At 47.0% G+C, this 288358-nt stretch overlaps 2 protein-coding genes across 2 annotated transcripts; both read left to right on the plus strand.

Annotated features, from left to right (window-relative positions):
* Positions 1 to 33168: 33168 nt before the first annotated feature.
* LOC147693497 (olfactory receptor 52K2-like) lies at positions 33169 to 185686 on the plus strand. Its single transcript, XM_086936024.1, has 6 exons — positions 33169 to 34080; positions 40707 to 40762; positions 48713 to 48738; positions 49053 to 49187; positions 181028 to 181371; positions 185576 to 185686. Exons 1-6 carry the CDS (start codon positions 33169 to 33171, stop codon positions 185684 to 185686), a joined length of 1584 nt encoding a protein of 527 aa, XP_086792150.1.
* Positions 185687 to 255188: 69502 nt separating this feature from the next.
* LOC147693498 (olfactory receptor 52K2-like) lies at positions 255189 to 256163 on the plus strand. The gene has a single exon (XM_086936025.1). The coding sequence runs from the start codon at positions 255189 to 255191 to the stop codon at positions 256161 to 256163; it is 975 nt and encodes a 324-aa protein (XP_086792151.1).
* The last annotated feature ends 32195 nt before the right edge of the window (positions 256164 to 288358 follow it).

Here is a 288358-nt window from a genome sequence, read left to right on the forward strand (position 1 = left end):
GGGATCCCTCAGGAGTTTTTAAAGTTTGCACCTCACTAGGGCTACTAGTTTCGGTGCCCCTAATCTGTTGATGGGGGCGCTTTATTTGGCAGGGGGCCCTTTGGGTCTCACTGTCCTTCTTGTCCTCTGCAGCCCTGGGCTGAGTAAGGCAAGGTAGAGAGGGGCAGGTTGCCTGCTCCAGACTGGGTCCCACCTGAGAAGGGTCCACTGCCATCAGAGGCTCTGTCAGACCAGGCCTAACAACCTCTGGGACAGTTCCTTCATCAGGGGTAAGATCAGTTCCCTGAGGAGGCTGATCTTTTCCTAAAGTCTGGTGGGAGGGAGATTTCTCTTCCTCCTCAATGCTCTCTGTTTGGGTTGAGTGATCCATCATTTCAGGCTTCACTACCCATGTATCAGTTTGAGTTTGGGCTGTGGCCATCACAGCCCCACCAACCTTTTCAGGAGGAGACTCAGTTTGGGTATGGGCTGTTACCATCACAGCCCTGCTACTCTTTTCAGGAGGGAAGTTAGCTAAAGATGGGGTTGAGGTTTGCTCAGCCCTCCCAACCTTTTCAGGAAGGACATCTTGGATTTGGGCTGTAGCCATCACAGCCCCACTAACCTTTCCATGGAGATTTACCATTCTAGAATGGGTTTGCTGTTCAACCTCAGCCCAGGCTGAGATTTCCAAATCATTACCCAGTAGGCAATCTACAGGCAAGTTTGCTGACACTGCCACTCTCTTTGGGCCAGTGACACCTCCCCAGCTAAGATTGACTACTGCCATGGGATGATTGGTTTCTATGCCATCAATGTTTGTCACCTGATATTTGGCATCAGGTAAAAGTTGCCTTGAGTGGACTAGACATTCAGCCACCATGGTGATGCTAGCCCCTGTGTCTCTGAAGGCCTCAACTTTCAAGCCATTGATGAGGGGCTCCTGTCTATACTTGCTCAAAGTGTTTGGGCAAGCAGTGAAATTGGCAAACCCCATGCCAGTCTCATAGACAAGAGTATCTGAGTTAGGGGACCTGGATAGGCCAGAGTCCACCTGTCCTCCAAAAGTAAACCCACCCAAATTCTTGGGGGTGCTCCCACCACCTGGGGGACCACTGCTAACAGTGACAGGAGGTGTTGGAGCCTTACCTGGAGGTATATTGTCTTTATTGCCATTCTTGGGACAACAGCTATCTGTTTTGTAATGCCCCACCTGTTTACAGGTATGACAATAAGGCTTTTTCTGGGTTGTAGAAGTGTCTTGGGACCCACCCCCATTCTTGGAGTTTTGGGGCCCTGGGGAAGTCTTTTCCTTACTTTTATCCCCACCCTTCTCTTGAGGCTTGGTAGTCTCTTTCTTTTGGTCACCACCCTGGTTCTTAGGCCTGATCCTGGATCTGACCCATTTGTCTGCCCTCCTACCCAATTCTTGTGGGGAGGTCGGATCAGAGTCAACCAGGTGCTGATGTAGAAGCTGATTTTGACAATTACTTAAGATTTGCTCTCTCATAATTAAATTATACAATCCTGTATAGTCAGTAACCTTACTTCCCAGCAACCAGCCCTCCAGAGCCTTAGTGGCACATTCAACAAATTCAGACCAGTCCTGAGTCTGTGTCTTCTGGGTGTCTCTGAACATTAACCTGTACTGTTCAGTGGTTAAGCCCAACCCATCAATCAGAGCACTCTTCAGGACCAGGTAGTTTCTAGAATCCCCATCACTAACTGTGAGGAGTCTGTCTCGGCCTCTACCTTCAATGGAGAGCCACAAGATTGCTGCCCACTGCTCCTGAGGGATCTGCTGTACTCTGCAGGCTCTCTCCATTGCAGTTATCCATTTATGGATATCATCCCCAGCTTTGTAGGGGGGCACAATCTTACTCAGGTTTCTGTTATCAAAAGACCTGTCTTTATCCTTGTGGATATTGCTGCCACCAGTGGGCTCTATTACCCCACTCTCTCTAGGCTGTCTTGCTCTAGCAAGTTTCTCTTTGGCCAGGGCAAGCTCTAAATCTTGTCTCTGGATCCTCAATTCAGCCTCTCTCATTTTGGCCTCATGTTCCCTTCTCTGAGGGCTAGTCATCTCCCTTCTGGAGTGACCATGAGAACCTCTAGAAGCATGGGAGTTGTTAGAGTTACCTGAGTGAGTCCTTCGCCTCCTAGGCTTCTGGTTAAGTCCACCTGGGGGTCTGAATGGGTTGTTACCAGATTCAGTCCCAAATAGGCTTAAGTTAGCCTGGTTCAGTCTACTTACCAGCACCTGACTATTTCTGTCATCATCTGACTCACTGCTCCCCCTTCTGTCTCTTCTTCCTCTTCCTCTTCCTCTTCCTCCTCATCTACCTGAGGAGCTCCAGTGATGGCTCCAGTGATGGGGGCTTCCTCATCTACCAGGATGATAGGGACAGGGGTGTCTACAGTGTCATCCTCTGAAGGATGGCCTCCTTCATCATTCCCTGTGGGGTCTGCCTTAGAGGGCTTTAGAGTCTCAGACTGGTCTAAGAGCTCTCTTAGGTGGTCTGTAGTAGGGGAAGGCCCTGTCTTCAGACCCCTTAAGACACAAAGCTGTCTTAGTTCCTTAAAGGAGAAAATAGCAAATTTGGATGGTGCCCTTGGAGGGTCACTCTCAACAGGGATGTTCCCAGTGGAACCCTCTGCTCCAGACATTGCTCTAGTGTGGGTGGATGTGTTGCAATCGACCTACACTGGTGTTTACCTACTAAACCTATCTAGTAGTTGTAGTCAGGGTGTGCTACTCCCTTTGCTCTACAACTAAGTTCAGTAGAACTTATGTATACTAGTCTTGTTTTATATGTACCTAGCAGGTACCTGTATGATCTTTCAAATGATAATCTCAAAGATTGTAATGGTAAAACAACAGCAAGCTCAGATCCCACCGCTGCTCACCAATGTGAGAAGTTGGCCTGGTATATAATGCTCACTAATTCTAGTGATCACTTTGTACCATGCCAAGCAACCCTTATGATGATTGGTTGTAATTCAACCTTGTAGACCAGTTATCCTAGTGGTAACGTGGACAAAGCAGTCTTAGGCTAAACTCTGAAAGGCATGTGAAGCCAGCTGTATTACCATACACAACCCCCTTGAATTCCAAATGAAAGGGACACCACAAAGATATATATTGAAAATATATATTTATTTATTAACTATAAAATCCCCTGGACTCTTTATGAGCACAGAAGCACAAGCGTTAAATCACAAGACAGTTTAAAATACACAAAAGTTGCACAATATGGATGAACTCTAGGGGCCACCTAAACCATATACTAAGAAAGTGGTATAAGAGATACCAATCGGAAAGGGAACAGGCGTAGGGCCTTGGGAATCGCTGGAGCTATTCGAGACTAGCAGTGACTAAGTCTGGAAAGGCCCGCTGGACTCGGGTGCAGTGTTCAAAGTGCACGCACTTTCCAATGTAAAGTCTATGGTGCCTAAAAAGTACAAAGTTAGTTAGTTCGGAACCTTCCGAGTGACCTAGAAAGCTGAAACTTGAGACACAGGCCCTAGAGATGTGTACCAGTGTAGGAACACCGGCGGAGCTGAGTTACCTCACCCACAGGAAGCGGGTGCAGAGGGTCCAAGTAGTGTCGGGTTTCGTCACGCTGGTCGATGGTGCTTGGAGCTGAAGATGCTGCAGGCGGCTCGATGTGAAGAGTTCTGGTGGATCCAAGGGTGGATCTGAAGATGTGAAGACCTGAAAGCAGAGGGTCAATGTTCAAAGTCACTAGCCAGTGACTACCGTGGAACCAGATTGGAACCAGGCGATGTCGGGTGCAAACAGGCGTTGAGGTGTAGCTTCTCTCTGCAGCCACGTGGACACCGGGGGTCGAGGACGTCCAGGAGTCGGTCACGAGCTGTCCCACGCAGGCTTCTCGCTGTTGGCGGTGTTGGCGACCTGATCGGAGCAAACAGGCCTTGGCTAATGCAAGCCACGCAGGAATCGAAAGATGCTTAACACTCGGACCAGCAAGGTCAGAGCAAGTGCTCCTTTTCACAGGAGCTTGGGCAAGTCTGGAGCAACCAGACCCGCTGTGTAGTACGTCGGTTTCGTCACCAAGATGGCCGCTGACCACGTGGCTAGTGGCCGGGATGGCGCGTCGAGTGGCACAATGCAAAAGGGCCCCACGCAGATCGTGGAGATGCTGGGGGGGCTGATCTTCGGTACAAGGGCTGCTCGATGGTGGGGGTTCTCAGTCCCCAAAGCACAACGTCGAGGGTGCCTCGGTTGCCTCGGTTGCTGCGCAGTCAGCTTTTCGGGTGTCTTCCAAGAGGTCCGGTCCCACGTCACTCGGTGCCTCCACGGGTCCCTTCTTTGCATGGACTGTGGATCGGGCTGTGAGAGGTCTGGGAGTCTGGTTCTTGTCAGGCTCTGGGCTCGGGCTCCGGCGGGAGGCGGCGGCAAAGCAGACGTTGAGTTGCTGGTTGGTGCCTGTGTTCACAGGGTGGCCACTCCTAGGCCACAAGGGAGATTCTCTTCAGTCTTCTGAGCAGCAGAATGTCGAAGTCCAGTCTTCTTCTTTGTTTAAAGTTGATTCAGGATGATCTGCTGTGCAATGGCACTGCTCCCACTCTTATTCCCAATCTGAGGGGTGGATCACCTACTAGGTCCCTCCTCTGGGAGGAACCAGGAAGGGGGGCGGTTACACCCCCTTTCCTTTGTCCAGCTCCTCGCCAGGCCTCGGTCTGGAAAGTCCCAGGACCGGTTTGGACTGGCTTATGCACGGAGACACCTTGTGTGCCCCGGTCATGTCTGATTCTATTCAGCCCTGTCCTACCCAATACACAAAACCCTGTCTGGGGTGGTGCTCGCACCTCCCAAGGCAGGAAACCCTTTGTCTAGGCCACCATTTGCCGAGTTTCGGTCAGCAGCAGGAGGCCAGACTCGTGTCTGTGGTGGCAACATCCATTTTGTGATGCTGAGGCTCTGGTTAACTTTAACCGGGGTTAAGGCTACACACATGTCGTGTCCCTCTAGAAGGGTGGAATGCTATCCCCGTCGACAGAACTGTTGAGCGGATAGTATTCCAATTCGTATGACACCTTACTCGACATGTTTTGATAAAGCCAAACCAAAGATAGCAAATAACCGCGAGGATTATAATGCACTTAAGAGTATATGGTATGACAATATCCCGGAACAGCTTAGGGATTGGTTCCCGACAGCTGCAGACAAGCTCAGCTCATGCTAGAGCACCATCTCACATATTTCCAAGCACTCTGCCTCCAGGATTGAAGAGGCCTTCCATAGGAGTGGCTGATAGGAACATATGTGTCCAGTTTAAGGTTAGATATAGGGATACTATATCTAAGTAAGAGGTGATTACACCAACTTACCCCAGCTGAGTGATCAGCCAGTTGTGTCAAATATGGAGGCCAGGCCAGGGGTGGCACAATACATGCTGCAGCCCCTGGTAGGCCTTGGATGCACCTATGCCCTGGGTACCTAGGGTACACTGTTACAGGGGCAAATAAGGCGAACCAGTTCCAATTGTGTATGCACCTAAGGTACATGGAGTCCATTTTAAGGAGAGAGCAATTAGCCTGGGGCCCTGAATAGCAGGATCCCAGGCCAACTATGTCAAAAACCAGCTAAACACCAGGCAAAAAGTTTGGGGGTAACCGTAGTCAGATATCCACCTTCCTACAGTCATTATAAAGGTTTCACATATTTTATTCACGTTCAAATCTACATTAATTTGTTAGCCAATTGCTCTAGCTTCTAACATGCATTTTCTACATGCTTTCTTGCTTATGCACCCAAAAATGCTGTGTTGTATGTCTGCATTTTGTTTCTGTATATTCCTGTTTATGCAACTACAGGCCCATGTGCATACCTGAGTTCAGGAGCATCTCAGGGGCTGGGGTACCGACCGGCGTGGAATCTCTTCATTTCGGGTGGGAAACACAGACTTATTCAAAAGTAAACCTAATTTAATCTCAACCTAGCTGCACTTTACACATAATACCAATCCGGACAGACTCAATAATATTTTAAAATGAGACCTCAAACAAAATATGCAATGTTAATAACTTAAACAACACCTTTGTATGTCTTACCTCGATTGTGGATGGAAAATCAAACTCACCCCAATAGGAGATAGTACCGCAGTTTAAGGGTTCAATTCTGATCTCGTTTGGAAAGCATACCAAATGACTCGGGTCTGGAATGCTTTCCGGACGACTTGGATTGGGAGAGTCTGACCGAACGAGTACGATGCATTTGAATGCATCCCGATATGATTCAGTCAGGCACCCATTGGCTTCAATATGAGCCTGTGTACCAAACGCGTACACAGGCTAGCATTGACAAAAGGGGGGGTTGGGGATAATCCTTAGGGGTGAGCGGAATTTGAATAGTCAATCTACGAAAGCTCAGCAAAACTGTAAAAAATCTCCGCGAGCACACTAAAGTTCAGCGAACATGCGGAATTGCTTGTTTCGCTCGTTCGCAATGCTTTTTTCCTGTTCGCGAACTCTGTTTGCATGCTCGGGGAGAAATATCTTGTGAACACACATTTTGAAAGCGCGAACAAGCAAAAAATTCCACGAAGCCGCGAATCGCTGACTGTTTGGCAATTCCGCGTTTTCCGCAGAATGCAAAATTACCAAAATTCCACAAATTCCGCTAACGGAACAGAATTTACCACCCAGGTCTAATAATCATGCACCCTGTGGTGGGCACCCCATGGTGCCTGCCACACTGTGCATGATTGGGAAGAGGGGACCCATGAGTACCCCTGCAGGCCTGCTTCCCAGGGCCCGGGGTTATTACGGCAACCTTTCTGTTCCGGGCAAACCGAATCGGGCTGTCTGAATCGTTCTTCATACTTGCTCGCTCGGAAAACCTACTCCATAGAGCTGTAGGATTCAGCTCCGGAAGGCTCTATCTCTCCAAATACCTTCTTGAACTGATTCAGTCAGTGTTAAGGTTTTCCAGGCATCGTACTTGGTCATCCAGAACTGTAAGCGATTCGGTCAGAAACAAGGGCTCTGTATCAGTTTAGGGAAAGCCAAATCCGATTGGAGCCCTTCCGACCGAGAGCGGAATCGACCCCTAAGTATTCAATAAATAGACAGGCTGGTACAGAATCTGTACAGTTCGGAAAGCAAGAACATTCTGAATATAAATCAACAAATAGACCAATGTGGAGTCTGTCTTTGAGAAAGTAAGTAAAAGATCTGGTACATCTGCCAAGGAGGACACATTTTATAGGTTTCAGGCAGAGAAAGCACAAATTTATTATGGTGTGACCTGACACATTAGACGTTTTATTAATAAGGTTACACACAAATAAACCAATAGCTGTTCATGAAAATATGATGCATAAAACACAAAACAGTCTGGCGGCAGTCGATCTTCACGCTTGGTTGGAAATGATTTTGCAGCACACTACCGATTTAAAATTCCCGTCATTGGGCTGGCGTCTCCTCTGATGATTTGTACATTGGGAGCGGTACCCACACAGCATATCCACATAGGAAGGTTCTGTTTTAGTAGAAGTAAGTGACTTCCTGACGATTCAGAGTACCTTCCAGCGCATGGCTGGGTTCTGGTTTTATTCCTGGTTCCACAATTTATGTGTACAACCCTGTCCTGAAGAGGCCCACGAGGAAAAGGCTGAAATGTGGACACGTCGACAGTCAATTGGAGGGATCTGCATAAATTATTAATTTATTGAATTAGTATGTGCCATAGTAGAGTTACCTTCACCGACTACACTGCCAATATAAGGCACATGGGTCAGATTCTCTCTGAGTGGTTCTCCTGGATTGTTTAAGGGGACACTCACTCGTACATATATATCTTTGTGGGTTATGTTATGTGTTTTATTTGTGTATTGATTTCATGGTATACAACCATTACAACAAATCTTTTACCACGCACTACCATTACAACGCAGTCATTACAACGCAAACCATTACAACGCATTGCGCTGGGGGGCGCTCTAGGATAGGGGATAAGTTTAATTTACTATCCAACACCTTCCCTAGTGTTCACGGGGGCTGGAGTTGGAATAGTAAATTAAACTATTCAGTATCCAGCACCCCAAAGCGCTATGCGTTGTAAGGGTATGCGTTGTAAAAACCGCGTTGTAATGGTATGCGTGGTAAAAGTATGCTTTGTAACGTCATACATCCTGATTTCATATATGTGTAAACAATTGTATTGAGTGGTTCGTTCCCACTGTTGATGAACACTACTGCCGTTTCAAATAAATAAGATATATTCACGATGAACAACAGTCATCCTAGAGAGAGTAATTAAATGTCCTCAACTCAAGTTTAGTTCATTGTATTCATTCTTTACCATTTTTTGTTTGTACATCTGCCAAGGAGGACACATTGTATAGGTTTCAGGCAGAGAAAACACAAATTTAACATGGTGAGACCTGACACATTAGGGGCTCTATTAATAACGTTACACACAAATAAACCAATAGCTTTTCATGAAAATATGATGCATAAAACACAAAACTCTAAGGAACGCCTACTTTCATGCCCCACCTTTAGCCCATCAGCAGTCCCCATTTTGATTCTCAAGTCTGGGGTGAGGGTAAAGAGCGCAGACTGTGGCACACTGGCTTTCATACCCCTGCTCACTTCAATTTCCTGTCACTGTTCCCCTGATCCTAGAGACTAGGGGTGGCCAGGACCGCCCAAGGACAGCCCAGGGGTGGTAGCTGCAAATTACTGCAGACTACCCTGAACTGAGTCCTTGAAGGTACCATATTTTGGGCGTCTTCTCAAACCTGACATAGTATTTACATCCCCTTCTAGGACCCTCCTGGACTCGATATCGAGTCCTTGGTTCCGCATTATCTTTATCCACATAATTTACAGACGTATGGAAAACATGCATTTATTATGTATATTCCAAGTGAATGTTTAATCCTTTGGTAGATAGAGGCCTTCACAGCGCCTGGCCTTACATGCACCGCACGTCCTGATATTCTAGTAATCTTTGATATTCTAGTAATCTTTCCTGGCAATCTCACGATCAGAAATAAAATAAAATAAAGCGGATCAGGTTTGCAAACGTTTAATTAAAACGTTGGTTAATTGCAATGATCAGAAATATGACCCTGAATTGGAAGCAGATGAGGTGAGCAGCTGCAGCTGGGGTCTCCCTGCTGACTCCATCAACCTCAAAGGTATTCAGTCGCCAGGTATAAATTCCGCTGCAGGCTTCAGGCTTGCAGAGGAACTCCGTGAGCTGAAGAACACGTCATCGCCAGGGTCCAGCCCAGTGGGGCCGGGTTAGTCTTTTCTGCAATTTTAGAAATGTTTTTTAAGTAATAGAACTTTTAAAATGTTGAACAGTTAGTTCTCTCCGAACTCAGTCTTCCAGGCAATGGCGGGACTCGAATTGGTGCCGATTAAGTACACTCTTTTTTCTTTTTGCCAAAACTGTTTTTATTGACATTTTATCATAACTCGTCACATAGAACAACTGAGGGGGCGACGTAGATCCCAACAACAAGGTATACACCTTCAAAATAAAAGTCCAGTAGTCTTAGCTCGAAGTACGAGGCCCACAACATGTATTAAAAGAGCCCCTCCCTCCCCCAGCTTCCCTTACCTTGTATGTCTTTTTCCCCCTTTTTTCAGCATCAATGATGCGGTTTTATGGATGATAACAAACCGCGCTGATTTGTGGGTGGAGAAGTGATGGGCGTACACCAGGGGGCGCTGCCAAGGACGCCAACGAGAGAAACTCGGAGGTAAGAACAACTGCCCGTTGGCACTCCCGGAACAGCATTTGCTGCCTCTGGTTCCAGGGGGTAAGACGTTTGGGGACAGAGAATAAAATAATGAGTTCTTAAAGAGCGTCCTTGCAATCTGCACTTACTGCTGTTTCGCCCCAAACCCCCTAGAAGAAAAGAGTGCGCCCCTGAGAGGCAAAGAGTGCGCCACGAGATTGAGGCTACGGTCGGTGGCATTGAGGGTCAAAGGGTGCCTGATGTCACTTCCGCCTCCCCAGACACTGTTGCTGAATTGAATACGTGCTTTGGACAGTCAATTTACAGGCAGGAAAAAAAAGAGTCTGGTCAGGTGCAGTGTAGGGAGTGCTCACCTGACTGGTAGAAATAACCTAGGGGACTGGAAGTGTCAGGGGGGGATGTGCCAAAGGCACACACAATGGCAACACGTTGGGGTATTCACATCCTTGATGTATGGACGATCACTCAGGAAAACCTGCAACTTGGGTAGATTTCTAGGGCCTTATTTATGAAGGCCTTGCGCCACTGGTGCGTCACTTTTTCCCATGTTAAAAGTGACGCACCGGCGGCGCAAGGGCTTCATAAATAAGGCCCCTAGTTCTTAATTTGTGCCGGTGTTTGCAGGTGGTGAGCACTGAAACTAATTTTTGGGGACCAGCACTTATTTTTCATCAGACTTTGACCCAGAGCAAGAGTGGGAAAAACAGAAGGGAGATAGAAGGAAGAAGCGAAAGACCGAAAGACCCTGACCAAGGCAGAATAAAGAAGCAGGAAGTGTCTGGTGGTGGATTCAAGAGGCATGAGATGGAATCGAGAGTAGGCAGGCCTGGTGTTTGGTGGCCAACATTCAATAGAGCCGCCGCAAGCTTCTGAGAACAACTTTGGGCTCCAGCAGGTATTCTTTACACATTAAATTGCAGATTTCTGCAGCTAGTTCTGAACAATATGAACCTCCTACAAGTCTGAAATCTACACAAACGTAGGTGTACGCCTATGCTTCTTGATCTTGTGTTGAGACAGAGTATCGAAAGATGGTGAATCGGCCCCTCTAGATTTTGTTCATGAAAAAGGCAAATGTGTGCCACCAAGGTTCACACTCAAGTGGACAAGACCCAAATTGTAGCTTGTGACACAACCCTAATGGTGGTTTCACCCAAGCACCACCTGGAGTGAGATAGATATTTGCTAAATGAAAGGGTTTAGTGCCTTCAAAATTCACTACAATTTCAGGGTTAGTGTAATCCCAAATGTTGAGCTGGTATCAAAGTGACTTAACATGGTCTGTCGTTGTGGTGTTAAAGGAAGAAACCTGAAATTGAAGTGAGTTTTGAAGGCACTAAACCCTTTCATTCTGCAAACCTCCAGTTTTTGTGTAAGAGGTGTGCTATGGAAGAGTGTTCCAAACACTTGACCTCACTACCAGTGGCTTCCGCCATTCTGTTCTTTACTTCCGGGTCTCTGGCATGCTGTCCGGATGTGGAACTGAAGTTATTGGTGGGATGCAAAGCATAATCGTGTTGTTTAGGGTCAATTTAGAGCTTATTAATTCCGAGCTTGTTGGAGCATGACACTTTTTTAAATTATATATTTGATTTGGCTTACAGCAGAAGATTGGGGGGTCCAAGTCAAACACTGGACTCCCTGTGTTGAAGCTGCAGCCTGTTTTTGTTGCCTCTTGCACGACAGACTAAAGTGTAGGATCTCAATGCAATCAACTTAATGCCCTACAACTGCACTTGTTTATGTTTGTTTTATAATGCATATCTATCACCCCACTATGGTATCCTGGAGCGAAAAACAGGTCATAAACAAACTTGTAGCTGCTGTTAGGGCTTTAAGTGGGTCGCGTCCTGCCAGTGCTCCGCACCACCAGTTCTAAAAAGCAGGTGCTGAGACGGGTTCCTATTGGGTTCTCCATTTTCGCCCTCACCATCAGGGTGAAAAAAAAATCTTAACTCTGCAGCAGTGCCACCCTTTGCTGTCTTTGATGTAACTTCAAAGAGACTCGTTTTTGTTCATTCGCAGCCCCATCATTTTAAAACTGAAGCATTTTCACTATTTCATACAACAAAACCATAGTTGTTGCTTATTTATCTTATGCAACCATCATCCAGTGACAAAGCCAATAGTCCTGGCTTGTTGTAGGTGTAATGTTACTTGTTGTATTCTATATCTGGATGCAGTGACAGGGTCAGCAAAATACCACACTATGCTGAGCACAGATTTTTAGTTTACATGTTTTGAAGTCACGTCCCTAATTACACCGGCCACACCCCTTTGAGAGACCCCCCAGTTTTTTCATTCCACTTAAAGCCGTGGCTGCTTTTTTTGGGTTCTATGCTATTAGGTCCAGTGAAAAGTCAGGTCCTCAGCCTTCTCCTATATTTCAGGTGTTCTAATTCTCCTTTAAGGACATCAGGGTGCACATTCCACTTTTGGGCTGCAAATACTGAAAGGGCTCTGCCTCCAACTTTTTTACGATTTAATCTGGGGACCATCAGTCTCATCTTGAAGGCTAATCGCATCCGGCGTATTGGACAGTGTAGTTGTAAGCAGGATCTGGGGGCTGAAAGCCTTGCTTTGTTTACTGATTCATGTACCAAGCAGATTTCAATGGAGAAATGTGGAAGCTGAGCTGTTGTTCCTATTAGACAATCTTGCTGTGAAATTCCAGATCAATGTTAGTTTCTTGTAGAAATAATCTGGTAAACCAGATAAATGGAACTGCAGTAATCCAAGCGAGATGACTCAGTACATTTAGAATAGGGATCCTTTGAGTGGGGCTAGACAGATGGAGCACTCCTTAAAGTGAGTGCAGGTGACTAACATGTTTCACTTACCATGGATACTTGTTCTAATGGAGCCAGTGCAGATTCTACTTTAAAGCCCAATATCTTAACTATTTTCACTAGTTCCAGAGGAGGTCCTACCCTCTCTGGCCAAAAAGTAGAAGGCAATAGTGTCAATGGGTTCCACTTTACCTGGCATTTCTGTTTTTCAGCTGTTTTGAACTGTGGTTTAGATGGTTCTAACTCCTTCAACATTGCATTTTCTTTTGACAGTGAAGCAGATTTAATGATGCTTCAGGACCATCCTTTCTAAAGCTAGCCTCTATCTGCTTGTCATCACCATAAAAGAAAATGGAGCCAGTGTAGATTCTATTTTAAAGCCCAATATCTTAATTATTTTCACCAATTCCAGAGGAGTTCCTACACTCTGGCCAAAAAGTAGAAGGCAATGGTGCCAATGGGTTCCACAATACCTGACATTTCTGTTTTTCAGCTATATTGAACTGTGGTTTAGATGGTTCTAACCCCTTCAACATTTTATTTTCTTTTGACAGTGAAGCAGATTTAATGATGCTTCAGGACCATCCTTTCTAAAGCTAGGCTCTATCTTCTTGTCATCACCATAAAAGAAAAAACTTCAGACCAAAAGATTCAGTTACCTGAACTAGTGGAGTTAATTACAAATGGAAGAGCAATGGTAACAGAATGGGTTCCTGAGGGACTCCGCATTTACTTTTTCTCAGTGAGGAATCGTGGGTTGTAAATTTAATGAGAATAAACTGTTTGGTAGGAGGCGGACAAAGGTGGTGATGGGGTGGATTTCAAAGAAAGTGACCCAGAATGCTTTTAATTTATTTCCACAATGGCAGAGATCAATGTTATGGTCCAGAGAATCCTTTCATGCTCTTCAGCAAACCGAGAAGGAGGAGGAAGGCTAGAATTTATATACATTGTGTCATCACGCTTGACCAACGCGAGGAAGAAATATATAGAACCTATATATTGATCAGATAGGTTCTTTTAGAGCTAGTAATGTGTTCTGTTTGCCTACTAGGTTCAGGGAGGTATAGGGGCATTGTTTCTTTTGCAGGGGGGTATATTTCAAAGTGGACTTTCTCCCGAATTTAGAGACTTTTTTAGATGCACCTTTAAATAAAATGCATGTCCATAGATCTTACACCTCAACTTGCAGGGCTCAGGGCTAAAAGTCTGCCACGGAGCTAATACCCCTAATTTGATTGGTTGAGTAAACGGCACACGTATACTTTTATGTCCACTATCTGTAACTGAGTAGCTACATTGCAATTGTGCAAGCCAACATTTTGAATCTCATCTATGACCTGGTTGTTCCATTTCCTGGTAGTGCCCACCATTCCTCCATATTCTGTCATTGCGTCCTTTGTAATTATTTGTCCAGAGGAGAGTTAGGAAATGGGTATATATCTGGTAAGTGTTAGTGTAACTAATCTTTTATGTGATAGAATTATGTAAATTTTGTGAATGCATTCTAATAAATGATGACGCAATGATGGTGATTTATATTCACATCCAAAACACCATGGGCCTCATTATACATGCAGCGCATTTTCTGCCATTGCTCTGGGCACACCTGCAAAACACCTGTAAAACAGTTTGCCCAGCACAAAAAAGGAAAACGCGTTGTAATATGATGAATGTGCTAATATCAGGGCAGCTGCTAACTGGGGCTGCCCTGATTGCAGCGCATTCATGTGAAAAATGGAGCGGCTGCTTTAAAGCAGCTCTGTGTTTTCACTGTGCAGGCTGCGACCCACCTGCGCTTTTGAGGGGGATTAGAGAGGCCCTTGCAGGTGAGTGCAGTCAGTGACAGTACCCACCTGCAAGGGGATGTCTGGAGCATCGTAGGACCCCCTTTAACCAACCAGAGGGCTGCTTTCCGGAGGCGCACTGAAAGTGTGTCACCTTTTAGGTGGCGTACTTTGAGTGCGCCTCCTGAGAGCTTCTTTGCCTCTGTGCGCATCTGTAATACAGAACAGGCGCAGAGGCGAAGGGATTCCCTCATTTGCATAGGGTACCCCCCATGCAAATGAGGGAATGCCCCCTGAAGATAGCACTGGCACTTTATGTGCATCAGAACTATCAGTATTACAGAAGGGGCCCCACAAGTGTCGGCAGCCTCTTCTGTAATACCAAAGTGCCCCAGGGGTGCACAAAGCAGATGCAAATGCCTGTTGCACCCCGGGCACTTTGTGTAATACAGCCCAATATGTTGCACACAGAAGGAAGAGCTTGCTGAGAAAATTTAACAAACAACCACTTTTGAAGTAAGCTATCCCAAATTAGCTATTATTCACAGCAACAAAATATTGTCGAAACAATATTAGTAATTAAAATCTATTGCTGGTCAGCAATTGGACTAAACAAAAACAAAAACTGAAAGTCTTGGCTAGTAGTCTGTGAAAATCTTGTGACTTAGAGTAGACATTAAATATATACACTTAAATATATAAACCAAGCATGTATAAATGTAAATTAATGCAGTGTTCGCCTCTTGCAACTAGGGTACTTTCAGACCTATTAGTAGAGCCAGTTCTTTGTCCCTCAATTATGTTAGAGTGTTTTCTAAATGTGCGTAATGTTTCCAGCACTGAAATACTAATGAGGCTTGAAACTTCTTCACTGGTAGTAGGGTCTGTATGCCACTGTAATTTTACCTGACCAGTATGGAGTAACCCTAATGATTAGTCGCCTTTTTGAAATCCCTGGCTACATTTCCAATTTAATGACCCAACTCAACTTGGAGGTTTTTCAATCAATCAATCAATCAATTAGGGGTTTTTAAATCGCACTACTCACCTGTGAAGGTCTCAAGGCACTGGGGGTATGGGGGTGCAGCTCCGGGTCAGCCAAAGAGCCAGGTCTTGAGGCTCATCCTGAAAGTGTGCAGTGTAGGGGAGCATCTGATGGTGACTGGGAGCTGTTTCCAGGCTTTGGCTGCGAAGTAGGAGAAGGCTCTTCCTCCAGCTTTGGTTCTGCGCATGTGCAGGGTCACTGCCAGGGTGAGGTCTGCAGAGCGGAGTTTTCTTTTGGATTCATGCAAGGAGATTCTTTCATTGAGGTATTTGGGTTCAATGTTGTGGACGGATTTGTAGGTGTGGGTGAGTAGCTTGAAAGACACTCTCTTCTCGACGGGGAGCCAGTGGAGGTTTTGCAGGAGTTGGGTCATGTGCTCATGTCGTGGGGTGCCGAGGACTAGTCTGGCTGCAGTGTTCTGGATGGTCTGGAGTTTGTGTAGCAGGGACTTGTTGATTCCCGCATAGAGGGCGTTTCCATAGTCCAGTCTGCTAGTAATGAGTGCATGGGTGAAGGTCATTCTGGCTTCAGGGGATCCACTTGAATGTCTTGCGGAGGACACAGAGGGAGTTGAAACAGGTGGAGGCAACAGCCTTGATCTGGCGAGTCATGGTGAGAGAGGAGTCTAGAACGATGCCGAGGTTCCCGGTGGTACAAAAGGAGGTGGTGATGGACGGAGCATCTGAACCAATCAAACATTCACACCCAGTCAAAAGATCTGGGTTTGATCCATCACCGTTCTTTAGCCCACTCTGCCACCCCAGTTCAGACATGGCTATATGCAAATCAGTCTGACCCTGTGCGTCATGGGAACAGTCCAGCCCGAACTGCCAAGCCATGCCTTCCCTGGACCGGAAACAATCTTCAGAGGACCGGTTTCTGGCATTCCAGCCTTCTTCAGCCCAGCTTGCTTGAATTCAGTGGCAAAGTGAGCAAGGAACTCACGTCTGAGCATACCCTGCCACACTTATGACGGCCAAAAGCGGTACAAAAGGGGGTGGAGATGGACCGAGCATCTGAACCAATCAAACACTCACACCCAGTCAAAAGATCTGGGTTTGATCCATCACCGTTCTTTAGCCCACTCTGCCACCCCAGTTCAGACATGGCTATATGCAAATCAGTCTGACCCTGTGCGTCATGGGAACAGTCCAGCCCGAACTGCCAAGCCATGCCTTCCCTGGACCGGAAACAAGCTTCTGAGGACCGGTTTATGGCATTCCAGCCGTCTTCAGCCCGGCTTGCTTAAATCCAGTGGCAAAGTGAGCAATTCACGTCTGAGCATACCCTGCCACACTTATGGTGGCCAAAAGTGGTACAAAAGGGGGTGGTGATGGACGGAGCATCTGAACCAATCAAACACTCACACCCAGTCAAAAGATCTGGGTTTGATCCATCACCGTTCTTTAGCCCACTCGCCACCCCAGTTCAGACATGGCTATATGCAAATCAGTCTGACCCTGTGCCTAATGGGAACAGTCCAGCCCGAACTGCCAAGCCATGCCTTCCCTGGACCGGAAACAAGCTTCTGAGGACCGGTTTCTGGCATTCCAGCTGTCTTCAGCCCGGCTTGCTTGAATCCAGTGGCATAGTGAGCAAGGGACTCACGTCTGAGCATACCCTGCCACACTTACGGCAGCCAGAAGAGGTAGAAAAGGGGGTGGTGATAGACGGAGCATCTGAACCAATCAAACACTCACACCCAGTCAAAAGATCCGGGTTTGATCCATCACCGTTCTTTAGCCCACTCTGCCACCCCAGTTCAGACATGGCTATATGCAAATCAGTCTGACCCTGTGCCTCATGGGAACAGTCCAGCCCGAACTGCCAAGCTATGCCTTCCCTGGACCGGAAACAAGCTTCTGAGGACCGGTTTCTGGCATTCCAGCCGTCTTCAGCCCGGCTTGCTTGAATCCAGTGGCAAAGTGAGCAAGGGACTCACGTCTGAGCATACCCTGCCACACTTATGGCAGCCAAAAGTGGTACAAAAGGGGGTGGTGATGGACGGAGCATCTGAACCAATCAAACACTCACACCCATTCAAAAGATCTGGGTTTGATCCATCACTGTTCTTTAGACCACTCTGCCACCCTAGTTCAGACATGGCTATATGCAAATCAGTCTGACCCTGTGCCTCATGGGAACAGTCCAGCCCGAACTGCCAAGCCATGCCTTCCCTGGACCGGAAACAAGCTTCCGAGGACTGGTTTCTGGCATTCCAGCCGTCTTCAGCCCAGCTTGCTTGAATCCAGTGGCAAAGTGAGCAAGGGACACACGGTTGAGCATACCCTGCCACACTTATGGCGGCCAAAAGTGGTACAAAAGGGAGTGGTTGAGGAGGGCCACCAGGAGCTGTCCAAGTGGTTTGGGAGGGACCTCTGTCTTCTCTGAGTTTAGTTTTAGGCAGCTGTTGCTCATCCAGGCTGTAATGTCTTTCATTCCTTCATGGAAGCTAGTCTGGAGTCTTTGGTGTTGTTGATGAGGGAGAGGATGAGCTAGGTGTGGTCAGCGTAGGATACTATGCTAAGCCCATGCTGTCTGACGATGGCAACATAGGGGGTCATGTAGATGTTGAAGTGCGTGGGGCTGAGCGATGACCCTTGGGGAACTCCGCAGTTGATCTCCGTTGGTCCTGAGAGGAAGGCTGGAGTCTTATTCTTTGGGTTCTCCCGGCACAAAAGGAGCGGATCCAGTCGAGTGAGGATCCCCGTATGCCAGCGTCATTGAGTCTGGCTGCAAGACTCTGGTGGGAGATGGTGTCGAAGGCTGTGGAGAGGCCTAGCAGGATGAGGGCGTGGTGTGTCTCTGGTCGTGTAGCATGCGGATGTCATCGGAGGCGGCGAGGAGGGTGGTCTCGGTGCTGTGCTTTTTGCCGAATCCGGACTGTAAAGAGTGGAGGATGACGTTCTCTTCGATGAAGGTAGTCAGTTGTGCATTGACAAATTTCTCAGCGACTTTGGCTGCCAAGGGAAGGAGAGAGCCAAACAAACCTAGTTCTTATATAGGATTGTCCACTGATGCATTGTAGTTATTTGTTGGACATTGTGTATTATTAGACCTTGAGCAAGGTTTTGCACCATTGTGAGATCGATATATGATTTGGTGATTTGTTGGTTGTTTGACTGTGGAGTAGGCCTGCTTGGCTAGTGGCCAGCCTGAAATTTGAGTAGCATGAGGCGGCACTGCCCAGGCAAGCGTAGTGATAGGCGTAGTGTGTGAGTTGTTGTTTGAATGGGGTTGACTGTATGAAGGAGTGAATGAAGGGATGTGTAGAATGAATGTGGGTGTCTTTATGGTTAATTATTTGCATCACATGCTCTGTTTTGTTGTTGTCTTGTAAATATACATTTTGTATTGAGCTGTTCTCATCTGCATTATATATATATGGAAAAAGTTTGCTGTCAAATAAAAGTAAATAATGGCACTTTAAAGAGTGTGGACCTGTTGATTGGTTTTCAGAGGTCTTAGCATTAAGTAATCTAGGGATTAGTACTCAGTACTGGCAATTGTGTTGTTTTGTTTGTATCTTTAATTGAAGCATCCAAATCATTCATTGTCACTTAATTGGCAAGTTCTTTTTGTCTCTCTGCTAAAGTAGAAAAGCCCTCCTACATAGTTTTTTTTCTTAGCCCTTCCATTTTACTGCCCCTTGTACATATTGTTTTTAATTGATCCAGCTAGACCAGAAACAAGGATTTCTCCCCTATTCATCTACACTTAGGGGAAGATTATGAGTTTGATGGTGCAGCAGCCGGACCGCCCTGCTGCTGAATCTCTAAACCTGCGTGAGATCTGCCTGCCATATGATGGCTTTTTTGTAATGGGCGAGTACTTGCTTTGGCATTCCCATGGCCTATAAATGCCATGCTGGAACTTCTATGCATGCACACAGGGAGGCACACGTATGCCCCCCTGTGTGCATTCATAGGGCATTGGGCCCAAGGCCCACTTTGTTTCCTCTCAACCAGGGTTTTCATGGAGGAGAAACCACCTGAAAACCCTGAGAGAATGGAAACTCGTAATATGCTTGGTGGGACCACGCCGGTCCCACCAAGCATATGGATGCCTCTGGACCGCTATTCCTCTGCCAGGGAATGGCTGTTCCGTGGCGGAGTCGGCGGTCCCAGGGCGGAATAACCATTAGGGTCATAATGGGACAGTCATAAGACTGCCACAGCTGCCACACTATGAGTCTGGCGGTCCGAGGACAACCAGACTTGTAATTAGGCCTTTATTGTCATTGCCCTGTTTTTAGCCCGATTCCTTCTACATTGTCTCGATTGCTGTGATCTTGCCCTCAAGTTGCCACAACATCTTGCAGATGGTGAACATTAGTGTCCCAAAGTTAGTTTTTGTCTGTGAGGACCTGGACTAGCAGAGTAGAGGTAAGACGCTCTGGAGTTGCTATTGGTGGCACAGAGGTGCAGCTTTCTCTCTTTTCAAATACCACCTCCTGCACAAATACCATGATCCATGTCCTTTAATAGAGATGCAGCTGTGGAAAAGTATACATTATCTATTTATTTATTCAACTAAATAATTATTTGATAAATATATGTTTTGCAAAACTATTTTAGCATTAAAAAGTTTTCTTTGATTTTGTTTGAAAATGAAAAATAAATGGCAAACTATATCTCCCTTAATGCATCTAACACTTATAATCCAGAAATGGCAATAATAAAAAACTGTAGTCAGCATTTTGTATCAGACAATATCATGTAATATAAATAGTATGTAAATATAAATAGTATGTAAATATAAATATGTATTTTCGAAAATAGAATTACACTTGTATCACTATAGGGTTGATGTGGGACAGAAGTATCTATGCTGGGTTGCAGTGGAGGGGTTCTCCTTCAGTGGAGGCTCGTTCCTTAACCCCTTAAGCGCTGCCGTCGGCCAACGCTCATCGCGAGCACTACCTTGCCAGTGCTGCGCAAGACCGTTGGACAATGGGCCAGCGCTCGTTATTCGAACGTTCAGCACTGGGTGCTGAACGTTCGACGCAGCTAAAGTGTTAAACCTGAGAGCTAGTCTTTCCTATTTGCACCCCTTTAGGTTGTACCAGCCCTTTCCAATTTCAGCTGTTCTGCAATCTTGGAGAGATAGCAAATCTTCTCTCAGTGGCTTCAGACCAGTGGCGGATCCTCCATGGGGGGCGTTTGGGCGCCGCCCCACTGCTTTCTCGCCGTGCGAGAAGGCAGAAACAAATAGTAGATAACTGCCATTTGTTTCTGCCTTCTCGCACGGCGAGAAAGCAGAAGTTCCTTCCTGGTTAGGAGAGTGGGCGGCACTCGAGGGCAGGGGAAGTGGCTTTCCCACTGTTGTTAATACTGTTTGTTTGGACAGCCTGAGAGGCTGTCCAAACAGACAGTATTAACTGTATTAAGAACAGTGGGCAAGCCGCTCCCCCCCTTCCCTCGAGTAACCCCTCCCACTCTCCCTGCTCTCTGTATGCTGCAGGCAGAGAGAAATGACGTGTTGGGGCAGCCGGCCGAACCAATCACAGCGCTGTGCTGTGTGTGGTGATGGAGGGGAGGGAGGCTGCCTGCGTGAGAGTGACGACGAGCACCATGGGAAATTCAAACAGGACGGCGAGCGGGAGTCAGACATGAAGGCGGGAAGGAAGGTAAGTTACGTTTATTGACTTTACCCCTGCCTTTGAAAGGACTATGCCTACGTAACGCCCCTGATTGCGAAGTCTGCAGCCGGTAAAATGACATTCTATACTGTTAGCATTTTAAATGTGACACAATCGGGACGCAAGTTGTAGGGGTCAGGCGTGTGCTCTGGACGCCCAGAGTGTACATCCAGGAATCAGGTCACAGAGGTAAGGCTGCTGAGGTAGGGTGTGCAGTCTGGAAGGACAGAGAGGGTGCAGGGGCCCGGAAATCCAGATACGTTCCAAGGTTTGGACCCGTATCTCCCAAGGCCGGGCAGGATTAATGATTTCCTCGGATGTCAGCCAGAGGGAGTTCTCTCACTGAGAGGAGAAATTGCCTTCGACTGCATGAAGGAACCTCTTCTGGTGTTTGGCGTAATTAGTAGAGATTGTGTAATAGTTCTTGTAAATGCCATTGGAATCCTCTCTCAGCAGGTACCGGTTCCTTAAGCAGCTCCTTTGAATGTGTCAGTGGGGGTTGTCACTGAAATCACTAAGGTCTTGTCTGTGTTTGTTCATTGTCCAACTCTGCACGGCAAGCGGGCATTTGATACGTTGCCATCATTTTTATAGCACACTTCTGCCATTTGTTTGACCTTGCAGCGCTTTCCAGTTCTGGCTCCCTTCTATGAGATTTGGTGTTTTTTATTGACTGCAGTCATTGTAGTCCACGGTGATTGCATGTGGTTAGTGAAGATTGAGCTGTTCGACTATAATTTGGTGTTTGTGCACACACTGGTTCTGTAAGAGGTGTAAAATATGTACAAATCACCTAATCCTGGAGCCTAACAAACAAAAATGTGACCTTTCCTGTTTGTAAGGTAGCTGGGGGTCAGGTAAAATGCTTCAATGTATTCAGTGCGAATTAGCGCTATTTAACTCTGCAGAAACAGACATTTCTCATAGTTTTTCAATGTGCGCATTGGAATTTGTCTTGTGTGTTCCTTCATAAACTTGTTGTGCCCGTGATTGTGAAACCTATTGTTCTGCGGGATAAGGAAGGGTTATTTATTGGCTGAAGTAACCACTCATTTAAACTCATTGCACAGCACTCTGACCTCCAGAGAGCTTGCTTAGTAATATTATTGTGAACATGTGATTTACACACGAGCGAGAGGGGCCACTTCAAGCTGTTTCATAGTTTTTCACTGTGGACTTGAGCTGCCGTGTCATTCCGTCTGACTCGCCATGAGCCCTGGCCTCAGCCCTGTCTGCTGTCTTTATGACCTGACAAATGGCTTGCATGCAGCCTACATAATAAACTCACTGGTTTGCTGACCTCAGGCGCAGACAAATGTAAGCAGTAAAATTCAAGCCATTTGCCAGGACATAAACTAACAACAAAAACACAGGGCCCGCCTGGTGACAAATTTGCTTGAAAATTAGCCATTGTCCTCTCTTTTTTCCCCAAAGTTTCCCGGGGGAGACCCCCCCCCCCTTTCCTTTGGCTCACTCGCTATAGGGAGCTCATCCCAAACGTTTCCGCCCTACCACTTTAAAATGTCACCAGCCGCCACTGCTTCAGACAGCCCGAGATTTCTTCCCAAACAAGTTAATCCTTGTTGAGTACATTCTCCTCAGTCAAATTCTCTAGCTCCACATCAGAAACCCTTTTCTTTTTTTTCTAGGTCTCTTTTTGTGGTCTGTCTCCTGTGTAGACATTGTGAAATGTTGTCTCCAAGCTCCTAACACACTCCTCACATCCCTATGAATTCCATCAATGTGCTACACAAACAGGATTGACTGATAGTGATATTTTCATTGGCTTCCAAGCAACATTCACACTTGCAATTCAGGCAGATCCTTAACAGTGATTTTGGTATTTAGGAAATGTGAATCACACCAAATAGCTGTTAGAAAGTGGTCCACATTAGTACATACGAAACAGTGATTACCAAAGAGTGATTCCTTAACAGTCACTATTTAGGAATCAGTTACTGTGTACATCTGTCCCCTACGTGAGCTTTACTATCAAACTATGGGCCTCATTTATAAATTGTAAGCGTATTCTATTGCAACTGCAACAGATTATGCTTACCGCCAATATAATGATCCTCCAGCAGAATTTATATGCGAACAGAAAATAGTTCGACAACAGCGGAGACTAGTCTATTTCCAACATGGACAAACATCTCCAATGGCCTGGCAGATTAAGAGCCATCATAGAATTGGCCATATATCCTCCTGTTCAATTAAGATGGGTGGGTATATAGCTATTTTTTACTTCCCATCATTGCCAGGAAAACCCTAGTTGCAAGCAGCAGTAAAAAAACCTAATAAAAATGGCCCACACGCCATGCGATATGGCTCCAGTGGTGACAGGGGCATTGTTTTTAATTTATCCAAAACAAAAACCCACTTTGTTGTTTTGTTTTTGAAATTGAAAAAAGTTTTGAAACATTACTGTACAGCTCAGTCATGTTTGACAGAGCTGCAAGGCAAAGTTTCAGTACATTCACTGGAATCACCTTGACGGCAGTTCCTGTGAATCATAGCAAAGTTTGTCAGGCTGACAGATATTTCAGAATTTGCCAAATGGGCCCTCCACCAGAGTGATGGAGTAAATGACTCTATAATCCTGGTGGAGGTCTACCCGACCGCTAAAGTAGAAATTTGGCCCTAAATTAGGAGTCAATGTAAAGAATTTAGGGCCAGATGTTCAAAAAATGAAGTCATGAGTTGTCTCAGATTGTGCATCGACCATTACAAAATCCATTCTGTTTTTGCTAAACACCTTGCATACTAATAGGTCATTTTGCAACCACCCTATTCATAGTGTGTGGCAATTCAACCTACTTTATAAATATTAATGAGGTAGATCACAAAATGCCACACACTGTGAATCGCTGCCATCACAGGGATGGTGGCCTGCTGAGTTCAGGAGACCACTATGCTTTTAAATAAACAGATTCAATTTTTTTAAATGAAGCCCATTTTAATTGAAGGAAAATGGGTGACTTTTAAATCAAATGAAAAGCTTGCCATTTTTTGAGACTATTAAGTGGTCCATCTGCAGATGCCTTACCATTAACTTTCAGTAAAACATGAATATTTATTAACCCTGATTTTGGCCGCAAAATATTAGTACATACCTATTCCGATTTGGTATTTAGAAGGGACACCCTAAACATGCATATTCCAAACACTGATTGGTAATGGTTTCCGAAAACCTTTTCTAAATCGTTAAATGAGCTTTGTATATGTTTAAAGGGTTTTATCATTCACCAAACCTCTGATTTACTGAAGTAGGGAGTTTTGAAATGTCAAAATTGTTGGTACATGAGGTGCACTCTCACTAGAGAGAGATAGCTAACCTACACAAGCATTTGCAATGCAACCGGTCTCGCATTTGTGAAAGTTAGAGCTATTGGAGGTTTAAATTACAATGTATATTTTTGAAGGGAGTTTTACATAGCACGAACTTGGCCCGAAGGTATCGGGTATCATAGCACCAGTTGCGTTACACGTGGACACATTCATTTTTGTTTAGGCATGGGGAAAATAAGTGATTTGCCCAGAATCACAGGATGTTCAGCATCCTTGCCGAGACTCGAACCCAGTTCCCCAGAGTTAAGGACGACCGCCCTAGCTGGTAGGCCAACTCCTCTCCCACAATGTTTTTTACTTTTGATTTTTGTTTGCAGTGGAGTGATTTATATTTGCAGAACCAGAAAATGGGAAATCGGTTATGAAGGAGGGGAGGTGGAAAATAAATGACAGCAATGGAAAAAGGAATTAAAAAAATAAGGAAGGAGTTGCTGTAAAGGGTTGGGGTTGGTGCAGGACTGGAGAGAGTGTGATTCCAGAGCAGTATATGTGTTTCAGTCTCAGACAGAGCGAAAGAGGGTTTAGAGAGATGTGTGCATGAGTGACAGGGAGAAAGAGATGGCTAGAGAAGAATGGGGTAGGGGAGAAGGCATATGAGAGGGACTGGGAAACAGAAGGCGGTAGCAAGTTTGAGGAGAGGATGTGGCCTAACGGGCTTTGGTGGTCAATCTCCAATCTGGGGAACCAGGTTCAAGTATCGGTGATGGCACTCAACATACTGTGAGTCCGGGCAAATCACTTAAACTCCCTGTGCCCAACAAAACTGAATGTGTCCTCGTGTAGCATAGCTGGTGCTCATGTAAAGCACTCTGATACCTTCGTGTCAAGTCAACACTATACAAAACTCAGAAAAAAAGAAATTTGGGCAAAGGAAATAGAGAAGAATTGACGAAAGAGAAAGCTGGGGGATTTCATTTTGGAGCCTGATTAGCAAGCTCTGGAGGGTTATTAATTGGAAATTTAGCAGGGTTTAAGCACAGAAAAGTAGGGACACCTCCTGACAGGGCAACATCTGAATATAACCCGGCTACAAAAATAGACTCCCACAGGGATTCAGTTGAGCATACACATAATAGGGAATTAAACAGGTAATCCATTGATGTTTATTTTGCAAGCATCCAAGGACACAGTAGAAGTGCATAAGGTAAACTGTAGGAACTGTGACGCTACACCACATCCCTTCTCTATGTTCTTGGCATGGTTTTCAAGAGGTGAGGTCATTAGTGCTAGCATGTTTCCTAGGAGGTTGCTTAATGCAATAAGAGTATAATGTACAATACTTTTATGCTGGACTGTTTCTTCTTATTCATGAGTGCTTCCAGAGTCCCTTGGGCAGATAGTGAACTCAGATTTTGGAAACATTTTTTAGACCACAACATGGAGGGGCAGAATAGACAGGGTCCATTCACAATTGCTGCCTTTTTTGTTTGACCAAAAAAAGCATGTTTACATATGAGACTGTGGTGATGCATAAAATAACTCTATTGCAGTTGATGGCAACCCTTCAATTTGTGGCTTATGGAGTAAATACAACACTCAAGTGCCTCTACTGTGTTTAAAGAATTTAAAAAATAATTATGTAGTTTCTCCTCAAAAGCACCTATTCAAAATGTACCAAAACTAGGCCACAAATAACAGAAAGCGGCTTGGCTCTGAAATTAGGTGAATTGTCAATATTTCTCTATTTGTGGAGAGGTGGGGGTTTTAATGGAAAAGCACACTTCATATGTGTGCTGTTTCCCTGAAAATAAAAAAATGTTGCATAGCGCTTCATGCATCACTCCTAGTGTGGGCAAGATGTTTCTATCTCCAGGTTTAACGACTTCAGAGCTACAGAAGGCTGCTTGGACCTTACTTGGTTAATGAGCCATGAACCTTAGATCGCTGCAGATGTCAGCGGCGAGTGACTACTAAGTTACCTTAACTTCACTCGTTCTGCATCACACTGCTCCCAGTGCAATCTACAGCAAAGCTGGAGCTGTAAAAACAAATGTAGACTGAATAACACATCTGGAAGACCGCGCAAGCGTGCCTAGGCGAGACCTGAGAATCATTATTTGATGTCAGTGAAGCAGTAACTACTGTAAGCCAACATAATATAGTGGGGCTAAATTTAACTCTCAAATTCATAAATGAATAGCAGTAAGTACAATTATAGCTTCATTAGGGAGAGTTTTGCGTTTCCCCTACACAGTTTACTTGCAGTGTTTGTGCTACTTTGAGAAGCTGAAATATCTGTGGGCTGTCTTGCTGGTCTGCAGTAACTTTGCTGAGCTGATAAATCGTAATGTGCAAATAAGAAAATTACCAACCCCATAGGGCCTCACACACCACTGTCATGGTTAGATGCTAACCCACCTCGGAATCACTGATCTCGTTCAAGGAAAGACACGCTGTGTGCTCAGTGACTGAAGTGATCAGGGAATACATACACTTTAATTAAAGAGGTATTAGGCACAGTGATGTGAAGTGGACACAAACAGGCATAGCCTCTAATAGTACAAGTATACCTAGAGAGATGTGAAGAGAAGGCATGGTGAGATAGACTTTGAGAGGTGAATGCAGAAAGAGAGGTTAAACGAAGACAGCAACCAAGCCTTTGATGCTTGATGTATGTGCAGAGAGATGTGAAGTGAAAGCAGAGAGACTGAATCTCTGATAAAAGTCGCATTTCTAAAATAGTAAGGTTAGATCCACCTGTACCATTAAAGAGGATTTACCATTACCATTCCAAAGATATAGCACATGAGGCAGCTACTCCTCGGCCCGGGCCTGGGAAAGATTGGTTCTGGAACTCCCACTTTCGGTCTCTGACAGTGAAGGCTCCCCCGCACGTAGTCCTGCTCCTTAGACACCTTAGCCTAGGTTTGTGATAGTCCAGGTTCTTTCCCTTGGATTGCTCCACATCCCACATGATGACTGCAGTCTCCTTTTGGTTACTCCTGATAGTCTGTCTCGGGCCTGCACTATCCGCGATGGATTCTAGCTTGCCCTTGTAGAACTCTGACACACCTGGGGGGGGGGGGGTTGGGGGTGGAGTAGCGGGGTAGGGGTAGGGGGGTAAGGGATATAGGGGCTTGGGTTGTGGGGGATGTTTGGTTTTGTTCGGGGCTTAATAGGCAGGGGGCGGGGGGACCGGGGAAAAAGAAAAGCAGACCTGAGTACTACCTGAGGAACGGTTGTATTTGAGCTTTAATGCACTTGTCAGCTACTAGTGCTCTCCTGTCTAATGCCGCTCGACCTCCGGGGTGTGAGCTAAATGGCCGTGTATGGCTTTCTTCAGGGACCTGTGTTATGCAAAGGAGGGCAGCTGGATTGATCTACGAACTGGTTGTACAAAATATAGCTCTGCAATAAAAATATATTTTAAAAAAAATGAGGCAGCTACTCCTCTCTGAACAGGGATTACAGCTAGAAAGTGTAGTGAGGAATTCCCAATGCTTACCTATGAGAGGCGTAGTCCTCACAGTAGTAAAAAATGAATTTGAGTGTTTATCACTACTAGAACGTTTTAAAACGCACCAGTAAATGTCCTACCTTTTACTTACACAGCACTGTGCCCAATGGGCTACCTAGGACCTACCTTATGGGTGACTTATGTTTAATAAAAGGGAAGTTTAAGGCTTGGCAAGGATTTTAAATACCAAGTCAAAGTGCAGTAAACTGCACACTCGGGCTCTGTGATGGTAGCACTGAGACAGGTTTGAAAGGCTACTTGTGTGGGTGGCACAATCAGTGTTGCAGGCCCACTAGTGGCATGTTAATCTACAGGCCCCAAGTATTATGTATGCCACTTTACAATGGACTACAAGTAAAATAAATATGACAATTGTGTATGCACTAATGTTAACGTGTTATGGGTAGTAGCATATGCACTTCAGCACTCGCTTGAGGCAAAGTGCTAACTCCTACAACAAACTAAAAGAATCAGCAAAAAGAGGAGGTAAGCAGGCAAAAAGTTTGGGGGAAGCCCACCCTAAGGATGACAGCTGACCATGTGTAATGCATTACCGATACTTTCCATGGTTAAATATAGCAAAAGATATAGTAATATGATAGGAATCAATGAGATATAATAACAATACATTTTCATCCAAAAATATGTATGAGCAATCATTGCTGTATCAGAATTGCTCTATGCACAATGATAGTTGGGGTCATATCAAACTGATCCTTGAAGTCCACTTCTCAGTCTTGGGTACAAGTGGGAGATGGTACAGCAATTAAGGTCTCCACAAAGATCACAGATAGGAGGTTAAGTCCTCCTATGCTCATCCACTTGCCCAGATGTGTTCTAAAGAGCTAGCGTGTAGTGATACTTTGGTTCAATTCAATGAACAATGGGTGCAGGTGACTCCTGGACAATCTGTGCCCAAGAGTAAAAGATCCCATGGATACCCATTCCCTATTTGAAACACATTGTATTTGACTTACTGCCAGCTATCGCACTGTGCACCATTCTCAGTTGAACCCATCATGACAAAGCCTTTCTGCCCAAGGAGGAAGCTTGGAACATAAGCAGGAGTGTGCATAAGAAAAAGACCAATTTGCGCCCACTTATTCACTGCAAATTGGTTCAGGTATCCGCTCTCTATTCCACTGAGATTGGAGCTATAAGGGTTAAAGTGTATCTTGGGAGGGATAAAAAAATTCCTCTTCTCTGGGCTTTCCTTTTCACTAAGCTATGAACATACAAGCATCCACAGGTCATTTTCAAGTGAGTGAATTACCTGCACCCCCCTCAATGACTGTTTCTGGGTTAAGCTATGTCACAAACCTCACCCAGTTCATTCTGCCAGGCCCAAGCCATTGTGTCTGTTCTGGGAGCAGTCTTTCAAACCTCATAAAAGGTAAGCACTGACAGGTACAGCTGCAAGCAGGCTAATGGTAGCAGGCTAATGGTAATTAGCCTAGAAGAGCTGCAGACAGGACAAATGCCGCTTTCTAAAATGCACTGTTCCTGTATATTTATTAAAATTCCAACTTCACCATGGGATTAAATTTTAATAAAATAGAAAATAGTAGCTGAATACATGTTGTAGCTGGTTCAAAGCCTAAGTTACAAAAATAATATGTTAATTGTGCTTTAAATTTTCTTACGGACCTTGTCACAGTACTGTTTAGTGAAAATAGCATCTGAGGGCTAGTCACTCTAGGGAACATATTAACCCTGATAACGCATGTAGTCCTCATTTAAGCACTATGGTACTCATGTATACTGATCCCATTATTTAAGAAATTGTAAATTTGAGCAAATAACAGTTTCTTAAATGTAATGTACATAATAGATGTGCTCGAAGTGGTCACAATTTCTTCACATGACATATGTGTGTGCAGAGGCATTCCTTTCTCCTAACTTCAATTCACACAACCAAACCTCTGAACCCTTCTCAGAGCCTTGCACTCCAATATTTGCTCATTAATACAAAGGTAATGTGTGGCCAAACTGGACTTATCAAATGTAAGCGTACTAGAATGGGATACTATGCATCTTACAGCTCCTGCCAATGCTGAGAATGCTGTCGTTTGTTGTTTGGCCTGCACAAGTAATGGGTCTACGTTTGCCCTCCAATGGGAACCAAGCACCTCATTATAGCGCTTGACTATGATAGGGCAGTGTTGCACAGCAGTCAAGACCCACTTAGGGGAAGCGATGTGGGCTAGCAGTGACCATTCACAGATACACAATAAAACGCGCAATAAATGATTGTCCAGTCTGCGCTACCTCATTTGAAAACAGAAAAAGTAAATGTATTTCACACACACTACTCAATACTATGCAGCAATTTACAAATATACACTAGCTGATGGAACTACTTTTGAAATATTTTGCGTATTCATTCCTACCCCTCCCAAAGGTAGAGTTAGACCAACAAATCACATGTCAAAAACAGTATCTTGTCCCTAACTGCCAGGATTGAACGTAACTCGGAGTAAGCCCACTTTATACTGGCACCAAAGTGAGTGGTGTTAACCTAATTATCTCAACAAGCAGATCATCAGAGGGATAAATCTCATAATTACATATAACCATGATTGAAGGCACTTAATACTGGCAATACAGAATGCAAACTTTGATCACGAGTGGCTGACAGTTTTGTTATCTAAATAAAGCATTCAAGAAGAAATATCTTTGCATGTCTGGCAGATTTGAGTACTAAGCATGACTTTTAGTGTAGTTAAAAAAATAAACCTATCACCTAAAGGGCATCACATTTATAAATATTAAAATACTATGCAATTATTTGGATCACAATTACGACTTCACAAAGGTGCAATTACCATTTTTCACCCCAGAGGGTGTTCATCCAACATAAAATTTCCCATTAGGCCTCTTTAAGCCACAAGAATTGCAACCATATTGTTTGCCCCTAGAGGGCGCGTCACTTCCAGCTGAAGAGAAAAAAGCTCCAGTCTAGAGAGCGCTTGAAAAACCCTTCAATACCATTGAGAAGCTATCCTTTTGAAGTCCTACCAAACGTAGGGGGGCACTCTGGTACTTCTTTGGGGGGGGGGGGTTGCACTGCTCCTGCAACTCCCCCACACTTTAGTAACACTTTTGGAGAGACCCCATTATCCTGGGGCCATCCCAAAGCCAGAACAGGTGTTTTTCACCCCCAAATGCTGCTGAAAACGACAAGGTGTAATATGGGGCACTTCTTTGGAGCTTTTGCTTAATTTCTGAGCAGCCACCCTGCCGCTCTGCTGGGGAGAGCTGCTCTGAATTTCCATATTTTTTGTTTTAAAGTGTCTTGCCCTGTGTTACTGTTCTCGTGGTGCACGGTCCCACTCGGGCACCCCACATGCAGCCAATGTTGTGGGACAGCCTATGGAGCCCTCCCGGAGCTGCCCTGAGCTGACTCCCTGCCCGCAGCAGCATTCCTTTGAGCGACCGCAGAAGCCGGTGAGAGTCTTTTGCTTTGCATGCTCCTGCTGGCAAGGTGCTGCAGAGCGTGCTGGTCTCCTGCAATTTGGGGCCCAGGGATGGGGTACTGGGCCCCCATCTTCTTCAACAGGGTGGAGGGGCGCAACAGCGCTCCCTCCCATGATCATTTTCTCAGGGCCCAGGGATGGGGTCATGTGCATCCATTTGCTTAGGCAGAGGGAGCACGACAGCACATTACAGGCTTTAGAGTTCAGGCGGAAGAGATCAACGTGCTTCCCCATCAATCCCCGTCATCTTGGAGCAGTCTCCAGGTCCTGGCCCACCCCAGAGCAACATCACATTACAGCAGCGGAGCCCCATGCACTTCGTTGCCAGTTTGGTCCCAGAGGCTTATTTAAACAGCCAGGTCTTGACGGCCATTCGGAATTACGGAATTAGAAGAAATATTCCTAGTGCTGAGCGGGTGTGAGTCTAGGCACACCAAGGGCCTAGAGGGACTACTCAAAGAGCCAGGTCTTCAGCTTCTCGAAGTGAGGAGGAGACTGTTAGTGCATCTGCAGGCTGTTCCATACTTTAGGTGCTATGTGGGAGAAGGCTTGACCACCAGTTCTGATTTTCCATATGTGTGGGATTTGTGCAAGTGGGAGTTCATAAAAGCAGATGTAATTGTAATGGTAGGCTGGGCCAGTGTTATATAGTGCCCTGAGAGTGTGGGTAAGGAGTTTGAATTGTTCTTCGTTGTGGATGTGGAGCCATTGGCGCTCCTTAAGGTGTGATGTGATGTGAGTGCACTGTGGGAGTTTCAGAGTGATTCTGGCCACCGAGTTCTGAATAGTCTGCTGCCTTCTGGTGAGTATTTTTTTATCCTGGCATAAACTGTGTTCCCTTAATCAAGCCTGCCTGTGACCAGGGCGTGTGTGACTGTTTGCTGGATGCTTATTGGGAGGTATTTGAAAATCCTCCTCAGCATCTTCACAGTGAGTATGGATGGGAATGACTTAAGCAATCATGTCGAGTTTGCTGTCAATGAAAATCCCAAGGTTCCCTGCAGGTGGTGGGGGTGGGTGTAGGTCCTAGCTCTGTTGGCCACCAGGTGGAGTTCCACATCGATGTGCTCTTCATAATTAACAATTTCGGGTTTGTCGGTGTTCAGCTTTTGACAGTTGGTCTTCATCAGGTGCTCAATTTCATTCTTGTAGGCATTGAACTTGATCCGGGTACTGGGTGTTTTGTCCATAAGGTAGAAAATGAGTTGGATGTTGATATGGTGAGAGGGGATGATGCTGGCTAGAGGGATCTTGTATGTGTTGAAGAGCTTTGATCTCCGGGAGAATGCATGCATATAAGGTTTCAGGCTTCTGAGGTGAGGGATGCTAGGCAGACTCATTGGCTCCTTCCCATCAGGAAGAAGCAGATCCATTGGAGTGTGTGTCCTTGGAATCCAATATTGTGTAGGCTTTTGATGAGGATGGGGTGGGAGACTACATCACATGCTCCAGAGAGGTCTAGGAGGATGAATGCTGCCCAGTCTCCTCTGTCCAGGGTCTCAAGGATGTCATCTTTGGCAGCAAAAAGGGCAGTTTCCATGCTGTTATTGGGTCTGAAACCAGACTGAGTGGTGTTGAGTAGTTGGTGGTTGTTGAGGTAATCAGTGAGGTGTCTGTTGATGATTTTCTCTCTGATTTTCGTCACTATCTTTTTTGTGAAGTTATATTGAATGATTCTGTGGAGGATGAAGCAGAAGGAATGTTTTAAAGTTAGTTATGTTTATATTAATTTGTATCATCACTAAATGGTTTAAGGAACCTTTTCATGCATTTAAGGTTATAGTCAGGAATGGTGCTTTAAAGATTAAAATCACATATATCCTAGATATTTTGTGAATGTAATCACTCTTTTCTATTTTAAAACAGGTTTCTTTAGGCTGAGCAGTGGCATCGGGTAAGCACTATGACAGCTAATAACACCAGCAGCCTCCATCCCTCTACCTTCATCCTGATGGGAATTCCTGGACTGGAAGATTATTACTTGTGGGTTGCTTTTCCCTTCTGCTTCATGTACATCATTACACTGGTGGGGAACTGCATTCTCCTGTTTTTCATCACGGTCGAACCTAGCCTCCACCAACCCATGTATTATTTCCTCAGCATGTTATGCTTTATCGACCTAGTGATGTCCTCCACCACTACTCCAAAAACGTTGGTGATACTTTGGTTTAACTCTGCAGAAATCTATTTCGAGGCCTGCATCACTCAAATGTTCTTCATTCACACATTTGCTGCCTTGGAATCAACAATACTGGTGGCCATGGCCTTTGACCGCTACGTTGCTATCTGCAATCCCTTGAGATACACAAGTATTCTCACTCCTCCAGCTATCCTTAAAATTGGGGCCGCAGCTTTCTTTAGGTGTGTGATTTCAACAAGCCCATTGACATATCTTCTTAAAAGGCTACCTTTTTGTAAATCCAATCTCATTCCTCACTCTTACTGTGAGCACATGGCAGTTGCAAAGCTGGCTTGTGCTGATATAACCCTCAATAACCTCTATGGAATGATTGTATCACTGTTTGTTGTTGTGATTGATATTATATTAATCCTACTGTCTTACCTACATATACTAAGGGCTGTCTTCCTTCTTACATCGAGTGTTGCACGCACCAAGTCAATTGGAACATGTGGCTCCCACATCTGTGCCATACTAGTGTTTTACATTCCAAATATTATTTCGACCATAATATATAGGTTTGGTAAGAACATGCCTCTTCATATTCACATATTACTGGTGAACTGCTACATGATGGCCCCACCCATGGTGAACCCGATAGTATATGGGGTAAAAACAAAACAGATACGTGATGGAGTGCTGAAATATTTTAAGGGCCAATGTAGGAACACCAGTACAGCTCAAGATGCCACTAACTGAAAACATTGATCGATAAAAGACCTCAAATGGTCTTCAAAGACAACCACAGATCTAATGCAGACTCTGTAATACTCTTCATAACTTTCCTCAAGTCTCTGCAATTTGAAGTTTTCATTAAAAGTCACAGCACGTCATCTTACGCTACAAAAGACAGACATTCCTCTGATATTTATGCTAACATACAACTTATAAGTACCTGAATGAATATCTTCTTGGCACCCTTTTAACATCAACTGAAAATGCTTAACATCATGTACCACTCTTCACCAGTGAAGGACTCCCAAGCCTCACTCCTGAGCATGGCAAAACCTCTGGAGTAGCCATGGAATACTTATTTTGCATTGGTAAATATGGTAATGTGACATTTGCTATTACACTAAAGTCACCCACCTACCGAATACCAGTAAACACAAATCTTCCTTTTTAATTGTTTTAAGAATACATCAGTGCAGCATAGACTTTGCCTGCATCAAACTAAGGGACATATTAGCAACAAATAGCGATAATTATCGCTAAATGCGCTTAGCGCATTTTTTTAATCGCTGCCTATCGCCGGATATTATCGCAGAGATAACATGCTATTAGCAACGTTTATCTCCAATGTGATAAAATATCTGGCGATAGCGGCTCAATGCGAGAATATTGCTGGAAATCCAGCAATATTATCGCATTAAGGCTAATGGGGGCTTAATCTGATAATCCCCCCACCATGGACTATACAGGTAAGTCAACTTTTTAGCAGGAATTAGATTCTAGCGATAATCGCGCCTACCGCGATTTTTTTTGTCGCTTCGCCTTCCTTGCGATAGCTGTGTTAGCAACTGTTTTCAGTCGCTAACAGTTTGGGTACGCCCACTTTGCATGTCATTAGCGATAAATATCGCTGACATGGAAAGCGGGCCCCAAACCCGTAGCTATCGCCTAAAAGATGTCGCTAACTGCTGTTAGCGACAGCTTGCTAATAGGGCGATAAAAATATCGCCGCTTTAGTGGGAAAAAGTCAAGCTAAAGCGGCGATATCGCCCTTGTTAATATGCCACTAAGTCTTTAACTAAACCAACCTGAAGGAGAATACTGTTAATTTGTTTAAACCTTTTGCTGCCGAGGTTTTTCGGACGCAGTGCTAAGCCCTTATTTGATATTTGGGTCACTTTGCTCTAAGGCCTTCATACTTTTATCCATGAAAAAGTTCTGGTCCAAATCTGTGTCTATTCGTCCATTGTTTGGGAATTCCAGATGCACCCAGAGTTTGTTGATATTCCTGGAGAGAACCGAGAAAATAGGTTAAATACTGAAAATATTGAGTTTTTATTTGAAAAACAAGACATCTAAGAAAGCACTGTGATTTATTCCTAAACATGGCATTAGCCAATGGTTTTCTTTGTTAAGATTGCTGTCTTACCAGCTTTCAATAAATTAATCAATCAGGGGATTTGTAAAGCGCGCTACTTACCCGTGAGGATCTCAAGGCGCTGAGGGGGGGCGATGCTACTGTTTGAAGAGCCAGGTCTTGAGGAGTTTTCTGAAGGCGAGTAGGTCTTCTGTCTGACGTAGGTGGGTAGGAAGGGTGTTCCAGGTCTTGGCGTCAAAGTAGAAGAAGGATCTGCCACCGGAGGTAGCTCGTTGGATGCGGGGGACGGTGGTGAGGGTGAGGCTGGCGGAGCGGAGCTGGTGGGTGGAGGTGTGGAAGTTGAGTCTGCTATTCAGGTAGGCTGGTCCGGCGTTGTGGAGTGCTTTGTGTGCGTGGGTGAGGAGTTTGAAGGTGATCCTCTTGTCGACGGGGAGCCAGTGTAGGTTCCTCAGGTGGGGGTGATGTGGCAGCGGCGGGGTGCGTTGACGATCAGTCGGGCGGAGGCATTTTGAATGCGCTGGAGTCGTCGTAGGTGTTTGGCTGGGATTCCGGCGTAGAGTACGTTGCCGTAGTTCAGTCTGCGGCTGACGAGGGCCTATGTCACCGTTCCTCTTGTTTCGGCCGGGATCCATTTGTAGATCCTGCGAAGGGTGCGGAGGATGTTGTAGCAGGAGACGGGGTTGACCTGTTTGGACATGGAGAGGGTGGAGTCGAGGATGAATCCCAGGTTGCGTGCGTGGTCGGTGGGTGTCGGTGCTGTCCCCAGAGCGGTAGGCCACCAGGAGTCGTCCCAGGCTGAACACTTAGAGTTGTGCAAGAAAACCAATATCTTTGACAAATGTTTTGCATTTTTCTAAGTGGTAGTCCATTTTTCCTATTTTTCCTATTTTTTGCAGTTTGTGATGTAAACAGGTGTGAACCTGGAAAAATAATGCATTTCCGAAACCTTCTGAATTCAGCAAGGGGTCATTTGTGTAGATTGTGCAAGGTTTTCCAAAAGGAAGTAATGGTTGACATAAAAAATATATATATTAGGTAAAGGTTTTAATTTGTGATCTTTTCACCTGAAATGTTATGCCCGATTGTCAATTTACAGTAGTAACAGACTTTTTTGGTTCGTCAGACCTTAATGGTCGCAGGGATATAGATTGTTTCTTGGTTGTCCAAAAACATGCAATAACCTAAACCAACAATTGAGCTGAGGCTTGTAGTTATTTTTCCTAGTGTACCGACCATGCACAAACACAATATGGCAAAATGTAATGAATGAAAGGTAAGTATGAACGAGATTACTGTATTTTTCAAATGTACAGAAGATACTGAGTTTAAGAATAGTGGCTATTTGTACAACTCTCAATTTTGGGTTACCCATACTGTCATATGATATTACATGCACACTAGCTAATAATGTAAAGAAATTCAATTCATAAAATAACTCAACTAATTACCGCTAATAATAATAACTCAACTAATTACCGCTAATCTTCATTACACTGTATACCCTTTTTCTCATACCAATACTTACTGGATGAGGTATGTAGCCTCTACCCAGAGACCACATGACCTAGGTGGAGCCACTCAAAAGACTCAAATCAAAAATACCCTAAATTATTCTACCATGCTCCTCCTACTACTATGGCATTAAAGAGAGATGGCGAACACCCCACTTCCTCTAGATACCCTAGCAATATTTAGTGGAATTCAGGTTCTCCAACTGGGAGTGAGGGCCGTACGTATTGGCACTAGAAAAAGCATATTCGGAGTAATGAAGATTACAGGTAAGTAATAGAGTAATTACCTCCTCAACCCATTTTCTTTTACCACTAATTACTTTATGAAAAAATCATGAGATACAAATGCTCAGGGTATCGCAGCTGCTAATACTTTGGAACCAAAATTCATGGATTCAACATTTCTCACATCCAGTCTATAGGGAGAAGCAAAAGTAGATGTGTAGCCCATGTAGCACCTTTAAATATATCCATAAAAGAAGCCCAGTGAGCCTCTGCCAAGGTGGCAGCCATCCATCCGGTGGATCTGCCCTGTAATGCATCTTGTAGAGCTACTTCTTGTGGAGCATAAGCAATAGAAATCAATGATTGAATCTAACTGCTCAAAGTTTGTGTGGAAGGTTTCTGCCCATGCAAAAAAAAAAAAAACAGTGCAGGGGCCCCACAAGCTCCAAAGGGTCCCCTCAGCACAATACTCTTGCTGGAGTGCTCCTGATTGAGTGAAAAATAATATTCCCAGGCAGTACAAGACAAAAGCAATGTAAAACAAGGAGTTCGAAAGAAAGATTATATTAAAAAACATTGGATTTTAATGATTATAACAATTCTTGTTCATAGTAAAAACAGTGTTCAGTAACTTTCAGTAGTACATTTGAAAATCATTATATATTAACCCCTCCCCTGCTGGTGACGGAACCACTCCGTCATCAGCCGCGGCCGTGCTGTGCTGATGACGGAGCGGTTCCGTCACGGGCCGCTCGGCACGCCTGCGCGGTGCGGATTCTGCGCCTGTGCTGAGCGTTCTATTGAGCGGGCGGGGCCGTGACGGAACCGCTCCGTCATGAGCACAGGGCAACCGCGGCTGGTGACGGAGTGGTTCCGTCACCAGCATGCGCCCGTCGCGCAGCCGCCCCGCCCCCTTAGCACTGCGGCGGAATAGCCGGCGCAGTGAAGGGGTTAAATAATAAAGGAATGGGTGATGGTAGCTTGACACGCATTTCGACACAGACGTGTCTTCGTCAGGAAATACCATCAGATTAAAAAATCTAAAATGAAATAAAACAGCAGTTAGAACTCCCTTGATACTATACATTGCTAATTAATTCTCATGAGTATATTTGTATGTAAATATATAATGCTGCTTACATAGTTCTAACATATTGAAACACCTGTACACAGTCCCTATTGATACAAGATATAACACCAATGCTCGCATGTAAATACAATCCTTCAAAAGAAGCAATGAATACGGTTAAATAAACATATACATATGGATATATACAATTAACAGTAAAGAGCAATCTATAGATGTGCTGATTTCACAATTTAATAATAAAAACATAAATTTGAGAATACAATGAGGGGAAGAAAGAAAAAAGGATAAAAGAAAAGGGAAAAGAAAGAGAGGAAAATCTCTGGCATAATTATGGGGAGCTCTGTCTTAAATAAATGTAATGATTGACTCCAAAGATGGCTTGCTTAAAGCACATATAAGAAAGAAATATACAAGTGAAACCTACTTATAGAATCCATGTGGATGTAGCCAGCCTTGTTTGAAAGAGGTGATAGCAGTGGATCTAATCGGCTGAAAAGAACAAAAAAATATACTAATTACCCAAAATAGGGCTGCTTCTCAAACTCTTCGTATGTAGCTATTCTAAGAGAGATTATCTGTGATTAATCTCGCACCTGTTGGTGTATCCTGGGCTGATTTTTAAAGGAATTTAATATTGCAACATAGTACGATTGAATAGCCCGGTATTTTAAAACTGATTCATGGACCTAACAGGCTCTCTAAGTTTATAAAGCCACATGGTATAAAGGTGCACCCAGGCTGAATACTCATAATGATTTTCGTATTTCCTGAAAACAAATGCAGCATGGAATCTGCCTCGTTTGTCAGAGCATATCTGGCATTTCACAATTGTGTGAAAATTATTACCAACTAAAGAGGAGGTGATATAATTTCTTTCCGTGTTAGTGAACAGCAATCTGGGATGTGTGAATACAATGCCTACATTTAAAAGTATCTAGGACAATACACGACCCAGGGAAAAAGTGTGCCTCAGTGACTTTGTGTGTTTAAATCAAAGGGCTAAAAGTTACAAACAAACAATTTTGGCAAACCTGAAGAATGAATTTTTCGAATCAATCGATATGTTGAAAACGATGCATTAAAAGGGGACGAGCAGCGGAAAGCGGCGTTTGTGGAGATTCTATCTGCGTGGCGCTGCCTGATTGAGTCCAGAGGGGGGCCCTCCACATACCTTTCAGGAGGGCCCTTCAAGTTTTGTTACATCAGTGGAAAAAAACACAAACTTGTACAAATAAACTTTTAGTTTGTCTATAGGATTGTGACCTGGGCAAATACATTTTCACAGCCCTTAAAACGCCCAGGAGCATATTTATATCAAATATTCACACAGCACAACACAGCAAGCTATCTTGCTCTGCTAAGCTGCTTGTAAGGGAGAGGGCAGAAAAATCTGCTTTCTGCCTGTGCTGGTTCACAAACTGCTTCCTAGCGTCAACCCAGGCACACTTGCACTATGCCTGTATAGTAGCCAGGATTGTTTTTGTTTAGCAAGGGTCACATTTCGGCACCAAAACAATCCTCTGAGGTGTTTTACTCTTTCTATGTGAACTGCAGAATGCAGCACATACAGGAGTCAGAAATGAGGGGAAATATGCACATTTCTCCTCATTATGCCTCCCCTGGGGAGATACAGCATTTGGATGAATTCCTAGGTCTACGACTACTGGCAAATCTTGGCAAGTGACAAAGTCCCTCGATGGATGTGTGGGAATACCCACACTCCAGCAAAACACACAAGATGATGGACGGAATGTTGCACATTGGCAAAATATTCACCCCCAGTCAGAGATCTGGGTTTTATCCATCGTTAGTTTGCTCACCACGCCACCCCAGTTCAGACATGGCCATATGCAAATCAGTCTTGACCCTGTGCCTCATGGGAACAGTCCAGCCCGAACTGCCAAGCCATGTCTTCCCTGGACCGGAATCAAGCATCCTAGGACTGGTTTCTGGCTATCAACCGTCATCAGCCAGGATAGCTTGACTCCAGTGGCGTAGTGAGCATGGGACCCACGTCTGGGCATACACTTTCCACATAGGGCGAACAGCAAAAAACACACAAGATGATGGACGGAATGTTGCACATTGGTAAAACATTCACCCCCAGTCACAGATCTGGGTTTAATCCATCGTTATTTTGCTTACCACAACCCCCCAGTTCAAACATTGGCATATGCAAATCAGTCTTGACCCTTTGCCTCATGGGAACAGTCCAGCCCAAACTGCCAAGCCATGTCTACCCTGGACCAGAATCAAGCATCCTAGGACCAGTTTCTGGCTATCAACCATCAACGGCCTGGATAGCTTGACTCCAATGGCGTAGTGAGCACAGGACAAACGACTGTGCATGCCCTTCCCACATCGGGCGAACAGCAAAACACTCAAGATGATGAACAGAATGTTGCACATTGGCAAAACATTCACCCCCAGTCACATATCTGGGTTTGATCCATCGTTATTTTTCTCACCACACCACCCCAGTTCAGACATGGCTATATGCAAATCATTCTTGACCCTGTGCCTCATGGGAACAGTCCAGCCCGAACTGCCAAGCCAAATCTTCCCTGGACCGGAATCAAGCATCCTAGGACCAGTATCTGGCTATCAGCCGTCATCAGCCGGATAGCTTGACTCCAGTGGCCTAGTGAGCATGGGACCCACGTCTGGGCATACCCTTCCCAAATAGGGCGGACAGCAAAACACACAAGATAATGGACGTAATGTTGCACATTGGCAAAACATTCACCCCCAGTCACAGAGTTTGAGTTTGAAATATTTGTGTAGCGCACTTTCACCAGCGGTTTCATGGCGCTGCAATAGACAGAACTCCAAAGTAGGAGTGGGGGAAAACAGGATAGGAAGGGGGGAACACCGAGTGGTTTAGTTAAAACATTTGACAAATAGGTGGGCTTTAAGTTTCTTCCGAAATTGAGGGTACAGAGTTATAGATCTGAGCTCAAGAGGATGGGAGTTCCACAGGAGTGGGGCAAGGGTTGCAAACTAGGATCCTCCCCATTTCTTTCTCCGAAAGCAGGGGGGCTGAAAGCAGGAATTGCGAGGAGGAGCGCAGTTCTCTGGTTGGGACATAGGGAACGATTCCAGATGTTATAAAGGCCGGAGTCGCGCCCAGACGTGCTTGGAAGGTAATAGATGCAAGTTTAAACTGGACGCGTTCGCGGACAGGAAGCCAGTGTAGAGATCTGAGAAGGGGGGTTACATGGTGGGATTTCGGGAGATTGAACACCAATCGTGCCGCCTGGTTCTGGATTAGTTGCAACCGCCGTAGACTATATGCAGGGATCCCCGCATATAGGGCGTTGCCATAATCCAGGCGGGATATGACCATTGCTAGATTGGGAGGCAGGTCCTTTCGCACTCTTGCAGCCAAGAAGTGGAATACCCTCCCCATGAATATCAGACAGGAAAAAAACGAGACATCCTTTAGAAAACAGTTAATAACTTATCTTTTCACTATCTAATTGCTTGCTCGCTGCTCTACACTCTAGTAATACTTTTCTCCACAGCGCGGGGACACGCCGGGAGGCATCACCAGGCGCTCTACAAACTCCTATAATAATAATAATAATTGCCAGAATGATCAGTTTCAAGGCATCGAGGGTAAAAAAGCGGGATACCTTGCGGATGGTGCGTAGTGACAGGAAGGAGGAAGACACCACAGAACTGACCTGGGAGTGAAGAGTGAGCTGAGAGTTGAGTTTGATACCTAAAGTTTTAACTGAGGTAGAGGGGACCGGGGGAGAACCTAGGGAAGGGGGCCAAAAGAGTGAGGACCAAGGACTGGAGCAACCACCTGTTAACACCAACTCGGTCTTATCGGGGTTGAGTTTCAGGTGGTTGTAGTTCATCCAGTCCTGGATAAAAATCATAATAGACTGGAAGTTTGAGATGGAAGTAGGGGTAGAAGACAGGTTGAAAACAAGTTGAAGGTCGTCAGCATAATTGTATATGCTGACGTCCATTTGTTGTAGTGAAAAAATAAGAGGGGCAATATAAAGGTTGAACAAGAGGGGTGAAAGGGAGGAACCTTGGGGGACCCCTCACTGAACTTTCTGGAAGTCCGCAGAAAAGTCACCCAGGCGAACAGCCTGGGTGCGGTCCCTCAGGAAGGAGGACAGCCATACCAAAGCGTAACCTCCGATCCCCGCCGCCTTGACACGGGAAAGTAAGATGGTATGATCAACCGTGTCAAAGGCGGCTGAAAGATCGAGGAGAACCAAGGCCTGGGCCTGGTTGGTATCCATTCCCTCCCTGAGGTTGTCGAGGACTGAGAGAACTACAGACTCCGTAGAGTGTGCGGGGCGGAAACCGGCCTGGCGGGGGGCGAGAATCCCATACTCCTCCACAAAGGTGCTCAGGGACCTGGTGACATGGCGTTCGAGCACCTTCACCAGAAATGGTAGGAGGGAGATAGGGCGGTAGTTGGCGGGGATCGAAGGATCTGCGCCCGGTTTTTTCAAGATGGGGACAATAACAGCGGTTTTCAGTGGGTTGGCTACAACCCCCTGGGAAAGGGAACTGTTAAGGAAGTGAAGGGGGGGGGGTCTGGACAAGTTGTATAGATGTGATGAAGGATGTGTGCAGGGCAAGTGTCCAGTGGGGATCCGGATTTGACAAGAGGAATTATTGAGGCCATGGAATCTTTCGTCAGGGGAGGAAAAGCATTGAGTTGTCCTTTGGGTGGGGGGCACTGAGGGTCAACAAACGTCGGGGGGGGGTGAGGGGATGTTGGCTTTAATAGTAGCAATCTTCTCGATAAAGAAATTATTTAAAGAGTGGCAAAGGTCCTGGGACGGGGAGGGCTTGAGAGATGTCCTGTCGGAAAATGCCAAGTTGTGGACAATCGAGAAGATTTCCCTCGGTTTATTCTCAGCTGCATGGATCTTTGCGGAAAAGTAGGCCGTTTTTGCAGCCAGGATGGCTTTCTTATATTGGGCAAGGAGAGTGGTAAACTCAGCTCTAAGTGAGGGAGAATAGTTCCTCCTCCAGGCACGCTCGGAGCGGCGTACTGCAAGTTTGATGGTTTTAAGATCCTCATTGAACCATAGGTTGGCATCTTTCTCCCGTTTAGACGACATCCGCTTCAACGGGGCGATTGAATCACAGCTAGAGGAGAGCCAATGTTCAATGGCAGCGGCCTGAGAAAGAGTGGACAGGCCTTGTAGGGTAGGGTAGGAGAAAGCTAATAGCGCAGATAGATTCTCTGGATCTACTCGGCTCCATGAGCGGACCCAAACATTCTTTGGGAGCGGGGGCCTGGTAGGGGGATTGATGGGAAGGGTAAACGAAATCAGGTGATGGTCGGACCACGTGCAAGGCGAGATGGTCAGAGAGTCTATTGGGCAGTTCAAGGACCAAATCTGGTCTAAAATGTGTCCTTTGACATGAGTGGGGGAATGGACATGAGGTACAAAATTAAGGGATAGGAGTGTATCTGAGAATTCCCTAGAGGAAGGGCATTCCGCAGGATCTGAAGGCCAAAAGTTAAAATCTCCCAGTAGTAGAATGGAGGAGTTATTGACCATTAGTGTGGATAGTACCTCCTGAAAATCGGGAGGAAGGATAAGGGCGATTGAGGGGGCCGGTAAGTGAGGACACAAGTGAGAGGAGGATTGATAGAAGTAGTGCGGATAACTAGGTACTCTGTTGTGGCAATATCTGGCAGGGTTAGACATTGAAAAGGGAGATCGGACCGGGCGATCACTGCTACGCCGCCCCCATTTCTGCCGTTGGAACGATCTGCTCGAAGAGCATAGTATGAAGCAGGAAGAGTGGCCAGTAGGGTAGGGAGAGAATCCTCGCTGAACCAAGTCTCTGTTAAAAAGAGGAGATCAGGCGCGTGGAGGTCAAGCAGTACCGACAGTTCATGTGAGTGGGCTACTGCTGACCGGGTGTTAAGGTAATAGGCCGAGAGAGTTTTGAGTGAGACTGGGCTGGCGTCTTCTCTGGGAGAGTGAGAGGGAGTGGGGGGAGCGAGAGGGTTGGGAGATGAGGGGGCGGGGGAAAGGTTAAGTGTAGATATGAGAGAGCGAGTGGAGGCAGGGAGAGGCCAGGGGCCCTGAAGACTGCGGAGTTGGGAGGCGGGGTAAGTGATGGTTTGGGCAGAGTGGCATGCCCCTAGCCCCGGTCGGCCGCGGACGGGTGCAGACGGGCTTGCCTTAGGCGCGCCTTCGGTGCGCAATCGACGCGCCCGCTGCGCTCGACCGCTGCGCGTCCGGAATCTACACATGATTTATGGGTCCGTGAGAGGGGGCGGGGGGGGGCGTGGCCTCGAAAAGGGGCGTGGTCACGGCAAGCGCCGGAAATGGCGCCAAGAGTGTCCCGGTACCAACAGCCGTGGACCGCTAGGTCCGCTGCACGGGTGGTCTGGGCGAAATGAGGTCTGCAAGCAGCAGATAAAGGAGCAGAGGGTAAGTGATTTAAAAGCACAAGAATAAGGTGACTCTCAAATTTTAAAAAGTACAATTTTCACAAGAATTCGTGCTCCCGGCTTTCCGCCTCAGGAGTGTCTGTCGATCTGCCTAGGCGTTTGTAATCAGCGCCTTTTAAGGGCTAGGAAGGGGGCGTGGCCTCGAAAAGGGGCCTGGCCGCGGCAAGCGCCGGAAATGGCGCCAAGAGTGTCCCGGTACCAACAGCCGTGGAACGCTAGGTCCGCTGCACGGGTGGTCTGGGCGAAATGAGGTCTGCAAGCAGCAGTAAAATAAACCACAGATGCGTGAAAAGTTCACAGTTGCGTCACGTTTACTCACAGTACCTTTTAGTTGCAACAAAGTTCCAAAAGCAGAAGCTGGTGCGGTGGAAAACAAGCGATGCGTTGCTACTGAGACCCTGGGGAGGCGATGCGACAGCCCCGCTGCAGCAGCGGGCGTGTTGCGACGAATCCGGTCTGTATGGGGAGGAAGGCCACTTGTATGGATTCCGGTGCGTAGGTTCCATAGGAAGTCTGTTCTCTCAAAGGCACGATGCGACGATCTCGTAGGTGCTGCGACGATTTCCGGGGCGAGGATGCGCGGTCCAGCGGTGATCCTCTTTCTCGCAGCTCCTCGAGGCGATGGTTCTGCGACGATGCTCGCAGCGACGTGATGCGGTCCGCAAGCAAGCGGTGCAGCGATCTCACCCAGCGCCGACAGGCTCTGCGAGGACACTCGCAGCGATGTTCGGCTTTCCCGCACCGGTCTGGTGCGTCCCGCAAACGAAGGATGCGACGGCGTCAGGCGCTGCGACGATCTCGACCTTCGTAGCGGCGGGAAACTTCTCGCACTGTTGGGAATGTGCTCCGCAAGCGAGCGATGCAACACTTTTTAGTTTCAAAAGTCACTCAAGCTTGCTCTCAAGCTTCCCAGCACAGGTACAACCTCCAGAGGCCCAACAACTGGATCAAGCACTCTAGGAGGGACAGAACTCTCTCAGCAGAGTTCAGGGAAGCTGGGGGTGAAGTCCTTTTGTTCCTGGGACTTCAAAACAAGGAGCCAGCTCTACTCAGGCCCTTGGGGATTCCTTCAAGACAGGGGACACAGCACACTAGCAAAGTCCTTCCCCTCTCCTTGGCAGCAAAGCAACAGGTCAGTCCAGCAGAGCAACAGCAGGACAATCTTCCTTCTTCAGTTTCAGCTTTCTCCTTGGCAGAGGTTCTTTCTTGATTCCAGGATGATCTGGGTTTAAATCATCGTTATTTTGCTCACCACGCCACCGCAGTTCAGACAAGGCCATATGCAAATCAGTCCTGACCCAGTGCCTCATGGGAACAGTCCAGCCCGAACTGTCAAGACATGTCTTCCCGGGACCGGGATCAAGTATCCTAGACCGGTTTCTGGCTATCAGCTGTCATCAGCCAGGGTAGCTTGACTCCAGTAGCGTGGTGAGCACTGGACCCAAGTCTGGGCATACCGTTCCCACATAGGGCGAACAGCAAAACACACAAGATGATGGACGTAAAGTTGCACATTGGCAAAACATTCACCCCCAGTCACAGATCTAGGTTTAAATCATCGTTATTTTGCGCACCACGCCACCGCAGTTCAGACAAGGCCATATGCAAATCAGTCTTGACCCTGTGACTCATGAGAACAGTCCAGCCCGAACTGCCAAGCCATGTGTTTCCTGGACCGGAATCAAGCATCCTAGGACCGGTTTCTGGCTATCAGCCGTCATCAGCCAGGATTGCTTGACTCCAGTGGCGTAGTGAGCACGGGACCCACATCTGGGCATCCCCTTCCCGCATAGGGCGAACAGCAAAACACTCAAGATGATGGACGGAATGTTGCACATTGGCAAAACATTCACCCCAGTCAGAGATCTGGGTTTAATCCATCGTTATTTTGCTCACCACGCCACCCCAGGTCAGATATAGCCATACGCAAATCAGTCTTGACCCTGTGCCTCGTGGGAACAGTCCAGTCGAAACTGCCAAGCCATGTCTTCCCTGGACCGGAATCAAGCATCCTAGGACCGGTTTCTGACTATCAGCCATCATCAGCCTGGATAGATTGACTCCAGTGGTGTAGTGAGCATGGGACCCACATCTAGTCATACCCATTCCACATAGGGCGCACAGCAAAACACACAAGATGATGGACGGAATGTTGCACATTGGCAAAACATTCACCCCCAGTCACAGATAAGGGTTTAATCGATCCTTATTTTGCTCACCACGCCACCCCAGTTCAGACATGGCCATGTGAAAATCAGTCTTGACCCTGTGCCTTATGGGAACAGTCCTGCCCGAACTGCCAAGTCATGTCTTCCCTGGACTGGAATCAAGCATCCTAGGACCGGTTTCTGGCTAGTCATCAGCCAGGATTGCTTGACTCCAGTGGTGTAGTGCGCACGGGACCCATGTCTGGTCATACCCTTCCCACATAGGGAGAACAGCAAAACACACTAGATGATGGACAGAATGTTGCACATTGGCAAAACATTCACCCCCAGTCACAGATCTGGGTTTAATCCATCGTTTTTTTGCTCACCATAACACCCCAGTTCATACATGGCCATATGAAAATCAGTCTTGACCCTGTGCCTTATGGGAACAGTCCAGCCCGAACTGCCAAGCCATGTCTTCCCTGGACTGGAATCAAGCATCCTAGGACCGGTTTCTGGCTATCAGACATCAACAGCTAGGATAGCTTGACTCCAGTGGCATAGTGAGCACAGGACCCACGTCTGGGCTTAACCTTCCCACATAGGGCTAACAACAAAACACAAAAGATGATGGACGGAATGTTGCACATTGGCAAAACATTAACCCCAGTCACTGATCTGGGTTCAATCCATCGTTATTTTTCTCACTACGCCACCCCAGTTCAGACAAGGCCATATGCAAATCAGTCTTGACCAAGTGCCTCATGGGAACAGTCCAAACCTATCTGCCAAGCCATGTCTTCCATGGACCGGAATCAAGCATCCAAGGACCGGTTTCTGTCTATCAGCCATCATCAGCCAGGATAGCTTGACTCCAGTGGCGTAGTGAGAACAGGACCCACGTCTGGGCATACCCTTCCCACATAGGGCGAACAGCAAAACACACAAGATGATGGACGTAATGTTTCACATTGGCAAAACATTCACCCCCAGTCACAGATCTGGGTTTAAATCATGGTTATTTTGCTCACCACGCCACCGCAGTTCAGACAAGGCCATATGCAAATCAGTCTTGACCTTGTGCCTCATGAGAACAGTCCAGCCCGAACTGCCAAGCCATGTGTTCCCTGGACCGGAATCAAGCATCCTAGGACTGGTTATAGGCTATCAGCCGTCATCAGCCAGGATAGCTTGACTTCAGTGGCGTAGTGAGCACAGGACCCACGTCTGGGCATACCCTTCCCACATAGGGCGAACAGCAAAACACACAAGATGATGGACGGAATGTTGCACATTGACAAAACATTCACCCCCAGTCACAGATCTGGGTTTTAAATCATCGTTATTTTGCTCACCACACCACCGCAGTTCAGACAAGGCCATATGCAAATCAGACTTGACTTTGGGCCTCATGGGAACAGTCCAGCCCGACCTGCCAAGCCATGTCTTCTCTGGACCAGAATCAAGCATCCTAGGACCGGTTTCTGGCTATCAGCTGTCATCAGCCGGGATAGCTTGACTCCAGTAGCGTAGTGAGCATGGGACCCAAGTCTGGGCATACCCTTCCCACATAGAGCGGACAGCAAAACACACAAGATGATGGACGGAAAGTTGCACATTGGCAAAACATTCACCCCAGTCAAAGATCTGGGTTTAATCCTTCATTATTATGGATATTTGAGTTGTTCAGTGGGATCTTAGCCACTCGCCTGACTCGCGCTGTGCTCTGCGCCTCCCGCGCATTTTAATATCATTTTAATGTTTGTGTCTGTCAATAATCTTTTTGTTGTGCAGGTATTACCCCTACTCCGCGCTGGGAAGTATTAATCGCCGCATTGGCTGTCCGCTGTCCTCTCGCCACTACTCGTCCCTCGCAGGAGATTAATTCCTGCCGGGACTCGCAGTTGGCCGCCATCTTGGGTGAGGAGGGTGAGTAGGTGAGCGGTCCAGCGCTCGGCCCCTCACGACCTCAGCCCTATAAAAATCATTGTGCCTCAGCCCCCAATTGATTGGATATTTGAGTTGTTCAGTGGGATCTTAGCCACTCGCCTGACTCGCGCTGTGCTCTGCGCCTCCCGCGCATTTTAATATCATTTTAATGTTTGTGTCTGTCAATAATCTTTTTGTTGTGCAGGTATTACCCCTACTGCGCGCTGGGAAGTATTAATCGCCGCATTTGCTGTCCGCTGTCCTCTCGCCACTACTCGTCCCTCGCAGGAGATTAATTCCTGCCGGGACTCGAAGTTGGCCCCCATCTTGGGTGAGGAGGGTGAGTAGGTGAGCGGTCCAATGCTCGGCCCCTCACGACCTCAGCCCTATAAAATGGCGCCCCTTTACAGGGAGCGCAGCAGACGGGCGCAGCGGGCACGCCGTCAGCGCGCCGAAGTCGCGCCAAAGTCCAGCCCGTCTGCGCCCGTCCGCGGCCAGACGGGCCCAGGGCCCTGGGATGCCGCCCCTCCCATTACTTACTCCTCTGCTTCACTCAGAGGCCTCCAGCATCCCCCTCGTGCTCTTCTATCCACAACTTGGGATCGTCTTGTGTCTCTTGGCATCTCGGCCGACCTGCCCTCTCCCAGACTCATCCGGGCATCCGCTTCTGTCCCCACCCCGTCCGAGACCTGCATCCGTATATTATATCTCAATACACGGTCTCTCCCTCAACATCATGTCGATATCTTTCTTTTATTGACAGCTGAGAATCCTGATATTCTGCTGCTCACCGAGACCTGGCTGTCTGACCTCTCCCTTCCTGACATCCTGGCTGCTCTACCCCCTAACTATTACATGCTGAACGCCAATCGGCCTACTGGCCGCCGTGGCGGTGGGGTGGCGGCAGTCATACGCAAAGATTTGCCTTTCATCGCGTCCTCCTCACTATGTCTTCCTGATGCCGAGAATTTCATCATCAGCCTGGCAACTGAAGTTGGCGCTCTGACCCTCATTGTCCCCCTACCCCCATGCCCCTGTTTTCTGCCGCTCTTTGTGAGCAGCTTTCTACCTTGATGACTTCCTCAGCCCGCATTGCTATGTTCGGAGACTTTAACTATTGGTTCAATCATGCTGACGCTGGCCCTCATGCCATCGAATTGTTCGAGGCGCTCCTTAGCCTCAATCTGACTCAGCACGTCACCTCCCCTACTCACATCGGGGGTCATATCCTGGACCACATCTGGACACAGGGGGTGTCGCTTTCCTGTCCGATTATTTCCCCCTGTGTCTGGTCCGATCACTCATTGATCGAGTCCTCCATCCTTGTAAAGGGTCTGGTCAGGCCTCCCCCTCTGGAGGGAGGGACCGCTCGGAAATGGAAGGCCTTTGATTCATCTGCCTTCCTCTCCTCCCTTGCTGAGACCCAGCCTCCAATTACTGACATCCCAGACGTTAACATCATGGACGCTAACATCACCCATTGGCTCACGACGGCTAGCGACCAATTTGCACCCCTGTCCTGCTTCCCCCGAACACGCCATAGTAACTCCCATAAATGGTACAATTCGGCCCTGAAACAACAACATCTCGAGCTACGCCAACTGGAGCGTAGATGGAGGCGTAATTATCTTAGCTCAGACAGGGAGGCGTACGTGTCTGCACGGAAAGTTTATAAAAAAGCTATCATCACAACCAAGTCTGCTTTCGTCTCAGAGAGAATTTTAACAGCTCCTAACAAATCCAAAGAGATTTTCAAGGTCCTTGGCGAATTAACATCGGACGCCAGGACACTCCCGAACTTGCCTCCATCTGCAGAGTCATGCAATGCTTTAAATTCCTTCTTTATTGACAAAATCACCTCAATTAAAAATTCCATCCCCCACTCCCCTCCCTCAGCCACAGCAGTAACCCCCTCCGTCAATACCTTTACCTTGTCCCGGTTCCCTACACTCGATCCGGATTCCCTTGCCAAGCTGTCCACCCGTGTGAAATCTGGTTCCCCCAAGGATTGCTGTCCCCCCTCTGTGCTTCGCGATATATGTCACACCCTCTCACATTGCATTCTACCTTTACTTAATTCTTCTCTCAACTCTGGCATAGTCCCCAGGTCATTTAAGGAAGCCGTACTGGTGCCCCTGTTAAAGAAACCCGGCGCGGAACCATCGGTCCTCGCTAATTATCGGCCCATCTCCCTCTTGCCTTACCTGTCGAAGATCTTGGAGGCACATGTTACCACTTGCCTCTCGCAATTCATTGAGGAGTCCAACTTCCTGGAAACCAACCAGGCCGGTTTCAGACCAGCCCATTCTACAGAGGCTGTGATCCTGGCCGTGTTGGATAACCTCAGAAGCAATGCCGACAGAGGACTACCCCAGGCATTAGTCCTACTTGACTTATCGGCGGCATTCGACACGGTGGACCACAACATCTTACTCCACCGTGTCGAGTCCGCCGGAGTCTGTGGGCCTGCTTTGTCCTGGGTTAAGTCTTTCTTAGAGGGGAGATCTCAGGCAGTCAGCTTGGGTCCTTTTAGCGCCACCAGCGTTTCGTCATCCTGCGGGGTCCCTCAGGGATCTTCTTTGTCCCCCCTTCTTTTTAATTTGTATCTTCAACCCCTCCTTCACTCTTTAGGTAGGTGGGACGTCACCGTGTTTAATTACGCGGATGATTTGCAAATTATTTTCCCCCTCACCTCACCTCCCCTGACGCTGTCACCAACTTTCAGGCGGCCATGATACACATCCAGCACTGGATGAACCAAAATCAACTAAAGCTCAACCCTGGCAAAACTGAGCTTCTCCTTCCTGGGAGAAGTGCCCCTTACTGGGGCCCCCAGTATTGGCCTACTGAGCTTGGTACACCTCCCTCCCCTGCTGGCTGTGTAAAGAGTCTCGGGGTCATCATTGACTCTGGGCTCACTCTCAAGGCCCAGGTGAGCGCGGTAACATCCTCCTGCATGTTCCAGCTATACAGGACACAGAAAGTTGCCCACCTCCTGACTCCCGAAGCCTTGCTACAAGTCTTAATAGCCCTGGTGATGTCCCGTCTGGACTTCTCTAATTCTATATACCTTGGCCTTCCCAAATCCCAGTTGTCCAGGCTTCAGATTGTTCAGAACCAGGCTGCCAGACTTGCATTCAAAATCCCTAGATGGCAGTCGGCCCAACCTTTATTACATCAACTCCACTGGCTACCAGTCAGTGAACGAATAGCTTTTAAGGTCCACTGCCTGATCTTCAAGGCTCTCACTGGTCCCTCCCCTGCTTTCCTGAAGTCCCTGATCACTCCTTATTGTCCCCCTCGCACCCTGAGGTCCACCCACCTCCAGCTCCTAGTCGTTCCCCGTTTCAAACTCACTAAATCTGGTGGTCGCAGTTTCTCTTACATGGCCCCTAAGCTGTGGAACTCTCTCCTACTTTCACTGAAGACTTCCTGTTCCCTTCTTTCTTTTAGGAAATCCTTAAAAACTTAGCTCTTCTCCCATCCTCACTAATTTCCTATTGTCTACTCTCAGTATTCTATCAGCGCCAGGAAACTCACAGTGACAGTGCGCTAAATAAATGCCTCTTAACATTAAAATTAACATTATTTTGCTTACCATGCCACCCTTAGTTCAGACATGACCATATGCAAATCAGTCTTGACCTTGTGCCTCATGGGTACAGTCCAGCCCGATCTGCCAAGCCATGTCTTCCCTGGACCAGAATCAAGCATCCTAGGACCGGTTTCTGGCTATCAGCCGTATTCAGCCAGGATAGCTTGACTCCAGTGGCGTAGTGAGCACGGGACCCACGTCTGGGCATAGCTTTCCCACATAGGGCGAACAGCAAAACACAAAAGATGATGGACGGAATGTTGCACATTGGCAAAACATTCACCCCCAGTCACAAATCTGGGTTTAATCTATCATTATTTTGCTCAACACACCACCCCAGTTCAGACATGGCCATATGCAAATCAGTCTTGACCATGTGCCTCATGAGAACAGTCCAGCTCGAACTGCCAAGCCATGTTTTCCCTGGACTGGAATCAAGCATCCTAGGACCTGTTTCTAGCTATCAGACATCAACAGCCAGGATAGCTTGACTCCAGTGGCGTAGAGAGCACAGGACCCACGTCTGGGCTTAACCTTCCCGCATAGGGCTAACAGCAAAACACACAAGATGATGGACGGAATGTTGCACATTGGCAAAACATTCACCCCCAGTCACAGATCTGGGTTTAATCCATCGTTATTTTGCTCACCACGCCACCCCAGTTTAGACATGGCCATATGCAAATCCGTCTTGACCCTGTGCCTCATGGGAACAGTCCAGCCCGAACTGCCAAGCCATGTCTTCCCTGGACTGGAATCAAGCATCTTAGGACTGGTTTCCAACTATCAGCCATCATCAGCCAGGATAGCTTGACTCCAGTGGTGTAGTGAGCATGGGACCCACATCTAGTCATTCCCATCCCACATAGGGCGCACAGCAAAACACACAAGATGATGGACGGAATGATGCACATTGGCAAAACATTCACCCCAGTCACAAATCTGGGTTTAATCCATCCTTATTTTGCTCACCACGCCACCCCAGTCAGACATGGCCATGTGAAAATCAGTCTTGACCACTGTTCCCATGAGGCACAGTCGAGCCTGTGCCTCATGGGAACAGTCCAGCCCGAACTGCCAAGCCATGTCTTCCCTGGACTGGAATCAAGCATCCTAGGACCGGTTTCTGGCTATCAGACATCAACAGCCAGGATAGCTTGACTCCAGTGGCGTAGTGAGCACAGGACCCACGTCTGGACTTAACCTTCCCACATAGGGCTAACAGCAAAACACACAAGATGATTTAAGGAATGTTGCACATTGGCAAAACATTCACCCCCAGTCACAGATCTGGTTTTAATCCATCGTTATTTTGCTCACCACGCCACCCCAGTTCAGACATGGCCATATGCAAATCAGTCTTGACCCTGTGCCTCATGGGAGCAGTCCAGCCCGAATAGCTAGGCCATGTCTTCCCTGGACCAGAATCAAGCATCCTAGGAGCGGTTTCCGACAATCAGCCATTATCAGCCAGGATAGCTTGACTCCAGTGGTGTAGTGAGCATGGGACCCACATCTAGTCATTCCCATCTGTGAGAAGTTGGCCTGACATGTGATGTTTCCAATTCTGGAACCACCTTGTATCAGTCCAAACAATCCCTTATGGTGTCTGGTTGTAAGTCAACCTTGTTAGACAAGCTATCCTAGGGGTAGCATGGAGTAAGCAGCCTTAAAGGCTTAACTTAAAAAGGTCGTGTTAAGCGAGCTGTTTTACCACATACAATCCTGTAATATCAAATGAAAGGACACCACACAAGTATATATTATAAAAATATATGTGTTTATTTCTAAAATAATCCCCAGTACTCTTTATGAGCAAAGGGGCACAAGCGTTAAATCAAAAGCACAGTATAACATACAAAGTTGCACAATTATGGATGAGGGCGGTTGGCCACTCAAACCATATATTAAAAAAGTGGTATAAGAGATACCAATCGAGCAGTGGTTAGGCCTAGGGCCTAGGGAATCGCTGGGAGCAGTCTGGACTAGCAATGCTGAACTCGGGAAAAGCCAGCGGGATTCGGGTGCAGCACGTAAAGTGCTGCTTGCACCAATGCAATGTCAATGGTGCGTAAAAGTTACAGAAAGAGAGTTTCAAGATACTTCCGCTGAACCTAGAGGAACAAAACTTAAGACACAGACCCTAGAGGTGTGTACCAGTGTGGGAACACCGGCGTTGCAATGTTACCTCACCCACAGTAAGTGGGTGCATAGGGTCGAAGTGGCGTCGGGTTTTGACACGCAGGCTTGGGTGCTTGGAGCTGAAGATGCTGCAGGCGATGGGAAGCAGAAGTGTCCGGTCTGATCCAAGGGTGGATCGAAGTCGAGAAGTATCTGAAAGCAGAGGGGACAGAGTATGGGTCACTCAGCAGTGACCAGGGTGGAACCAGGACGGAACCAGGCAATGTCGGGCGCAATCAGATGGTTGTCGAGGAGCTTCTCTCCATTGTCACGTGGGCTCTGAGGCATCTGCGACGTCCAGGAGCAGGTCACAATCTGTCCCACGCAGGCTCTCGCCGTCAGCGCCGTCGGCTTCAAGATTGGAGCAAACAACACTTGGCAAAAGCAATCCACGTGGAACTAGGAGATTGCTTCTCACTCGGACCAGGAGGGTCAGAGCGGGGGCTCCTTTTCACAGGAGCTGGTGCAAATCTGGAGCAACCAGAAAAGAGGTGGGTTTAGGGTTTTCGTCAGCACAGGGGCCACAAGCCAGCTGGCAAGTGACCGGGCCAATGCGTCGAGCCAACACAAGCAGAAGGGCCCCACGCAGCACTCGTCGAGTGTGGAGGGGGGAGCTTTGGTGCAAGTGTAGCTCAGGGTTGGGGCTACTCAAACCCCGGTGTACAGCTTTGAGGGTCACTCGTGGGCTGCAAGGTCTGCGTCTCGTGGCCTTTTTAAGACGGCGTGCCCCACGCTTCCGGTCGCCTCCACGGGTCTCAGCTCTGCAGGGACTGTGGATCGGGCTGGAGGAAGGCAGGCAAGCTTGATCTTGTCGATCTCTGTCGCTCGAGTCCGGCGGGAACAGCAACAAAGCAAGGGTCGAGGTGCTGGATGGTGCCTGTTTGCACAGGGTGGTCACTCCTTGACCACAAGGGAGATTCTTCAGTCTTCTACGTTGAGTAGGATGTCGAAGGGTCCAGAGTTTCATTTCTTATGTTTCTTCTGGATAATCTGAGTTGAAATGGCACTGCTCCCACTCTTATTCGAATCTGGTGGGCAGGATTACCTGCTAGGTCCCCTCCTATGGGTGGGACCCAGGAAGGGGGTGGATACACCCCTTTCCTTTATTCCAGGCCACACTGGGACTGGGGCTGGTGTGCCCCAGAACCGGTTTGGCTGGATTATGCAAGGGGCAGCCTTGTGCTCCCCAGGCAGTGTCTGGTTTCTTTGAAACCTCCCTGCTACAATCTACTATCTCCTGTCTGGGGTGGTGTAACACCGCCCTGCGACAGGAAACCCTTTGTCCAGGCCACCATCTGCTGAGTTTCGGTCAGCAGCAGGAGGCCAGAACCGTGTCTGTGGCAGAGGCATCCATTTTGTGGATCTGAGGCTCTTTTAAAATCAACCGCGTTTCAGTAAAGTAACATGTCTTCTCCCTCTAGAGGGGTGGAAGGCTAACCCCGTCGCCAGAACTGGTGAGGGGGTAGTATTCCAATTCGTATGACACCTTACACGACATGTTTTGATAAAGCCAAACCAAAGTTGCTATATAACCGCGAGGATTATAAGGCACTTAATAGTATATGGTATGGCATTATCCTGGATCAGCTTAGGGAGTTGTTCCCAACAGCTGCAGACAGGCTCAGCTCATGCCAGAGCTCCATCTCACATTAAACCACGCACTCTGCCTCCGGGATTGATAAGGCCTTCCATAGGAGTGACTCACAGGTTTATATGTGTCCAGATATAGGTTTAGATATAGGTATACTATATCTAAGCAAGGGGTGATTACACCCACTTGCCCCAGCTGAGTGATCAGCCAGTTGTATCAATTTAAGAACCAGCCAGGGGTGGCAAAAGCTATGCTTCAGCCCCCTGGTAGGCCTTGGTGGCACCTATGCCCTGAGCACCTATAGTGCTTGGTACAGGGGCTGACAAGGAGTACATTTCCAATTGTGGTATGTACCTATAGCACATGTATTACAAATTTAGAGAGAGAACAGCAGGCTGGGGGTCTGATTAACAGGCCCACAGCCTCAGTAAGTCGAAAACCAGCAAAGCAAAAATCAAAAATTGGGGTGACCATAGGATAGCAGACCCTACTCTCCTACACCATCCCACATAGGGCACACAGTAAAACACACAAGATGATGGAAGGAATGTTGCACATTGGCAAAACATTCACGCCAGTCACAGATCTGGGTTTAATCCATCCTTATTTTGCTCACCACGCCACCCCAGTTCAGACATGGACATTGGAATATCAGTTTTGACCCTGTGCCTTATGGGAACAGTCCAGCCCGAACTGCCAAGTCATGTCTTCCCTGGACCGGAATCAAGCATTTTAGGACCGGTTTCTGGCTATCAACCGTCATCAGCCAGGATTGCTTGACTCCAGTGGTGTAGTGCGCACCGGACCCACATCTGGGTATACCCTACCCACATAGGGCAAACAGCAAAACACACAAGATGATGGACTCAATGTTGCACATTGGAAAAACCTTCACCCCAGTCACAGATATGGGCTTAATCCATCGTTATTTTGCTCACCATGCCACCCCAGTTCATACTGGCCATATGAAAATCAGTCGACCCTGTGCCTCATGGGAACAGTCCTGCCCGAACTGCCAAGCCATGTCTTCCCTGGACTGGAATCAAGCATCCTAGGACCGGTTTCTGGCTATCAGACATCAACAGCCAGGATAGCTTGACTCCAGTGTCGTAGTGAGCACAGGACCCACGTCTGGACTTAACCTTCCCACATAGGGCTAACAGCAAAACACACAAGATGATTTACGGAATGTTGCACATTGGCAAAACATTCACCCCCAGTCACAGATCTGGATTTAATCCATCGTTATTTTGCTCACCACGCCACCCCAGTTCAGACATGGCCATATGCAAATCAGTCTTGACCCTGTGCCTCATGGGAGCAGTCCAGCCCGAATAGCTAAGCCATGTCTTCCCTGGACCAGAATCAAGCATCCTAGGACCGGTTTCCGACAATCAGCCATTATCAGCCAGGATAGCTTGACTCCAGTGGTGTAGTGAGCATGGGACCCACATCTAGTCATTCCCATCTGTGAGAAGTTGGCCTGTTATGTGATGTTTCCAATTCTGGAACCACCTTGTATCAGTCCAAACAATCCCTTATGGTGTCTGGTTGTAAGTCAACCTTGTTAGACAAGCTATCCTAGGGGTAGCATGGAGTAAGCAGCCTTAAAGGCTTAACTTAAAAAGGTCGTGTTAAGCGAGCTGTTTTACCACATACAATCCTGTAATATCAAATGAAAGGACACCACACAAGTATATATTATAAAAATATATGTGTTTATTTCTAAAATAATCCCCAGTACTCTTTATGAGCAAAGGGGCAAAAGCGTTAAATCAAAAGCACAGTATAACATACAAAGTTGCACAATTATGGATGAGGGCGGGTGGCCACTCATACCATATATTAAAAAAGTGGTATAAGAGATACCAATCGAACAGTGGTTAGGCCTAGGGCCTAGGGAATCGCTGGGAGCAGTCTGGACTAGCAATGCTGAACTCGGGAAAAGCTTGCGGGATTCGGGTGCAGCACGTAAAGTGCTGCTTGCACCATTGCAATGTCAATGTCGGGCGCAATCAGATGGTTGTCGAGGAGCTTCTCTCCATTGTCACGTGGGCTCTGGGGCATCTGCGACGTCCAGGAGCAGGTCACGATCTGTTCCACGCAGGCTCTCGCCGTCAGCGCCGTCGGCTTCAAGATTGGAGCAAACATCACTTGGCAAAAGCAATCCACGCGGAACTAGGAGATTGCTTCTCACTCGGACCAGGAGGGATAGAGCGGGGGCTCCTTTTCACAGGAGCTGGTGCAAATCTGGAGCAACCAGAAAAGCAGGTCGGTTTAAGGTTTTCGTCAGCACAGGGGCCACAAGCCAGCTGGCAAGTGACCGGGCCAACGCGTCGAGCCAACACAAGCAGAAGGGCCCCACGCAGCACTCGTCGAGTGTGGAGGGGGAGCTTTGGTGCAAGAGTAGCTCAGTGTTGGGGCTACTCAAACCCCGGTGTACAGCTTCGAGGGTCACTCATGGGCTGCACGGTCTGCGTCTCGTGGCCTTTTCAAGACGGCATGCCCCACGCTTCCGGTCGCCTCCACGGGTCTCAGCTCTGCAGGGACTGTGGATCGGGATGGAGGAAGGCAGGCAAGCTTGATCTCGTCGATCTCTGTCGCTCGAGTCCGGCGGGAACTGCAACAAAGCAAGGGTCGAGGTGCTGGATGGTGCCTGTTTGCACAGGGTGGTCACTCCTTGACCACAAGGGAGATTCTTCAGTCTTCTACGTTGAGTAGGATGTCGAAGGGTCCAGAGTTTCATTTCTTATGTTTCTTAAGGATAATCTGAGTTGAAATGGCACTGCTCCCACTCTTATTCGAATCTGGTGGGCTGGATTACCTGCTAGGTCCCCTCCTATGGGTGGGACCCAGGAAGGGGGTGGATACACCCCTTTCCTTTATTCCAGTCCACACTGGGACTGGGGCTGGTGTGCCCCAGAACCGGTTTGGCCAGATTATGCAAGGGGCAGCCTTGTGCTCCCCAGGCAGTGTCTGGTTTCTTTGAAACCTCCCTGCTACAATCTACCATCTCCTGTCTGGGGTGGTGTAACACCGCCCTGCGACAGGAAACCCTTTGTCCAGGCCACCATCTGCTGAGTTTTGGTCAGCAGCAGGAGGCCAGAACCGTGTCTGTGGCAGAGGCATCCATTTTGTGGATCTGAGGCTCTTTTAAAATCAACCGCGTTTCAGTAAAGTAACATGTCTTCTCCCTCTAGAGGAATGGAATGCTACCCCCGTCGCCAGAACTCGTGAGGGGGTAGTATTCCAATTCGTATGACACCTTGAACGACATGTTTTGATAAAGCCAAACCAAAGTTGCTATATAACCGCAAGGATTATAAGGCACTTAATAGTATATGGTATGGCATTATCCTGGATCAGCTTAGGGAGTTGTTCCCAACAGCTGCAGACAGGCTCAGCTCATGCCAGAGCTCCATCTCACATTAAACCACACACTCTGCCTCCAGGATTGATAAGGCCTTCCATAGGAGTGACTCACAGGTTTATATGTGTCCAGATATAGGTTTAGATATAGGTATACTATATCTAAGCAAGGGGTGATTACAAACGCTTGCCCCAGCTGAGTGATCAGCCAGTTGTGTCAATTTAAGAACCAGCCAGGGTGGCAAAAGCTATGCTTCAGCCCCCTGGTAGGCCTTGGTGGCACCTATGCCCTGAGCACCTATAGTGCTTGGTACAGGGGCTGACAGGGAGTACATTTCCAATTGTGGTACGTACCTATAGCACATGTATTACAAATTTAGAGAGAGAACAGCAGGCTGGGGGTCTGATTAGCAGGCCCACAGCCTCAGTAAGTCGAAAACCAGCGAAGCAAAAATAAAAAATTTGGGTGACCATAGGATAGCAGACCCTACTCTCCTACACCATCCCTCATAGGGCGCACAGCAAAACACACATGATGGAAGAAATGTTGCACATTGGCAAAACATTCACCCCAGTCACAGATCTGGGTTTAATCCATCGTTATTTTGCTCACCGTGACACCCCAGTTCAGACATGGCCATATTCAAATCAGTCTTGACCGGGAGCTTCATGGGAACAGTCCAGCCCGACCTGCCAAGCCATGTCTTCCCTGGACTGGAATCAAGCATCCTGGGACCGATTGCAGGCTATCAGCCGTCATCAGCCAGGATAGCTTGACTCCAGTGGCGTAGTGAGCACGGGACCCACATCTGGGCATCGCCTTCCCGCATAGGGCGAACAGCAAAACACACAAGATGATGGACGTAATGTTGCACATTGGCAAAACATTCACCCCCAGTCACAGATCTGGGTTTAAATCATCGTTATTTTGCTCAGCACGCCACCGCAGTTCAGACAAGGCCATATGCAAATCAGTCTTGACCCTGTGCCTCATGAGAACAGTCCAGCCCGAACTGCCAAGCTATGTGTTCCCTGGACCGGAATCAAGCAGCCTAGGACCGGTTTCAGGCTATCAGCCATCATCAGCCAGGATAGCTTGACTCCAGTGGCGTAGTGAGCACAGGACCCACGTCTGGGCATACCCTTCCCACATAGGGCGAACAGCAAAACACACAAGATGATGGACGGAATGTTGCACATTGACAAAAAATTCACCCTCAGTCACAGATCTGGGTTTAATCCATCGTTATTTTGCTTACCATGCCACCCTTAGTTCAGACATGACCATATGCAAATCAGTCTTGACCTTGTGCCTCATGGGTACAGTCCAGCCCGAACTGCCAGGCCATGTCTTCTCTGGACCAGAATCAAGCATCCTAGGACCTGTTTTTGGCTATCAGCCGTATTCAGCCAGGATAGCTTGACTAAAGTGGCGTAGTGAGCACGGGACCCACGTCTGGGCATAGCTTTCCCACATAGGGCGAACAGCACAACACACAAGATGATGGAAGGAATGTTGCACATTGGCAAAACATTCACCCCCAGTCACAGATCTGGGTTTAATCTATCATTATTTTGCTCAACACACCTCCCCAGTTCAGATATGGCCATAGGCAAATCAGTCTTGACCCTGTGCCTCATGAGAACAGTCCAGCTCGAACTGCCAAGCCATGTTTTCCCTGGACTGAAATCAAGCATCCTAGGACCGGTTTCTGGCTACCAGACATCAACAGCCAGGATAGGTTGACTCCAGTGGTGTAGTAAGCATGGGACGCACATCTAGTCATTCCCATCCCACATATGGCACACAGCAAAACACACAAGATGATAGACGGAATGTTGCACATTGGCAAAACATTCACCCCAGTCACAGATCTGAGTTTAATCCATCCTTATTTTGCTCACCACGCCACCCCAGTTCAGACATGGCCATGTGAAAATCAGTCTTGACCCTGTGCCTTATGGGGACTGTCCAGCCCGAACTGCCAAGTCATGTCTTCCCTAGACTGGAATCAAGCATCCTAGGACCGATTTCTGGCTATCAGCCGTCATCAGCCTGGATTGCTTGACTCTAGTGGCGTAGTGAGCACAGGACCTACTTCTGGGCATACCCTTCCCACATAGGGCGAACAGCAAAACACACAAAATGATGGACAGAATGTTGCACATTGGCAACACATTCACCCCCAGTCACAGATCTGGGTTTAATCCATCGTTATTTGCTCACCACGCCACCCCAGTTCAGAAATGGCCATATCCAAATCAGTCTTGACCCAGTGCCTCATGGGAACAGTCCAGCCCGAACTGTCAACACATGTCTTCCCTGGACCGAAATCAAGCATCCTAGGACCGGTTTCTGGCCATCAGTCGTCATCAGCCAGGATAGCTTGACTCCAGTGGCGTAGTGAGCCCGGGACCCACATCTGTGCATCGCCTTCCCGCATAGGGCGAACAGCAAAACACACAAGATGATGGATGGAATGTTGCACATTGGCAAAACATTCACCCCAGTCACTGATTCAGGTTTAATCCATCGTTATTTTGCTCACCATGCCACCCCAGTTCAGACATGGCCATATGCAAATCAGTCTTGACCCAGTGCCTCATGGGAACAGTCCAGCCCAAACTGCCAAGTCATGTCTTCCCTGGACCGAAATCAAGCATCCGAGGAATGTTTTCTGGCTATCAGCCATCATCAGCCTGGATAGCTTGACTCCAGTGGCGTAGTGAGCACAGGACCCACGTCTGGGCATACCCTTCCCACATAGGGCAAACAGCAAAACACACAAGATGATGGACTCAATATTGCACATTGGCAAAACCTTCACCCCAGTCACAGATATGGGTTTAATCCATCGTTATTTTGCTCTCCATGCCACCCCAGTTCATACATGGCCATATGAAAATCAGTCGAGCCTGTGCCTCATGGGAACAGTCCAGCCCGAACTGCCAAGCCATGTCTTCCCTGGACTGGAATCAAGCATCCTAGGACCAGTTTCTGGCTATCAGACATCAACAGCCAGGATAGCTTAACTCCAGTGGCGTAGTGAGCACAGGACCCACGTCTGGGCATACCCTTCCAACATAGGGCAAACAGCAAAACACACAAGATGATGGACTCAATGTTGCACATTGGCAAAACCTTTACCCCAGTCACAGATATGGGTTTAATCCATCGTTATTTTGCTCACCATGCCACCCCAGTTCATACATGGCCATATGAAAATCAGTCGAGCCTGTGCCTTATTGGAACAGTCCAGCCCGAACTGCCAAGCCATGTCTACCCTGGATTGGAAACAAGCGACCTAGGACCGGTTTCAGGCTATCAGCCGTCATCAGCCAGGATAGCTTGATTTCAGTGGTGTAGTGAGCACAGGACCCACGTCTGGGCATACCCTTCCCACATAGGGCGAACAGCAAAACACGCAAGATGATGGACGGAATGTTGCACATTGACTAAACATTCACCCCAGTCACTGATCCAGGTTTAATCCATCGTTATTTTGCTCACCACGCCACCCCAGTGCAGACATGGCCATATGCAAATTAGTCTTGACCCAGCGCCTCTTGGGAACAGTCCAGCCCGAACTGTCAAGACATGTCTTCCCTGGACCAGAATCAAGCATCCTAGTATCGGTTTCTGGCTTTCAGCTGTCATCAGCTATGGTAGCTTGACTTCAGTAACGTGGTGTGCACTGGTCGCAAGTCCGGGCATACCCTTCCCACATAGGGCGAACAGCAAAACACACAAGATGTTGGACGTAATGTTGCACATTGGCAAAACATTCACCCCCAGTCACAGATCTGGGTTTAATCCATCGTTATTTTGCTCACCATGCCAACCCAGTTCAGACATGGCCATATGCAAATCAGTCTTGACACAGTGCCTCATGGGAAGAGTCCAGCCCGAACTGTCGAGACATGTCTTCCCTGGACCAGAATCAAGCATCCTAGGACCGGTTTCTGGCTAACAGCTGTCATCAGCCAGGGTATCTTGACTCCAGTACCGTGGTGAGCACTGGACCCAAGTTTGGGCATACCCTTCCCACATAGGGCGAACAGCAAAACACACAAGATGACAGATGGAATGTTACACATTGGCAAAACATTCACCCCCAGTCACAGATCTGGGTTTAATCCATCGTTATTTTGCTCACCACACCACCCCAGTTCAGGCATGGCCATATGCAAATCAGTCTTGACCCAGCGCCTCTTGGGAACAGTCCAGCCCGAACTGTCAAGACATGTCCTCCCTGGACCGGAATCAAGCATCCTAGGACCGGTTTTTGGCTATCAGCTGTCATCAGCTAGGGTAGCTTGACTCCAGTGGTGTAGTGAGCACGGGACCCACGTCTGGTCATACCCTTCCCGCAAAGGGCGAGTAGCAAAACACACAAGATGATGGACAGAATGGTGCACATTGGCAAACCATTCACCCCCAGTCACAGATATGGGTTTAATCCATCTTTATTTTGCTCACCATACCACCTTAGTTCAGACATGGCCATATGCAACTCATGTCTTGACCATGTGCCTCATGGGAACAGTCAAACCGGAACTGCCAAGCCATGTCTTCCCTGGACTGGAATAAAGCATCCTAGGACCGGTTTCTGGCTATAAGCCGTCATCAGACAGGATAGCTTGGCTCCAGTGGTGTAGTGAGCACGGGACCCAAGTCTGGTCATAACCTTCCGGCATAGGGCAAACAGCAAAACACACAAGATGATGGACAGAATGTTGCACATTGGAAAAACATTCACCCCCAGCCACAGATCTGGGTTTAATCCATCGTTATTTTGCTCACCACACCACCCAGTTCAGGCATGGCCATATGCAAATCAGTCTTGACCCAGCGCCTCTTGGGAACAATCCAGCCCGAAATGTCAAGACATGTCTTCCCTGGACCAGACTCAAGCATCCTAGGAGCGGTTTCTGGCTATCAGCTGTCATCAGCCAGGGTAGCTTCACTCCAGTAACGTGGTGAGCACTGGTCCCAAGTCTGAGCATACCCTTCCCACATAGGGCGAACAGCTAAACATACAAGATGTTGGACGGAATGTTGCACATTTGCAAAACATTCGACCCCAGTCACAGATCTGGGTTTAATCCATCATTGTTTTGCTCACCACGCCAACCCAGTTCAGACATGGCCATATGCAAATCAGTCTTGACCCTGTGCCTCATCGGAATAGTCCAGCCCGAACTGGCAAGCCATGTCTTCCCTGGATCTGAATCAAGCATCCTAGTATCGGTTTCTGACTATCAGCCAACATCAGCCAGGATAGCTTGACTCCAGTGGTGTAGTGAGCACGGGACCCACATCTAGGCATACCCTTCCCACATAGGGCGAACAGCAAAACACACAAGATGATCGACGGAATGTTGCACATTGGCAAAACATTCACCCCTTGTCACAGATCTGGGTCTAATCCATTGTTATTTTGCTCACCACGCCACCCCAGTTCAGACATGGCCATATGCAAATCCGTCTTGACCCTGTGCCTCATGGGAACATTCCAGCCTGAACTGCCAAGCCATGTCTTCCCTGGACCGGAATCAAGCATCCTAGGACTGGTTTCTGGCTATCAGCCATCATCAGCCAGGATAGCTTGACTCCAGTGGTGTAGTGCGCACGGGGCCTATGTCTGGTCATACCCTTCCCACATAGGGCGAACAGCAAAACACACTAGACGATGGACAGAATCTTGCACATTGGCAAAACATTCACACCCAGTCACAGATCTGGGTTTAATCCATCGGTATTTTGCTCAACACGCCACTCCAATTCAGACATGGCCAGATGCAAATCAGTCTTGACACAGTGCCTCATGGGAAGAGTCCAGCCCGAAGTGTCGAGACATGTCTTCCCTGGACCAGAATCAAGCATCCTAGGACCGGGTTCTGGCTATCACCTGTCATCAGCCAGGGTAGCTTGACCCCCCGTGGTGTGGTGAGCACTGGACCCACATCTGGGCATACCCTTCCCACATAGGGTGAACAGCAAAACACACAAGATGATGGATGGAATGTTGCACATTAGCAAAACATTCACCCCAGTCACAGATCTGGGTTTAATCCATCATTATTTTGCTTACCACACCACCCCAGTTCAGACATGGCCATATGCAACTCAGTCTTGACCCACCGCCTCATGGGAACAGTCCAGCCCGAACTGTCAAGACATGTCTTCCCTGGACCGGAATCAAGCATCCTAGGACCGGTTTCTGGCTATCACCTGTCATCAGCCAGGGTAGCTTGACCCCCCGTGGTGTGGTGAGCACTGGACCCACATCTGGGCATACCCTTCCCACATAGGGCGAACAGCAAAACACACAAGATGATGGATGGAATGTTGCACATTAGCAAAACATTCACCCCCAGTCACAGATCTGGGTTTAATCCATAATTATTTTGCTCACCACGCCACACCAGTTCCGACATGGCCATATGCAACTCATGTCTTGACCCTGTGCCTCATGGGAACAGTCCAGCCCGAACTGCCAAGCCATGTCTTCCCTGGACTTGAATAAAGCATCCTAGGACCGGTTTCTGGCTACAAGCCGTCATCAGACAGGATAGCTTGGCTCCAGTGGTGTAGTGAGCACGGGACCCACGTCTGGTCATAACCTTCCGGCATAGGGCAAACAGCAAAACACACAAGATGATGGACAGAATGTTGCACATTGGCAAAACATTCACCCCCAGTCACAGATCTGGGTTTAATCCATCGTTATTTTGCTCACCACACCACCAAGTTCAGGCATGGCCATATGCAAATCAGTCTTGACCCAGCGCCTCTTGGGAACAGTCAAGCCCGAAATGTCAAGACATGTCTTCCCTGCACCAGAATCAAGCATCCTAGGAGCAGTTTCTGGCTATCAGCTGTCATCAGCCAGGGTAGCTTCACTCCAGTAACGTGGTGAGCTTTGGTCCCAAGTCTGGGCATACCCTTCCCACATAGGGCGAACAGCAAAACACACAAGATGTTGGACGGAATGTTGCACATTTGCAAAACATTCACCCCCAGTCACAGATCTTGGTTTAATCCATCATTATTTTGCTCACCACGCCCACTCAGTTCAGACATGGCCATATGCAAATCAGTATTGACCCAGTGCCTCATTGGAACAGTCCAGACCGAACTGGCAAGCCATGTCTTCCTTGGATCGGAATCAAGCATCCTAGTATCGGTTTCTGACTATCAGCCAACATCAGCCAGGATAGCTTGACTCCAGTGGTGTAGTGAGCACGGGACCCACATCTAGGCATACCCTTCCCACAAGGGCGAACAGCAAAACACACAAGATGATGGACAGAATGTTGCACATTGGCAAAATATTCAACCCCCGTCACAGATCTTGGTTTAATCCATCGTAATTTTGCTCACCACACCACCCCAGTTCACACATGGCCATATGCAAATTAGTCTTGACCCAGCGCCTCTTGGGAACAGTCCAGCCCGAACTGTCAAGACATGTCTTCCCTGGACCAGAATCAAGCATCCTAGTACCGGTTTCTGGCTTTCAGCTGTCATCAGCTATGGTAGCTTGACTTCAGTAACGTGGTGAGCACTGGTCGCAAGTCCGGGCATACCCTTCCCACATAGGGCGAACAGCAAAACACACAAGATGTTGGATGTAATGTTGCACATTGGCAAAACATTCACCCCCAGTCACAGATCTGGGTTTAATCCATCGTTATTTTGCTCACCACGCCAACCCAGTTCAGACATGGCCATATGCAAATCAGTCTTGACACAGTGCCTCATGGGAAGAGTCCAGCCCGAACTGTCGAGACATGTCTTCCCTGGACCAGAATCAAGCATCCTAGGACCGGTTTCTGGCTATCAGCTGTCATCAGCCAGGGTAGCTTGACTCCAGTAGCGTGGTGAGCACTGGACCCAAGTTTGGGCATACCCTTCCCACATAGGGCGAACAGCAAAACACACAAGATGACAGATGGAATGTTACACATTGGCAAAACATTCACCCCCAGTCACAGATCTGGGTTTAATCCATCGTTATTTTGCTCACCACACCACCCCAGTTCAGGCATGGCCATATGCAAATCAGTCTTGACCCAGCGCCTCTTGGGAACAGTCCAGCCCGAACTGTCAAGACATGTCCTCCCTGGACCGGAATCAAGCATCCTAGGACCGGTTTTTGGCTATCAGCTGTCATCAGCTAGGGTAGCTTGACTCCAGTGGTGTAGTGAGCACGGGACCCACGTCTGGTCATACCCTTCCCGCAAAGGGCGAGAAGCAAAACACACTAGATGATGGACAGAATGTTGCACATTGGCAAACCATTCACCCCCAGTCACAGATATGGGTTTAATCCATCTTTATTTTGCTCACCACACCACCCCAGTTCAGACATGGCCATATGCAAATCAGTCTTGACCCAGCGCCTCTTGGGAACAGTCCAGCCCGAAATGTCAAGACATGTCTTCCCTGGACCAGAATCAAGCATCCTAGGAGCGGTTTCTGGCTATCAGCTGTCATCAGCCAGGGTAGCTTCACTCCAGTAACGTGGTGAGCACTGGTCCCAAGTCTGGGCATACCCTTCCCACATAGGGCGAACAGCAAAACATACAAGATGTTGGACGGAATGTTGCACATTTGCAAAACACTCAACCCCAGTCACAGATCTGGGTTTAATCCATCATTGTTTTGCTCACCACGCCAACCCAGTTCAGACATGGCCATATGCAAATCAGTCTTGACCCTGTGCCTCATCGGAACAGTCCAGCCCGAACTGGCAAGCCATGTCTTCCCTGGATCAGAATCAAGCATCCTAGTATCGGTTTCTGACTATCAGCCAACATCAGCCAGGATAGCTTGACTCCAGTGGTGTAGTGAGCACGGGACCCACATCTAGGCATACCCTTCCCACAAGGGCGAACAGCAAAACACACAAGATGATGAACATAATGTTGTACAATGGCAAAATATTCAACCCCAGTCACAGATCTTGGTTTAATCCATCGTTATTTTGCTCACCACACCACCCCAGTTCACACATGGCCATATGCAAATTAGTCTTGACCCAGCGCCTCTTGGGAACAGTCCAGCCCGAACTGTCAAGACATGTCTTCCCTGGACCGGAATTAAGCATCCTAGTACCGGTTTCTGGCTATCAGCTGTCATCAGCTAGGGTAGCTTGACTCCAGTAACGTGGTGAGCACTGGTCGCAAGTCCGGGCATACCCTTCCCACATAGGGCGAACAGCAAAACACACAAGATGTTGGACGTAATGTTGCACATTAGCAAAACATTCACCCCCAGTCACAGATCTGGGTTTAATCCATCGTTATTTTGCTCACCACGCCAACCCAGTTCAGACATGGCCTTATGCAAATCAGTCTTGACCCTGTGCCTCATGGGAACAGTCCAGCCCGAACTGCCAAGCCATGTCTTCCCTGGACCGGAATCAAGCATCCTAGGACCAATTTCTGACTATCAGCCATCATCAGCCAGGGTAGCTTGACTCCAGTGGTGTAGTGAGCACGGGACCCACATCTAGGCATACCCTTCCCACATAGGGCGAACAGCAAAACACACAAGATGATTGACGGAATGTTGCACATTGGCAAAACATTCACCCCTTGTCACAGATCTGGGTCTAATCCATTGTTATTTTGCTCACCACGCCACCCCAGTTCAGACATGGCCATATACAAATCAGTCTTGACCCTGTGCCTCATGGGAACATTCCAGCCTGAACTGCCAAGCCATGTCTTCCCTGGACCGGAATCAAGCATCCTAGGACCGGTTTCTGGCTATCAGCCGTCATCAGCCAGGATAGCTTGACTCCAGTGGTGTAGTGCGCACGGGACCTATGTCTGGTCATACCCTTCCCACATAGGGCGAACAGCAAAACACACTAGACGATGGACAGAATGTTGCACATTGGCAAAACATTCACACCCAGTCACAGATCTGGGTTTAATCCATCGGTATTTTGCTCAACACGCCACTCCAGTTCAGACATGGCCATATGCAAATCAGTCTTGACCCTGTGCTTCATGGGAACATTCCAGCCTGAACTGCCAAGCCATGTCTTCCCTGGACCGGAATCAAGCATCCTAGGACCGGTTTCTGGCCATCAGCTGTCATCAGCCTGGATAGTTTGACTCCAGTGGCGTAGTGAGCACAGGACCCATATCTGGGCATCCCCTTCCCACATAGGGCGAACAGCAAAACACACAAGATGATGGACGGAATGTTGCACATTGGCAAAACATTCACCCCAAGTCACAGATCTGGGTTTAATCCATCCTTGTTTTGCTCACCACGTCACCCCAGTTCAGACATGACCATGTGAAAATCAGCCTTGACCATGTGCCTTATGGGTACAGTCCAGCCCGAATTGCCAAGACACGTCTTCCCTGGACTGGAATCAAGCATCCTAGTACTGGTTTCTGGCTATCAGCCGTCATCAGCCAGGATAGCTTGACTCCAGTGGTGTCGTGCGCACAGGACCTATGTCTGGTCATACCCGTCCCGCATACGCCGAACAGCAAAACACACTCGATGATGGACAGAATGTTGCACATTGGCAAAACATTCACACCCAGTCACAGATCTGGGATTAATCCATCGTTATTTTGCTCAACACGCCACTCCAGTTCAGACATGGCCATATGCAAATCAGTCTTGACACAGTGCCTCATGGGAAGAGTCCAGCCCGAACTGTCAAGACATGTCTTCCCTGGACCAGAATCAAGCATGCTAGGACCGGTTTCTGGCTATCAGCTCTCATCAGCCAGGGTAGCTTGACTCCAGTAGCGTGGTGAGCACTGGACCCAAGTCTGGGCATACCCTTCCCGCATAGGGCAAACAGCAAAACACACAAGATGACGGATGGAATGTTGCACAGTGGCAAAACATTCACCCCAGTCACAGATCTGGGTTTAATCCATCATTATTTTGCTTACCACACCACTCCAGTTCAGACATGGCCATACACAACTCAGTCTTGACCCACCGCCTCATGGGAACAGTCCAGCCCGATCGGTCAAGACATGTCTTCCCTGGACCGGAATCAAGTATCCTAGGACCGGTTTCTGGCTATCAGCTGTCATCAGCCAGGGTAGCTTGACTCCAGTGGTGTGGTGAGCACTGGACCCACATCTGGGAATACCTTTCCCACATAGGGCGAACAGCAAAACACACAAGATGATGGATGGAATGTTGCACATTAGCAAAACATTCACCCCCAGTCACAGATCTGGGTTTAATCCATCATTATTTTGCTCACCACGTCACCCCAGTTCAGACATGACCATGTGAAAATCAGTCATGACCCTGTGCCTTATGGGTACAGTCCAGCCCGAACTGCCAAGACACGTCTTCCCTGGACTGGAATCAAGCATCCTAGGACCGGTTTCTGGCTATCAGCCGTCATCAGCCAGGATAGCTTGACTCCAGTGGTGTAGTGCGCACTGGACCTATGTCTGGTCATACCCTTCCCACATAGGGCGAACAGCAAAACGCACTAAATGATGGACAGAATGTTGCACATTGGCAAAACATTCACACCCAGTCAGAGATCTGGGTTTAATCCATCGTTATTTTGCTCAACACGCCACTCCAGTTCAAACATGGCCATATGCAAATCAGTCTTGACACAGTGCCTCATGGGAAGAGTCCAGCCCGAACTGCCAAGACATGTCTTCCCTGGACTGGAATAAAGCATCCTAGGACCGGTTTCTGGCTGTCAGCTGTCATCAGTTAGGATAGCTTGACTCCAGTGGTGTAGTGAGCACGGGACCCACGTCTGGTCATACCCTTCCGGCATAGGGCGAACAGCAAAACACACAAGATGATGGACAGAATGTTGCACATTGGCAAAACATTCACCTCCAGTCACAGATCTTGGTTTAGTCCATCATTATTTTGCTTACCACACCAACCCAGTTCAGACATGGCCATATGCAAATAATTCTTGACCCAAAGCCTCTTGGGAACAGTCCAGCCCGAAATGTCAGAACATGTCTTCCATGGAGCAGAATCACCATCCTAGGAGCGGTTTATGGCTATCAGCTGTCATCAGCCAGGGTAGCTTGACTCCAGTAACGTGGTGAGCACTGGTCCCAAGTCTGGGCATACCCTTCCCACAAGGGCGAACAGCAAAACACACAAGATGATGGACAGAATGTTGCACATTGGCAAAACATTCACCTCCAGTCACAGATCTGGGTTTAATCCATCTTTATTTTGCTCACTACGTCACCCCAGTTCAGACATGACCATGTGAAAATCAGTCTTGACCCTGTGCCTTATGTGTACAGTCCAGCCCGAACTACCAAGACACGTCTTCCCTGGACTGGAATCAAGCATCCTAGGACCGGTTACTGGCTATCAGCCGTCATCAGCCAGGATAGCTTGACTCCAGTGGTGTAGTGCGCACAAGACCTATGTCTGGTCATACCCTTCCCACATAGGGCGAACAGCAAAACACACTAAATGATGGACAGAATGTTGCACATTGGCAAAACATTCACACCCAGTCAAAGATCTGGGTTTAATCCATCGTTATTTTGCTCAATACGCCACTCCAGTTCAGACATGGCCATATGCAAATCAGTCTTGACCCAGCGCCTCTTGGGAACAGTCCAGCCCGAACTGTCAAGACATGTCCTCCCTGGACCGGAATCAAGCATCCTTGGACCGGTTTTTGGCTATCAGCTGTCATCAGCTAGGGTAGCTTGACTCCAGTAGCGTGGTGAGAACTGGTCCCAAGTCCGGGCATACCCTTCCCACATAGGGTGAACAGCAAAACACACAAGATGTTGGACGGAATGTTGCTCATTGGCAAAGCATTCACCCCCAGTCACAGATCTGGGTTTAATCCATTGTTATTTTGCTCAACACGCCACTCCAGTTCAGACATGGCCATATGCAAATCAGTCTTGACACAGTGCCTCATGGGAAGAGTCCAGCACGAACTGTCGAGACATGTCTTCCCTGGACCAGAATCAAGCATCCTAGGACCGGTTTCTGGCTATCAACTGTCATCAGCCAGGGTAGCTTGACTCCAGTATCGTGGAGAGCACTGGACCCAAGTTTGGGCATACCCTTCCCACATAGGGCGAACAGCAAAACACACAAGATGACAGATGGAATGTTGCACATTGGCAAAACATTCACCCCTGTTACAGATATGGGTTTAATCCATCATTATTTTGCTTACCACACCAGCTCAGTTCAGACATGGCCATATGCAACTCAGTCTTGACCCACCGCCTCCTGGGAACAGTCCAGCCCGAACTGTCAAGACATGTCTTCCCTGGACCGGAATCAAGCATCCTAGGACTGGTTTCTGGCTATCAGCTGTCATCAGCCAGGGTAGCTTGACTCCAGTGGTGTGTTGAGCACTGGACCCACATCTGGGCATACCCTTCCCACATAGGGCGAACAGCAAAACACACAAGATGATGGATGGAATGTTGCATATTAGCAAAACATTCACCCCCAGTCACAGATCTGGGTTTAATCCATCATTATTTTGCTCACCACGCCAAGCCCAGTTCCGACATGGCCATATGCAACTCATGTCTTGACCCTGTGCCTCATGGGAAGAGTCCAGCCCGAACTGCCAAGCCATGTCTTCCCTGGACTGGAATAAAGCCTCCTAGGACCGGTTTCTGGCTATCAACCGTCATCAGCCAGGATTGCTTGACTCCAGTGGTGTAGTGCGCACCGGACCCATGTCTGGTCATACCCTTCCCACACAGGGAGAACAGCAAAACACACTAGATGATGGACAGAATGTTGCACATTGGCAAAACATTCACCCCCAGTCACAAATCTGGGTTTAATCCATCTTTATTTTGCTCACCACACCATCCCAGTTCAGACATGGCCATATGCAAATCAGTCTTGACCCAGCGCCTCTTGGGAACAGTCAAGCCCGAAATGTCAAGACATGTCTTCCCTGCACCAGAATCAAGCATCCTAGGAGCAGTTTCTGGCTATCAGCTGTCATCAGCCAGGGTAGCTTCACTCCAGTAACGTGGTGAGCACTGGTCCCAAGTCTGGGCATACCCTTCCCACATAGGGCGAACAGCAAAACACACAAGATGTTGGACGGAATGTTGCACATTTGCAAAACATTCACCCCCATTCACAGATCTGGGTTTAATCCATCATTTTTTTGCTCACCACGCCAACCCAGTTCAGACATGGCCATATGCAAATCAGTCTTGACCCTGTGCCTCATTGGAACAGTCCAGACCGAACTGGCAAGCCATGTCTTCCCTGGATCGGAATCAAGCATCCTAGTACCGGTTTCTGGCTTTCAGCTGTCATCAGCTATGGTAGCTTGACTTCAGTAACGTGGTGAGCACTGGTCCCAAGTCTGGGCATACCCTTCCCACATAGGGCGAACAGCAAAACACACAAGATGTTGGATGTAATGTTGCACATTGGCAAAACATTCACCCCCAGTCACAGATCTGGGTTTAATCCATCGTTATTTTGCTCACCACGCCAACCCAGTTCAGATATGGCCATATGCAAATCAGTCTTGACACAGTGCCTCATGGGAAGAGTCCAGCCCGAACTCTCGAGACATGTCTTCCCTGGACCAGAATCAAGCACCCTTGGACCGGTTTTTGGCTATCAGCTGTCATCAGCTAGGGTAGCTTGACTCCAGTAGCGTGGTGAGAACTGGTCCCAAGTCCGGGAATACCCTTCCCACATAGGGTGAACAGCAAAACACACAAGATGTTGGACGGAATGTTGCACATTGGCAAAACATTCACCCCCAGTCACAGATCTGGGTTTAATCCATTGTTATTTTGCTCAACACGCCACTCCAGTTCAGACATGGCCATATGCAAATCAGTCTTGACACAGTGCCTCATGGGAAGAGTCCAGCACGAACTGTCGAGACATGTCTTCCCTGGACCAGAATCAAGCATCCTAGGACCGGTTTCTGGCTATCAACTGTCATCAGCCAGGGCAGCTTGACTCCAGTAGCGTGGAGAGCACTGGACCCAAGTTTGGGCATACCCTTCCCACATAGGGCGAACAGCAAAACACACAAGATGACAGATGGAATGTTGCACATTGGCAAAACATTCACCCCTGTTACAGATATGGGTTTTATCCATCATTATTTTGCTTACCACACCAGCCCAGTTCAGACATGGCCATATGCAACTCAGTCTTGACCCACCGCCTCCTGGGAACAGTCCAGCCCGAACTGTCAAGACATGTCTTCCCTGGAACGGAATCAAGCATCCTAGGACTGGTTTCTGGCTATCAGCTGTCATCAGCCAGGGTAGCTTGACTCCAGTGGTGTGTTGAGCACTGGACCCACATCTGCGCATACCCTTCCCACATAGGGCGAACAGCAAAACACACAAGATGATGGATGGAATGTTGCACATTAGCAAAACATTCACCCCCAGTCACAGATCTGGGTTTAATCCATCATTATTTTGCTCACCACGCCAAGCCCAGTTCCGACATGGCCATATGCAACTCATGTCTTGACCCTATGCCTCATGGCAAGAGTCCAGCCCGAACTGCCAAGCCATGTCTTCCCTGGACTGGAATAAAGCCTCCTAGGACCGGTTTCTGGCTATCAACCGTCATCAGCCAGGATTGCTTGACTCCAGTGGTGTAGTGCGCACCGGACCCATGTCTGGTCATACCCTTCCCACACAGGGAGAACAGCAAAACACACTAGATGATGGACAGAATGTTGCACATTGGCAAAACATTCACCCCCAGTCACAGATCTGGGTTTAATCCATTGTTATTTTGCTCACCACACCACCCCAGTTCAGGAAGGGCCATATGCAAATCAGTCTTGACACAGCGCCTCTTGGGAACAGTCCAGCCCAAACTGTCAAGACATGTCCTCCCTGGACCGGAATCAAGCATCCTAGGACCGGTTTTTGGCTATCAGCTGTCATCAGCTAGGGTAGCTTGACTCCAGTGGTGTAGTGAGCACGGGACCCACGTCTGGTCATACCCTTCCCGCAAAGGGCGAGAAGCAAAACACACAAGATGATGGACAGAATGTTGCACATTGGCAAACCATTCACCCCCAGTCACAGATATGGGTTTAATCCATCTTTATTTTGCTCACCACACCACCCCAGTTCAGACATGGCCATATGCAAATCAGTCTTGACCCAGCGCCTCTTGGGAACAGTCAAGCCCGAAATGTCAAGACATGTCTTCCCTGCACCAGAATTAAGCATCCTAGGAGCAGTTTCTGGCTATCAGCTGTCATCAGCCAGGGTAGCTTCACTCCAGTAACGTGGTGAGCACTGGTCCCAAGTCTGGGCATACCCTTCCCACATAGGGCGAACAGCAAAACACACAAGATGTTGGACGGAATGTTGCACATTTGCAAAACATTCACCCCCAGTCACAGATCTGGGTTTATTCCATCATTATTTTGCTCACCACGCCAACCCAGTTCAGACATGGCCATATGCAAATCAGTCTTGACCCTGTGCCTCATTGGAACAGTCCAGACCGAACTGGCAAGCCATGTCTTCCCTGGATCGGAATCAAGCATCCTAGTATCGGTTTCTGACTATCAGCCAACATCAGCCAGGATAGCTTGACTCCAGTGGTGTAGTGAGCACGGGACCCACATCTAGGCATACCCTTCCCACAAGGGTGAACAGCAAAACACACAAGATGATGGACAGAATGTTGCACATTGGCAAAATATTCAACCCCCGTCACAGATCTTGGTTTAATCCATCGTTATTTTGCTCACCACACCACCCCAGTTCACACATGGCCATATGCAAATTAGTCTTGACCCAGCGCCTCTTGGGAACAGTCCAGCCCGAACTGTCAAGACATGTCTTCCTGGGACCAGAATCAAGCATCCTAGTACCGGTTTCTGGCTTTCAGCTGTCATCAGCTATGGTAGCTTGACTTCAGTAACGTGGTGAGCACTGGTCGCAAGTCCGGGCATACCCTTCCCACATAGGGCGAACAGCAAAACACACAAGATGTTGGATGTAATGTTGCACATTGGCAAAACATTCACCCCCAGTCACAGATCTGGGTTTAATCCATTGTTATTTTGCTCACCACGCCAACCCAGTTCAGATATGGCCATATGCAAATCAGTCTTGACACAGTGCCTCATGGGAAGAGTCCAGCCCGAACTGTCGAGACATGTCTTCCCTGGACCAGAATCAAGCATCCTAGGACCGGTTTCTGGCTATCAGCTGTCATCAGCCAGGGTAGCTTGACTCCAGTAGCGTGGTGAGCACTGGACCCAAGTTTGGGCATACCCTTCCCACATAGGGCGAACAGCAAAACACACAAGATGACAGATGGAATGTTACACATTGGCAAAACATTCACCCCCAGTCACAGATCTGGGTTTAATCCATCGTTATTTTGCTCACCACACCACTCCAGTTCAGGCATGGCCATATGCAAATCAGTCTTGACCCAGCACCTCTTGGGAACAGTCCAGCCCGAACTGTCAAGACATGTCCTCCCTGGACCGGAATCAAGCATCCTAGGACCGGTTTTTGGCTATCAGCTGTCATCAGCTAGGGTAGCTTGACTCCAGTGGTATAGTGAGCACGGGACCCACGTCTGGTCATACCCTTCCCGCAAAGGGCGAGATGCAAAACACACAAGATGATGGACAGAATGTTGCACATTGGCAAACCATTCACCCCCAGTCACAGATATGGGTTTAGTCCATCTTTATTTTGCTCACCACACCACCCCAGTTCAGACATGGCCATATGCAAATCAGTCTTGACCCAGCGCCTCTTGGGAACAGTCCAGCCCGAAAAGTCAAGACATGTCTTCCCTGGACCAGAATCAAGCATCCTAGGAGCGGTTTCTGGCTATCAGCTGTCATCAGCCAGGGTAGCTTCACTCCAGTAACGTGGTGAGCACTGGTCCCAAGTCTGGGCATACCCTTCCCACATAGGGCGAACAGCAAAACACACAAGATGATGGACGGAATGTTGCACATTGGCAAAACATTCACCCCTAGTCACAGATCTGGGTTTAATCCATTGTTATTTTGCTCACCAAGCCACCCCAGTTCAGACATGGCCATGGACTGGAATCAAGCATCCTAGGACCGGTTTCTGACTATCAGCCGTCATCAGCCAGGATAGCTTGACTCCAGTGGTGTAGTGAGCACGGGACCCACGTCTGGTCATATCATTCCCGCATAGGGCGAAAAGCAAAACACACAAGATGATGAACAGAATGTTGCACATTGGTAAAACATTCATCCTCAGTCACAGATCTTGGTTTAATCCATCGTTATTTTGCTCACCACACCACACCACCCCAGTTCAGACATGGCCATATGCAAATTAGTCTTGAACCCAGCGCCTCTTGGGAACAGTCCAGCCCGAACTGTCAAGACATGTCTTCCCTGGACCGGAATCAAGCATCCTAGTACTGGTTTCTGGCTATCAGCTGTCATCAGCTAGGGTAGCTTGACTCCAGTAGCGTGGTGAGCACTGGTCCCAAGTCCTTCGTACCCTTCCCACATAGGGTGAACAGCAAAACACACAAGATGATGGACGGAATGTTGCACATTGGCAAAACATTCACCCCTAGTCACAGATCTGGGTTTAATCCATTGTTATTTTGCTCACCAAGCCACCCCAGTTCAGACATGGCCATATGCAAATCAGTCTTGACCCTGTGCCTCATGGGAACATTCCAGCCTGGACTGCCAAGCCATGTCTTCCCTGGACCGGAATCAAGCATCCTAGGACCGGTTTCTGGCCATCAGCCGTCATCAGCCAGGATAGCTTGACTCCAGTGGCGTAGTGAGCACAGGACCCATATCTGGGCATCCCCTTCCCGCATAGGGCGAACAGCAAAACACACAAGATGATGGACAGAATGTTGCACATTGGCAAAACATTCACCCCAAGTCACAGATCTTGGTTTAATCCATCGTTATTTTGCTCACCACACCACCCCAGTTCACACATGGCCATATGCAAATTAGTCTTGACCCAGCGCCTCTTGGGAACAGTCCAGCCCGAACTGTCAAGACATGTCTTTCCTGGACCGGAATTAAGCATCCTAGTACCGGTTTCTGGCTATCAGCTGCTATCAGCTAGGGTAGCTTGACTCCAGTAACGTGGTGAGCACTGGTCGCAAGTCCGGGCATACCCTTCCCACATAGGGCGAACAGCAAAACACACAAGATGTTGGACGTAATGTTGCACATTAGCAAAACATTCACCCCCAGTCACAGATCTGGGTTTAATCCATTGTTATTTTGCTCACCACGCCAACCCAGTTCAGACATGGCCATATGCAAATCAGTCTTGACACTGTGCCTCATGGGAACAGTCCAGCCCGAACTGCCAAGCCATGTCTTCCCTGGACCGGAATCAAGCGTCCTAGGACCAATTTCTGACTATCAGCCATCATCAGCCAGGATAGCTTGACTCCAGTGGTGTAGTGAGCACGGGACCCACATCTAGGCATACCCTTCCCACATAGGGCGAACAGCAAAACATACAAGATGATGGATGGAATGTTGCACATTAGCAAAACATTCACCCCCTGTCACAGATCTGGGTTTAATCCATCATTATTTTGTTCACCACGCCACCCCAGTTCTGACATGGCAATATGCAACTCATTTCTTGACCCTGTGCCTCATGGGAACAGTCCAGCCCGAACTGCCAAGCCATGTCTTCCCTGGACTGGAATAAAGCATCCTAAGACTGGTTTCTGGCCATCAGCCGTCATCAGCCAGGATAGCTTGACTCCAGTGGTGTAGTGAGCACGGGACCCACATCTGGGCATCGCCTTCCTGCATAGGGCGAGCAGCAAAACACACAAGATGATGGATGGAATGTTGCACATTGGCAAAACATTCACCCCCAGTCACTGATCCAGGTTTAATCCATCGTTATTTTGCTCACCTTGCCACCCCAGTTCAGACATGGCCATATGCAAATCAGTCTTGACCAAGTGCCTCACGGGAACAGTCCAGCCCAAACTGCCAAGTCATGTCTTCACTGGACCGAAATCAAGCATACTAGGAACGGTTTCTGGCTATCAGCAATCATCAGCCAGGGTGGCTTGACTCCAGTGGCGTAGTGAGCACAGGACCCACGTCAGGGCATAACCTTCCCACGTACGGCTAAGAGCAAAACACACAGCATGATGGACAGAATGTTGCACATTGGCAAAACATTCGCCCCCAGTCACATATCTGGGTTTGATCCATCGTTATTTGATCACCACACCACTGCAGTTCAGACAGAGCCATAGGCAAACTAGTCTTGACCCTGTGCCTCTTGGTAACAGTCCAGCCTGAACTGCCAAGCAATGTCTTCCCTGGACCAGAATCAAGCATCCTAGAACAAGTTTCTGAATATCAGCCATCATCAGCCAGGATAGCTTGCCTCCAGTGGCGTAGTGAGCACGGGACCCACATCTAGGCATTCCCTTCCCACATAGGGCGAACAGCAAAACACACAAGATGGTGGACGGAATGTTGCACATTGGCAAAACATTCATCCCCAGTCACAGATCAGGGTTTAATCCATCATTATTTTGCTCACCACGCCACCCCAGTTCAGACATGGCCATGTGAAAATCAGTCTTGACCCTGTGCCTTATGGGAACAGTCCAGCCCGAACTGCCAAGTCACGTGTTCCCTGCACTGGAATCAAGCATCCTAGGACCGGTTTCTGGCTATCAGCCATCATCATCCAGCATAGCTTGACTCAGGGGTGTAGTGAGCACGGGACCCACGTCTGGTCATACCCTTCCCACATAGAGCGAACAGCAAAACACACAAGATGATGGACAAAATGTTGCACATTGGCAAAACATTCACCCCCAGTCACAGATCTGGGTTTAATCCATCGTTATTTTGCTCACCATGCCACCCCATTTCAGACATGGCCATATGCAACTCAGTCTTGACCCTGTGCCTCATGAGAAAATTCCAGCCCGAACCGCTAAGCCATCTCTTCCCTGGACCAGAATCAAGCACCCTAGGACCGGTTTCTGGCTATCAGCCGTCATCAGCCAGGATAGCTTCACTCCAGTGGTGTAGTGAGCACGGGACCCACGTCTGGGCATACCCTTCCCACTTAGTGCGAACAGCAAAACACACAAGATAATGGACAGAATGTTGCACATTGGCAAAACATTCACCCCCCAGTCACATATATGGGTTTAATCCATCGTTATGTTGCTCAATATGCCACCGCAGTTCAGACATGGCCACATGCAAATCCCTCTTGACCCTGTGCCTCATGGGAACAGTCCAGCCCGAACTGCCAAGCCATGTATTCCCTGGACCGGAATCAAGCATTCTAGGACCGGTTTCTGGCTATCAGCCGTCATCAGCCAGGAAAGCTTGACTCATGTGGCGTAGTGTGCACAGGACCCATGTCTGGGCATACCCTTCCCACATAGAGCGAACAGCGAAACACACAAGATGATGGACGGAATGTTGCACCTTGGCAAAACATTCACCCCCAGTCACAGATCTGGGTTTAATCCATCGTTATTTTGCTCACTACACCACCCCAGTTCAGACATGGCCATATGCACTCCACCCAAGAACACCTCCCTGGGGCAGAATAACGCAAGGCGGCGACGTGCGGTACCTTGAGTTACTTCACATTTACTAAGCCTTACAGGGCCACTCAAGGTTCATTCTAGATGTTGCATCACCCTTGTACCCCCTTGTGTGGTGCAATGATGACACAAAACCTTCATAAATATTCCTCTCAATGCATGCCAGACCTCCTTTTCAGGGTTACAAGGTGCTGGAAATAAGAAGGAAAAATTATTCATTTACCTTGATGGAAAGAAGTTATTAGTTTAGGCTGGAATCCCAGGACCAACTTAGTACCAATCCTCAGAGAACATTCTCAAATAAGGGACCATAATAGAGAGAAAATCTAATTTCTCCAAATGTATGTGCTGACGTATTAGCCACCAAACTGCATACTTTCGAGGAAAGATGTTTCTCCACTTGTCTACCTCATCATGGAACTGGACATATTGCATTTTTCTTTAACAGTTCTGATATCTCCTTAGACAATGCTAGATTTCGTGTCAGATCTTTTGAGAATGTCAAAGGGATTTGTCTTGATTCTGGAGGAATTTCTTTGAAACCCCGACATGGACCTCAACATAGACAGGAGTGCTTTCTGCGCTTCATAGGAAGAAGAAGAGCAGAGGGCCTTGGATTCTGACTTCTACCACAAATTAAATGGCTTGGCTTGTTTCTTAGGCAGTCGGGCTATGGACGTGAGGGTGGATTCATGGACTGTCAGTATTGGGTAGCAGAGCAAACAGAAAGAGCGAATTGATAATTATGCGGCGGCTGGTGGGAGCATCTGCGAACGCTGCGGCAATGGGTGTAGCTGAGGTACAAGCTGTATAGTGCTGGAGACAGCCCTGTTGTGTGTCTGCACCAAGACTAAGAAAGTTTGCATGAAAAACGAAGTGTGAACGTACGGAGCAAGTTTTGAAAATCTCTCGTGTGCTGGGCTATGGACGCTGATGGAGAAAATCTTCAAAATCCAGCTTCAGCCCCTGTATTCCTCTGTATGTGCAAAGTATCTTTTCCCAAGGTTGCCTGGCCGAGGGGACGTGTTTTGCAACAAAGTTATTGAGTTAAGCCTATATTTCCACCCGTTATAGCTGTGGAACAGTCCATTGGACGCGCTAAAACCCTTTTTCCCTGCCGTGAGGGGAACGGCTGCACTCTTTCTTCTGTACACCTCACCTGTGAGAATCCAGCGCCGTGAGGGGAACGGCAACCATCGTTGGGGCTCCGACGACGCCGTGAGGGGAACGGCTGGGAGGAGACTACATTTCCTAGGAGGCTCTCTGTGGCGCCGGAGAGGACGTCACTGTGGGGCGACTGAGGCCCTCAAAAGAACCCCCAGCACCACCGCAGTGCGGGACGCATGCGCGCGGCGCCTGGGCAAAGCCCGGGCCAAGGGTGGGCCCGTCATCGACCGGAGGAGACTGGGCTGGGCCACCCCTCTAACTTTTGGAGCTCTGGGTGCTTTGTTTTATCGCCTGGATCTGAAGGTACTGTGATCCAATTTTCGGCGGTTTGTTGCCACATTCACTAATATTTTTTAATGGCTCCACCAATTCCCTTTACTCGTGCACAAGGAAAACGCGCCTGTGCTGTGAAGCGTACTGTTCCCAAAGCTAATCCTTCGTCATCTTTCACCCATTATGCCCAGGGGTAATGAGTGGTGCATGGACCAAGGCTTTGTGTGGGGCCTCTTGAATTTAAACATCATTGAGGGGATGGATGGCATTGGATTGTGTTGTTTTTCGACTTTTTGGGGTGTTTAACTGATGTTCCTCTGGCTTCCTTTGCTTTTAATTGCGCAAGAGAACCACCAGTGCCAGGAAGAAGTCCTGCAGGGGTGTGTGCAGCACAACGTCACGTGACGTCACGTGTGGCCACAGACAACTCTGCAACTCGCACAACTGCGGCCTGCTATTCTGACATCTGAAGAAGATGGGCCCAAAGAAAGGTGGCCGTAGCTCCTCTACAAAAAATTACCCAGTGCCACTGTCAGTAAGAAGGAGCAGAAGAAGGAAGTGGTGCCACTTACCAAGGAGACTGGTGTGCCCACAGGCACTTTTTTCGGGGGAAAAAAAACAACGCCTGCAGCAGCGAGGTCCGCCGGGGACCAAGCTGGGAGCAGCACCTCCGCTTCATTAGGCTCAGTGCCACCCTGGAAGGTTAGGTCCAAGCCCATGAGTGCTGCAGAGGCAGCCACTGTCATTGCTCAATCACCATCGATCAGTGATGTTGGCTCATCGCAAGAAAGTAGCACCCAATCAACGCAGGGTGTAACTCAGCTGACGAGTGTTCAACAATCACAGCCGCAACGACAACCACAGGTGCAACTAGTACAAGCGCAAGTACATGGGCAAGGAGAGGCGCAAGTACAGGCACAAGTACAGGCGCAAGTACAGGCGCAAGGAGAGGCGCAAGGAGAGGCGCAAGGAGAGGCACATGGAGAGGCGCATGGAGCGGCACAACTGCCCACAATGCTTGTTCCTTCAGAAGTAAGGGCACAGTAGGAAATCGAGATTCAAGCGGAGGTATCATCCGAGGAAGCCACTCCTCCTGTGGATGATCCATTGTCTTCCAGATCCCCAGCAAGAAAAAGGTCAAGGAGGGCTACTACAAGTTCTTCTTCAAGCCCCCTTCCTTCTGATGATCTTGATTGGAACCCACCAATGCAGTCTGAGAGGGAGGCACGCCATGTGCCGACAAAGGTAGCTAAGCATAAAAGGAAGGTTCCCTCAAGGCTTTCAGTTATGGGTGATGACGACGAACAAGAAGTGGTGTATTCTGCTGCTGATGAACAGTCTGACGACGACCCAGTCATCACAGTCATCACTCAAGCCCCAGCGGGCATGCAGCAGACAGACATTTTGACCCTATCCCGAATGGCTGCTGAGCGGGATGCGGTGGCGTGGACCTGGTACCACCACCAACGCAGTTACCTACAACACCAAAATGACCTAGAGCTTCCATATTTTCTCGTCAGTAGGGCCGGCAGGGACCTCCATCCAGCTCGACTTCCATTATCTCAAGTAGTGGTGCTGTAAGTGCACAACAGAGTTGAATTCAGTCACGCCCATCCTCCTCTTCATCTGGCATTGAAACTGAAAGTAGCACCTCCACCACCAGCAGACATCTCCAGTCCCCAGTTTGGGACTTCTTTAGTGTTAGCAAAAAGGCGGAAAACATGGTCGTTTGTTCGATTTGTAAAATAGTAGTTAGTCGGGGTAAGCTTGTTACCAACTATGGTACTGGAGGCCAGAGAGGTCATCTCCAAAAACACCACACTATCCAGTGGGAGGCGCACCTAAGGAAGATCCGGGAAGCCAAAAGAAAAACAAATCCAAATGTATACATTCATATTTCATCTGATGATGACGAGGGGCTGATCGTGCAGGGGGGAAGTGAAGAAGCGACAGACATTTTTTCTGGTACACTGAGTACCCCCGGCAGCAGCACTGCAGTGGTAGCGCCTACACCCTCTACCCCTGCAACATGTATGAGGCACACTAAGAGTCTGGGAGAGACACCAATGTGAAAAAGTACATCAATGAACCTAACTGGTTTGAATAAGTCTGCATCATCATCATCATCATCATCATGTAAAACGGTCCAGACCACCATTAGAAGCATGTTTTGGTCGGAGGCGCCATTTGAATGCAACCACCCAATGGCACGTGTGTATAACTCAAAGCTGGCTAAAATGCTAGCGCTGGACCTTCTCCCTTTTTCTTTCGTGGAAGGGGTGGGTTAGAATTTGTGGCAACAGTCTGCCCTAAATGGAAGGTTCCTAGCCGGTCCTATTTTGCCAGAGTTGCTGTTCCAGCACTACATCAAGATGTGCTGGAGGTGATTGGCGCAGCTATTCAGAAGAGTGCTGTTCACACTATCCACCTGACAACAGACATGTGGACCAGTTGCCAAGCCCTTGATTACATGTGCATCATTGCACACTGGGTCTCTTTTGCAGGGGTTAAAGACAAGTTAAAAGCAGGTGTTGACACGGACACAGTTTTTCAAGCTAGTCGGAAACATGCAACAGTAGCCATGTTTGCCATGGAGAAATCTCATACTGCACCTAACCTTTTTGAGGAGTTTGATAGGAAGGTCTATGAATGGCTGCATCCAAGAAATCGCATGATTGGTTATGTTTCCACGGATAATGGAAGTAATATAGTTAAGGCCATGCATGAGGGTGGCTATTTCAGAGTGCCACGTTTGGCACACAGTATTAACATTGTTGTGCAAGATTTCTTGAAAAAAGAAAACACAGTCAGCAAGTTACTGACCACCTGCCGAAGAGTCTGCACACATTTCAGCCATTCTTTTAAGGCCCGGAAGAAGCTGAGGAGCATGCAACATGAATGTAGACTGCCAGTCAAAGGACTCATCCAGGAGGTGGCAACACGTTGGAACTCAACCTTCTACAAGCTTGAGCGTCTGTCTGAGCAGTGGGGGGTAATCAATGAGTATGTCTTTGTACTGGGTTCTACTATGAAAGACATGTGGCTAGAGTTGGAGGAATGGAAGCTAGTTGCAAGCCTGATAGACATGCTTCGTCATTTTGAGGTCTTCACGCATGAAGTCAGCAGGGAGGACTATTCTTTGGGCAAAGCTATACCATTGTTGCGCATGCTAGAGCACCAACTGAAGGTGGTGTCTTCAACGTTCTGAGATGATGCTGAAAAGCAAGACGCATATCAGTTGGCGGAAAGGTTATTAAGCTGCCTAGTTGACAATGAAAGGCTTAAAAAAATACATACAGAACAACATTTCATTTGTGCCACTATTCTGGATCCACAGTACAAAAAGGCAGTGGCCAGCAAAGCATTCACTCCTTTTAATGAAGCAGATGTTTCAAAGTACAAACATTGGCTAGCTCTGTCAGCCACTCGTTTCGAAAAAGAGCGGCAGAAAATTGAAGGAGCCGGCAGAAGTACTACTGAATCAGCAGGCCATCAGGCGTCAAGTTCCACTTCTGAATCTGTGTCTGAAGGGAGTCACTTTCCCTCACAGCCGTTAACGACACCAGCAACCGTATCATCATCCTCACCTGCACCAGGCCCAGCCATAATATTGTCGGAAGCGGATTGGCTAACTTATCAAGGGTTTGCTCGTTCCAGTGATGCCACAGATGGTACGCAAAGTGGAGCAACCCTGGAGAACCTTGAGTCGATGGTGCAGGCCTATCTGTATGACCCAACAGAGGTCTTTGTTAATCAGAACCCATTGCTGTATTGGTATGGGAAAAGGCCTCTATGGCGACTGATCACCAACCTGGCTCTAAATTATTTGTCTTGCCTACTTGCGAGCGTGTCTTCTGAACGTGTTTTCAGTGCTGCTGGTGCCATTGTAACTTTAAAAAGGACCCGTCTCTCACCCAAAAATGTGGAGAGGTTAACACTGATCAAGATGAATCAGCACTTCATACCACCAGATTACAAAATACGTGAATGCACGCAGGAAGAAGAGGACACCGACTTAGGTGACGGAAGTTCTTCTCCGTTAGCTGACCTACTCCCGTCTCAATTCATAGAGTTTGAGGATGAGCTCTACTTCCCTGACACGAGGCCTGAAAATGTCTTCCTTTTTTTTCGTCCTTATTCACTTTTATTCCTGTGTGTCTTTCTTTGTTTTGCAACTTTTACCACAACAAAACTCTAATCACCTAATCACAACAAGTTCATCAACAGCACTGTCTTCATCTTATTTCCTTATTGATTTGAAGGTGCTGCAGTCTGCATTCCTGAGGTTCACAAGTTCACAACTCAATCATTCTCCTCCAGACTCCCCCTATCCATTTCCCTCAAGGCAGATGGCTGGATTACGCAGAATAAAGAAACTTTGTCTTCGTAGACGAGTCCCCTCAAGTGGACTGGAATTACTGACTAGATGCTTGCCGATTGCTGACAGTTACTTCTGAAAATGACAGGAGAGGCTGCCCTGTTGGCCCTCACTTTCAGAAGAAGATGCGGACAAAAAGTGGAACAGGTAATGAATAATGAGAAGAAGATGGTATGCAGTGGACAGAAATAGCTGTCTCGGTCTGATGAAAGCAATTGCTGTTTGTTGTGCTTGAAATGAATCATATGTCTTCTGTTATTATTTAATCTTTTACACACTAAATGTAACTCAAGTCTACTCTGCTTTTTTTTACCTTGTTTAATTCAAATTGTACTTCAACAGGGGCCACTACGTTGCATTTTCCAATATGCAAAATGTCCTTGTACTTACTGTTTGCCAATATACCATGATGATTGATTAAATAATATATTTATTTTCTTTACAGTCACTCACTGGGATAGATGGATCATCAGCGTCGGTTTACGGAAGAACTATGGCCAATTTGCGAGTGGCAAACAGGTAAACCAGTCTACAACTACTACAGCAGAAATACATGTCTGTCTAGTCGTGGTATGGAGTGGTCGAGGCAGTGTAGTGTTGTTATGCCAGGCAGAGTCCAAACAGCAGTTCATGTGAAATTGGGGCTATGTAGCTTGCTGCATACAATTAGATATGCTTTGTCTGTCTGTGACAAAGAGCCTAGGTATGCTACATCAGGTTGCTTCACTCAGTGGTGCCTGCCTTGACCGTCTGCATGGCCATGCCACAAACATGGGCCAAAAATCCATTCCACTCGTGAAATTTGTGAAGCTCGCAAAATTGCAGAAAATTCGCAAATTCTTGAGCAGGGCCATGCAGACGGTCAAGGCAGGCACCACTGAGTGAAGCAACCTGATGTAGCATACCTAGGCTCTTTGACACAGACAGACAAAGCATATCTAGGGTTTAGGGCTGTTTTGGGGGTTCAGTGCGGTTTACTAGGGTTTTTGGGTTTAATTTGGTATGGTTCCCGGAGTCTAGGGCTCAGGGCCCGATGCAGGCTCGTTCATAATGATGTTGGCAAGGTTTTAGGGGGGTTTGGCGTTTTTTGGTCCAGAATTGGCAACATTTTGGCCTGTTTTGGGGCGCGTGTGTTTGGGTGAAAAGTTGTACACCTTCCAGTGGATCGATTTTGTTCTGCCTTGCTGAGATTCTTGGGAATCGCTGGAACAAGTGTCCTGGTAAGTTTCAAGAGGATTGAAGTAGTGGAAGTGCTGAAAACAGTAATTCTTTGTCAAGGCGCGATTTGCCATGTTATCCAATGGGCGGTTTGGGGGCGCAAGGAGAAAGTGTGTTTGCGGTGTTCCAGTTGAGCTAGGGGAATAGGGCTTCTGTGAGTGGTAGGGAGGGGAATCGGTGGTTGTGCATGAAATTTGGGGGGAATCGATTGATGGGAAGGATGTTTTTAGGCAAAATCGAGGAAGGGAAACCGTTGTCATAGGTGCCCATGTTAATTTTCGATTATTGCGTGTTTTTAGGGTGCGATTGCAGTGTGTTGTAGGTGGGTCTTAGTGGATGTGCTTAGCTGGGATGAGAGTTAGGAAGGTCTAATTTTGATTGCAAGTGGTTTGAAGAAAATCCATGGTGGAAAAGGGGTGTTTTGGGCCTAGTTTCAGAGTGCGTTTTGACACGATTTTAAGTTAGGCCTCTTTGGTCATAGCAGTATTGCATGTTTTTGGGGGGCTGTTTGTGGGTGTTCTAGATTTTTGAGAATGGGTTGAGGGGCCTGGGAGCACTGCTGGGAAAGTCTAATTTTGATTGAAAATGGTTTGAAGAAAATCTATGGTGGAAAAAGGGGTATTTTTTAGCACAATTGTATGTTTTTGGGGGGCTGTTTGGGGGTGTTCTAGATTTTTGGGAATGGGTTGAGGGGTCTGAGAGCACTGCTGGGAAGGTCTAATTTTGATTGCAAGTGGTTTGAAGAAAATCCATGGTGGAAAAGGGGTGTTTTGGGCCTACTTTCAGAGTGCGTTTTGGCACGATTTGAACTTAGGCCTCTACGAGGTAGCAGTATTGCACGTTTTTGGGAGGGTAATGTGGGGTGTTCTAGATTTTTGGGAGTGGGTTGAGGGGTCTGGGAGCACTGCTGGGAAGGTCTAATGTTGATTGCAAGTGGTTTGAAGAAAATCCATGGTGGAAAAGGGGTGTTTTGGGCCTACTTTCAGAGTGCGTTTTGGCACGATTTGAACTTAGGCCTCTACGAGGTAGCAGTATTGCACGTTTTTGGGAGGGTAATGTGGGGTGTTCTAGATTTTTGGGAGTGGATTGACGGGTCTGGGAGCACTGCTGCGAAGGTCTAATTTTGATTGCAAGTGGTTTGAAGAAAATCCATGGTGGAAAAGGGGATTTGGGCCGAGTTGCAGAGAGCGTTTTGCCACAATTTTAAGTTAGGCCTCTGCGAGGTAGCAGTATTGCACGTTTTTGGGAGGGTAATGTGGGGTGTTCTAGATTTTTTGGGAGTGGGTTGAGGGGTCTGGAAGCACTGCTGGGAAGGACTAAGTTTGATTACAAGTGGTTTGAAAAAATCCATGGTGGAAAAGGGGGGTTTGGGCCTAGTTGCAGAGAGCGTTTTGGCACGATTTTAAGTTTGGCCTCTTTGGGGAAAGCAGTATTGCATGTTTTTGGGGGGCTGTTTGGGGGTGTTCTATATTTCTGGGGATGGGTTGAGGGGTTTGGGAGTCACGGTGGGAAGGTCTAATTTTGATTGCAAGTGGTTTGAAGAAAATCCATGGTGGAAAAGGGGTGTTTTTTAGCAGTATTGTATGTTTTTGGGGGGCTGTTTCGGGGTGTTCTAGATTTTTGGGAGTGGGTTAAGGGGTCTGGGAGCACTGCTGGGAAGATCTAATTTTGATTGCAAGTGGTTTCAAGAAAATCCATGGTGGAAAAGGGGTGTTTTGGGCCTACTTTCAGAGTGCGTTTTGGAACGATTTGAACTTAGGCCTTTGCGAGGTAGCATTATTGCACGTTTTTGGGAGGGTAATGTGGGGTGTTCTAGATTTTTGGGAGTGGGTTGAGGGGTCTGGGAGCACTGCTGGGAAGGTCTAATTTTGATTGCAAGGTTTGAAGAAAATCCATGGTGGAAAAGGGGGGTTTGGGCCTAGTTGCAGAGAGCGTTTTGCCACGATTTTAAGTTAGGCCTCTTTGGGGATAGCAGTATTGCGTGTTTTTGGGGGACTGTTTGGGGATGTTCTAGATTTTTGGGAGTGGGTTGAGGGGTCTGAGAGCACTGCTGGGAAGGTCTAATGTTGATTGCAAGTGGTTTGAAGAAAATCCATGGTGGAAAAGGGGTGTTTTGGGCCTACTTTCAGAGTGCGTTTTGGCACGATTTGAACTTAGGCCTCTACGAGGTAGCAGTATTGCACGTTTTTGGGAGGGTAATGTGGGGTGTTCTAGATTTTTGGGAGTGGATTGACGGGTCTGGGAGCACTGCTGCGAAGGTCTAATTTTGATTGCAAGTGGTTTGAAGAAAATCCATGGTGGAAAAGGGGATTTGGGCCGAGTTGCAGAGAGCGTTTTGCCACAATTTTAAGTTAGGCCTCTGCGAGGTAGCAGTATTGCACGTTTTTGGGAGGGTAATGTGGGGTGTTCTAGATTTTTTGGGAGTGGGTTGAGGGGTCTGGAAGCACTGCTGGGAAGGACTAAGTTTGATTACAAGTGGTTTGAAAAAATCCATGGTGGAAAAGGGGGGTTTGGGCCTAGTTGCAGAGAGCGTTTTGGCACGATTTTAAGTTTGGCCTCTTTGGGGAAAGCAGTATTGCATGTTTTTGGGGGGCTGTTTGGGGGTGTTCTATATTTCTGGGGATGGGTTGAGGGGTTTGGGAGTCACGGTGGGAAGGTCTAATTTTGATTGCAAGTGGTTTGAAGAAAATCCATGGTGGAAAAGGGGTGTTTTTTAGCAGTATTGTATGTTTTTGGGGGGCTGTTTGGGGGTGTTCTAGATTTTTGGGAGTGGGTTAAGGGGTCTGGGAGCACTGCTGGGAAGATCTAATTTTGATTGCAAGTGGTTTCAAGAAAATCCATGGTGGAAAAGGGGTGTTTTGGGCCTACTTTCAGAGTGCGTTTTGGAACGATTTGAACTTAGGCCTTTGCGAGGTAGCATTATTGCACGTTTTTGGGAGGGTAATGTGGGGTGTTCTAGATTTTTGGGAGTGGGTTGAGGGGTCTGGGAGCACTGCTGGGAAGGTCTAATTTTGATTGCAAGGTTTGAAGAAAATCCATGGTGGAAAAGGGGGGTTTGGGCCTAGTTGCAGAGAGCGTTTTGCCACGATTTTAAGTTAGGCCTCTTTGGGGATAGCAGTATTGCGTGTTTTTGGGGGACTGTTTGGGGATGTTCTAGATTTTTGGGAGTGGGTTGAGGGGTCTGAGAGCACTGCTGGGAAGGTCTAATGTTGATTGCAAGTGGTTTGAAGAAAATCCATGGTGGAAAAGGGGTGTTTTGGGCCTACTTTCAGAGTGCGTTTTGGCACGATTTGAACTTAGGCCTCTACGAGGTAGCAGTATTGCACGTTTTTGGGAGGGTAATGTGGGGTGTTCTAGATTTTTGGGAGTGGATTGACGGGTCTGGGAGCACTGCTGCGAAGGTCTAATTTTGATTGCAAGGTTTGAAGAAAATCCATGGTGGAAAAGGGGGGTTTGGACCTAGTTGCAGAGAGCGTTTTGCCACGATTGTAAGTTAGACCTCTTTGGGGATAGCAGTATTGCGTGTTTTTGGGGGACTGTTTGGGGATGTTCTAGATTTTTGGGAGTGGGTTGAGGGGTCTGAGAGCACTGCTGGGAAGGTCTAATGTTGATTGCAAGTGGTTTGAAGAAAATCCATGGTGGAAAAGGGGTGTTTTGGGCCTACTTTCAGAGTGCGTGTTGGCACGATTTGAACTTAGGCCTCTACGAGGTAGCAGTATTGCACGTTTTTGGGAGGGTAATGTGGGGTGTTCTAGATTTTTGGGAGTGGATTGACGGGTCTGGGAGCACTGCTGCGAAGGTCTAATTTTGATTGCAAGGTTTGAAGAAAATCCATGGTGGAAAAGGGGGGTTTGGGCCTAGTTGCAGAGAGCGTTTTGCCACGATTTTAAGTTAGGCCTCTTTGGGGATAGCAGTATTGCGTGTTTTTGGGGGACTGTTTGGGGATGTTCTAGATTTTTGGGAGTGGGTTGAGGGGTCTGAGAGCACTGCTGGGAAGGTCTAATGTTGATTGCAAGTGGTTTGAAGAAAATCCATGGTGGAAAAGGGGTGTTTTGGGCCTACTTTCAGAGTGCGTTTTGGCACGATTTGAACTAAGGCCTCTACGAGGTAGCAGTATTGCACGTTTTTGGGAGGGTAATGTGGGGTGTTCTAGATTTTTGGGAGTGGATTGACGGGTCTGGGAGCACTGCTGCGAAGGTCTAATTTTGATTGCAAGTGGTTTGAAGAAAATCCATGGTGGAAAAGGGGGGTTTGGGCCTAGTTGCAGAGAGCGTTTTGGCACGATTTTAAGTTTGGCCTCTTTGGGGAAAGCAGTATTGCATGTTTTTGGGGGGCTGTTTGGGGGTGTTCTATATTTCTGGGGATGGGTTGAGGGGTTTGGGAGTCACGGTGGGAAGGTCTAATTTTGATTGCAAGTGGTTTGAAGAAAATCCATGGTGGAAAAGGGGTGTTTCTTAGCAGTATTGTATGTTTTTGGGGGGCTGTTTGGGGGTGTTCTAGATTTTTGGGAGTGGGTTAAGGGGTCTGGGAGCACTGCTGGGAAGATCTAATTTTGATTGCAAGTGGTTTCAAGAAAATCCATGGTGGAAAAGGGGTGTTTTGGGCCTACTTTCAGAGTGCGTTTTGGAACGATTTGAACTTAGGCCTTTGCGAGGTAGCATTATTGCACGTTTTTGGGAGGGTAATGTGGGGTGTTCTAGATTTTTGGGAGTGGGTCGAGGGGTCTGGGAGCACTGCTGGGAAGGTCTAATTTTGATTGCAAGGTTTGAAGAAAATCCATGGTGGAAAAGGGGGGTTTGGGCCTAGTTGCAGAGAGCGTTTTGCCACGATTTTAAGTTAGGCCTCTTTGGGGATAGCAGTATTGCGTGTTTTTGGGGGACTGTTTGGGGATGTTCTAGATTTTTGGGAGTGGGTTGAGGGGTCTGAGAGCACTGCTGGGAAGGTCTAATGTTGATTGCAAGTGGTTTGAAGAAAATCCATGCTGGTAAAGGCGTGCTTTGGGCCTACTTTCAGAGTGCGTTTTGGCACGATTTGAACTTAGGCCTCTGTGAGGAAGCAGTATTGCGCGTTTTTGGGAGGGTAATGTGGCGTGTTCTAGATTTTTGGGAGTGGATTGACGGGTCTGGAGCACTGCTGCGAAGGCCTAATTTTGATTGCAAGTGGTTTGAAGAAAATCCATGGTGGAAAAGGGGGTTTGGTCCTAATTGCAGAGAGCGTTTTGGCACAATTTTAAGTTAGGCCTCTGCGAGGTAGCAGTATTGCACGTTTTTGGGAGGGTAATGTGGGGTGTTCTAGATTTTTTGGGAGTGGGTTGAGGGGTCTGGAAGCACTGCTGGGAAGGACTAAGTTTGATTGCAAGTGGTTTGAAAAAATCCATGGTGGAAAAGGGGGGTTTGGGCCTAGTTGCAGAGAGCGTTTTGGCACGATTTTAAGTTTGGCCTCTTTGGGGAAAGCAGTATTGCATGTTTTTGGGGGGCTGTTTGGGGGTGTTCTATATTTCTGGGGATGGGTTGAGGGGTTTGGGAGTCACGGTGGGAAGGTCTAATTTTGATTGCAAGTGGTTTGAAGAAAATCCATGGTGGAAAAGGGGTGTTTCTTAGCAGTATTGTATGTTTTTGGGGGGCTGTTTGGGGGTGTTCTAGATTTTTGGGAGTGGGTTAAGGGGTCTGGGAGCACTGCTGGGAAGATCTAATTTTGATTGCAAGTGGTTTCAAGAAAATCCATGGTGGAAAAGGGGTGTTTTGGGCCTACTTTCAGAGTGCGTTTTGGAACGATTTGAACTTAGGCCTTTGCGAGGTAGCATTATTGCACGTTTTTGGGAGGGTAATGTGGGGTGTTCTAGATTTTTGGGAGTGGGTCGAGGGGTCTGGGAGCACTGCTGGGAAGGTCTAATTTTGATTGCAAGGTTTGAAGAAAATCCATGGTGGAAAAGGGGGGTTTGGGCCTAGTTGCAGAGAGCGTTTTGCCACGATTTTAAGTTAGGCCTCTTTGGGGATAGCAGTATTGCGTGTTTTTGGGGGACTGTTTGGGGATGTTCTAGATTTTTGGGAGTGGGTTGAGGGGTCTGAGAGCACTGCTGGGAAGGTCTAATGTTGATTGCAAGTGGTTTGAAGAAAATCCATGCTGGTAAAGGGGTGTTTTGGGCCTACTTTCAGAGTGCGTTTTGGCACGATTTGAACTTAGGCCTCTGTGAGGAAGCAGTATTGCGCGTTTTTGGGAGGGTAATGTGGCGTGTTCTAGATTTTTGGGAGTGGATTGACGGGTCTGGAGCACTGCTGCGAAGGCCTAATTTTGATTGCAAGTGGTTTGAAGAAAATCCATGGTGGAAAAGGGGGTTTGGTCCTAATTGCAGAGAGCGTTTTGGCACAATTTTAAGTTAGGCCTCTGCGAGGTAGCAGTATTGCACGTTTTTGGGAGGGTAATGTGGGGATGTTCTAGATTTTTGGGAGTGGGTTGAGGGGTCTGGAAGCACTGCTGGGAAGGTCTAAGTTTGATTACAAGTGGTTTGAAGAAAATCCATGGTGGAAAAGGGGGGTTTGGGCCTAGTTGCAGAGAGCGTTTTGGCACGATTTTAAGCTTGGCCTCTTTGGGGGTAGCAGTATTGCATGTTTTTGGGGGGCTGTTTGGGGGCGTTCTATATTTCTGGGGATGGGTTGAGGGGTTTGGGAGTCACGGTGGGAAGGTCTTATGTTGATTGCAAGTGGTTTGAAGAAAATCCATGGTGGAAAAGGGGTGTTTTTTAGCAGTATTGCATGTTTTTGGGGGGCTGTTAGGGGGTGTTCTAGATTTTTGGGAGTGGGTTGAGGGGTCTGGAAGCACTGCTGGGAAGGTCTAAGTTTGATTACAAGTGGTTTGAAGAAAATCCATGGTGAAAAAGGGGGTTTTGGGCGTAGTTGCAGAGAGCAGTTTGGCACGATTTTAAGTTTGGCCTCTTTGGGGATAGCAGTATTGCATGTTTTTGGGGGGCTGTTAGGGGGTGTTCTATATTTCTGGGGATGGGTTGAGGGGTTTGGGAGTCACGGTGGGATGGTCTAATTTTGATTGCAAGTGGTTTGAAGAAAATCCATGGTGGAAAAGGGGTGTTTTTCAGCAGTATTGCATGTTTTTGGGGGGCTGTTTGGGGGTGTTCTAGATTTTTGGGAGTGGGTTAATGAGTCTGGGAGCACTGCTGGGAAGGTCTAATTTTGATTGCAAGTGGTTTCAAGAAAATCCATGGTGGAAAAGGGGTGCTTTGGGCCTACTTTCAGAGTGCGTTTTGGCACGATTTGAACTTCGGCCTCTGCAAGGTAGCATTATTGCACGTTTTTGGGAGGGTAATGTGGGGTGTTCTAGATTTTTGGGAGTGGGTTGAGGGGTCTGGGAGCACTGCTGGGAAGGTCTAATTTTCATTGCAAGGTTTGAAGAAAATCCATGGTGGAAAAGTGGGGTTTGGGCCTAGTTGCAGAGAGCGTTTTGCCACGATTTTAAGTTAGGCCTCTTTGGGGATAGCAGTATTGCGTGTTTTTGGGGGGCTGTTTGGGGATGTTCTAGATTTTTGGGAGTGGGTTGAGGGGTCCGGGAGCACTGCTGGGAAGGTCCAATTTTGATTGCAAGTGGTTTGAAGAAAATCCATGCTGGTAAAGGGGTGTTTTGGGCCTACTTTCAGAGTGCGTTTTGGCACGATTTGAACTTAGGCCTCTGCGAGGTAGCAGTATTGCATGTTTTTGGGAGGGTAATGTGGGGTGTTCTAGATTTTTGGGAGTGGGTTGAGGGGTCTAGGAGCACTGCTGGGAAGGTCTATTTTTGATTGCAAGTGGTTTGAAGAAAATCCATGGTGGAAAAGGGGTGTTTTGGGCCTACTTTCAGAGTGCGTTTTGGCACGATTTGAACTTAGGCCTCTCTCAAGGTAGCAGTATTGCACGTTTTTGGGAGGGTAATGTGGGGTGTTCTAGATTTTCGGGAGTGGGTTCGAGGGGTCTGGGAGCACTGCTGCGAAGGTCTAATTTTGATTGCAAGTGGTTTGAAGAAAATCCATGGTGGAAAAGGAATGTTTTTTAGCAGTATTGCATGTTTATGGGGGGCTGTTTGGGGGTGTTCTAGATTTTTGGGAGTGGGTTAAGGAGTCTGGGAGCACTGCTGGGAAGGTCTAATTCTGATTGCAAGTGGTTTCAAGAAAATCCATGGCGGAAAAGGGGTGCTTTGGGCCTACTTTCAGAGTGCGTTTTGGCACGATTTGAACTTAGGCCTCTGCGAGGTAGCAGTATTGCATGTTTTTGGGAGGGTAATGTGGGGTGTTCTAGATTTTTGGGAGTGGGTTGAGGGGTCTGGGAGCACTGCTGGGAAGGTCTAATTTTGATTGCAAGTGGTTTGAAGAAAATCCATGGTGGAAAAGTGGGGTTTGGGCCTAGTTGCAGAGAGCGTTTTGCCACGATTTTAAGTTAGGCCTCTTTGGGGATAGCAGTATTGCGTGTTTTTGGGGGGCTGTTTGGGGATGTTCTAGATTTTTGGGAGTGGGTTGAGGGGTCCGGGAGCACTGCTGGAAAGGTCTAATTTTGATTGCAAGTGGTTTGAAAAAATCCATGGTGGAAAAGGGGGGTTTGGGCCTAGTTGCAGAGAGCGTTTTGGCACGATTTTAAGTTTGGCCTCTTTGGGGAAAGCAGTATTGCATGTTTTTGGGGGGCTGTTTGGGGGTGTTCTATATTTCTGGGGATGGGTTGAGGGGTTTGGGAGTCACGGTGGGAAGGTCTAATTTTGATTGCAAGTGGTTTGAAGAAAATCCATGGTGGAAAAGGGGTGTTTCTTAGCAGTATTGTATGTTTTTGGGGGGCTGTTTGGGGGTGTTCTAGATTTTTGGGAGTGGGTTAAGGGGTCTGGGAGCACTGCTGGGAAGATCTAATTTTGATTGCAAGTGGTTTCAAGAAAATCCATGGTGGAAAAGGGGTGTTTTGGGCCTACTTTCAGAGTGCGTTTTGGAACGATTTGAACTTAGGCCTTTGCGAGGTAGCATTATTGCACGTTTTTGGGAGGGTAATGTGGGGTGTTCTAGATTTTTGGGAGTGGGTCGAGGGGTCTGGGAGCACTGCTGGGAAGGTCTAATTTTGATTGCAAGGTTTGAAGAAAATCCATGGTGGAAAAGGGGGGTTTGGGCCTAGTTGCAGAGAGCGTTTTGCCACGATTTTAAGTTAGGCCTCTTTGGGGATAGCAGTATTGCGTGTTTTTGGGGGACTGTTTGGGGATGTTCTAGATTTTTGGGAGTGGGTTGAGGGGTCTGAGAGCACTGCTGGGAAGGTCTAATGTTGATTGCAAGTGGTTTGAAGAAAATCCATGCTGGTAAAGGGGTGTTTTGGGCCTACTTTCAGAGTGCGTTTTGGCACGATTTGAACTTAGGCCTCTGTGAGGAAGCAGTATTGCGCGTTTTTGGGAGGGTAATGTGGCGTGTTCTAGATTTTTGGGAGTGGATTGACGGGTCTGGAGCACTGCTGCGAAGGCCTAATTTTGATTGCAAGTGGTTTGAAGAAAATCCATGGTGGAAAAGGGGGTTTGGTCCTAATTGCAGAGAGCGTTTTGGCACAATTTTAAGTTAGGCCTCTGCGAGGTAGCAGTATTGCACGTTTTTGGGAGGGTAATGTGGGGATGTTCTAGATTTTTGGGAGTGGGTTGAGGGGTCTGGAAGCACTGCTGGGAAGGTCTAAGTTTGATTACAAGTGGTTTGAAGAAAATCCATGGTGGAAAAGGGGGGTTTGGGCCTAGTTGCAGAGAGCGTTTTGGCACGATTTTAAGCTTGGCCTCTTTGGGGGTAGCAGTATTGCATGTTTTTGGGGGGCTGTTTGGGGGCGTTCTATATTTCTGGGGATGGGTTGAGGGGTTTGGGAGTCACGGTGGGAAGGTCTTATGTTGATTGCAAGTGGTTTGAAGAAAATCCATGGTGGAAAAGGGGTGTTTTTTAGCAGTATTGCATGTTTTTGGGGGGCTGTTAGGGGGTGTTCTAGATTTTTGGGAGTGGGTTGAGGGGTCTGGAAGCACTGCTGGGAAGGTCTAAGTTTGATTACAAGTGGTTTGAAGAAAATCCATGGTGAAAAAGGGGGTTTTGGGCGTAGTTGCAGAGAGCAGTTTGGCACGATTTTAAGTTTGGCCTCTTTGGGGATAGCAGTATTGCATGTTTTTGGGGGGCTGTTAGGGGGTGTTCTATATTTCTGGGGATGGGTTGAGGGGTTTGGGAGTCACGGTGGGATGGTCTAATTTTGATTGCAAGTGGTTTGAAGAAAATCCATGGTGGAAAAGGGGTGTTTTTCAGCAGTATTGCATGTTTTTGGGGGGCTGTTTGGGGGTGTTCTAGATTTTTGGGAGTGGGTTAATGAGTCTGGGAGCACTGCTGGGAAGGTCTAATTTTGATTGCAAGTGGTTTCAAGAAAATCCATGGTGGAAAAGGGGTGCTTTGGGCCTACTTTCAGAGTGCGTTTTGGCACGATTTGAACTTCGGCCTCTGCAAGGTAGCATTATTGCACGTTTTTGGGAGGGTAATGTGGGGTGTTCTAGATTTTTGGGAGTGGGTTGAGGGGTCTGGGAGCACTGCTGGGAAGGTCTAATTTTCATTGCAAGGTTTGAAGAAAATCCATGGTGGAAAAGTGGGGTTTGGGCCTAGTTGCAGAGAGCGTTTTGCCACGATTTTAAGTTAGGCCTCTTTGGGGATAGCAGTATTGCGTGTTTTTGGGGGGCTGTTTGGGGATGTTCTAGATTTTTGGGAGTGGGTTGAGGGGTCCGGGAGCACTGCTGGGAAGGTCCAATTTTGATTGCAAGTGGTTTGAAGAAAATCCATGCTGGTAAAGGGGTGTTTTGGGCCTACTTTCAGAGTGCGTTTTGGCACGATTTGAACTTAGGCCTCTGCGAGGTAGCAGTATTGCATGTTTTTGGGAGGGTAATGTGGGGTGTTCTAGATTTTTGGGAGTGGGTTGAGGGGTCTAGGAGCACTGCTGGGAAGGTCTATTTTTGATTGCAAGTGGTTTGAAGAAAATCCATGGTGGAAAAGGGGTGTTTTGGGCCTACTTTCAGAGTGCGTTTTGGCACGATTTGAACTTAGGCCTCTCTCAAGGTAGCAGTATTGCACGTTTTTGGGAGGGTAATGTGGGGTGTTCTAGATTTTCGGGAGTGGGTTCGAGGGGTCTGGGAGCACTGCTGCGAAGGTCTAATTTTGATTGCAAGTGGTTTGAAGAAAATCCATGGTGGAAAAGGAATGTTTTTTAGCAGTATTGCATGTTTATGGGGGGCTGTTTGGGGGTGTTCTAGATTTTTGGGAGTGGGTTAAGGAGTCTGGGAGCACTGCTGGGAAGGTCTAATTCTGATTGCAAGTGGTTTCAAGAAAATCCATGGCGGAAAAGGGGTGCTTTGGGCCTACTTTCAGAGTGCGTTTTGGCACGATTTGAACTTTGGCCTCTGCAAGGTAGCATTATTGCACGTTTTTGGGAGGGTAATGTGGGGTGTTCTAGATTTTTGGGAGTGGGTTGAGGGGTCTGGGAGCACTGCTGGGAAGGTCTAATTTTCATCGCAAGGTTTGAAGAAAATCCATGGTGGAAAAGTGGGGTTTGGGCCTAGTTGCAGAGAGCGTTTTGCCACGATTTTAAGTTAGGCCTCTTTGGGGATAGCAGTATTGCGTGTTTTTGGGGGGCTGTTTGGGGATGTTCTAGATTTTTGGGAGTGGGTTGAGGGGTCCGGGAGCACTGCTGGAAAGGTCTAATTTTGATTGCAAGTGGTTTGAAGAAAATCCATGCTGGTAAAGGGGTGTTTTGGGCCTACTTTCAGAGTGCGTTTTGGCACGATTTGAACTTAGGCCTCTGCGAGGTAGCAGTATTGCATGTTTTTGGGAGGGTAATGTGGGGTGTTCTAGATTTTTGGGAGTGGGTTGAGGGGTCTAGGAGCACTGCTGGGAAGGTCTATTTTTGATTGCAAGTGGTTTGAAGAAAATCCATGGTGGAAAAGGGGTGTTTTGGGCCTACTTTCAGAGTGCGTTTTGGCACGATTTGAACTTAGGCCTTTGCCAAGGTAGCAGTATTGCACGTTTTTGGGAGGGTAATGTGGGGTGTTCTAGATTTTCGGGATCGGGTTCGAGGGGTCTGGGAGCACTGCTGCTAAGGTCTAATTTTGATTGCAAGTGGTTTGAAGAAAATCCATGGTGGAAAAGGAATGTTTTTAGCAGTATTGTATGTTTTTGGGGGACTGTTTGGGGGTTTTCTAGATTTTTGGGAGTGGGCTAAGGGGTCTGGGAGCACTGCTAGGAAGGTCTAATTTTGATTGCAAGTGGTTTGAAGAAAATCCATAGTGGAAAAGGAGTGTTTTGGGCCTACTTTCAGAGTGCGTTTTGGCACGATTTGAACTTAGGCCTCTGCTAGGTAGCAGTATTGCACGATTTTGGGAGGGTAATGTGGGGTGTTCTAGATTTTTGGGAGTGGGTTGAGGGGTCTGGGAGCACTGCTGGGAAGGTCTAATTTTGATTGCAAGGTTTGAAGAAAATCCATGTTAGAAAAGGGGGGTTTGGGCCTAGTTGCAGAGAGCGTTTTGCCACGATTTTAAGTTAGGCCTCTTAGGGGATAGTAGTATTGCGTGTTTTTGGGGGGCTGTTTGGGGGTGTTCTAGATTTTTTGGGATGGTTTGAGGGGTTTGGGAGGCACGTTGGGAAGGTCTAATTTTGATTGCAAGTGGTTTGAAGAAAATCATTGGTGGAAAAGGGGTGTTTTTTAGCAGTATTGTATGTTTTTGGGGGGCTGTTTGGGGGTGTTCTCGATTTTTGGGAGTGGGTTAAGGGGTCTGGGAGCACTGCTGGGAAGGTCTACTTTTGATTGCAAGTGGTTTCAAGAAAATCCATGGTGGAAAAGGGGTGTTTTGGGCCTACTTTCAGAGTGCGTTTTGGCACGATTTGAACTTAGGCCTCTGCGAGGTAGCAGTATTGCATGTTTTTGGGAGGGTAATGTGGGGTGTTCTAGATTTTTGGGAGTGGGTTGAGGGGTCTGGGAGCACTGCTGGGAAGGTCTAATTTTGATTACAAGTGGGTTGAAGAAAATCCATGGTGGAAAGGGGTGTTTTTAGCAGTATTGTATGTTTTTGGGGCACAGTTTGGGGGTGTTCTAGATTTTTGGGAGTGGGTTAAGGGGTCTGGGAGCACTGCTAGGAAGGTCTAATTTTGATTGCAAGTGGTTTGAAGAAAATCCATGGTGGAAAAGGGGTGTTTTGGCCCTACTTTCAGAGTGCGTTTTGGCACGATTTGAACTTAGGCCTCTCCTAGGTAGCAGTATTGCACGATTTTGGGAGGGTAATGTGGGGTGTTCTAGATTTTTGGGAGTGGGTTGAGGGGTCTGGGAGCACTGCTGGGAAGGTCTAATTTTGATTGCAAGGTTTGAAGAAAATCCATGTTAGAAAAGGAGGGTTTGGGCCTAGTTGCAGAGAGCGTTTTGCCACGATTTTAAGTTAGGCCTCTTAGGGGATAGTAGTATTGCGTGTTTTTGGGGGGCTGTTTGGGGGTGTTCTAGATTTTTTGGGATGGTTTGAGGGGTTTGGGAGGCACGTTGGGAAGGTCTAATTTTGATTGCAAGTGGTTTGAAGAAAATCATTGGTGGAAAAGGGGTGTTTTTTAGCAGTATTGTATGTTTTTGGGGGGCTGTTTGGGGGTGTTCTCGATTTTTGGGAGTGGGTTAAGGGGTCTGGGAGCACTGCTGGGAAGGTCTAATTTTGATTGCAAGTGGTTTCAAGAAAATCCATGGTGGAAAAGGGGTGTTTTGGGCCTACTTTCAGAGTGCGTTTTGGCACGATTTGAACTTAGGCCTCTGCGAGGTAGCAGTATTGCATGTTTTTGGGAGGGTAATGTGGGGTGTTCTAGATTTTTGGGAGTGGGTTGAGGGGTCTGGGAGCACTGCTGGGAAGGTCTAATTTTGATTGCAAGTGGTTTGAAGAAAATCCATGGTGGAAAGGGGTGTTTTTAGCAGTATTGTATGTTTTTGGGGGACAGTTTGGGGGTGTTCTAGATTTTTGGGAGTGGGTTAAGGGGTCTGGGAGCACTGCTAGGAAGGTCTAATTTTGATTGCAAGTGGTTTGAAGAAAATCCATGGTGGAAAAGGGGTGTTTTGGCCCTACTTTCAGAGTGCGTTTTGGCACGATTTGAACTTAGGCCTCTCCTAGGTAGCAGTATTGCACGATTTTGGGAGGGTAATGTGGGGTGTTCTAGATTTTTGGGAGTGGGTTGAGGGGTCTGGGAGCACTGCTGGGAAGGTCTAATTTTGATTGCAAGGTTTGAAGAAAATCCATGTTAGAAAAGGAGGGTTTGGGCCTAGTTGCAGAGAGCGTTTTGCCACGATTTTAAGTTAGGCCTCTTAGGGGATAGTAGTATTGCGTGTTTTTGGGGGGCTGTTTGGGGGTGTTCTAGATTTTTTGGGATGGTTTGAGGGGTTTGGGAGGCACGTTGGGAAGGTCTAATTTTGATTGCAAGTGGTTTGAAGAAAATCATTGGTGGAAAAGGGGTGTTTTTTAGCAGTATTGTATGTTTTTGGGGGGCTGTTTGGGGGTGTTCTCGATTTTTGGGAGTGGGTTAAGGGGTCTTGGAGCACTGCTGGGAAGGTCTAATTTTGATTGCAAGTGGTTTCAAGAAAATCCATGGTGGAAAAGGGGTGTTTTGGGCCTACTTTCAGAGTGCGTTTTGGCACGATTTGAACTTAGGCCTCTGCGAGGTAGCAGTATTGCATGTTTTTGGGAGGGTAATGTGGGGTGTTCTAGATTTTTGGGAGTGGGTTGAGGGGTCTGGGAGCACTGCTGGGAAGGTCTAATTTTGATTGCAAGTGGTTTGAAGAAAATCCATGGTGGAAAAGGGGTGTTTTTAGCAGTATTGTATGTTTTTGGGGGACTGTTTGGGGGTGTTCTGGATTTTTGGGAGTGGGTTAAGGGGTCTGGGAGCACTGCTAGGAAGGTCTAATTTTGATTGCAAGTGGTTTGAAGAAAATCCATGGTGGAAAAGGGGTGTTTTGGCCCTACTTTCAGAGTGCGTTTTGGCACGATTTGAACTTAGGCCTCTCCTAGGTAGCAGTATTGCACGATTTTGGGAGGGTAATGTGGGGTGTTCTAGATTTTTGGGAGTGGGTTGAGGGGTCTGGGAGCACTGCTGGGAAGGTCTAATTTTGATTGCAAGGTTTGAAGAAAATCCATGTTAGAAAAGGGGGGTTTGGGCCTAGTTGCAGAGAGCGTTTTGCCACGATTTTAAGTTAGGCCTCTTAGGGGATAGCAGTATTGCGTGTTTTTGGGGGGCTGTTTGGGGGTGTTCTAGATTTTTTGGGATGGGTTGAGGGGTTTGGGAGGCACGTTGGGAAGGTCTAATTTTGATTGCAAGTGGTTTTAAGAAAATCCATGGTGGAAAAGGGGTGTTTTTTAGCAGTATTGTCTGTTTTTGGGGGGCTGTTTGGAGGTGTTCTAGATTTTTGGGAGTGGGTTAAGGGGTCTGGGAGCACTGCTGGGAAGGTCTAATTTTGATTGCAAGTGGTTTCAAGAAAATCCATGGTGGAAAAGGGGTGTTTTGGGCCTACTTTCCGAGTGCGTTTTGGCACGATTTGAACTCAGGCCTCTGCAAGGTAGCATTATTGCACGTTTTTGCGACGGTAATGTGGGGTGTTCTAGATGTTTGGGAGTGGGTTGAGGGGTCTGGGAGCACTGCTGGGAAGGTCTAATTTTGATTGCAAGGTTTGAAGAAAATCCATGGTGGAAAAGGGGGGTTTGGACCTAGTTGCAGAGAGCGTTTTGCCACGATTTTAAGTTAGGCCTCTTTGTGGATAGCAGTATTGCGTGTTTTTGGGGGACTGTTTGGGGATGTTCTCGATTTTTGGGAGTGGGTTGAGGGGTCTGGGAGCACTGCTGGGAAGGTCTAATTTTGATTGCAAGTGGTGTGAAGAAAATCCATGCTGGTAAAGGGGTGTTTTGGGCCTACTTTCAGAGTGCGTTTTGGCACGATTTGAACTTAGGCCTCTGCGAGGTAGCAGTATTGCACGTTTTTGGGAGGGTAATGTGGGGTTTTCTAGATTTTTGGGAGTGGATTGACGGATCCGGAGCACTGCGGCGAAGGTCTAATATGATTGCAAGTGGTTTGAAGAAAATCTATAGTGGAAAAGGGGGTTTGCTCCTAATTGCAGAGAGCGTTATGGCACAATTTTAAGTTAGGCCTCTGCGAGGTAGCAGTATTGCACGTTTTTGGGAGGGTAATGTGGGGGTGTTCTAGATTTTTGGGAGTGGGTTGAGGGGTCTGGAAGCACTGCTGGGAAGGTCTAAGTTTGATTACAAGGGGTTTGAAGGAAATCCATGGTGGAAAAGCGGGTTTGGGCCTAGTTGCAGAGAGCGTTTTGGCACGATTTTAAGTTTGGCCTCTTTGGGGGTAGCAGTAGTGCATGTTTTTGGGGGGCTGTTTGGGGGTGTTCTAGATTTTTTGGGATGGTTTGAGGGGTTTGGGAGGCACGTTGGGAAGGTCTAATTTTGATTGCAAGTGGTTTGAAGAAAATCATTGGTGGAAAAGGGGTGTTTTTTAGCAGTATTGTATGTTTTTGGGGGGCTGTTTGGGGGTGTTCTCGATTTTTGGGAGTGGGTTAAGGGGTCTGGGAGCACTGCTGGGAAGGTCTAATTTTGATTGCAAGTGGTTTCAAGAAAATCCATGGTGGAAAAGGGGTGTTTTGGGCCTACTTTCAGAGTGTGTTTTGGCACGATTTGAACTTAGGCCTCTGCGAGGTAGCAGTATTGCATGTTTTTGGGAGGGTAATGTGGGGTGTTCTAGATTTTTGGGAGTGGGTTGAGGGGTCTGGGAGCACTGCTGGGAAGGTCTAATTTTGATTGCAAGTGGTTTGAAGAAAATCCATGGTGGAAAAGGGGTGTTTTTAGCAGTATTGTTTGTTTTTGGGGGAGTGTTTGGGGGTGTTCTGGATTTTTGGGAGTGGGTTAAGGGGTCTGGGAGCACTGCTAGGAAGGTCTAATTTTGATTGCAAGTGGTTTGAAGAAAATCCATGGTGGAAAAGGGGTGTTTTGGCCCTACTTTCAGAGTGCGTTTTGGCACGATTTGAACTTAGGCCTCTCCTAGGTAGCAGTATTGCACGATTTTGGGAGGGTAATGTGGGGTGTTCTAGATTTTTGGGAGTGGGTTGAGGGGTCTGGGAGCACTGCTGGGAAGGTCTAATTTTGATGGCAAGGTTTGAAGAAAATCCATGTCAGAAAAGGGGGGTTTGGGCCTGGTTGCAGAGAGCGTTTTGCCACGATTTTAAGTTAGGCCTCTTAGGGGATAGCAGTATTGCGTGTTTTTGGGGGGCTGTTTGGGGGTGTTCTAGATTTTTTGGGATGGGTTGAGGGGTTTGGGAGGCACGTTGGGAAGGTCTAATTTTGATTGCAAGTGGTTTGAAGAAAATCCATGGTGGAAAAGGGGTGTTTTTTAGCAGTATTGTCTGTTTTTGGGGGGCTGTTTGGAGGTGTTCTAGATTTTTGGGAGTGGGTTAAGGGGTCTGGGAGCACTGCTGGGAAGGTCTAATTTTGATTGCAAGTGGTTTCAAGAAAATCCATGGTGGAAAAGGGGTGTTTTGGGCCTACTTTCCGAGTGCGTTTTGGCACGATTTGAACTCAGGCCTCTGCAAGGTAGCATTATTGCACGTTTTTGCGACGGTAATGTGGGGTGTTCTAGATGTTTGGGAGTGGGTTGAGGGGTCTGGGAGCACTGCTGGGAAGGTCTAATTTTGATTGCAAGGTTTGAAGAAAATCCATGGTGGAAAAGGGGGGTTTGGGCCTAGTTGCAGAGAGCGTTTTGCCACGATTTTAAGTTAGGCCTCTTTGTGGATAGCAGTATTGCGTGTTTTTGGGGGACTGTTTGGGGATGTTCTCGATTTTTGGGAGTGGGTTGAGGGGTCTGGGAGCACTGCTGGGAAGGTCTAATTTTGATTGCAAGTGGTGTGAAGAAAATCCATGCTGGTAAAGGGGTGTTTTGGGCCTACTTTCAGAGTGCGTTTTGGCACGATTTGAACTTAGGCCTCTGCGAGGTAGCAGTATTGCACGTTTTTGGGAGGGTAATGTGGGGTTTTCTAGATTTTTGGGAGTGGATTGACGGATCCGGAGCACTGCGGCGAAGGTCTAATATGATTGCAAGTGGTTTGAAGAAAATCTATGGTGGAAAAGGGGGTTTGCTCCTAATTGCAGAGAGCGTTATGGCACAATTTTAAGTTAGGCCTCTGCGAGGTAGCAGTATTGCACGTTTTTGGGAGGGTAATGTGGGGGTGTTCTAGATTTTTGGGAGTGGGTTGAGGGGTCTGGAAGCACTGCTGGGAAGGTCTAAGTTTGATTACAAGTGGTTTGAAGAAAATCCATGGTGGAAAAGCGGGTTTGGGCCTAGTTGCAGAGAGCGTTTTGGCACGATTTTAAGTTTGGCCTCTTTGGGGGTAGCAGTAGTGCATGTTTTTGGGGGGCTGTTTGGGGGTGTTCTATATTTCTGGGGATGGGTTGAGGGGTTTGGGAGTCACGGTGGGAAGGTCTTATTTTGATTGCAAGTGGTTTGAAGAAAATCCATGGTGGAAAAGGGGTGTTTTTTAGCAGTATTTTGGGGGGGCTGTTAGGGGGTGTTCTAGATTTTTGGGAGTGGGTTAAGGAGTCTGGGAGCACTGCTGGGAAGGTCTAATTTTGATTGCAAGTGGTTTCGAGAAAATCCATGGTGGAAAAGGGGTGCTTTGGGCCTACTTTCAGAGTGCGTTTTGGCACGATTTGAACTTAGGCCTCTGCGAGGTAGCAGTATTGCACGTTTTTGGGAGGGTAATGTGGGGTGTTCTAGATTTTCGGGAGAGGGTTCGAGGGGTCTGGGAGCACTGCTTCGAAGGTCTAATTTTGATTGCAAGTGGTTTGAAGAAAATCCATGGTGGAAAAGGGGTGTTTTTAGCAGTATTGTATGTTTTTGGGGGGCTGTTTGGGGGTGTTCTAGACTTTTGGGAGTGGGTTGAGGGGTCTGGGAGCACTGCTGGGAAGGTCTCATTTTGATTGCAAGCGGTTTGAAGAAAATCCATGGTGGAAAAGGGGTGTTTGGGCCTACTTTCAGAGTGCGTTTTGGCACGATTTGAACTTAGGCCTCTGCGAGGTAGCAGTATTACACGTTTTTGGGAGGGTAATGTGGGGTGTTCTAGATTTTTGCGAGTGGATTGAGGGGTCTGGGAGCACTGCTGGGAAGGTCTAATGTTGATTTCAAGTGGTTTGAAGAAAATCCATGGTGGAAAAGGGGTGTTTTTAGCAGTATTGTATGTTTTTGGGGGACTGTTTGGGGGTGTTCTAGATTTTTGGGAGTGGGTTAAGGGGTCTGGGAGCACTGCTAGGAAGGTCTAATTTTGATTGCAAGTGGTTTGAAGAAAATCCATGGTGGAAAAGGGGTGTTTTGGGCCTACTTTCCGAGTGCGTTTTGGCACGATTTGAACTTAGGCCTCTGCAAGGTAGCATTATTGCACGTTTTTGCGACGGTAATGTGGGGTGTTCTAGATGTTTGGGAGTGGGTTGAGGGGTCTGGGAGCACTGCTGGGAGGGTCTAATTTTGATTGCAAGTGGTTTGAAGAAAATCCATGCTGGTAAAGGGGTGTTTTGGGCCTACTTTCAGAGTGCGTTTTGGCACGATTTGAACTTAGGCCTCTGCGAGGTAGCAGTATTGCATGTTTTTGGGAGGGTAATGTGGGTTGTTCTAGATTTTTGGGAGTGGGTTGAGGGGTCTGGGAGCACTGCTGGCAAGGTCTATTTTTGATTGCAAGTGGTTTGAAGAAAATCCATGGTAGAAAAGGGGTGTTTTGGGCTTACTTTCAGAGTGCGTTTTGGCACGATTTGAACTTAGGCCTCTGCGAGGTAGCAGTATTGCACGTTTTTGGGAGGGTAATGTGGGGTGTTCTAGATTTTCGGGAGTGGGTTCGAGGGGTCTGGGAGCACTGCTGCGAAGGTCTAATTTTGAATGCAAGTGGTTTGAAGAAAATCCATGGTGGAAAAGGGGTGTTTTTAGCAGTATTTTATGTTTTTGGGGGGCTGTTTGGGGGTGTTCTAGACTTTTGGGAGTGGGTTGAGGGGTCTGGGAGCACTGCTGGGAAGGTCTAATGTTGATTTCAAGTGGTTTGAAGAAAATCCATGGTGGAAAAGGAGTGTTGTGGGCCGACTTTCAGAGTGCGTTTTGGCACGATTTGAACTTAGGCCTCTGCGAGGTAGCAGTATTGCACGTTTTTGGGGGGCTGTTTGGCGGTGTTCTATATTTCTGGGGATGGGTTGAGGGGTTTGGGAGGCATGGTGGGAAGGTCTAATTTTGATTGCAAGTTGTTTGAAGAAAATCCATGGTGGAAAATGGGTGTTTTTTAGCAGTATTGCATGTTTTTGGGGGGCTGTTTGGGGGTGTTCTAGATTTTTGGGAGTGGGTTAAGGGGTCTGAGAACATTGCTGGGAAGGTCTAATTTTGATAGCAAGTGGTTTGAAGAAAATCCATGGGCGAAAAGGGGTGTTTTGGGCCTAGTTGCAGAGAGCGTTTTGGCACGATTTGAACTTAGGCCTTTGCGAGGTAGCAGTATTGCACGATTTTGGGAGGGTAAGGTGGGGTGTTCTAGATTTTTGGGAGTGGGTTGAGAGATCTGGCAGCACTGCTGGGAAAGTCTAATTTTGATTGCAAGTGGTTTGAAGAAAATTCATGGTGGAAAAGGGGGGTTTGGGCCTAGTTGCAGAGAGCGTTTAGGCACGACTTTAAGTTAGGCCTCTTTGGGGATAGCAGTATTGCATGTTTTTGGGGGCTGTTTGGGGGTGTTCTAGTTTTTTGGGTATCGGTCAAGGGGTTTGGGAGGCACGGTGGGAAGGTCTAATTTTGATTGGAAGTGGTTTGAAGAAAATCCATGGCGGTAAAGGGGTGTTTTCTAGCAGTATTGCATGTTTTGGGGGCTGTTTGGGGGTGTTCTAGATTTTTGGAAGTGGGTTGAGGGGTCTGGGAGCACTGCTGGCAAGGTCTTATTTTGATTGCAAGTGGTTTGAAGAAAATCCATGGTGATAAAGGGGTGTTTTGGGCCTACTTTCAGAGTGCGTTTTGGCACAAATTGAACTTAGGCCTCTGCGAGGTAGCAGTATTGCACATTTTTGTGAGGGTAATGTGGGGTGTTCTATATTTTTGGGAGTGGATTGACGGATCTGGAGCACTGCTGCGAAGGTCTAATTTTGATTGCAAGTGGTTTGAAGAAAATCCATGGTGGAAAAGGGGGTTTGGTCCTAATTGCAGAGAGCGTTATGGCACAATTTTAAGTTAGGCCTCTGCGAGGTAGCAGTATTGCACGTTTTTGGGAGGGTAATGTGGGGGTGTTCTAAATTTTTGGGAGTGGGTTGAGGGGTCTGGAAGCACTGCTGTGAAGGTCTAAGTTTGATTACAAATGGTTTGAAGAAAATCCATGGTGGAAAAGGGGGGTTTGGGCCTAGTTGCAGAGAGCGTTTTTGCACGATTTTAAGTTTGGCCTCTTTGGGGATAGCACTATTGCATGTTTTTGGGGGGCTGTTTGGGGGTGTTCTATATTTCTGGGGATGGGTTGAGGGGTCTGGGAGCACTGCTAGGAAGGTCTAATTTTGATTGCAAGTGGTTTGAAGAAAATCCATGGTGGAAAAGGAGTGTTTAGGGCCTACTTTCAGAGTGCGTTTTGGCACGATTTGAACTTAGGCCTCAGCTAGGTAGCAGTATTGCACGATTTTGGGAGGGTAATGTGGGGTGTTCTAGATTTTTGGGAGTGGGTTGAGGGGTCTGGGAGCACTGCTGGGAAGGTCTCATTTTGATTGCAAGGTTTGAAGAAAATCCATGTTAGAAAAGGGGGGTTTGGGCCTAGTTGCAGAGAGCGTTTTGCCACGATTTTAAGTTAGGCCTCTTAGGGGATAGTAGTATTGTGTGTTTTTGGGGGGCTGTTTGGGGGTGTTCTAGATTTTTTGTGATGGTTTGAGGGGTTTGGGAGGCACGTTGGGAAGGTCTAATTTTGATTGCAAGTGGTTTCAAGAAAATCATTGGTGGAAAAGGGGTGTTTTTTAGCAGTATTGTATGTTTTTGGGGGGCTGTTTGGGGGTGTTCTCGATTTTTGGGAGTGGGTTAAGGGGTCTGGGAGCACTGCTGGGAAGGTCTAATTTTGATTGCAAGTGGTTTCAAGAAAATCCATGGTTAAAAAAAGGGGTGTTTTGGGCCTACTTTCAGAGTGCGTTTTGGCACGATTTGAACTTAGGCCTCTGCGAGGTAGCAGTATTGCATGTTTTTGGGAGGGTAATGTGGGGTGTTCTAGATTTTTGGGAGTGGGTTGAGGGGTCTGGGAGCACTGCTGGGAAGGTCTAATTTTGATTGCAAGTGGTTTGAAGAAAATCCATGGTGGAAAAGGGGTGTTTTTAGCAGTATTGTATGTTTTTGGGGGACTGTTTGGGGGTGTTCTAGATTTTTGGGAGTGGGTTAAGGGGTCTGGGAGCACTGCTAGGAAGGTCTAATTTTGATTGCAAGTGGTTTGAAGAAAATCCATGGTGGAAAAGGGGTGTTTTGGCCCTACTTTCAGAGTGTGTTTTGGCACGATTTGAACTTAGGCCTCTCCTAGGTAGCAGTATTGCACGATTTTGGGAGGGTAATGTGGGGTGTTCTAGATTTTTGGGAGTGGGTTGAGGGGTCTGGGAGCACTGCTGGGAAGGTCTAATTTTGATTGCAAGGTTTGAAGAAAATCCATGTTAGAAAAGGGGGGTTTGGGCCTAGTTGCAGAGAGCGTTTTGCCACGATTTTAAGTTAGGCCTCTTAGGGGATAGCAGTATTGCGTGTTTTTGGGGGGCTGTTTGGGGGTGTTCTAGATTTTTTGGGATGGGTTGAGGGGTTTGGGAGGCACGTTGGGAAGGTCTAATTTTGATTGCAAGTGGTTTGAAGAAAATCAATGGTGGAAAAGGGGTGTTTTTTAGCAGTATTGTATGTTTTTGGGGGGCTGTTTGGAGGTGTTCTAGATTTTTGGGAGTGGGTTAAGGGGTCTGGGAGCACTGCTGGGAAGGTCTAATTTTGATTGCAAGTGGTTTCAAGAAAATCCATGGTGGAAAAGGGGTGTTTTGGGCCTACTTTCCGAGTGGGTTTTGGCACGATTTGAACTTAGGCCTCTGCAAGGTAGCATTATTGCACGTTTTTGCGACAGTAATGTGGGGTGTTCTAGATGTTTGGGAGTGGGTTGAGGGGTCTGGGAGCACTGCTGGGAGGGTCTAATTTTGATTGCAAGTGGTTTGAAGAAAATCCATGCTGGTAAAGGGGTGTTTTGGGCCTACTTTCAGAGTGCGTTTTGGCACGATTTGAACTTAGGCCTCTGCGAGGTAGCAGTATTGCATGTTTTTGGGAGGGTAATGTGAGTTGTTCTAGATTTTTGGGAGTGGGTTGAGGGGTCTGGGAGCACTGCTGGCAAGGTCTACTTTTGATTGCAAGTGGTTTGAAGAAAATCCATGGTGGAAAAGGGGTGTTTTGGGCTTACTTTCAGAGTGTGTTTTGGCACGATTTGAACTTAGGCCTCTGCGAGGTAGCAGTATTGCACGTTTTTGGGAGGGTAATGTGGGGTGTTCTAGATTTTCGGGAGTGGGTTCGAGGGGTCTGGGAGCACTGCTGCGAAGGTCTAATTTTGAATGCAAGTGGATTGAAGAAAATCCATGGTGGAAAAGGGGTGTTTTTAGCAGTATTGTATGTTTTTGGGGGGCTGTTTGGGGGTGTTCTAGACTTTTGGGAGTGGGTTGAGGGGTCTGGGAGCACTGCTGGGAAGGTCTAATGTTGATTTCAAGTGGTTTGAAGAAAATCCATGGTGGAAAAGGAGTGTTGTGGGCCGACTTTCAGAGTGCGTTTTGGCACGATTTGAACTTAGGCCTCTGCGAGGTAGCAGTATTGCACGTTTTTGGGGGGCTGTTTGGCGGTGTTCTATATTTCTGGGGATGGGTTGAGGGGTTTGGGAGGCATGGTGGGAAGGTCTAATTTTGATTGCAAGTTGTTTGAAGAAAATCCATGGTGAAAAAGGGGGTTTTGGGCGTAGTTGCAGAGAGCAGTTTTGCACGATTTTAAGTTTGGCCTCTTTGGGGATAGCAGTATTGCATGTTTTTGGGGGGCTGTTTGGGGGTGTTCTATATTTCTGGGGATGGGTTGAGGGGTTTGGGAGTCACGGTGGGATGGTCTAATTTTGATTGCAAGTGGTTTGAAGAAAATCCATGGTGGAAAGGGGTGTTTTTAGCAGTATTGTATGTTTTTGGGGGACAGTTTGGGGGTGTTCTAGATTTTTGGGAGTGGGTTAAGGGGTCTGGGAGCACTGCTAGGAAGGTCTAATTTTGATTGCAAGTGGTTTGAAGAAAATCCATGGTGGAAAAGGGGTGTTTTGGCCCTACTTTCAGAGTGCGTTTTGGCACGATTTGAACTTAGGCCTCTGCGAGGTAGCATTATTGCACGTTTTTGGGAGGGTAATGTGGGGTGTTCTAGATTTTTGGGAGTTGGTTGAGGGGTCTGGGATCACTGCTGGGAAGGTCTAATTTTCATTGCAAGGTTTGAAGAAAATCCATGGTAGAAAAGGGGGGTTTGGGCCTAGTTGCAGAGAGCATTTTGCCACGATATTAAGTTAGGCCTCTTTGGGGATAGCAGTATTGCGTGTTTTTGGGGGGCTGTTTGGGGATGTCCTAGATTTTTGGGAGTGGGTTGAGGGGTCTGGGAGCACTGCTGGGAAGGTCTAATTTTGATTGCAAGTGGTTTGAAGGAAATCCATGCTGGTAACGGGGTGTTTTGGGCCTACTTTCAGAGTGAGTTTTGGCACGATTTAAACTTAGGCCTCTGCGAGGTAGCAGTATTGCACGTTTTTGGGGGGCTGTTTGGCGGTGTTCTATATTTCTGGGGATGGGTTGAGGGGTTTGGGAGGCATGGTGGGAAGGTCTAATTTTGATTGCAAGTTGTTTGAAGAAAATCCATGGTGAAAAAGGGGGTTTTGGGCGTAGTTGCAGAGAGCAGTTTTGCACGATTTTAAGTTTGGCCTCTTTGGGGATAGCAGTATTGCATGTTTTTGGGGGGCTGTTTGGGGGTGTTCTATATTTCTGGGGATGGGTTGAGGGGTTTGGGAGTCACGGTGGGATGGTCTAATTTTGATTGCAAGTGGTTTGAAGAAAATCTTTGGTGGAAAAGGGGTGTTTTTTAGCAGTATTGCATGTTTTTGGGGGGCTGTTTGGGGGTGTTCTAGACTTTTGGGAGTGGGTTGAGGGGTCTGGGAGCACTGCTGGGAAGGTCTAATGTTGATTTCAAGTGGTTTGAAGAAAATCCATGGTGGAAAAGGAGTGTTGTGGGCCGACTTTCAGAGTGCGTTTTGGCACGATTTGAACTTAGGCCTCTGCGAGGTAGCAGTATTGCACGTTTTTGGGGGGCTGTTTGGCGGTGTTCTATATTTCTGGGGATGGGTTGAGGGGTTTGGGAGGCATGGTGGGAAGGTCTAATTTTGATTGCAAGTTGTTTGAAGAAAATCCATGGTGAAAAAGGGGGTTTTGGGCGTAGTTGCAGAGAGCAGTTTTGCACGATTTTAAGTTTGGCCTCTTTGGGGATAGCAGTATTGCATGTTTTTGGGGGGCTGTTTGGGGGTGTTCTATATTTCTGGGGATGGGTTGAGGGGTTTGGGAGTCACGGTGGGATGGTCTAATTTTGATTGCAAGTGGTTTGAAGAAAATCTTTGGTGGAAAAGGGGTGTTTTTTAGCAGTATTGCATGTTTTTGGGGGGCTGTTTGGGGGTGTTCTAGACTTTTGGGAGTGGGTTGAGGGGTCTGGGAGCACTGCTGGGAAGGTCTAATGTTGATTTCAAGTGGTTTGAAGAAAATCCATGGTGGAAAAGGAGTGTTGTGGGCCGACTTTCAGAGTGCGTTTTGGCACGATTTGAACTTAGGCCTCTGCGAGGTAGCAGTATTGCACGTTTTTGGGGGGCTGTTTGGCGGTGTTCTATATTTCTGGGGATGGGTTGAGGGGTTTGGGAGGCATGGTGGGAAGGTCTAATTTTGATTGCAAGTTGTTTGAAGAAAATCCATGGTGAAAAAGGGGGTTTTGGGCGTAGTTGCAGAGAGCAGTTTTGCACGATTTTAAGTTTGGCCTCTTTGGGGATAGCAGTATTGCATGTTTTTGGGGGGCTGTTTGGGGGTGTTCTATATTTCTGGGGATGGGTTGAGGGGTTTGGGAGTCACGGTGGGATGGTCTAATTTTGATTGCAAGTGGTTTGAAGAAAATCTTTGGTGGAAAAGGGGTGTTTTTTAGCAGTATTGCATGTTTTTGGGGGGCTGTTTGGGGGTGTTCTAGATTTTTGGGAGTGGGTTAAGGAGTCTGGGAGCACTGCTGGGAAGGTCTAATTTTGATTGCAAGTGGTTTCAAGAAAATCCATGGTGGAAAAGGGGTGCTTTGGGCCTACTTTCAGAGTGCGTTTTGGCACGATTTGAACTTAGGCCTCTGCAAGGTAGCATTATTGCACGTTTTTGGGAGGGTAATGTGGGGTGTTCTAGATTTTTGGGAGTGGGTTGAGGGGTCTGGGAGCACTGCTGGGAAGGTCTAATTTTCATTGCAAGGTTTGAAGAAAATCCATGGTGGAAAAGGGGGGTTTGGGCCTAGTTGCAGAGAGCGTTTTGCCACGATTTTAAGTTAGGCCTCTTTGGGGATAGCAGTATTGCGTGTTTTTGGGGGGCTGTTTGGGGATGTTCTAGATTTTTGGGAGTGGGTTGAGGGGTCCGGGAGCACTGCTGGGAAGGTCTAATTTTGATTGCAAGTGGTTTGAAGAAAATCCATGCTGGTAAAGGGGTGTTTTGGGCCTACTTTCAGAGTGCGTTTTGGCACGATTTGAACTTAGGCCTCTGCGAGGTAGCAGTATTGCATGTTTTTGGGAGGGTAATGTGGGGTGTTCTAGATTTTTGGGAGTGGGTTGAGGGGTCTGGGAGCACTGCTGGGAAGGTCTATTTTCGATTGCAAGTGGTTTGAAGAAAATCCATGGTGGAAAAGGGGCGTTTTGGGCCTACTTTCAGAGTGGGTTTTGGCACGATTTGAACTTAGGCCTCTGCCAAGGTAGCACTATTGCACGTTTTTGGGAGGGTAATGTGGGGTGTTCTAGATTTTCGGGAGTGGGTTCGAGGGGTCTGGGAGCACTGCTGCGAAGGTCTAATTTTGATTGCAAGTGGTTTGAAGAAAATCCATGGTGGAAAAGGGGTGTTTTTAGCAGTATTGTATGTTTTTGGGGGACTGTTTGGGGGTGTTCTAGATTTTGGGGAGTGGGCTAAGGGGTCTGGGAGCACTGCTAGGAAGGTCTAATTTTGATTGCAAGTGGTTTGAAGAAAATCATTGGTGAAAAAGGGGTGTTTTTTTAGCAGTATTGTATGTTTTTGGGGGGCTGTTTGGGGGTGTTCTCGATTTTTGGGAGTGGGTTAAGGGGCCTGGGAGCACTGCTGGGAAGGTCTAATTTTGATTGCAAGTGGTTTCAAGAAAATCCATGGTGGAAAAGGGGTGTTTTGGGCCTACTTTCAGAGTGCGTTTTGGCACGATTTGAACTTAGGCCTCTGCGAGGTAGCAGTATTGCATGTTTTTGGGAGGGTAATGTGGGGTGTTCTAGATTTTTGGGAGTGGGTTGAGGGGTCTGAGAGCACTGCTGGGAAGGTCTAATTTTGATTGCAAGTGGTTTGAAGAAAATCCATGGTGGAAAAGGGGTGTTTTTAGCAGTATTGTATGTTTTTGGGGGACTGTTTGGGGGTGTTCTAGATTTTTGGGAGTGGGTTAAGGGGTCTGGGAGCACTGCTAGGAAGGTCTAATTTTGATTGCAAGTGGTTTGAAGAAAATCCATGGTGGAAAAGGGGTGTTTTGGCCCTACTTTCAGAGTGCGTTTTGGCACGATTTGAACTTAGGCCTCTCCTAGGTAGCAGTATTGCACGATTTTGGGAGGGTAATGTGGGGTGTTCTAGATTTTTGGGAGTGGGTTGACGGATCCGGAGCACTACGACAAAGGTCTAATATGATTGCAAGTGGTTTGAAGAAAATCTATGGTGGAAAAGGGGGTTTGCTCCTAATTGCAGAGAGCGTTATGGCACAATTTTAAGTTAGGCCTCTGCGAGGTAGCAGTATTGCACGTTTTTGGGAGGGTAATGTGGGGGTGTTCTAGATTTTTGGGAGTGGGTTGAGGGGTCTGGAAGCACTGCTGGGAAGGTCTAAGTTTGATTACAAGTGGTTTGAAGAAAATCCATGGTGGAAAAGGGGGTTTGGGCCTAGTTGCAGAGAGCGTTTTGGCACGATTTTAAGTTTGGCCTCTTTGGGGGTAGCAGTATTGCATGCTTTTGGGGGGCTGTTTGGGGGTGTTCTATATTTCTGGGGATGGGTTGAGGGGTTTGGGAGTCACGGTGGGAAGGTCTTATTTTGATTGCAAGTGGTTTGAAGAAAATCCATGGTGGAAAAGGGATGTTTTTTAGCAGTATTGCATGTTTTTGGGGGGCTGTTAGGGGGTGTTCTAGATTTTTGGGAGTGGGTTAAGGAGTCTGGGAGCACTGCTGGGAAGGTCTAATTTTGATTGCAAGTGGTTTCAAGAGAATCCATGGTGGAAAAGGGGTGCTTTGGGCCTACTTTCAGAGTGCGTTTTGGCACAATTTGAACTTAGGCCTCTGAGAGGTAGCATTATTGCACGTTTTTGGGAGGGTAATGTGGGGTTTTCTAGATTTTTGGGAGTGGGTTGAGGGGTCTGGGAGCACTGCTGGGAAGGTCTAATTTTGATTGCAAGGTTTGAAGAAAATCCATGGTAGAAAAGGGGAGTTTGGGCCTAGTTGCAGAGAGCATTTTGCCACGATTTTAAGTTAGGCCTCTTTGGGGATAGCAGTATTGCGTGTTTCTGGGGGGCTGTTTGGGGATGTCCTAGATTTTTGGGAGTGGGTTGAGGGGTCTGGGAGCACTGCTGGGAAGGTCTAATTTTGATTGCAAGTGGTTTGAAGAAAATCCATGCTGGTAAAGGGGTGTTTTGGGCCTACTTTCAGAGTAAGTTTTGGCACGATTTGAACTTAGGCCTCTGCGAGGTAGCAGTATTGCCTGTTTTTGGGAGGGTAATGTGGGGTGTTCTAGATTTTTGGGAGTGGGTTCGAGGGGTCTGGGAGCACTGCTCCGAAGGTCTAATTTTGATTGCAAGTGGTTTGAAGAAAATCCATGGTGGAAAAGGGGTGTTTTTAGCAGTATTGTATGTTTTAGGGGGGCTGTTTGGGGGTGTTCTAGACTTTTGGGAGTGGGTTGAGGGGTCTGGGAGCACTGCTGGGAAGGTCTAATTTTGATTGCAAGCGGTTTGAAGAAAATCCGTGGTGGAAAAGGGGTGTTTTGGGCCTTCTTTCAGAGTGCGTTTTGGCACGATTTGAACTTAGGCCTCTGCGAGGTAGCAGTATTACACGTTTTTGGGAGGGTAATGTGGGGTGTTCTAGATTTTTGCGAGTGGATTGAGGGGTCTGGGAGCACTGCTGGGAAGGTCTAATGTTGATTTCAAGTGGTTTGAAGAAAATCCATGGTGGAAAAGGGGTGTTGTGGGCCGACTTTCAGAGTGCGTTTTGGCACGATTTGAACTTAGGCCTCTGCGAGGTAGCAGTATTGCATGTTTTTGGGAGGGTAATGTGGGGTGTTCTAGATTTTTGGGAGTGGGTTGAGGGGTCTGGGAGCACAGCTGGGAAGGTCTAATTTTGATTGCAAGTGGTTTGAAGAAAATCCATGTTAGAAAATGGGGTTTGGGCCTAGTTGCAGAGAGCGTTTTGCCACGATTTTAAGTTAGGCCTCTTAGGGGATAGCAGTATTGCGTGTTTTTGGGGGGCTGTTTGGGGGTGTTCTAGATTTTTTGGGATGGGTTGAGGGGTTTGGGAGGCACGTTGGGAAGGTCTAATTTTGATTGCAAGTGGTTTGAAGAAAATCCATGGTGGAAAAGGGGTGTTTTTTAGCAGTATTGTATGTTTTTGGGGGGCTGTTTGGGGGTGTTCTAGATTTTTGGGAGTGGGTTAAGGGGTCTGGGAGCACTGCTGGGAAGGTCTAATTTTGATTGCAAGTGGTTTCAAGAAAATCCATGGTGGAAAAGGGGTGTTTTGGGCCTACTTTCCGAGTGCGTTTTGGCACGATTTGAACTTAGGCCTCTGCAAGGTAGCATTATTGCACGTTTTTGCGACGGTAATGTGGGGTGTTCTAGATGTTTGGGAGTGGGTTGAGGGGTCTGGGAGCACTGCTGGGAAGGTCTAATTTTGATTGCAAGGTTTGAAGAAAATCCATGTTAGAAAAGGGGGGCTTGGGCCTAGTTGCAGAGAGCGTTTTGCCACGATTTTAAGTTAGGCCTCTTAGGGGATAGCAGTATTGCGTGTTTTTGGGGGGCTGTTTGGGGGTGTTCTAGATTTTTTGGGATGGGTTGAGGGGTTTGGGAGGCACGTTGGGAAGGTCTAATTTTGATTGCAAGTGGTTTGAAGAAAATCCATGGTGGAAAAGGGGAGTTTTTTAGCAGTATTGTATGTTTTTGGGGGGCTGTTTGGGGGTGTTCTAGATTTTTGGGAGTGGGTTAAGGGGTCTGGGAGCACTGCTGGGAAGGTCTAATTTTGATTGCAAGTGGTTTCAAGAAAATCCATGGTGGAAAAGGGGTGTTTTGGGCCTACTTTCCGAGTGCGTTTTGGCACGATTTGAACTTAGGCCTCTGCAAGGTAGCATTATTGCACGTTTTTGCGACGGTAATGTGGGGTGTTCTAGATGTTTGGGAGTGGGTTGAGGGGTCTGGGAGCACTGCTGGGAGGGTCTAATTTTGATTGCAAGTGGTTTGAAGAAAATCCATGCTGGTAAAGGGGTGTTTTGGGCCTACTTTCAGAGTGCGTTTTGGCACGATTTGAACTTAGGCCTCTGCGAGGTAGCAGTATTGCATGTTTTTGGGAGGGTAATGTGGGTTGTTCTAGATTTTTGGGAGTGGGTTGAGGGGTCTGGGAGCACTGCTGGCAAGGTCTATTTTTGATTGCAAGTGGTTTGAAGAAAATCCATGGTAGAAAAGGGGTGTTTTGGGCTTACTTTCAGAGTGCGTTTTGGCACGATTTGAACTTAGGCCTCTGCGAGGTAGCAGTATTGCACGTTTTTGGGAGGGTAATGTGGGGTGTTCTAGATTTTCGGGAGTGGGTTCGAGGGGTCTGGGAGCACTGCTGCGAAGGTCTAATTTTGAATGCAAGTGGTTTGAAGAAAATCCATGGTGGAAAAGGGGTGTTTTTAGCAGTATTTTATGTTTTTGGGGGGCTGTTTGGGGGTGTTCTAGACTTTTGGGAGTGGGTTGAGGAGTCTGGGAGCACTGCTGGGAAGGTCTAATGTTGATTTCAAGTGGTTTGAAGAAAATCCATGGTGGAAAAGGAGTGTTGTGGGCCGACTTTCAGAGTGCGTTTTGGCACGATTTGAACTTAGGCCTCTGCGAGGTAGCAGTATTGCACGTTTTTGGGGGGCTGTTTGGCGGTGTTCTATATTTCTGGGGATGGGTTGAGGGGTTTGGGAGGCATGGTGGGAAGGTCTAATTTTGATTGCAAGTTGTTTGAAGAAAATCCATGGTGGAAAATGGGTGTTTTTTAGCAGTATTGCATGTTTTTGGGGGGCTGTTTGGGGGTGTTCTAGATTTTTGGGAGTGGGTTAAGGGGTCTGAGAACATTGCTGGGAAGGTCTAATTTTGATAGCAAGTGGTTTGAAGAAAATCCATGGGCGAAAAGGGGTGTTTTGGGCCTAGTTGCAGAGAGCGTTTTGGCACGATTTGAACTTAGGCCTTTGCGAGGTAGCAGTATTGCACGATTTTGGGAGGGTAAGGTGGGGTGTTCTAGATTTTTGGGAGTGGGTTGAGAGATCTGGCAGCACTGCTGGGAAAGTCTAATTTTGATTGCAAGTGGTTTGAAGAAAATTCATGGTGGAAAAGGGGGGTTTGGGCCTAGTTGCAGAGAGCGTTTAGGCACGACTTTAAGTTAGGCCTCTTTGGGGATAGCAGTATTGCATGTTTTTGGGGGCTGTTTGGGGGTGTTCTAGTTTTTTGGGTATCGGTCAAGGGGTTTGGGAGGCACGGTGGGAAGGTCTAATTTTGATTGGAAGTGGTTTGAAGAAAATCCATGGCGGTAAAGGGGTGTTTTCTAGCAGTATTGCATGTTTTGGGGGCTGTTTGGGGGTGTTCTAGATTTTTGGAAGTGGGTTGAGGGGTCTGGGAGCACTGCTGGCAAGGTCTTATTTTGATTGCAAGTGGTTTGAAGAAAATCCATGGTGATAAAGGGGTGTTTTGGGCCTACTTTCAGAGTGCGTTTTGGCACAAATTGAACTTAGGCCTCTGCGAGGTAGCAGTATTGCACATTTTTGTGAGGGTAATGTGGGGTGTTCTATATTTTTGGGAGTGGATTGACGGATCTGGAGCACTGCTGCGAAGGTCTAATTTTGATTGCAAGTGGTTTGAAGAAAATCCATGGTGGAAAAGGGGGTTTGGTCCTAATTGCAGAGAGCGTTATGGCACAATTTTAAGTTAGGCCTCTGCGAGGTAGCAGTATTGCACGTTTTTGGGAGGGTAATGTGGGGGTGTTCTAAATTTTTGGGAGTGGGTTGAGGGGTCTGGAAGCACTGCTGTGAAGGTCTAAGTTTGATTACAAATGGTTTGAAGAAAATCCATGGTGGAAAAGGGGGGTTTGGGCCTAGTTGCAGAGAGCGTTTTTGCACGATTTTAAGTTTGGCCTCTTTGGGGATAGCACTATTGCATGTTTTTGGGGGGCTGTTTGGGGGTGTTCTATATTTCTGGGGATGGGTTGAGGGGTCTGGGAGCACTGCTAGGAAGGTCTAATTTTGATTGCAAGTGGTTTGAAGAAAATCCATGGTGGAAAAGGAGTGTTTAGGGCCTACTTTCAGAGTGCGTTTTGGCACGATTTGAACTTAGGCCTCAGCTAGGTAGCAGTATTGCACGATTTTGGGAGGGTAATGTGGGGTGTTCTAGATTTTTGGGAGTGGGTTGAGGGGTCTGGGAGCACTGCTGGGAAGGTCTCATTTTGATTGCAAGGTTTGAAGAAAATCCATGTTAGAAAAGGGGGGTTTGGGCCTAGTTGCAGAGAGCGTTTTGCCACGATTTTAAGTTAGGCCTCTTAGGGGATAGTAGTATTGCGTGTTTTTGGGGGGCTGTTTGGGGGTGTTCTAGATTTTTTGTGATGGTTTGAGGGGTTTGGGAGGCACGTTGGGAAGGTCTAATTTTGATTGCAAGTGGTTTCAAGAAAATCATTGGTGGAAAAGGGGTGTTTTTTAGCAGTATTGTATGTTTTTGGGGGGCTGTTTGGGGGTGTTCTCGATTTTTGGGAGTGGGTTAAGGGGTCTGGGAGCACTGCTAGGAAGGTCTAATTTTGATTGCAAGTGGTTTGAAGAAAATCCATGGTGGAAAAGGGGTGTTTTGGCCCTACTTTCATAGTGTGTTTTGGCACGATTTGAACTTAGGCCTCTCCTAGGTAGCAGTATTGCACGATTTTGGGAGGGTAATGTGGGGTGTTCTAGATTTTTGGGAGTGGGTTGAGGGGTCTGGGAGCACTGCTGGGAAGGTCTAATTTTGATTGCAAGGTTTGAAGAAAATCCATGTTAGAAAAGGGGGGTTTGGGCCTAGTTGCAGAGAGCGTTTTGCCACGATTTTAAGTTAGGCCTCTTAGGGGATAGCAGTATTGCGTGTTTTTGGGGGGCTGTTTGGGGGTGTTCTAGATTTTTTGGGATGGGTTGAGGGGTTTGGGAGGCACGTTGGGAAGGTCTAATTTTGATTGCAAGTGGTTTGAAGAAAATCAATGGTGGAAAAGGGGTGTTTTTTAGCAGTATTGTATGTTTTTGGGGAGCTGTTTGGAGGTGTTCTAGATTTTTGGGAGTGGGTTAAGGGGTCTGGGAGCACTGCTGGGAAGGTCTAATTTTGATTGCAAGTGGTTTCAAGAAAATCCATGGTGGAAAAGGGGTGTTTTGGGCCTACTTTCCGAGTGGGTTTTGGCACGATTTGAACTTAGGCCTCTGCAAGGTAGCATTATTGCACGTTTTTGCGACAGTAATGTGGGGTGTTCTAGATGTTTGGGAGTGGGTTGAGGGGTCTGGGAGCACTGCTAGGAGGGTCTAATTTTGATTGCAAGTGGTTTGAAGAAAATCCATGCTGGTAAAGGGGTGTTTTGGGCCTACTTTCAGAGTGCGTTTTGGCACGATTTGAACTTAGGCCTCTGCGAGGTAGCAGTATTGCATGTTTTTGGGAGGGTAATGTGAGTTGTTCTAGATTTTTGGGAGTGGGTTGAGGGGTCTGGGAGCACTGCTGGCAAGGTCTATTTTTGATTGCAAGTGGTTTGAAGAAAATCCATGGTGGAAAAGGGGTGTTTTGGGCTTACTTTCAGAGTGCGTTTTGGCACGATTTGAACTTAGGCCTCTGCGAGGTAGCAGTATTGCACGTTTTTGGGAGGGTAATGTGGGGTGTTCTAGATTTTCGGGAGTGGGTTCGAGGGGTCTGGGAGCACTGCTGCGAAGGTCTAATTTTGAATGCAAGTGGATTGAAGAAAATCCATGGTGGAAAAGGGGTGTTTTTAGCAGTATTGTATGTTTTTGGGGGGCTGTTTGGGGGTGTTCTAGACTTTTGGGAGTGGGTTGAGGGGTCTGGGAGCACTGCTGGGAAGGTCTAATGTTGATTTCAAGTGGTTTGAAGAAAATCCATGGTGGAAAAGGAGTGTTGTGGGCCGACTTTCAGAGTGCGTTTTGGCACGATTTGAACTTAGGCCTCTGCGAGGTAGCAGTATTGCACGTTTTTGGGGGGCTGTTTGGCGGTGTTCTATATTTCTGGGGATGGGTTGAGGGGTTTGGGAGGCATGGTGGGAAGGTCTAATTTTGATTGCAAGTTGTTTGAAGAAAATCCATGGTGAAAAAGGGGGTTTTGGGCGTAGTTGCAGAGAGCAGTTTTGCACGATTTTAAGTTTGGCCTCTTTGGGGATAGCAGTATTGCATGTTTTTGGGGGGCTGTTTGGGGGTGTTCTATATTTCTGGGGATGGGTTGAGGGGTTTGGGAGTCACGGTGGGATGGTCTAATTTTGATTGCAAGTGGTTTGAAGAAAATCCATGGTGGAAAGGGGTGTTTTTAGCAGTGTTGTATGTTTTTGGGGGACAGTTTGGGGGTGTTCTAGATTTTTGGGAGTGGGTTAAGGGGTCTGGGAGCACTGCTAGGAAGGTCTAATTTTGATTGCAAGTGGTTTGAAGAAAATCCATGGTGGAAAAGGGGTGTTTTGGCCCTACTTTCAGAGTGCGTTTTGGCACGATTTGAACTTAGGCCTCTGCGAGGTAGCATTATTGCACGTTTTTGGGAGGGTAATGTGGGGTGTTCTAGATTTTTGGGAGTTGGTTGAGGGGTCTGGGAGCACTGCTGGGAAGGTCTAATTTTCATTGCAAGGTTTGAAGAAAATCCATGGTAGAAAAGGGGGGTTTGGGCCTAGTTGCAGAGAGCATTTTGCCACGATATTAAGTTAGGCCTCTTTGGGGATAGCAGTATTGCGTGTTTTTGGGGGGCTGTTTGGGGATGTCCTAGATTTTTGGGAGTGGGTTGAGGGGTCTGGGAGCACTGCTGGGAAGGTCTAATTTTGATTGCAAGTGGTTTGAAGGAAATCCATGCTGGTAACGGGGTGTTTTGGGCCTACTTTCAGAGTGAGTTTTGGCACGATTTAAACTTAGGCCTCTGCGAGGTAGCAGTATTGCACGTTTTTGGGGGGCTGTTTGGCGGTGTTCTATATTTCTGGGGATGGGTTGAGGGGTTTGGGAGGCATGGTGGGAAGGTCTAATTTTGATTGCAAGTTGTTTGAAGAAAATCCATGGTGAAAAAGGGGGTTTTGGGCGTAGTTGCAGAGAGCAGTTTTGCACGATTTTAAGTTTGGCCTCTTTGGGGATAGCAGTATTGCATGTTTTTGGGGGGCTGTTTGGGGGTGTTCTATATTTCTGGGGATGGGTTGAGGGGTTTGGGAGTCACGGTGGGATGGTCTAATTTTGATTGCAAGTGGTTTGAAGAAAATCTTTGGTGGAAAAGGGGTGTTTTTTAGCAGTATTGCATGTTTTTGGGGGGCTGTTTGGGGGTGTTCTAGACTTTTGGGAGTGGGTTGAGGGGTCTGGGAGCACTGCTGGGAAGGTCTAATGTTGATTTCAAGTGGTTTGAAGAAAATCCATGGTGGAAAAGGAGTGTTGTGGGCCGACTTTCAGAGTGCGTTTTGGCACGATTTGAACTTAGGCCTCTGCGAGGTAGCAGTATTGCACGTTTTTGGGGGGCTGTTTGGCGGTGTTCTATATTTCTGGGGATGGGTTGAGGGGTTTGGGAGGCATGGTGGGAAGGTCTAATTTTGATTGCAAGTTGTTTGAAGAAAATCCATGGTGAAAAAGGGGGTTTTGGGCGTAGTTGCAGAGAGCAGTTTTGCACGATTTTAAGTTTGGCCTCTTTGGGGATAGCAGTATTGCATGTTTTTGGGGGGCTGTTTGGGGGTGTTCTATATTTCTGGGGATGGGTTGAGGGGTTTGGGAGTCACGGTGGGATGGTCTAATTTTGATTGCAAGTGGTTTGAAGAAAATCTTTGGTGGAAAAGGGGTGTTTTTTAGCAGTATTGCATGTTTTTGGGGGGCTGTTTGGGGGTGTTCTAGATTTTTGGGAGTGGGTTAAGGAGTCTGGGAGCACTGCTGGGAAGGTCTAATTTTGATTGCAAGTGGTTTCAAGAAAATCCATGGTGGAAAAGGGGTGCTTTGGGCCTACTTTCAGAGTGCGTTTTGGCACGATTTGAACTTAGGCCTCTGCAAGGTAGCATTATTGCACGTTTTTGGGAGGGTAATGTGGGGTGTTCTAGATTTTTGGGAGTGGGTTGAGGGGTCTGGGAGCACTGCTGGGAAGGTCTAATTTTCATTGCAAGGTTTGAAGAAAATCCATGGTGGAAAAGGGGGGTTTGGGCCTAGTTGCAGAGAGCGTTTTGCCACGATTTTAAGTTAGGCCTCTTTGGGGATAGCAGTATTGCGTGTTTTTGGGGGGCTGTTTGGGGATGTTCTAGATTTTTGGGAGTGGGTTGAGGGGTCCGGGAGCACTGCTGGGAAGGTCTAATTTTGATTGCAAGTGGTTTGAAGAAAATCCATGCTGGTAAAGGGGTGTTTTGGGCCTACTTTCAGAGTGCGTTTTGGCACGATTTGAACTTAGGCCTCTGCGAGGTAGCAGTATTGCATGTTTTTGGGAGGGTAATGTGGGGTGTTCTAGATTTTTGGGAGTGGGTTGAGGGGTCTGGGAGCACTGCTGGGAAGGTCTATTTTTGATTGCAAGTGGTTTGAAGAAAATCCATGGTGGAAAAGGGGCGTTTTGGGCCTACTTTCAGAGTGGGTTTTGGCACTATTTGAACTTAGGCCTCTGCCAAGGTAGCACTATTGCACGTTTTTGGGAGGGTAATGTGGGGTGTTCTAGATTTTCGGGAGTGGGTTCGAGGGGTCTGGGAGCACTGCTGCGAAGGTCTAATTTTGATTGCAAGTGGTTTGAAGAAAATCCATGGTGGAAAAGGGGTGTTTTTAGCAGTATTGTATGTTTTTGGGGGACTGTTTGGGGGTGTTCTAGATTTTGGGGAGTGGGCTAAGGGGTCTGGGAGCACTGCTAGGAAGGTCTAATTTTGATTGCAAGTGGTTTGAAGAAAATCATTGGTGAAAAAGGGGTGTTTTTTTAGCAGTATTGTATGTTTTTGGGGGGCTGTTTGGGGGTGTTCTCGATTTTTGGGAGTGGGTTAAGGGGCCTGGGAGCACTGCTGGGAAGGTCTAATTTTGATTGCAAGTGGTTTCAAGAAAATCCATGGTGGAAAAGGGGTGTTTTGGGCCTACTTTCAGAGTGCGTTTTGGCACGATTTGAACTTAGGCCTCTGCGAGGTAGCAGTATTGCATGTTTTTGGGAGGGTAATGTGGGGTGTTCTAGATTTTTGGGAGTGGGTTGAGGGGTCTGAGAGCACTGCTGGGAAGGTCTAATTTTGATTGCAAGTGGTTTGAAGAAAATCCATGGTGGAAAAGGGGTGTTTTTAGCAGTATTGTATGTTTTTGGGGGACTGTTTGGGGGTGTTCTAGATTTTTGGGAGTGGGTTAAGGGGTCTGGGAGCACTGCTAGGAAGGTCTAATTTTGATTGCAAGTGGTTTGAAGAAAATCCATGGTGGAAAAGGGGTGTTTTGGCCCTACTTTCAGAGTGCGTTTTGGCACGATTTGAACTTAGGCCTCTCCTAGGTAGCAGTATTGCACGATTTTGGGAGGGTAATGTGGGGTGTTCTAGATTTTTGGGAGTGGGTTGACGGATCCGGAGCACTACGGCAAAGGTCTAATATGATTGCAAGTGGTTTGAAGAAAATCTATGGTGGAAAAGGGGGTTTGCTCCTAATTGCAGAGAGCGTTATGGCACAATTTTAAGTTAGGCCTCTGCGAGGTAGCAGTATTGCACGTTTTTGGGAGGGTAATGTGGGGGTGTTCTAGATTTTTGGGAGTGGGTTGAGGGGTCTGGAAGCACTGCTGGGAAGGTCTAAGTTTGATTACAAGTGGTTTGAAGAAAATCCATGGTGGAAAAGGGGGTTTGGGCCTAGTTGCAGAGAGCGTTTTGGCACGATTTTAAGTTTGGCCTCTTTGGGGGTAGCAGTATTGCATGCTTTTGGGGGGCTGTTTGGGGGTGTTCTATATTTCTGGGGATGGGTTGAGGGGTTTGGGAGTCACGGTGGGAAGGTCTTATTTTGATTGCAAGTGGTTTGAAGAAAATCCATGGTGGAAAAGGGATGTTTTTTAGCAGTATTGCATGTTTTTGGGGGGCTGTTAGGGGGTGTTCTAGATTTTTGGGAGTGGGTTAAGGAGTCTGGGAGCACTGCTGGGAAGGTCTAATTTTGATTGCAAGTGGTTTCAAGAGAATCCATGGTGGAAAAGGGGTGCTTTGGGCCTACTTTCAGAGTGCGTTTTGGCACAATTTGAACTTAGGCCTCTGAGAGGTAGCATTATTGCACGTTTTTGGGAGGGTAATGTGGGGTTTTCTAGATTTTTGGGAGTGGGTTGAGGGGTCTGGGAGCACTGCTGGGAAGGTCTAATTTTGATTGCAAGGTTTGAAGAAAATCCATGGTAGAAAAGGGGAGTTTGGGCCTAGTTGCAGAGAGCATTTTGCCACGATTTTAAGTTAGGCCTCTTTGGGGATAGCAGTATTGCGTGTTTCTGGGGGGCTGTTTGGGGATGTCCTAGATTTTTGGGAGTGGGTTGAGGGGTCTGGGAGCACTGCTGGGAAGGTCTAATTTTGATTGCAAGTGGTTTGAAGAAAATCCATGCTGGTAAAGGGGTGTTTTGGGCCTACTTTCAGAGTAAGTTTTGGCACGATTTGAACTTAGGCCTCTGCGAGGTAGCAGTATTGCATGTTTTTGGGAGGGTAATGTGGGGTGTTCTAGATTTTTGGGAGTGGGTTCGAGGGGTCTGGGAGCACTGCTCCGAAGGTCTAATTTTGATTGCAAGTGGTTTGAAGAAAATCCATGGTGGAAAAGGGGTGTTTTTAGCAGTATTGTATGTTTTAGGGGGGCTGTTTGGGGGTGTTCTAGACTTTTGGGAGTGGGTTGAGGGGTCTGGGAGCACTGCTGGGAAGGTCTAATTTTGATTGCAAGCGGTTTGAAGAAAATCCATGGTGGAAAAGGGGTGTTTTGGGCCTTCTTTCAGAGTGCGTTTTGGCACGATTTGAACTTAGGCCTCTGCGAGGTAGCAGTATTACACGTTTTTGGGAGGGTAATGTGGGGTGTTCTAGATTTTTGCGAGTGGATTGAGGGGTCTGGGAGCACTGCTGGGAAGGTCTAATGTTGATTTCAAGTGGTTTGAAGAAAATCCATGGTGGAAAAGGGGTGTTGTGGGCCGACTTTCAGAGTGCGTTTTGGCACGATTTGAACTTAGGCCTCTGCGAGGTAGCAGTATTGCATGTTTTTGGGAGGGTAATGTGGGGTGTTCTAGATTTTTGGGAGTGGGTTGAGGGGTCTGGGAGCACAGCTGGGAAGGTCTAATTTTGATTGCAAGTGGTTTGAAGAAAATCCATGTTAGAAAATGGGGTTTGGGCCTAGTTGCAGAGAGCGTTTTGCCACGATTTTAAGTTAGGCCTCTTAGGGGATAGCAGTATTGCGTGTTTTTGGGGGGCTGTTTGGGGGTGTTCTAGATTTTTTGGGATGGGTTGAGGGGTTTGGGAGGCACGTTGGGAAGGTCTAATTTTGATTGCAAGTGGTTTGAAGAAAATCCATGGTGGAAAAGGGGTGTTTTTTAGCAGTATTGTATGTTTTTGGGGGGCTGTTTGGGGGTGTTCTAGATTTTTGGGAGTGGGTTAAGGGGTCTGGGAGCACTGCTGGGAAGGTCTAATTTTGATTGCAAGTGGTTTCAAGAAAATCCATGGTGGAAAAGGGGTGTTTTGGGCCTACTTTCCGAGTGCGTTTTGGCACGATTTGAACTTAGGCCTCTGCAAGGTAGCATTATTGCACGTTTTTGCGACGGTAATGTGGGGTGTTCTAGATGTTTGGGAGTGGGTTGAGGGGTCTGGGAGCACTGCTGGGAAGGTCTAATTTTGATTGCAAGGTTTGAAGAAAATCCATGGTGGAAAAGGGGGGTTTGGGCCTAGTTGCAGAGAGCGTTTTGCCACGATTTTAAGTTAGGCCTCTTTGTGGATAGCAGTATTGCGTGTTTTTGGGGGACTGTTTGGGGATGTTCTAGATTTTTGGGAGTGGGTTGAGGGGTCTGGGAGCACTGCTGGGAAGGTCTAATTTTGATTGCAAGTGGTGTGAAGAAAATCCATGCTGGTAAAGGGGTGTTTTGGGCCTACTTTCAGAGTGCGTTTTGGCACGATTTGAACTTAGGCCTCTGCGAGGTAGCAGTATTGCACGTTTTTGGGAGGGTAATGTGGGTTGTTCTAGATTTTTGGGAGTGGGTTGAGGGGTCTGGGAGCACTGCTGGCAAGGTCTATTTTTGATTGCAAGTGTTTTGAAGAAAGTCCATGGTGGAAAAGGGGTGTTTTGGGCCTACTTTCAGAGTGCGTTTTGGCACGATTTGAACTTAGGCCTCTGCGAGGTAGCAGTATTGCACGTTTTTGGGAGGGTAATGTGGGGTGTTCTAGATTTTCGGGAGTGGGTTCGAGGGGTCTGGGAGCACTGCTGCGAAGGTCTAATTTTGATTGCAAGTGGTTTGAAGAATATCCATGGTGGAAAAGGGGTGTTTTTAGCAGTATTGTATGTTTTTGGGGGGCTGTTTGGGGTTGTTCTAGACTTTTGGGAGTGGGTTGAGGGGTCTGGGAGCACTGCTGGGAAGGTCTAATGTTGATTTCAAGTGGTTTGAAGAAAAGCCATGGTGGAAAAGGGGTGTTGTGGGCCGACTTTCAGAGTGCGTTTTGGCATGATTTGAACTTAGGCCTCTGCGAGGTAGCAGTATTGCACGTTTTTGGGAGGGTAATGTGGGGTGTTCTAGATTTTTGGGAGTGGATTGAGGGGTCTGGGAGCACTGCTGCGAAGGTCTAATTTTGATTGCAAGTGGTTTGAAGAAAATCCATGGTGGAAAATAGGGTTTGGGCCTAGTTGCAGAGAGCGTTTTGGCACAATTTTAAGTTAGGCCTCTGCGAGGTAGCAGTATTGCACGTGTTTTGGAGGGTAATGTGGGGTGTTCTAGATTTTGGGGAGTGGGTTGAGGGGTCTGGAAGCACTGCTGGGAAGGTCTAAGTTTGATTACAAGTGGTTTGAAGAAAATCCATGGTGGAAAAGGGGGGGTTGGGCCTAGTTGCAGAGAGCGTTTTTGCACGATTTTAAGTTTGGCATCTTTGGGGATAGCAGTATTGCATGTTTTTGGGGGGCTGTTTGGCGGTGTTCTATATTTCTGGGGATGGGTTGAGGGGTTTGGGAGGCATGGTGGGAAGGTCTAATTTTGATTGCAAGTTGTTTGAAGAAAATCCATGGTGGAAAATGGGTGTTTTTTAGCAGTATTGCATGTTTTTGGGGGTGCTGTTTGGGGGTGTTCTAGATTTTTGGGAGTGGGTTGAGGGGTCTGAGAACATTGCTGGGAAGGTCTAATTTTGATAGCAAGTGGTTTAAAGAAAATCCATGGGCGAAAAGGGGTGTTTTGGGCCTAGTTGCAGAGAGCGTTTTGGCACGATTTGAACTTAGGCCTTTGCGAGGTAGCAGTATTGCACGATTTTGGGAGGGTAATGTGGGGTGTTCTAGATTTTTGGGAGTGGGTTGAGAGATCTGGCAGCACTGCTGGGAAAGTCTAATTTTGATTGCAAGTGGTTTGAAGAAAATTCATGGTGGAAAAGGGGGGTTTGGGCCTAATTGCAGAGAGCGTTTAGGCACGACTTTAAGTTAGGCCTCTTTGGGCATAGCAGTATTGCATGTTTTTGGGGGCTGTTTGGGGGTGTTCTAGATTTTTGGGTATCGGTCAAGGGGTTTGGGAGGCACGGTGGGAAGGTCTAATTTTGATTGGAAGTGGTTTGAAGAAAATCCATGGCGGTAAAGGGGTGTTTTCTAGCAGTATTGCATGTTTTGGGGGCTGTTTGGGGGTGTTCTAGATTTTTGGAAGTGGGTTAAGGAGTCTGGGAGCACTGCTGGCAAGGTCTTATTTTGATTGCAAGTGGTTTGAAGAAAATCCATGGTGATAAAGGGGTGTTTTGGGCCTACTTTCAGAGTGCGTTTTGGCACAAATTGAACTTAGGACTCTGCGAGGTAGCAGTATTGCACATTTTTGGGAGGGTAATGTGGGGTGTTCTATATTTTTGGGAGTGGATTGACGGATCTGGAGCACTGCTGCGAAGGTCTAATTTTGATTGCAAGTCGTTTGAAGAAAATCCATGGTGGAAAAGGGGGTTTGGTCCTAATTGCAGAGAGCGTTATGGCACAATTTTAAGTTAGGCCTCTGCGAGGTAGCAGTATTGCATGTTTTTGGGAGGGTAATGTGGGGGTGTTCTAGATTTTTGGGAGTGGGTTGAGGGGTCTGGAAGCACTGCTGTGAAGGTCTAAGTTTGATTACAAATGGTTTAAAGAAAATCCATGGTGGAAAAGGGGGGTTTGGGCCTAGTTGCAGAGAGCGTTTTTGCACGATTTTAAGTTTGGCCTCTTTGGGGATAGCAGTATTGCATGTTTTTGGGGGGCTGTTTGGCGGTGTTCTATATTTCTGGGGATGGGTTGAGGGGTTTGGGAGTCACGGTGGGAAGGTCTAATTTTGATTGCAAGTGGTTTGAAGAAAATCCATTGTGGAAAAGGGGTGTTTTTTAGCAGCATTGCATGTTTTGGGGGGGCTGTTTGGGGGTGTTCTAGATTTTTGGGAGTGGGTTAAGGAGTCTGGGAGCACTGCTGGGAAGGTCTAATTTTGATTGCAAGTGGTTTCGAGAAAATCCATGGTGGAAAAGGGGTGCTTTGGGCCTACTTTCAGAGTGCGTTTTGGCACGATTTGAACTTAGGCCTCTGCGAGGTAGCATTATTGCACGTTTTTGGGAGGGTAATGTGGGGTGTTCTAGATTTTTGGGAGTTGGTTGAGGGGTCTGGGAGCACTGCTGGGAAGGTCTAATTTTCATTGCAAGGTTTGAAGAAAATCCATGGTAGAAAAGGGGGGTTTGGGCCTAGTTGCAGAGAGCATTTTGCCACGATATTAAGTTAGGCCTCTTTGGGGATAGCAGTATTGCGTGTTTTTGGGGGGCTGTTTGGGGATGTCCTAGATTTTTGGGAGTGGGTTGAGGGGTCTGGGAGCACTGCTGGGAAGGTCTAATTTTGATTGCAAGTGGTTTGAAGGAAATCCATGCTGGTAACGGGGTGTTTTGGGCCTACTTTCAGAGTGAGTTTTGGCACGATTTAAACTTAGGCCTCTGCGAGGTAGCAGTATTGCATGTTTTTGGGAGGGTAATGTGGGTTGTTCTAGATTTTTGGGAGTGGGTTGAGGGGTCTGGGAGCACTGCTGGCAAGGTCTATTTTTGATTGCAAGTGGTTTGAAGAAAATCCATGGTGGAAAAGTGGTGTTTTGGGCCTACTTTCAGAGTGCGTTTTGGCACGATTTGAACTTAGGCCTCTGCGAGGTAGCAGTATTGCACGTTTTTGGGAGGGTAATGTGGGGTGTTCTAGATTTTCGGGAGTGGGTTTGAGGGGTCTGGGAGCACTGCTGCGAAGGTCTAATTTTGATTGCAAGTGGTTTGAAGAATATCCATGGTGGAAAAGGGGTGTTTTTAGCAGTATTGTATGTTTTTGGGGGGCTGTTTGGGGGTGTTCTAGACTTTTGGGAGTGGGTTGAGGGGTCTGGGAGCACTGCTGGGAAGGTCTAATGTTGATTTCAAGTGGTTTGAAGAAAAGCCATGGTGGAAAAGGGGTGTTGTAGGCCGACTTTCAGAGTGCGTTTTGGCATGATTTGAACTTAGGCCTCTGCGAGGTAGCAGTATTGCACGTTTTTGGGAGGGTAATGTGGGGTGTTCTAGATTTTTGGGAGTGGATTGAGGGGTCTGGGAGCACTGCTGCGAAGGTCTAATTTTGATTGCAAGTGGTTTGAAGAAAATCCATGGTGGAAAAGGGGGTTTGGGCCTAGTTGCAGAGAGCGTTTTGGCACAATTTTAAGTTAGGCCTCTGCGAGGTAGCAGTATTGCACGTGTTTTGGAGGGTAATGTGGGGTGTTCTAGATTTTTGGGAGTGGGTTGAGGGGTCTGGAAGCACTGCTGTGAAGGTCTAAGTTTGATTACAAATGGTTTGAAGAAAATCCATGGTGGAAAAGGGGGGTTTGGGCCTAGTTGCAGAGAGCGTTTTTGCACGATTTTAAGTTTGGCCTCTTTGGGGATAGCAGTATTGCATGCTTTTGGGGGGCTGTTTGGCGGTGTTCTATATTTCTGGGGATGGGTTGAGGGGTTTGGAAGTCACGGTGGGAAGGTCTAATTTTGATTGCAAGTGGTTTGAAGAAAATCCATGGTGGAAAAGGGGTGTTTTTTAGCAGTATTGCATGTGTTGGGGGGGCTGTTTGGGGGTGTTCTAGATTTTTGGGAGTGGGTTAAGGAGTCTGGGAGCACTGCTGGGAAGGTCTAATTTTGATTGCAAGTGGTTTCGAGAAAATCCATGGTGGAAAAGGGGTGCTTTGGGCCTACTTTCAGAGTGCGTTTTGGCACGATTTGAACTTAGGCCTCTGCGAGGTAGCATTATTGCACTTTTTTGGGAGGGTAATGTGGGGAGTTCTAGATTTTTGGGAGTGGGTTGAGGGGTCTGGGAGCACTGCTGGGAAGGTCTAATTTTCATTGCAAGGTTTGAAGAAAATCCATGGTAGAAAAGGGGGGTTTGGGCCTAGTTGCAGAGAGCATTTTGCCACGATTTTAAGTTAGGCCTCTTTGGGGATAGCAGTATTGCGTGTTTTTGGGGGGCTGTTTGGGGATGTCCTAGACTTTTGGGAGTGGGTTGAGGGGTCTGGGAGCACTGCTGGGAAGGTCTTATTTTGATTGCAAGTGGTTTGAAGAAAATCCATGCTGGTAACGGGGTGTTTGGGCCTACTTTCAGAGTGAGTTTTGGCACGATTTAAACTTAGGCCTCTGCGAGGTAGCAGTATTGCATGTTTTTGGGAGGGTAATGTGGGTTGTTCTAGATTTTTGGGAGTGGGTTGAGGGGTCTGGGAGCACTGCTGGCAAGGTCTATTTTTGATTGCAAGTGGTTTGAAGAAAATCCATGGTGGAAAAGGGGTGTTTTGGGCCTACTTTCAGAGTGCGTTTTGGCACGATTTGAACTTAGGCCTCTGCGAGGTAGCAGTATTGCACGTTTTTGGGAGGGTAATGTGGGGTGTTCTAGATTTTCGGGAGTGGGTTCGAGGGGTCTGGGAGCACTGCTGCGAAGGTCTAATTTTGATTGCAAGTGGTTTGAAGAATATCCATGGTGGAAAAGGGGTGTTTTTAGCAGTATTGTATGTTTTTGGGGGGCTGTTTGGGGGTGTTCTAGACTTTTGGGAGTGGGTTGAGGGGTCTGGGAGCACTGCTGGGAAGGTCTAATGTTGATTTCAAGTGGTTTGAAGAAAAGCCATGGTGGAAAAGGGGTGTTGTGGGCCGACTTTCAGAGTGCGTTTTGGCATGATTTGAACTTAGGCCTCTGCGAGGTAGCAGTATTGCACGTTTTTGGGAGGGTAATGTGGGGTGTTCTAGATTTTTGGGAGTGGATTGAGGGGTCTGGGAGCACTGCTGCGAAGGTCTAATTTTGATTGCAAGTGGTTTGAAGAAAATCCATGGTGGAAAAGGGGGTTTGGGCCTAGTTGCAGAGAGCGTTTTGGCACAATTTTAAGTTAGGCCTCTGCGAGGTAGCAGTATTGCACGTGTTTTGGAGGGTAATGTGGGGTGTTCTAGATTTTTGGGAGTGGGTTGAGGGGTCTGGAAGCACTGCTGGGAAGGTTTAAGTTTGATTACAAGTGGTTTGAAGAAAATCCATGGTGGAAAAGGGGGGGTTGGGCCTAGTTGCAGAGAGCGTTTTTGCACGATTTTAAGTTTGGCCTCTTTGGGGATAGCAGTATTGCATGTTTTTGGGGGGCTGTTTGGCGGTGTTCTATATTTCTGGGGATGGGTTGAGGGGTTTGGGAGGCATGGTGGGAAGGTCTAATTTTGATTGCAAGTTGTTTGAAGAAAATCCATGGTGGAAAATGGGTGTTTTTTAGCAGTATTGCATGTTTTTGGGGGTGCTGTTCGGGGGTGTTCTAGATTTTTGGGAGTGGGTTGAGGGGTCTGAGAACATTGCTGGGAAGGTCTAATTTTGATAGCAAGTGGTTTAAAGAAAATCCATGGGCGAAAAGGGGTGTTTTGGGCCTAGTTGCAGAGAGCGTTTTGGCACGATTTGAACTTAGGCCTTTGCGAGGTAGCAGTATTGCACGATTTTGGGAGGGTAATGTGGGGTGTTCTAGATTTTTGGGAGTGGGTTGAGAGATCTGGCAGCACTGCTGGGAAAGTCTAATTTTGATTGCAAGTGGTTTGAAGAAAATTCATGGTGGAAAAGGGGGGTTTGGGCCTAATTGCAGAGAGCGTTTAGGCACGACTTTAAGTTAGGCCTCTTTGGGCATAGCAGTATTGCATGTTTTTGGGGGTTGTTTGGGGGTGTTCTAGATTTTTGGGTATCGGTCAAGGGGTTTGGGAGGCACGGTGGGAAGGTCTAATTTTGATTGGAAGTTGTTTGAAGAAAATCCATGGCGGTAAAGGGCTGTTTTCTAGCAGTATTGCATGTTTTGGGGGCTGTTTGGGGGTGTTCTAGATTTTTGGAAGTGGGTTGAGGGGACTGGGAGCACTGCTGTGAAGGTCTAAGTTTGATTACAAATGGTTTGAAGAAAATCCATGGTGGAAAAGGGGGGTTTGGGCCTAGTTGCAGAGAGCGTTTTTGCACGATTTTAAGTTTGGCCTCTTTGGGGATAGCAGTATTGCATGTTTTTGGGGGGCTGTTTGGCGGTGTTCTATATTTCTGGGGATGGGTTGAGGGGTTTGGGAGTCACGGTGGGAAGGTCTAATTTTGATTGCAAGTGGTTTGAAGAAAATCCATGGTGGAAAAGGGGTGTTTTTTAGCAGTATTGCATGTTTTGGGGGGGCTGTTTGGGGGTGTTGTAGATTTTTGGGAGTGGGTTAAGGAGTCTGGGAGCACTGCTGGGAAGGTCTAATTTTGATTGCAAGTGGTTTCGAGAAAATCCATGGTGGAAAAGGGGTGCTTTGGGCCTACTTTCAGAGTGCGTTTTGGCACGATTTGAACTTAGGCCTCTGCGAGGTAGCATTATTGCACGTTTTTGGGAGGGTAATGTGGGGTGTTCTAGATTTTTGGGAGTGGGTTGAGGGGTCTGGGAGCACTGCTGGGAAGGTCTAATTTTCATTGCAAGGTTTGAAGAAAATCCATGGTAGAAAAGGGGGGTTTGGGCCTAGTTGCAGAGAGCATTTTGCCACAATTTTAAGTTAGGCCTCTTTGGGGATAGCAGTATTGCGTGTTTTTGGGGTACTGTTTGGGGATGTCCTAGATTTTTGGGAGTGGGTTGAGGGGTCTGGGAGCACTGCTGGGAAGGTCTAATTTTGATTGCAAGTGGTTTGAAGAAAATCCATGCTGGTAACGGGGTGTTTTGGGCCTACTTTCAGAGTGAGTTTTGGCACGATTTAAACTTAGGCCTCTGCGAGGTAGCAGTATTGCATGTTTTTGGGAGGGTAATGTGGGTTGTTCTAGATTTTTGGGAGTGGGTTGAGGGGTCTGGGAGCACTGCTGGCAAGGTCTATTTTTGATTGCAAGTGTTTTGAAGAAAATCCATGGTGGAAAAAGGGTGTTTTGGGCCTACTTTCAGAGTGCGTTTTGGCACGATTTGAACTTAGGCCTCTGCGAGGTAGCAGTATTGCACGTTTTTGGGAGGGTAATGTGGGGTGTTCTAGATTTTCGGGAGTGGGTTTGAGGGGTCTGGGAGCACTGCTGCGAAGGTCTAATTTTGATTGCAAGTGGTTTGAAGAATATCCATGGTGGAAAAGGGGTGTTTTTAGCAGTATTGTATGTTTTTGGGGGGCTGTTTGGGGGTGTTCTAGACTTTTGGGAGTGGGTTGAGGGGTCTGGGAGCACTGCTGGGAAGGTCTAATGTTGATTTCAAGTGGTTTGAAGAAAAGCCATGGTGGAAAAGGGGTGTTGTAGGCCGACTTTCAGAGTGCGTTTTGGCATGATTTGAACTTAGGCCTCTGCGAGGTAGCAGTATTGCACGTTTTTGGGAGGGTAATGTGGGGTGTTCTAGATTTTTGGGAGTGGATTGAGGGGTCTGGGAGCACTGCTGCGAAGGTCTAATTTTGATTGCAAGTGGTTTGAAGAAAATCCATGGTGGAAAAGGGGGTTTGGGCCTAGTTGCAGAGAGCGTTTTGGCACAATTTTAAGTTAGGCCTCTGCGAGGTAGCAGTATTGCACGTGTTTTGGAGGGTAATGTGGGGTGTTCTAGATTTTTGGGAGTGGGTTGAGGGGTCTGGAAGCACTGCTGTGAAGGTCTAAGTTTGATTACAAATGGTTTGAAGAAAATCCATGGTGGAAAAGGGGGGTTTGGGCCTAGTTGCAGAGAGCGTTTTTGCACGATTTTAAGTTTGGCCTCTTTGGGGATAGCAGTATTGCACGCTTTTGGGGGGCTGTTTGGCGGTGTTCTATATTTCTGGGGATGGGTTGAGGGGTTTGGAAGTCACGGTGGGAAGGTCTAATTTTGATTGCAAGTGGTTTGAAGAAAATCCATGGTGGAAACGGGTGTTTTTTAGCAGTATTGCATGTGTTGGGGGGGCTGTTTGGGGGTGTTCTAGATTTTTGGGAGTGGGTTAAGGAGTCTGGGAGCACTGCTGGGAAGGTCTAATTTTGATTGCAAGTGGTTTCGAGAAAATCCATGGTGGAAAAGGGGTGCTTTGGGCCTACTTTCAGAGTGCGTTTTGGCACGATTTGAACTTAGGCCTCTGCGAGGTAGCATTATTGCACTTTTTTGGGAGGGTAATGTGGGGTGTTCTAGATTTTTGGGAGTGGGTTGAGGGGTCTGGGAGCACTGCTGGGAAGGTCTAATTTTCATTGCAAGGTTTGAAGAAAATCCATGGTAGAAAAGGGGGGTTTGGGCCTAGTTGCAGAGAGCATTTTGCCACGATTTTAAGTTAGGCCTCTTTGGGGATAGCAGTATTGCGTGTTTTTGGGGGGCTGTTTGGGGATGTCCTAGACTTTTGGGAGTGGGTTGAGGGGTCTGGGAGCACTGCTGGGAAGGTCTTATTTTGATTGCAAGTGGTTTGAAGAAAATCCATGCTGGTAACGGGGTGTTTGGGCCTACTTTCAGAGTGAGTTTTGGCACGATTTAAACTTAGGCCTCTGCGAGGTAGCAGTATTGCATGTTTTTGGGAGGGTAATGTGGGTTGTTCTAGATTTTTGGGAGTGGGTTGAGGGGTCTGGGAGCACTGCTGGCAAGGTCTATTTTTGATTGCAAGTGGTTTGAAGAAAATCCATGGTGGAAAAGGGGTGTTTTGGGCCTACTTTCAGAGTGCGTTTTGGCACGATTTGAACTTAGGCCTCTGCGAGGTAGCAGTATTGCACGTTTTTGGGAGGGTAATGTGGGGTGTTCTAGATTTTCGGGAGTGGGTTCGAGGGGTCTGGGAGCACTGCTGCGAAGGTCTAATTTTGATTGCAAGTGGTTTGAAGAATATCCATGGTGGAAAAGGGGTGTTTTTAGCAGTATTGTATGTTTTTGGGGGGCTGTTTGGGGGTGTTCTAGACTTTTGGGAGTGGGTTGAGGGGTCTGGGAGCACTGCTGGGAAGGTCTAATGTTGATTTCAAGTGGTTTGAAGAAAAGCCATGGTGGAAAAGGGGTGTTGTGGGCCGACTTTCAGAGTGCGTTTTGGCATGATTTGAACTTAGGCCTCTGCGAGGTAGCAGTATTGCACGTTTTTGGGAGGGTAATGTGGGGTGTTCTAGATTTTTGGGAGTGGATTGAGGGGTCTGGGAGCACTGCTGCGAAGGTCTAATTTTGATTGCAAGTGGTTTGAAGAAAATCCATGGTGGAAAAGGGGGTTTGGGCCTAGTTGCAGAGAGCGTTTTGGCACAATTTTAAGTTAGGCCTCTGCGAGGTAGCAGTATTGCACGTGTTTTGGAGGGTAATGTGGGGTGTTCTAGATTTTTGGGAGTGGGTTGAGGGGTCTGGAAGCACTGCTGGGAAGGTTTAAGTTTGATTACAAGTGGTTTGAAGAAAATCCATGGTGGAAAAGGGGGGGTTGGGCCTAGTTGCAGAGAGCGTTTTTGCACGATTTTAAGTTTGGCCTCTTTGGGGATAGCAGTATTGCATGTTTTTGGGGGGCTGTTTGGCGGTGTTCTATATTTCTGGGGATGGGTTGAGGGGTTTGGGAGGCATGGTGGGAAGGTCTAATTTTGATTGCAAGTTGTTTGAAGAAAATCCATGGTGGAAAATGGGTGTTTTTTAGCAGTATTGCATGTTTTTGGGGGTGCTGTTCGGGGGTGTTCTAGATTTTTGGGAGTGGGTTGAGGGGTCTGAGAACATTGCTGGGAAGGTCTAATTTTGATAGCAAGTGGTTTAAAGAAAATCCATGGGCGAAAAGGGGTGTTTTGGGCCTAGTTGCAGAGAGCGTTTTGGCACGATTTGAACTTAGGCCTTTGCGAGGTAGCAGTATTGCACGATTTTGGGAGGGTAATGTGGGGTGTTCTAGATTTTTGGGAGTGGGTTGAGAGATCTGGCAGCACTGCTGGGAAAGTCTAATTTTGATTGCAAGTGGTTTGAAGAAAATTCATGGTGGAAAAGGGGGGTTTGGGCCTAATTGCAGAGAGCGTTTAGGCACGACTTTAAGTTAGGCCTCTTTGGGCATAGCAGTATTGCATGTTTTTGGGGGTTGTTTGGGGGTGTTCTAGATTTTTGGGTATCGGTCAAGGGGTTTGGGAGGCACGGTGGGAAGGTCTAATTTTGATTGGAAGTTGTTTGAAGAAAATCCATGGCGGTAAAGGGCTGTTTTCTAGCAGTATTGCATGTTTTGGGGGCTGTTTGGGGGTGTTCTAGATTTTTGGAAGTGGGTTGAGGGGACTGGGAGCACTGCTGTGAAGGTCTAAGTTTGATTACAAATGGTTTGAAGAAAATCCATGGTGGAAAAGGGGGGTTTGGGCCTAGTTGCAGAGAGCGTTTTTGCACGATTTTAAGTTTGGCCTCTTTGGGGATAGCAGTATTGCATGTTTTTGGGGGGCTGTTTGGCGGTGTTCTATATTTCTGGGGATGGGTTGAGGGGTTTGGGAGTCACGGTGGGAAGGTCTAATTTTGATTGCAAGTGGTTTGAAGAAAATCCATGGTGGAAAAGGGGTGTTTTTTAGCAGTATTGCATGTTTTGGGGGGGCTGTTTGGGGGTGTTGTAGATTTTTGGGAGTGGGTTAAGGAGTCTGGGAGCACTGCTGGGAAGGTCTAATTTTGATTGCAAGTGGTTTCGAGAAAATCCATGGTGGAAAAGGGGTGCTTTGGGCCTACTTTCAGAGTGCGTTTTGGCACGATTTGAACTTAGGCCTCTGCGAGGTAGCATTATTGCACGTTTTTGGGAGGGTAATGTGGGGTGTTCTAGATTTTTGGGAGTGGGTTGAGGGGTCTGGGAGCACTGCTGGGAAGGTCTAATTTTCATTGCAAGGTTTGAAGAAAATCCATGGTAGAAAAGGGGGGTTTGGGCCTAGTTGCAGAGAGCATTTTGCCACAATTTTAAGTTAGGCCTCTTTGGGGATAGCAGTATTGCGTGTTTTTGGGGTACTGTTTGGGGATGTCCTAGATTTTTGGGAGTGGGTTGAGGGGTCTGGGAGCACTGCTGGGAAGGTCTAATTTTGATTGCAAGTGGTTTGAAGAAAATCCATGCTGGTAACGGGGTGTTTTGGGCCTACTTTCAGAGTGAGTTTTGGCACGATTTAAACTTAGGCCTCTGCGAGGTAGCAGTATTGCATGTTTTTGGGAGGGTAATGTGGGTTGTTCTAGATTTTTGGGAGTGGGTTGAGGGGTCTGGGAGCACTGCTGGCAAGGTCTATTTTTGATTGCAAGTGTTTTGAAGAAAATCCATGGTGGAAAAGGGGTGTTTTGGGCCTACTTTCAGAGTGCGTTTTGGCACGATTTGAACTTAGGCCTCTGCGAGGTAGCAGTATTGCACATTTTTGGGAGGGTAATGTGGGGTGTTCTAGATTTTCGGGAGTGGGTTCGAGGGGTCTGGGAGCACTGCTGCGAAGGTCTAATTTTGATTGCAAGTGGTTTGAAGAATATCCATGGTGGAAAAGGGGTGTTTTTAGCAGTATTGTATGTTTTTGGGGGGCTGTTTGGGGGTGTTCTAGACTTTTGGGAGTGGGTTGAGGGGTCTGGGAGCACTGCTGGGAAGGTCTAATGTTGATTTCAAGTGGTTTGAAGAAAAGCCATGGTGGAAAAGGGGTGTTGTGGGCCGACTTTCAGAGTGCGTTTTGGCTTGATTTGAACTTAGGCCTCTGCGAGGTAGCAGTATTGCACGTTTTTGGGAGGGTAATGTGGGGTGGTGGAAAAGGGGTGTTGTGGGCCGACTTTCAGAGTGCGTTTTGGCTTGATTTGAACTTAGGCCTCTGCGAGGTAGCAGTATTGCACGTGTTTTGGAGGGTAATGTGGGGTAATGTGGGGTGTTCTAGATTTTTGGGAGTGGGTTGAGGGGTCTGGAAGCACTGCTGGGAAGGTCTAAGTTTGATTACAAGTGGTTTGAAGAAAATCCATGGTGGAAAAGGGGGGGTTGGGCCTAGTTGCAGAGAGCGTTTTTGCAAGATTTTAAGTTTGGCCTCTTTGGGGATAGCAGTATTGCATGTTTTTGGGGGGCTGTTTGGCGGTGTTCTATATTTCTGGGGATGGGTTGAGGGGTTTGGGAGGCATGGTGGGAAGGTCTAATTTTGATTGCAAATCCATGGTGGAAAATGGGTGTTTTTTAGCAGTATTGCATGTTTTTGGGGGTGCTGTTTGGGGGTGTTCTAGATTTTTGGGAGTGGGTTGAGGGGTCTGAGAACATTGCTGGGAAGGTCTAATTTTGATAGCAAGTGGTTTAAAGAAAATCCATGGGCGAAAAGGGGTGTTTTGGGCCTAGTTGCAGAGAGCGTTTTGGCACGATTTGAACTTAGGCCTTTGCGAGGTAGCAGTATTGCACGATTTTGGGAGGGTAATGTGGGGTGTTCTAGATTTTTGGGAGTGGGTTGAGAGATCTGGCAGCACTGCTGGGAAAGTCTAATTTTGATTGCAAGTGGTTTGAAGAAAATTCATGGTGGAAAAGGGGGGTTTGGGCCTAATTGCAGAGAGCGTTTAGGCACGACTTTAAGTTAGGCCTCTTTGGGCATAGCAGTATTGCATGTTTTTGGGGGCTGTTTGGGGGTGTTCTAGATTTTTGGGTATCGGTCAAGGGGTTTGGGAGGCACGGTGGGAAGGTCTAATTTTGATTGGAAGTGGTTTGAAGAAAATCCATGGCGGTAAAGGGGTGTTTTCTAGCAGTATTGCATGTTTTGGGGGCTGTTTGGGGGTGTTCTAGATTTTTGGAAGTGGGTTGAGGGGTCTGGGAGCACTGCTGGCAAGGTCTTATTTTGATTGCAAGTGGTTTGAAGAAAATCCATGGTGATAAAGGGGTGTTTTGGGCCTACTTTCAGAGTGCGTTTTGGCACGAATTGAACTTAGGACTCTGCGAGGTAGCAGTATTGCACATTTTTGGGAGGGTAATGTGGGGGGTTCTATATTTTTGGGAGTGGATTGACGGATCTGGAGCACTGCTGCGAAGGTCTAATTTTGATTGCAATTCGTTTGAAGAAAATCCATGGTGGAAAAGGGGGTTTGGTCCTAATTGCAGAGAGCGTTATGGCACAATTTTAAGTTAGGCCTCTGCGAGGTAGCAGTATTGCATGTTTTTGGGAGGGTAATGTGGGGGTGTTCTAGATTTTTGGGAGTGGGTTGAGGGGTCTGGAAGCACTGCTGTGAAGGTCTAAGTTTGATTACAAATGGTTTAAAGAAAATCCATGGTGGAAAAGGGGGGTTTGGGCCTAGTTGCAGAGAGCGTTTTTGCACGATTTTAAGTTTGGCCTCTTTGGGGATAGCAGTATTGCATGTTTTTGGGGGGCTGTTTGGCGGTGTTCTATATTTCTGGGGATGGGTTGAGGGGTTTGGGAGTCACGGTGGGAAGGTCTAATTTTGATTGCAAGTGGTTTGAAGAAAATCCATGGTTGAAAAGGGGTGTTTTTTAGCAGTATTGCATGTTTTGGGGGGGCTGTTTGGGGGTGTTCTAGATTTTTGGGAGTGGGTTAAGGAGTCTGGGAGCACTGCTGGGAAGGTCTATTTCTGATTGCAAGTGGTTTCGAGAAAATCCATGGTGGAAAAGGGGTGCTTTGGGCCTACTTTCAGAGTGCGTTTTGGCACGATTTGAACTTAGGCCTCTGCGAGGTAGCATTATTGCACGTTTTTGGGAGGGTAATGTGGGGTGTTCTAGATTTTTGGGAGTGGGTTGAGGGGTCTGGAAGCACTGCTGGCAAGGTCTATTTTTGATTGCAAGTGGTTTGAAGAAAATCCATGGTGGTAAAGGGGTGTTTTGGGCCTACTTTCAGAGTGCGTTTTGGCACGATTTGAACTTAGGCCTCTGCGAGGTAGCAGTATTGCACGTTTTTGGGAGGGTAATGTGGGGTGTTCTAGATTTTCGGGAGTGGGTTCGAGGGGTCTGGGAGCACTGCTGCGAAGGTCTAATTTTGATTGCAAGTGTTTTGAAGAATATCCATGGTGGAAAAGGGGTGTTTTTAGCAGTATTGTATGTTTTTGGGGGGCTGTTTGGGGGTGTTCTAGACTTTTGGGAGTGGGTTGAGGGGTCTGGGAGCACAGCTGGGAAGGTCTAATGTTGATTTCAAGTGGTTTGAAGAAAAGCCATGGTGGAAAAGGGGTGTTGTAGGCCGACTTTCAGAGTGCGTTTTGGCATGATTTGAACTTAGGCCTCTGCGAGGTAGCAGTATTGCACGTTTTTGGGAGGGTAATGTGGGGTGTTCTAGATTTTTGGGAGTGGATTGAGGGGTCTGGGAGCACTGCTGCGAAGGTCTAATTTTGATTGCAAGTGGTTTGAAGAAAATCCATGGTGGAAAAGGGGGTTTGGGCCTAGTTGCAGAGAGCGTTTTGGCACAATTTTAAGTTAGGCCTCTGCGAGGTAGCAGTATTGCACGTGTTTTGGAGGGTAATGTGGGGTGTTCTAGATTTTTGGGAGTGGGTTGAGGGGTCTGGAAGCACTGCTGTGAAGGTCTAAGTTTGATTACAAATGGTTTGAAGAAAATCCATGGTGGAAAAGGGGGGTTTGGGCCTAGTTGCAGAGAGCGTTTTTGCACGATTTTAAGTTTGGCCTCTTTGGGGATAGCAGTATTGCATGTTTTTGGGGGGCTGTTTGGCGGTGTTCTATATTTCTGGGGATGGGTTGAGGGGTTTGGGAGTCACGGTGGGAAGGTCTAATTTTGATTGCAAGTGGTTTGAAGAAAATCCATGGTGGAAAAGGGGTGTTTTTTAGCAGTATTGCATGTTTTGGGGGGGCTGTTTGGGGGTGTTCTAGATTTTTGGGAGTGGGTTAAGGAGTCTGGGAGCACTGCTGGGAAGGTCTAATTTTGATTGCAAGTGGTTTCGAGAAAATCCATGGTGGAAAAGGGGTGCTTTGGGCCTACTTTCAGAGTGCGTTTTGGCACGATTTGAACTTAGGCCTCTGCGAGGTAGCATTATTGCACTTTTTTGGGAGGGTAATGTGGGGTGTTCTAGATTTTTGGGAGTGGGTTGAGGGGTCTGGGAGCACTGCTGGGAAGGTCTAATTTTCATTGCAAGGTTTGAAGAAAATCCATGGTAGAAAAGGGGGGTTTGGGCCTAGTTGCAGAGAGCATTTTGCCACGATTTTAAGTTAGGCCTCTTTGGGGATAGCAGTATTGCGTGTTTTTGGGGGGCTGTTTGGGGATGTCCTAGACTTTTGGGAGTGGGTTGAGGGGTCTGGGAGCACTGCTGGGAAGGTCTAATTTTGATTGCAAGTGGTTTGATGAAAATCCATGCTGGTAACGGGGTGTTTTGGGCCTACTTTCAGAGTGAGTTTTGGCACGATTTAAACTTAGGCCTCTGCGAGGTAGCAGTATTGCATGTTTTTGGGAGGGTAATGTGGGTTGTTCTAGATTTTTGGGAGTGGGTTGAGGGGTCTGGGAGCACTGCTGGCAAGGTCTATTTTTGATTGCAAGTGGTTTGAAGAAAATCCATGGTGGAAAAGGGGTGTTTTGGGCCTACTTTCAGAGTGCGTTTTGGCACGATTTGAACTTAGGCCTCTGCGAGGTAGCAGTATTGCACGTTTTTGGGAGGGTAATGTGGGGTGTTCTAGATTTTCGGGAGTGGGTTCGAGGGGTCTGGGAGCACTGCTGCGAAGGTCTAATTTTGATTGCAAGTGGTTTGAAGAATATCCATGGTGGAAAAGGGGTGTTTTTAGCAGTATTGTATGTTTTTGGGGGGCTGTTTGGGGGTGTTCTAGACTTTTGGAGTGGGTTGAGGGGTCTGGGAGCACTGCTGGGAAGGTCTAATGTTGATTTCAAGTGGTTTGAAGAAAAGCCATGGTGGAAAAGGGGTGTTGTGGGCCGACTTTCAGAGTGCGTTTTGGCATGATTTGAACTTAGGCCTCTGCGAGGTAGCAGTATTGCACGTTTTTGGGAGGGTAATGTGGGGTGTTCTAGATTTTTGGGAGTGGATTGAGGGGTCTGGGAGCACTGCTGCGAAGGTCTAATTTTGATTGCAAGTGGTTTGAAGAAAATCCATGGTGGAAAAGGGGGTTTGGGCCTAGTTGCAGAGAGCGTTTTGGCACAATTTTAAGTTAGGCCTCTGCGAGGTAGCAGTATTGCACGTGTTTTGGAGGGTAATGTGGGGTGTTCTAGATTTTTGGGAGTGGGTTGAGGGGTCTGGAAGCACTGCTGGGAAGGTCTAAGTTTGATTACAAGTGGTTTGAAGAAAATCCATGGTGGAAAAGGGGGGGTTGGGCCTAGTTGCAGAGAGCGTTTTTGCACGATTTTAAGTTTGGCCTCTTTGGGGATAGCAGTATTGCATGTTTTTGGGGGGCTGTTTGGCGGTGTTCTATATTTCTGGGGATGGGTTGAGGGGTTTGGGAGGCATGGTGGGAAGGTCTAATTTTGATTGCAAGTTGTTTGAAGAAAATCCATGGTGGAAAATGGGTGTTTTTTAGCAGTATTGCATGTTTTTGGGGGTGCTGTTCGGGGGTGTTCTAGATTTTTGGGAGTGGGTTGAGGGGTCTGAGAACATTGCTGGGAAGGTCTAATTTTGATAGCAAGTGGTTTAAAGAAAATCCATGGGCGAAAAGGGGTGTTTTGGGCCTAGTTGCAGAGAGCGTTTTGGCACGATTTGAACTTAGGCCTTTGCGAGGTAGCAGTATTGCACGATTTTGGGAGGGTAATGTGGGGTGTTCTAGATTTTTGGGAGTGGGTTGAGAGATCTGGCAGCACTGCTGGGAAAGTCTAATTTTGATTGCAAGTGGTTTGAAGAAAATTCATGGTGGAAAAGGGGGGTTTGGGCCTAATTGCAGAGAGCCTTTAGGCACGACTTTAAGTTAGGCCTCTTTGGGCATAGCAGTATTGCATGTTTTTGGGGGTTGTTTGGGGGTGTTCTAGATTTTTGGGTATCGGTCAAGGGGTTTGGGAGGCACGGTGGGAAGGTCTAATTTTGATTGGAAGTTGTTTGAAGAAAATCCATGGCGGTAAAGGGCTGTTTTCTAGCAGTATTGCATGTTTTTGGGGGGCTGTTTGGCGGTGTTCTATATTTCTGGGGATGGGTTGAGGGGTTTGGGAGTCACGGTGGGAAGGTCTAATTTTGATTGCAAGTGGTTTGAAGAAAATCCATGGTGGAAAAGGGGTGTTTTTTAGCAGTATTGCATGTTTTGGGGGGGGCTGTTTGGGGGTGTTCTAGATTTTTGGGAGTGGGTTAAGGAGTCTGGGAGCACTGCTGGGAAGGTCTAATTTTGATTGCAAGTGGTTTCGAGAAAATCCATGGTGGAAAAGGGGTGCTTTGGGCCTACTTTCAGAGTGCGTTTTGGCACGATTTGAACTTAGGCCTCTGCGAGGTAGCATTATTGCACGTTTTTGGGAGGGTAATGTGGGGTGTTCTAGATTTTTGGGAGTGGGTTGAGGGGTCTGGGAGCACTGCTGGGAAGGTCTAATTTTCATTGCAAGGTTTGAAGAAAATCCATGGTAGAAAAGGGGGGTTTGGGCCTAGTTGCAGAGAGCATTTTGCCACAATTTTAAGTTAGGCCTCTTTGGGGATAGCAGTATTGCGTGTTTTTGGGGGGCTGTTTGGGGATGTCCTAGATTTTTGGGAGTGGGTTGAGGGGTCTGGGAGCACTGCTGGGAAGGTCTAATTTTGATTGCAAGTGGTTTGAAGAAAATCCATGCTGGTAACGGGGTGTTTTGGGCCTACTTTCAGAGTGAGTTTTGGCACGATTTAAACTTAGGCCTCTGCGAGGTAGCAGTATTGCATGTTTTTGGGAGGGTAATGTGGGTTGTTCTAGATTTTTGGGAGTGGGTTGAGGGGTCTGGGAGCACTGCTGGCAAGGTCTATTTTTGATTGCAAGTGGTTTGAAGAAAATCCATGGTGGAAAAGGGGTGTTTTGGGCCTACTTTCAGAGTGCGTTTTGGCACGATTTGAACTTAGGCCTCTGCGAGGTAGCAGTATTGCACGTTTTTGGGAGGGTAATGTGGGGTGTTCTAGATTTTCGGGAGTGGGTTCGAGGGGTCTGGGAGCACTGCTGCGAAGGTCTAATTTTGATTGCAAGTGTTTTGAAGAATATCCATGGTGGAAAAGGGGTGTTTTTAGCAGTATTGTATGTTTTTGGGGGGCTGTTTGGGGGTGTTCTAGACTTTTGGGAGTGGGTTGAGGGGTCTGGGAGCACTGCTGGGAAGGTCTAATGTTGATTTCAAGTGGTTTGAAGAAAAGCCATGGTGGAAAAGGGGTGTTGTAGGCCGACTTTCAGAGTGCGTTTTGGCATGATTTGAACTTAGGCCTCTGCGAGGTAGCAGTATTGCACGTTTTTGGGAGGGTAATGTGGGGTGTTCTAGATTTTTGGGAGTGGATTGAGGGGTCTGGGAGCACTGCTGCGAAGGTCTAATTTTGATTGCAAGTGGTTTGAAGAAAATCCATGGTGGAAAAGGGGGTTTGGGCCTAGTTGCAGAGAGCGTTTTGGCACAATTTTAAGTTAGGCTTCTGCGAGGTAGAAGTATTGCACGTGTTTTGGAGGGTAATGTGGGGTGTTCTAGATTTTTGGGAGTGGGTTGAGGGGTCTGGAAGCACTGCTGGGAAGGTCTAAGTTTGATTACAAGTGGTTTGAAGAAAATCCATGGTGGAAAAGGGGGGGTTGGGCCTAGTTGCAGAGAGCGTTTTTGCACGATTTTAAGTTTGGCCTCTTTGGGGATAGCAGTATTGCATGTTTTTGGGGGGGCTGTTTGGCGGTGTTCTATATTTCTGGGGATGGGTTGAGGGGTTTGGGAGGCATGGTGGGAAGGTCTAATTTTGATTGCAAGTTGTTTGAAGAAAATCCATGGTGGAAAATGGGTGTTTTTTAGCAGTATTGCATGTTTTTGGGGGTGCTGTTTGGGGGTGTTCTAGATTTTTGGGAGTGGGTTGAGGGGTCTGAGAACATTGCTGGGAAGGTCTAATTTTGATAGCAAGTGGTTTAAAGAAAATCCATGGGCGAAAAGGGGTGTTTTGGGCCTAGTTGCAGAGAGCGTTTTGGCACGATTTGAACTTAGGCCTTTGCGAGGTAGCAGTATTGCACGATTTTGGGAGGGTAATGTGGGGTGTTCTAGATTTTTGGGAGTGGGTTGAGAGATCTGGCAGCACTGCTGGGAAAGTCTAATTTTGATTGCAAGTGGTTTGAAGAAAATTCATGGTGGAAAAGGGGGGTTTGGGCCTAATTGCAGAGAGCGTTTAGGCACGACTTTAAGTTAGGCCTCTTTGGGGATAGCAGTATTGCATGTTTTTGGGGGCTGTTTGGGGGTGTTCTAGATTTTTGGGTATCGGTCAAGGGGTTTGGGAGGCACGGTGGGAAGGTCTAATTTTAATTGGAAGTGGTTTGAAGAAAATCCATGGCGGTAAAGGGGTGTTTTCTAGCAGTATTGCATGTTTTGGGGGCTGTTTGGGGGTGTTCTAGATTTTTGGAAGTGGGTTGAGGGGTCTGGGAGCACTGCCGGCAAGGTCTTATTTTGATTGCAAGTGGTTTGAAGAAAATCCATGGTGATAAAGGGGTGTTTTGGGCCTACTTTCAGAGTGCGTTTTGGCACGAATTGAACTTAGGACTCTGCGAGGTAGCAGTATTGCACATTTTTGGGAGGGTAATGTGGGGTGTTCTATATTTTCGGGAGTGGATTGACGGATCTGGAGCACTGCTGCGAAGGTCTAATTTTGATTGCAAGTGGTTTGAAGAAAATCCATGGTGGAAAAGGGGGTTTGGTCCTAATTGCAGAGAGCGTTATGGCACAATTTTAAGTTAGGCCTCTGCGAGGTAGCAGTATTGCATGTTTTTGGGAGGGTAATGTGGGGGTGTTCTAGATTTTTGGGAGTGGGTTGAGGGGTCTGGAAGCACTGCTGTGAAGGTCTAAGTTTGATTACAAATGGTTTAAAGAAAATCCATGGTGGAAAAGGGGGGTTTGGGCCTAGTTGCAGAGAGCGTTTTTGCACGATTTTAAGTTTGGCCTCTTTGGGGATAGCAGTATTGCATGTTTTTGGGGGGCTGTTTGGCGGTGTTCTATATTTCTGGGGATGGGTTGAGGGGTTTGGGAGTCACGGTGGGAAGGTCTAATTTTGATTGCAAGTGGTTTGAAGAAAATCCATTGTGGAAAAGGGGTGTTTTTTAGCAGCATTGCATGTTTTGGGGGGGGCTGTTTGGGGGTGTTCTAGATTTTTGGGAGTGGGTTAAGGAGTCTGGGAGCACTGCTGGGAAGGTCTAATTTTGATTGCAAGTGGTTTCGAGAAAATCCATGGTGGAAAAGGGGTGCTTTGGGCCTACTTTCAGAGTGCGTTTTGGCACGATTTGAACTTAGGCCTCTGCGAGGTAGCATTATTGCACGTTTTTGGGAGGGTAATGTGGGGTGTTCTAGATTTTTGGGAGTTGGTTGAGGGGTCTGGGAGCACTGCTGGGAAGGTCTAATTTTCATTGCAAGGTTTGAAGAAAATCCATGGTAGAAAAGGGGGGTTTGGGCCTAGTTGCAGAGAGCATTTTGCCACGATATTAAGTTAGGCCTCTTTGGGGATAGCAGTATTGCGTGTTTTTGGGGGGCTGTTTGGGGATGTCCTAGATTTTTGGGAGTGGGTTGAGGGGTCTGGGAGCACTGCTGGGAAGGTATAATTTTGATTGCAAGTGGTTTGAAGGAAATCCATGCTGGTAACGGGGTGTTTTGGGCCTACTTTCAGAGTGAGTTTTGGCACGATTTAAACTTAGGCCTCTGCGAGGTAGCAGTATTGCATGTTTTTGGGAGGGTAATGTGGGTTGTTCTAGATTTTTGGGAGTGGGTTGAGGGGTCTGGGAGCACTGCTGGCAAGGTCTATTTTTGATTGCAAGTGGTTTGAAGAAAATCCATGGTGGAAAAGTGGTGTTTTGGGCCTACTTTCAGAGTGCGTTTTGGCACGATTTGAACTTAGGCCTCTGCGAGGTAGCAGTATTGCACGTTTTTGGGAGGGTAATGTGGGGTGTTCTAGATTTTCGGGAGTGGGTTTGAGGGGTCTGGGAGCACTGCTGCGAAGGTCTAATTTTGATTGCAAGTGGTTTGAAGAATATCCATGGTGGAAAAGGGGTGTTTTTAGCAGTATTGTATGTTTTTGGGGGGCTGTTTGGGGGTGTTCTAGACTTTTGGGAGTGGGTTGAGGGGTCTGGGAGCACTGCTGGGAAGGTCTAATGTTGATTTCAAGTGGTTTGAAGAAAAGCCATGGTGGAAAAGGGGTGTTGTAGGCCGACTTTCTGAGTGCGTTTTGGCATGATTTGAACTTAGGCCTCTGCGAGGTAGCAGTATTGCACGTTTTTGGGAGGGTAATGTGGGGTGTTCTAGATTTTTGGGAGTGGATTGAGGGGTCTGGGAGCACTGCTGCGAAGGTCTAATTTTGATTGCAAGTGGTTTGAAGAAAATCCATGGTGGAAAAGGGGTGTTTTGGGCCTACTTTCAGAGTGCGTTTTGGCACGATTTGAACTTAGGCCTCTGCGAGGTAGCAGTATTGCACGTTTTTGGGAGGGTAATGTGGGGTGTTCTAGATTTTCGGGAGTGGGTTCGAGGGGTCTGGGAGCACTGCTGCGAAGGTCTAATTTTGATTGCAAGTGTTTTGAAGAATATCCATGGTGGAAAAGGGGTGTTTTTAGCAGTATTGTATGTTTTTGGGGGGCTGTTTGGGGGTGTTCTAGACTTTTGGGAGTGGGTTGAGGGGTCTGGGAGCACTGCTGGGAAGGTCTAATGTTGATTTCAAGTGGTTTGAAGAAAAGCCATGGTGGAAAAGGGGTGTTGTAGGCCGACTTTCAGAGTGCGTTTTGGCATGTTTTGAACTTAGGCCTCTGCGAGGTAGCAGTATTGCACGTTTTTGGGAGGGTAATGTGGGGTGTTCTAGATTTTTGGGAGTGGATTGAGGGGTCTGGGAGCACTGCTGCGAAGGTCTAATTTTGATTGCAAGTGGTTTGAAGAAAATCCATGGTGGAAAAGGGGGTTTGGGCCTAGTTGCAGAGAGCGTTTTGGCACAATTTTAAGTTAGGCCTCTGCGAGGTAGCAGTATTGCACGTGTTTTGGAGGGTAATGTGGGGTGTTCTAGATTTTTGGGAGTGGGTTGAGGGGTCTGGAAGCACTGCTGTGAAGGTCTAAGTTTGATTACAAATGGTTTGAAGAAAATCCATGGTGGAAAAGGGGGGTTTGGGCCTAGTTGCAGAGAGCGTTTTTGCACGATTTTAAGTTTGGCCTCTTTGGGGATAGCAGTATTGCATGTTTTTGGGGGGCTGTTTGGCGGTGTTCTATATTTCTGGGGATGGGTTGAGGGGTTTGGGAGTCACGGTGGGAAGGTCTAATTTTGATTGCAAGTGGTTTGAAGAAAATCCATGGTGGAAAAGGGGTGTTTTTTAGCAGTATTGCATGTTTTGGGGGGGCTGTTTGGGGGTGTTCTAGATTTTTGGGAGTGGGTTAAGGAGTCTGGGAGCACTGCTGGGAAGGTCTAATTTTGATTGCAAGTGGTTTCGAGAAAATCCATGGTGGAAAAGGGGTGCTTTGGGCCTACTTTCAGAGTGCGTTTTGGCACGATTTGAACTTAGGCCTCTGCGAGGTAGCATTATTGCACTTTTTTGGGAGGGTAATGTGGGGTGTTCTAGATTTTTGGGAGTGGGTTGAGGGGTCTGGGAGCACTGCTGGGAAGGTCTAATTTTCATTGCAAGGTTTGAAGAAAATCCATGGTAGAAAAGGGGGGTTTGGGCCTAGTTGCAGAGAGCATTTTGCCACGATTTTAAGTTAGGCCTCTTTGGGGATAGCAGTATTGCGTGTTTTTGGGGGGCTGTTTGGGGATGTCCTAGACTTTTGGGAGTGGGTTGAGGGGTCTGGGAGCACTGCTGGGAAGGTCTAATTTTGATTGCAAGTGGTTTGATGAAAATCCATGCTGGTAACGGGGTGTTTTGGGCCTACTTTCAGAGTGAGTTTTGGCACGATTTAAACTTAGGCCTCTGCGAGGTAGCAGTATTGCATGTTTTTGGGAGGGTAATGTGGGTTGTTCTAGATTTTTGGGAGTGGGTTGAGGGGTCTGGGAGCACTGCTGGCAAGGTCTATTTTTGATTGCAAGTGGTTTGAAGAAAATCCATGGTGGAAAAGGGGTGTTTTGGGCCTACTTTCAGAGTGCGTTTTGGCACGATTTGAACTTAGGCCTCTGCGAGGTAGCAGTATTGCACGTTTTTGGGAGGGTAATGTGGGGTGTTCTAGATTTTCGGGAGTGGGTTCGAGGGGTCTGGGAGCACTGCTGCGAAGGTCTAATTTTGATTGCAAGTGGTTTGAAGAATATCCATGGTGGAAAAGGGGTGTTTTTAGCAGTATTGTATGTTTTTGGGGGGCTGTTTGGGGGTGTTCTAGACTTTTGGAGTGGGTTGAGGGGTCTGGGAGCACTGCTGGGAAGGTCTAATGTTGATTTCAAGTGGTTTGAAGAAAAGCCATGGTGGAAAAGGGGTGTTGTGGGCCGACTTTCAGAGTGCGTTTTGGCATGATTTGAACTTAGGCCTCTGCGAGGTAGCAGTATTGCACGTTTTTGGGAGGGTAATGTGGGGTGTTCTAGATTTTTGGGAGTGGATTGAGGGGTCTGGGAGCACTGCTGCGAAGGTCTAATTTTGATTGCAAGTGGTTTGAAGAAAATCCATGGTGGAAAAGGGGGTTTGGGCCTAGTTGCAGAGAGCGTTTTGGCACAATTTTAAGTTAGGCCTCTGCGAGGTAGCAGTATTGCACGTGTTTTGGAGGGTAATGTGGGGTGTTCTAGATTTTTGGGAGTGGGTTGAGGGGTCTGGAAGCACTGCTGGGAAGGTCTAAGTTTGATTACAAGTGGTTTGAAGAAAATCCATGGTGGAAAAGGGGGGGTTGGGCCTAGTTGCAGAGAGCGTTTTTGCACGATTTTAAGTTTGGCCTCTTTGGGGATAGCAGTATTGCATGTTTTTGGGGGGCTGTTTGGCGGTGTTCTATATTTCTGGGGATGGGTTGAGGGGTTTGGGAGGCATGGTGGGAAGGTCTAATTTTGATTGCAAGTTGTTTGAAGAAAATCCATGGTGGAAAATGGGTGTTTTTTAGCAGTATTGCATGTTTTTGGGGGTGCTGTTCGGGGGTGTTCTAGATTTTTGGGAGTGGGTTGAGGGGTCTGAGAACATTGCTGGGAAGGTCTAATTTTGATAGCAAGTGGTTTAAAGAAAATCCATGGGCGAAAAGGGGTGTTTTGGGCCTAGTTGCAGAGAGCGTTTTGGCACGATTTGAACTTAGGCCTTTGCGAGGTAGCAGTATTGCACGATTTTGGGAGGGTAATGTGGGGTGTTCTAGATTTTTGGGAGTGGGTTGAGAGATCTGGCAGCACTGCTGGGAAAGTCTAATTTTGATTGCAAGTGGTTTGAAGAAAATTCATGGTGGAAAAGGGGGGTTTGGGCCTAATTGCAGAGAGCCTTTAGGCACGACTTTAAGTTAGGCCTCTTTGGGCATAGCAGTATTGCATGTTTTTGGGGGTTGTTTGGGGGTGTTCTAGATTTTTGGGTATCGGTCAAGGGGTTTGGGAGGCACGGTGGGAAGGTCTAATTTTGATTGGAAGTTGTTTGAAGAAAATCCATGGCGGTAAAGGGCTGTTTTCTAGCAGTATTGCATGTTTTTGGGGGGCTGTTTGGCGGTGTTCTATATTTCTGGGGATGGGTTGAGGGGTTTGGGAGTCACGGTGGGAAGGTCTAATTTTGATTGCAAGTGGTTTGAAGAAAATCCATGGTGGAAAAGGGGTGTTTTTTAGCAGTATTGCATGTTTTGGGGGGGGCTGTTTGGGGGTGTTCTAGATTTTTGGGAGTGGGTTAAGGAGTCTGGGAGCACTGCTGGGAAGGTCTAATTTTGATTGCAAGTGGTTTCGAGAAAATCCATGGTGGAAAAGGGGTGCTTTGGGCCTACTTTCAGAGTGCGTTTTGGCACGATTTGAACTTAGGCCTCTGCGAGGTAGCATTATTGCACGTTTTTGGGAGGGTAATGTGGGGTGTTCTAGATTTTTGGGAGTGGGTTGAGGGGTCTGGGAGCACTGCTGGGAAGGTCTAATTTTCATTGCAAGGTTTGAAGAAAATCCATGGTAGAAAAGGGGGGTTTGGGCCTAGTTGCAGAGAGCATTTTGCCACAATTTTAAGTTAGGCCTCTTTGGGGATAGCAGTATTGCGTGTTTTTGGGGGGCTGTTTGGGGATGTCCTAGATTTTTGGGAGTGGGTTGAGGGGTCTGGGAGCACTGCTGGGAAGGTCTAATTTTGATTGCAAGTGGTTTGAAGAAAATCCATGCTGGTAACGGGGTGTTTTGGGCCTACTTTCAGAGTGAGTTTTGGCACGATTTAAACTTAGGCCTCTGCGAGGTAGCAGTATTGCATGTTTTTGGGAGGGTAATGTGGGTTGTTCTAGATTTTTGGGAGTGGGTTGAGGGGTCTGGGAGCACTGCTGGCAAGGTCTATTTTTGATTGCAAGTGGTTTGAAGAAAATCCATGGTGGAAAAGGGGTGTTTTGGGCCTACTTTCAGAGTGCGTTTTGGCACGATTTGAACTTAGGCCTCTGCGAGGTAGCAGTATTGCACGTTTTTGGGAGGGTAATGTGGGGTGTTCTAGATTTTCGGGAGTGGGTTCGAGGGGTCTGGGAGCACTGCTGCGAAGGTCTAATTTTGATTGCAAGTGTTTTGAAGAATATCCATGGTGGAAAAGGGGTGTTTTTAGCAGTATTGTATGTTTTTGGGGGGCTGTTTGGGGGTGTTCTAGACTTTTGGGAGTGGGTTGAGGGGTCTGGGAGCACTGCTGGGAAGGTCTAATGTTGATTTCAAGTGGTTTGAAGAAAAGCCATGGTGGAAAAGGGGTGTTGTAGGCCGACTTTCAGAGTGCGTTTTGGCATGATTTGAACTTAGGCCTCTGCGAGGTAGCAGTATTGCACGTTTTTGGGAGGGTAATGTGGGGTGTTCTAGATTTTTGGGAGTGGATTGAGGGGTCTGGGAGCACTGCTGCGAAGGTCTAATTTTGATTGCAAGTGGTTTGAAGAAAATCCATGGTGGAAAAGGGGGTTTGGGCCTAGTTGCAGAGAGCGTTTTGGCACAATTTTAAGTTAGGCTTCTGCGAGGTAGAAGTATTGCACGTGTTTTGGAGGGTAATGTGGGGTGTTCTAGATTTTTGGGAGTGGGTTGAGGGGTCTGGAAGCACTGCTGGGAAGGTCTAAGTTTGATTACAAGTGGTTTGAAGAAAATCCATGGTGGAAAAGGGGGGGTTGGGCCTAGTTGCAGAGAGCGTTTTTGCACGATTTTAAGTTTGGCCTCTTTGGGGATAGCAGTATTGCATGTTTTTGGGGGGGCTGTTTGGCGGTGTTCTATATTTCTGGGGATGGGTTGAGGGGTTTGGGAGGCATGGTGGGAAGGTCTAATTTTGATTGCAAGTTGTTTGAAGAAAATCCATGGTGGAAAATGGGTGTTTTTTAGCAGTATTGCATGTTTTTGGGGGTGCTGTTTGGGGGTGTTCTAGATTTTTGGGAGTGGGTTGAGGGGTCTGAGAACATTGCTGGGAAGGTCTAATTTTGATAGCAAGTGGTTTAAAGAAAATCCATGGGCGAAAAGGGGTGTTTTGGGCCTAGTTGCAGAGAGCGTTTTGGCACGATTTGAACTTAGGCCTTTGCGAGGTAGCAGTATTGCACGATTTTGGGAGGGTAATGTGGGGTGTTCTAGATTTTTGGGAGTGGGTTGAGAGATCTGGCAGCACTGCTGGGAAAGTCTAATTTTGATTGCAAGTGGTTTGAAGAAAATTCATGGTGGAAAAGGGGGGTTTGGGCCTAATTGCAGAGAGCGTTTAGGCACGACTTTAAGTTAGGCCTCTTTGGGGATAGCAGTATTGCATGTTTTTGGGGGCTGTTTGGGGGTGTTCTAGATTTTTGGGTATCGGTCAAGGGGTTTGGGAGGCACGGTGGGAAGGTCTAATTTTATTGGAAGTGGTTTGAAGAAAATCCATGGCGGTAAAGGGGTGTTTTCTAGCAGTATTGCATGTTTTGGGGGCTGTTTGGGGGTGTTCTAGATTTTTGGAAGTGGGTTGAGGGGTCTGGGAGCACTGCCGGCAAGGTCTTATTTTGATTGCAAGTGGTTTGAAGAAAATCCATGGTGATAAAGGGGTGTTTTGGGCCTACTTTCAGAGTGCGTTTTGGCACGAATTGAACTTAGGACTCTGCGAGGTAGCAGTATTGCACATTTTTGGGAGGGTAATGTGGGGTGTTCTATATTTTCGGGAGTGGATTGACGGATCTGGAGCACTGCTGCGAAGGTCTAATTTTGATTGCAAGTGGTTTGAAGAAAATCCATGGTGGAAAAGGGGGTTTGGTCCTAATTGCAGAGAGCGTTATGGCACAATTTTAAGTTAGGCCTCTGCGAGGTAGCAGTATTGCATGTTTTTGGGAGGGTAATGTGGGGGTGTTCTAGATTTTTGGGAGTGGGTTGAGGGGTCTGGAAGCACTGCTGTGAAGGTCTAAGTTTGATTACAAATGGTTTAAAGAAAATCCATGGTGGAAAAGGGGGGTTTGGGCCTAGTTGCAGAGAGCGTTTTTGCACGATTTTAAGTTTGGCCTCTTTGGGGATAGCAGTATTGCATGTTTTTGGGGGGCTGTTTGGCGGTGTTCTATATTTCTGGGGATGGGTTGAGGGGTTTGGGAGTCACGGTGGGAAGGTCTAATTTTGATTGCAAGTGGTTTGAAGAAAATCCATTGTGGAAAAGGGGTGTTTTTTAGCAGCATTGCATGTTTTGGGGGGGGCTGTTTGGGGGTGTTCTAGATTTTTGGGAGTGGGTTAAGGAGTCTGGGAGCACTGCTGGGAAGGTCTAATTTTGATTGCAAGTGGTTTCGAGAAAATCCATGGTGGAAAAGGGGTGCTTTGGGCCTACTTTCAGAGTGCGTTTTGGCACGATTTGAACTTAGGCCTCTGCGAGGTAGCATTATTGCACGTTTTTGGGAGGGTAATGTGGGGTGTTCTAGATTTTTGGGAGTTGGTTGAGGGGTCTGGGAGCACTGCTGGGAAGGTCTAATTTTCATTGCAAGGTTTGAAGAAAATCCATGGTAGAAAAGGGGGGTTTGGGCCTAGTTGCAGAGAGCATTTTGCCACGATATTAAGTTAGGCCTCTTTGGGGATAGCAGTATTGCGTGTTTTTGGGGGGCTGTTTGGGGATGTCCTAGATTTTTGGGAGTGGGTTGAGGGGTCTGGGAGCACTGCTGGGAAGGTATAATTTTGATTGCAAGTGGTTTGAAGGAAATCCATGCTGGTAACGGGGTGTTTTGGGCCTACTTTCAGAGTGAGTTTTGGCACGATTTAAACTTAGGCCTCTGCGAGGTAGCAGTATTGCATGTTTTTGGGAGGGTAATGTGGGTTGTTCTAGATTTTTGGGAGTGGGTTGAGGGGTCTGGGAGCACTGCTGGCAAGGTCTATTTTTGATTGCAAGTGGTTTGAAGAAAATCCATGGTGGAAAAGTGGTGTTTTGGGCCTACTTTCAGAGTGCGTTTTGGCACGATTTGAACTTAGGCCTCTGCGAGGTAGCAGTATTGCACGTTTTTGGGAGGGTAATGTGGGGTGTTCTAGATTTTCGGGAGTGGGTTTGAGGGGTCTGGGAGCACTGCTGCGAAGGTCTAATTTTGATTGCAAGTGGTTTGAAGAATATCCATGGTGGAAAAGGGGTGTTTTTAGCAGTATTGTATGTTTTTGGGGGGCTGTTTGGGGGTGTTCTAGACTTTTGGGAGTGGGTTGAGGGGTCTGGGAGCACTGCTGGGAAGGTCTAATGTTGATTTCAAGTGGTTTGAAGAAAAGCCATGGTGGAAAAGGGGTGTTGTAGGCCGACTTTCTGAGTGCGTTTTGGCATGATTTGAACTTAGGCCTCTGCGAGGTAGCAGTATTGCACGTTTTTGGGAGGGTAATGTGGGGTGTTCTAGATTTTTGGGAGTGGATTGAGGGGTCTGGGAGCACTGCTGCGAAGGTCTAATTTTGATTGCAAGTGGTTTGAAGAAAATCCATGGTGGAAAAGGGGTGTTTTGGGCCTACTTTCAGAGTGCGTTTTGGCACGATTTGAACTTAGGCCTCTGCGAGGTAGCAGTATTGCACGTTTTTGGGAGGGTAATGTGGGGTGTTCTAGATTTTCGGGAGTGGGTTCGAGGGGTCTGGGAGCACTGCTGCGAAGGTCTAATTTTGATTGCAAGTGTTTTGAAGAATATCCATGGTGGAAAAGGGGTGTTTTTAGCAGTATTGTATGTTTTTGGGGGGCTGTTTGGGGGTGTTCTAGACTTTTGGGAGTGGGTTGAGGGGTCTGGGAGCACTGCTGGGAAGGTCTAATGTTGATTTCAAGTGGTTTGAAGAAAAGCCATGGTGGAAAAGGGGTGTTGTAGGCCGACTTTCAGAGTGCGTTTTGGCATGTTTTGAACTTAGGCCTCTGCGAGGTAGCAGTATTGCACGTTTTTGGGAGGGTAATGTGGGGTGTTCTAGATTTTTGGGAGTGGATTGAGGGGTCTGGGAGCACTGCTGCGAAGGTCTAATTTTGATTGCAAGTGGTTTGAAGAAAATCCATGGTGGAAAAGGGGGTTTGGGCCTAGTTGCAGAGAGCGTTTTGGCACAATTTTAAGTTAGGCCTCTGCGAGGTAGAAGTATTGCACGTGTTTTGGAGGGTAATGTGGGGTGTTCTAGATTTTTGGGAGTGGGTTGAGGGGTCTGGAAGCACTGCTGGGAAGGTCTAAGTTTGATTACAAGTGGTTTGAAGAAAATCCATGGTGGAAAAGGGGGGGTTGGGCCTAGTTGCAGAGAGCGTTTTTGCACGATTTTAAGTTTGGCCTCTTTGGGGATAGCAGTATTGCATGTTTTTGGGGGGGCTGTTTGGCGGTGTTCTATATTTCTGGGGATGGGTTGAGGGGTTTGGGAGGCATGGTGGGAAGGTCTAATTTTGATTGCAAGTTGTTTGAAGAAAATCCATGGTGGAAAATGGGTGTTTTTTAGCAGTATTGCATGTTTTTGGGGGTGCTGTTTGGGGGTGTTCTAGATTTTTGGGAGTGGGTTGAGGGGTCTGAGAACATTGCTGGGAAGGTCTAATTTTGATAGCAAGTGGTTTAAAGAAAATCCATGTGCGAAAAGGGGTGTTTTGGGCCTAGTTGCAGAGAGCGTTTTGGCACGATTTGAACTTAGGCCTTTGCGAGGTAGCAGTATTGCACGATTTTGGGAGGGTAATGTGGGGTGTTCTAGATTTTTGGGAGTGGGTTGAGAGATCTGGCAGCACTGCTGGGAAAGTCTAATTTTGATTGCAAGTGGTTTGAAGAAAATTCATGGTGGAAAAGGGGGGTTTGGGCCTAATTGCAGAGAGCGTTTAGGCACGACTTTAAGTTAGGCCTCTTTGGGGATAGCAGTATTGCATGTTTTTGGGGGCTGTTTGGGGGTGTTCTAGATTTTTGGGTATCGGTCAAGGGGTTTGGGAGGCACGGTGGGAAGGTCTAATTTTAATTGGAAGTGGTTTGAAGAAAATCCATGGCGGTAAAGGGGTGTTTTCTAGCAGTATTGCATGTTTTGGGGGCTGTTTGGGGGTGTTCTAGATTTTTGGAAGTGGGTTGAGGGGTCTGGGAGCACTGCCGGCAAGGTCTTATTTTGATTGCAAGTGGTTTGAAGAAAATCCATGGTGATAAAGGGGTGTTTTGGGCCTACTTTCAGAGTGCGTTTTGGCACGAATTGAACTTAGGACTCTGCGAGGTAGCAGTATTGCACATTTTTGGGAGGGTAATGTGGGGTGTTCTATATTTTCGGGAGTGGATTGACGGATCTGGAGCACTGCTGCGAAGGTCTAATTTTGATTGCAAGTGGTTTGAAGAAAATCCATGGTGGAAAAGGGGGTTTGGTCCTAATTGCAGAGAGCGTTATGGCACAATTTTAAGTTAGGCCTCTGCGAGGTAGCAGTATTGCATGTTTTTGGGAGGGTAATGTGGGGGTGTTCTAGATTTTTGGGAGTGGGTTGAGGGGTCTGGAAGCACTGCTGTGAAGGTCTAAGTTTGATTACAAATGGTTTAAAGAAAATCCATGGTGGAAAAGGGGGGTTTGGGCCTAGTTGCAGAGAGCGTTTTTGCACGATTTTAAGTTTGGCCTCTTTGGGGATAGCAGTATTGCATGTTTTTGGGGGGCTGTTTGGCGGTGTTCTATATTTCTGGGGATGGGTTGAGGGGTTTGGGAGTCACGGTGGGAAGGTCTAATTTTGATTGCAAGTGGTTTGAAGAAAATCCATTGTGGAAAAGGGGTGTTTTTTAGCAGCATTGCATGTTTTGGGGGGGGCTGTTTGGGGGTGTTCTAGATTTTTGGGAGTGGGTTAAGGAGTCTGGGAGCACTGCTGGGAAGGTCTAATTTTGATTGCAAGTGGTTTCGAGAAAATCCATGGTGGAAAAGGGGTGCTTTGGGCCTACTTTCAGAGTGCGTTTTGGCACGATTTGAACTTAGGCCTCTGCGAGGTAGCATTATTGCACGTTTTTGGGAGGGTAATGTGGGGTGTTCTAGATTTTTGGGAGTTGGTTGAGGGGTCTGGGAGCACTGCTGGGAAGGTCTAATTTTCATTGCAAGGTTTGAAGAAAATCCATGGTAGAAAAGGGGGGTTTGGGCCTAGTTGCAGAGAGCATTTTGCCACGATATTAAGTTAGGCCTCTTTGGGGATAGCAGTATTGCGTGTTTTTGGGGGGCTGTTTGGGGATGTCCTAGATTTTTGGGAGTGGGTTGAGGGGTCTGGGAGCACTGCTGGGAAGGTCTAATTTTGATTGCAAGTGGTTTGAAGGAAATCCATGCTGGTAACGGGGTGTTTTGGGCCTACTTTCAGAGTGAGTTTTGGCACGATTTAAACTTAGGCCTCTGCGAGGTAGCAGTATTGCATGTTTTTGGGAGGGTAATGTGGGTTGTTCTAGATTTTTGGGAGTGGGTTGAGGGGTCTGGGAGCACTGCTGGCAAGGTCTATTTTTGATTGCAAGTGGTTTGAAGAAAATCCATGGTGGAAAAGTGGTGTTTTGGGCCTACTTTCAGAGTGCGTTTTGGCACGATTTGAACTTAGGCCTCTGCGAGGTAGCAGTATTGCACGTTTTTGGGAGGGTAATGTGGGGTGTTCTAGATTTTCGGGAGTGGGTTTGAGGGGTCTGGGAGCACTGCTGCGAAGGTCTAATTTTGATTGCAAGTGGTTTGAAGAATATCCATGGTGGAAAAGGGGTGTTTTTAGCAGTATTGTATGTTTTTGGGGGGCTGTTTGGGGGTGTTCTAGACTTTTGGGAGTGGGTTGAGGGGTCTGGGAGCACTGCTGGGAAGGTCTAATGTTGATTTCAAGTGGTTTGAAGAAAAGCCATGGTGGAAAAGGGGTGTTGTAGGCCGACTTTCTGAGTGCGTTTTGGCATGATTTGAACTTAGGCCTCTGCGAGGTAGCAGTATTGCACGTTTTTGGGAGGGTAATGTGGGGTGTTCTAGATTTTTGGGAGTGGATTGAGGGGTCTGGGAGCACTGCTGCGAAGGTCTAATTTTGATTGCAAGTGGTTTGAAGAAAATCCATGGTGGAAAAGGGGGTTTGGGCCTAGTTGCAGAGAGCGTTTTGGCACAATTTTAAGTTAGGCCTCTGCGAGGTAGCAGTATTGCACGTGTTTTGGAGGGTAATGTGGGGTGTTCTAGATTTTTGGGAGTGGGTTGAGGGGTCTGGAAGCACTGCTGTGAAGGTCTAAGTTTGATTACAAATGGTTTGAAGAAAATCCATGGTGGAAAAGGGGGGTTTGGGCCTAGTTGCAGAGAGCGTTTTTGCACGATTTTAAGTTTGGCCTCTTTGGGGATAGCAGTATTGCATGTTTTTGGGGGGCTGTTTGGCGGTGTTCTATATTTCTGGGGATGGGTTGAGGGGTTTGGAAGTCACGGTGGGAAGGTCTAATTTTGATTGCAAGTGGTTTGAAGAAAATCCATGGTGGAAAAGGGGTGTTTTTTAGCAGTATTGCATGTGTTGGGGGGGCTGTTTGGGGGTGTTCTAGATTTTTGGGAGTGGGTTAAGGAGTCTGGGAGCACTGCTGGGAAGGTCTAATTTTGATTGCAAGTGGTTTCGAGAAAATCCATGGTGGAAAAGGGGTGCTTTGGGCCTACTTTCAGAGTGCGTTTTGGCACGATTTGAACTTAGGCCTCTGCGAGGTAGCATTATTGCACTTTTTTGGGAGGGTAATGTGGGGTGTTCTAGATTTTTGGGAGTGGGTTGAGGGGTCTGGGAGCACTGCTGGGAAGGTCTAATTTTCATTGCAAGGTTTGAAGAAAATCCATGGTAGAAAAGGGGGGTTTGGGCCTAGTTGCAGAGAGCATTTTGCCACGATTTTAAGTTAGGCCTCTTTGGGGATAGCAGTATTGCGTGTTTTTGGGGGGCTGTTTGGGGATGTCCTAGACTTTTGGGAGTGGGTTGAGGGGTCTGGGAGCACTGCTGGGAAGGTCTTATTTTGATTGCAAGTGGTTTGAAGAAAATCCATGCTGGTAACGGGGTGTTTGGGCCTACTTTCAGAGTGAGTTTTGGCACGATTTAAACTTAGGCCTCTGCGAGGTAGCAGTATTGCATGTTTTTGGGAGGGTAATGTGGGTTGTTCTAGATTTTTGGGAGTGGGTTGAGGGGTCTGGGAGCACTGCTGGCAAGGTCTATTTTTGATTGCAAGTGGTTTGAAGAAAATCCATGGTGGAAAAGGGGTGTTTTGGGCCTACTTTCAGAGTGCGTTTTGGCACGATTTGAACTTAGGCCTCTGCGAGGTAGCAGTATTGCACGTTTTTGGGAGGGTAATGTGGGGTGTTCTAGATTTTCGGGAGTGGGTTCGAGGGGTCTGGGAGCACTGCTGCGAAGGTCTAATTTTGATTGCAAGTGGTTTGAAGAATATCCATGGTGGAAAAGGGGTGTTTTTAGCAGTATTGTATGTTTTTGGGGGGCTGTTTGGGGGTGTTCTAGACTTTTGGGAGTGGGTTGAGGGGTCTGGGAGCACTGCTGGGAAGGTCTAATGTTGATTTCAAGTGGTTTGAAGAAAAGCCATGGTGGAAAAGGGGTGTTGTGGGCCGACTTTCAGAGTGCGTTTTGGCATGATTTGAACTTAGGCCTCTGCGAGGTAGCAGTATTGCACGTGTTTTGGAGGGTAATGTGGGGTGTTCTAGATTTTTGGGAGTGGGTTGAGGGGTCTGGAAGCACTGCTGGGAAGGTCTAAGTTTGATTACAAGTGGTTTGAAGAAAATCCATGGTGGAAAAGGGGGGGTTGGGCCTAGTTGCAGAGAGCGTTTTTGCACGATTTTAAGTTTGGCCTCTTTGGGGATAGCAGTATTGCATGTTTTTGGGGGGCTGTTTGGCGGTGTTCTATATTTCTGGGGATGGGTTGAGGGGTTTGGGAGGCATGGTGGGAAGGTCTAATTTTGATTGCAAGTTGTTTGAAGAAAATCCATGGTGGAAAATGGGTGTTTTTTAGCAGTATTGCATGTTTTTGGGGGTGCTGTTCGGGGGTGTTCTAGATTTTTGGGAGTGGGTTGAGGGGTCTGAGAACATTGCTGGGAAGGTCTAATTTTGATAGCAAGTGGTTTAAAGAAAATCCATGGGCGAAAAGGGGTGTTTTGGGCCTAGTTGCAGAGAGCGTTTTGGCACGATTTGAACTTAGGCCTTTGCGAGGTAGCAGTATTGCACGATTTTGGGAGGGTAATGTGGGGTGTTCTAGATTTTTGGGAGTGGGTTGAGAGATCTGGCAGCACTGCTGGGAAAGTCTAATTTTGATTGCAAGTGGTTTGAAGAAAATTCATGGTGGAAAAGGGGGGTTTGGGCCTAATTGCAGAGAGCGTTTAGGCACGACTTTAAGTTAGGCCTCTTTGGGCATAGCAGTATTGCATGTTTTTGGGGGTTGTTTGGGGGTGTTCTAGATTTTTGGGTATCGGTCAAGGGGTTTGGGAGGCACGGTGGGAAGGTCTAATTTTGATTGGAAGTTGTTTGAAGAAAATCCATGGCGGTAAAGGGCTGTTTTCTAGCAGTATTGCATGTTTTGGGGGCTGTTTGGGGGTGTTCTAGATTTTTGGAAGTGGGTTGAGGGGACTGGGAGCACTGCTGTGAAGGTCTAAGTTTGATTACAAATGGTTTGAAGAAAATCCATGGTGGAAAAGGGGGGTTTGGGCCTAGTTGCAGAGAGCGTTTTTGCACGATTTTAAGTTTGGCCTCTTTGGGGATAGCAGTATTGCATGTTTTTGGGGGGCTGTTTGGCGGTGTTCTATATTTCTGGGGATGGGTTGAGGGGTTTGGGAGTCACGGTGGGAAGGTCTAATTTTGATTGTAAGTGGTTTGAAGAAAATCCATGGTGGAAAAGGGGTGTTTTTTAGCAGTATTGCATGTTTTGGGGGGGCTGTTTGGGGGTGTTGTAGATTTTTGGGAGTGGGTTAAGGAGTCTGGGAGCACTGCTGGGAAGGTCTAATTTTGATTGCAAGTGGTTTCGAGAAAATCCATGGTGGAAAAGGGGTGCTTTGGGCCTACTTTCAGAGTGCGTTTTGGCACGATTTGAACTTAGGCCTCTGCGAGGTAGCATTATTGCACGTTTTTGGGAGGGTAATGTGGGGTGTTCTAGATTTTTGGGAGTGGGTTGAGGGGTCTGGGAGCACTGCTGGGAAGGTCTAATTTTCATTGCAAGGTTTGAAGAAAATCCATGGTAGAAAAGGGGGGTTTGGGCCTAGTTGCAGAGAGCATTTTGCCACGATTTTAAGTTAGGCCTCTTTGGGGATAGCAGTATTGCGTGTTTTTGGGGTACTGTTTGGGGATGTCCTAGATTTTTGGGAGTGGGTTGAGGGGTCTGGGAGCACTGCTGGGAAGGTCTAATTTTGATTGCAAGTGGTTTGAAGAAAATCCATGCTGGTAACGGGGTGTTTTGGGCCTACTTTCAGAGTGAGTTTTGGCACGATTTAAACTTAGGCCTCTGCGAGGTAGCAGTATTGCATGTTTTTGGGAGGGTAATGTGGGTTGTTCTAGATTTTTGGGAGTGGGTTGAGGGGTCTGGGAGCACTGCTGGCAAGGTCTATTTTTGATTGCAAGTGTTTTGAAGAAAATCCATGGTGGAAAAGGGGTGTTTTGGGCCTACTTTCAGAGTGCGTTTTGGCACGATTTGAACTTAGGCCTCTGCGAGGTAGCAGTATTGCACGTTTTTGGGAGGGTAATGTGGGGTGTTCTAGATTTTCGGGAGTGGGTTCGAGGGGTCTGGGAGCACTGCTGCGAAGGTCTAATTTTGATTGCAAGTGGTTTGAAGAAAATCCATGGTGGAAAAGGGGGGGTTGGGCCTAGTTGCAGAGAGCGTTTTTGCACGATTTTAAGTTTGGCCTCTTTGGGGATAGCAGTATTGCATGTTTTTGGGGGGCTGTTTGGCGGTGTTCTATATTTCTGGGGATGGGTTGAGGGGTTTGGGAGGCATGGTGGGAAGGTCTAATTTTGATTGCAAGTTGTTTGAAGAAAATCCATGGTGGAAAATGGGTGTTTTTTAGCAGTATTGCATGTTTTTGGGGGTGCTGTTCGGGGGTGTTCTAGATTTTTGGGAGTGGGTTGAGGGGTCTGAGAACATTGCTGGGAAGGTCTAATTTTGATAGCAAGTGGTTTAAAGAAAATCCATGGGCGAAAAGGGGTGTTTTGGGCCTAGTTGCAGAGAGCGTTTTGGCACGATTTGAACTTAGGCCTTTGCGAGGTAGCAGTATTGCACGATTTTGGGAGGGTAATGTGGGGTGTTCTAGATTTTTGGGAGTGGGTTGAGAGATCTGGCAGCACTGCTGGGAAAGTCTAATTTTGATTGCAAGTGGTTTGAAGAAAATTCATGGTGGAAAAGGGGGGTTTGGGCCTAATTGCAGAGAGCGTTTAGGCACGACTTTAAGTTAGGCCTCTTTGGGCATAGCAGTATTGCATGTTTTTGGGGGTTGTTTGGGGGTGTTCTAGATTTTTGGGTATCGGTCAAGGGGTTTGGGAGGCACGGTGGGAAGGTCTAATTTTGATTGGAAGTTGTTTGAAGAAAATCCATGGCGGTAAAGGGCTGTTTTCTAGCAGTATTGCATGTTTTGGGGGCTGTTTGGGGGTGTTCTAGATTTTTGGAAGTGGGTTGAGGGGACTGGGAGCACTGCTGTGAAGGTCTAAGTTTGATTACAAATGGTTTGAAGAAAATCCATGGTGGAAAAGGGGGGTTTGGGCCTAGTTGCAGAGAGCGTTTTTGCACGATTTTAAGTTTGGCCTCTTTGGGGATAGCAGTATTGCATGTTTTTGGGGGGCTGTTTGGCGGTGTTCTATATTTCTGGGGATGGGTTGAGGGGTTTGGGAGTCACGGTGGGAAGGTCTAATTTTGATTGCAAGTGGTTTGAAGAAAATCCATGGTGGAAAAGGGGTGTTTTTTAGCAGTATTGCATGTTTTGGGGGGGCTGTTTGGGGGTGTTGTAGATTTTTGGGAGTGGGTTAAGGAGTCTGGGAGCACTGCTGGGAAGGTCTAATTTTGATTGCAAGTGGTTTCGAGAAAATCCATGGTGGAAAAGGGGTGCTTTGGGCCTACTTTCAGAGTGCGTTTTGGCACGATTTGAACTTAGGCCTCTGCGAGGTAGCATTATTGCACGTTTTTGGGAGGGTAATGTGGGGTGTTCTAGATTTTTGGGAGTGGGTTGAGGGGTCTGGGAGCACTGCTGGGAAGGTCTAATTTTCATTGCAAGGTTTGAAGAAAATCCATGGTAGAAAAGGGGGGTTTGGGCCTAGTTGCAGAGAGCATTTTGCCACGATTTTAAGTTAGGCCTCTTTGGGGATAGCAGTATTGCGTGTTTTTGGGGTACTGTTTGGGGATGTCCTAGATTTTTGGGAGTGGGTTGAGGGGTCTGGGAGCACTGCTGGGAAGGTCTAATTTTGATTGCAAGTGGTTTGAAGAAAATCCATGCTGGTAACGGGGTGTTTTGGGCCTACTTTCAGAGTGAGTTTTGGCACGATTTAAACTTAGGCCTCTGTGAGGTAGCAGTATTGCATGTTTTTGGGAGGGTAATGTGGGTTGTTCTAGATTTTTGGGAGTGGGTTGAGGGGTCTGGGAGCACTGCTGGCAAGGTCTATTTTTGATTGCAAGTGTTTTGAAGAAAATCCATGGTGGAAAAGGGGTGTTTTGGGCCTACTTTCAGAGTGCGTTTTGGCACGATTTGAACTTAGGCCTCTGCGAGGTAGCAGTATTGAACGTTTTTGGGAGGGTAATGTGGGGTGTTCTAGATTTTCGGGAGTGGGTTCGAGGGGTCTGGGAGCACTGCTGCGAAGGTCTAATTTTGATTGCAAGTGGTTTGAAGAATATCCATGGTGGAAAAGGGGTGTTGTTTTTGGGGGGCTGTTTGGGGGTGTTCTAGACTTTTGGGAGTGGGTTGAGGGGTCTGGGAGCACTGCTGGGAAGGTCTAATGTTGATTTCAAGTGGTTTGAAGAAAAGCCATGGTGGAAAAGGGGTGTTGTGGGCCGACTTTCAGAGTGCGTTTTGGCTTGATTTGAACTTAGGCCTCTGCGAGGTAGCAGTATTGCACGTTTTTGGGAGGGTAATGTGGGGTGTTCTAGATTTTTGGGAGTGGATTGAGGGGTCTGGGAGCACTGCTGCGAAGGTCTAATTTTGATTGCAAGTGGTTTGAAGAAAATCCATGGTGGAAAAGGGGGTTTGGGCCTAGTTGCAGAGAGCGTTTTGGCACAATTTTAAGTTAGGCCTCTGCGAGGTAGCAGTATTGCACGTGTTTTGGAGGGTAATGTGGGGTGTTCTAGATTTTTGGGAGTGGGTTGAGGGGTCTGGAAGCACTGCTGGGAAGGTCTAAGTTTGATTACAAGTGGTTTGAAGAAAATCCATGGTGGAAAAGGGGGGGTTGGGCCTAGTTGCAGAGAGCGTTTTTGCACGATTTTAAGTTTGGCCTCTTTGGGGATAGCAGTATTGCATGTTTTTGGGGGGCTGTTTGGCGGTGTTCTATATTTCTGGGGATGGGTTGAGGGGTTTGGGAGGCATGGTGGGAAGGTCTAATTTTGATTGCAAGTTGTTTGAAGAAAATCCATAGTGGAAAATGGGTGTTTTTTAGCAGTATTGCATGTTTTTGGGGGTGCTGTTTGGGGGTGTTCTAGATTTTTGGGAGTGGGTTGAGGGGTCTGAGAACATTGCTGGGAAGGTCTAATTTTGATAGCAAGTGGTTTAAAGAAAATCCATGGGCGAAAAGGGGTGTTTTGGGCCTAGTTGCAGAGAGCGTTTTGGCACGATTTGAACTTAGGCCTTTGCGAGGTAGCAGTATTGCACGATTTTGGGAGGGTAATGTGGGGTGTTCTAGATTTTTGGGAGTGGGTTGAGAGATCTGGCAGCACTGCTGGGAAAGTCTAATTTTGATTGCAAGTGGTTTGAAGAAAATTCATGGTGGAAAAGGGGGGTTTGGGCCTAATTGCAGAGAGCGTTTAGGCACGACTTTAAGTTAGGCCTCTTTGGGCATAGCAGTATTGCATGTTTTTGGGGGCTGTTTGGGGGTGTTCTAGATTTTTGGGTATCGGTCAAGGGGTTTGGGAGGCACGGTGGGAAGGTCTAATTTTGATTGGAAGTGGTTTGAAGAAAATCCATGGCGGTAAAGGGGTGTTTTCTAGCAGTATTGCATGTTTTGGGGGCTGTTTGGGGGTGTTCTAGATTTTTGGAAGTGGGTTGAGGGGTCTGGGAGCACTGCTGGCAAGGTCTTATTTTGATTGCAAGTGGTTTGAAGAAAATCCATGGTGATAAAGGGGTGTTTTGGGCCTACTTTCAGAGTGCGTTTTGGCACGAATTGAACTTAGGACTCTGCGAGGTAGCAGTATTGCACATTTTTGGGAGGGTAATGTGGGGGGTTCTATATTTTTGGGAGTGGATTGACGGATCTGGAGCACTGCTGCGAAGGTCTAATTTTGATTGCAATTCGTTTGAAGAAAATCCATGGTGGAAAAGGGGGTTTGGTCCTAATTGCAGAGAGCGTTATGGCACAATTTTAAGTTAGGCCTCTGCGAGGTAGCAGTATTGCATGTTTTTGGGAGGGTAATGTGGGGGTGTTCTAGATTTTTGGGAGTGGGTTGAGGGGTCTGGAAGCACTGCTGTGAAGGTCTAAGTTTGATTACAAATGGTTTAAAGAAAATCCATGGTGGAAAAGGGGGGTTTGGGCCTAGTTGCAGAGAGCGTTTTTGCACGATTTTAAGTTTGGCCTCTTTGGGGATAGCAGTATTGCATGTTTTTGGGGGGCTGTTTGGCGGTGTTCTATATTTCTGGGGATGGGTTGAGGGGTTTGGGAGTCACGGTGGGAAGGTCTAATTTTGATTGCAAGTGGTTTGAAGAAAATCCATGGTGGAAAAGGGGTGTTTTTTAGCAGTATTGCATGTTTTGGGGGGGGCTGTTTGGGGGTGTTCTAGATTTTTGGGAGTGGGTTAAGGAGTCTGGGAGCACTGCTGGGAAGGTCTATTTTTGATTGCAAGTGGTTTCGAGAAAATCCATGGTGGAAAAGGGGTGCTTTGGGCCTACTTTCAGAGTGCGTTTTGGCACGATTTGAACTTAGGCCTCTGCGAGGTAGCATTATTGCACGTTTTTGGGAGGGTAATGTGGGGTGTTCTAGATTTTTGGGAGTGGGTTGAGGGGTCTGGGAGCACTGCTGGCAAGGTCTATTTTTGATTGCAAGTGGTTTGAAGAAAATCCATGGTGGTAAAGGGGTGTTTTGGGCCTACTTTCAGAGTGCGTTTTGGCACGATTTGAACTTAGGCCTCTGCGAGGTAGCAGTATTGCACGTTTTTGGGAGGGTAATGTGGGGTGTTCTAGATTTTCGGGAGTGGGTTCGAGGGGTCTGGGAGCACTGCTGCGAAGGTCTAATTTTGATTGCAAGTGGTTTGAAGAATATCCATGGTGGAAAAGGGGTGTTTTTAGCAGTATTGTATGTTTTTGGGGGGCTGTTTGGGGGTGTTCTAGACTTTTGGGAGTGGGTTGAGGGGTCTGGGAGCACTGCTGGGAAGGTCTAATGTTGATTTCAAGTGGTTTGAAGAAAAGCCATGGTGGAAAAGGGGTGTTGTAGGCCGACTTTTAGAGTGCGTTTTGGCATGATTTGAACTTAGGCCTCTGCGAGGTAGCAGTATTGCACGTTTTTGGGAGGGTAATGTGGGGTGTTCTAGATTTTTGGGAGTGGATTGAGGGGTCTGGGAGCACTGCTGCGAAGGTCTAATTTTGATTGCAAGTGGTTTGAAGAAAATCCATGGTGGAAAAGGGGGTTTGGGCCTAGTTGCAGAGAGCGTTTTGGCACAATTTTAAGTTAGGCCTCTGCGAGGTAGCAGTATTGCACGTGTTTTGGAGGGTAATGTGGGGTGTTCTAGATTTTTGGGAGTGGGTTGAGGGGTCTGGAAGCACTGCTGTGAAGGTCTATGTTTGATTACAAATGGTTTGAAGAAAATCCATGGTGGAAAAGGGGGGTTTGGGCCTAGTTGCAGAGAGCGTTTTTGCACGATTTTAAGTTTGGCCTCTTTGGGGATAGCAGTATTGCATGTTTTTGGGGGGCTGTTTGGCGGTGTTCTATATTTCTGGGGATGGGTTGAGGGGTTTGGGAGTCACGGTGGGAAGGTCTAATTTTGATTGCAAGTGGTTTGAAGAAAATCCATGGTGGAAAAGGGGTGTTTTTTAGCAGTATTGCATGTTTTGGGGGGGGCTGTTTGGGGGTGTTCTAGATTTTTGGGAGTGGGTTAAGGAGTCTGGGAGCACTGCTGGGAAGGTCTAATTTTGATTGCAAGTGGTTTCGAGAAAATCCATGGTGGAAAAGGGGTGCTTTGGGCCTACTTTCAGAGTGCGTTTTGGCACGATTTGAACTTAGGCCTCTGCGAGGTAGCATTATTGCACATTTTTGGAAGGGTAATGTGGGGTGTTCTAGATTTTTGGGAGTGGGTTGAGGGGTCTGGGAGCACTGCTGGGAAGGTCTAATTTTCATTGCAAGGTTTGAAGAAAATCCATGGTAGAAAAGGGGGGTTTGTGCCTAGTTGCAGAGAGCATTTTGCCACGATTTTAAGTTAGGCCTCTTTGGGGATAGCAGTATTGCGTGTTTTTGGGGGGCTGTTTGGGGATGTCCTAGATTTTTGGGAGTGGGTTGAGGGGTCTGGGAGCACTGCTGGGAAGGTCTAATTTTGATTGCAAGTGGTTTGAAGAAAATCCATGCTGGTAACGGGGTGTTTTGGGCCTACTTTCAGAGTGAGTTTTGGCACGATTTAAACTTAGGCCTCTGCGAGGTAGCAGTATTGCATGTTTTTGGGAGGGTAATGTGGGTTGTTCTAGATTTTTGGGAGTGGGTTGAGGGGTCTGGGAGCACTGCTGGCAAGGTCTATTTTTGATTGCAAGTGGTTTGAAGAAAATCCATGGTGGAAAAGGGGTGTTTTGGGCCTACTTTCAGAGTGCGTTTTGGCACGATTTGAACTTAGGCCTCCGCGAGGTAGCAGTATTGCACGTTTTTGGGAGGGTAATGTGGGGTGTTCTAGATTTTCGGGAGTGGGTTCGAGGGGTCTGGGAGCACTGCTGCGAAGGTCTAATTTTGATTGCAAGTGGTTTGAAGAATATCCATGGTGGAAAAGGGGTGTTTTTAGCAGTATTGTATGTTTTTGGGGGGCTGTTTGGGGGTGTTCTAGACTTTTGGGAGTGGGTTGAGGGGTCTGGGAGCACTGCTGGGAAGGTCTAATGTTGATTTCAAGTGGTTTGAAGAAAAGCCATGGTGGAAAAGGGGTGTTGTGGGCCGACTTTCAGAGTGCGTTTTGGCATGATTTGAACTTAGGCCTCTGCGAGGTAGCAGTATTGCACGTTTTTGGGAGGGTAATGTGGGGTGTTCTAGATTTTTGGGAGTGGATTGAGGGGTCTGGGAGCACTGCTGCGAAGGTCTAATTTTGATTGCAAGTGGTTTGAAGAAAATCCATGGTGGAAAAGGGGGTTTGGGCCTAGTTGCAGAGAGCGTTTTGGCACAATTTTAAGTTAGGCCTCTGCGAGGTAGCAGTATTGCACGTGTTTTGGAGGGTAATGTGGGGTGTTCTAGATTTTTGGGAGTGGGTTGAGGGGTCTGGAAGCACTGCTGGGAAGGTCTAAGTTTGATTACAAGTGGTTTGAAGAAAATCCATGGTGGAAAAGGGGGGGTTGGGCCTAGTTGCAGAGAGCGTTTTTGCACGATTTTAAGTTTGGCCTCTTTGGGGATAGCAGTATTGCATGTTTTTGGGGGGCTGTTTGGCGGTGTTCTATATTTCTGGGGATGGGTTGAGGCGTTTGGGAGGCATGGTGGGAAGGTCTAATTTTGATTGCAAGTTGTTTGAAGAAAATCCATGGTGGAAAATGGGTGTTTTTTAGCATTATTGCATGTTTTTGGGGGTGCTGTTTGGGGGTGTTCTAGATTTTTGGGAGTGGGTTGAGGGGTCTGAGAACATTGCTGGGAAGGTCTAATTTTGATAGCAAGTGGTTTAAAGAAAATCCATGGGCGAAAAGGGGTGTTTTGGGCCTAGTTGCAGAGAGCGTTTTGGCACGATTTGAACTTAGGCCTTTGCGAGGTAGCAGTATTGCACGATTTTGGGAGGGTAATGTGGGGTGTTCTAGATTTTTGGGAGTGGGTTGAGAGATCTGGCAGCACTGCTGGGAAAGTCTAATTTTGATTGCAAGTGGTTTGAAGAAAATTCATGGTGGAAAAGGGGGGTTTGGGCCTAATTGCAGAGAGCGTTTAGGCACGACTTTAAGTTAGGCCTCTTTGGGGATAGCAGTATTGCATGTTTTTGGGGGCTGTTTGGGGGTGTTCTAGATTTTTGGGTATCGGTCAAGGGGTTTGGGAGGCACGGTGGGAAGGTCTAATTTTGATTGGAAGTGGTTTGAAGAAAATCCATGGCGGTAAAGGGGTGTTTTCTAGCAGTATTGCATGTTTTGGGGGCTGTTTGGGGGTGTTCTAGATTTTTGGAAGTGGGTTGAGGGGTCTGGGAGCACTGCTGGCAAGGTCTTATTTTGATTGCAAGTGGTTTGAAGAAAATCCATGGTGATAAAGGGGTGTTTTGGGCCTACTTTCAGAGTGCGTTTTGGCACGAATTGAACTTAGGACTCTGCGAGGTAGCAGTATTGCACATTTTTGGGAGGGTAATGTGGGGTGTTCTATATTTTAGGGAGTGGATTGACGGATCTGGAGCACTGCTGCGAAGGTCTAATTTTGATTGCAAGTGGTTTGAAGAAAATCCATGGTGGAAAAGGGGGTTTGGTCCTAATTGCAGAGAGCGTTATGGCACAATTTTAAGTTAGGCCTCTGCGAGGTAGCAGTATTGCATGTTTTTGGGAGGGTAATGTGGGGGTGTTCTAGATTTTTGGGTGTGGGTTGAGGGGTCTGGAAGCACTGCTGTGAAGGTCTAAGTTTGATTACAAATGGTTTAAAGAAAATCCATGGTGGAAAAGGGGGGTTTGGGCCTAGTTGCAGAGAGCGTTTTTGCACGATTTTAAGTTATGTTATGTTATGTTATTTATTTTTTATATAGCGCACGGATGCCGCAGCTAAGAGGCGTCCCGGCGCTTGGAGATCTGAATAACACAACACGTATGAGAAGGCGAAGGCAAGAAGACAAACTAAACTGTGGAAAAGAGGGAGGTCCTCAAGGCCTTCCTAAAAAGAAACAAGTCAGGGATTGAACGGAGTGGAGCTGGCAGAGAGTTCCAGAGGGCAGCCGCCAACACTGAGAACGAGCGTCCACCCATTCTAGCTAGTTTAAAACGGGGCACCATGGCAAGGTTCAATCCAGCAGAGCGAAGAGCTCTAGCAGGGACATAGTGCAGAATAGTCTGTGAAAGAATAGGAGGGGAGGCTAGTTTAAGAATTTTAAAAGTTAAGCAGAGGGCTTTAAACTTAACTCTTTGCTCAATCGGAAGCCAATGGAGATTCCGGATGGTTTGGCGAGCTGAGACAAATTTCGGGAGGCCGACTAGCATCCTAGCCGCCGCATTCTGGACCCTCTGAAGACGGGACAGTTCGGCCTGATTTAAGCCTAAGAACAGAGAGTTGGCATAGTCCAGTCTGGTAAGAACCAGAGCCTGGACCATAATCTGTCTTGTCTCAGCGTCAAAAAATTAAAAAATGGGTCTCAGACATTGGAGAGTACCTAAACATGCGCCAGCCACGCGTTTAGTATGGGAGGTAAATGACAGTTTGTCATCAAACCACACCCCGAGGTTTCTGACTTCACTCACGGGGGTGGGCGCAGGGCCAAGATCAGTAGGCCACCATTGATCTCCCCATAGGCCACTTTCCTTACCAAAAATAATGACCTCGGTCTTAGAGGCATTAAGTTGAAGTCGGTTGTTCGCCATCCAGCCAGAAACAGCTTTTAACGCTGACTGGAAGGTGGGGGCGTCCATGTTAGAGTCGCCGTTCAGTGCCACCGCCAGCTGCGTGTCATCGGCGTATGACACTAAGGAAAGACCAAAACTATGGGCTACCTCCGCCAGAGGCTGAACATATAAATTAAATAAAGTGGGGCTAAGAGCCGAACCTTGGGGAACGCCCTGAAGAATAGGGCGTGAAGCAGAGACAAAAGGAGGTGTAGACACTTTGAAACCTCGATCCTCAAGAAAAGAGCGGAACCACTCAAGTGCCGTCTCTCCAACTCCAGCCTCCATCAGACGATGTAATAGAATCTGATGGGACACCGTATCAAAGGCGGCACTAAGATCCAAGAGGATCAGTGCCGCCGTCTGACCCTGATCCAACATCTTCCTAATATGTTCCACCACAGCCAAAAGAGCAGTTTCGGTGCTATGACCTGCACGGAATCCATTCTGGGAAATATCCAGTAGGTTCATTTCTTGCAGGTGAGCAGATAGAATACGGTTAGCATGTGCTTCCGCTAGCTTGGCTGGCCAAGGAAGAAGGGAAATGGGCCGATAGTGTTCTGGCTTAGTCGGATCGAGGGCGGGTTTTTTAAGGATCGGAATGACCGTCGCCTGTTTCCAGGCCTTGGGAACACTGCCCGAACTGAAGGACAGATTGATGAGATCGTGTAGGGCAGGATAGCAACATTCAGCAAGTTCCCGGAATTGAGCGGGTCGCATGGGATCATCCGGAGAACCGGATTTAACTTTTGTAGTCAAAGCTAAAAACTCATCCCGGGTTGGACTAGGGATAGTTAGCAATGGTTTGAGAGCCAAAGATGTAGACATTTCCTCCCTGATGGGAAGCTGGGAAAATGATCTATAAATGGCCTCCACCTTTTCAACAAAAAACGAGGCTAGATCCTCGCAATGTGCCATGGAGGGCTCAGTAGTAGCAATGTCCGTCCTCTTGCTTGTGAGGTCCTTACACACCCTGAAGATGACCTTAGAGGGGTTTGTACTATTCTTAATCTCCTGAGCGTAAAAAGCAGCCCTAGCTGCACATATGGCCCGATGATACACTCTAGTGCAGGCCCTATAGGCCGCCTTGAGGTCAGTATCATACGTTTTACGCCATGCGCGTTCTGCTTTTTTACAGGAGACTTTAAGGGCTTTGAGGGATTCATCGTACCAAGGGTTAGAAGGACTCGATCTGGTCTTACTCCACTTAGCAGGAATGAGCATATCTAGGGACTGATTGAGCCATTCGCAGAAAGTGTCATAGCCCCGGGAGACTTCAGTAGGAGGTGAAGGGTGGTATTTCATCAGTAGCTGATGGAAGTGCTCTAAATTCAGGTTTCTCCAGGGACGTCTGAAACTGGCTGGGATGTTGTTTTTAGGGGGAGGTAGAGTAGTGACAATACGGATCTCGATCAAATAGTGATCAGTCCATGCCATAGGTCTAGGAGGTAGCACTGAAATATTAGTCACAAGATTCGTCAGGACGGGATCTAATATGTGGCCACCCGTATGGGTCGGTAGTTGTACAATTTGGGTCATTTGAAGCGCTTCAAGATCAGCCAACAAGCTATGTACCGAGTTGGAGAGTGGAGCGTCCATATGGAGGTTGAGATCACCTAGGATTGTAAAATTAGCAGTTTTCAAAACTAGGGAGGAGATCACCTCCGGGAGTTTGGCCTCTTTGGGGATAGCAGTATTGCATGTTTTTGGGGGGCTGTTTGGCGGTGTTCTATATTTCTGGGGATGGGTTGAGGGGTTTGGGAGTCACGGTGGGAAGGTCTAATTTTGATTGCAAGTGGTTTGAAGAAAATCCATGGTGGAAAAGGGGTGTTTTTTAGCAGTATTGCATGTTTTGGGGGGGGCTGTTTGGGGGTGTTCTAGATTTTTGGGAGTGGGTTAAGGAGTCTGGGAGCACTGCTGGGAAGGTCTAATTTTGATTGCAAGTGGTTTCGAGAAAATCCATGGTGGAAAAGGGGTGCTTTGGGCCTACTTTCAGAGTGCGTTTTGGCACGATTTGAACTTAGGCCTCTGCGAGGTAGCATTATTGCACGTTTTTGGGAGGGTAATGTGGGGTGTTCTAGATTTTTGGGAGTGGGTTGAGGGGTCTGGGAGCACTGCTGGGAAGGTCTAATTTTCATTGCAAGGTTTGAAGAAAATCCATGGTAGAAAAGGGGGGTTTGGGCCTAGTTGCAGAGAGCATTTTGCCACGATTTTAAGTTAGGCCTCTTTGGGGATAGCAGTATTGCGTGTTTTTGGGGGGCTAATTGGGGATGTCCTAGATTTTTGGGAGTGGGTTGAGGGGTCTGGGAGCACTGCTGGGAAGGTCTAATTTTGATTGCAAGTGGTTTGAAGAAAATCCATGCTGGTAACGGGGTGTTTTGGGCCTACTTTCAGAGTGAGTTTTGGCACGATTTGAACTTAGGCCTCTGCGAGGTAGCAGTATTGCATGTTTTTGGGAGGGTAATGTGGGTTGTTCTAGATTTTTGGGAGTGGGTTGAGGGGTCTGGGAGCACTGCTGGCAAGGTCTATTTTTGATTGCAAGTGGTTTGAAGAAAATCCATGGTGGAAAAGGGGTGTTTTGGGCCTACTTTCAGAGTGCGTTTTGGCACGATTTGAACTTAGGCCTCTGCGAGGTAGCAGTATTGCATGTTTTTGGGAGGGTAATGTGGGGTGTTCTAGATTTTCGGGAGTGGGTTCGAGGGGTCTGGGAGCACTGCTGCGAAGGTCTAATTTTGATTGCAAGTGGTTTGAAGAAAATCCATGGTGGAAAAGGGGGTTAGGGCCTAGTTGCAGAGAGCGTTTTGGCACAATTTTAAGTTAGGCCTCTGAGAGGTAGCAGTATTGCACGTGTTTTGGAGGGTAATGTGGGGTGTTCTAGATTTTTGGAAGTGGGTTGAGGGGTCTGGAAGAACTGCTGGGAAGGTCTAAGTTTGATTACAAGTGGTTTGAAGAAAATCCATGGTGGAAAAGGGGGGGTTGGGCCTAGTTGCAGAGAGCGTTTTTGCACGATTTTAAGTTTGGCCTCTTTGGGGATAGCAGTATTGCATGTTTTTGGGAGGCTGTTTGGTGGTGTTCTATATTTCTGGGGATGGGTTGAGGGGTTTGGGAGGCATGGTGGGAAGGTCTAATTTTGATTGCAAGTTGTTTGAAGAAAATCCATGGTGGAAAATGGGTGTTTTATAGCAGTATTGCATGTTTTTGGGGGGCTGTTTGGGGGTGTTCTAGATTTTTGGGAGTGGGTTGAGGGGTCTGAGAACATTGCTGGGAAGGTCTTATTTTGATAGCAAGTGGTTTGAAGAAAATCCATGGGCGAAAAGGGGTGTTTTGGGCCTAGTTGTAGAGAGCGTTTTGGCACGATTTGAACTTAGGCCTTTGCGAGGTAGCAGTATTGCACGATTTTGGGAGGGTAATGTGGGGTGTTTTAGATTTTTGGGAGTGGGTTGAGAGATCTGGCAGCACTGCTGGTAAAGTCTAATTTTGATTGCAAGTGGTTTGAAGAAAATTCATGGTGGAAAAGGGGGGTTTGGGCCTAGTTGCAGAGAGCGTTTTGGCACGACTTTAAGTTAGGCCTCTTTGGGGATAGCAGTATTGCATGTTTTTTGGGGCTGTTTGGGGGTGTTCTATATTTTTGGGTATCGGTTAAGGGGTTTGGGAGGCACGGTGGGAAGGTCTAATTTTGATTGGAAGTGGTTTGAAGAAAATCCATGGCGGTAAAGGGGTGTTTTTTAGCAGTATTGCATGTTTTGGGGGCTGTTTGGGGGTGTTCTAGATTTTTGGGAGTGGATTGACGGATCTGGAGCACTGCTGCGAAGGTCTAATTTTGATTGCAAGTGGTTTGAAGAAAATCCATGGTGGAAAAGGGGGTTTGGTCCTAATTGCAGAGAGCGTTATGGCACAATTTTAAGTTAGGCCTCTGCGAGGTAGCAGTATTGCACGTTTTTGGGAGGGTAATGTGGGGGTGTTCTAGATTTTTGGGAGTGGGTTGAGGGGTCTGGAAGCACTGCTGGGAAGGTCTAAGTTTGATTACAAGTGGTTTGAAGAAAATCCATGGTGGAAAAGGGGGGTTTGGGCCTAGTTGCAGAGAGCGTTTTGGCACGATTTTAAGTTTGGCCTCTTTGGGGATAGCAGTATTGCATGTTTGTGGGGGGCTGTTTGGGGGTGTTCTATATTTCTGGGGATGGGTTGAGGGGTTTGGGAGTCACGGTGGGAAGGTCTAATTTTGATTGCAAGTGGTTTGAAGAAAATCCATGGTCGAAAAGGGGTGTTTTTTAGCAGTATTGCATGTTTTGGGGGGGCTGTTTGGGGGTGTTCTAGATTTTTGGGAGTGGGTTAAGGAGTCTGGGAGCACTGCTGGGAAGGTCTAATTTTGATTGCAAGTGGTTTCGAGAAAATCCATGGTGGAAAAGGGGTGCTTTGGGCCTACTTTGAGATTGCGTTTTGGCACAATTTGAACTTAGGCCTCTGCGAGGTAGCATTATTGCACGTTTTTGGGAGGGTAATGTGGGGTGTTCTAGATTTTTGGGAGTGGGTTGAGGGGTCTGGGAGCACTGCTGGGAAGGTCTAATTTTCATTGCAAGGTTTGAAGAAAATCCATGGTAGAAAAGGGGGGTTTGGGCCTAGTTGCCTAGTTGCAGAAAGAAACACCAACAAACACCTGGACTGCACTGTCAGCCATCTTGTCAGCACAGGCACACCCCCTCACAGGGAAGCAGAGTCCAAAGGAGGGAAGTGAAGGCATGCTGGGAAGGTTGGTGTAGCCCAGAGCATGCTGGGAGTTGCAGTCACTCACAAACCTCCGCCACCTACATGGCCCAGCAAGATCACACTGAACCATGCTCACCTCACAGTGAGTGGAAATAGACTGACAAGATGTCTGACACTGGGTCCTGTTGTGGGGAGCACAAGGCCCTGCTGGGAACTGTGCACCAACAAACACCAGGACTGCACTGTCAGCCATCTTGTCAGCACAGGCACACCTCCTCACAGGGAAGCAGAGTCCACAGGAGGGAAGTGAGGGCATGCTGGGAAGGGGGGTGTAGCCCAGGGCATGCTGGGAGTTGCAGTCACTCACAATCCTCAGGCACCTACATGGCCCGCAAGCCCACACTGCACCATGCTCACCTCAGAGGGGGTGGAAATGGGCTGGCAAGTACTCTGGAACTGGGCTCTGTTGTGGGGAGCGCAAGGCCCTGCTGGGAATTGGCTACCAACAAACAACAGAACTCCACTGTCAGCAATCTTTGTCAGCATAGGCACAAACCCTCACAGGGAAGCTGAGTCTAATGTCAACAGGTATCGCACTCCTGTGTCAGCCACCTGATGGCCCTTGAGTAACAATGACCATGTACATGGAAATCCATGCATGAGTTGGGTATGTGCACACATCAACATGCACATAGAAAGGCTTCATGTTGGCAGGACAATGCGCTACCACAACATCAACCTCTGTCTGTGACGAATGAAGACAATGCAGTGTTCAGGCATGCTGTAAATTTCATGTATATAAAACATTGTCACAAAGCTCAAGGATGGGTGAATGGTCTTCTCCTCCTGTGCAACCTAGTTCATAACTGATTGTGTTGCCTCCATTGAAAGCCACGCATATGTACACATGTGTAGTGCGTCAAATCATGGTGTACTGCATCAGTGTACTGTAGCAGCAGCATCATTGACTCCCCCTTGTTGGAAATATGCTGTGCCTCCAGCTGGAGGTAATTTGGCTGGTTCCCCAGTAGTGCCCAGAGGAGCAAAACGAGAGTGTGTGTTTGTGCATAAGTGCTGTGAGTCAAAAACTCACACAACACCCAAAGGCAAAGGAAAAATGTTGAACATTGTGATTTATGAAGTTACAAACAAAGGTGTTGTGTCTGGACCCAGCTACTCATCCACAACACCAGCGTTGGTCACTGTTGGTCAACATGTAGCAGCCCCTTGTGATCCTAGACCTAATATCTCCTCTGGACACTACTGGGAAAGCAGCCAGTCTACCTCCAGGTGGAGGCACATCATATTTGCAGTAAAGATGAACCAATGTAAATGCAACTATAGTACACTGAGGCGGCAATCCAAGTAACACGGCCCCATTCCTGTATACGTATGGGAGGGAATTTACTAAGGATTGAAATCATGTACATATCATGGCTGCACAGGATGAGTGATCCACTGCCTCCTCCTTCATTGTTAGTACCACCCATTGCAAGAGGAATGTATCAGTACCTCTTCCCCCTTCCCTGTTGCAATATACATAGGTCAACCCTTGATGTCTGTAGTAACAGAAATGACAATGTCGGTCTCTTCCAAACACAGGTGCCACTGGGGATTCAGCACCAAGTGAAGAAGGGTCCCTGGCCCATAGTCTGGTGGAGGATGACCTCTCTGGTGTCGATCTGGCCCTGTCCTCTTCGGATGACGACACTCAACCTGGCACCTCCGGTGTGAGACTTCAGGCAGCCCCACCATCAAATATACCTACACCCCCTGCCGCCATGTCAACACCATCTGCCGACAGACCTAACACCCCCGCCAACACGGACCGACCTAGGAGACCAAGTTCAAGCAGCACAGGGGCCCTGGCCACCCAGGATGCTACCAACAATGACACCAGTGGCTACAGCCAAGGGGGCCCGGGTCAACTGTGCCTGCCACCACAGGTACAGGCCATGTGTCTAGGGGTGGTGGGAGTGGTGTTAGGCCGAGGACACGGTCTGCAGAGGGGCCTGGACTGCCTGATGACCCCCAACTGGTATGCATCATAGATGCGTACCAGGATAGCCCCGGAGGATTCGGCCAGATAGTGGGGGTCCTCTACGACATGCAGCAGGAGCAGGCTGCCCATCATGTCCGCATGGAGGCTCAGTTGGGACAAACTCACGGCGGTGCATATGGACGTATTGACCTGTCTCCGCCATATCAGCACAAATATGTCCACACCTCCCTGTGTGCCAACAACATCTCAAGCAACAACATCTGCTAATGCCACAGGGAGGGAGAACGCATCTGGTGGAGACTCCGATGCACCGTCGGCACCTGCTCCTGAGGATCCCCCACAGAAGAAGAGGAGTGGTCGTCCGAAGAAGGACAAGTGAGCCACAGTTTTCCCCGCACATCCCCCAGGAACCCAGAACCTGTTTTGGATGTTGGTCTTTGGGTGCAAAGCGTTCCCCTTGTTGCATATAACACAGGTCCCTATCATGACATGGAGGGTCCATGTTGTACCAATGTAGAAGATGAATGTGGACTTCACTCTGGACATTTCATCTACCAATACTTCTAACTCATGTGTGAACTGTGGATTCTAAACCTCATGTACAGCACTATCTCCACACATGAATGTAAATAAACTCACCATTACACTATACTTGCCTAGATTGTGATTCAAACTTGGTATGTGTCATGGAGATGATGAAATGCTGAAGCACACAGTGCATGCAGACTACTACAGCAATGTCATTACCGTTATGTGACTCATGTTGATGTGACACCTATGAGGGAGACACACCAATAGGGCTCCACAACACATAATTACCATTGACATGTGACACATTGCCTACAAAGATGGTTGCCAGATATACTGTGGAATGCACAGACACCACACCTTTTCACAGTCACTGCCAATAAGCCCACAGGTGAGGTTGCCAAATGTCAGTCAGATGTGTGAAGACAGACAACACACATTACTAAGTGAAGCACAGGTACATTACAAATCAGAAACAAGTTTATTACACAACAGTTTCAAGGTTAATCCACATGACAGTGGGCACATGGACAACAACTGTTGACAAATGGCGCTGTAAGGGTGAATTCTGGTTATTGGTGTCAGGTGGTAGAAAATGCAATAAACATGTCTCAAGAAACCTGCACAGTAACAACTTAGCATGTCCACACAATTGTGGACTACAGACCATCGGACCGGACACATCACAGCACGTTTCCAGTCAAGTACCACACGGATAAACACAAACAGCACTGAGCTGCACTAACGCATGACAGGCTCACTCAGGACATTGACATGACAACGCTGTCAATTCACCTTCAGCTGAAGAAGTTGTTGATGAGCTTTGTGCGGACGTCAGCCTCATCATCATCTCTGGCCCGTGGCCCAGGCCAGGATACTCCACAGGTGGTGGATGTTGGTCGTCATCGTCCTGGATGAGAGGCACCTCCTCCAAAGCAGATCCCAGCGATGACTTTCGTTTGTTTATCGAAGGTCAAGCCATTATCAAACCACACATCCAGATTTTTCACAGCCTCCTTAGGGCGTGGGGCTTGTTTAGAGGCAATCCGGCCAGCACTGCTCAGATCCACTGCTGCTTCTGTCTGTGCTTTCTCTGGATCCTGCAATGGCACGTACTTTGGAGAGGGCCCCAGCATTCACTGAGGAAGAGAACCAGGCCCTGCTGGATGGGGTCCTCCCAGAGTACAGCAAGCTGTATGGGACACCAGGGGAGCAGGTGAGTGTGCAGTCCACTGCCTGTCATATCATGCAAGTGGTCTGACTAAAAGTAATGAAAGTGTGCACAGCAGTGTGAGGCATATGCACTGAGTACTTTCAGATACCTATTCATGTGGGTACATGTGTTGAACAGGTGTCCTGCTGCAGTAGTACAGTAGTGCTGGCCTTACAGTCCTAGCCAATGTTAACATGTCAGACCTGCAGCAAAAATGCACATTTCTATGGGTGCACTACCTGTGTACCTCTTCTGGCTTTGTGATGACTACATGTATTTTCAACTCTATGCAGCACAATTATGTGGCATGTGTGGCAATGTCATCTTCACTTTGTCATCCTTTGTCATCCTCGCAGGAAATCTGGCTGACCATTGCCAGGGCTGTCAGATCAATGTGGGTCTACAAGCACCGGATCCGCAACTGCCAGAAGAGGTGGCAGGACCTACATGGCTGGACCCGGCGGATCGCATGGGTCCAGATGAAGCTGTCGCCTCCTTGACGTAGGGGCAGACACCGGTCCTTGACACCCCACATGCTGCGGATTCTGCCGGTGGTTTTTCCGGACCTGGATGGCAAACTGAAGGCCCGACAGCAGCAAGGAGGGGGTAAGCCCATGCCTGATATGTGAACATGTCTGACATGCTATGTGCAGTATTTTGGCCTCGTCATACTCCCACATTACGTTGGTCTTTGAGTCCAGGACTCGTGTACCTCTATTGTGTAAGTCACACTCCTCATCTGATCCACAGCTGTGGCCCCTACAGTCTTTGACTATTTTCAACTTGGGCACTGTGTCCCTCAAATGAGCTATGCCGATGGTCCTGCACAGCATATGTTACTGTGACTCTGATGTGTGCATCGTGGGTGGGTCTCTCCTTTGCACTATGCTTGGTCTCTGATATGTGTTCTGTGTGTGCCTTTCATATGTGTTCAAATTGCTGGTCTGGGTCACAACATGTGTGTGGGGTTCTTAAGACATACCCATGCAGCATGTGAGTCCATGTAGTATCCTCAGGGCTATGTAGAGGAAGTATGTCACAGTGGCCCAGACACCTCCCCACTGTCCATGCCAATACACTGTATTTGGTTTACCTGCTCTGTCATGCCAACTCCACAGAATAGTGAGTCTCTGTACTCACACTCACGTGTATGGACCTACTGCTTGTGGTTCCTGAAATGTGCCATCAGGTGTCTGACACAATATCATTGTAGTGTGGCTTCCTATTTTGTGACAACTGGTGTGTTGAGGATTTTAGTCTGAGCAGGACATCTGAGTTGCGACAATGGGGATGATACCTGTGCAACATATAGGGGTGCGGTCAGTTGAATGAGCACAATGCTGTATGCAAGAGTGACTTTAACACAGCTATGTGTCATTGGCAGCAGACTGTGTGGTGCTCATGTTCAGGTAGTTGTGATTGCAAGCACTCATATGTCAGATTTAAGTGATGTAGGATCATCATAGTCCAAGAACAGTGTGTGGCAAGGGACAGACTGGTGCACCAATCAGCTGCAGAGTTTGGTATGGGCATGACCTATGAATGTGACGCAGTGCAGACAGATGTTGTCTGGATGCATTGCCCCATTACATGTGACAGTGAAGACTGACTTACCATGCATGTGTGTGCCAGGGCACTGACTTGCTAAGAGGGATCCTACATTGGAGTCTGAGGTGTTCCATGCACCCCATTGTGTCATTTAGCATCAGGACGTTAGGACATCATTGTGTGTTGTGCTGCTAGGCATCACAAGATTAGGCTAGGCATGACCTCTTATGGAGGTGATGAACTCTGCAATCACGGAGGGAATATTCCCTCTTTCATGGAAAATGGCGGTCGTCAAACCCCTCCTGAAAAAGGCCACTCTGGACCCTGGGGTACTGAAGAATTTTTGGCCAATTTCCCTTCTACCTGCCCCTGCTAAAATCCTTGAATCACATCTCAATCGTCACCTCAGCTCTTTTTTGGATGACTCCACCCTCCTAGATGCGTCACAACACAGCTTTAGAAAATCACATAGCACCGAATCTGCCCTCACCGTGGTCATCAATAACATCCGCTTGAAGGTCGACAAGGGCTATACTACCCTTTTGGTCCTGCTTGACCTCACGGAGGCCTTCGATACCCTTTCTCCCTCTATCCTGGTCACTCGTCTTAGCTTGATAGGAGTCGGAGGTCCAGCCTTAAGCCTTTTGGCCTCCTTTCTCAACCAAAGAGAACAAAGGGTGAAGCTGGCGAGTTCCTTTCCCCACCAAAACCTGTGCAGTGTGGGGTCCCCCAGGGCTCTGCATTAAGTCCCACACTCTTTAACATCTATGTCGCCCCACTTGCCAGGGTTGTGAGGTCTTTTGGGTTTGAGGTGTTGTCGTATGCTGACAACACCCAAATTATGGTTTCTCTTACCCAGTTTGTGAAGGACTCTGCCCTGAACTTCAGGAACTGTATGGAGGCAGTATCAAAATGGACGATCCAGAACTTCCTGAAGTTAAATGGGGAGAAGACGGAGGTCTTGATCTGAGGGGTAATCAGAACATCTGGTCAAAGGATTGGTGGCCAGTTTCCCTTGGGGACTGCCCCCTTCCCTGTCAATTTGCCAGAAATCTATGGGTTCGAATAGTTAACTCGCTTTCATTCAACCGTCAGGTCAGCAGGACTGTTTCCACCTGCTGCGGTATCATTCGGATCCTAAGAAAGATCGCTCACTATCTCTCCCCCGATGCTCGGAAGCAAGCCGCCGTGGCACTTGTCTCTTCAAGACTGGACTACTGCAATGCATTGTATGTGGGTATTAACAAGAGTCTTATCCACCGCTTGCAGATAGTCCAGAATGCTGCGGCTAAGTTGATGGTCCTCAATCTTCCCAGATTGTCCTTAGCATCTTTGGCTAGAAGAAACCTGCACTGGCTGCCCATCCAGTCTAAAATCTCTTTTAAGATCCTATGTCTTGTGCATGGGGCTTTGTACGGTACTGGACCAGAGGATATCAGGTCCCTTCTCCACTCTTACACCCCCACTAGAGTTCTCCGCTCATCTAATAAAAATCTCCTCCTGGTTCCCAGATTTACAAAAGCAACATGGGGAGGTAGAGCCTTTTCTATCTTAGCTCCCAGATTATGGAACTCACTTCCCCCTGAACTTGCAGGGCAACCCTCCCTTGTGCTCTTCCGTAAAGCGTTGAAGACCTGTTTTTTTACTGATGCATACCCGTAATGGTGCACTAAGGGAATTACAATCTAGATGACCTGTTTGGCGCCTTGATGCCCTTGGGCTAAGTTGCGTGGTATAAGTCTCCTTTCATTCATTCATTCAAATGTGAGTGTGGGCATACATTCATTCAGACACCTGTACTGAGTGATTGGCATTTGATGTGATACATGTTTTTTTTTTTGAAAGACCTTTATTGCATTAAAGTGCAGTTACACAGCTTCTGGCCCACAACCCAGCGGGCCGGCCGCAATCATTAAATCAGAAGTACATATGGGCCATAGCACACAGCCAGAGTACCAACAGCCAAAGGCCCAGCGGGGTAGCTGGTAGTTTTAAGCAGTACAGTGCTCGGAACCAGACTTGGGTGAGCAACAAGGAATCCATCTGTGGTCTCATTTTTGCTTTTTTTTATTAAAAAAAAGGAAAACAATAGGTAACAGTTAGAAACAACAACAAGCCCCCCCTCACTTCTCCCCCCCCGGCGTAGTACAGCAGTTGTGCGAATATCACATGTGACCACAGACTCGATGCGAGGGAACCTCACTCAGTTGGAGAGAGTCACAGCAGGATAGCCGCAAAGGCACACATTCAGGGAACCTAGGAATAGCAATAGCGCGGGGGAGACAACCACAGGCAGAAGCAACGCATTCAGCAGCACCACACCGGCCAGGCAACCACCGCGTATCCAAGGGCATCTGCACGAATCAGCAGTCAAGCAAACAGGAATGGCCAGCAACATGCCATCTCCAACCTGGCAATTCCCCCAGCAGAACACCTCTCACTCAGAGACAAGGGCTAGACTAGTCATCGTCAGACAATTGCGCCAGCATATAGGTGGTATACGGCCCCCAGATATCGCGGGCGGGAGCCCGCTGGTAATTCCTCATAATAGCATGTCAATTGATCTCGACAGTATGCCATGTCCTGCAGCCAAGACTTCACCCCCGGCGCCCTTCTCCCCCCCCCAGCAGGTCGCCACTCCGCGCTTGGCCAGCTGCAGCGCCAGCGCCACCAAACGCCTCACACCCAAAGGAACTCCAGACACCATACCCAGCAAACAGACACGAGGTGTTGCCTCAATGGTCGCCGAGGTCATAGCAGTCAATGCCTCAGTAACAGCTACCCAGAACCTAGACACACGCGGGCGCGTCCAAGCCAGATGCAAAAAATCAGCCACGGCAGCCCCGCAACGCACGCACGCAGATGAGTCACGCAGACCAAATTTGAAAAGTTGCTCCGGAGAGTAATACCATTGTTGCAAGAATTTATAATGCAAGATTTGAAAATTCCCATTAGCAGCAAATTTCCCGGTCATAGCGCAGCATTCCAGCCATTCATCCTCAGAGAGCGGCTCCAGCAAACACGCATCCCACCTAGCCTTTGCTGCCACATCCACACCGCACTCCTCATCCTGTGAGATTTTGTACAGCTTCGAAACCATTTTGACTCGAGATGCAGCTGTGTACAGGAACTGCAGCGCAGCCAGCGCGGGCGGCTACATCGGGAAAGTCGGGAAATGAGCGCGCACTGCAGCTCGTAACCGGAAATACATGAAGGTAGCCATAGTGCTATTGTTTGTTTGGTCCAGTATCGACGGTAAAGCCAGGAAGCGGCTCGCCGGGAAGATATCCCCCATTGTAGTTATGCCAACGTCCTGTAGCAGGTGGATAGCCCCTATCTCACTCGAGACCGATATGTGCTCGTGAAACAGCAAGGGCATGCCCGGCGCATAAAGAGGCAAGGAGCCCGCACGCCTACCCAGCTCTCGCCACGCCCTCACCGTGCTCTGCACCGTGTCCACCTCGCCCCTCTCATATACAGAGTGTGAGTTTACAATCATCGCTCTTAGTGGCAATGGATGTGTCGCTGCCGCCTCAATCACCACGTGAGGCGTATATGGAGGCGCCGAGATCCAGTACGAGGCAAAATGCGCCTGCGCACACAAATAGTACAACTTCATGTCAGGCACCGCGAATCCACCTCTCTCATACGGTTTGGTCAGGGTATCCCATTTCACTCGCGGTTTCTTCCCTCCCCATGCCAAGGTAATCAGTTGGGTCTGCAATGTTGTGAAAAAGCTAGACGTCAAGCAGGGCGGAATGTTGACGAAATAATATAGAAATTTGGGAAGCACCACCATTTTGATCAAAGCCACGTGGTCCGCAAACGACAGGGGCAATCGAATCCAGCGCGCTACTTGGTCTTCCAATTTGGAGATGGCCACACCGTAGTTTGCCCGAATCATTTCTTGGGTATCTCTATGTATCCATATTCCCAAATATCGGACAGGCTCCTCAGCCCATTCCAAAGGAAATTCCAATGGAAATGGGCGAGTAATGTCAGTCAGCAGCAGCACTATGGACTTCCCCCAGTTGATCGACAGTCAGGAGAAACGCTCAAACCGCACGTACTCCCTGAGCACCTCGTCTAGGTAGCGGCTTGGCTCTCGAATATAAAGTACCATGTCATCTGCGTACATGGACACCGCCAAAGAGCGGAGACGAAAGCACAGAGCTGAGGATGCATGCCGTTGGCGCAGAATACATGCTAGGGGTTCCATGATGAGTGCGAACAGTAAGGGCGATAGTGGACACCCCTGTCTCGTGCCCCTCTGTATTGCAAATGGCTCCGACACCCGCCCATTCACGCGCACTCGGGCCACAGGATTAGAGTATAACAAAGCAATCAACGACGTGGAAAAGAGTGGCACACCCATGCGATGCAGTATTGCCACCATGTATTTCCAGGCCACAGATTCGAATGCTTTGGCAGCATCCAATAGGACCGCCACCGCGGCTAAGTCTGGTTTAAGTAGGTGTAGGACAGCAAATAATGCTCTCAGGTTATGCGTGGTGGAGCGCGCCGGCACAAAGCCAGATTGGTCCGGCAACACCATCACTGGTAATAGCAGTTGTAGACGTGTGGCTAGCACTTTGGCAATAATTTTAACATCCGTGTTCATGAGCGACAACGGCCGGTATGACTCACAGCTGTCCAACGGTTTACCAGGTTTTGGGAGTACCACCAGCAGAGCCTCCCTCAATGACGCAGGTAGTTGCCCTTGTTCAAAGGCCTCTTCCAACACCATCGCCAGGTGCGGCAATAACAAATCCACATACTCTTTATAGAATTCAGGAGCAGGCCATCTGTACCAGCAGCCTTGCCATTCGGCAAAGCCGCAATTGCATCCCTCAGTTCCCCTTCCGTGACATGATGCATCAGAAAGACCTGCTGTCCCTTCAAGAGCCAGACAAGAGCGATATCTTCAAGATATTCTGAAATCTCCCCCTTGTCCGCCGTGTCTTTATATGCATACATGTTGGTATAGTACCGAGTGAAACAGTCTAAGATACCTTCCGCATCAGTCACAGTTCTATCGCCGTCCCTGAGCTCCTGCACTGCACAATGCCTGGCCCAGGGGTCCTTAAGCCTATCCGCCAGACCCCGCCCAGGCCTGCCACCCTCGCCATAGTATCGCGCTCTAGTGTGTTTGGATAGATACTGAAATTCCTGATCCGCCAGTTCATTGTATTCAGAGACCTTCAAGCGTATGTCAGCCAGAAGGTGATCGGAGGGCCGCTGCTCGCACTGTCGTTCCATACTCAACAACTCACGTTCCAGCCGTTCCATAGAGTCCCTAAGCGATTTAAGTACCCCAGCCTGCATACCAATACACGTGGCCCGCATTGTCACCTTAAACGCCTCCCAAATCACACCTGCACTCGACACTGACCCAACGTTCTTGTCATAAAACATTTCAATCGAGTCACGCAAGCTCTCCCGCAGGACCTGATCTCTCAGTACACCAGAAGGCAATCGCCATACAAACGGGACAAGCACATGCGTCGGAAGTTGAATTTCCATCAGCACAGGGGCGTGATCTGACAGTGCGCGAGCCAAGTGTGCGGTCCTCGCCACCCATCACTCACATCCTTCGTCACCAGCCAATAATCCAATCTCGACCAAGTGTCGTGGGCAGAAGTATAGCAGGTGCCCTCCCTCACACTAGGATGCCCCAGACGCCACACATCCACCAGCCCCAGCACCTCCATCCCATCCCTGACAGCTCCACACGCACGCTTCATAGAGGACTGGCGTATTTCCTTTTTATCCAACCCTTGATCCAGCGTTACATTTGAATCACCTCCACAAATAATCGCCGAGGGTGGCAGCTGACAAACCTTATTCCACTATGTGACATAAAAGTCCGGATCATCAATATTGGGCCCAGACTCATTAACCAAGGTGATCAGCGTACCACACAGTTTACCATGCAGAATGATATACCTACCCTTCTTATCAACCTCCTCATGCAGACTTACAAACGGGACATCTTTTTTAATGAGTATCATAACGCCTCGGGCATAGGAGGAGTACGAGGTGGCCACCCTGGTGCCAGCCCAACGGCAAGCAACTGCGCCAGCCGCCTGTCCACTGAGATGCATCTCCTGCAGAAAGACCACCTGCACCGCATGCCTATTCAAATATGCAAGCATCTGCCTAGTCTTTTGTGGCCTGTTAAGACCCCGCACATTCCACGTTATCCAATTCAGTGTCCCCGCCCCTCTAGAAAGAATGATAATTAATACATATACCTAACCATCCGTCTCCGAATGTACTTTCCAGCCAGTGAACATTGATAGTTACGGTCAGTCCCATGTCCCGCCCAAGGCAGCCCCCAGCACAACATAACAGGCCCCCTTTGCATACACACCCGTGAGTCATCCTCCCTCCCCAGAACTGAAGCCCATGGCAACCAGAATTCCGCCCCCGCCCACTTCAGCACCCCCAACCTGCCAAAGCCATCCCCAACCCCTCAGTGCCCAAACCCCAAAAATTGCACCAAACAAATTGTGGGGAGCTCCCATACGTGGGGGCGCAGAGGTGCCCAACTCCCACTAGTGAACTAAGCAGGAGAGGATTGAGCAATTTGTTGAATCATCCATCCCCGTCCCCCCGGCGCCGCGGCATATACCAATCCTCTAAGCAGCACCCAATGGAGGAGGCAGCAGTACAGTTATCCGTGTGGGCCAGCGTACAACCAGGAACAGACAAATAAACAGTGCAACAAAAACGGTCCCAGCAAATAGCCAACCCCTAGACCTCATCCATAGGTCTGGCACATCTCCGCCGTGTATGATAGCACAGAGGTCTAGCGGCCTAACCTCAACAGACAGTATAACCAACAGCAATGCAGCATAAGTCCCCAGCCAGGGCTTTGACGCCACCATCGGATTCGCAGAGGTACTCCGGCCCACCCCCCACCAGCAGTAGCGAGAAAAGTCTACCCGCCAGGCCCTAGCAGTCAGTAAATCAAACAGCACAGTGTTCACGAATCATTAGCCATGGCACTTGAGGCACAGTTGAAAGTGGGAAGCTGCACAGGCCCACCACCCGCCAGCTTTCGTGAGACATACTGAACTAGCCAACTATAGGAGTGGAGCATTAACGTGCAGCCATACCCCAGCGTGTATGACCAAGATTAACGGGTATGCCGGAGAAGCCCGCTGTCCTATGCAACCTCATCACGCCAATCCTCTTCCCTGTCCTGCGCTGCATTGGAAACTCGTTTTCTTTTTTTTTGCTTCTTCGCATAGTCCATGGCTGCCTTAGGAGATGTAAAGATTTTATTATCTGACGGTGCCCCAATCTGGAGGCGGGCCGGGTAGAGCATGGCATACGGTATATCCTTCGCCCTGAGAAGCTGCTTTACCAGCTGAAATTCCTTCCTCGCCGTCTGCACCGCCACCGGGAAGTCAGGATAAAATTCAAGTTTGTTGCCCTGATAGTCTATGGTGCCCTTCTCCCGTGCCAGGCGCAGTATCACATCCCTGTCTTTATAATTGAGTATGCGGGCGATGATAGGACGGGGCGATGCTCCAGGCACTGGTCGTTTTGCCAAAGAGCGGTGCGCTCGCTCCACGATGAACACACGAGACAACTGGTCCGCCCCAGAAATATCAAGCAGCAGTCGTTCCATGAAATCCTCCATTCGGCCCACAATGGTAGACTCCGGCAGTCCCGTGACGCGGATGTTGTTGCGTCGGGACCGCCCTTCCAACTCCTCATTTTTAGCCTGGATGACCTCCAAAACACGCTTCATGTTGAATACTTTGGTGGATACGGTAGCCAGACCATCCTCAGTGGCAGACACTCTCTGCTCAACCTCTCCCATCCGTTCATTCTGGCGCTCAAATTGCGTAGCCATGTGGTCAAGTCTGTGATTCACTGCTTCCATAGTGCCTTCTATGGACTACAATGTTTTCTGCATGGCCACAAGCACAGCCTCTAAGTTCGGTGTACCCCGAGACGCCCCTGCGGGCTCCGAGTCCGGCGGCGCCTGTGAGGCCGACATCGCGGTCTTCTTAGCTTCGAAAGTCAATTTGGGCTGATTCCTTTCAGGCCTGCCCATAGTGCCAGTTGACCTTCACAACCAGCACACAAAGTCACTGTCGACACCACCAGCTGGTAGGGCCAGTATCCACAAGGATGAAAGGCAAGCAGTCGCTACACCCAGAGAGAGGGAGCACCAGAAGCCAGACAGGCAGCACCTCCAGTAGAAAGGTTACAAGCAAGCAAGGCCCGTTTTGCGCCCCCTGAGCGCCAACCTCACTTCCCAGGCCTCCAGCAGTCCCAGCTGCCCGATCGGATCACAGGCGCCACAGAACCACCTATCTCTGTATTAGGCCGATCCAGAGCGATGCAACAATGACAGGAGAGCAGGGCAGCGGTCCCGCAAATCACCACAGTCAGTGCCGGTGTCCAGAAAGACAGAGCCGTGGGCTCCCTAGGCCCCACTGTCATCTAGCAACTTCACGGCAGTCCGACCAGGCCTCTCTCACTTCTCCAGTGCACCGCCTCAGTCCCGGGCTGCGAGCTTCAGAGTCCCACCAGCCTCTGCTGATCCACCACTATTCCGCCTGGTCCCTGCAGCCACACCTGAACGCGCCCCACCCCCACCAGCCGCGGCTCGCGCGGAGTGGCCCAGTGCGGCCTAGCGCCACCTCCGCAGCCTTGGGCTTTCCCAGGCCGCCCCCCAACTCACCGCAACCAGTAGAGACCAGGACCGGCCCAGGCGACGGCCGCTTGCCTCTGCCGCTGTGCAGAGCCGCTCCCCCGGCCTTCATGAATCCGTCCGGCCGCTCGAGCCGCCCCCTGCAGCCACACCAGACGTCTCAGGATGTTTTCACAGCAGCCAGGCCTCGGGCGTGGGGCCGTCCCGGAGCACCACGATGTCGGGACCCAGCCAGTAGGAAAAGTGGCGGAAATCACCTCCGGGGACAGCTAGCCAGCCAGATGTAGCGCCAATCAATGCCGCCTCGCTCCCATTAGGCAACGCCGCAGCGCCGGTGAGTTACGAGGGCAGGATGTGGAGGATAATGTAAGGATTTTGGCTCGATCTGGCGGAGCCTCACATATGTGCGGCCATCTTGCCTGGCGCCCTCTAGCGCCCCCCTGATGTGATGCATGTTAATGGTGATGTACTTCTACATGGTCATTTGAATGTACAACAACTGTGTATGTTGCGCATGTGTGCACTTTGGGGTATTGACAGCCAGCATGCAACAGACATATGGGTACCTGTCCAGGAGGGATATGGGTGCCATGGTTGATGTGCAGACTGGGTATTGACCTATGTATCCCTGTGTGTGCATTTATAGTCATTGACAGCTGAGGATGCCAGTGCATGACCGGTAATGTTGGGTATTGATAGTGTTGTGTGCAGTCAGTGCAGGAAACTAATGTGGTTCTCCTTGTCCTACTTATATGCAGATATATAGGCACAGGAGACAGAGCCACAGACCAGGATGAGCCACAGAGCCAGCCCGGGCCATCAACTGAGGAGTCGGAGAGACCCAGTGGCACGGAGGGTAAGGGGAGCCACACTGAGGAGTCCTCAGCACCTTCCACCTCAGCTGAGGACCACAGCAGCTCGGAGGATGACTCCCTTGTGGGGGCGGGTGTCAGCAGCCAGGAAACAATGGAGTGTGAGGCTGTCCCGGCCACCACCATCACGACCAACACCACCACCACCACCACCCTCCGCTCGGCTCCCATCCCAGAGGTCCCTGGCAGCTCCCGTGTTTGGGAGCATGTCTCCTTCGTGCCAGGCACATCACCTCCTGCCCCTGTGTCCCCTGCTGCCCTGAGTATGGAGTCTGTGGACATATCTAAACAGATTTATGTAGGGCAGACATCGATGCTGAGTGTCCTCCAGGCACACACCGGTCTGTTGACACAACTGGTGTTGTTCATGGAGAAGAGTGCCCCTCATACCCGGATACCCTCCCCCAAGCGCAGGCAGACTGAGGCCCCCACCCGCAAGCCACCTCATAGCCGGAAGAGTAAGACCCAACCCCTACACCCCAGCTCCACTGCACAGTCTCTTTCTTCCATCCCCCAGGTCAGCACACCACAGGTTCCCCCACCACACCCTGTCCCAGGTACCCCCACCCATCCTCCCCCAAATTATCAAGCCCTCCCCCCCTGCCACTTGCTCCTCTACTGACACCACTACCAGTCTGTCTGTTGCTGCAACTACTGTAGGGATCGTGTCACCCCCAGCTGTCCTGCCAACACCACCTGCACCCTTTCCACTCCCATGGAGTTAGGCACTCCAGTGGAGTCCACGCCCACCCTTTCTGACATGGGCACTGCAGTGGGGACCATGTCCACTACACCTGACCTGCCCACTGCAGCGGTTCCAGTACCCAACCCATCAGACTTGTGCCCCACAGTTGTGAAAGCACAATCCATGTCAGACCCCTCCACTGCAGTTGCCCCCTTCTCTCCTGCACCCAGCACCCCTTCCCAACCTCCTTCTGAGCCCTGATAATGTCCCTGCGGTGCCTGGCCTGCTCAATGTATGCCTCTCAGAGTGGATGTCACCCAGTCCTTATCAGTGCAGGCAAGCAATGGGTGACAGGTGTCACTGACACCATAATTGGACTTTTGATTTTGTACTGGACATTGGACTACATGTATTTATTTATTTTGCCTTCCACATGGCAGATTGATGAATAAAGCATGTTTTGCTCTCCTTGTGCATTTGATTTAGCTGTAGATTTTGTTGCTGCTGTTTACCCTGACCTGAGGTGTTGATGTGGTGTACTCCATGTGGGCCATGAGATGAGTTTTATGTTCAGGTTGGTATGCATGTCATCCTTTCCAGCTGAGTGGGGGTGTCATGATTGACTAATGTGGCACAGGGATGGTAACATTTCTCTGGCATGGCCACATCTGTGGCTTGCACCCATGCACATATGATGTGCTTCACAATGTCCAATGTGTCATTTTCCCTGACTGTTGTGCCATCTACACTGTACATGCAGGTAATGGACATCATTGTTGTAAAGTCAACTGTGTCCTCTGTGCAACTTGTTGACTGTACAGGTGTTGTCCTGACATGCATAGGAATCATACATACTGTTTGTCAAGTGCTGCTATTTCCATGATGATACCTACCTTGTGGTCACTGTGATGGTGGGTGATTTTGACCCTTTGCCACAGTGCTCTACTTTTGCTTCACTTTGTGTCCACACATTTTACATTGGATGTACACACTGATGGGGTGTTTTCACACATTGGCCCAGTGCTATTTTAAAGCTTGACTTGTGTAGCCCACACTCGTGGTTTACTTCACACGTGTGATGGTAGTTACTTTGTGTGTCATGAATCAAAATCACTGTTGGGGCTATTTGTCAGTCACTACACACTGTTGGCATGATGTTGTTGTGGAATGTATTTGTGTATTTGGCTGAAATGCCTGTGGCTGATGTTTGATGGATGTGTGTCACATCATCCTCCCTATGGGTGGGGTGGCATCAGTGATAGGCAAGATAACACATATGGGTGGGATGGCATCAGTGATAGGCAACATAACACATATGGGTGGGGTGGCATCAGTGATATGCAAGATAACACATATGGGTGGGGTGGCATCAGTGATAGGCAACATAACACATATGGGTGGGGTGGCATCAGTGATAGGCAACATAACACATATGGGTGGGGTGGCATCAGTGATAGGCAACATGCCCCTATGGGTCGGTGGCATCAGTGATAGGCAACATGATACATATGGGTGGGATGGCATCGGTGATAGGCAACATGCCCCTAAGGGTGGAGTGGCATCAGTGATAGTCAACATGATACATATGGGTGGGATGGCATCAGTTATAGGTAAGATAACACATGTGGGTGGGGTGGCATCAGTGATAGGTAGGATAACACATATGGGTTGGGTGGCATCAGTGATAGGCAACAAGCCCCTATGGGTGGGGTGGCATCAGTGATAGGCACCATGATACATATGGGTGGGGTGGCATCAGTGATAGGCAAGATAACACATATGGGTGGGGTGGCATCAGTGATAGGCAACATGCCCCTATGGGTGGGCTGGCATCAGTGATAGGCAACATAACACATGTGGGTGGGGTGGCATCAGTGATAGGCAAGATAACACATATGGGTGGGGTGGTATCAGTGATAGGCAACACGATAAATATGGGTGGGGTGGCATGAGTGATAGGCAACATGCCCCTATGGGTGGGGTGGCATCAGTGATAGGCAACATGATACATATGGGTGGGGTGGCATCAGTGATAGGCAATATAACACATATGGGTGGGGTGGCATCAGTGATAGGCAACATAACACATATCAGTGGAGTGGCATCAGTTATAGGCAACATAACACATATGTGTGGGGTGGCATCAGTTATAGGCAAGATAACACATATGGGTGGGGTGGCATCAGTGATAGGCAACATAACACATACGGGGGTGGTTGTAATCATGATAGGTAGGATAACACAAATGGGTGGGGTGGCATCAGTGATAGGCAACATGATAAATATGGGTGGGGTGGCATCAGTGATAGGCAACATGCACCTATGGCTGGGGTGGCATCAGTGATAGGCAACATGATACATATGGGTGGGGTAGCATCAGTGATAGGCAAGATAACACATACGGGTTGGGTGGCATCAGTGATAGGCAACATAACACATATGGGTGGGGTGGCATCAGTGATAGGCAACATAACACATATGGGTGGGGTGGCATCAGTGACAGGCAAGATAACACATATGTGTGGGGTGGCATCAGTTATAGGCAAGATAACACATATGGGTGGGGTGGCATCAGTGATAGGCAACATAACACATATGGGTGGGGTGGCATCAGTGATAGGCAACATAACACATATGGGTGGGGTGGCATCAGTGACAGGCAAGATAACACATACGGGTTGGGTGGCATCAGTGATAGGCAAGATAACACATATGGATGGGGTGGCATCAGTGATAGGCAATATGATAAATATGGGTGGGGTGGCATCGGTGATAGGCAACATGCCCCTAGGGGTGGGGTGGCATCAGTGATAGGCAACATGATACATATGGGTGGGGTGGCATCAGTGATAGGCAGGATAACACATATGGATGGGCTAGCATCAGTGATCGGCAACATAACACATATGGGTGGGCTGGCATCAGTGATAGGCAACATAACACGTATGGGTGGGGTAGCATCAGTGATAGGCAACATGATAAATATGGGTGGGGTGGTATCAGTGATAGCCAACATGCCCCTATAGGTGGGGTGGCAGTGGGGGTGGCCATGGGTTCCCTAAGGAAGCGTGGTAATGGTGGGCAGGGTTTGGACCCCCTGGATTTGTTTGTGGGGTGGGTGTCCGACTTACCGTCTGCGTCTGTTCCTGATTCAGTCATATATGTACAGGACTGGTATGACCTGCGTTATTGGATTCATGGTCCTTCTCGATCCGTTGCTAGGTGCTCCAATTCGAATTCGTGGAATGGGTTATTGGCGCGAATCAGAGTGTATATGCAGCTCTTCCGGGTGATGAGACGTCCTGAACGTGGTGACCCGTCCGGAACGTAGGAAGTGCGCATCGTACTTAACCGGCCGGAAGTAGCAGTGTTTAGGTTGCCTTGCGGCGCGAATTGAGTGTTTCCGGGTCAGGCTCGGTCGGAGATTGATCATGGAGTCGGAGTGTCGGATTATTGAAGATGATGCAAAATTTCCTTCCTTTGCTCTCACAGTCCCATAGGCAGACCGTGGTCCAAGCCCTCATTTTATCTAGGTTGGATTACGCTAATGTTTTGTATTTGGGAATCCCTAATTACCTACTTAACCGTCTTCAGGTGATCTAACATGCAGCCGCAAGAGCTATTATGCTGGTAGGACCTAGAACACCTATGACGAGCCATCTGAAAACTCTCCACTGGCTCCCAATGAAAAATAGGATACTCTTCAAGGCCCTTGTGCTGGCCTTTAAAGCCCTACATAATAGTGTAGCATAGTACATTCGACAGAGGGTCATACCGTATTGCCCGGCGAGGTCGTTGAGATCATCGACGCAACCTCTGCTGGTGATACCAAGATTTTCTCTTGTCAGAAAGGGTGGCAGATCCTTTCAGGTGGTAGTAGGGAAAATATGGAACTCCCTTCCACTCAGCCTTAGACAAGAGCATGAGCTTCTTAATTTCAGGCGCCAAATAAAGACCTGGCTGTTCCATCAATAATAGCAGTTTTTTCTGTGCAGTCCTTCCACATCTTTTTCTCTCAGGGGGTTTACTGGTGCGTTAGCGCCGGGACACTCTTTGGAGTAGCTGTGCGCTATACAAATACCCCTCCATAACATAGCATGCGGATCGGTAGGGATTTTGGCACTTTTCCGCATCGTACTTCCTCGCCCGGACGGTCCCGCTCCTGGTACGGTTCGGCCGTGAGTTAAGGCTACTAACACGTCTCGGAGGGCTGACCGACCGACATCGGAATCGGCCCCTCTGTAGGGAAATCATGTCTGTATTTTTTATTTTATTATTATTTTTTTTAATTAAATGTATTTTTATTATAAAGAAAAACAACAACAAGCTTGGCATTGGTATAATGTAGATGGAGATGTGTTCAGAGAGGAAGGACGTCTAAATACAATGTTATACAGTAGATCAGTGATACAAAGAGGGGGGTCAGCGGAGAAACAAATCAGAGATAACAGAAAGTACGAAATACATGGAATGCCGGATCAGGGGAGAGGGAGACATCTGGGCCCTCCACAAATGAAGGCGCACATATACTTCCACGGTATGCATTTCGATGGCTCCAGACTTTGTTCCATTTCCTAGGTCTGCCCCACGCCACATACACAGTCTTCTCTCTGAACATACACCAGTCCATGTTCTCCTTCCATACCGATACCGTGGGCGGCCGCTGGGAACCCCACAACTGCGCGATGTCTCTCTAAGCAATCATATTCCCAAGGGTCGCCCACTGCGTTTGAACCACGATATAATCATTCGGCTCCCACACATTCAACAGGCAGCGTCTAGCTTCGGGCAATAATGCTACTCCAGTGACCCTTTCCATCACGGTATGCACACAACTCCAGAACATCGCAACCTCCGAACACTCCCAAAGTATATGAAGGAAGGTCCCAACCATTCCACAACTGCGCTTACATAACCCATCAGAGGAGTAACCCATACGAATCAAGCGCGGACCGGTGACATATACGCGATGTAAGATTTTGAGCTGAACGAGACGGAGACGGGCAGGAATCGCCACCTCCTTAGGCGAGGACAACGCAGATTGCCAGTCCTAGTCATTCAGCTCAAGGCCGTCACCGGTCCAAACCTCCCTGAGGCGGACCAGCAGATCCGCCCGATTGTTGATCAACTTCTTGTATATCCAGGAAATAGTGCTATCGGACACGTAGCCATCAAGGACCCGATCTTCAAGGGGTGAGGACTCGGGGACGTCGGTACCCGCAGGGAAAGCTGAACTCAAAGCATGATGAATCTGTGCATACCTGAAGAATTCCCTGTCGCTCAGGTCATATTCTATTTTTAATGCCTCAAAGGTCTTGATTTTACCTTGACAAAGACATCGCCCACCCTGCTGATACCGATCATGTCCCATTTTTCAAATCCTTTCGTCTTCTAGAGACATCCCAGTCTTTCAGACGCATACAACGGGGTTGCTCGGGTCAGCCGATCCCTCCATCCCACAGCCGCATTCGCATCGTGCCACACTCGTACAGCAATCCTGGTGGGCCCAGATAGATTCCTCCCCGCCACCTTAGAATAGAGCGCCTGGTAGCAGATACTTATCCATCTCGAATGCCGGGTTAGAGACTGGAGCGTACGTTGCATGATTAATCGCACTCAGCTGAGAGGCACAATAATAACGCCTGATATCCGGAAGTGCTATACCTCCGTCATACCAGGAAAGTGCGAGTTTGACAAGGGCGATACGCGAACGTCCATCCCAGATTAATCGTCTCTGCAGACTCTCCACCTCTCGAAAATAGCTTGCCGGAATAGTATCGAACGTATTTTGGAGCGCGTATAGAAATCGTGGTAAGGACATCATTTTAAAAAGAGCTGCGCGCCCGAGTGGTGATAGTGGCAACCTGCGCCAGCGCGCAACATCCAGTTTTAACCTCTGAAGAGGAGGGAGCAAATTACGTTCGTAGCGAGCCACAGGGTCTAGTGATATAAAAATCCCCAAATATTTGAATCCCATTGGTGAGACCTGAATAGGGCACCTGCGAGGCAAAGGAGGGAGGTCACCCGAAAGCACATATACACAGGATTTAGTCCAACTGATCACAAGGCCTGAGTTCTTCCCGAACGAAGTAAGCACGTCAAACAAAACATTCAGCGATTTTCGAGGGGACGTAAGATATAACAAAATATCATCTGCGTAGAGCGATATGCGATCCTTGAAATCCGGTGTCCATCGGATACCTTTAATCGAGGGCTCCCACCGCAACCAGGCAGCCAGCGGCTCCAGGGCAAGGGCAAAAAGCAGTGGGGACAATGGACAGCCCTGCCGTGTGCCCCTCCCGAGGACAAAAGACTCAGATACTCAGCCATTCACGACCACCTGCGCCAGTGGCTCCTCATACAAAAGTTTCACCCAGCCGATGAACCCAGGACCAAAACCAAACTTCGCAAGAGCAGCCCAGAGATAAGGCCATTCCAATGTATCAAAGGCCATTGTAGCATCCAAGGAAGCCAAAATGGCCGGCTCACGAAGAGACGCCGCCCTCGCGAGAACACTGTGCAAGCGCCGCAAGTTGAGTGCCGCATTGCGATGTGGGATAAAACCGGACTGATCCGGGTGAATCAAGTCACCAATCACCTTTATCAGTCGGTTAGCTAATAATTTGGCAAGAATTTTTGGTTCGGCATTGAGAAGCGAGATGGGCCTATAAGAAGCACAGCGATCCCGTGGCTTCCCCTCCTTATGGATCACCACGATGGTGGCAAGACGCTGATCACGCGGAAGGGAGCCGATGTCTCGTGACTCTAGGAACATATCACGAAGATACGGTGCCATTTTGTCAGGACGCAATTTGCGTTAAACTCAAAATCAGCCCCAAAGTATATAGATACATAAGGAAGTAAGTATGCTCAATGGAAGTATGTATATGTAGACCAAATATGATTTTTATTTATTGATTAATATAATAATTATTATTTTTTTCTTTACTCTTCACATAATTATTTTACATGTTTGATAACGTATTACACAAAGATAGGCATATATCTACAGTGAAAACAAATGCTTATATACAGAGGGATATGCTGTAAATTTCTGTTTCCGTATGGTGCTTATGTGGGGAAGAGCCAAATCTTGAGTAGTTTTCTGAAGATAAGGTGGTTGTCGGTGGATCTTATGTTGGGGGGTAAAGAGTTCCATAGTTTGGCTGCTTGAACATAGAAGGATGTGCCACCCATGGTTTTTTTCTTGTATGGTGAGATTTTGAGGCGAGATGCTCCTTTAGAGCGGAGTTTCCTTTGTTGAATGTGTTTGGTGATTTTATTCCTGATGAAGAGTGGTCCTATTCCATGTATTGCTTTGTGGGTAATACAAAGCAGCTTGAGCATGGATCTTCTGGCAATTGCTAACCAATGCAGGGCTTTCAAGGCAGGGGAGATGTGGTCTTGTGGTTTGATATGCAAGAGTACTCTGGCAGCCGAGTTCTGAATCCACTGTAGTCTTTTCATGGTCGTTAAAGGTGATCCGTGGTAGAGGCTATTGGCGTAATCTAGTTTGGATAGAACAAGGGAGATGGTAGCTTGGACCTTGTGTGGAAATCCCAAATGAGGGAAAATTCGTTGCAGCGTTTTTATAGTAGCAAAGCTTGATCTTGCTAGTTTATCCACTTGGGCATTCATCGACAGCTTGGAGTCCATGGTCATTCCGAAGTTTCTTACTTCCTTCGATACTTTAGGCCAGTGGTTCCCAAACTTTTTTGACCCACGACTCCCTTGACCCATTGGCTGTAGGCCGCGGCTCCCCATTATGTTACTTTTTTATTCGTGTGAGGGGATGTAAGCCCAGCCTCAGCTCAGTACCTAGAAGCAGTTAGCAATGATGCTGGCTTCAAGCAGGAGTATAAAACACTGGCACAAAGAAGTGAGTTATGTGCACCTGGCAGTATTAACCTTCCTGTAACAATGATTAGAGACAGACAAAAGGACAAGCCTGTGGTCCCGCCTAAGTGTGAGTGTATTCAGCCAGTGGGAGAAGGGAGCAGGGTTCCACACATATGCTGCACTGGGTCTCGGGGCTGCAGAGAGTGACATTCAACGACTATGAGTGACGCTTACTTTCTCCCCAGCAAAATCAAGCAATAAAGATGTCAAAATGGCCTTGGTCCTTGCCCCTCTCAACCATACACTCCTCTGTATCAGACCTTGCAAGGCTCTAATTTTTACCTGCGCCAGACTTGCAATGTGCATATTTTAGTGCTTGCAGTCACATACGGAACATTGGAACAGGAGAATACAAAAGTTGCTATCCACCCTGTGCTAGAAAGGACAAAATGTAGAGATTGTATTGACCAATCGAAATGTAATGAGATTAATGCAAAAGGATGCTTTTCTAATTTAGTTTGCCTAATTTGCCAGGTCAGCTATTCAACACTTGAGCTATGTGTTGTTTGGCCAGCCTGGAAAGGAGGGTCACAGGCTGCAGAAGCATGCAGGAATTGAAGTGTGTCTGAGCCATGGTCGGACTGGCCTTTAGCTTGTACGACGTGTCTGCGTGAAACCTTGTACAGTTTGCAAGCATGTCACTTAATGATGCACTTTTATTTTCGTGCCTGGGCCTTATGTCTTTCTGTCCTAGTCTGGCTCTGGTCGAAGTTCAAGGAGAGTCACAGGCAGTGTGATCTCTCCTCGCTGGGAAATGTTAATCATCCGGTTTCTGCAGGCCAAGAGACAGACAGTAATTATGTAGTGACACTTACAGGACCACGCGTGCCCCCTCAAAAACACTCAACCACGACAACACAAACTCTTCTCAATAGCAGAATAAACAAGACACGGTTAAACCCCGACCCTAATAGAAGACGCTCAGTTCATTTACACACTTCGCACATTACCTTTTCCACGTTTCCAAGACGTGTGCGGCGCCCCTGGCAAGTTCTAACGGCGCACTGGGGCGTCGCGGCGCACAGTTTGGGAACCGCTGCTTTAGGCAGTGGTCCCAGTTCATCAGGCCATGCGGCAAGCGGGTTGTAATTTTTCCAATCGCCACCCGTGAGTATTTCAGTTTTTGAAGCAATCAATTTGAGATGGCTCCAAGTCATCCACTGATCCACGGCTCAGAGACAGCTGAAAATTGGTGATTTTTCAATGTCTTTGGAGTATTCCAGTTGAAGGAGTATTTGCGTGTCATCTGCATAGTTGTAGCACGTGAGGTGAAATGTATTGATCAGTACTGGTAAAGACTTCATGTAGATGTTGAAAAGCATGGGCGAGCTAATGGAACCTTGAGGGGCCTCTGCTTTTGTTGAGTACGGTTTGGACGAGAAAGGTGGGGTATGGATGACATTAGTACTGTTTCGAAGGTAGGACGCGATCCAGTCTAGAGCAGTTCCCTCTATGCCGGCTTCATAAAGTCTTTGTTTCAGAGTGTCATGGTCAACCGGGTCAAAGGCAGCTGAGAGGTCCAAGAGGAGTAGCGCAGCAACCCCGTTGCGGTCAACTGTATTCTTTAGGTCATCCCAGATGGCAAGTAGGGCAGATTTAGTGCCTCATCCCAGACGGAATCCTGTTTGGAAATCTGGAAGTATGTCATTCTCTTCAATGAATTGTGACATCTGAGTGAACGCTGTTCTTTCTATCAGTTTGCCCAGGAAAGGTCCATTTGTAATGGGTCTGTAGTTGTCAGGGTTCAGGGGGTCCAGGTTTGTTTTCTTCAGTAAAGGGCGTATGTATGACTTTTTGAGTTCTTCTGGAAATATTCCAGTAGTTAAGGAATCGTTGATGATTCTTCTTACTGGAATGGCAGCAGAGGTTGTTAAAAGAATTGTCTTGAAAGTTTGTGGCGGACAGGCGTCAGAAGGAATGCCGGCAGGCCTGCTTGCTTTGACCAGGTCCATAAATTCATTGTGTGAGATGTGTTTGAAGGAAAGGAGAGGCTTGATTAGAACATTTTTGGATAGTTGTTTTGTACAAGGGTTAGTGCTGGTGCTTTGTTTCTGTTTTAAGAACGAGTCCAATGTGTCTGCTTTGTCCGTGTAATGATTTGCCAGTTTGTCTGTGAAATCTTGAGTTCCTTCTAGGCAATTTGGTTTTCGAAATTGATTGAGTATTTGATAGAATTCTTTATTTGCACATTTAGCGTTTTGAATTCTGTCTGAATAGTACCTTTTCTTAGCTTTTTTGATAGCCGAGTTATACAATCTGTTCATTTTCTGTAGGTGAAGTTTGTCTTGTTTGGCGTTTGTTTTGAGCCAGGTACGTTGCAGCTTTCTAATTTGTTGTTTTATGTCTTTTATTTCTGTTTCTCCAAGGCGCTTTTTTTCTTTTGTTCTGTTGTGTGGTTTTGAGTGGTATCAGGATGTCAAAAGCTTCCTGTAGTCACTCATATAGATTCTGAACAGAATTTATGGTTTCCAGATTTATACTGGATGTTAGTTGTGTTTCCAAGTGTTCCAAATTGAGTTTGTTCCACAGCCGATAGGTAGATGGGTGTAAGGTAGTTTTAGGTGAGTCGCTTAGTGTTGTTTTATGTTGCAAAGCAAGCAAGTGATGGTCTGACCATGTGACTGGAGTTATAGTTTGAAAGGTAACTAGTTCAGTATTAGCAAAAATGACATCTAGGATATGTCCAGCGGTGTGTGTCGGATTGTGGACAATCTGATGCAGGTGCAATACGTCTAGGCCGGTGATTATTGTTTTTGGATGGGTCATATCGGTTTTATCAAACCAAATGTTAAGGTCCCCCAGAACGCATTGGTTGGAGTGCATTGTTATCAGGATTGAAACTGTGTCTAGAAGTGCGTCTGGGAATGTTGCCTTCCTAGGTGGAGGTGTGTAAAGGAGCAGGTAGTTACAGGTGGAAGACGGTGTAGGATTGCATCTTGTTAGAAGAGCCTCACAATTCTTTATGGAGATGTTGTCAACTTTAGTGATATGTATTGTTTGCCTGAATACAACAGCTAGACCACCTCCTTTTTTGGCTATACGATTTTGGGTGATTATTTGATAGCCTAGAGGAATGGCTTCATGCAGGACTGGAGCCATATCCTCTCCCAACCATGATTCGGTTATGAATAGTATGTCTGGTTTTGCATCGGTGAGAAGGTCGTAGATGTGATGCTTGTTTTTAGAGAGCATTTATTAGTAGACAGTGTAGAGAGTGGCCTTTGGTGATAGTGGGACTTTATTTTGTAGAATAGTGATCAGTTTTGTGTGGGTGTGCAGCAGGTGTGTTTTTAGTGCTGGTATTAGCTGTATTAGGATAGCAAACGTGTAGCTGTTCTGTATCAGTTTCAGTTTCAGTTTAAGTTGAATGCATGATTATTTAAAATCATTACAAACCTCCCGTAGCAAAAATATAAATAAAATACACACAGCTAAATTTGTTATTGTGTGAGCGAAAAAAAGAAATTATACCATACAGTATTAAAATCCAGTTACATAAGAGAAATAACACGTATGTACCCCCAATTAAGGGTGTGAGGAGAATTTCACGAGATTATATTTAGTCCGTGACTGCTTGCAATAGGTAACTATTGACAAGATTCATATATTTGACTTCTCTACAAGCCAGGATGCATGATGAACCCTCCAGCCAGCTTATCACTGCTTGTCTACTAGATCGAATGTTCAATTTGATGAAAATCGCCTTTAGGTACTGTCTCCTTTGGCTTAGCATGGCTGGACAAGCACATAACAAATGGATCAGGGTTTCTTTTTTGAATCCACATAATCGACAAGCTTCTGATTTAAAAACTGGCATCCATGAGGGAGATAAGTCCTTGGAGTCGTGCACACCCATCCTGAACTTTAAAAAACACATCTTTAAATAAGTACTGAAATGGGCAGACAAGTAGGCTTGTGGCTTTGATGTCCTATATGAGTTTATAACTGTCCATCCGTGCCGCCTCTTTGTAAGCACCATTTTCTCTTCCAATAAAGATTTCTTCTTGGTAGCGACGTTCACTGTGTTAGTAAAAGAAACTCTGTCCATGGTATTGTCCCATGCTGGTTTAAGTTCCAAAATGGCCAGGGAGGTACTCAGGAAGCTCCCCCAAGAGTTTGGCATTTCTTGCTCCTTCTGTGATCTACCTTCGTCCCAGCAGAGTCTATTCAATGTGCCCTCTTCAGATGATCGGAGGGTATGGCAGAATTTAATGAAGTTGCTCATTCCCCTGTATTTTTGATCCTGGTGCCCAAATTCCAGTCTTACCTGGGCAGGCGAGGCACATTTTGGCAAATCAAAAACCAATTTGTAGATTTTTGACTGTAACTCGTTCTGTAAATTCGAGTCTTTGCCACACCAGGAAACCAGGCCATAGGACAAACTGGGCTGGATTTGGGCAGCCATTACTTTTAACAGGTGAGAGTGATTTGGGCAATCTAGTTTTCTCCGCATCAATCTATAGGCATAGATCAGAGACTGAGTCTTTTCTCTAAGAGCCAGTTTGTGTTCTTTGTGGCTTGCACCCTGCCCAATTGTTACCCCCAAATATTTGTATGAGCTTTTTTCTTCTACATGAGCCCCCTTGACCATCCATTTAAAGTTTAGTTTTCTAGTATCAAATAGGCGGACGACTTTTGTTTTATCTTTATTTATCTCCAGCTGTTCTGTGTCCAAGTAGGCTGCCAGGTTGTTTATTGATCTCTGTAACCCCACTGGGGTTTGGCTCAGCAGCACTATGTCATCTGCGTATTGGAGGATTGCGAGTGGCTCATTGGCCAATTTCGGGGGGTGGCAATCTGGGGTTTCAAAATGTACTGGCAATATCTGATAAATACAGGTTAAAAAGGCTGGGGGCCAAAACGCAGCCTTGTTTCAGCCCGCCTTGAGTGTAGATACTTGCGGTGGTGCTCAGCCCGTTTCCCAGTTTAACTCTTGTCCAAGTATCAGAGTACAAGGTTATTATAGCAGAGAGGAGTGCGTTTGGGAGACCCCATCTTTTGAGTTTGTTCCATAATTGACTCCAGCTCACTCTATCAAATGCAGATTTGATATCCACGAAACAGGCAAAGAGGTGTCCTTTCCTTCTTTGCGCTTGTTCCGTCAGGAGGGCTAAAGTTGCGAGGTTCGATTGAGTGCCCATGCCTTGCCTGAATCCTGTTTGGAATTTGGGAATTATGTTTTTTCCTCCATCCAGGCTTGTAAGTGGATCAATAGGCACGAGGCATATAATTTTGCCTCCACGTCAATCAAAGAGATTAGTCTGTAGTTCCCCGGCTTGCCATGATCTCCCTTTTTGTATATGGGGTGAATGATAGTCCCCCTCCAGGAAACTGGGATGTTAGGAAACTTGTAAATCTCATTGAAGACTGGGGTAAGGATTTCTGACCACATCTCTGGATTGTTCCTAAAGATTGCATTTGGTATTCCATTTGGCCCAGCCGCTCCCTCAGACTTTATTTTATTTATAAGTCTGCTTAAGTCTTTCGCATTTGTCAGGGGGCTTTGTTCATTGGAAAACGAATTCAGATGGAGTGATGTGTCTTTTAGTGTAGTGTAACTGGATCCGTCTTGAACATCCATTTGGTCATGGTGTGGCCCCTGATGTAATTGTTCTGGACTCCTCGTGGGATTGTTAAACAGGGAGTTTACGTGGTCTATCCAACTTTCTGCGCCGATTCCTGCCTCTTGCTGGAGTGTTGGACCAGCTGTTAATGAGTTAATGATCCCCCAGAAATCACTGCTGTTGGGTTTTTTGCTGGCTATTAATAGTTGTTGCCAGATTGATTCTTTATATGCTGATTTTGCTTTTCCCAAGTTCTTTCTGTAAGCACTCCTTAGTGTTTGCAATTTTGTTTTTTCTTGCTTTAGGCCCTTTTCTCCCTCACGGGATAGGCGTCGCACTTCTCTCGCGATCTCTCTTTTGCGCATTTTGAGATCACGGTTGAACCAAGGCTCCCTTCTAAGTGTTTTTATTAACCTATGTGGATTGGAAGCCGGGTAAGTTTGAAGCAAGTGTTCGACCAGTTGCTCCCAATGGTTTACGTGCGCCTGTTCTTGTACTGGGCCTTGGGTCTCATTATAGGCTTTTACTTTCTCCTCCATGAATTGTGGGGCTACTCCTCGCCATTTTACTTTGCGCAAATTATACGTTTCTGGCTGCTGCATGATAGCGTTGCGCTTTTGAGCAATTTTTGTGCTGTTCTTCAGGTTTAAAGTCAGCGGCAGGTGGCCGCTTTCTGCTCGTGGAATTATTCTGAAACTGATTATCTCTGAGAGCAGATTATTGCTAGTTATTATAAAGTCTATTGTAGAGGCGGCTTTTCCGCTCAAGTATGTTGCCCCAGGGGGAGAATCCCACTGGGGTTTGCCATTCATGATTATCAAGTCAAGTGCTGCTAATTTGCATACAAAGTCGGACGCACCCTGTGGAGCTTTACTGTTTCTTCCCCATTTAGACGCTAAAAGATTTATGTTAAAGTCCCCAGCGATCACCATTTGGGAATTTGTGTGGCTTTTCTGCAATGCTTTTAATAATTTTGTTAGAGTCAAGAATTTTCTATTCTGCTTCTTTCTCTCCGGATGGATGTAAACATTTACTAGGAGGAGTTGTGTACTTTGTTCCTTACCGATTACCTTGATCACTTGGATCCAGTTTACCGCTGTGTCTATTGCTTCTGTTTCCCAATTTAACTTTTGCGTTATAAAAATTGATAAGCCCCCTCTCGGATGACCATAGTTAGAATGTCTTTCTGCCAGGCAATGACGTTCAATGAAATGTATTGAGGTTGCCCCCAGGTTCCATGTTTCCTGGAGCAAAATTATTTGTTGTTGCGTTAAGAAGGTTGCGGTATCTTGATCTTGGCCCATGTCCCTGAAACCATGCACATTACATTAACAAAGTGAGATGTTAAATAATTTGTTGTCTTCCCTTGCTATTTCTGGTATTTTTTGTCCTTGGTTAGGAGTGCTTATCATTCAGCGTTTTTGAGATCCAGGCCCAATCATTGATTTCCAGTGGGCCTCCCCCGCTAGTGCCCAGCCCTTCGCTTTTGTGGTGCATATTCTTTTGCAGCAGCAGTGTTGGTAAGTTGGAACGTGCTCCACGTAAGCATGTGGGCTGGAGTTTACCTGGGGTTTTCCCCTCGTTTGGTTTGTTGAGGAAGGGATGTGGATACCTTGGACGTTGCAATACCTTAAGCCTGATGCCCCATGCCTCGAATCTTCCACTCATTGCTGCAATGTTGTCCACCAGGACCTTGGACGACCAAGTTGTCAGTGACTCCTCTACCCCCCTTCCCGGGGTTTCCTTGAATTCCACCAAAACTAGGTCACTCGAACGGATTCCTTTTAACTCTGGGATTTCATGGAAGAGTCTCAAAAGGTTCCCCCTGTTGAGCGTATCCTGGGTCCCTTTTGATGAGTATTCCGGAATAAAAGAGAGCTTCAATTCACACTCGTCAAATTCGACTTGCTTTTCGCGTGACAATGGTGCACATTCGTTCCTTCCCCCTATTCCTATGAGGTTTAGCGGCAGTTCTTGCCTGCTCCCTTGTTCATACTCTGGCGGGAATTGGATTTGTGTCTCTTGATTGGCGCAAAGTGGGCCTTGTTTTTTTCGAGCCGACATCCTTATTTGTTGATCCGCTTGGTCCTGGACTGAAAGCTTGCAGTGGCGGTCCTTTCCCCTTATTGTTACAGCAATTGATTTCGGGAGAATTTAGGAGATGGTTGTCATTGTGACCTCCGAACTATTATCCGAGTGCTGCTTTTGCTCTGCTAAATTGGACCCTTGATCTGTCTCTGCTTGATGGAGTGCATTTTGTTGACTAGCTTTGTACTTTGCCACCCCTTGGATAGCTACTTCCCAGTGATTGATGCTTTTTAATGACTAATGGTTCAGCCTGTACATTGTCGTATAGTATTAGCATCTTTGGTTGTTGCCCAGCCAGAGTTCTTTTCCCAGTTACTTTATCTTCAAGTGTTGGGCTTCTGGCTCCATGATTGTTTTCGGGAGCAGTCTGAGGATTTACCACGTGACTTAGTCCTTGACTGTTTGTATAGGAGGTCTGCGAACAGTGAGCTCGGTTTCTTTCAGCACTTCCTGCCACGGGTGAGGATAGTGGCGTTCCTTTCATTTTCGTCGTTAATTTTGGTGCAAAGAGAGGAAATAATTTGACCGGGGCAAGGCTTGGTTGTTTGTTATATTTTAGCCTGGCCTTCTTTGCGCGCTTTCTTTCTCGTTTTGTAATTTTACCTCCCGCCCTTGTTATCTGTAATGCCTCTATTTTGTCTTCATATTAACTTTGATTTGTCTCTGGCTCTGATTTTAATTGTGCCTCATTGGTATGATTTAGTTCCTCGTTTTTGGGTTTGGGGAGATGCACGAATTGCTCTTGCGCAATCGATTTTTGAGAGATTCCTTGGATGTAAGTGTTAAAGGACTGTTTCGCTGCCCCTAGAACATCTTTTAGGAGTTCTGGTAGTATTGCCAGTTTCTCAATTATGGGGCTGCAAAGGCATGATGCTAGTCGATTATTTAAATCTATTAGCTGGTCCTGAGTTCCTTTTTTTGTTAATAACGCTGTTATTACATCTAGTTTTTTATTTACTCCAGAAATGTGACTGGCCATAAGATTGATGAGGTCAATTTGAACATCCATTTTGTCTGATTGGAAATTTAGTACTTTTATGGATTGTTCCAGGGTGTGGATCAAAGTTTGGGCCCATTGCATGTTTTAGTTGTCATCGTTATTTTTAGCCGGGGCTGGCGAACCAGAGCTTGACCCATTTCCGGAAGAGATGGTGATAGGGGATGAGAGGATGAGAGGATCAATTGCTTGATTGTTATAGGACTGTGGCCATCCTCCTGCAGCTCTTCCGAGTTGATGTCTTGTTTTCTTTGAGGATTCAGGGGGGTTGACGAAACCAAGATGGCTCTTCTTTGTGGTGTTCCTTTCTTTGGGGTCGGAGTACGTTGATCCTTTTCCTGTCCCATCCTTTCTAGTGACTCTAAAATTTCAATCAGGTTCGCCTCACTTGTGTTGGCGAGCGATTTACCAATCTGCATTTCCTTTGACGCTGCACTTACTGCTGCTTTTATTAGATCGATTTTTTCCTCCTTTGACCATCTTATATTAACTCTGCACTGTTCCTTGTTTTCTGTGAGGGGTTTGCCGACGTTAGAATTTATGGTAGTGAAGGATAGATTTGTCCCTGAATTGATCCTTCTAGCATGAAATGAGAATTTCTACGCTCTCTACTTGACCCAAAGGAGGCCTCTAGTTCCAATGATTCCACGGAATCTCTGATATTTATTTCTGGTTTTGTAGTAGATTCTTTATGAGCTTCGGTTGACTTTTCGGGATTTGGTTTAGAGGTTGGTCCTGGCGTTTCTGGGGCGACCTGGTGCACCTGAGCTCTTACTGATACCAATTTCCTGTCGTCTATATAAGCCAATTGATTCTCTGGTAATATTTCTTTTGGGGATGCGGTGGCCAAGATACCTGAATTACCTCCAAATGAAAATTGTGATTTGGCCGGCTGAATTGGGGTTGACAGCAGAGCTAATTCTCTTGGTAGGGTGTACATTGCCGCCATGGGGTCTTTTAAGAAAAAAAATTTTTGGATCACTGTTTGCTGGCCCGGTTTGGAATTTAGTTTTGTTGGTGGGGTGGGGACTGAGACCAACCTATCCCTGTGACCAGATCCGTTTTCACCAATGCGAGTTTGTGAGAGGTCCTCTTCTTGAGATTTCCGATTAGGTTTTTTGTTTTTGTTTCCTTGCTTCCTTCGCGGTCTTTCTGTAGTTCCCTGGCGGATGGTTCCTGATCGCATCTGTGCGGGATCCTAACACAATGTTTTTTTTTTTTGTTTTTTTTTTCTATTAGTGTTCACCAGGGGCTAACAGACGGGCGTGTCCTTCCTTAACTTTCACTTGGAGGCGGCTTTTCTTAGCTCTTATTGCCGGATTCTTGCAAGGGGTACTAGGTACTAGTAGTAGTTATTATTGCTTAGATGTTACTACTTTCCCCCCTGGGAGGGGTGTGTTTTCTCTCGCTCCTCCCTGCCACAGCACCCCACCAGCTATGGGGGTTAATTCCCGGTACCTTTACCTTTTGTTTGTAGTGAGTAGGAGTCTGGAGGGAGTGCAAACCCCGTTGCTCCTGGTTTTGTGCCCAGCACCGCTGTTGCTTATGTTTTTAGTGTTTCTGCCTCTGTGCCTTAACTACCGCGTCTTTTTGCGGCTATTTACAGCTTACTCCCACACCTCACACTCTTGCCCCTTGCTTCTCCTCCTTTTTTGTGAGAGGCGGGTACCAAAGTTAGGGTTATTTCTTGGTGGTAGCTTAACGTTTAGTGCTTAACGATTGATGTTTGATACTTTGGGGCTTAATGAACTCAAAGCGGTAAAGAAGAAATGGGGAGAAGCCCACACTGACTGGCACCGTGGAATGGAGTTTTCTACTGAAGAGACAGCTCCCTGACCACAGCCCACTGGCCACAAAGCACTGTCCCAGGTCGCAAAGTTGGGGCACACAGCGCTCTACTTGTCAATGTCTCACCTGGCTGGCTGTGCTGGCTGGGCTGGATGGACTCTGGTTACACGACTGTCACTGCTGCTGCTGGTGTGTGGTGTTTGCTGACCGCTTCTCCGCATCTTTGTAGCTCTGTTTCTCTGCTTCGCTTCACTCCGCTGTGAGCTTACAGTACTTCGAATCCTGAAAGAGCAGACCTGAGTGGTCCTAGATTTCACCTCCTCTCCGTCTTAATCACGAGAGCTAGATGTGTTGAAATATGAGTGACTGTGCTTCCTCCTCGGATTCCTCAAGCCCCTAAGGACCCGGCAATGCAGCCCAAAAAACACCAAAACGAAGCCAGCAAGGCTAAGTGGGGCGCATTTGTCAGCTGAGAAGTCCTGGGGCAGTGATGCTGTAATGCCCCGCCGCGTGTCACAAGGTCAAAACTGCCGCCCGCCTGCCCGCACAGCATACAGCGGGGTTAACTCACAGTGACGCCGGCGGCGGCTCGCAGGTCTCTTCGTCCAGCTGTATCTCGCTATTGCTGTTTCGCTGTAGTGGCACGCAGCTCCCAATGATCCAGCCGGTAATCCGGCCGCCTCAACTCCTGCAGCCGCTCTCTGCCGCTTTCCTTGCCCCTCGCTCAGCTACGCTTCTCCACCTGGGGCCACTCCTCGCAGCACCCTCGCCCCGGGGGTACACCTTGGTCTGATACGGTGCACGCGTACACGGGTGCCTGGGGAGTCGGAGATCCAAGGTTCCGAGGGTCCAGGGGCCCCGGGCGTAGTGAGACTTGTCGTGGTGTGGTGCGGCGCTCTCGGAGCCGATTTCGAATTCCAGCACTTCCGCGGTTACGGCAATAGTGAATACACAAACTGGAGTCTGTTCTGTATCGGGTTCCTCATCCAGCATGCTAAGAAGACATTTTGATGGGTCTGCATGTGTATGTGTTGGAGATGGTGTTTGAGAGTGAGTTGGAGTGCTGTGTTGCTTTTGTGGTGTAACATTGTTGTGAGGTAGACTTGGGGAAGCAAAGTTGTGAGTTGTGGCATGTTGCTTATATTTTTGGCTTGTGTTTAAGGTGGAAGGTGTATGAGTCAGGGGAGGTGGTGCACCATGTGGGTCATGTCGTAATGTTCTAAATTGTCCAATGGATGAGAGGCGGTTAGAAGAGAGTTGCTGTATTGCTGTATCTGTGTTAGGTGTGGTGGAACAGTGAAAGCTTGGCATTGGAGTTTGTTCCTTTGTGTGCTTTGAAAGGTGGGTATATGTATGTATTTTGTGATGGTAAGTATTATGAGGTGTTGTGCTCTGAAGATGTTGTTGTGCTGGTGTGTGTGATATGTTTGGCTTTTGAGGTGTAGTGAAAAGGGGTACTGATGTATATGTTTCATGCACTGGATTTGGTTGTGTAGTATTGTTTGTGAGAGGAGGTTGTGACGTAGAGGGGGTGATGTGTTTATGAGTAGAGTGTATGTTGTGTGTAGGAGGTAATGAAGTAGAGGTAAGAGTGTTTATCTTAGACTGTTTTTTTCAAGAGTTACAAAGTGTGGTGGTGTGCAGTGTGTGTGTTGTGTGTTATGGTTGAAGGGAGAGGAGGGTGTTTGTTGGACAACTGATGGAAGGATCATTATATTTTTGTTAGTGATAAAAGGTGGTCTGTTAGGTGTAATTACTGCAGGGAGAGTGTGTCTGAATGGGATGTAGTTATGTATGGTGTTGATTGGCCTTGTGTTAGTGAGGAGTGTATTGTGTAAGGAGTTGTGTGATACAAAGAGCTGGTCCCTTCTCCACGCACTAATTGGAAATGTACTGTGCTTTGTGCCTATGTATATGCAAGTTTAATCGTTGTATAAACATGTTTGCTGCCATTGTTTTTACCAAGGGTTGTTGCCTTATGTTTTGTATTGCCCTGTTTTGTCTTGCTCAGCTCTTTACACATTGTAAACCATTCCAGTAGCTTATTCAAGGAGCGCTGCACGTGTTCCAACTGACTACGGTACAACGTGCAGCGCATGTGAGCCCCACCCGCTGATTCTCTATAAAAGAGAGCTCTGAACACTCGTGGTTGCTTGTGCTCGTTTCCATTCTCCCGCTTACCTGTTTGTCCCACGCCTTGCTCCAGTCTCCAACCCTCAACCTACCTGTTCGTCCTTCACCGAGAGCCGAGCCTTAGAGTACCAGCAGCCTGGCGGAGTTCTTCGGCAGCGGGTCCTTGCGCCACGAGCTTCTGCGGGCTTCCGGTCCGCCTCCTCAGGTCTTCCCCGCATTTCCGGACTCCTGCTTCTTTCGGTCCCTTGATCTTTACGGACCTACCAACAACAAAGAAAAGGCAACATCAGGCTAACCGGTAACTGAATAAACAACGTCTAAAAGTAAGTGCACTTGCTTCATATTTAAGGATTGCAGACCTACAAAGGCATTGATACAGCGGACTATATAGACTAATATCGTGCCTTATGGAGACTTTTGATATTCCTCAGTTATATATTATTGTAATCATACGCCGATTAGTTTCCTGAATTTGAATAGAAACTATAAGAACTTTGTGACTTTTGTGACTTATGTAGAACAAAGAACAGAACATTTTGCACGGTCTTTCAATAGGAACAGTGAGTGGAGAAATCTCGTTTCCCTCATAATTATAACTCTTTTCATGGTCAATTGTCAAGCGATAACCTGTGTATTTGTTTATCACATTTGTTTTATTAGACTAACGCTTCCATTTTCAAGACCCTTCTCTGGTGAAGACAAAGACCATAATTTTGAGAGGTATTCATGAGAATGTTGTTGTATTATTCATACTATATTCTTGGCATGTTATGAGAAGTAAATAGACAGAGGATGATGCAAGCCTAGTTTGATGAGGGCGCAGAACAATGTGTATAGAACATTAATAGTCCATTATTTTGTCATTTAATAGGTAACACAACAAACTGCCCATCATTCCAATGAACACAGCCTCCAGTTCATCATACCAGTGACCTACACAAGAGGAGCAGTGTTGAGCAGTGTTTATCTCTCTTTTATTATTTTATCCAATTCCCCCTTACCTTGGGTTTCTTTTCTTTACGCACTGTCGATATTCAGTGTTGTGAGAACCTACGGGTGGGTACGGACTGTCTTCACATCTCTTCAGCAGAACTACCAGGATGAGCAGGTGAGAAATAAGGGATTAACAATTGGTTAGTGGTATAGGATAGAGTTGTGTACTGTTCGTGGGTGATGGTGGATATGTGTGGCAGTTGGGATAGAAGGGTGTGTAGATGTGGTTTGGTTGGGTTGGTGGTGCATGCTGGTACATTAATCTGTGCATAGTGTTGTGCGTGGTGTATATTTGGCGTGAGTGTGTTGACCTGTTTGTGGATGTGGATGGTGTGGGCTGGGTATTGCTAAATGAGAAAATGGGCAGCATTGCTGGCCCTAGTCCCGACCAGTCTCGAACAGGCTCAAACAGGCAACTACCCTTGTCCTCTCCACCCTTACAAGGCTCAAACAGGCAACTACCCTTGTCCTCTCCGCCCTTACAAGGCTCAAACAAGCAACTACCCTTGTCCTCTCCGCCCTTAGCCTCGACGCCCGGGCTGAGACGCCCTAAGCCTGGCCTTTTTTATAGTCCTAGTAATCAGGTGACCCCTTCAGCCAATGGCAACCATAGCCCTAACACTATCCAATCACAACACTAGCCCTAAAAATCTAGAACCAATAGGAGACCAGGACCTTACAGCCAATCTTAGCCCTAGTCCAAGCACCCAATCAGTTAAAAAACCCTGATCTCTACGTCCAATAATGGCCTTAGCCCTACCACTAGTCCCAACCCAAGTCCAAGCAGCCAAAGGTACAGGTTGCCCAAGTCCCTACTTCCAATAGAACGCCTAACCCTATTCTTAGTCCCACAACTACTCCAACAATCAATCACACCAGAAGCCCTAAATAGCTACTTCCAATTAAAGGTCTAACCCTAGCCCTAGTTTCAACCTACTCCCAACAACCAATAACATAGGAAGCCCTAGTCCCTAGTTCCAATAGAAATCCTTAACCTAGCCCTAGTCCCAACCCTACAATCATTGAATCACAGACCCAGAAACCAATCAGAACCCTCAAATACCCAACCAATGAGGACATTAACCCTAACCCAATAGAAACATCAGATACGTCAGTCAGTCATTAAGTCTTTATTGCGATTCTTCATCATAAAAGATGTGTATAACCAAATTAATATAAGTTCCATCCAGATTAAACTACACCATTTTCAAAACTCTAAAACTTATTTCAAAATTCCATCAATATCAGCTAATAAATAAATACATTTTAAAACCGTTCTAAAAAAAGAATAAATTTGTAATCAAGCAAGGAAAGAGACTTAATTCATGTATTAAATGTAAAAGTTAAAAGGGTGAATACGCTCCAATCATGGGATAATTACCAACTCCAACCCCTGCATTCGGTAGCCCCAGCTTGGATCTTGTCATGGCCATTACGCCTCTCCCTTTTTTATTACGAAGAACCCATGCCCAGCTCAAAAACCTTGCTACTCCAATTACAATACAAAGCAAGGGTAACAGTTATAAACAGAGTGCACAGCAGGTTTAATGTAGGTAATATGTTCAGTCCAATGTGGTGCTTGAAGGAGATAACCGAGCCGGTTACCACGACTCCAACAGTTAAACCACCAAGGTATTTCAACTCAAACAGTTCAAGGATGCATCCAAGCACTCCAATAATAATCACAGTCCTCCAATTAGGGTGTTCTTATTCGTAGTGTTCAAATTTAATACTGTTCTCCGTGTCTGCGCACTTCCTCATGATCCGCATGATCATGATTCTTTCTTTCCGCATGATCCGGAATGGTGGATCTAGGGCTGCTTTGCTGTTGTAGGTGGGGGGTGGGAATTAGAGGAGGTTGTAGAGGAGGAGGCTTGACGTCCACGGGCACGACCACTTTGTCTACCTCTGTATGACTTATATAAAGGGTTCTGTTGTTGTTGCTGATTTCTGGGTAATAGTTATAAACAGAGCAGGAAGGCCCTTAAGACATAGCTCTTCGGATAACGGACCCCCCCCCCCTCCCCTCCTCAGCGCCTTGAGACCCTCATGGGTGAGTAACACGTTTAACAACCCCGGATTAATCCCAGAGACTAGGGGTGGCCAGGACTACCTAAGGACAGCCCAGGGGTGGTAGCTGCAACTTACTGCAGACTACACTGAAATGAGTCCTTGAAGGTACCATATTTTGGGCGTATTCTCAAACCTGACATAGTATTTACATCCCCTACTAGGACCCTCTTGGACAAGGTAACGAGTCCTTGGTTCCGCATTATCTTTGTTTACATAATTTACAGACGTATGGAAAACATGCATTTAATATACATATTCCAAGTGAATGTTTAATCCTTTGGTAGATAGAGGTTTTCACAGCGCCTGGCCTTCCATGCACCGCACGTCCTGATATTCGAGTAATCTTTCCTGGCAATCTCACGATCATAAATAAAATAAAATAAAGCGGATCAGGTTTGCAAACGTTTAATTAAAACGTTGGTTAATTGCAATGATCAGAAATATGACCCTGAATTGGAAGCAGATGAGGTGTGCAGTGCACCTGCAGCTGGGGTCTCCCTGCTGACTCCATCAACCTCAAAGGTATTCAATCACCAGGTATAAATTCCGCTGCAGGTTTCAGGCTTGCAGAGGAACTCAGTGAGCTGAAGACACGTCATCGCCAGGGTCCAGCCCAGCGGAGCCGGGTAAGTCCTTTCTGCACTTTTAGAAATGTTTTTTAAGTAATAGAACTTTTAAAATGTTGAATCGTTAGTTCGTTCCGAACTCCGTCTCCCAGGCAATGGCGGGACTCGAATTGGTGCCGATTAAGTACTTTCTTTTTGCCAAAACTGTTTTCAGGGCCGGCTCTAGGCATGTGCAAGCTGTGCAACTGCACAGGGCCACCAAACCCCAGGGGCCACCAAGCCAATATATATCCTTAATATATTAATCCTCTGAGGATGGATACATATTTGCGTGGTGGCCCCTGGCAGGGATTTGGCGGCCTCCGGCTCTGTTCCACTTCTAAACTCTCTGACCCCCTCCCCTCTTTACTGGCCTGCGCGCTCCGCCCCGCCCGGACCCCCTCTTCCGGGCCCCCTACCTACGCTCCCTGCCCAGGGCCACCATGAGCCTAGAGCCGGCCCTGCTGTTTTTATTGACATTTTATCATAAATCATCACATAGAACAACTGAGGGGGTGACGTGGATCCCAACAACAAGGTATACACCTTCAAAATAAAAGTCCAGTCAGGCCGCTGAGTTCAGTCATAAATTTACGCGTGTGGTGTAAATACACCAACCCCTCCCTGTCGCCTTAGCTCGAAGTACGAGGCCCACAACATGAATTAAAAGAGCCCCCTCCCTCCCCCCGCTTCCCTTACCTTGTATGTCTTTTCCCCCTTTTTTTCAGCATCAATGACGCGGTTTTATGGATGATAACAAACCGCGCTGATTTGTGGGTGGAAGAGATGGGCGTACACCAGGGGGCGCTGCCAAGGAAGCCAACGAGAGAAACTCAGAGGTAACAACAACTGCCCGTTGGCACTCCCGGAACAGCATTTGCTGCCTCTGGTTCCTGGGCGTAAGAAGTTTGGGGACAGAGAATAAAGTAAAGAGTTCTAGAGCGTCCTTTTACAATCTGCACTTACTGCTGTTTCCGCCCCAAACCCCTTAGAAGCAAACGAGATTGAGGCTACGGTCGGTGCCATTGAGGGTCAAAGGGTGCCTGATGTCACTTCCGCCTCCCCAGACACTGAAGTAGTGTGGCTCACTGGTTAGAGGCGGCAGACCCGAGAGCAGAGGACAGCCCGGGACCAGGGTTCGATTCCCGGCGCGGCAGGTTTCTGGACCAGGGTCAGCGGACTCGATAATTCTCTCGCCTCGGTGCCCACTCTGATCAGCGATCACACTCGGCGACTCTGGGCATTAGCTTGCCTCATCTTCACTAACGGCCCCACCAGACCGCCGGGAATGCCTGGTCTCACCCTGGAGATACCCATTAAGGGACCATCTCTCAGGGAAGCCAGGAAGGGTTTCGCAGCGGTCGAAGCGCCTTGGGACCCTCCGGGTAAGTAGTGCGCTATATAAATGCCTAAACATTACATTACATTACATTACACTGTTGCACGTGCTCTGGACAGTCAATTTACAGTCAGGAAAAAAAGGGTCTGGTCAGGTGCAGTGTAGGGAGTGTTCACCTGACTGGTAGAAATAACCTAGAGGACTGGGTGGAAGTGTCAGGGGTGGATGTGCCAAAGGCACACACAATGGCAACACGTTGGGGTATTCACATCCTTGATGTATGGACGATCACTCAGGAAAACCTGCAACTTGGGTAGATTTCTAGTTCTTAATTTGTGCAAGTGTTTGCAGGTGGTGAGCACTGAAACTAATTTTTGGGGACCGGCACTTATTTTTCATCAGACTTTGACCCAGAGCAAGAGTGGGAAAAACAGAAGGGAGATAGAAGGAAGAAGCGAAAGACCGAAAGACCCTGACCAAGGCAGAATAAAGAAGCAGGAAGTGTCTGGTGGTGGATTCAAGAGGCATGAGATGGAATCGAGAGTAGGCAGGCCTGGTGTTTGGTGCGCCAACATTCAATAGAGCCGCCGCAAGCTTCTGAGCAAAACTTTGGGCTCCAGCAGTTATTCTTTGCACATTATACTGCAGATTTCTGCAGCTAGTTCTGAACAATATGTACCTCCTACAAGTCTGAAATCTACACAAACATAGGTGTACGCCTCTGCTTTTTGGTCTTGTGTTGAGACAGAGTATCGAAAGATGGTGAATCGGCCCCTCTAGATTTTGTTCATGAAAAAGGCAAATGGGTGCCACCAAGGTTCACGCTCAAGTGGACAAGACCCAAATTGTAGCTTGTGACACAACCCTAATGGTGGATTCACCCAAGCACCATCTGAAGTGAGATAGATATTTGCTAAATGAAAGGGTTTAGTGCCTTCAAAATTCACTTCAATTTCAGGGTTAATGTAATCCCAAATGTTGCGCTGGTATCAAAGTGACTTAACATGGTCTGTCGTTGTGGTGTTCAGGAAGGAACCTGAAATTGAAGTGAGTTTTGAAGGCACTAAACCCTTTCATTCTGCAAACCTCCAGTTTTTGTGTAAGAGGTGTGCTATGGAAGAGTGTTCCAAACACTTGACCTCACTACCAGTGGCTTCCGCCATTCTGTTCTTTACTTCCGGGACTCTGGCATGCTATCCGGATGTGGAACTGAAGTTACTGGTGGGATGCAAAGCATAATCGTGTTGTTTAGAGTCAATTTAGAGCTTATTAATTCAGAGCTTGTTGGAGCATGACACTTTTTAAAATTATATATTTGATTTGGCTTACAACAGAAGATTGGGGGGTCCAAGACAAACACAGGACTCCCTGTGTTGAAGCTGCAGTATGCTTTTGTTGCCTCTTGCACGGCAGACTAAAGTGTAAATCTCAATGCAATCAACTTAATGCCCTACAACTGCACTTGTTTATGTTTGTTTTATAAAGCATATCTATCACCCCACTATGGTATCCTGGAGCGAAAAACAGGTCATAAACAAACTTGTAGCTGCTGTTAGGGCTTTAAGTGGGTCGCGTCCTGCCAGTGCTCCGCACCACCAGTTCTAAAAAGCAGGTGCTGAGACGGGTTCCTATTGGGTTCTCCATTTTTGCCCTCACCATCAGGGTGAAAAAAAAATCTTAACTCTGCAGCAGTGCCATCCTTTGCTGTCTTTGATGTAACTTCAAAGAGACTCGTTTTCGTTCATTCGCTGCCCCATCATTTTAAACCGGAAGCATTGTCAATATTTCATACAACAAAGCCATAGTTGTTTCTTATTTATCTTATGCAACCATCATCCAGTGACAAAGCCAATAGTCCTGGCTTGTTGTAGGTGTAATGTTACTTGTTGTATTCTATATCTGGATGCAGTGACAGGGTCAGCAAAATACCACACTATGCTGAGCACAGATTTTTAGTTTACATGTTTTGAAGTCACGTCCCTAATTACACCGGCCACACCCCTTTGAGAGACCCCCCAGTTTTTTTCATTCCACTTAAAGCCGTGGCTGCTTTTTTGGGTTCTATGTTATTAGGTCCAGGGAAAAGTCAGGTCCTCAGCCTTCTCCTATATTTCATGTGTTCTAATTCTACTTTAACCACATGGCTGCTGGGCGTTTCCCCCCCCCCCCCTGTGCTGGAAAATGCCATTTTAGTGGCACCATGACGAGCTCAGCTCGTCATCAGCACACGACACCCGTGGGTGATGACGAGCTGAGCTCGTCATCAGCATCGAAAGGGTTAAGGACATCCGGGTGCACATTCCACTTTTGGGCTGCAAATACTGAAAGGGCTCTGCCTCCAACTTTTTTACGATTGAATCTGGGGACCATCAGTCTCATCTCGAAGGCTAATCGCAGCCGGCGTATTGGACAGTGTAGTTGCAAGCAGGATCTGGGTGCTGAAAGTCTTGCTTGGTTTACTGATTCATGTACCAAGCAGAGGGATTTCAATGGAGAAATTTGGAAGCTGAACTGTTCCTATTAGACAATCTTGCTGTGAAATTCCAGAGCAATTTTAGTTTCCTGTAGAAATAAGCTGGTAAGCCAAGTACATGGAACTGGAGTAATCCAAGCGAGATGACCCAGTACATTTAGAATAGGGATCCTTTGAGTGGGGCTAGACAGATGGAGCACTCCTTAAAGTGAGTGCGGGTGACTGACATGTTTCAGTTACCATGGATACTTGTTCTAATGGAGCCAGTGCAGATTCTATTTTAAAGCTCAATATCTTAACTATTTTTACTAGTTCCAGAGGAGATCCTACCCTCTCTGGCCAAAAAGCAGAAGGCAATGGTGTCAATGGGTTCCACTATATCTGACATTTCTGTTTTTCAGCTGTTTTGAGCTGTGGTTGAGATAGTTCTAACTCCTTCAACATTGCATTTTCTTTTGACAGTGAAGAAGATTTAATGATGCTTCAGGACCATCCTTTCTAAAGCTGGGCTATATCTGCTTGTCATCACCATAAAAGAAAAACTTCAGACCAAAAGATTCAGTTACCTGAACTAGTGGAGTTAATTACAAATGGAAGAGCAATGGTAACAAAAGGGGTTCCTGAGGGACTCCGCATTTACTTTTTCTCAGTGAGGAATCGTGGGTTGTAAATTTAACTAGAATAAACTGTTTGGTAGGAGGCGGACGAAGGTGGTGATGGGGTGGATTTTAAAGAAAGAGACCCAGAATGCTTTTAATTTATTTCCACAATGGCAGAGATCAATGTTATGTTCCAGAGAATCTTTTTATGCTCTTCAGCAAACCGAGAAGGAGGAGGAAGGCTAGAATTTATAGGCATCGTGTCATCACGCTTGACCAACGCGAGGAAGAAATTATAGAACCTATATATTGATCAGATAGGTTATTTTCAAGTCAAGTCAAGTTTAAATTTGTATAGCGCACTACTCACCCAGAGGGTCTCCAGGCGCTTGAGGGAGGGGTGAGCTTTACTTATCAAATATCCAAGTTTTTAGTTGTTTCCTGAAGGAGAGGTGGTTCTGTGTGAGGCGGAGGTGGGTGGGGAGGGAATTCCAGGTCTTGGCCGCTAAGTAGGAGAAGGATCTTCTTCCCATGGTGGAGCTTTGGATGCATGGAATTGTGGCGAGGGCTTGATTGGACGATTGAAGTTGGCGGGTGGGGGTGTAGAAGGACAGGCGCGTGTTGAGGTATTCGGGTCCTAGGTTGTAGAGGGCTTTGTGTGCGTGGGTGAGGAGGCGGAACATTATTCTCTTGTTGACGGGAAGCCAGTGAAGGTCTTTCAGGTGACCGGAAATGTGAGCTTGACGGGGGATGTCTAGGATGAGTCTGGCTGAGGCGTTTTGGATGCGTTGGAGTTTTTTCTGTAGTTTGGCTGTGGTTCCGGCGTAAAGGGTGTTTCCGTAGTCTAGTCGGCCTGTGACCAGTGCATGGGTGACCGTCTTCCTTGTTTCGGTGGGGATCCAGCGGAAGACTTTGTTGAGCATACGTAGGATTTTGAAGCATGATGATGAGACAGCGTTGACTTGCCTGGTCATCGAGAGGGAGGAGTCCAGGAAGAAGCCCAGGTTATGTGCGTGGTCTGTTGGTATGGGTGCGGTTCCCAGGGCCGGTGGCCACCATGAGTCGTCCCAGGCGGAGGGGGATGATCCTAAGATGAGGACTTCCGTTTTGTCTGAGTTAAGTTTTAAACGGCTGTTCTTCATCCACTCGGCTACTTCTTTCATCCCTTCGTGTAGGTTGGTTTGGGGGTCTGGCGCTGGGCGCGTTCCAGGCGCGGACGGGCGTAGACTGGCTTACCTTTGGCGCACCTTCGGCGCGCATGGGGCGCGTTCGCTGCGCGCAAATGCGTCTGTCATATGTGGATAGTGGAGGGGGCGGAGCGAGGGAGGAGCAGCTGGGAGGCGGGAGCGGGGTGGAGAGCCGGGCAGGGAGGCACAACAACAAACAACAAAATGGCAGCAAGCCAAAAGCCTAACAGGACGAGATTGGGGCACAACTTTGATAATGGCTATGAAATGATTAACTCAGGCAAAGGCAGCAAAGCACAATTGAATGATAATGAATGCGAACTTTAGCAATATAGCGCTACGATACAAATGTAATCAGCAATCAGGCACAATTATATGCATGAGCAATGCGAGTAATGCGCTATGGCTTTAAATAGCAAAGAGCGGTCTGCCAGTATAGCGCTACGATACCACAATCAGAGCAGGGAGCAGCGTGAGGAGCGACCGCTTCTGAAGAGCTAGTAATGTGTTCTGTTTGCCTACTAGGTTCAGGGAGGTATAGGGGCATTGTTTCTTTTGCAGGGGGGTATATTTCAAAGTGGACTTTCTCCTGAATTTAGAGATTTTTTGAGATGCACCTTTAAATAAAATACATGTCCATAGATCTTACACCTCAACTTGCAGGGCTCAGTGCTAAAAGTCTGCCACGTAGCTAATTCCCCTAATTTGATTGGTTATACTTTTATGTCCACTATCTGTAACTGAGTAGCTACATTTCAATTGTACAAGCCAACATTTTGAATCTCATCTATGACCTGGTTGTTCCATTTCCTGGTAGTGCCCACCATTCCTCCATATTCTGTCATTGCGTGGGTATATATCTGGTAAGTGTTAGTGTAACTAATCTTTTATGTGATAGAATTATGGAAATTTTGTGAATGCATTCTAATAAATGATGACGCAATGATGGTGATTTATATTCACATCCAAAACACCATGGGCCTCATTATACATGCAGCGCATTTTACGACATTGCTCTGGGCACACCTGTAAAACACCTGTAAAACAGTTTGCCCAGCGCAATAAAGGAAAATGCATTGTAATATGATGAATGGGCTACCATCAGGGCAGCTGCTAACTGGTGCTGCCCTGATTGCAGCGCATTCATGTGAAAAATGGAGTGGCTGCTTTAAAGCCGCTCTGTATTGTCACTGTGCAGGCTGCGACCCACCTGCGCTTTTGAGGGGGATTAGAGAGGCCCTTGCAGGTGAGTGCAGTCAGTGACAGTACCCACCTGCAAGGGGATGTCTGGGCCGTCATAGGACCCCCTTTACCCACCCAGAGGGCTGCTTTCCGGAGGATCACTGAAAGTGTGTCACCTTTTAGGTGGCGTACTTTGAGTGCGCCTCCTGAGAGCATCTTTGCCTCTGCGTCGCATCTGTAATACAGAATAGGCGCAAAGGGATTCCCTCATTTGCATAGGGAACGCCCCCATGCAAATGAGGGAATGCCCCCTGAAGATAGCACTGGCACTTTATGTGCATCAGAACTATCAGTATTACAGAAGGGGCCACACAAGTGTCTGCAGCCCCTTCTGTAATACCGAAGTGCCCCAGGGGTGCACAAAGCAGATGCAAATGCCTGTTTCACCCCGGGCACTTTGTGTAATACAGCCCAATATGTTGCACACAGAAGGAAGAGCTTGCTGAGAAAATTTAACAAATAACCACTTTTAAAGTAAGCTATCCCAAATTTGCTATTATTCACAGCAACAAAATATTGTCGAAACGATAATAGTAATTAAAATTTTGTTTTTTCACTGGTCAGCAATTGGACTAAACAAAAACAAAAACTGAAAGTCTTGGCTAGTAGTCTGTGAAGATCTTGTGACTTAGAGCAGACATTAAAGGCACTCAAACATAGACACTTAAATATATAAACCAAGCATGTATAAATGTAAATTAATGCAGTGTTCGCCTCTTGCAACTAGGGTACTTTCAGACCTATTAGTAGAGCCAGTACATTGTCCCTCAATTATGTTAGAGTGTTTTCTAAATGTGCGTAATGTTTCCTGCACTGAAATACCTATGGGGCTTGAAACTTCTACACTGATAGTAGGGTCTGTATGCCACTGTGATTTTACCTGACCAGTATGGAGTAACCCTAATGATTGGTCGCCTTTTTGAAATCCCTGGCTACATTTCCGATTCAATGACCCAACTCAATTTGGAGGTTTTTCAATCACTCAATCAATCATGGTTTTTTAAATCGCACTCCTCACCTCTGATGGTCTCAAGGCACTGGGGGGAGGTTGGTGCAGTTCCGGGTCAGCCGAAGAGCCAGGTCTTGAAGCTCTTCCTGAAGGTGTGCAGTGTAGGAGAGCATCTGATGGTGACTGGGAGCTGGTTCTAGGCTTTGGCTGCGAAATAGGAGAAGGCTCTTCCTCCAGCCCTGGTTCTGCGCATGTGCAGGGTCACTGCCAGGGTGAGGTCTGCAGAGCGGAGTTTTCTTTTGGATTCATGCAAGGAGATTCTTGAGGTATTTGGGTTCAATGTTGTGGAGGGATTTGTAGGCGTGGGTGAGTAGCTTGAAAGACACTCTCTTCTCGACGGGGAGCCAGTGGAGGTTTTGCAGGAGTTGGGTCATGTGCTCATGTCGTGGAGTGCCGAGGACTAGTCTGGCTGCAGTGTTCTGGATGGTCTGGAGTTTGTGTAGCAGGGATTTGTTGATTCCCGCATAGAGGGCGTTTCCATAGTCCAGTCTGCTAGTAATGAGTGCATGGGTGACGGTCATTCTGGCTTCAGGGGATCCACTTGAATGTCTTGCGGAGGACACAGAGGGAGTTGAAACAGGTGGAGGCAACAGCTATGATCAGGTGAGTCATGGTGAGGGAGGAGTCTAAAATGATCCCAAGATTCCTGGTGGTACAAAAGGGGGTGGTGATGGACGGAGCATCTGAACCAATCAAACACTCACACCCAGTCAAAAGATCTGGGTTTGATCCATCACCATTCTTTAGCCCACTCTGCCACCCCAGTTCAGACATGGCTATATGCAAATCAGTCTGACCCTGTGCCTCATGGGAACAGTCCAGACCGAACTGCCAAGCCATGCCTTCCCTAGACCGGAAACAAGCTTCCGAGGACCGGTTTCTGGCATTCCAGCCGTCTTTAGCCCGGCTTGCTTGAATCCAGTGGCAAAGTGAGCAAGGGACTCATGTCTGAGCATACCCTGCAACACTTATGGCTGCCAAAAGTGGTACAAAAAGGGGGTGGTGATGGACGGAGCATCTGACCCAATCAAACACTCACACCCAGTCAAAAGATCTGGGTTTGATCCATCACCGTTCTTTAGCCCACTCTGCCACCCCAGTTCAGACATGGCTATATGCAAATCAGTCTGACCCTGTGCCTCATGGGAACAGTCCAGCCCGAACTGCCAAGCCATGCCTTCCCTGGACCGGGAACAAGCTTCTGAGGACGGATTCTGGCATTCCAGCCATCTTCAGTCCGGCTTGCTTGAATCCAGTTGCAAAGTGAGCAAGGGACTCACATCTGTGCATATCCTGCCACACTTATGGCGGACAAAAAGGGGTGGTGATGGACGGAGCATCTGAACCAATCAAACACTCACACCCAGTCAAAAGATCTGGGTTTGATCCATCACCGTTCTTTAGCCCACTCTGCCACCCCAGTTCAGACATGGCTATATGCAAATCAATCTGACCCTGTGCCTCATGGGAACAATCCAGCCTGAACTGCCAAGCCATACCTTCCCTTTGACCGGAAAGAAGCTTCCGAGGACCGGTTTCTGGCATTCCAGCCGTCTTCAGCCCGGCTTGCTTGAATCCAGTGGCAAAGTGAGCAAGGGACTCACGTCTGAGCATACCCTGCCACACTTATGGCGGCCAAAAGCGGTACAAAATGGGGTGGTGATGGACGGAGCATCTGAACCAATCAAACACTCACACCCAGTCAAAAGATCTGGGTTTGATCCATCACCGTTCTTTAGCCCACTCTGCCACCCCAGTTCAGACATGGCTATATGCAAATCAGTCTGACCCTGTGCCTCATGGGAACAGTCCAGCCCGAACTGCCAAGCCATGCCTTCCCTGGACCGGGAACAAGCTTCTGAGGACGGATTCTGGCATTCCAGCCATCTTCAGCCCGGCTTGCTTGAATCCAGTTGCAAAGTGAGCAAGGGACTCACATCTGTGCATATCCTGCCACACTTATGGCGGACAAAAAGGGGTGGTGATGGACGGAGCATCTGAACCAATCAAACACTCACACCCAGTCAAAAGATCTGGGTTTGATCCATCACCGTTCTTTAGCCCACTCTGCCACCCCAGTTCAGACATGGCTATATGCAAATCAATCTGACCCTGTGCCTCATGGGAACAATCCAGCCTGAACTGCCAAGCCATACCTTCCCTTTGACCGGAAAGAAGCTTCCGAGGACCGGTTTCTGGCATTCCAGCCGTCTTCAGCCCGGCTTGCTTGAATCCAGTGGCAAAGTGAGCAAGGGACTCACGTCTGAGCATACCCTGCCACACTTATGGCGGCCAAAAGCGGTACAAAATGGGGTGGTGATGGACGGAGCATCTGAACCAATCAAACACTCACACCCAGTCAAAAGATCTGGGTTTGATCCATCACCGTTCTTTAGCCCACTCTGCCACCCCAGTTCAGACATGGCTATATGCAAATCAGTCTGACCCTGTGCCTCATGGGAACAGTCCAGCCCGAACTGCCAAGCCATGCCTTCCCTGGACCGGAAACAAGCTTCCGAGGACCGGTTTCTGGCATTCCAGCCGTCTTCAGTCCGGCCTCTTGAATCCAGTGGCAAAGTGAGCAAGGGACTCACGTCTGAGCATACCCTGCCACACTTATGGCGGCCAAAAGTGGTACAAAAGGGGGTGGTTGAGGAGGGCCACCAGGAGCTGTCCCAAGTGGTTGGGGAGGGACCTCTGTCTTCTCCGAGTTTAGTTTTAGGCAGCTGTTGCTCATCCAGGCTGCAATGTCTTTCATTCCTTCATGGAAGCTGAGTCTGGAGTCTTTGGTGCTGTTGATGAGGGAGAGGATGAGCTGGGTGTGGTCAGCGTAGGATACTATGCTAAGCCCATGCTGTCTGACGATGGCAGCATAGGGGGCCATGTAGATGTTGAAGTGCATGGGGCTGAGCGACGACCCTTGGGGAACTCCGCAGTTGATCTCCGTTGGTCCTGAGAGGAAGGGTGGGAGTCTTATCCTTTGGGTTCTCCCGGAAAAAAAGAGCGGATCCAGTCGAGTGAGGATCCCCGTATGCCAGCGTCATGGAGTCTGGCTGCAAGACTCTGGTGGGAGATGGTGTCGAAGGCTGTGGAGAGGCCTAGCAGGATGAGGGCGTGGTGTGTCTCTGGTCGCGTAGCATGCAGATGTCATTGGCGGCGGCGAGGAGGGTGGTCTCGGTGCTGTGGTTTATGCCGAATCCGGATTGGAAAGAGTGGAGGATGACGTTCTCTTCGATGAAGGTGGTCAGTTGTGCATTGACAAATTTCTCGGCGACTTTGGCTGCCAAGGGAAGGAGAGAGCCAAACAAACCTAGTTGTTATATAGGATTGTTCACTGATGCATTGTAATTATTTGTTGGACATTGTGTATTATTAGACCTTGAGCAAGGTTTTGCACCATTGTGAGATCGATATACGATTTGGTGATTTGTTGGTTGTTTGACTGTGGAGTAGGCCTGCTTGGCTAGTGGCCAGCCCGAAATTTGAGTAGCATGAGGCAGCCCTGCCCATATAGGCGTAGTGATAGGCGTAGTGTGTGAGTTGTTGTTTGAATGGGGTTGACTGTATGAAGGAGTGAATGAAGGGATGTGTAGAATGAATGTGGGTGTCTTAATGGTTAATTATTTGCATCACATGCTCTGTTTTGTTGTTGTATTGTAAATGAACATTTTGTATTGAACTGTTCTCATCTGCATTATATATATATGGAAAAAGTTTGCTGCCAAATAAAAGTAAATAATGGCGCTTTAAAGAGTGTGGACCTGTTGATTGGTTTTCAGAGGTCTTAGCATTAAGTAATCTAGGGATTAGTACTCAGTACTGGCAATTGTGTTGTTTTGTTTGTATCTTTAATTGCAGCATCCAAATCATTCATTGTCACTTAATTGACCAGTTCTTTTTGTCCCTCTGCTAAAGTAGAAAAGCCCTCCTACATAGTTTTTTTCTTAGCCCTTCCATTTTACTGCCCATTGTACACATTGTTTTTAATTGATCCAGCTAGACCAGAAACAAGGATTTCTCCCCTATTCATCTACACTTAGGGGAAGATTATGAGTTTGATGGTGCAGCAGCCGGACCGCCCTGCTGCTGAATCTCTAACCCTGCGTGAGAACTGCCGGTCATATTATGGCTTTTTTGTAATGGGTGAGTACTTGCTTTGGCATTCCCATGGCCTATAAATGCCATGCTGGAACTTCTATGCATGCACACAGGGAGGCACACGTATGCCCCCCTGTGTGCATTCATAGGGCATTGGGCCCAAGGCCCACTTTGTTTCCTCTCAACCAGGGTTTTCATGGAGGAGAAACCACCTGAAAACCCTGAGAGAATGGAAACTCGTAATATGCTTGGTGGGACCACGCCGGTCCCACCAAGCATAGGGATGCCTCTGGACCGCTATTCCACTGCCAGGGAATGGCTGTTCCCTGGTGGAGACGGCGGTCTCAGGACCGAATGACCATTAGGTTCATAATGGGGCAGTCATAAGACTGCCACAGCTGCCCCACTATGAGTCTGGCGGTCCGAGGACAACCAGACTTGTAATTAGGCCTTTATTGTCATTGCCCTGTTATTAGCCCGATTCCTTCTATATTATCTCGATTGCTGTGATCTTGCCCTCAAGTGTCCACAACATCTTGCGGATGGTGAACATTAGTGTCCCAAAGTTAGTTTTTGTCTGTGAGGAGCTGGACTAGCAGAGTAGAGGTAAGACGCTCTGGAGTTGCTATTGGTGGCACAGAGGTGCAGATTTCTCTCATTTCAAATACCTCCTCCTGCACAAATACCATGATCCATGTCCTTTAATAGAGATGCAGCTATGGAAAAGTATAAATTATCCTATTTATTTATTCAACTAAATAATTATTTGATAAATTATATGTTTTGCAAAACTATTTTAGCATTAAATGCTTAAAAAGTTTTCTTTGATTTTGTTTGAAAATGAAAAATAAATGGCAAACTATATCTCCCTTAATGCATCTAACACTTATAATGCAGAAATGGCAATAATAAAAAACTGTAGTCAGCATTTTGTATCAGACAATATCATGTAATATAAATAGTATGTAAATATAAATAGCATGTAAATATAAATATGTATTTTCGAAAATAGAATTACACTTGTATCACTATAGGGTTGATGTGGGGCAGAAGTATCTATGTAGATTTCACAAGTTGATCAAGGGGAGTATGCTGGGCTGCAGTGGAGGGGTTCTCCTTCAGTGGAGGCTCGTTCTTTAACCCCTTAAGCACTGCCATCGGCCAACGTTCGTCGCAAGCACTACCTTGCCAGTGCTGCGCACGACCGTTGACCGACGGGCCAGCGCTCGTTATTTGAATGTTCAGCACTGGGTGCTGAACGTTCGACGCAGCTAAAGTGTTAAACCTGACAGCTAGTCTTTCCTATTTGCACCCCTGTAGGTTGTACCAGCCCTTTCCAATTTCAGCTGTTCTGCAATCTTGGAGAGATAGCAAATCTTCTCTCAGTGGCTTCAGACAGCCCGAGATTTCTTCCCAAACAAGTTAATAATTGTGGAGTACACTCTCCTCAGTCAAATTCTCTAGCTCCACACCAGAAAACCCTTTTCTTTTTTTTCTAGCTCTCTTTTTGTTGTCTATCTCCTGTGTAGACATTGTGAAATGTTGTCTCCAAGCTCCAAACACACTCCTCACACCCCTATGCAATCCATCAATGTGCTACACAAACAGGATTGTCTGATTGTGATATTTTCATTGGCTTCCAAGCAACATTCAGAATTGCAATTCAGGCTGATCCTTAGCAGTGATTTGGTATTTAGGAAATGTGAATCACACCAAATAGCTGTTAGAAAGTGGTCCACATTAGTACATACGAAACAGTGATTACCAAAGAGTAATTCCTTAACAGTCATTATTTAGGAATCAGTTACTGTGTACATCTGTCCCCTACGTGAGCTTTACTATCAAACTATGGGCCTCATTTATAAATTGTAAGCGTATTCTATTGCAACTGCAACAGATTATGCTTACCGCCATTATAATGATCATCCAGCAGAATTTATATGCGAACAGGAAATAGTTCGGCAACAGCAGAGACTAGTCTATTTCCACCATGGACAAACATCTCCAATGGCCTGGCAGATTAAGAGCCATCATAGAATTGGCCATATATCCCCCTGTTCAATGAAGACGGGTGGGTATATAGCTATTTTTTACTGCCCATCATTGCCAGGAAAACCCTAGTGGTAAGAAGCAGTAAAAAAACCTAATAAAAATGGCCCACACGCCATGCGATATGGCTCCAGTGGTGACAGGGGCATTGTTTTTAATTTATCCAAAACAAAAACCCACTTTGTTGTTTTGTTTTTGAAATTGAAAAAAGTTTGGAAACATTACTGTACAGCTCAGTCATGTTTGACAGAGCTGCAAGGCAAAGTTTCAGTACATTCACTGGAATCACCTTGACGGCAGTTCCTGTGAATCATAGCAAAGTCTGTGAGGCTGACAGATATTTCATAATTTTCCAGATGGGACCTCCACCAGAGTGATGGAGTAAATTACTCGATAATCATGGTGGAGGTCTACCCGACCGCTAAAGTATGAATTGAGCCCTAAATTAGGAGTCAATGTAAAGAATTTAGGGCCAGATGTTCAAAAAATGAAGTCATGAGTTGTCTCAGATTGTGCATCGACCATTACCAAATCCATTCTGTTTTTGCTAACCGCCTTGCATACTAATAGGTCATTTTGCAACCACCCTATTCATAGTGTGTGGCAATTCAACCTACTTTATAAATATTAATGAGGTAGATCACAAATTGCCACACACTGTGAATCGCTGCCATCACAGGGATGGTGGCCTGCTGAGTTCAGGAGACCACTATGCTTTTAAATAAAGAGATTCCATTTTTTTAACACCTTGGCTGCTATGGCTTTTCCCCTCCTGTGCTGGGAGACTTTGAACTCTATTGTTTCATGACGAGCTCAGCTCGTCATAAGCACAGCTCAACCGTGCCTCATGACGAGCTGAGCTCGTCATGAGCATCGAAGGGGTTCAATGAAGCCCCTTTTAATTGAAGAAAAATGGGTGACTTTTAAATCAAATAAAAAGCTTGCCATTTTTTGAGATTATTAAGTGGTCCATCTGCGGATGCCTTACCATTAACTTTCAGTAAAACATGAATATTTATTAACCCTGATTTTGGCCTCAAAATATTAGTACATACCTATTCCGATTTGGTATTCAGAAGGGACACCCTAAACATGCATATTCCAAATACTGATTGGTAATGGTTTCAAAAACCATTTAACTATTCAGAAAACCTTTTCCAAATCGTTAAATGAGCTTTGTACATGTTAAGAGGGTTTTATCATTCACAAAACCTCTGATTTACTGAAGTAGGGAGTTTTCAAATGTCCAAATTGTTGGCACATGAGGCTCACACTCACTAGAGAGAGATAGCTAACCTACACAAGCTTTTGCAATGCAACCGGTCTCGCATTTGTGAAAGTTAAAGCTATTGGAGGTTTAAATTACAATGTATATTCTTTTATGGAGTTTTATATAGCTTGAACATGGCCCGAAGGTATTGGGCATCATAGCACCAGTTGGGTTACATGTGGACACCTTCATTTTTGTTTAGGCATCGGGATAATACGTGATTTGCCCAGAAGCACAGGATGTTCAGCATCCTTGACGAGAGTCGAACCCAGTTCCCCAGAGTCGAGGACAACCGCCCTAGCCGTTAGGCCAACTTCTCTCCCACAATGTTTTTTACTTTTGATTTTTGTTTGCAGTGGAGTGATTATATTTGCAGAACCAGAAAATGGGAAATCGGTTATGAAGGAGGGGAGGTGGAAAATAAATGACACCAATGGAAAAAGGAATTAAAAAAATAAGGAAGGAGTTGCTGTAAAGGTTTGGGGTTGGTGCAGGACTGGAGAGAGTGTGATTCCAGAGCAGGATATGTGTGTCAGACACAGACAGAGCGAAAGAGGGTTTAGAGAGATGTGTGCATGAGTGACAGGGAGAAAGGGATGGCTAGAGAAGAGTGGGGTAGGGTAGAAGGCATATGAGAGGGACTGGGAAACAGAAGGTAGTAGCAAGTTTGAGGAGAGGATGTGGCCTAACGGGATTTGGTGGTCAATCTCCAATCTGCGGAACCAGGTTCAAGTATCGGCGATGGCACTCAACATACTGTGATTCCGGGCAAATCACTTAAACTCCCTGTGCCCAACAAAACTGAATGTGTCCTCGTGTAGCATAGCTGGTGCTCATGTAAAGCACTCTGATACCTTCGTGTCAAGTCAACACTATACAAAACTCAGAAAAAAAAGAAATTTGGGTAAAGGAGTGTGGTGTCTTCAATTAGAAATGAGAGGTCAGGAACAGGATTGATGAATAAGAAGGCTTTAATTAAAACCTCAGCCACAGGAGAAATCTTCAACTGACTACTGGAACTTCCACGTATTCCAGAATCTCACACGAGATCAGAATACAAGGAGAGGAAGTTCCAGCATATTAAAGGTACACACATAGAAATGTAAATAGACATCATCACACATCTCCCTCCTAAGGAAAAGCATGAAATAACATATTTTAACAAAGATAAACCCTCAAGTAAACAGAAGACATAGAAAGAAGCTTATAGTGAATAATCTCTCAAATAAACAGGAGGTCTACGTACTCTTTGACTCCTAAGAGAAGATGAAGATGAATGCGAACCATTAACAAAATTGAAAGTTGTAAGATGTAATCCTTCTTTTCCACACGACAAATCTTGTGCAGGAAATCTTGACCTAACCACAACCACTCTACTCCTATTCCATATTCTTCTATCCTCCGTTTTGATGGCATTCCTAAAGACTTTTACTACAGCTCTCACATCGGTATATTTCGACCAGTATCTGCAACCAACTGGAGCTTTTATCCGAACAAGATCACCCACTAAGATCTTCTGTACATTCACACATTTTCTTTTATCGTAATATTCCTTCCTTTCATCTAGTTTCCTTTCTTCCTTCCAACGCCACTCACCAATCCCATTATCAACCAAACCCTTGTTAAGATTCATCCACGCAGGACACAAACATGTGTTGGGAGCCCTCCCTTTAAACAATTCAAAGGGGGATCTTCCAGTTGTGGAATGTGGAGCAAAACGGTAAGCACTTATTCTTTCTTGAAGAATAGACTTCCAATTTAAACCAGATGATCTAGCTAACTGTATTGCTTCTTTCAAAGTTTTATTGACTCTCTCAACTGCACCATTTGTTTTGGGATGATACAACGAACATTTCTTGTGTAACACACCAGACTTCTTCATATATTCTTCAAAAAGCCTTGAACAAAACTGTGGCCCATTATCTGAAAGGAGACTATTTGGAAAGCTCTCTTTCTTAAAAAGTGAATCTAAAAACTTTATTACTTCCTCTGAAGTAATCTCCCTCACAGCACACACCTCAATCCACCTAGAATACAAATCCATCAACACTAAAAGATAAGGTGTATCACTTACACCTGACAGAGGACCAACTATATCTATAGCCAATTCGTCCCAAGGATGTTTTGATAGTACTCTCTTTACCATGGGCATCTGTTTCGTCTTCAAAATCCATACCAGGCCACCAAAACTGCATACGTAAGATTTCTTTTGTTTTAACAATTCCAAGATGTCCAGAATGTGCATGAGATAATAATTTCTTTCTAATTCCCAAAGGTGGCACCATTTTTGTACCACAAGTTAAAAATCCAGAATTTGTTGAAAGCTCATCAGAAACCAACATCCAAGGTTTCTCTAACCGTGAGTTATTACTTAGAGAAAGCATCACCCTTTTAATCTCTTCATCCTTTTCCAACTCATCTCTCCATTCTTTCTCTTCAATTGCCCCCTCTGTAATCTCACATACACTTATGGAATCGTCACACACACCACAATCATCTTCCTCATCAAAATTTTCCTTACCTACCATTCTCGACAAACAATCAGCTGATTTATTTGAAACCCCCGGAATATAATCAACAGAGAAGTCAAACTCTTGTAAGGAAGCAATCCATTTCCTAATTCTTGATGAAATCGCATCTAAACCTTTTTTATCAAAAATCTCTTTCAAGGGTTTATGATCTGAAAAGATACATACCTTTGTCCCCCAAATTAAATTCATCAACTTCCGCAAAGCCCAATAGACAAGGGATTCTTTTTCTATAACAGAATAATTCAATTCTGAGCCTCTTAAACACCTTGAAGAACAACAAATTAAGTAATCCTTTCCATTTCTTCTCTGTACCAGAACAGCACCAAGTCCTTTTTCACTCGCATCAGTAAATAAAATTGTAGGTAAGCCTGATACAAATGCCTGAAGAGAGGGTGCCTTATTCAACTCACACTTAATTCCATCAAATTCTCTTTTACATTCATCTGTCCATTCAAACACAACATTTCTTGATGTCAACCTTCTCAAAGACTGAGTTTTATCCGCAAAATTATAAATGAATTTTCCGTAAAACTCTACCATACCAAGAAAAGAAATCATTTCCTCCTTGTTCTCAGGCTCCTTTACCTTGTTAATGGTGTCCACCAACTCTTTTTTTGGAAAAATTCCTTGACCAGTTATTCTATGGCCCAAGTAATTTACCTCTTTTACACCAAATTTACACTTGTTTTTTTAAGTGACATTCCCGCATCCTCTAAACGTTTGAGAACTGCACAGACACGACTATAATGTTCTTTTACACTGTTTTCATAAATCAGTAAATCATCCTGATAGCATCTCACACCAGGTAACCAGTCATAAAACAACCAACCATCTTAATCGGTTTATCTCCATACCCAAGTGGTCTCAAGTCAGATCTCATCATTTTTACTTTTCCAACAAAATGTGTGTTAAATAACTCTTCATCAATTAATGTTATGCGTGAACATGAATCAAATTTGAAGTTGATCATCACATTTCCCACTTTTACCAAATGTGTAGGATGGTCAGTCACCTCACATTTTATTTCAAAAGTAATGGTTCTAACTTGTGGCTGTGACTGCCTCCATCTCTTCTTTGTCATATCAGGCCTAAATACTTTCGTTCTACAAAATTTTGCATAATGACCTTTCTTCCCACACGCATTACATACAATTCTTATTGCTGGACAAATTGGAGAATTCGCCAAATGACCTATTTGTCCACATCTAAAACAGGCCAATTTGTTATTCTGTCTGTATAAAAGTTCTGACTCGCTGAATTTGATCCTGAATTTTCTTTTTCAGTACTACTTTGCGTCTCATTTTTCTCATTTCTCTTAACTTGACAGACAACTTCTTCTATCTTTGTTTCTTCTTTTTTTTCACTTAAAGATCCTTTTTCCTTTTCTTTTTTTAACTCTCCAACACACTTTGTCATGTGTTCCACTTGTTTCGCTATCGCCAATACTTCTTCAAGAGGTGGTTCATCTTTCAACCATAGTTCTTTTCTGATCTCATCATGTGCACATCTAAGTACAAATTGGTCTCTAATTCTTTCATCAAGAGTCAAACCAAAATTACATGAAGATGCCAACTTTCTCAATGAAGAAACATATTCTTCCACAGTCTCATCCCTTTTTTGTTCTCTTAGACCAAAATGATAACGTTCCATAATAGTACTGATTCTCGGGAGATAATGTTTGTCAAGTTGTGCAATCGCAATTTCATACTCATTCAAATTACGCTGTTCTCCAGCTGATAAGTCAGGAAGATGTTCTAAGACATCTTGACCTTCCCCACCCAAGCAATGGAGAAGAAGAGCAAGTTTCCTTTCTGCACTCAAGTTAGTTCCACAGACCCTTGCATAGTTTGCAAAAATTTTCTTCCATTTTTTCGATGTTATATTTGGTTCTCCTGGGGTATTCAAAAAGAAAGCAGGCTGAGTTACGTTTTGCATTTTATTTTCCTTTTTCCTTGAATGCAATTAATTTAAGAATTCTTCCTTTCTCCTTTTATTATATATTTATATTTTCCTCCTGAATGTTCTTATTACTTAACAATGTGTGCTTTCTTATTTCACTTTTTTTTAAAGTCTAACATCACAATCCTTTTTCTTGTAAAATCAGAATTCTTGCTTTAGAATTGAAAAGTTTATTATTCTTCTTTGTACTGCTTTGTGATGAAAGCTAGAGTGTAGCTTTCAAATTCTATGCTACTCGTGCAATACAGCGTGTCAATAATCCTCTTTGTTCAGCTTTGTGATGCAAGTTAGAATGTAGAATTTACATTCTATTCTGCTCGTGAAGTGTAGCGTACATTTCCTTATTACGAAACAGAATGCTCTCTTGCGCGAATCAGAGTGTCAGCTGTTCACGCGTCTCTTCTAGACGTACGCGCGACTCAAGCCTCAGCACGATAGTAAAAACGTCAGAAGAAAACGCGTCTCTTCACTTCTCGAGGCAGAGCGCAAGAGATTATCGTTAATTAAATTTGACCCCTTTTCTCTCGTTTTACATCTTCTCATTATATTCCCTGCTTATTCCGCCCACCAAACTCCTCACCGCACGTTTTCTTTTTTCTTTCACTGCCGCTGGGAAGACTCCGCTTCCTTTCTTTTGTATACCGCCGCTGGAGGAGTAGGAGAGTCGTTCTTTTTCCGTTTCTCTGTGTTGAGGTGACGTTCTGGGTTCACCCGATCGTCGCCAAATAATGTGGTGTCTTCAATTAGAAATGAGAGGTCAGGAACAGGATTGATGAATAAGAAGGCTTTAATTAAAACCTCAGCCACAGGAGAAATCTTCAACTGACTACTGGAACTTCCACGTATTCCAGAATCTCACACGAGATCAGAATACAAGGAGAGGAAGTTCCAGCATATTAAAGGTACACACATAGAAATGTAAATAGACATCATCACAAGGAGAATAGAGAAGAATTGACGAAAGAGAAAGCTGGGGGATTTCATTTTGGAGCCTGACTAGCAAGCTCTGGAGGGTTATTAATTGGAAATTTAGCAGGGTTTAAGCACAGAAAAGTAGGGACACCTCCTGACAGGGCAACATCTGAATATAACCCCGCTACAAAAATAGACTCCCACAGGGATTCAGTTGAGCATACACATAATAGGGAATTAAACAGGTAACCCATTGATGTTTATTTTGCAAGCATCCAAGGACACAGTAGAAGTGCATAAGGTAAACTGTAGGAACTGTGACGCTACACCACATCCCTTCTCTATGTTCTTGGCATGGTTTTCAAGAGGTGAGGTCATTAGTGCTAGCATGTTTCCTAGGCGGTCGCTTAATGCAATAAGAGTATAATGTACAATACTTTTATGCTGGACTGTTTCTTCTTATTCATGAGTGCTTCCAGAGTCCCTTGGGCAGATAGTGAACTCAGATTTTGTAAACATTTTTTAGACCACAACATGGAGGGGCAGAATGGACAGGGTCCATTCACAATTGCTGCCTTTTTTGTTTGAGCAAAAAAAGCATGTTTACATATGAGACTGTGGTGATGCATAAAATAACTCTATTGCAGTTGATGGCAACCCTTCAATTTGTGGCTTACGGAGTAAATACAACGCTCAAGTGCCTCTACTGTGTTTAATGAATTTAAAAAATAATTATGTAGTTTCTCCTCAAAAGCACCTACTCAAAATGTACCAAAACTAGGCCACAAATAACAGAAAGCTGCTTGGCTCTGAAATTAGGTGAATTGTCAATGATTCTCTATTTGTGGAGAGGTGGGGGTTTTAATGGAAAAGCACACTTCATATTTGTGCTGTTTCCCTCAAATTAAAAATGTTGCATAGCGCTTCATGCATCACTCCTAGTGTGGGCAAGATGTTTCTATCTCCAGGTTTAACGACTTCAGAGCTACAGAAGGCTGCTTAGACCTTACTTGGTTAATGAGCCATGAACCTTAGATCGCTGCAGATATCAGCGGCGAGTGACTACTAAGTTACCTTAACTTCACTCGTTGTGCACCACACTGCTCCCAGTGCAATCTACAGCAAAGCTGCAGCTGTAAAAACAAATGTAGACTGAATAACACATCTGGAAGACAGCGCAAGCGTGCCTAGGCGAGACCTGAGAATCATTATTTGATGTCAGTGAAGCAGTAACTACTGTAAGCCAACATAATATAGTAGGCTACATTTAACTCTCAAATTCATAAATGAATAGCAGTAAGTACAATTATAGCTTCATTAGGGAGAGTTTTGCCGTTTTTCCTACACAGTTTACTTGCAGTGTTTGTGCTACTTTGAGAAGCTGAAATATCTGTGGGCTGTCTTGCTGGTCTGCAGTAACTTTGCTGAGCTGATAAATCGTAATGTGCAAATAAGAAAATTACCAACCCCATAGGGCCTCACACACCACTGTCTTGGTTAGATGCTAACCCACCTCGGAATCACTGATCTCGTTCAAGGAAAGACACGCTGTGTGCTCAGTGACTGAAGTGATCAGGGAATACATACACTTTAATTAAAGAGGTATTAGGCACAGTGATGTGAAGTGGACACAAACAGGCATAGCCTCTAATATTACAAGTATACCTAGATAGATGTGAAGAGAAGGCATGGTGAGATAGACTTTGAGAGGTGAATGCAGAAAGAGAGGTTAAACGAAGACAGCAACCAAGCCTTTGATGCGTGATGTATGTGCAGAGAGATGTGAAGTGAAAGAAGAGAGACTGAATCTCTGATAAAAGTGGCATTTCTAAAAGAGTAAGGTTAGATCCACCTATACCATTAAAGAGGATTTACCATTACCATTCCAAAGATATAGCACATGAGGCAGCTACTCCTTGGCCCGGGCCTGGGAACGATTGGTTCTGGAACTCACACTTTCGGTCTCTGACAGTGAAGGCTCCCCCGCATGTAGTCTTGCTCCTTAGACACCTTAGCCTAGGTTTGTGATCATCCAGGTTCTTTCCCTTGGATTGCTCCACATCCCACATGATGACTGCAGTCTCCTTTTGGTTACTCCTGATAGTCTGTCTCGGACCTGCACTACCCGCGATGGATTCTAGCTTGCCCTTGTAGAACTCTGACACACCTGGGGGTGGGGGGTGGGGTGGAGTAGGGGGGTAGGGGTAGGGGGGTAAGGGATATAGGGGCTTGGGTTGGGGAGTTGGGGGGGATGTTTGGTTTTGTTTGGGGCTTAATAGGCAGGGGGCGGGGGGACCGGGGAAAAAGAAAAGCAGACCTGAGTACTACCTGAGGAACGGTTGTATTTGAGCTTTAATGCACTTGTCAGCTACTAGTGCTCTCCTGTCTAATGCCGCTCGACCTCCGGGGTGTGAGCTAAATGGCCGTGTATGGCTTTCTTCGGGGACCTGTGTTATGCAAAGGAGGGCAGCTGGATTGATCTACGAACTGGTTGTACAAAATATAGCTCTGCAATAAAAATATATTTTAAAAAAATGAGGCAGCTACTCCTCTCTGAACAGGGATTACATCTAGAAAGTGTAATGAGGAATTCCCAATGCTTACCTATGAGAGGCGTAGTCCTCACAGTAGTAAAAAATGAATTTGAGTGTTTGTCACTACTAGAACCTTTTAAAACGCACCAGTAAATGTCCTACCTTTTACTTACACAGCACTGTGCCCAATGGGCTACCTAGGACCTACCTTATGGGTGACTTATGTTTAATAAAAGGGAAGTTTAAGGCTTGGCAAGGATTTTAAATACCAAGTCAAAGTGCAGTAAACTGCACACTCAGGCTCTGTGATGGTAGCACTGAGACAGGTTTGAAAGGCTACTTGTGTGGGTGGCACAATCAGTGCTGCAGGCCCACTAGTGGCATGTTAATCTACAGGCCCCAAGTATTATGTATGCCACTTTACAATGGACTACAAGTAAAATAAATATGACAATTGTGTATGCACTAATGTTAACATGTTATGGGTAGTAGCATATGCACTTCAGCACTCGCTTGCTGAGGCAAAGTGCTAACTCCTACAGAAAACTAAAAGAATCAGCAAAAAGAGGAGGTAAGCAGGCAAAAAGTTTGGGGGAAGCCCACCCTAAGGATGACAGCTGCCCATGTGTAATACATTACCGATACTCTCCATGGTTAAATATAGCAGAAGATATAGTAATATGATAGGAATCAATGAGATATAACAATACATTTTCATCCAAAAATATATATGAGCAATCATTGCTGTATCAGAATTGCTCTATGCAAAATGATAGTTGGGGTCATATCAAACTGATCCTTGAAGTCCACTTCTCAGTCTTGGGTACAAGTGGGAGATGGTACAGCAATTAAGGTCTCCACAAAGATCACAGATAGGAGGTTAAGTCTTCCTATGCTCATCCACTTGCCCAGATGTGTTCTAAAGAGCTAGCGTGTAGTGATACTTTGGTTCAATTCAATGAACAATGGGTGCAGGTGACTCCTGGACAATCTGTGCCCAATGAGTAAAAGATCCCATGGATACCCATTCCCTATTTGAAACACATTGTATTTGACTTACTGCCAGCTATCGCACAGTGCACCATTCTCAGTTAAACCCATCATGGCAAAGCCTTTCTGCCCAAGGAGGAAGCTTGGAGCATAAGCAGGAGTGTGCATAGGAAAAAGACCAATTTGCGCCCACTTATTCACTGCAAATTGGTTCAGGTATCCGCTCTCTATTCCACTGAGATTGGAGCTATAAGGGTTAAAGTGTATCTTGGGAGGGATAAAAACATTCCTCTTCTCTGGGCTTTCCTTTTCACTAAGCTATGAACATACAAGCATCCACAGGTCATTTTCAAGTGAGTGAATTACCTGCACCCCCCTCATTGACTGTTTCTGGGTTAAGCTATGTCACAAACCTCACTCAGTTCATTCAGCCAGGCCCAAGCCATTGTGTCTGTTCTGGGAGCAGTCTTTCAAACCTCATAAAAGGTAAGCACTGACAGGCACAGCTGCAAGCAGGCTAATGGTAATTAGCCTAGAAGAGCTGCAGACAGGACAAGTGCAGCTTTCTAAAATGCACTGTTCCTGTATATTTATTAAAATTCCAACTTCACCATGGGATTAAATTTTAATAAAATAGAAAATAGTAGCTGAATACATGTTGTAGCTGGTTCAAAGCCTAGTTATAAAAATAATATGTTAATTGTGCTTTAAATTTTCTTACGGACCTTGTCACAGTACTGTTTAGTGAAAATAGCATCTGAGGGCTGGTCACTCTAGGGAACATATTAACCCTGATAACGCATGTAGTCCTCATTTAAGCACTATGGTACTCATGTATACTGATCCCATTATTTAAGAAATTGTAAATTTGAGCAAATAACAGTTTCTTAAATGGAATGTGCATAATAGATGTGCTCGAAGTGGTCACAATTTCTTCACATGACATATGTGTGTGCAGAGGCATTCCTTTCTCCTAACTTCAATTCACACAACCAAACCTCTGAACCCTTCTCAGAGCCTTGCACTCCAATATTTCCTCATTAATACAAAGGTAATGTGTGGCCAAACTGGACTTATCAAATGTAAGCGTACTAGAATGGGATACTATGCATCTTACAGCTCCTGCCAATGCTGAGAATGCCATTGTTTGTTGTTTGGCCTGCACAAGTAATGGGTCTACGTTTGCCCTCCAATGGGAACCAAACACCTCATTATAGCGCTTGACTATGATAGGGCAGTGTTGCACAGCAGTCAAGACCCACTTGGGGGAAGTGATGTGGGCTAGCAGTGACCATTCACAGATACACAATAAAACGCGCAATAAATGATTGTCCAGTCTGCGCTACCTCATTTGAAAACAGAAAAAGTAAATTTATTTCACTCACACTACTCAATACTATGCAGCAATTTACAAATATACACTAGCTGATGGAACTACTTTTGAAATATTTTGCGTATTCATTCTTACCCCTCCCAAATGTAGAGTTAGACCAACAAATCACATGTCAAAAACAGTATCTTGTCCCTAACTGCCAGGATTGAACGTAACTCGGAGTAAGCCCACTTTATACTGGCACCAAAGTGAGTGGTGTTAACCTAATTATCTCAACAAGCAGATCATCAGAGGGATAAATCTCATAATTACATATAACCATGATTGAAGGCACTTAATACTGGCAATACAAAATGCAAACTTTGATCACGAGTGGCTGACAGTTTTGTTATCTAAATAAAGCATTCAAGAAGAAATATCTTTGCATGTCTGGCAGATTTGAGTACTAAGCATGACTTTTAGTGTAGTTAAAAAAATAAACCTATCACCTAAAGGGCATCATATTTATCAAAGTTACAATACTATGCAATTATATGGATCACAATTATGACTTCACAAAGGTGCAATTACCAATTTTCACCCCAGAGGGTGTTCATCCAACATCACATTTCCCATTAGGCCTCTTTAAGTCACAAGAATTGCAACCATATTGTTTGCCCCTCCCTCCTTGTGTTTGACCCCTAGAGGGCGCGTCACTTCCAGCTGAAGAGAAAAAAGCTCCAGTCTAGAGAGCGCTTGAAATACCCTTCAATACCCTTGAGTAGCTATCCTTTTGAAGTCCTACCAAACGTAGGGGGGCACTCTGGTACTTCTTTTGGGGGGGGGGGGGGGGGCTTGCACTGCTCCTGCAACTCCCCCACATTTTAGTAACACTTTTGGAGAGACCCCATTATCCAGGGGCCATCCCAAAGCCAGAACAAGTGTTTTTCACCCCCAAATGCTGCTGAAATCGACAAGGCCCAAGGTGTAATATGGGGCACTTCTTTGGAGCTTTTGCTTAATTTCTGAGCAGCCACCCTGCCGTTCTGCTGGGGAGAGCCGCTCTGAATTTCCATATTTTTTTGTTTTAAAGTGTCTTGCCCTGTGTTACTGTTCTCGTGGTGCACTGTCCCACTCGGGCACCCCACCTCCAGGCAATGTTGTGGGACAGCCTCAGGAGCCCTCCCAGAGCTGCCCTGAGCTGACTCCCTGCACGCAGCAGCATTTCATTGAGCGATCGCAGAAGCCGGCGAGAGTCTTTTGCTTTGCATGCTCCTGCTGGCAAGGTGCTGCAGAGCGTGCTGGTCTCCTGCAATTTGGGGCCCAGGGAAGGGGTACTGGGCCCCCATCTTCTTCAACAGGGTGGAGGGGCGCAACAGCGCTCCCTCCCATGATCATTTTCTCAGGGCCCAGGGATGGGGTCATGTGCATCCATTTGCTTAGGCAGAAGGAGCACATCAGCACATTACAGGCTTTAGAGTTCAGGTGGAAGAGATCAACGTGTTTCCCCGTCAATCCCCGTCATCTTGGGGGCAGTCTCCAGGTCCTGGCCCACCCCAGAGCAACATCACATTACAGCAGCGGAGCCCCACGCACTTTGTTGCCAGTTTGGTCCCAGAGACTTATTTAAACAGCCAGGACTTGACGGCCATTCGGAATTACAGAATTAGAAGAAATATTCCTAGTGCTGAGCAGGTGTGAGTCTAGGCACAGCAAGAGCCTAGAGGGACTACTCAAAGAGCCAGGTCTTCAGCTTCTAGAAGTGAGGAGGAGACTCTTATGTGCATCTGCAGGTTATTCCATACTTTAGGTGCTATGTAGGAGAAGGCTTGACCACCAGATCTGATTTTCCATATGTGTGGGATTTGTGCAAGTGGGAGTTCATAAAAGCAGATGTAATTGGGGGCAGAGCTTGCCAGCGTCGATGTAGGACGTGTGTGTGCTGAGCTCCGCGCCATCACCCGAAATATCCTGCTAATTATCCTTTCACAACCAACACTATCGGATTTTCGGGGTGGGGACCCACTCCGTGAGCATCACTGCAACAATCGGTGAAGCCGCTGGGGAAACTGGGGCAAAACCTGCGGAGATCTGGCAGTGCGACGACGCTGGCCATCTGGGCCTGAGGCAGCAGACTTGCCTGGAAAATCAGCCGCCGTGCGTGCCTGTACGTGCGGCCACTGAGGGAGCTGAGGCCCGAGGTCCCTCGCATCGCCTCGGTGGAGAGAAATACTCGGTTTGAGGTGAGGTGTGGCGCCCCGGGACACCCTGAGCTACCCCTTATAGTGGGGGGAGAGAACTGAATTGCCCCATTCCGGAGGCCTCGAAGCCTCGAAGACAGAAACAAAGACTGTTTCGTGCGCACCGCGCCTGAATCGCCAGCGCGGCTACGGGCCTTTAACGGCCCGCCGGACACCTAGAAGTCGGGCTGGGCCGTGTTCACTGCTGCTGTGCTGGGCGTTGCACCCCCCCCTCCCCCCGGGACGATCCCTGGGACAGCCCCCCCCATCAGACATTGGTTGGGCAGTCTGATTGAGGCGCGACAGGTTCTGGGGAGCTGGGGGTGTTGGGACCGAGGTGGTGACCGGATCCCCGTGCAGGCTCCCCCACAACAACATTTGCTGCTGATCTCGGCCAGGCAGAACTGCGAGACAGTATTTCTCATCCTCCGTCCAAGCGGCTCACTGCGGAGAGTCGGGGAGGACGGCCGGGGGGTTGCACTGCGACACCAGGGACAGTGCGCCAGTTTGGAGACCCTGATATGAATGGAGCTGCGCAAACCTGCAAATTGATGACGCGCATTGCAGCACTGCTGGCACAATAAATTGGGGCGATTTTGGAACAGTGTGGAAGCCCCTGGCCCAGAAACGTGTGTCCGCAACTGCACTCGGTTACCACCGGGTGAAGGCCTGCACTGTCGCCTGAGTGAACGAGGTTGATACGTTGACTGGAGGTGAGACCTGCGCCGCGACAGTACCTGGGACTGGCATCTGCCAGCTTCGGGGGGAGCAGCGCCACAAGACCAGTAGGCGAGTGCGGAGTTGGGATACCGAGGCTGCCTATGGCCACTACCTGCACACCGGAGACTACATACAGACGCGGGACGCTGCCAGACTTGCCCTCGCACTATGGGCAAGAACGATAGAACCCAGACCAAACTGGCGTTTGAACAACGTAGAGCGAAGGCTCCGGAGGAACCAGCACCTGACCCTTCGCCTCGAAGCAAGGGCGCGGACAGCACAATTCATGCTGACATTAAAGAAATGCTTGTATCCATGGAGAAAGGACTGCAAGAGAGTATGTCCTCCATCGGCACGAAGTTAGACGCACTCACTTACCGCATGGACCGCATGTCGGAACGAGTGGATAAGCATGCGGAACGCCTCGACAAGTCAGAGAGGCGTCTTACGGAGGTGGAGGAGGCGCAGACCGAGTGGGACAAGGACCGCGAGCTGTTCTCCAGACTCCTACAGGTCATCCAGGACAAGTCGGAGGACTTGGAAGCCCGTTCAAGGCGCTCCAACATCCGAATCACGGTGGTTGCAGAGACGACACAAACGGGCAAGATGGAGCTCTTTGTGGAGAAACTATTGGTCTCCATGCTGGGTGACGACGTCTTCGCGCGGATGTTTATAGTTGAGAGAGCCCACCGCACGCTGGGGCCGCGGCCGGGGGCTACCCCAAGGCTGATAATTGCCAAACTCCTCAACTACAGGGACAGTGACACAGCCCTACGAGTGGTCAGAGACAAGGGGAAGCTCTAGTACGAGGGCATGGAGATTTCCCTGTACCCTGACTTTACAGCGAAGGTACAGGAGGAAAGACGGCACTTCGCTCCGTATAAAAAACAGCTGCGAGACCTAGGCCTAGACTATGCAATGCTGTACCCGGCAAAACTGCGTGTCAACAGACGAGGACACTTGCACTTCTTCACAAACCCAAAGAAGCTACAAAAGTCACTGAAGGAGTGGTCCAGGGAACAGAGAAATAGCCCAAGCGGACAGACCGAAGAGCAAGAAGACTGCAGTCGTTTGGACGAACAAGAATAGTCCACAGTGTGCTCCCGGACTTGGGGCGCGGCTGGGCGCACTAGACCCAGAGTGGTGTTGTGATGGTGGTACCACTGCTTCGAGATGGCACCTGGGGGATAGGTTGCTCAGCTGCCGTGCGATTGCTGTGACCTGAGATTGGACTGCGGCATGCGGATGGGTGAGAACATTCCATTGTACATATGTTTGGCCTTAGCTGAGTGGAGTTCGAGACACAGCTTGTGACTCAGTACCATAGGTTGCACTGCCACGCAACGCTATAGACCATTGTTGTTTTGGGGTGGGCTGTGGATGAGATAGGAGGGGGGGTGCTCTGGAGATACTGGACTCCATGCTCTTTTGGACCTTGCATAGGCCTTCCGTTGTCGGACTCTAACTAGGGTGATGGTGGCGGCAGCCACATTTGCACTGGATAATTCTGATGCACTGTTTGGTGCCATTTATGGTGACCTCTGCCCTAGCGCTTCTAGCTCTAATTGTTCTCAGGGGTAGAGTGTCAGGAAATGTACGGAATGACACCACAAGTTGAGAATTGTTGGGAGGGAATAGGTCCTGCCAGGCCAGGTTGGGGGTGGTCGGCAGTGGGTGGGGGGGGACTATGTTGGGGAATGTAGTTGCTGTTTTGTCCGTGAGGTTTTGAAAGTAGAGCCAAGCAATGTGTTGCCTGATTTCAAGTATAGAAGAATGTACGGCGTAGTAGTACAGCTGTCTGAACCCTATTGTTATCACTGTTGGAGTGACTAATACTAATGATGGGAATGCTTCACTCAATTTGCAGGAATTGAAAGTGTTGACATGGAATGTGAGAGGGCTAAATGATTACCGTAAACTACGGAAGGTACTCAGTTACTTGCACAGACACCATATTGACCTCGCTCTCCTTCAGGAGACCCATCTTCCACTCACTAGTAGGATGCTACTGGCCAGGGGGCTTGGGGGACACAGTGTGGCAGCGGGGTTCACGACACACTCCAGAGGAGTACTCACTTGGGTTAGCCCTAACTCACAGCTAAAACTGGTACCACTGATATCAGACCCGGAGGGTCGGTTTGTTATAACTAGATGTGTGGGCAGGGACATGATTTGGTAGTGGTCAATTTTTACGGGCCGAATTATGATAGTCCTGAATTTTACTCAACGCTGGCGTCACAATGCAGAACACACGTTCACTCTAGAATGCTCTGGGGGGGTGATTTCAACTTTGTATTTGACCCTGATCTGGACAGGTCGGCGGGGCTGACCCGGAGGCCAGTGGCTTCGGCTTTACACATGAAGTCAGAGCTGATTAAATTGGACCTGGTGGATGTATGGAGAAGTAAGCACCCCACGAAAGGTGGTTTCACTCATTACTCAGCATTCCACAATATCCACACTAGAATAGATTACTGGCTATCATCCCAGGCTCTACTAGATAGTATTAGGAGATGTGTGGTGCTGCCCCGTACTCTCTCTGATCACTCCCCTGTTCTGCTGCAACTGGTGGTCCCAAAGAAAACAATTCCCCCCTTCACCTGGAGGTTCCCCCCCTACTCTCTCCTGGATGATGTGTTTCGGGGTGAACTTGCGGACGACATAGATACGTTTTTTGAAACAAACCTGGGGTCTGTTGACAGTTTCCAGACTGTGTGGGACGCTTTTAAGGTTTACATCAGGGGTATAGCAATGTCCAAACACTCGAGTGTGCTTAAAACTATAAGACACGACTTGAAACAACTTGAATCCCAACTGTCCGATTTGGAGAGACGTCTACAGAGTGACTCTGATACTAACGCTGAGTCTCAAATCAAACTCCTACTGACCGAATACCATGAACTGGCAGACAGGGAAGCACAGCACATCGGCAAATACGCTACAGCGCGAACATACGGGGAGAGGGAAAGGCCAGGTGCACTACTGGCTAGAATGGTACGCAGTACCAGGAGGCCCCTGGTGGTGGATGAACTGTTCACGTCAGATGGTGAGGTCGTTTCTGACGAGGAGGAGATCCTCCAAACGTTTAGGCAGTACTATGCTGAGCTGTATAAATCCAGGTCGCTGCGGGTCGAGGAAGAGATGGATGACTACCTCGAACATATCGACATGCCATTTTTGCCTGTTTCAGACAGGGAATTCTTAATGTCTCCCATACAAGAAGATGAGATTTTGGAGGCGCTGGCGAGCATGCGACGGTTTGACAGTTGGCTTCTATAAGTCGTTTAAAGACAAGCTGGTCCCACACCTTCCGCAGACTCCTAAAAACCCTGCTCTTCCAAGCCGCATACGACTAAACCTCCTGCTTCTGGGTCACGCCACCTGTCAATGAGCGCCAAGAAACCGATGGTGATAGTGCGCGTTATAAATGTTTTTTAAAGTAAACCTGATCACCTTATTTGACGACATATGCGAGGAGGGGAGTATGCCCCACTCCATGAGGGAAGCCCTACTCATAAACGTTTTAAAGCCTGGGAAACCCCCCGGAGTCTTGCAGCTCCTACAGACCACTTTCCCTGATAAACGTGGACACTAAAATATTCGCTAAAGTGCTTGCCACACGGTTGGCGCTCCTGGTACCAGAACTGGTAGCGCCTGAACAGGCCGGTTTCGTCCCCAATAGGAACCTGACATACAATATCCGTACTGTGCTGGGGACAATGCAGCACGTGCGTCAGGAAAACACTACCTTAACAATTTTCCTGGACATGGAAAAGGCCTTTGACTCCGTGGAGTGGCCTTTCATGCTCAGAGTTCTGAGAAAGTTGGGGCTGGGCGAGCCATTCTTGCAGATGCTGGGGGCCTTGTACTACAACCCCACAGCGAGGCTAAAGATAGGAGACAGAGTCACGGACCCATTTGATATAAGCAGAGGAACTAGATAGGGATGTCCCCTTTCGCCCCTCCTGTACGCGCTGGTGGCGGAACCGTTGGCGTGTGCAATTCGGGAATACCACAGCCTGGAAGGTATTAGTTTTCCAACATATAAAATCGGCATATCAACATATGCTGACGATACACTCCTCTATGTCCGCGACCCGGAAACGAATCTTTCAGCTGTCCTGAGGGAAGTGGTGCGGTTCGGCGCCCTCTCGGGGCTGAAAGTGAACTGGGAAAAATCAATCGCTTTCCCACTGACGCCTGCGACGCAACCCTTTGGGATGGAATACCCTCTGAATTGGACCACCGACTCAGTTAGATACCTAGGCACACAGCTTCACACTGACCCGGACATATTAGTCAGGGAAAACTATGGCGTGGCGTACGCAAAACTGGTTGAGGATGTGGACGCATGGTGTAAACTCCCGCTGTCCCTAGTGGGCAGAATAGCCATCATGAAAATGGTGGTACTGCCTAGGTTCCTGTTCCTCTTCAACAATATACCGGTGGTCCTGTCAAAGGCATTCTTCAAACAGCTAACGAAGGTGCTTATCAGACTGGCATGGGGGGGTAAACAGCCTAGAGTTAAGTGGCAGACTCTACTGTTTCCTTGTGAAATGGGGGGGTTGGGGGCACCTGACATGGAAAGGTACTACCGCATTGCGCAGGCAGCCCACCTACACTCATGGATCCATGGGGACCCGCGCATACCGCATGTGACTCTAGAGCGCTTATTCGCGGAACCCCTCCCCCTACCAGCCACTGTCTGTCTCCCGGTAGACCGAGCTATCGGACACCTAAGCTCTATCAAATCTACCAATCACGCATGGCACGCGTTGACCCGAGCGCGAGACTGTAGATTCCTGTATTCGCCACAGATGCCGGTGGACTGGGCGCTATGGCTGGGCCCGCTGAGGGAAAAAGGAGTAACAGGGGCACTGCGCTGAGACTCACTAAAATGGAGGACCTCTTTGTTGATGGGGTGTCCAAAACCTGGGAACAACTCTCCTCCACGCAGCCGGAGCCTACGCTTCTACAGCGTTTCCAGTTTCATAGGGTTCGGAGTGCGTTAAAGGAGTTACTGGGCCCTGAAATGGAGGAACCACCGGAGGTCCCGGAACTCACTTATGTAATTAACTCCACGTCATCCCGCAAGTTAATCTCCAATTTAAACAAATTGGGTGTCGCACATCACCAGCTCCAGCACTCAAAAGCTAGGTCAGAATGGCAAAGGGATCTGCAACTGCAAATTGATGATGACATGTGGAAATACTGCTGCACCAGCACGAGAAAACTGTCCCTTAATGGAAGGCACAGGCTGGTGCACTTTAAGTTTCTACAACAGGTATACTATACCCCGGAGAGGTTGCACCGTTACGGGCTTAGGCAGACAGCAGAGTGCAAGAGGTGTCTTGCACAGGTTGCAGATTTTATTCACATGGCATGGTACTGCCCGGGAGTTCAAAAATTTTGGGTGGAGGTTTTCTCAGAACTCAGTACAATTTTGAGCTCGGAGCTGACTGTTAGACAGGAATTAGCGCTCCTGGGATACTCCAAGCCACTTCCGTTATCCCAGCGACGACTCGTTGATATGGCCCTACTGATAGCCAGAAGAGTGGTGGCCATGTGTTGGATGAGGGGCCCGCTTCCTACCAAGAAGAGATGGGTGGGTGACTTACTTTACTGTTGTACACAGTCGGAACATTACAGCGAGCTGCTCCCGCCCAGGAGCAGGCCCAAAAATTTCTGGGGTTTATACCAGGCCTACATACATCAGTGTGAGGAGGAGAACCTTGACCAGGACGAGGCACTGGACCCCCCGGAATCCCCAGAGGGACAGGTGGAGCGGTAGACGTAGTGTCTCGGGAGAGGGAGTGGGAGTGGGACGGGACTTGATATTAGTACACGTAGCGTTCCTTCCAGCTAGACTAGATCTTGGAGTAGGGACTTCAACGCAGTGCTTGAAGACAGTGGGTAATGGACTAGCCGGTAGCATAAACACAGATACATTACTAAAGGAACATGATTGCTGGCACACGGGGGGATGGGGGGTAGTTGGGGTAGCTTGTTTTTGTTTGTACTTAAGGTTTTAGACTCATATGAAGATAAGACCTCTGATACGTGACTCACAGACACAGCTAAGTCATGTGTATGTTGGAAGCGAAACGAGAGTGCAAACACCTACAGAGTTACATATACTGAAGCTCTACTACAACTAAGAACTATTATCTTTGCACATCTGATGTACTGAACGCCGCCGGGCCCCCAGGATGCCGGCTAAATGGCTGTGTCACACATAGTGCCACATTGACTACTTGTATAAGAAACTGTGAGATACGTACTGTACACTATGCTTTATGAAGAATAAAGGTCTTTAATAAAAATAAAAAAAAGCAGATGTAATTGTTATGGTAGGCTGGGCCAGTGTTATATAGTGCCCTGAGAGTGTGGGTAAGGAGTTTGAATTGTTCTTGGTTGTGGATGTGGAGCCATTGGTGCTCCTTAAGGTGTGATGTGATGTGAGTGCGCAGTGGGAGTTTCAGAGTGATTCTGGCCACCGAGTTCTGAATAGTTTGCAGCCTTCTGGTGAGTATTTTATTATCCTGGCATAAACTGTGTTCCCTTAATCAAGCCTTCCTGTGACCAGGGTGTATATGACGGTTTGTTGGATGCTAATTGGGAGGTATTTGAAAATCCTCCTCAGCATCTTCAGAGTGAGTATGGATGGGATTGACTTAAGCAATCATGTCGAGTTTGCTGTCAATGAAAATCCCAAGGTTGCCTGCAGGTGGTGGGGGTGGGTGTAGGTCCTAGCTCTGTTGGCCACCAGGTGGAGTTCCACATCGATGTGCTCTTCATAATTAACAATTTCGGGTTTGTCGGTGTTCAGCTTTTGACAGTTGGTCTTCATCAGGTGCTCAATTTCATTCTTGTAGGCATTGAACTTGATCCAGGTACTGGGTGTTTTGTCCATAAGGTAGAAAATGAGTTGGATGTTGATATGGTGAGAGGGGATGATGCTGGCTAGAGGGATCTTGTATGTGTTGAAGAGCTTTGATCTCCGGGAGAATGCATGCAGGACTCAGCATATAAGGTTTCAGGCTTCTGAGGTGAGGGATACTAGGCTGACTCATTGGCTCCTTCCCATCAGGAAGAAGCAGATCCATTGGAGTGTGTGTCTTTGGAATCCAATATTGTGTAGGCTTTTTATGAGGATGGGGTGGGAGACTACATCACATGCTCCAGAGAGGTCTAGGAGGATGAATGCTGCCCAGTCTTCTCTGTCCAGAGTCACAAGGATGTCATTTTTGGCAGAAAAAAGGGCAGTTTCCATGCTGTTATTAGGTCTGAAACCAGACTGAGTGGTGTTGAGTAGTTGGTGGTTGTTGAGGTATTCAGTGAGGTGTAGGTTGATGATTTTCTCTTTTCTCTCTGATTTTCGTCAATATCTTTTTTGTGAAGTTATATTGATTGATTCTGTGGAGGATGAAGCAGAAGGAATGTTTTAAAGTTAGTTATGTTTATATTAATTTGCATCATCACTAAATGGTTTAAGGAACCTTTTCATGCATTTAAGGATATAGTCAGGAATGGTGCTTTAAAGGTTAATATATCCTAGATATTTTGTGAATGTAATCCTGCTTTTCTATTTTAAAACAGGTTTTCTTTAGGCTGAGCAGTGGCATCAGGTAAGCACTATGACAGCTAATAACACCAGCAGCCTTCATCCCTCTGCCTTCATCCTGATGGGAATTCCTGGACTGGAAGATTATTACTTCTGGGTTGCTTTTCCCTTCTGCTTCATGTACATCATTACACTGGTGGGGAACTGCATTCTCCTGTTTTTCATCACGGTCGAACCTAGCCTCCACCAACCCATGTATTATTTCCTCAGCATGTTATGCTTTATCGACCTGGTGATGTCCTCCACCACTACTCCAAAAACGTTGGTGATACTTTGGTTTAACTCTGCAGAAATCTTTTTTGAGGCCTGCATCACTCAAATGTTCTTCATTCACACATTTGCTGCCTTGGAATCAACAATACTGGTGGCCATGGCCTTTGACCGCTACGTTGCTATCTGCAATCCCTTGAGATACACAAGTATTCTCACTCCTCCAGCTATCCTTAAAATTGGGGCCGCAGCTTTCTTTAGGTGTGTGATTTCAACAAGCCCATTGACATATCTTCTTAAAAGGCTACCTTTTTGTAAATCCAATCTCATTCCTCACTCTTACTGTGAGCACATGGCAGTTGCAAAGCTGGCTTGTGCTGATATAACCCTCAATAACCTCTATGGAATGATTGCATCACTGTTTGTTGTTGTGACTGATGTTACATTAATCCTACTGTCTTACCTACATATACTGAGGGCTGTCTTCCTTCTTACATCGAGGGTTGCACGCACCAAGTCAATTGGAACATGTGGCTCCCACATCTGTGCCATACTAGTGTTTTACGTTCCAAATAGTGTTTCGACCATAATATATAGGTTTGGTAATAACATGCCTCTTCATATTCACATATTACTGGTGAACTGCTACATGATGGCCCCACCCATGGTGAACCCGATAGTATATGGGGTAAAAACAAAACAGATACGTGATGGAGTGCTGAAATATTTTAAGGGCCAGTGTTGCAACACCAGTACAGCTCAAGATGCCACTAACTGAAAACATTGATCGATAAAAGACCTCAAATGGTCTTCAAAGACAATCACAGATCTAATGCAGACTCTGTAATACTCTCCATAACTTTCCTCAAGTCTCTGCAATTTGAAGTTTTCATTATAAGTCACAGCACATCATCTTACGCTACAAAAGACAGACATTCCTCTGATATTTGGCTAACATACAACTTATAAGTACCTGGATGAATATCTTCTTGGCACCCTTTTAACATCAACTGAAAATGCTTAACATCATGTACCACTCTTCACCAGTGAAGGACTCCCAAGCCTCACTCCTGAGCATGGCAAAACCTCTGGAGTAGCCATGGAATACATATTTTGCATTGGTAAATATGGTAATGTGACATTTGCAATTCCACTAAAGTCACCCACCTACCAAATACCAGTAAACACAAATCTTCCTTTTTAATTGTTTTAAGAATACATCAGTGCAGCATAGACTTTGCCTGCATCAAACTAAGGGACATATTAGCAACAAATAGCGATAATTATTGCTAAATGCGCTTAGCGCATTTTTTTAATCGCTGCCTATCGCCGGATATTATCGCAGAGATAACATGCTATTAGCAACGTTTATCTCCAATGTGATAAAATATCCGGCGATAGCGGCTCAATGCGAGAATATTGCTGGAAATCCAGCGATATTCTCGCATTAAGGCCAATGGGGGCTTAATCTGATAATCCACCCACCATTGACTATACAGGTAATTCAACTTTTTAGCAGGAATTAGATTCTAGCGATAATCGCGCCTAGCGCAATTTTTTTTGTCGCTTCGCCTGCCTTGCGATAGCTGTGTTAGCAACTGTTTTCAGTCGCTAACAGTTTGGGTACGCCCACTTTGCATGTCATTAGCGATAAATATCTCTGACATGCAAAGCGGGCCCCAAACCTGTAGCTATCGCCTAAAAGATGTCGCTAACTGCTGTTAGCGACAGCTTGCTAATAGGGCGATAAAAATATCGCTGCTTTAGCGGTAAAAAGTCCAGCTAAAGCGGCGATATCGCCCTTGCTAATATGCCACTAAGTCTTTAACTAAACCAACCTGAAGGAGAATACTGTTAATTTGTTTAAACCTTTTGCTGCCGAGGTTTTTCGGACGCAGTGCTAAGCCCTTTTTTGATATTTGGGTCACTTTGCTCTTAGGCCTTCATACTTTTTTCCATGAAAAAGTTCTGGTCAAAATCTGTGTCTATTCGTCCATTGTTTGGGAATTCCAGATGCACCCAGAGTATGTTGATATTCCTGGAGGGAACCGAGAAAATAGGTTAAATACTGAAAAAATTGAGTTTTTCTTTGAAAAACAAGACATCTAAGAAAGCACTGTGATTTATTCCTAAACATGGCATTAGCCAATAGTTTTCTTTGTTAAGATTGCTGTCTTAGCAGCTTTCAATCAATCAATCAATCAGGGGATTTGTGAAGCGCGCTACTTACCCGTGAGGGTCTCAAGGCGCTGAGAGGGGGCGTGGGGGGGCGATGCTACTGTTTGAAGAGCCAGGTCAGGAGGAGTTTCCTGAAGGCAAGTATGTCTTCGGTCTGACGTAGGTCTGCTGCCGGAGGTAGTTCGTTGGATGCGGGGGACGGTGGTGAGGGCGAGGCTGGCAGAGCGGAGCTGGTGGTTGGAGGTGTGGAAGTTGAGCCTGCTATTCAGGTAGGCTGGTCCGGCTTTGTGGAGTGCTTTGTGTGCGTGGGTGAGGAGTTTGAAGGTGATCCTCTTGTCGACGGGGAGCCAGTGTAGGTTTCTCAGGTGGGGGGTGATGTGGCAGCGTCAGGGTGCGTTGACGATCAGTCAAGCGGAGGCATTTTGGATGCGTTGGAGTCGTCGTAGGTGTTTGGCTGGGATTCCGGCGTAGAGTGCGTTGCCGTAGTCCAGCCTGCTGCTGACGAGGGCCTGTGTCACCGTTCTTCTTGTTTCGGCCGGGATCCATTTGTAGATCCTGCCAAGGGTGCGGAGGGTGTTGTAGCAGGAGGAGGAGACGGCGTTGACCTGTTTGGACATGGAGAGAGTAGAGTTGAGGATGGATCCCAGGTTGCGTGCGTGGTCGGTGGGTGTCGGGGCTGTCCCCAGAGTGGTAGGCCACCAGGAGTCGTCCCAGGCTGAACACTTAAAGTTGTGCAAGAAAACCAATATCTTTGACAAATGTTTTGCATTTTTCTAAGTGTTAGTCCCTTTTTCCTATTTTTTGCAGTTTGTGATGTAAACAGGTGTGAACCTGGAAAAATAATGCATTTCCGAAACCTCCTGAATTCAGATTGTGCAAGGTTTTCCAAAAAGAAGTAATGGTTGACATAAAAAAATATATATATTAGGTAAAGGTTTTAATTTGTGATCTTTTCACCTGAAATTTTATGCCAGATTGTCAATTTACAGTAGTAACAGACTTTTTTTGTTCGTCAGACCTTAATGGTCGCAGGGATATAGATTGTTTGTTGGTTGTCCAAAAACATGCAATAACCTAAACCAACAACTGAGCTGAGGCTTGTAGTTATTTTTCATAGTGTACCGACCATGCACAAACACAATATGGCAAAATGTAATGAATGAAAGGTAAGTATGAACGAGATTACTGTATTTTTAAATGTACAGAAGATACTGAGTTTAAGAATAGTGGCTATTTGTACAACTCTCAATTTTGGGTTACCCATACTGTCATGTGATATTACATGCACACTAGCTAACAATGTAAAGAAATTCAATTCATAACAATAACTCAACTAATTACCGCTAATAATAATAACTCCACTAATTACCGCTAATCTTCATTACACTGTATACCCTTTTTCTCATAATGTAACGACCGGATTCTTAGAACCGGCAGCTCACCATCCGTCGCTAACCCAGTCGTCACGTAACGACACTCTTCTCAGGCCACTATTTACAAGACAACTAGAATACTCACCTGAGAAAGTGAATGGAAGCTATTTACATGCCTGTATAATCAAACATACCACTAACACCTAATGGATTCCATATCCTATCCTATTTTTACCTCACTTTACATCTATCTTTATAGTCCCGTAAGACTGTTTATTAAACGTCAACCGACGATGTCTTTAACGTCACACGACGATGTCTTTAGCGTCACCCGACGATGTCTTTAGCGTCACCCGATGATGTCTTTAGCGTCACCCGACGAGGTCTTTAGCGTCACCTGACGATCTACGCTACCGTCACCTGGCGATCTACACTAACGTCACCTGGCGATCTACACTAACGTGGGATAACTAATAGTGGTTCATCTTTAAGAGTTATTTCCCAAATGAAGTCCACACTCTCCCCCAATCATCAGTTACCTTTGCAGAAGGGCATATCCCATCCTTCTGTATATCAGCACCTGGTTAAAAGGAAAGGTTAATATCATTCATGAAAACAACATTCAAAGATATTGGTCATTAAATCTTTATTCTACAATCAAACATAACAGAATGAGCGAAAGACAAATAGACTAAATCAATCAATACCTATGACCTAAAAAGGGGAATAAAAGTGGGTAGTTAAATGTATTCTAAACTAAGCTCACAACCCCTCACCTTAGACGTGTGTCTTTCCATCTTAGCAGCGGAGCTGATCCCTCTCTCTCTCGTTCTCTTCTATGCGCTTGGGACTCTGCTCTCCCTCTATGGCTCACGAATACACGTCTGCACCGCTATGCCTCGTCTACGCTGCCATGGTTCCAGAACACTCGAACCCTCTTCTGGTCTTGGTTCTTCTGGTCTTGGTCTCTGCCACTCCTGTATGATGTCACTACAGGACTTTCAATCACTCTCCTTCTTTACTTCAAGATTTCGATTAGCTGATGGTATCAATCTCTATGCACCAGCCTTCAGACCAACTTCTTCGGTCTTCTCCACACGTTGCTCTCTCTCTCTATTCTACTCGCTCCTTGATAATATAGAGCTCACTTTCTCTATGGAAAATTCCGGCATTAGGCCGACTCCCACTGAATTCCTGTACCAGTCCCCGGCTCCCTTCGCCTTCCGCAGTGGCCACCTGCGTATTGCGTCTAGAGCCGGGGAGACAAACACATTCCTTCGATAAGGGCCAGTCTTGACTGGTTCCTCTCTAGCGAACAACAGGATGAATTCTAAACATTACCTTTACCCTGCAAGCGCCTCGGACAGCCGAGGCAGAGATACAAAATGACTTCTCTCTAGCTTTTGGGCCTGTAGGCCCGAGAGAATGGAAAAAGGCGCTAAACCCGTTCAAAGCACATAGTTAAGCCTTACAAATGAACGCAAATGCAACTAGGACTGAAATGGTAGTAAATTATAGTCACCACCAGTCAAAAAATCGACTAAAATTACCCTGTTGCTACATTCCACTCCTGACTAAATGTACTAGCATTGAAAGTCGAAGTTAAAATAAAAAGGGGAACTCAAACAGGATGTATATCAGTTGAGGAATAATAGGAAACAATACTAAAAGATCTAGCCATAACTCGGGGGCGGAACATCCGGAAAAAGGATGGGATGCATTGAATACAACAGCAAATAATAATCAAAAAACTAATTACTAGAAAAAGGCCACCCAATATCTGGCGTAAAGAGTGGAAATCTGGCAGCCAACTGAAAAGCCAATCGAACCACCCTACATCTAAATGTTCCCTAACCTCTTGTGTCAGCTCATGTAACTTGTTAAGATGAGATCTAATGGATTTAGAATGATCTGATAAATTGAAGCAACATAGGCCCTCAAAATCTGAACAGCCACGGTCATGTTTTAGTAGCAAGTAATCTAACGCAACTCTGTTTTGTAAAATAGCACGACGCTCGCCTTGAGTGTCTGATAATAAGTCAGTTAAAATAGCAGAAGTATTATTTATGGATTTCACCATCCAGCAAGCAAGTTTGTCTATAGTTTTAGCATTGTAAACAGATAGTGCAGGAACACCAATAATAGAAGCAGCTAAGCTGAGATATTTAGTTTTAGAAAACAAATGTAAAGAAGAATCACAGTCTCTTGAAAGTGGAGGTGCATCACGCACTATGCGGGATGACGCAGCTTCATCAGAAGAAAACATTAAAAGACTTAAGCGCGTTAAAGCGCATGGACCTCCAGAAATGTTTGCAGGAATATAGGACCAGGACACATTGCCACAGGAAAAGAGCCATCCAGACGGCAATAGAACATGATAATAATGACTAGCAGTCACTATAAAACGTTTGCAGCTCATAGAATTGTGCATTGAAATACACACAGCAGGAGTCCTGGTGATACATAGAATTCTTTCATGAGAGGAAGATGGGCTGGAATGTTCTAAACGTAATTGGGCACATTTGCCTATGTAGTTAGGATCACTGGTCATTGTATAGCAAAAATCACTTTCAGTGATATTATATGTCGCAATTTGAAAAGTCAATGGGGGCTCCGGTTCACTCAGAACAGTGCAGGAAATGCAATAGTCATGTGCAGAAAAATCAGAATGGATAAATGTGGGATAGACTTCGGATACATTGAAGAAATGTAATAGGGAGGTTGTTGAAATTGGTACGGCTACAAGACACGTTGTGAGGAGATCATTAACCGATCTCATAGATGCTAGACAAAAATGTGAAGAGTTGGTGATAGCTCTTGATAAATGCATCCAAAAGTTAGTAGTGATATCCCACGAAGCAATAGAACGATGTGGTCTGTCATTGATCCGGTCCTGCGTGGTCCTTTGACTCTCGTCGCAGCAGACCAAAGGGAGTCCAACAACGACACATCCGGCAGCAACAATCCAGGCAACGATCTGCAACAAAAGGATAGGTATTACTCATTCTCACAGATAACATTTATCAGCTGGGACTACATCCCAGCTTTCCTGCCCTGGCCTCATCACTAAGATCGTATTGTCAGATCCTGTTGCTATAATTTCGGCCTGTTCAGGGGGATTATTTGGCGACTGCACCCACACTCTATCTCCAGGATTGTCAGTTGAACCAAATCCACCAGTTCCACGAATTGTTAACAGAGTTGGAGCAGTGCCCTTTTGAATCGCACCACTGAAAACAGGCATAATGACCAATTGAGCGATTCGATCATTTTTCTGGAGTGTGATCTCAGAATCGCCACTGTTCAACAGGATGACTTTTATTTCTCCTTGATAATCACTGTCAATTATTCCACCAAGCACCTGGATACCTTTTAAAGCTAAACCAGATCTCGGGGCAATCAACCCAAAATGTTCTGCTGGTATTTGAACACCAATTCCTGTTTCAATTATCACAATACTGTTAATTTTCAGAACAGTCATTTTCAGAGAATGCATGTCTAAGCCTGCAGATCCAGGGGTAGCTCTATGTGGAGCCAAAGCTCCGGGAGTGATCTCCCAATAAGAAACTGTGCTTTAAACTGAATTCGGTTGAACATCAATGTGAGGAGGAAATAAACGCATTAAAGGAGAATTTGCATACAAATACGGTCTGTTATTCAAAATCATTAAAGCATCTGATAAATGATCTCCCCAGTTCTTTAAGGTACCATCTGACAGTTTGCATAGCTGGTCTTTTAACAGCCCATTCATTCTCTCAATCAGACCCGCGGCCTGTGGGTAATAAGGAATATGAAATACCCAATCAATATTGTTTTCTGCACAATAATCTTGTACTAGGCGTCCTTTGAAATGGGAGGCATTGTCAGACTGCACCTGAAGTAATATAATGTAATCAAATCCAATGTTTTCATTGTATTTACTTGGGTTGCTCTCTTGCATGGAAAAGCGATTAGAAAACCACTATAAGTATCAACAACAGTACAGACATATTGGCAATTTTTGCTGATAGGTAAAGGACCGATATAATCGATCTGCCAAATTTGTGCGGGGGATTTACCTCGATGTAGCTGGCCTTTCACTATTCTAGGGACTTCTCTTTGTCGGGAATGTTGGCATATAGGACATTGAAGTATTGCCGTTTTAATCAAATCAAGGGGAATATGAATGCCTCTATCAGTATCCCACCTGCTAGTAATTTTCTCTCCAAAATGTCCTGCTTTTTGGTGGGCCCATTTTGCCAATCCCGCCAAATCAGAATTTTGTCGGTCCACCACTGCCTCAGAAATTTTAGATTTCTCATCTGCAATGTTATTAAATAACTTGTCAAGTGAATCAATAGGCATATGAGCATCAACATGAAACACAGTTACATTACTCAGAGGAAGTAACTCACAAATCTCTTGCCACAGTTCCTTACCCCAAATAGTTTTGTTGTGAACCATCCAATTGTGGGACTGCCATGTAGGTAACCAAACTACTAACCCATTCGCAGTTCACCATAAAATATGACATGTTCCTGGTAATTCTTGTTTTAGAACTTGGTATACAGCATATAATTCTGCAAATTGGCTACTTTGCCCTTCACCAGTAGTGCTCAACAATTTCTGAGTTGTGGGATTATACAAGACTGCTTTCCAATGTCTCTTTTCTCCTATGTACCTGGCTGAACCATCCGTAAACCATACGTGTTTTCTATCCTCCACGGACAGATCATCGAACGGCATACCCCACTTAACAGGAGATTCCTGTACTATAGGTACGGAGAACTCTTTCTCTTTCTCTTCCATCGGCGCCTGCGCCACTTTCTCATGCAACATCGCAACTCCTTTTGGGCCCACACAAGCCCGGTCTTGTATATACCACTTCCATTTTATGATGCTCACCTCCTGAGCATGACCAATTCTATGAGTTTTTGGCAAACTCAAAACCCACTGCATTATTGGCATTTCTGGTCTCAAAATCACGTCATGTCCTAATGTTAATTGCTCGGTATCCACCAGAGCCCAATAGCATGCAAGCAACTGTTTCTCAAAAGGTGTATAACGCTCACCAGCGTCAGGTAACTTTTTAGTCCAAAAACCTAGAGGCACTCTAGTTTTACCTTGCTTTTGCCATAGACTCCAATTTGCATACATATCTTGTACGGATACATTCAAATCCACATCACCATCACGCACTGGCCATAAATCCAAAGCATGCTGAATCGCTTCTTTCGCCAAATCAAACGCATCTTGTTGTGCTCTGTTCCATTCAAACGCATTCTTTTTACGTGCGACTTTGTACAAAGGGGCCAGAATCTGACTCAAATGTGGAATATGTTGGCGCCAAAAGCCAAATAAACCAATGAATCTTTGGGCTTCTTTTCTGTTTTTAGGGACTGCAAATTCTGCAATTATCTGTTTTACTTGTGGAATTACTTCACGATTGCCCTCATGCCAATGAATACCTAAGAATTTTACATGTTGTGCTGGACCCTGCAATTTATCAGAATTGATTTCCCAGCCTTTGCTTTGTAAATGTGCAACAATTTGTTCTAACTGTATTCGCACCTGATCTTGTGTCTCGCCTTGAATTAGTATATCATCAATGTAATGACACACCTGAATTTTTGGATCTACTGTCACCTCATCTAAATGCTCTGCTACTATTCTGTGACAAATTGTCGGACTGTGTACATAGCCCTGGGGAAGACTTCTAAACGTAATTTGCCAGCCATTCCATGTAAAACTGAATTGCTCTTGACATTCGGGAGCAATTGGAATGGAAAAGAAAGCATTAGCAATATCAATGGATGCATACCATGTGCCTGAATGTTTCTGAATTCTTTCAATTAAAGTAATAACGTCAGGGACTGCAACAGTCAAAGAAGGAGTATGTTTGTTTAATTCTCGATAATCAACAGTCATGTGCCAAGAATTATCACTTTTGCGTACTGGCCAAGCAGGATTGTTCCATGCCGAAGTAATAGGAATTACCACTCCTGCGTCCATCAGATCTTGAATGGTAGCACTTATTTCATCGTGCCCACCGGGAATACGATATTGTTTCATTGAAACCACCTTCGTGGCTTGGGGAATTTTAATCGGAGGCATTTTTAAGCGTCCGACTCTCACGGGTTTTGTTGATATATAATGCTTATGTCCAAATTTGTAACATCCGTCATCTAAATGCAATGTCATACCTTTCAAAATGTCAATACCAATTATATATTCATCAAGGGGTACCACTAATACATGATACTCTTTTCGGGGGTTCCTACCTATTCTCATTTCAAGTTTAGTTTGTACTGCGGGGGTTTCTTTACCACCTAATCCAGTAATTGTGTAACCCTGTCCTTTAAACTTTTTGGGATTTCCAGAAATTAGAGTGGCCTCCGCTCCAGTATCCACTAATGCTCGGGCCCTCTGTATATTTCGATGTCTCCAATAAATCTCAATGTCTACATAAGGCCTGTAGTCTCTATGAGCCCAATTTTGAACTGGAGCTTGACCTACTTCCTAGTCTCGTTTACTGTGTTCTGTCACCCAAGACAAATCAGGGTAAAGACTCTCATATCGTTTGGGTAATGTCACCTCTCGTTCATACCCTTTCTCTTCAAGAAAAGGGTTTTTGTCATTTAAAAAATATTGTGATCTCCGTTCAAGGGATCGTGATCTTTTGTCTCTCAATCTCACCTCTGGGGATCGATCTCTCTCTCTCTCTCATCCCTGCGGGAAGACTGATCTCTTCTCTCGTTTCTATCTCTCTCATCCCTCTCCCTTCTAGAATGGGACGAGTCGTCTTATGTCCTGCTCCACTCTCTCTCTCTCCCTCTCTCTCTGCCTCTCTCTAGGGGAGGCAACGTATCATCGCCACCACCATCAGAACGGGTAACGTCAAAGTCTTGTTTACGGACCTTTCTAGCTCCTTCCTTACTGTCCAGGCCACGCCTGCGAAACATAGCCCATAGAATATTGTTTGGTAAATCATGAATGTCATCAGCTTTCACACCATCCTTCACAAGAGCTTGAAACATATCACGTCTAGAAAATCTGAAATCATTAGTGCGACCTTCCGGTCGAGACTGACATTCAGGTTTAATCCATTCACCCAATTAACCAAGTTCACGCACAGCCTCAATCACTTCAGCCAAAGTGTTACCAGTCTGATTAATCAATAGAGTCATCATCACCTGTTTATACGCAGAAAGGGAAGAACAAATTATTCTGTTCCTGACAGATGTATTAAGCAAACCATCCATCAATCTGTTCGCTGTACCTAGGAAGATTGCGGTTTTCATAACCTCCTCCTTTAATCGCTGAGAAGCATCTCTCAAAGTATACCACGGCTTCTCATTAACAGGCCAATCAGATTCAGTAGGGTATTTGTGATTACAACCTTGTACAGCTAACTGCAACAAATTAGTCTGAGCATCACTATTGTAATTACAAAAAGATTCCTGAACTGTAGGATCAGAACTCAAAGTACAAAATTTCACAGCATCGCCTTTATCCAACGAGATACCAGAAGCACCTAAATCAAAAAGGCGGACCATCCAAGTAAGTAAAGATTCACCCGACTTCTGCCGGAACCTATCCAAAATGTCATTTAATTCTTGTTGAGTATAATCCTCTAAGCTGTCAAGAGGAATTCCTTGGGGAATGTTAGGGTTGCCCTGCAACTTACGTCGATAAATCGGTTGAGCGGAAATTTCAGTACGGTCTGCAGAAGCACAATGACGTCCAGTGCGAGACGGCGCACACGCAGCATTCTCTTCAGCCGACGAAAATGAATCAGACAAATTCCAAATATCACCATCCCATTCGTCAGGGTTCCAATCGAGCCCTGCCTTCGCAACAACCATACTCACTTTCCTAGTGTTAACTCTACCACGTCTGTGTCGATACTTGTATTTCGCGATGCGCACAGCAGCCCTTTCTGCCACGTTTCTAACTTGTCAGCAAGCAATTTATTCTGACATCGTAAAAGAGTAACATCATTCTGAATCTGAACAACTTGTTCTTCAAAGGATTTGTTCTCATGCTGTAATCGAGAAAATTTCTCATGTACAAGCCTGTACGCATTCAATAAAATCCAACCTCTACGTCCCAAAATGGGAAGCTCTTCGCCTTTCGCCACCAGAACTTTCTGCAAGCACGCAACCACTTCACCGGCTCAGCATCTTCCAAACATGAATTCCAGTTCTCACTCAAACCAGTAGAATTAGCCCATTCATGAGCAAGCGCTTCATAAGCAGTTGACTCCCAACCCGGAATCTCCAAAGGCAATTGAAAGGTCGATTTCGATTTTTTTAAAAACATCATGCAATCTCAAGAAACACACAACAACAAACAAGAAATATACAATCAACAAAACATATATACAAAACCATTCACGGCGAGAACCAACGGACCCTCATACAGAATCAAGAAGGAATACCCGCACCCTTCAATCAAAAATGGTTCGTGACGCCAAATGTAACGACCGGATTCTCAGAACAGGCAGCTCACCATCCGTGGCTAACCCAGTCGTCACGTAACGACACTCTTCTCAGGCCACTATTTACAAGACATCTAGAATACTCACCTGAGAAAGTGAAAAGAAGCTATTTACATGCCTGTACAATCAAACATACCACTAACACCTAATGGATTCCATATCTTATCCTATATTTACCTCACTTTACATCTATCTTTATAGTCCCGTAAGACTGTTTATTTAACGTCAACCGACGATGTCTTTAACGTCACCCGATGATGTCTTTAGCGTCACCCGACGATGTCTTTAACGTCACCCGACGATGTCTTTAGCGTCACCCGACGATGTCTTTAGCGTCACCCGACGATGTCTTTAGCGTCACCAGACGATGTCTTTAGCGTCACCCGACGATGTCTTTAACGTCACCCGACGATGTCTTTAGCGTCACCCGACGATGTCTTTAGCGTCACCCGACGATGTCTTTAGCATCACCCGACGATGTCTTTAACGTCACCCGATGATGTCTTTAGCGTCACCCGACGATGTCTTTAGCGTCACCCGACGATCTACGCTACCGTCACCTGGCGATCTACACTAACGTCACCTGGCGATCTACACTAACGTCACCTGGCGATCTACACTAACGTCACCTGGCGATCTACACTAACGTGGGAAACTAATAGGGGTTCATCTTTAAGAGTTATTTCCCAAATGAAGTCCACACTCTCCCCCAATCATCAGTTACCTTTGCAGAAGGGCATATCCCATCCTTCTGTATATCAGCACCTGGTTAAAAGGAAAGGTTAATCTCATTCATGAAAACAACATTCAAAGATATTGGTCATTGAATCTTTATTCTACAATCAAACATAACAGAATGAGCGAAAGACAAATAGACTAAATCAAACGATACCTATGACCTAAAAAGGGGAATAAAAGTGGGTAGTTAAATGTATTCTACACTAAGCTCAGAACGCCTCTCCTTAGACGTGTGTCTTTCCATCTTAGCAGCGGAGCTGATCCCTCTCTCTCTCTCGTTCTCTTCTATGCGCTTGGGACTCTGCTCTCCCTCTATGGCTCACGAATACACGTCTGCACCGCTATGCCTCGTCTACGCTGCCATGGTTCCAGAACACTCGAACCCTCTTCTGGTCTTGGTCTCTGCCACTCCTGTATGATGTCACTACAGGACTTTCAATCACTCTCCTTCTTTACTTCAGGATTTCGATTAGCTGATGGTATCAATCTCTATGCACCAGCCTTCAGACCAACTTCTTCGGTCTTCTCCACACGTTGCTCTCTCTCTCTATTCTACTCGCTCCTTGATAATATAAAGCTCACTTTCTCTATGGAAAATTCCGGCATTAGACCGACTCCCACCGAATTCCTGTACCAGTCCCCGGCTCCCTTCGCCTTCCTCAGTGGCCACCTGCGTATTGCGTCTAGAGCCGGGGAGACAAACACATTCCTTCGATAAGGGCCAGTCTTGACCGGTTCCTCTCTAGCGAACAACAGGATGAATTCTAAACATTACCTTTACCCTGCAAGCGCCTCGGACAGCCGAGGCAGAGATACAAAATGGCTTCTCTCTAGCTTTCGGGCCTGTAGGCCCGAGAGAATGGAAAAAGGCACTAAACCCTGTCAAAGCACATAGTTAAGCCCTACAAATGAACGCAAAGGCAACTAGGACTGAAATGGTAGTAAATTATAGTCACCACCAGTCTAAAAATAGACTAAAATTACCCTGTTGCTACACATACCAATACTTACTGGATGAGGTATGTAGCCTCTACCCAGAGACCACATGACCTAGGTGGAGCCACTCAAAAGACTCAAATCAAAAATACCCTAAATTATTCTACCATGCTCCTCATACTACCATGGCAATAAAGAGAGATGGAGAACACCACACTTCCTCTAGATACCCTAGCAATATTTAGTGGAATTCAGGTTCTCCATGGCAACAGGGAGGAAGGGCCGTACGTATTGGCACTAGAAAAAGCATATTCGGAGTAATGAAGATTACAGGTAAGTAATAGAGTAATTACCTCCTCAACCCATTTTCTTTTACCACTAATTACTTTATGAAAAAATCAGGAGATACAAATGCTCAGGGTATCGCAGCTGCTAATACTTTGGAACTAAAATTCATGGATTCAACATTTCTCACATCCAGTCCGTAGGGAGAAGCAAAAGTAGATGTGTAGCCCATGTAGCGCCTTTAAATATATCCGTAAAAGAAGCCCAGTGAGCCTCTGCCAAGGAGGCAGCCATCCCTCCGGTGGATCTGCCCTGTAATGCATTTTGTAGAGCTACATCTTGTGGCGCATAAGCAATAGAAATCAATGATTGAATCTAACTGCTCAAAGTTTGTGTGGAAGGTTTCTGCCCATGCAAAAAAAAACAGTGCAGGGGCCCCACAAGCTCCAAAGCGCCCCCTCAGCACAATACTCTTGCTGGAGAGCTCCTGATTGAGTGAAAAATAACATTCCCAGGCATTACAAGACAAAAGCAATGTAAGACAAGGAGTTCGAAAGAAAGATATTAAACAACATTGGATTTTAATGATTATAACAATTCTTGTTATGTTATGTTATGTTAAATTTAGCTTATAAAGCGCACGTACGCCCGTAGGCTTCATGGCGCTGTAGGAAGTTTTCAGAGCATAACACAACAACAGGAGGACAACTTAGAACGTCTAAGGATAGGCTTCTCTAAAAAGCCAGGTCTTAAAGGCTAGTCTAAAGGCTAGAATATCCTCGTGTGACCTTAAAGAAGCTGGCAAGGAGTTCCAGAGGGAGGCAGCAAGAAAGTGAAAGGAGCTGCCGCCCTGACGTTGTTTCCTAACAACCGGCACCGTGAGCAAGTTTTTGTGACCAGAGCGGAGGTTGCGGGAGGGGGTGTATCTGGCAAGCAGGTTGATGATAAATTTGGGGCCTTTACTTTGTAATGCCCTAAAGATAATGCAGCCGGTTTTAAAAGCCGCCCTCTGGGCTACCGGCAGCCAATGCAGGTCTGCCAGGCCTGGCCTGATGGACTGCCATTTGGGAAGCCCACAGATCAGCCTGGCCGCCTGATTTTGAACCAGCTGCAGCCTCTTGAGCTGCCCGGCTGGAAGGCCCAAATATAAACTATTTGAGTAGTCCAGCCTAGACAGCACAAGGGCGATGGTCACCTGTATCAGGGCAGAATGGGTTAGGAAGTGGGCAATCTTTCTAATCTTACGCAGCTGAAAGAAGCAAGCGGAAACAACTGACCCTACCTGACTTTTCAGGGAGAGGTCTTCACTAAAGGTGACTCCAAGGCTCTTAACCGTGCGGGATTTGGAGGGGGGGTTTCCCATCTCCGGAGGCCAAAATTGAGGTCCCCAGCTGAGTTCGCTCTTCCCAGGCAAGATCAATTCAGTCTTGCCTGGGTTAAGTTTTAGGTGGTTAAGGCCCATCCATCTCTGGATATGAGCCATGACCTCCCTAAACTCAGTGACAGCATCCGGCGACCCCAGGGGGAAAACCAATTGCAGATCATCTGCGTAATTAAAGATCCACACTTTGAATTTCCTCAAGGAGTACAAAAGGGGACGCAAGTACAAATTAAATAAAAGGGGGGACAGGGATGAGCCTTGAGGGACCCCGCAATCGTTCTTAATTCTAGGGGCGGTGAAGGTGCCCAGTCTCACTGCTTGAGTCCGGTCGGACAAGAATGATTCCACCCAGCTCAGGGCAGCACCTCTGAGGCCTGCCTGCTCGACCCGGCCGACCAAAATAGTGTGGTCGACCGTGTCGAATGCAGCAGACAGGTCAAGAAGCACCAGTGCCTGGTGGACATCCCTGTCTGCGTTACACCGAAGTGTATTCTGGACTGCCAGGGTTACCGTCTCGGTCGAATGGCCTGGACGGAACCCAGCTTGATTTGGCTCCAGAAATCCAGTGGTTTCCACAAAGTTGGAAAGGCAATTGGAGACATGAGCCTCCAATATCTTGGATAGGAACGGCAGCAGGGATATAGGACGATAATTTGATGAGTCCTGAGGGTCCAGGCCTGGTTTTTTAATTAGAGGGATTAGCAGAGCGTGTTTAAAGCCAGTAGGTACCCTGCCCTGGGTCAGTGATTTATTTAGTAGGGGTAGAATACCCTGAGGGATAGTCTGACCGATTTCCGAGAAGATGTGGGGGGGGCAGATGTTGTTAGGGGATCCGGACTTTACCCTCGTCAAAAGTGAAGAAAAGGTTTTACCATCAATGACCGGGAAGGTATCTAATACAGAGAGATTGTAAAAGACGTCATCCAAAGGAAGTGACGTTGGGGAACTAGCAATGCTTAATTTGATTATGACAATTTTTTCTCTGAAAAAATTATTCAGGGAATCACATAGCTTCTGCGTAGGAGCTATTGAAGGGGCTGTCCTGTCGTTGTCACAGAGTTCATTAACTATACTTTTTGTTCATAGTAAAAACAGTGTTCAGTAACTTTCAGTAGTACATTTGAAAATGATTATATATTAACCCCTCCCTTGCTGGTGACGGAACCACTCCGCCATCAGCCGCGGTCGCGCTGTGCTGATGACGGAGCGGTTCCGTCACGGCCCGCTCGGTACGCCTGCGCGGCGCGGATTCCGCGCCTGCGCTGGGCGTTCCATTGAGCGGGCAGGGCTGTGACGGAACCGCTCCGTCATGAGCACAGCGCAACCGCGGCTGGTGACGGAGCGGTTCCGTCACCAGCATGCACCCTCCGCGCGCCCGCCCCGCCCCCTTAGCACTGCTGCGGAAAAGCCACCGCAGTGAAGGGGTTAAATAATAAAGGAGTGGGTGATGGTAGCTTGATGCGCGTTTCGACACAGACGTGTCTTCGTCAGGAAATACCATCAGATTAAAAAATCTTAAATTAAATAAAACAGCAGTTAGAACTTCCTTGATACTATACATTGCTAACTAATTGTCATGAGTATATTTGCATGTAAATATATAATGCTGCTTACATAGTTCAAACATATTGAAACACCTATACACAGTTCCTATTGATACAAGATATAACACCAATGCTCGCATGTAAATACAATCCTTCAAAAGAAGCAATGAATACGGTTAAATAAACATATACATATGGATATATACAATTAACAGTTAAGAGCAATCTATAGATGTGCTGATTTCACAATTTAATAATAAAAATATAAATTTGAGAATACAATGAGGGGAAGAAAGAAAAAAGGATAAAAGAAAAGGGAAAAGAAAGAGAGGAAAATCTCTGACATAATTATGGGGACCTCTGTCTTAAATAAATGTAATGATTGACTCCAAAGATGGCTTGCTTAAAGCACATATAAGAAAGAAATATACAAGTGAAACCTACTTATAGAATCCATGTGGATGTAGCCAGCCTTGTTTGAAAGAGGTGATAGCAGTGGATCTCATCGGCTGAAAAGAACAAAAAAATATACTAATTACCCAAAATAGGGCTGCTTCTCAAACTCTTCGTATGTAGCTATTCTAAGAGAGATTATCTGTGATTAATCTCGCACCTGTTGGTGTATCCTGGGCTGATTTTTAAAGGAATTTAATATTGCAACATAGTACGATTGAATAGCCCGGTATTTTAAAACTGATTCATGGACCTAACAGGCTCTCTAAGTTTATAAAGCCACATGGTATAAAGGTGCACCCAGGCTGAATACTCATAATGATTTTCGTATTTCCTGAAAACAAATGCAGCATGGAATCTGCCTCATTTGTCAGAGCATATCTGGAATTTCACAATTGTGTGAAAATTATTACCAACTAAAGAGGAGGTGATATAATTTCTTTCCGTGTTAGTGAACAGCAATCTGGGATGTGTGAATACAATGCCTACATTTAAAAGTATCTAGGACAATACACGACCCAGGGAAAAAGTGTGCCTCAGTGACTTTGTGTGTTTAAATCAAAGGGCTAAAAGTTACAAACAAACAATTTTGGCAAACCTGAAGAATGAATTTTTCGAATCAATCGATATGTTGAAAACGATGCATTAAAAGGGGACGAGCAGCGGAAAGCGGCGTTTGTGGAGATTCTATCTGCGTGGGGCTGCCTGATTGAGTCCAGAGGGGGGCCCTCCACATACCTTTCAGGAGGGCCCTTCAAGTTTTGTTACATCAGTGGAAAAAAACACAAACTTGTACAAATAAACTTTTAGTTTGTCTATAGGATTGTGATCTGGGCAAATACATTTTCACAGCCCTTAAAACGTCCAGGAGCATATTTATATCACACATTCACACAATACAACACAGCAAGCTATCTTGCTCTGCTAAGCTGCTTGTAAGGGAGAGGGCAGAAATGTCTGCTGTTTGCCTGTGCTGGTTCACAAACTGCTTCCTAGCGTCAACCCAGGCACACTTGCACCATGACTGTATTGTAGCCAGGAATGTTTTTGTTTAGCAAGGGTCACATTTCGGCACCAAAACAATCCTCTTAGGTGTTTTACTCTTTCTATGTGAACTGCAGAATGCAGCACCTGTAGGAGTCAGAAATGAGGGGGAATATGCGCATTTCTCCTCATTATGCCTCCCCTGGGGAGATACAGCATTTGGATGAATTCCTAGGTCCACGACTTTTGGCAAATCTTGGCAAGTGACAAAGTCCCTCGATGGATGTGTGGGAATACCCACGCTCCAGCAAAACATACAAGATGATGGACTAAATGTTGCACATTGGCAAAACATTCACCCCAAGCCACAGATCTGGGTTTTATCCATCGTTATTTTGCTCACCACGCCACCCCAGTTCAGACAGTTCAGTTCAGTCTTGACCCTGTGCCTCATGGGAACAGTCCAGCCCGAACTGCCAAGCCATGTCTTCCCATGGACCGTAATCAAGCATCCTAGGACCGGTTTCTCGCCATCAGCCGTCATCAGCCAGGATTGCTTGACTCCAGTGGCGTAGTGAGCACGGGACCCACATCTGGGCATCCCCTTCCTGCATAGGGCAAACAGCAAAACACACAAGATGATGGATGGAATGTTGCACATTGGCAAAACATTCACCACCAGTCACAGATCTGGCTTTAATCCATTGTTATTTTGCTCACCACGCCACCCCAGTTCAGACATGGCCATATGCAAATCAGTCTTGACCCTGTGCCTCATGAGAACAGTCCAGCCCCACCTGCAAAGCCATGTGTTCCCTGGTCCATAATCAAGCATCCTAGGACCGGTTTCAGGCTATCAGCCGTCATCAGCCAGGATAGCTTGACACCAGTGGCGTAGTGAGCACAGGACCCACGTCTGGGCATACCCTTCCCACATAGGGCGAACAGCAAAACACACAAGATGATGGACGGAATGTTGCACATTGGCAAACAGTCACAGATCTGGGTTTAATCCATCATTATTTTGCTCACGATGCCACCCCAATTCAGGCATGGGCATATGAAAATCAATCTTGACCGGGAGCTTCATGGGAACAGTCCAGCCCGACCTGCCAGGCCATGTCTTCTGTGGACCAGAATCAACCATCCTAGGACCGGTTTCTGGCTATCAGCCGTCATCAGCCAGGATAGCTTGACTCCAGTGACGTGGTGAGCACGGGACCGACGTCTGGGCAAACACTTCCCACATAGGGCAAACAGCAAAACACACAAGATGATGGACGGAATGTTGCACATAGGCAAAACATTCACCCCCAGTCACAGATCTGGGTTTAATCCATCAATATTTTGCTCACCACGCCACCTCAGTTCAGACATGGCCATATGCAAATAAGTCTTCGCCCTGTGCCTCATGGGAACAGTCCAGCCCGAACTGCCAAGACATGTATTCCCTGGACCGAAATCAAGCATCATAGGACCGGTTTCTGGCTATCAGCCGTCATCAGCCAGGATAGCTTGACTCCATTGATGTGGTGAGCATGGGACCCACGTCTGGGCATACCCTTCCCACATAGGGCAAACAGCGAAACACACAAGACGATGGACGGAATGTTGCACCTTGACCAATCATTCACCCTCAGTCACAGATCTGGGTTTAATCCATCGTTATTTTGCTCACCATGCCACCCCAGTTCAGACATGGCCATATGTAAATCAATCTTGACCGGGAGCTTCATGGGAACAGTGCAGCCCGACCTGCCAGGCCATGTCTTCTGTGGACCAGAATCAAGCATCCTAGGACCGGTTTCTGGCTATCAGCCGTCATCAGCCAGGATAGCTTGACTCCAGTGACGTGGTGAGCACGGGACCCACGTCTGGGCAAACCCTTCCCAAATAGGGCAAACAGCAAAACACACAAGATGATGGACGGAATGTTGCACATCAGCAAAACATTCACCACCAGTCACAGATCTGGGTTTAATCCATCATTATTTTGCTTACCATGCCACTCCAGTTCAGACGTGACCATATGCAAATCAGTCTTGACCTTGTGCATCATGGGAACAGTTCAGCCCGAACTGCCAAGCCATGTCTTCCCTGGACCGGGATCAAGGATCATGAGGACCGTTTTCTGTCTATCAGCCATCAACAGCCAGGATAGCTGGACTCCAGTGGCGTAGTGAGCACAGGACCCACGTCTGGGCATACCCTTCCCACATAGGGTGAACTGCAAAACACACAAGATGATGGACGGAATGTTGCACATTGGCAAAACAGTCACAGATCTGGGTTTAATCCATGATTATTTTGCTCACCAAGCCACCCCAGTTCAGACCTGGCCATATGCAAATCAGTCTTGACCCTGTGCCTCATGAGAACAGTCCAGCTCGAAATGCCAAACCATGTTTTCCCTGGACCAGAATCAAGCATCCTAGGACCGGTTTCTGGCTATCAGCCGTCATCAGCCAGGATAGCTTGACTCCAGTGTTGTGGTCAGAACGGGACCCACGTCTGAGCATACCCTCCCCACATCAGGCTAACAGCAAAACACACAAGATGATGGACTCAATGTTGCACATTGCCAAAAACTTCACCCCAGTCACAGATATGGGTTTAATTCATCGTTATTTTGCTCACTATGCCACCCCAGTTCATACATGGCCATATGAAAATCAGTCTTGACCCTGTGCTCATGGGAACAGTCCAGCCCGAACTGCAAAGCCATGTCTTCCCTGGAATGGAATCAAGCATCCTAGGACCGGTTTCTGGCTATCAAACATCAACAGCCAGATAGCTTGACTCCACTGGCTTTGTTAGCACAGGACCCACGTCTGGCCTTAACCTTCCCACATAGGGCTAACAGCAAAACACACAAGATGATGAACGGAATATTGCACATTGGCAAAACATTCACCCCCAGTCACAGATCTGGGTTTAATCCATCGTTATTTTGCTCAGCACGCCACCCCAGTTCAGACATGGCCATATGCAAATCAGTCTTGACCCTGTGCCTCATGGGAACAGTCCAGCCCGCACTGCCAAGCCATGTCTTCCCTGGACAGGAATCAAGCATCCTAGGACCGGTTTTTGACTATCAGCAATTATCAGCCAGGATAGCTTGACTCCAGTGGTATAGTGAGCATGGGACCCAAATCTAGTTTTACCCATCCCACATAGGGCAAACAGCAAAACACACAAGATGATGGACGGAATGTTGCACATTGGCGAAACATTCACCCCCAGTCACAGATCTGGGTTTAATCCATTGTTATTTTGCTCACCAGGCCACCCCAGTTCAGATATGGCCATGTGAAAATCAGTCTTGACTCTGTGCCTTTTGGGAACAGTCCAGCCCGAACTGTCAAGACATGTCTTCCCTGGAACGGAATCAAGCATTCTAGGACCGGTTTCTGGCTATCAGCTGGCATCAGCCAGGGTAGCTTGACTCCAGTAGCGTGGTTAGCACTGGACCCAAGTCTGGGCATACCCTTCCCACATAGGGCGAACAGCAAAACACACAAGATGATGGATGGAATGTTGCACATTGGCAAAACATTCACTCCCAGTCACAGATCTGGGTTTAATCCATCATTATTTTGCTGACCAAACCACCCCAGTTCAGACATGGCCATATGCAACTAGGTCTTGATCCTGTTCCTCATGAGAACATTCCAGCCTGAACTGCCAACCCATGTCTTCCCTGGACCGGAATCAAGCATTCTAGGACTGGTTTCTGGCTATCAGCCGTCATCAGCCAGGATAGCTTCACTCCAGTGACGTAGTGAGCACGATACCAACATCTGGACATACCCTTCCCACTTAGGGCGAACAGCAAAACACACAAGATGATGGATGGAATGTTGCACATTGGCAAAACATCCATCCCCAGTCACTGATCCAGGTTTAATCCATCATTATTTTGCTCACCACGCCACCCCAGTTCAGACATGGCCATATGCAAATCAGTCTTGACCCAGTGCCTCTTGGGAACAGTCCAGCCCAAACTGCCAAGTCATGTCTTCCCTGGACCGAAATCAAGCATCCTAGGAACGGTTTCTGGCTATCAGCCATCATCAGCCAGGATAGCCTGACTCCAGTGGCGTAGTGAGCACGGGACCCACATCTGGGCATCCCCTTCCCGCATAGGGCAAACAGCAAAACACACAAGATGATGGATGGAATGTTGCACATTGGCAAAACATTCACTACCAGTCACATATCTGGGTCCAATCCATCGTTATTTTGCTCACCAAGCCACCCCAGTTCAGACATGGCCATATGCAAATCAGTCTTGACCCTGTGCCTCATGAGAACAGTCCAGCCCAAACTGCCAAGCCATGTGTTCCCTGGTCCGGAATCAAGCATCCTAGGACCGGTTTCAGGCTATCAGCCGTCATCAGCCAGGATAGCTTGACACCAGTGGCGTAGTGAGCACAGGACCCACGTCTGGGCATACCCTTCCCACATAGGGCGGACAGCAAAACACACAAGATGATGGACGGAATGTTGAACATTGGCAAAACAGTCACAGATCTGGGTTTAATCCATCATTATTTTGCTCACCATGCCAACCCAGTTCAGACATGGCCATATGAAAATCAATCTTGACCGGGAGGCTCATGGGAACAGTCCAGACCGACCTGCCAGGCCATGTCTTCTGTGGACCAGAATCAAGCATCCTAGGACCGGTTTCTGGCTATCAGCCGTCATCAGCCAGGATAGCTTGACTCCAGTGATATGGTGAGCACGGGACCCACGTCTGGGCAAACACTTCCCACATAGGGTAAACAGCAAAACACACAAGATGATGGACGGAATGTTGCACATAGGCAAAACATTCACCCCCAGTCACAGATCTGGGTTTAATCCATCAATATTTTGCTCACCACGCCACCCCAGTTCAGACATGGCCATATGCAAATAAGTCTTCGCCCTGTGCCTCATGGGAACAGTCCAGCCCGAACTGCCAAGCCATGTATTCCCTGGACCGAAATCAAGCATCCTAGGACCGGTTTCTCGCTATCAGCCGTCATCAGCCAGGATAGCTTGACTCCATTGATCTGGTGAGCATGGGACCCACGACTGGGCATACCCTTCCCATATAGGGCAAACAGCGAAACACACAAGACAATGGACGGAATGTTGCACCTTGACCAATCATTCACCCTCAGTCACAGATCTGAGTTTAATCCATCGTTATTTTGCTCACCATGCCACCCCAGTTCAGACATGGCCATATGTAAATCAATCTTGGCCGGGAGCTTCATGGGAACAGTCCAGCCCGCCCTGCCAGGCCATGTCTTCTGTGGACCAGAATCAAGCATCCTAGGACCGGTTTCTGGCTATCAGCCGTCATCAGCCAGGATATCATGACTACAGTGACGTGGTGAGCACGGGACCCACGTCTGGGCAAACCCTTCCCACATAGGGCAAACAGCAAAACACACAAGATGATGGACTGAATGTTGCACATCGGCAAAACATTCACCACCAGTCACAGATCTGGGTTTAATCCATCATTATTTTGCTTACCATGCCACCCCAGTTCAGATGTGACCATATGCAAATCAGTCTTGACCTTGTGCATCATGGGAACAGTCCAGCCCGAGCTGCCAAGCCATGTCTTCCCTGGACCGGGATCAAGGATCGTAGGACTGTTTTCTGTCTATCAGCCATCAACAGCCAGGATAGCTGGACTCCAGTGGCGTAGTGAGCACAGGACCCACGTCTGGGCATACCCTTCCCACATAGGGCGAACTGCAGAACACACAAGATGATGGACGGAATGTTGCACATTGGCAAAACAGTCACAGATCTGGGTTTAATCCATCATTATTGTGCTCACCAAGCCACCCCAGTTCAGACATGGCCATATGCAAATCAGTCTTGACCCTGTGCCTCATGAGAACAGTCCAGCTCGAACTGCCAAGCCATGTTTTCCCTGGACAAGAATCAAGCATCCTAGGACCGGTTTCTGGCTATCAGCCGTCATCAGCCAGGATAGCTTGACTCCAGTGGTGTGGTCAGAACGGGACCCACATCTTGGCATACCCTTCCCACATAGGGCTAACAGCAAAACACACAAGAAGATGGACTCAATGTTGCACATTGCCAAAAACTTCACCCCAGTCACAGATATGGGTTTAATTCGTCGTTATTTTGCTCACCATGCCACCCGAGTTCATACATGGCCATATGAAAATCCGTCTTGACCCTGTGCTCATGGGAACAGTCCAGCCCGAACTGCCAAGCCATGTCTTCCCTGGACTGGAATCAAGCATCCTAGGACCGGTTTCTGGCTATCAAACATCAACAGCCAGGATAGCTTGACTCCAGTGGCGTTGTGAGCAAAGGACCCACGTCTGGGCTTAACCTTCCCACATAGGGCTAACAGCAAAACACACAAGATGATGGACAGAATGTTGCACATTGGCAAAACATTCACCCCAAGTCACAGATCTGGGTTTAATTCATCGTTATTTTGCTCACCATGCCACCCCAGTTCATACATGGCCATATGAAAATCAGTCTTGACCCTGTGCTCATGGGAACAGTCCAGCCCGAACTGCCAAGCCATGTCTTCCCTGGACTGGAATCAAGCATCCTAGGACCGGTTTTTGACTATCAGCCATTATCAGCCAGGATAGCTTGACTCCAGTGGTGTAGTGAGCATGGGACCCAAATCTAGTTATACCCATCCCACATAGGGCAAACAGCAAAACACACTAGATGATGGACGGAATGTTGCACATTGGCAAAACATTCACCCCCAGTCACTGATCTGGGTTTAATCCATTGTTATTTTGCTCACCACGCCACCCCAGTTCAGACATGGCCATATGCAAATCAGTCTTGACCCTGTGCCTTTTGGGAACAGTCCAGCCTGAACTGTCGAGACATGTCTTCCCTGGACCGTAATCAAGCATTCTAGGACCGGTTTCTGGCTATCTCCTGTCATCAGCCAGGGTAGCTTGACTCCAGTAACGTGGTGAGCACTGGACCCATGTCTGGGCATACCCTTCCCACATAGGGCGAACAGCAAAACACACAAGATGATGGATGGAATGTTGCACATTGGCAAAACATTCACCCCCTGTCACAGATCTGGGTTTAATCCATCATTATTTTGCTTACCACACCACCCCAGTTCAGACATGGACATATGCAACTCAGTCTTGATCCTGTTCCTCATGAGAACATTCAAGCCTGAACTGCCACGCCATGTCTTCCCTGGACCGTAATCAAGCACTCTAGGACTGGTTTCTGGCTATCAGCCGTCATCCTGGCTTCACTCCAGTGGCGTAGTGAGCACGATACCAACGTCTGGACATACCCTTCCCACTTAGGGCGAACAGCAAAACACACAAGATGATGGATGGAATGTTGCACATTGGCAAAACATTCACCCCCAGTCACTGATCCAGGTTTAATCCATCATTATTTTGCTCACCACGCCACCCCAGTTCAGATATGGTGTGGTACTGAAAATTCTGGACCCGTGTTATAAACATCGTCGTATCATGACGATTTTGGTATCAGCAGACCGAGAATGATTAAGATACTATGTACAAGCATTTTCGTCATATTCGGGTGACGAAATCACCCTGAAATCAGAGTTTCCGTCCTGAACCCTCGGGTTCCATTTTGTGAACGGCAGCCTTTTTGTGATTGCCCTCACCTAGGCCAAATGACTAAAGCCAAAATTGAGTCTGAAGGACACGTACACCTTTGCTGACTCCTCTGTGACCTGGGCGAGCTGAGTCCACTGCCTGAAGCCAAACCTGTTCGGCATCAAAGCACAACATATCATAAACCTTTCATTGCACACAAACCATGCCTAATCTTACACACACCTCTCTCTGTTTCTTTCTTTATGACTTGCTTTACGAGGAGGAGGTGCCCGTTTTTATTGGGGGTCCGTCGATATCTGATGAAAATACTGGGCCTTGCCGGATAATTGATTGTGGGCTGAACAAACTGAAATATGGGCTTGTCATTATGACTCTGCTTTTTCTTTGTAGTGAAAATATGTGAATGGTCAACTGTAAAATAAGGAATGTTTGCCTAAAGCTAATATTTTGTATAAAAAGAGAAGGCTGGCTTTGTAAGATCGAGCAGTCTCCTGAGAACATACACCGTGTTGTACTTCTAGGATACCTGTTACAGGCTGCAGCCAATAAATACGATCTTTGACTTCACCTAGAAGACTCTGTGTTTCTGTAGTCTGAAACAGGAAGGACTCGAAGTCTTTGGGTGTATTCCCTGGCACCGCTGGGTTCTTAAAAACCCAGTACTTCAGTTGGCGCCCAATGTGGGGCGATATCAGCGGTACCGGTCCAAGCCAGAGGTTCGTGAGGAGCTTTGTGTGAAAATTCTGGAGGAAGGCTGCCACTTCATCGACCCCTGTATGTCGACGTGGTCCGAAAGTCTTTGCTGCGAGGTTCCCCGCTTCCCGACGGCTACGAAGGACTGCTGCCCTGACTATCGCCCTGTTTTGGACCCTTGATGATTGGTAGAGCGAAACGTTCGACGAGTCTTCTGGTGACATCATTGATACCTCAGTTAAGTTTGAGTGGAGCGTCTCCCAGTTCTTAGTTTGGTTCTTAGTTTGGGTATCCCCTTGGGAACGCTTTGATTTGGAACTTGCAAGTACCAAAGCCGAGGGACTCGTGTATTCACGAGACTATCATATTCGATAATCCTTCGAAGTTTGAAGCTAGACTAGAGAGCGAAGATGCCTGGTCTTAGCAGACTTGGAAATATATTTTGTCTTGGTTGTAATAGGGATTCCCGATTGGAGGACTCGTGTCCGGTTCCTCCGATTGGAACTCCAACTTATGAACTTTATGTGAAACATGGCATAGGCCCCTTCGCATATAATGAAGTATGGATCCGATATACCAGGAAAGATGGTGTTTTAAAATGGCCCAAATATGGTAGTTTTGACACGGAGATTTTGAATAATCTGGAGGTTAAACTTTTTAAGAAGAAAGCCCGGCCGGCAATGTTTGACTCTTTTCGCATATGGCGCAAAGAAGCCAAACAGAGAGAAATGAAATTAGCGAAGAAAAATTAACGAGAACGAGGTATGTCAATGGTGCAAGCTGCTGTTGCGTTTAGGGATAATGAGGAAGAGCAAGAAAGCGAACAGATGCTTAGGGTGAAGAAGTTAGCGGTAGATAGATGCTACCCAGTTTTGCCGCGTAAAGAACAGGAAGAAAGGAAAGATCTTGAGAAAGATCCTTTAATGTCGCATCTCTTGAGTTCGCCACCCCGTTATGCACAAAATGCTACTGCACCACCGCCACCAGTTGTGATTGCACAACCCCCAGTTGTTGTGCCACCTGTGATTCCACCACAGCCAGCTCCTTTTCCGTTGGCTACTATTCCTTTGGCGCAGGCTCCTCAGGGGCCACCATCTTTGCCTCCTTCTTCGTCTGCTACTCCTACGCCTGTTCTTAATGTTCCCTCCATTCCGACTTTGAATTCTTCTCCTATTGTTCCGTCTTCCCTTATTCTTTCACCTTCTCCTTCTGCTAGACAACGAATGACTACTGCAGTTACTGGTTTCTTTTCTCCTTGGTTGGGACAATTGGGCATGTCCCCTGTTACTGAGCGTAGACAGTCACGTAGTCAGTTGCCGAATATGGATGAGCGTACGATTTTGGACCATATGGCATGTAAATGGATTATGTACGATACTCAGTATGATATTGAGGGTGTTATGCATGTTTTCCTTCAATGGGAAGCACCGAAGCAACGGTACGTTTTCGATACGATGTGCGCTTTTCTTGTTGAATAATGGGATGAGGAAGTAGGGCAAACTCCTGACAAGTTGTATAGCATACGTTCTGAATTTGCGAAAGGAACTATTGTGAGTCCATCTGATGTTGAGAAAGCGGTTTCAACGTTGTTGTCATTTAGGAGTGAGCCTCCTTCTCGACAATTGTTTGGGCCTGATTCTTCAGTTGGGAGAAAGGCACGACAATATCCGATGAGAGAAGTTCCTCCGGTGTGGAAGGAAGAAGTGCCTACTGGTGCAAATAATAATCCGCCAGCTGTTCCGGCTCATTTTCAGCGTGTCTGGGTGCATGTTCCATGGAAACGTGCTGAACTTTTAGCTACTAAGCAGTCTTTGCCCGATCCACGCAAAAATCCAGCAGGGTACTATAAAGAGTTGACTCAAACTGTGAGTTCATGTATTATGAATTTGGCGGACATTGACATGTTATTTGGCAATGTTGTCCCACAACCTATTTGGAGTAAGATTCGTCATACGGATCATGGGGTTGAATTGGGTGATACATGGGTTAATCTTAGAGATGCTGACAATAGGCAAGTAGGTGGTGCTAAGCCTGAGGATTTGATTACTGAACTTCCTGATAGGATTATTACGTATATGAAGACTCTAAAGCCCGAATTGCGTGTCAATTGGGACAAGTTGTCTGCATGAGGGCGGTCAGAGATTGTTTGTTGACAAATTTGTACATAATTTGCTTCCTGAATTGTGCAATAAGTTGAAGGATTCTGAAAGTGCTTGGGCTGCTTCCACGTCAGCCCAAATTTTGGCTACTGCCCAGTACTATGAAAATAGGCGTAAAGATGAGTTAGAGAAAGTGGATAAGAAGACTAAGGAATTGAAGACTAAAGTTCTTCTACAGCAAGCTTATCCAACCCGTATTACTAGTCAGCGCGATTATCAGCAACCTCAGCAGTATTCGAGAAACTCGCAAGGAAACGAGTCTTCTCAACAGCGTTTTTCGTATGGGCCTAATCAGTGTGCGTATTGCAAAGAAGAGGGCCATTACAAGAATAGTTGTCCGGTTCTGGTAATGATTGCTAGGACAGCCATGGACAAAGAGAGGGAGTTGTTTCAGTTCCAGTAGATCAGAGTGGACCTTATGTTGAAGTGATTGCATCAGGTGTGTCAGAACCTTTTCTGTTGGATACTGGTGCTACAAAGAGTTCTATTATGCATTCTAAACTCCCTGGCGCACCTTTGTCTGGCTTTGATAATGTTTCTGTAGGTTTTTCTGGCGCCCCCGTTACGAATCCGATTTCTGCTCCATTGTCTCTTTCTGTTGGTCCTCGTAAGTTCGAAGCACCCCTTTTTTTGACTACAGGTTGTAATGAGAATTTGTTGGGATTGGATTTGTTGAAGAGATTGTATGCGACATTGTATTGTTCTCCATCAGGAGTACATCTTACTTTGGGTGAGAGAGTGATCTCTCCGATGTACGTGTCGAAAGATAGTCTTCCATCTAAATTGTCTCTCTTACCAGATTCATTGTGGGCTACTGGTCCAAATGATGTGGGCCTATTGGACATTCCCCCATATGTCGTGACACTGAAGGTGAATGCTAAGTTACCGCGCATTCCACAATATCGTATCTCGAGTGATGGTGAGCGTGCACTTTTAGCGATTATTTATGATTTGATCGAAAAGGGTGTCATTGAGGAAACGAGAGGTAATGTGTGCAATAGTCCTGTTTTGCCCGTACTGAAGAGAACTGATCCTTCACAGCCTCCTGTATATAGGTTTGTTATCGATCTTCGCGAAGTGAACAAGATTGTTGTTCCACAATTTCCTGTTGTGCCTGACATTACAGCCTTGTTAACTCTGATTCCGGCTACTGCCACCTGGTTTTCGGTGATTGACTTGAAGAATGCTTTCTTCAGCATCCCGATTGCCATGGAGAGTAGGGACATTTTTGGATTCTCTTTAGGAGGTCGCAGTTTTTGCTTTAAACGCGCTCCTCAAGGCTATTGTAAGAGTCCATCGATCTATAGCCAAGCTTTGAAGACACAACTTGATCTGTTGATTTTACCTGATGGTGCAGCCCCTATTCAATACGTTGATGATTTGCTAGTTGCCGCTGATACTGAGGAGATTTGCAGGAAAGCCACTTTGTCGTTACTACGCCACTTGTCTGATTGTCATCACAAAGTTTCTCTCTCCAAGTTGCAATTTTGTCGACAAGAAGTAACCTACTTAGGTCACCTCTTATCGAAGGAGGGAAGGAAACTGACCCCAGAAAGAATTCAAGCTATTGCGAAAATGAGTGTGCCTACCACACAGAGAGAAGTACGCGCGTTTTGGGGTATTACGTCGTACTGTAGACAGTGGATTCCTAATTTTTCTTTGTTAGCAAAGCCTTTGATAGCTCTTACTGTTAAGGATACTCCAAATCCTATTCCTTGGACTGACGAATGTCAAACGAGCTTTTCTGAATTACGCAATGCGTTGTGTTCGGCTCCTGTGTTGGGTACTCCCGACTACAGTAAGCCTTTCACATTGTATGTTCACGAGAGAGAGGGATGTGCATTGTCCGTTTTGACTCAGCAGTTTGCGCGATAAGCAACGTCCATGTGCGTACTTTTCGTCGACTTTAGATCCGGTAGCTAGAGCGTTGCCGAGTTGCTTGAGAGCTACGGCGGCAGCGGCTGTTTCAATTCGACAATCTGCTGGTTTAGTTATGGATAACACGTTAGTGGTAATGGTTCCACATGCAGTGGATACCTTGTTGAACCATACGAAGACACAGCACCTAACTAGTGCTCGGTTGTCGGGTTACGAGTTGACGTTGTTAGCGAGTCATGTGTACATTAAACAATGCAACACGTTGAATCCAGCCACGTTGTTGCCGATTTCAGTTGAGACAGATGATGATAGTGAAGAACAGCATGACTGTTTTCTGAGAACTGAAGAAGAGACGAAAGGGAGAATAGACCTTAGGGACACTCCTCTTCCTGAATGTGATGGTACTTTGTGGGTTGATGGTTCGTGCTTTAAGTTGCCGAATGGTGACACAACTGCAGAATATGCTGTAACGACTTTGCATACGATTGTTGAAACTGCACGTATCCCACATAATTCAGCTCAAGCAGCAGAATTGATTGCACTTACGAGAGAGTGCGTGTTGTCGAAAGGCATGAGAGTGACCATATATACTGACAGCCAATATGCCTTTGGCGTGGCTCATAGCTTTGGACGTTTGTGGCGTGAACATGGATTTTTAACTTCGCATGGGACGAAGATCCAGCATGGACAGTTGGTGAATGAACTTCTTGAATCTCTTACTTTGCCGTTACAAGTTGCGATTGTGAAATGTAGTGCACACAAAAAGGTTACTGATGATGTTGGTCGTGGAAATGCATTTGCTGATGAAATCGCAAAAGGAACAGCCAAAGATGTAATGAATCGAATGTATGTTGCAGCCCCTGCAAGATGGGTTGGTGACGTTGGAATGTGTGAAGATACGATTGAGAGTGTGAAATCCATTCAAGCTGAAGCTACAGAGAAAGAGTTGAATGAATGGAGAGAAAGTAAGGGTAGATTGGATTCGAATGGTTGTTGGACTGATTTGTCAGAGCATCAGAGATGGTTGTTACCCAATGCGTATGTGCTTGCAGTGGTGACAATGGCTCATGGAATGGCACATATTAGCGTGAAAGGGATTTGCAAGTTGTTGGCTCCGGTTTGGCAGAGTGCGGGAATTCCAAAATGTGCAGAGAACTTGGTGAAAAACTGTATGGTGTGTCTGAAATACAATCCTGGTAGGGGAACTCCGACTCCAGCTGGTCATTTTGCGCCTCCAACGTATCCGTTTGAGGTTTTGCAGCTAGATTTCATCCACATGGAAAGGTGCAACAATTTGAAATACGTACTCGTTGTTGTTTGTGCCTTTTCAAGATGGGTAGAAGCATACCCCTTAAAAGACAACACTGCCATATCCACAGCAAAAGCCCTTGTCAATGAATTCTTCCCTAGGTTTGGAATGCCGAGAATGGTCTGGAGTGATAATGGGAGTAAATTTGTGGGTCGAGTGATGAAGAAAGTATGTGAGGGGCTAGGTATCCAACAAAAATTCCATGCTGCAAATCACCCCCAATCAGCTGGACTAGTAGAGTGCTATAATGGCACACTAAAACTAAAATTGGCCAAGATCCAAGCGATTTCTGGTCTTAAATGGCCTGACGCTCTGCCTTTGGCACTCCTATCAACAAGAATGACTGTGCATTCGCAAGTGGGACTTAGTCCCTATGAAATTGTGTTTGGCTGTCCGGCCAACATATGGGGAGTGCCAAGGCCGAAAAAATTCAGTGAACTTGAACACCCTGTACTGCTTGATTATTTGTATGAATTGACGGCTAAATTGCGTGTTTTACACCAACAGGTTCACAATACTTTGCCTCCGGTCTCTGAAGCTCCAGGACATACTATCGATCCTGGATCATGGGTGCTGATCGTGAACTTCCAGCGGACAAAGAATGACCAGCCCCGTTGGACCGGCCCCCACCTCGTCCTTCTCTCAACAAGATCAGCTGTTCGAGTAGAAGGGAAAAAGAACTGGATCCACGGCGTACACTGTAAGAGGGTCCCTCTGCCTCTTCCGTACGACCGTAGGGTCCAGGAGGGGATCGCTGACTCTGAAACTGAGACTGTGCCTCGTTTTCTGCCTTTTAGCGATGCACGTGTAAAAGGAACAATATCTGAACAAGAAAGCAACAATATCTTGCAAGAAGCTGTGCCACCGTCAATTCGATTGAACACTACAGAGCCTGAACTCTTGTTTCAGAACCAGACAGTACCTGGAAAAAGCCGTTATAATTTGAGGCCTA

The sequence above is a fragment of the Lissotriton vulgaris genome, chromosome 8, assembly GCF_964263255.1.
Source record: "Lissotriton vulgaris chromosome 8, aLisVul1.2, whole genome shotgun sequence".
Lineage (NCBI taxonomy): Eukaryota > Metazoa > Chordata > Amphibia > Caudata > Salamandridae > Lissotriton > Lissotriton vulgaris.

Coding starts and splice junctions, on each gene's coding strand:
- LOC147693497 (XM_086936024.1), top strand. CDS start 33,169: ATGACAGCTAATAACACCAGCAGCCTCCATCCCTCTACCTTCATCCTG. Junction 40,763..48,712: donor ACCCCCAGTCACATATCTGG/GTTTGATCCATC, acceptor TTTGTTGTGCAG/GTATTACCCCTACTCCGCGC. Junction 49,188..181,027: donor CCCCATCTTGGGTGAGGAGG/GTGAGTAGGTGA, acceptor TTCCAAACACAG/GTGCCACTGGGGATTCAGCA.
- LOC147693498 (XM_086936025.1), top strand. CDS start 255,189: ATGACAGCTAATAACACCAGCAGCCTTCATCCCTCTGCCTTCATCCTG.